The sequence below is a fragment of the Cajanus cajan genome, chromosome 11, assembly GCF_000230855.2.
Source record: "Cajanus cajan strain Asha chromosome 11, NIPB_CcT2T_4, whole genome shotgun sequence".
NCBI lineage: Eukaryota > Viridiplantae > Streptophyta > Magnoliopsida > Fabales > Fabaceae > Cajanus > Cajanus cajan.
In genome coordinates this window covers 30,945,076-31,219,765 of record NC_138527.1, presented here as the reverse complement: position 1 = coordinate 31,219,765, position 274,690 = coordinate 30,945,076, and the positions used below count along the sequence as shown (strand labels likewise).

Genomic DNA, 274,690 nt, shown 5'->3' with positions numbered 1-274,690 from the left:
CAATCTCCCTTCAGAGTCGGCCAATAATAGCCAGCTCGCAAGACTTTGGCCGCTAAGGTTCGCCCCCCCGAGTGAGAGCCACAAATACCTTCGTGGATTTCCCGCATCACGTTGTCGGCTTACAGGTCATCACTGCATTTAAGCAGCGAGGTGGAGAATCCTCGCTTGTAGAGCTCATCGGCTACCATGGAGTACCGAGTCGCTTGCGTTTGTATTTTCTTGGCTTCCATCGGGTTGGCCGGCAGTTCGCCGTTAATTATATAGTTCCGAATGGGGGTGATCCATGAGGGTGCTTCATTTATTGCCATGCATTCGGCAATTACACTTGGGGAGGGAATCTCAAGATGAATGGTGGTCCGTAATTGCCCTGGCTTTCGGATGCTGGCAAGAATGACCCCTGCCCCACTACCTTGGGCATTAGAGGACCCATCAACATGCATGGTCCACGGCTCATCTTCAAAACGTCCTGGAGGAGTGAGCTCGTTGACAAAGTCAACCAAGTGTTGGACTTGATGGGGCCTCTCGGCTCGAAAGACACGTAGAACTCTAAGAGCTCGACCGACCACGCCATCATCTGGCCGGCAATCTCTGGTTTCCGGAGGACTTTTGCAATCGGGCAATTAGTTCGGACGACTACCTTGTGACTTTGGAAATACTGCCTGAGTCGGCGGGTAGTGTAGATGAGCCCTAAGGCTACTTTTTTTAACAACTGGTAGCGTCGTTCGGCATCTTGTAACGTTCGGCTGATGAAATATACAGGTTGTTGTTCGTCTCGGTTCTCTTGTATCAGGACGACACTTATTGAATTGCTCGAGACGGCCAAATAAACGATCATGTCGAGGTTGTCAAGTGGTTTGGAAAGTATCGGGGGTGTGCTAAGATGCTCCTTGAACTGTCAGAATGATTCTTCACACTCCTGGGTCCATCTGAACCGCTCTGTCTTCTTGAGTAAAAGCAGGATAGGTTGGGCTATCTCGGCCAAGCGAGGGAGGAACCGGGAGAGCGAGGTGAGCTAGCCTGCTAAGTTTTGAACTTCTTTCAAAGTGCCCGGGCTTCTCATATCCAAGATGGCTTGGCATTTGTGGGGGTTTGCCTCAATGCCCCGATTGGACAACATAAATCCCAAAAATTTACCGCCCGAGACCCCAAACACACATTTCTCGGGGTTGAGCCTCATTTGGTGTTGCCAAAGGGCTTGGAACACCTCGGCCAAGTCACGTACGTGTGTGGACACGTCACTTGACTTTACTACCATATCATCGACATATACTTCCATGCTTCGGCCAATTTGGTCATTGAAGATTTTATTCATCAAACGCTAATAAGTGGCTCCAGCGTTCTTCAACCCGAACGGCATCACCCGGTAGCAATAGTTGGCCGTTTCGGTAATGAATGTCGTCTTCTCTTCGTCTTGAGGGTGCATACGAATCTGGTTGTACCTAGAGTATGCATCAAGGAAAGACAAGAATTTGTGGCCGGACGCCCCATCAACAAGTCGGTCAATATTCGGCAATGGGTAAGCATCTTTCGGGCAGACTTTGTTCAGACTTGTGTAATCGGTACACATACGCCATTTCCCATTCGGCTTCTTGACCATGACGACGTTGGCCAGCCATGTTGTATAGTGGACCTCTTGGATGAACCGAACATCTAATAACTTGCGCACTTCAGTTTCAATTGCTGCTTTCCTCTCTTCCCCGGCCTTCCAGCATCGTTGTGCGATCGGCTTTGCCTCTTTACTGATTGACAGCTTGTGACAAAGGAAATTTGGATCGATGCCAGGCATGTCGGAGGGGTGCCATGCAAACAAGTCTTTGTTGTCAAGAACTACTTGTCCGATAGCTGACCTTTCTTGTTCAGAGAGGACAGTCCCTAGGTAAGTAAGCTGGGAGTCTGAGACTCCGACTTGGAGAGGCTGCTTGTCTTCGATGGGTTTGACTCTCTCGTCCTGATCAATCCGGGGGTCAAGGTCTATGGCCGATTGCTGTGACACCAAATGGATGCGTCTCGGCTCCTCGGGGATTTCTCTGTTCATTTTCGGTAACCGCAAGCTAGCGAAGTAGCACTCGCGTGCAGTTTTCTGATCGGCATGGATAGTGATCACTCGTCCCGTCTCGGACGGGAACTTCATGGCTAGATGAGGGGTGGATACGATTGCCCCGAGCCGATTCAAGGACGGTCGGCCGAGCAGAATGTTGTAAGATGTGTTGGCGTGAACTACCACATACTTATCCGAAACGTCTCGGTATTCTGCCCCTTCAAACCCAAATCGGGTCGACAGCTTGATGTATCCTTTTGTCTTGACCCGCTCGCCCGAGAACCCAACCAAAGGTTCATCATAAGGAACTAGTTCAGATTCCGGTATGCCCAACTGCTTGAACGTGTTCCAATAAAGGATGTCGGCTGAACTCCCCTGGTCAACCAAAGTCTTTCGCACAATACAGTTGTGAATCTCAACGCTAATTACCATCAGATCGTCTTGGTCCGGGTCGATACCTTTGAAGTCCGCCTTGAATGGTGAACTGGGAGGCTAACGTGTTGAACGAATCGATCGAGTTAGTAGGAAGTCAAGTAAACCAGTTCAACGCACGTCATTTCAATGACGTTGGGAAGATTCGGCAAAGTGCCGCATCGTCCGTGGTGCTCAAAGTGACTTGGGTTAGGAACACGTCTACGTGCTCATCCGGATCAGTCGTCCCATCGTACTTGTTTAATGGCAGGGACTTCCAATGGTCAAGAAGTGAGGACTGCATGATGTTTGGGGCAAACGGGTGTTGGTGAGCGCCAGCCGGGACGGTATGACCGAGTCGGCCATGTACCTGCACCGAAGCGTGATTGCCTGTGGCCGCGGCAGAAGTGTGGGGGATAGAGGTGTGATGGCCGAGTGAGTGAAACGACCCCTGAGTGTGGGTCGTCTCCGAGGGTTTCCACGTGGGATCTTTGCAGCGCGGCCATCTCGCGAGCATCTTTCTCCCGCTGCTGCTTCATGGCGGCCATTTCTTCTCTCATCTGACGGACCATCTCAGTTAGGTTCGTCTCGTCGACCGTCTCAGCATTGTCTGCCCCAGACTGGTGTTCATCTTCGGACTGGTGGTCTTCCACGTTAGTTCTCCTTGTCTTTGCCATGATTCTCTTCAACGTAGTGCTTAGTCTGCCTTTGAAAAGCTATCGATTCGGCCCCACGGTGGGTGCCAAAATGTACCTGTCTGAGGGCACACTCGTAATCTTCTAGGAGGTGAAGGGCCAAACGGGGGCTTCAGGTGGATTCTTCGGAGGGGGGAGGTACCTGCAAAAGGCACTCCGACGCTCAAGTAGGACAAGCACGATTTTCTAGGGTAATAAAATGAATAGTGACATACCTCGATATAAGTGACCTACTTATACTACCTCTAATGGGCCTTGTCAGTAGTGGGCCTCTTCTGAAGCTTACCAAATTAGGTAATATGACGCTAATCAGCTGATTATGTCTTAATCATGCGTTTGTCCTTGTTAACCGTGATCAATACTGTAATCCTTGTTTTATCCCTCGGCTCATTGCCGAGCCAATAGGTAAAGGCTTGGGATGCTGGACGTCTTCGGCCGTTGGCCGGGCCGACAGGTATTTGTTCGATTATCCTACTCGGTCGGCGCTTGGCCGAGCCGATACATAGCATATGGAGACGCATCATGGTGCTATTCTTATCGGTCTTCAGCCAGGCCAAGATTGCTAGCAAACTCTTCTCGGCTTTCGGCTGTATGCCGAGCCGATGTTAACGTCGAGGTTTGTGTGGGCATGGTTGTTTTCAGTCCGTGTGAGTGTCTGACGGAACGGCACGTGTTGGTCCACGTGACCGATAGGATCTCTCTGGTACATAAACTAAGTGAGAAGTAAGAGTATTATTAGCAAAAAATAATAATAATGTTACATCGAGCTTGAAAAAGACATATAAATAGGAATAGAAATTTTCCATAAAATTGACTATTATAAAAGAACAAGAAGAGGGAGTATATTAATTTTATCTATCGTAACAGTTTAATGATAAATATAAAATATAAATTTGGTGCAAAATATTTCAAAAAATTAATTAAAATAATTATTTATATTAATTTGTGTAATTCTATTATAAGTGTCTTATAATAAAAATTATATATTTATAATTTTTTATGTATAAAAGTGATCGCAAAGTGTGAAGTTAAAATGTTTGTTTAATAATAACGAGGGAATTCCTTAAAAAAAATTATGGAATATTTACCCTTTTAACTCTCATGAAATTAAAAAAAAATGATATATCTATATATTAGTTTAATCTATATATGAATTCAATATTATGTACTAATAATAAAAAAATATATATTTTACATGATCAACTATTTGTATGATTTTTAAGTATTTTTTAAATCAATAAATTTGTTACCCATTAATTTCTAACTAGAGGAAGTTAAAAAAATATTTAGAATGGCAGTAGATATTCTCTCGTATAAAATTTATTAATACAATTATTATCTATACTATTAATATAATCAATAGTGCTCACAAATTTTAGATTATTTTGTTTTCATATCTACAAGTTAACTACGTTTTCTTTTCTATTTTTTTAATTTAATTTTCTTTCTTTTCCGTTGTAACTAAATATCTCATTTGGTGGCAACTACTCTACCTATCAACAATAATAAAACATCAATTTTAACTTAATAATGTTGTATTTTGCACCCTCAAAAATAATTTGATAAAAATTTGTATAAAACTACATTATCGAGAAATTATATTTTCTAAAAATATTTTTTTTATATGATAAACTAAATGTGAAAAAATAATATTTTCAAATTCAAATTTTTAAGAAGGCAAAATAATTTTTGGTACTGAATATTAATGTTTTTAAAATTGGATCGATAATTAAATCTTAAATATTAATTTAAAGTTCAATGATTTAATTATGGTAGAATTATGATTAAATTAATATTAATAAAATAATAATAATTATTATTATTATTATAAAAATAATATTAAATAAATATAATTTTATAACACTAAATAAAAAAAATTATTAATATATTCTTAACATTTAATATACACGTGAAATTTTAAATTATATATAATATAATATTCAAATTTTAATTTTAATAAAATATAATAATATTCACGAATAACAAATTTACATTTAGAATAAGAAGTATCAAATTAATATAATATAAACTATAAAAATAAAGATATTAAAATTTAAAAATTAACATAAATTATTAAATTATATTTATGAGAGAAGTATTAAAATATTTTATTATGATTTATAATGTTTTATTAAATAATATTTTTTAAATTATTCTAAATCAAAATTAAAAAAAAAATTAAAAATTGTACCATTTCAAATTAGGTTGACTTTTTTTTGTCGATTCATTATAGAACGATTTCTTGGACAAATCAAATCAATTCTGGACCGATTCTCGGTCTAATCGATCAATTCGATCCAATTTTCACAATTATGCCAAATGCCCTCTTAAAGCAACCAACCACAATATTATCTCTCCTTATTTTTATTTATTTTCATTTAAATACATAATGGCATAAAAATGTCTTTTTATGACGATCCTCATTTGCAACAACATACACAAGAACATAACCAAAGAATAAGAAAGTGAAAAATATCTCATTCTAATTCATGGCGTAAGACATAACCGAATAGTCAAACACACAATAAGATATAACAATTCAAATATAACATAATATATTCAATCACGAAGTCACAATATAGTTCAACACACATTTACACATTAACACACATAATATAATGGACACGAACTTCATTATGTGTATGCATATGGTGTCAATAAAAACACATTACTCTACGTTGTCCTAAGGCACACAAATAGTAGTTTGGAGAACATGTTTAGTCAAACCATAACAACATTCTACATTAGGAGAAAATACATCACGCATTGGGACAATGGTGTTGCACAAGTTTCACTCCATGCACACAAATGGGTGAATTGGGGCTCTCAAACCCAGTTGTTCCCAAAGTCAAGAATCCTCAAACTTTTACACAATGGGACCTTCCTTAACCGTGTATTCTACATCATACTCATCAAACACTTATGCATATGGTGCATGTCACACAAGACTCAACCAATATCAAGTTATCACAAATACAGATTTAACATTGTACATTTATTCATACCATACCATTTACTCACATCGTTGTTAAGCTTCAATTTTGATTTCTTATTACATGATCTTTATAGGATCTATGCGCATCGATATACCATGTACCAATATTAGCTCAACATCATTTGACTCACATAAAACTCACAATTACATAAACAACACACTCAACATATGATATTCCTTTATTAACAACAACTAATACATTAATTAAATATCATCCACGGTTGTTTTATATGAAAATGAATAAGCAATGGATGTAAGGTGGTGATTGATGTCGAGTACCCTACACCCAATGGGATTCACAAAGGACACATGTTACTCTCTAGATAAATCATGTTTGGTGTGATTAAGCTCATGCCTAACAAGATTACAAAAAAGAGTCTCATAGAGCTCTCACGTCTGGCGTAAACCATCCCATGCTTGGAGTAAGTGACATGGAGAGCAACCTATGTTATCTATCACTCTCACACCTGATGACCCATCATGGCGCATGGTGTCCCACCATAAATGCACAAACTACACAAAAACAAAATTGCACAAAGCATGTATACAACCCTATTCACAAATTTCATTTGGTAAAAATGTTTCACAAGCTAAAATCACATCTATAATCCAACAATTGCGTACTCACACATACTCTTCATAATTATCTCTTGTTAAATTAGTTTATTCTATCCATAGGGTCCCCATGGACACTCATAGATCCACAAGACTCAAGTAATTGCATGCAATGAAATATAACTACAAATCAATTATATCAATCAAAATACCAAAGAATCACATAGAGCACAAAAATACAAGTCATGATCAGAAATTGGGATTGCTCCGTCGTGCAACATACACATAGAAAAGGATGTTAGGGATCAATCTCACTATCCAACATATATCTCACACCTAGGATAAAACTACTCACTCGCCTCTTATCTCGATAATCGCTATATGCAAGACACAAATCTTTGGTTTGATTCTCGACAATCTTTGATTTTCCCAATTTTTCAGAGCGTAGAAACATATGAAGGAAAAAATGAAAAGTGTAAAGCATAAAACTAACACGACCCCTAAAAAATTCCTATCATTTGTTTAACCCATTAATTAGTCAAATAAATCATGATTACACTTCCTTTCTCTTAAAAATGTTTAAGTATAACATATAATTAATTTAAAACCATATTTTTTATTTAATGAAAGTGCTCCTAATTAAAATAACCCAATTAATCATTTAAAATTATTATTAATTATTTAAAAAAATCTGAAATATTACAAGTTAAGTGACTATCTTAAGTGTTATTTATAACAATTAATGATATCATATCAATGTTTGATTGCATATAATTTTTTTATATAAATTCTTAAAATAAATATTATATATTTATCTTAAAATTATAGGTAGGACTTAAAATAATGATTTTAAATTTAAATATATATATATATATATATATATATATATATATTATAGCAATTAAAACCAAAATTTCTTATTTCACAATGACGAAAACAATGCTTATAAGTTTTAGAAAAATAAAAAAGTTTTAAAAAAATTATGGCGACCAAAATCAATATTTCCTTATTTTATAAAAATTTAAAATATATTTAAATATATATTTTTTAATCCTAATATATAATTTGTAAATGCCCCTCTTAGTCAACTCGAGTTACGCATAGAGAAGTATTTGGAGTTCTAAGAGTTGATTAAAGAAGGTAGCAGATGGAGAGTGGAGCGAGCTGAGGAGATCTCAAGGTAATGGTTGCATTGCTACAAATGTGACTTATGGGCTCCAGGAATTAAAATAAATATAACAAATTCTCTAAAACACGTTCTTCTACATCATTCCAAACAAGATAAGCCACGTGTGTCAAAACCAAGTATGAACGACCTATTGGTTATTTTAAAATGTTCATGACTATTGTGTTGTCAAATACATAACTCTCTAAACCTTATAAATAATTTTATCTTTTAATTTTAAATACATGGTCAGTAGTTAGATTTATGAATCTGTGCATATAAAATGAATATTTATTAAAAACATTTTAGTATATCAAATGATTAGTGATTCATTTCTCTCTCTCTCTCTCTTGATATATCTTGATTTAAAAAAACTAAAATATGGGTCAAATATAATGAGACGCATACGTGTGAATCTATCAAACTTATATTTTGAGGTTTTGTGCTATGAAAGAAATTGGTGAGGATTTTGGTTAGGCCGGTGAGTCCACCACTTTATATGAGACAAGGCAGTGATATTATTGTTATTCATGAAGTGATTAGTAGTCAATATCATCGTCATTATCATTCTCACTACGCAATCCTTCACTAGAATATTCTTATTATTTATTATTCTTATTGTTAATTATTCAAAGGATGGGCAAGTCCCCAGAACATTCTTAATCCAAGGATGAGATTGTGAATCTAAAATGTCAAAACATTTTTTTTGTTAACAAAAATGTCATTTAAGTTGAAATAATACTATAAAGGCTCAAATTCAAGGAAGATTCAAATTGTGATATAATACTGTAACTCATATTCAAGATAGTGTTAGACAATGATTATATTTTTTGTTGAGTCAGTTCTGTAAAGTAAAAAAAAAAACTAAAATATAACTGCAAAGCGTCAAGATAGTGTTAGACAATGATTATATTTTTTGTTTCTCTAAATTTTCCAAATTCGATTTTAATCTCTTTTTTTTGTCTTAATTTATTTTTTATAATTTTTTAAATATATATATATCTTTAAAATGATTTAAATAACATTTTCATAAATAGTACAGAATATTTTCAGAAGTCTAAAACTACTAAAACTGAATTCTAAAAAAATCTAGAGAAATTAAAAACATATTTTCCTCGTGAAAAAAACATACATCTCACTTGAACTCAAAGTCCACGAACTCGTTTTCGGATTTTCCCACACTTTTGGGCATGTCCACACATATGATAGAAGAATTTTCGACTAGTTAATCGTGTCTCTAATCTAATAAGGTGTATACAAATGTTTTTAAAAATTTGTGAAATTTACGTTTAAAATTATTTTTGCACATTGAAAAAACACTTTATTTTCCTTAAAATCAATTATATCCACCAAAAATTTAATTTTGAAAATAAAAAATAATAAAACGTGTGTTTGTTATTGTTCAACTCCTAAAAATGTACATGTAATAAACACACAAGTATTGTCATTGTTGGGCTCAATCTTTGTTAGGCTTGGGCTCACCGGTCTCCCTTGCCTGCATTAATATTTAGGTTGATGATATATACACCTCCTTTCTTCTATTAGTACACCTCCTTTTAAAAAAATAATTAAAATTTTAAAAAAAAATTTAATTTTTTTTTATTTTATACCTACAACATTTTATTTAGTACCTTTTTCACATATTTTCCTTTTTCTTTTTTTTTAATTTTTACATGTACTCTCTTACTTTTCTTTCACCCCACCTATTTTGTTAATATGTGAAAATTGAAAGAGAATAAAAAGTGTATGAAAAAAAGAAAGTAACAAATTAAAAGTTGAAGATATAAAATTAGAAAAATTAAAAAAAAAATTACAATATTTTATAATTTTAAAAAAAAATAAAGGAAGTGTACTTGTAAAAAAATGGAGGTGTATATATCATGAGCCTAATATTTAATAATCATATAATCATTGTCAGTTAGTCTCACCCAGTTAACAATAATAAATTTTACCAAACTATGATATTAATTATACAAAGTGAATTAAAAAAGGTAAATTATCAAATGTAAAAGAACTACGAGGAATAAAAGATCTGATCACGTATATTATGAAAATTTAAAAAAAAAAAATAGTTAGCTTAGCTGATTCTCATTTAATTAAAGATGATTTTTATTTTGAACTTATTTTTACGGATTGATAAGAAGGTATTATGTCTCCTTATTATAGATGGCAAAGTAGGCTATGATTTGCATGCCAACAACTAAAAATTGGCTTGCCAGGTTTTCGCCTAACCAGCTAGTTTACCTTAATTTTATTTAGTATTTTAAATGTTTAGTTTAATTAAGTTACATTAAATTAAATTTATTATATGTATAATATGTGATTTATTATGTAACATATTTTTGTGAATTTGATTTATTTTATTATATATAATTTAAGATTTGTGAAAGAATTATTAATGTTAACTCTTACATATTAAATACAAATATTTATCTTACGTGAAAATTTTTTTAAATATTTTTTTAAAAAGTAAATTTTTATGATTTTTTTTAACCTTCTAACTAATAGGTGTTTATTCATCATAACTATTTATAAATTAAATTTTAACATTTAAAAAATTTACTATTAATAAAAAATATTGTGTTACAATATAAATTATTTATCACAAGTTTGAAATAATATATATATATATATTTTTTTTTAAAAGTATATATTTATACAAATTTTAAATATGATTTATATATCAAACATAATATTTATTTTCAAAGATAATTTATTATAAATTTAATTACGTATAATAAATATTTAATTTTTGTATTGCATAAATTACAATACTAATTATAATTATATAATACAAGAAATTCAAGGTTTACTGTGTAGTAAATCAAACAAAATTTATATTAATTTGATATTTATTTTAATATTTAGATATATTAACTTATGTGAATCTTTTAGTTATTAAGAAAAAATATGTTAAAATAAGTAACCCAAACAAATATGTAAATCTTTATTTATTTATTTTGGTGACTGGCTCATTCACTCACTTTTAGACAAAGTAAATCAAAATGTTCAACTCATTTTTTAATTGATAATCAACTAAATTCAACCAAAATTATTTTTAAATAGACCGACTCATTTTATCATCTCATACTTATTTATAAAATATATAATAATTCATGACATCATAAATCAACATTAGACATTCCCTCGTAAATAGATGTCTATATATAATAAAAATTGTTTAAAAACATTTAATTAAAATATATTTTTTAAAAGATTATTTTTTGTTTTGTCACGGAACATTAAATTTGTTTGGATTTAATTTTTGACACAGTTGTGATTTTTCCAATAAACGAGTTTTTTTTATAAAAAAAAAAGAAAAGAAACTCCTTAACGAGACTATTCAAAAGAAGAATTCAAAGACCGCTTACAATTCAACACACTTTTTGCCTGTAGAAATATAAATCAAGATTTATATTTAAATAACGCCAATTTTTTAACGAACAGAATTTTTTTTATAGAAAATTACAAAATGATTAAGCTTAAAAATAATTAAGTTTGTGAATTATTTTTAAGTTCTCATATTTAATTTAAACAAAATAAAAATTAATTTTTTTGTTGTATAAAAATTTAGATTAAAATAAAAAACTCCAGACAAAACACATATTAAATATTTATCATATATAACCAAAATTTATAATAAACTATATTTTAGAATGATTGAATATTTTAAAATATTATTTGTTTAACAAGTGGAATACGAAATCTGGGCCGGATCCAGTAAAAAATGGGCTTGAAAACCCTAGCCCAATCCCCGGAGGAAGAGAAGTATATAAAGAATGGTAATGTGCATGAGTACGCTGTACGCAGCAGAAGCGAAACCCTAGGCCGTGACGATGCAGATCTTCGTGAAAACCCTAACGGGTAAAACGATAACCTTGGAGGTGGAGTCTTCGGACACCATCGACAACGTCAAGGCCAAGATCCAGGACAAGGAGGGCATTCCGCCGGACCAGCAGCGCCTCATCTTCGCCGGAAAGCAGCTCGAGGACGGCCGCACCCTCGCCGACTACAACATCCAGAAGGAGTCCACTCTCCACCTCGTCCTCCGCCTCCGCGGCGGCGCCAAGAAGCGCAAGAAGAAGACCTACACCAAGCCCAAGAAGATCAAGCACAAGCATAAGAAGGTTAAGCTCGCTATTCTTCAGTTCTACAAGGTCGACGACTCTGGCAAGGTCCAGAGGCTCAGGAAGGAGTGCCCCAATGCCGAGTGCGGCGCCGGGACTTTCATGGCCAACCACTTCGACCGCCACTACTGCGGCAAGTGCGGTTTGACCTATGTCTACCAGAAGGCTGGTGCTTAATTTATGCCTTTTCATTTATTAGTATTTAAAGTTTTGGTTTATGTTTTGCTCGTACTTTAGTATTTCACTGTTTTGGTTTTAATTAAACCCGCATGAATACTGTTTTTGTGTTGGATTATTTTTTATTCGGTTTAATATATTGTTAGTTCGGTTTAAATTGAATTGTCTCTGGCTTCGCTTCGATTTGCTTTGTGTTTTTGGTGTTATGCTGTGGTGTGTTTGGTCGTTATATGGAGCGATTAAATTTGGATATTATCGAATTCGTTTTAGGGTTTCGGAAGCTGTGGGTTTTCGGATGTTGAAATGAAATGTGATCTAAAGATGGTCGATGGTGTGAGGTATTGTTGATTTTGGGAGTGTCGTGGTGGGTGATTTGATTGCTGTTTTCAGATCTTCACGAATGCGATGGTTAGATGAACTGTTGTGTCTGCTTGTTTGTGATGGTTGTTTTATTGATGATTTTGTGGTGGATTGTAGAGTACTTGTTTTGGAATAAACTAATTAGTGGATCATGATATGGGCTTTGGTGATTTGTTTGTTCTCTGAAATGAAAATTGTCACGAGTCTAAGTTGTGTTTTTTGGTTAACGGATTGCGTAACTATCTGTGATCACCCTAAAGTTGTTTAATGAATCGAGGTTTGGTGAATTTGGTGTTATGTTTTTGTCCATGGCTGGGCTTCGATTGTTGATATATTCTGATATTCATGATGTTGGTGTATGAATGTCTTGTGTCCTGAAGTTTGAGATAATTGATAATGTTGGTAGTTTATTGGTGAAAATCGAAATTAAGAATAACCGTTTTTTCTATCAGGCGAGTTTATTGAATATATGAGATGTGTTTGCCAAACATGTATGCTTTTCATTTTCCACACTTGTTTTTTCAATTCTGTACATGTAAAAAAAGCACTTGTTTATTATGCTAGTAGTTTACGAAGCAATCTTGCTTTGCTCTGTAAATGGTTGGTAATGACTTACTTGGCTTTAGTTAATTGGATTAGTTTTTGTGAATTATAATGTTGTTGCTCATGGTTGTTTATTGTTGCTTGTGTTTGACTGCTTCTTGTGACAGTATGACAGAGTTTAACTTGTTTTCGACAAGTTCTGTTTTTCTTTGTTTTATCTGTTGGATTCGCTAAGAGACGCCTCCTATTTATCTAACATGTTTAAGAAATCAACTCTTATAAAAAGCTACTACTTTATTATTCAACTATCTTATTTTTTAAAATTGTTTTTTTTTACTTTTTACACTTGCTCTTATTGCCGTAAATTGGGGCAATCGCTTTGTTTAAACAATATAAAACGTGGTTTTACTTGTTTAAATTTTAAAGTTTTGGTCATGATTTGAAACGATTTCACAAGCCAGACTGGTTGTTTCGCATATATTATCTATTTGATGCATGAAACAAGATGAAGCGAAATTTTAACTTACTGATATGTTTTAAAAGCTTTTTTATATTCTATGCCCAAGATAAAATATATTTATGATTCATAAATAATTTTAATGAAAAATCGCTTAATCTAAATCATTTTCATTTGAACGCATGTTTTAAAATGTTTATCAAATAGGCCTATTATTTGAATACGAATTTTGATTTCTTGAAAATATTGAAGTTTTTATTCGTGTACCAATGTTGGAATGAAGACATAATAGTGAGATGTCATTTAACTGGTTGCCAATGGTTATGGTTTATTGCAAAACTGCTCATTAACTTTTGTTTTACTTATTGCTCCGCTAATTAATTTGTTTTATCTAATCTTAGAAAAGTAATTTGGAAGGTGATAGTTTATCTCGAGAACGACCCGGTGATACTCAAATGAGCTCAAGTTAGAAAAATATTTATAGAACTAAATCCATTACATATTTGTTTGCAATCTCTGGGATTTGGTGATAAAATACCAGCAGCTCGTTACGTATGTTCCTCATTAAAATTACGAGCCCTCCCCCTTATTTAAACTCTTGAAGGTAAAATTATAAACATCATTATAAAATCGTCGATACTATTTATCAAGAAAGTGTACATATTCTCTCTATACGGAGGCAGAAAGATAATTGTACACACTGGTGGAGTCTTGTTTTTATATTTGACTTAAAAGTTAAAAAAAAAAATTGAGAGTATTAAATAATAAAAATGATAGAATGGGTAGTTATTAAAAGAGAATTGTAATTGTTAAAAAATATTATTGATTTTTTATTTTATTTAATAATAAATGAGTATGATGGTCTACAAATGTAATTACCAAAAGGGGTATCTTTTATAAATTAGTATAAATTACATTTTCTTGGGTTTTAATTTGATAAATCATTCTCAAAATATTGATTTTGGTTTTTTGTTTGTTTGAAGTACTACCTGTTATTAACAAGCACAATATGCGTTTCAAAATTTGCTTCCGCTTTATTTAGGCTGGACGTGTTATTTTTTTTCATCTAGGACTCGACGTGTTTGTTTAGTTCTACGGATACAGACCTGGTTCCAAAAATAACTGCACAATAAATTGTAAATCCAAAAATAAGTTTTTTTTTTATCTCTTTTTAATTTCAGGTTTTATAATATTTTTTGTTAAATTATATAATTTTGACTCATCAAATCTTTTTAACCCATGAGTCTAATTTTGAAATTAAACAAATTTAATTTTTTTTTATTTTTTATTGCGATCATCTTTGTAATCTTTTTTATCTTTAAAAAAAAAAATTATCATTTTTTTTTCTCAATGTCTTCATGATTTGAGTCAATGAAGTTCTCTTGAACCTCTAGATATAAACTCATTGATCAAAATATTAAATTTGCTCAAATTAAAAATTCAAGATTCTCTACTTTCTAAATTTATTATATTATAATAATTTTTTTATTAATTGATAATTTATTTTAAAATATTAATATTTAATTTATAAATAATTATAATAAATAAAACATAATTACATAATAAGTTTAAAAATTCTTATAAATCTTCTCACTGAAAGAAAAAACTTTAAAAATATTATTTTACAAGATAATATTTCATGTTTAATATATTGATTTCTCACTTACTTTAAATTTTTTAAAAATGTTTTCGTATCCCAAATTATCATAAAATCTCAAATAACAGAAACCGTAAGTGAATGGTATTAGATCAAAGAAAATAGACGGAGGAGCCACATTTATTTGATTTTAAAAGTTGAGAGACTTAATTAACCCAAAAATAAAATTAGATAATTAAAATTGTATATAGTCCAAATTAAAGAGATTAAAAGTGTTTTTAAACTCTAAAAAAAATATCATGTCCTGTGTCATTTATGCAATATATAAAAGAAATAGGTTAAAATAGTATTTTAGTCCTTTATAATAATTGTTTGTTTCAATTTAGTCCTACTTTTATTTTTGGTCTCAATTTGATCCCTAATAAATTAATTGGTTGCAATGTCAGACTTCTGTCCAAATTATTTAAACGGAGTTAACTGTTGGCCACGTGGATGCGTAGATGCATAGGTGGATGCCACGTGGAGGTCAAATTTTTTGAAAATACTTGGAACCAGAACGGCCCGTTCTGAAATCAGAATGAGCCGTTCTGGGTGCACTCTTGGTGTGTTAATTTTGCATCCGAAACGGCCCGTTCTAGGTGCAAAATTAACATACTAAGAGTGCAACTAGAACGGGCCGTTCTGGTTTCAAAACGGGCCGTTCTGGTTCCAGACTACTAAACACAAACGGTCAATGATTATAGTTCATGGTTGTGAATCGTGGAAGGAAAAAGACCCAAGGTACAAAACATTTGAAACACTGAATTTGGTAATATTGTTAATGGAAATTGATAACTTCAATTGCTAAACAGTTGGGTTATACAGTGTATCATTAAGGACAATGCAGTGTATCACTAAAGACAATGATAACATATTTTATTTCATTGTTAGTCAAACTGGAGTGAACCACTTACTACCAAATTGACACTATACAGTAAAGAATGTAATGACATGATATTTTTCCTTGAAGTCATTAACGATGTATCCCAACAACAACCTGTTCTCGTAGAGGTAGAACCTGAAGTAAAGAAAGAGGATACACAGGACTAACATTTCACCACACAACCACATGCAGGGACAGATCTAAGTTAATCATAGTGGGGGCACTTGCTCCCACTAAAAACTTTTTCATTATTTTTTTTTATATAAGATATTAATAATTTTATAAAATATATATTATTAATTATATTTTAATTATGTTGTTATATCTAATATAATAAATATATTAATATTTTTTTATATTTTATTTTATTGTTTAATTGTTTTTTATTTTGTGGTAAAATTATCTTCATTTTTAATGAAGAAAAAATTTACTTCAAGAGTATGTCTTGATAGATTTATTCTACTTAATAATTAATGTTCTATATCAAATTTTTAAAAATTTAATTGTTAAATTAAAAAGCTTTTTATGTATAGATCAAATTTATAAAAATTTTAAAAAAATTAAAAATCATATGATACTTCGTTAAATTAATTCAAATTAACATATAAAATATTTTTGTTTTAAATGAGTGTAAAAATTTAGAGGACACTAAAAGAAAACAAATTAATAATTTTATTATGTTTATCCTATTAATTTTTATCATTTAATTCCTCTAATTTTAAATAAGTTGCAAAAAATTATAAAGTGACACTTAAATATTTCTTCAGACAAAAAGAGAAAAAGGAAAAGTTATTACTCTATTTATAAGACAATTGTATTTTATAAAAATAAGTAATTTTAAAATTTTTACTATAAAAAATATTTTTTAAAATTATTATATTTTTTTAATAAAATTAATATAGAATATTTTATTGACCTCACTTTGGCGTTCTGGAACGGGCCGTTCTGAATCCAGAACGACCTATTCTGAATCCAGAACGACCTATTTTGAATCCAGAACGGCCCGTTCTGGTTTCAGAACGGACTGTTCTGGTTCCAGGTGTTTTAAGGAATTTGGCATATACGTGGCATCCACCTATGCATCTACTTGACATCCACGTAGTTAATTTCGTTTAAATAATTTGGACGGAAGTCCGACATTAAAACTAATTAATTTATTAAGAACCAAATTGTGATAAAAAATAAAAACAAGACTAAATTGAAACAAACAATTATTATAAGGGACCAAAATAAGTTTTTAGCCAAAGAAAGATGTGATGATTTTAGTATATAAATTCTTTTATCCTATTTTTTTGTAACTACTTCTATCAACTTACATTCTCCAATTAATATCTATTATTTTTATTTTCAAACAAAAATACATAAAGACAATACTGTCTCTTTTCCACTAATGACAATGCAACATCAAAATTCAAAAACCAGTCACTGCCTATATCCTCACAACCAATGACAGAATGCCAGCACAGTAACAGTCTACGTATTGAAATGAAAACTCTCAATAGTTGGAATTACAACTAACTCCAAAGGTTTTTATTTTACGCATGTACTTATTTTTTCATCACAATTTCAATCACTGGTCAATTTCAGTCACTAGTTTTGTAATCAGTATTGTAAGTGCAGTTTATCATTCAAAATATACCTCTCATACCTCTCACTTTATAGGACAAATCCAAATTTCAAAAGAGGAAATTGAAAATCTTTCTAATGATCTTTTAAAAATTCAACAAGTATATTCAATAAGTAATTTCAAATCATTTATATTTTATTTAACAAACTTATAAGCTTGTTCAACAAAATATTTAGTAAACAAATTTATCTCATTAAAAACGTTTTTTTTAATGCTACTTGAAGTAACTTGTGTTTATAGTTTATAACTTATTAATTTTGTTTACTCAACACTTTCATAAAATTCTTCATTTATTATCTCATTTAATATTATGCTTGTTCAGAAGAATTTTCTACGTCCAAACATAGGAGATTACTTCATGCGATGAAGAAGATTTCATTCAGCCAAAATGTCATTTGACCAAAATGAATTCTGACGAGAAGTGAAACTTGCAAATACACAAACTCTGGTGTCTAACTCACTAAGTGTAGAAAATGTATAAAAATAAAAATATTATTTTTTATTATTTAAAAATTTAAAAATAAATAATAAAAAATTATATATATGAAAACAGAAAATCACACACATATATATATATACACTATTATTTTAAGGGTTAAAAGTGATTTTAATATGATTTTTAAAATAATTTTCGTAAAAATCAACAAACTTATTATAAATAACGATTTGTGATTAGATAACTAAAAAAACTATTTTACACTTTCGGTGTATAGTTTTTTTTTCTTCTCTATTTCAATTTTTTTATAAAGAATATTATATCTTTAAACAAAAATTAAGTTTTATAATAAAATAAGTTATAAACATTAAAATTAGTTAAAATAAACTAAAAATATGTTTACCCTAAAGTATATATGTGGTTGCGTATTAAGTTTCTACCTTTGTCTTGTTCCTCTCTCTCTTTAGAGTAAGTGCTTGGCATATTTGTTTTGTCGTCCGTGGAACAAACTAGTTCAAGGTGAATGACTGTATCCTAATTTTGTGGGGAAAGGAATTGTGAGAATCTTTTGCCATTAATAGGTTGGTATTAATTTACAGCATTTCCTATGTAGTATAATCTAACCCCTCTAAAGCACACCCAAATTTTAGAGCAAGGTAAACATAACACAGACAAATAAATAAAGAGTTAATCACTTATACACTAGTATCAAAAAAAATTTACACTGGCAATCAATTATATCTTTTAATTATGTCATGTCATTGTAAACACATTTACTTTTAACATTGTCATGGCACAATTAAAAGATATAATTAGTTGCCACTGTAAAAAAACTTTACACTGACAGTGTATAAGTGATTAACTCATAAATAAATAAATAAATAAATAAAGAAACATTAATTCTATTCGTATAAATAAATTTCTATGTGAATCAAAGTAAGGAGTAGGTGGAAACTTTTGATCCGACTTCAATTGACAACAGTGACACCTCAGTGTATCACAAGAAGGCTTAATGATCTGATATTTGACTCACCCGTTTTAGTTCAAATTTCAAGATTTGAAATACTTTAGTCCCTTTCTTGATGTTGAACTACTACATCCCACAATTATGAGATACCCTTTTTGGCTTCTGATCATATGTGTGCTAAAAAGCCTCAATTTACGCTCTTGCTTTATACTAATTTATTCCATGAAAATGGTGCATGGCTTTACGCTTAAATAGTCTTCTCAGGTTCATTTAGAAACCAAAAGTTTCTGTGTGTCAAGGGCACAAATGCAATGACAGCTTTAAGTGAACTTTGTTTATTTGGCAATCACTTTCTTATGCTATTTGCTTTTACTAGTGAAATGAACTACAAATACACAAGGGAAACTTTTCATGATATGTATAATTAAATCATTTTATTCTGTGGGTTCTTTCCATTCCCATGAAAAAAGTTTGCCAAATTCACTCTGATGAGTTAGAATTTACAAATGAACTATAAAGTAGGAGTGAGTGCATGTAATGAATGAACATGGAACAAACCGTTCAGGGTTGAGACAAAATCTTCAAAGCAGAGAAGGCCAAAACTATAGAGGGGGCTTAGAAAAATGTGACTATAATTGCAAGGAGACGAAAACATCTTCACAGGTTATAAAAATGACTTAAAAATAATGCAGATATAAGAGAAGTATATCTTCATTCTTCGGTACTTGATTCCCACCTACCATACAGCTTCCGTTCATTTTGTTTGTAGAACATGGCTATTGATCACAACATGTAAAAGATTTTCAAAAAGTTGGTTGTTTGTGGAAAGAAGTTGTCCTTGTCGCTCCACATGTAAGACTAGGCCTATAGGAACAGGATTACCAAAGTTAGTTGTCTGCAATAACGTTGTAAGGGCTGTTTTCATATTAAAACAAACACCCCCTTGCTAATAATGCATTGACGTTCATGAAACAAAATCTAATCCACTTTGAGATATGTTGAACCAATTCTTTTTCAATCTCCTATTCACAAAAAAAAATCTTTGTCAATATCCTGATAACTAGTTTTCCATTTTGCAGTTCCAAAGGGCTTTGATATTTTTAGGACCGAAGTATATTTGTAAAGGTTTTACAAAAATAGTCCGTTACCGTAACTTCAGCTGTAACATCAACGTTTTTAATGTGTCTATGGTTGCAACGCAATCACAATTATAGCTGCATCAGCTATCAGCAATTTTTCTTAATATTAACGACGCGATGAAATTGCGACCATAATTTAAAACCATATTTATAGTAATGTTTCAATTTGTTGAATGAGTATTAGTATTGACCCTTGATTATGGGAAACACTAATTCCAACTCATGTGCAATCACATGGAAGGGATTTAAAGACACAGCAGGAAAAGTTTGAATGAAATGAATACGTGGTTAATAGAGAATCTTAGCTCAAAGTGAAACAAAAATAGATGGGAAGTGACACATGCCAAGAGAGCACAGAAAGAGGGGAGGATCCATTTTCATTGGTCAATTTGTTTTACTGTCATTGAGGAAAGACAAATCCTAAGATGCCTCATTACCTTCTCTATGTGCCTTTGTGGAAACTTCCTCTCCCTTCTACAAGGGAAATTTTTTCTGCACTTTCATTTTCATCTAGGACAGAGAGAGGGCTTGGAGAAGCAGGAGTGTCAATAAAAGAGAAAACAACACATGAAACAAACAAGTATTTTAGTCATTCTGCAAAGTGCCATAGAACTTTGGGCCACTGCAACCCTATGGAGAAGTTTGCCAGTGATAAATAATGTTCATGCAAATAGGTAAAATTATCATAAACCCTCTTCTGAAGGGTGTTGCTGTAATTTGACACCCTACACAAGGCTTGAAAATATTAAACTCTCCCCATCCTTAACGTCAATGTTGGAGTGCTTTCCGGCAATGAAAACCACCTTAAGTACCCCATTCCACAAATCATTAAAGTAAGATGATGATTGATTAACAGTGTCCATCTTCAACTATAAATGCTTCCTTGTGTCAAAAGAGCCACACCTTCATCTCTCTATCTTTTCTTTCGCTTCCTCCATCACACACACACTCACTCACAAATTCAGACACTAATGTCAACATTGAACCATCTTTTTGATCTTCCTGAACAGATATGCTACGTACAATGTGGATTTTGCACAACCATTTTAATGGTAATGAACTCTTTGGTCGCTTAATTTTCACTTCTAGAGCTCATGTGGACATGTGGTTATGCTTTCTAACTTCACCTGTTGAGTTCATGTTTTTTTAATGCCACTTTCTGTATTTCACTTCTTTTGTTTCCAATTCAATTTTTGATGCAGGTGAGTGTCCCATGCAGCAGTTTGTCAATGGTGGTGACAGTAAGATGCGGGCACTGCACAAGCCTCCTTTCTGTTAATATGATGAAAGCTTCTTTTGTCCCTTTCCACCTTTTAGCATCTCTTAGTCATCTTGAGGTGATAGGTTACCTTTCCAATTCTAAGTTTGTTTCCTTTATGTTGTCGTTCTAGTGAGTCCAATGACCCACATAATTATCTTTTAGGGTAGCTAGGTGTTTGTATCATTTATTGTATTCTTAACTTAAGATGACTTTGTGACTATCTCCACTCCCCAGCCAAAAGAAAGTAGTCAAGAAGAAGATGCTAACAAGACTTTGAACAGCCATAGTGCATCCCTGATGACATATTCTGATTGTGAGGAAGAGGATGTAATTCCAATTAGTAATGTTGTGAATAAACGTAAGGCAATAGTTACTTTAATAATGATATGTTATTGAGTTTGAATCAAGTTTTGTGCTAAAAACTTTCTCATAAATTGGTCTTTTTGATGCATGGATTGTATGCAGCCCCAGAGAAGAGACAGCGAACACCATCAGCTTATAACTGCTTTATCAAGTAATGATTCAATAAACAAAGTTGCATAGAACTAAACTTCAAACTTTGGATTCTAATGTGAGTATTAGTTTCATGCAGAGAAGAGATTAAGAGGCTAAAGGCTGAAAACCCTGACATGGCCCACAAGGAAGCTTTTAGTACAGCTGCAAAAAATGTAAGGTCTAATTTTTTAAGATGCTTATTAATTCAACTCATTTGCATCGCAAACTAGGTATTCTTAGGTTTTCTTTGAATAAATTTCTCTATAACCACTTTTAGCAGAAAAAAATAGGAAGGAAAAATAAGATATGCTTCATCATAATTCCATATAATTTTTTTAAAAAAAATAAAAATAAGTTTATACATATAAGTTAATTTTAACTTAAAAAAAAATTATTTCATTTTTATTTCATATTTTTTTTCCTTTGAAAAATGTTTCTTTGATAAACCATGGATATTATGTAAAGAAGGAAACTTAAGCTTTATCTTGAAAATATTTTTCATTTTCAGTGGGCCAATTTCCCCCCAACTCAGTACAAAGGAGATGAAGAGAGCTCTAGCCAGACAGATCAACTTGTGGATCTTGACTCCCAAGTGGACCCTCCTGATGTTGGGGTAAAAGCATAATCATTTGAAAAACTTAGCAGTTTCTTCATTCAAGACACGGTTCTCTCAACTGAAACAAATTACTTTAGCTGATTAAAACTAGTTATTAGTAGGATCTTCTTTGGTTTGGCAATTGGCACTTTATGCATCTATCTATAGTGTTGCTTGTCCCTTTCTTTATATCACATGAATAATACAAGTAGGCTCCATTCATTCAATAGCAAAGACTTTTTCTCATGGTGATTGTCAATCAATGTGACATTGATACATTGAACTATTTATTAGAAATTACTGTAGATTCTCAATAAATTATAATGAGCATATGATGTTTATTAACATGGTGTTCTCAAAAGATGTAGAATGCCATTAAGAGTTAACTACGTGCTAGAAGCTATACAAACCAAGAATAAATTTGACAAAGAGAACCAAAAGTAGAAAATACCAATGACACTAAAAGTAAATAAGACATGGCAATATAGTGGCTAACACAAAATTGCAATCTTGTTATTCATGTAATGTCTGTAGCTAGTCACTGCCCTTCATATATATGTGCCAACTTTTTCTAATGTAGCACTTCACCATTGTAATAAGTGAAACTTTCAGGTCAATGAAGATGAAGGTCAAGGTTTCCGTGGAATAAAGGTTCCAAGGAACTCCATCTTGGAAAGGACACCGTTTGAGTGAAGAAAGTTCGGCTTATGTGACATAACAAGAAAGCTATTTTCTGTCTTAACATTAAGATTGCTTCTAAATCGTTTTCCTCATGAAGAATAGATGTTCTTGGTAATGAAAATTATTAAGTAGGGTTGAGAGCTGACAAGTTGAGACTTTAGGAAGTGCTTATATGGATAGTTTCATCTGACACCTTTCTGTTCCACCATACCTGTTCCATTAATTAGTCTTCTTGACCACAAATGTTTTTTTTTTTTTTTTAAATTTTTGGGATCATGTTAATGTTTATTTGTTAGTGTTCTTTGATATTAATTATCAGATTCTGCATGTTATTAATTAAGGGCTCTAACAGATAATGGCAACAGATTTTCGTGATAGATAGGTAAATATGCATCACATTCACTGGTACGGGAATTCAACATAACAAAATTATGTTAGCCACATAACTGAGTCATAAAGGCCTTAAAGACTGTTATTTATTTACCATTAGAAATTTGCAGATTTTGTCATATTATCGTAGAATCCATATAAATTAGGGTATTTTGATGATACAATCAATTTTTTAAATTAATAAAAATAAAGTAATGTGTGAATTTTTTTCTTTTAATCTTTATTTTTTTTCTCTTTCCTAAATAATGCGTTCCTGATAAATAGGTAATCTAAGTCAACTTATTTTTTTCTCACAAAATATTAGTCCAAATGCACAAAATCTTTTTGTAAAATTAAAATAACAGTAAAAAACACACAAAAGTAAAGAGATATTTTGTGAATTTTCTATTCAACTTACTCATAAAATCTCTTGGATTCAATATGAAAATTTTAAATACAAATAACCTTTCCAAAACATTGATAAGTTATATATAAGTGTGACAAATCTTAATTTATCATGATTTATTGAATTATAAAAAATTATTTTTGTCGAACCAAAAATTTCACGCATATATATATATTAAGAATTTAAAAAAATATATAATCAGATGAAAAAGATAAAAATTTTAAAAATCAAACATTAACGTTTTATATATAAAATAAAATAAAAATCAGCCAGTCCAAAATCCTTTAAAATTACAGGTGCGTTAGAATTTATCATTTATTTACCATTAGAAATTTGCAGTGTGTTAATTTTGTCATATTACTACAGAATCCGATTATCTTATTTTAAGTTTTCTTGAAATTTAGTTCGATTTAAGATTTCTTTTCTATATATATCTGTGACCAATAGTCACGTCACAAAGGCGCAGCAACATCCTTAATTAGTGCTAAAAAGAATAACAAGTTAATCCTTAAAACAATAATCATTCTGGTTAGGAATTAATGCTTAACCTAACAATAATCCCTGATCTATCTTTAACTAAAGGTGATAAACACACCCTGTCACAAGTTTCTAATTTAATTATTACTAAAATATCAATTATAGCACAAAAATGATAAGAATGATTAATAAACTTGCAAAATAGAAAAATATAACTTAAAGAAAATTTCTCGAGAGGGAGAGATGTAAGGAGCCAAAAAGAGATAGTATCATAACTATAGTTTTTAAGCGATTTTTTTTTTGGGATATACACACAAAATTGAAAAATCTTATTATATATTTCTTAATTAGAAAGACGAGTTTGTATATTAGAATTTAGAACAAACATGGCAAGAAATTATAACGTTCACGGATTAAAATGCTCATCTTCCTTTCTTTAGAAATTATAACGTTGCTTACTTCAATCAATGATGTTAATGATGCAATATGAAAAGTGGAGAATAAGCTTGAAGTGTTGATGTGCCAATTAAGTATAGTACAAAATGTGACTTATTTTCATCACATTTTACGCTTTAGAAATTATATATGGTGATTGTGCTCCTGCTGCTAAAGCCAATTGATACTGTATTAACATTTGGGGTGAATTTTAAGGTTTCACTTTTTATATAAACTCATCTCCAAACAACGAAGGGGTATGATCAGTGACCATGCACACTTCTTTTCTTTACCATATTTATAAACCTTTTCAACATGTAATAAAGCTCAAACTCTACGAATGAAACTAGCAAGGTAAGATGCATCAACACATTTATAACTAGAGTTTATGACCAGTCATGTTCACATTTTTAAATAGTGATTAACTCTTATAACTAAGGTGGGTCACGTGTGAATTTTATATATACTCCAAAATAGCTGAATTATAGTTAAAAATATAATAACATTTATTCGTATCTCCTTATCATCCCTAATCTAGAGTATAATTCAAATTTGAAATTGTCCTTAAAATAATTTAGAGATTTAATTTTAAGATTTGAATCAATCTAAATAAAAAAGAACAAATTGAATATGAAAGTTAACTATTGGATATTAGTTTAAAATCACGTTTAATAAATAAATAAATAAATAAATAAAAGTCTACGAATGTAACTTCTTTTCAATCTTAGTTGAGTTAAACTCAGCTGATTTTCAAACACACTCTCAATCTTTTTCATAAATTGCATTTTGGAAGAAAAAAAAATTGCTCTAGTATTAATAAAAGAAAATAAAGGAGGTATATTATGAACAAGAAACAGAACCGTAAACAGCAACAGCTTTCAATTTTTATTTTTGAGCCCAACTGAAACTGAAAGTTATCCACTAAAAAACAGTTTCTGAGGCCCAAGTCCAACTATTTTATCAAATATACGATGAATTTAATTTTTTTAATAGCCGCTAGTTTTATCAATAAATAACTTTTATTGAAAATCTAATTGATAAAGACTCGAATTTGAATACTTGGTTAAGGAATGGGAACCCAATTTGACTAGACCAACAACCCAATACATGAGAATTACAATAGTTATTTTGTAGAATAATGCTATTTAAATAAGATAAAATAAATATTATTATTTAATAATATTATTGAAATGGATTTATTTCCTAACAAGTCATTAGTTTAAGTAGTACTAACTCAATTTCTTTAAGTAAGATATTAGATTCAAGTTTTATATATATAAAAAAAAAATATGATTGGAAGGGGAGATTTCATTGAAAATGGTCAATTAAATTTTTTGACAAAAATTAGTTATTGATAAAATTGATGGACACTATGTATTAATAACATGGTAAAAAAATTGACTCATTTAATAATATTATTAAAATTTATTTATTAGTGACAAAAATGAATTTATATTATAATGTTTTAAAAATAAATAATGCTATTGAAATTATTTTATTTAATAATTTCATTAAATAAATTTATTTAATTAAAATAATTTTATCTATTAATTTATTCAATTAAAAAACTAATTTAAATTAATTATTATTTTTCATGTTACCAGTTATTATCTAAACTTAATCATTAACGTATAAATTTAATGGTCAACGAATATCAAATAAATGATAAGATCATAATTATATATTTTTGAAATTAAAATAATAAATATTTTTATTTAAAAATAAGAGGGCCAAAATTTTGGATTGAAAAAAATAGAAAATCAAAACTATAATTTAGCTTATTACTTTTCATAAATGTTTTACATTGTTATATAATTGAAAATTATTTAATTTCATAATATTTACTTAAAAAATCATATATAAGATGATTTTATTAGGTTAATATTATATTAAAATTAAACTCATGTAATAGAAATTGAAAATAAAAACTATAATTGTGTTAAAAATACTGAAATGACTCCATGTGGATTTTAAAAAATCAATTTAAAATACTTAATATAGTATATTTAAAGTTTTCATACATAGACACATGATAAATAATTCATTGAAAAAATTTTAGAAGCATGTACTCTTTAATTGGAATCATAACATTAAACATGTATGGTTTTTTTTTTCTGATTAAAATATTTTCAAGAGAAAATTGCAAAACAAAATTACTGAAATTCTACCCTATTTGTTACTACATCACACAAGAAGTCAATTGTTAGTGGCACAACAACCACTTCCTTTGAAAAAGCTTTTGCTACCTCTAAGAATAAGGTCAAGAAAGGTGTAACAGCCCAAAATTGTTGGGCCAGAGGCCCAATTGATTGCCCAGAACGGACCGTTTTAAAAGTAAAACGGGCCGTTCCAGAATAAGAAAAATGTCCAAAATTGGATAAGTAGAACGGTCCGTTCTGGTTTGGAGAACGGGCCGTTCTGGTGGGAGAACGGGCCGTTCTACTGGGATTGAGAACGAATCGTTCTGGTTTTGGAACGGGCTGTTCCAGTTGAGAATTTTGTGTAGTTTCGAAGGGTCCAGAACGGCCGTTCCACTTTTGGAACAGGTCGTTCCAGTACGTGAGCCTGAAATCCTATAAATAGCGCCCCTCACCTCTCATTTTCTCACATTTCTCATTCTCTCTTCCTATTCTCTTCTGTTCTCTTTTCTTTCCCTCTTTTTCTCTCTGAAGATCAAGGGGCATTTAGAGGAGGAGACCAAGAGATTCCTGTTTTAGTTCAACTGCTGTCTATCCAGGTACGAGGGAAAAGGGGATTATTTGTATGCAAAGTTACATGAAGGAATTGGATAGAAGAGGAAGCCCGTAAGATTATGAGTAATTTTATAATTACTTCTGTTTGGAGAATTATTGGTCTTATGTGATTCTGTATATATTTAGGATTATGAATATATATTTAGTTTGTAAGAATGATGATTTAGGAGAAAGAACGAAATTGTAAAAAAGTGCATGTGAGTTGGGTTTTTGAATAATTTGGGGTTTTACCATTTATGTTAAGATTATATTAATTGGTAATTTCATTGATTATTATATTAATTTATGAATGTTATTGTTATATTACTTGATAAGAATTGATGATCTAGGTGTGAATTGCTTGAGGGGTGTGTAAACTCTTATTTTGTTGGACTTATCTATTGTGTATATGGAATTGTGTATGTGATATGAAATTGAGCTATGAGATGAGATGTTGTATGGATGTGATTATGATTGTGATTGTGGTTTCTCACATCAATGACTAGGGATGGCACGACCCCTGGGTAAGTGATGCTATAGGGAGGGCGTGACCCTGACATGATGTGAGATGAGTGAGACAATTAACAGTATCACTTATGTCAGTTGTGGCGTGGCCTTGACATAATGTTAATTGTAAGAATTGTGTGGATTGTGATGTGATTGTGGTTCTTCACACCTATGACCAGGGGTGAGCACGGCCCGAGATTGTTACATGGGTATCGTGACCTTGGTTAACATGTTGGGGGTGAGCACGGCCCCGGGTTAGGGGTAACGTGACCTTGGCACAGTGTTATATCAGGGATGAGCACGACCCGGGATTGTTACATGGGTATCGTGACCTTGGTTAACATGTCAGGGGTGAGCACGGCCCTGGGTTGGGGGTAACGTGACCTTGGCACAGTGTTATATCAGGGGTGAGCACGACCTTGGATTGTTATGTGGGTATCGTGACCTTGAATAACATGTTGGGGGTGAGCACGACCCTGAGCTAGATATGCTACAGGGGAATCGTGACCTTGGCACAGTGTTATATCAGGGGTGAGCACGGCCTGGAATTGTTAAATGGGTAACGTGACCTTGGCATAGTGTGAAGTGCAAGATTTGTGATGATTGGTGTGATTGCGAATTATGACGTGACGATGATGTATGAATGATCGAGTTATGATATGTTGAAATGTTTATGAATATTTTATTAAGTACAGAGTCATAATGAGACGATATGTTGCATTTTCCTTATGTTCTTTATATATAGATGTTTTCTTTTCTCACCGTACAATTTGTGGATGTTTTAGGTGAGGAAGATCCGGCTATGAGTGACATCTAGAATGTCAACAGTTGATTTATGGGTATGCTCTGATATTGTGACATCGGGGCAGAGAATTTCTAGGACATGAATTGTATTTGTATACGGAGTTGAACCTATTATTTTGAAAACATTTTGTAATTTCTTATGTTTTATTTTCCAAGTTTCATTTCACAATATTTTGGATATTGAAGAATGTTTCTAAAGGTTTTATGTGAACCCTTTTACCTATTTTGAAAATTTGATTTCCTTAGTTTATCTATATTATTACAATATATGTGTTGGGATAGTAAGGGTGTCACAAAAGACATTTTCACGACCTTAAGAAGTAAATCATCTTTGAGAAAAATGTTCGATAACTAATTGCTACATCTTAATAGTATGTTTAGTTACAAACATAAAAAAAAAAAAAAAAAAAAAAAAAAAACTTAAGAGTTCTTTTTTAGTCAATAAAAAAATAAATCGGTAAAAAAAAATCTCATAAGTTTTTTTTGTTTTTTTTTAAGTTTATCTAAACATTCTATCACTTTCATTTTAGGTTGTCATCATCAACTTCATTAAATTATATTTACTACATATAGTATACAATGTATTAATTTGTCTTGTAACTTTATTATAAGTCGTTAAAAAAATTAAACATTTTTTTATATAAAAATAAACTCATATCATTTCATTAATAAGAAAAGATTCAACACATGTAAGAATCAAATGAAGAACATAATAATTATCAAATAATCTATATGTCCTTGCAAGATTATGAGTAATAATTAATTTGTCTCCTAATAAAATTAACTACATGATTTCGTAAATGACTTCAGTTTTTCTCACATCAATTAAGTATGAATCCAAATTTAATGATGAAAATTAGTTCATTGATCTTTAACAATATATAAATGGATGTTTTGAATTTAAACGGATGAAGTTCGTTTAACCTTATTTCTAAATGTCGATTTTGATTACATATGAGATTCTATCTTAGGTGTTATATAATCTATTATGTAACTTTATCTATTAATTGACTGTAATTCTTGAACCAAAAGTTGTGTGATATAGCTTGTCCGTTTTTTTTATTTTTATAATTAGTAAGAAAAAAATTGTTAAGTCAAACCAAACTTTTCTCTTTTTTTCATTATATTTTAATAAATTAATTATATGTTACAAAAAAGAAATTATCATGCAAGTAAATGTCACATAGTTAAAATATTGATCATGTTGACTCACAAATCAAATTTATAGGTTAAAGATAAATTTGTATCTTATTTAGAATTCTTATATTGCAAAATATGTTTTTAAACTAGTATTTGTAGTTTAATATATATGATAAATATTTATTTTATATATATATATATATATTTTTATAATAAATAAATAACTTTAAATATATATATATATATATATTATAATTAAGATTTATAATGAATAAATATCTTTAAACATATAAATTATATTTTATGTTTATAATAAACAATCTATATTGTAATGTAAGGTTACATTTAATTATTAAAAATTTTAAAATATTGAAATTTTATTTAAAACTAAACATAAAAAAGTTAAATTAAAAGTGAGGTCGAGAAAAAATCCTTAAAATATTATCTTTGAAAAAATCACTTAAAATTAAAAAAATAGTTTCTAAAAACACATTAACTCATTTCTTAAGTATTTGATAAAATTTCATGATATTTTTCTTTTATGAAAATATTAAAATTATTTATTTGTCTTCTATGAAGAAAATATTTGGACCTATCTCTTATTACAAATTATTTATATTATAATAATATTAAAATTTATATGTAGTTTAATTTTATATAATCAATCCTAAGTTAATCCACTATCAATAATGTTGATAAGGGCAATAAAGTGGGTTAATGAACCTAAAATGAAATGTGACAAGTTGATCCATTAAAGAAAATGAGTTAGAAAAATATATAACTCATCTCACTTAATATAGGGCTTATGAATTGATGTCCACTTTAGTGAATTAGTAGATTAAAAATAATGAGTTAGCAAGTTGATCTACCTTAAATCCACATTTTTTTTTATAAAAAAAATATTGAAATATATCGATATATATTTTTTACTTCAACCTATAATTTTATTGTTACTTGCAAATTTGATTAGAGATGTTATATTTTTTATGCAAAGGATCAAAGTAATATAATTTCTATTAAAGAAACTCTATATGAAAATGTATTAGTAAAATAATATAATTTAAACAATATACTCCTATTTTATATAAAATAAGAATAATTACCTAAAAAAAGTTAAGCTATAAAAAAACATTGATCTTTCATAACTCCACTACAAACATATAAGAGCATAAAAAAGTAGGTTGGTGAATTGACTTATCGAGTTGGTGATTGAACCCCACTCTTTTGATGAGTTGATAGGTTTATTTATCCAATCCAACTCGTAAAAAATAAACGGATTAGCGGATTGACCCATTAAGTTTGACCCACATTGTCATTCTTAAATATTAAGATAAAGAGGTTTGACCAACACTTTCTTTTTTAATTGGTATGAAGTATCCACTACTAAAGTAGTGGCTAAAGATTAGTCACTACCTTTAGTGATAAGTATTTCATATCAATATTACAGTTCCCAAAAATGTATTTTAGCCATTGTATATCACATGTGAAATATTTATTATATATAGCTAAATTTTATAATAAATTATATATTTAATATATTGTTTAAATATATAAGTTATATTTAAGATTTGTATAAATAATTTTGTTTTAAAATATAAATTATATTTTCAATTTAAGATAAATAATTTATATTGATGTATAAGGTTATTTTTAATTAATGATAATTTATCTTTAAAATATTAAATTTTGATTTTTAAACAAATATTGTAAATAAAAAGATTCTTAAAAATACTTTTATCAATAAATAATCTTTAAAAGTGTTTTAACATAACATAATTGTTCGCGTTTAATGTATAAAGATTGAAGGATTGATTTTCTTTTTATTTGCTCATAATGTTTTTTTATCTTAATCATCATAATGTTTTTTTAAATAAAATAAATTATTTTATTTTATCTTCTTGAATCATGATAAATTGATAATCATAAAGCAAGTTCCGATCATAAAATACAGTAAATGTGAATATAATATATTACTATTATATAAACTAGTTACTTTACACGTGCAATACACGTTATATTTAATAAATATTTATAAATTTAAAATAAAAAAAAATAGATTGTCTCCTACTTCTATTTTAGATTCATACAATTTTTTTTCATTATTGATTTTAAATATTAAAGTCAGATAGTGAAATTAAAATAATATCAACTTAAATAATAATCTATTTTTGTAATTAAAAGTTTAAATTAGGACAAAATACGATCTCATATAAAGTCAAAGTTAATCATTAACCTCTTTAAATATTTTGTGCATGATTATGGATAGCCTATTCCATTTCTAGCATAAATATGCATTAAATGATATAAGATATGAGACAAGTTGAATTTGATCTCAAATCCTAGCTAATAGGAGTAAAGAGACTTAGTTAGTTTTGTTATCCTTATGTGACAAATAATTAAAATTAAAATTTAGTTTAAGAAATAATATTTTATTTTATTTTTTAATTGACTTAATTAAAAATATTGGAAAATCGATATTAAATTAATTGAAGTTAAAATTATTTATAAATTTAATTTAATATAATAATGATGGATCTTAAAATATACGATGTGAAATAGTGAAAGTTATATCAATCGCATTTAAAGGAATTTACTTAGGAGGAATCTATAAGATAAATATAGATTCCCAGATAAAAATAAATCATATAATTCGGGATGTATAAAAATAAATTACTTAAGTATAAAATTGGCAATATCTAAAAACAGAAAAGTGCTCATTTTCTTATCCAAAATGAAACTAAATACCAATTCAATAAAATTATTCATCCAATAGAGTTTAAAGGGGGTGTTTTGAAACTTATTATAACATCCTCCATGTCTCATGCATAATAATATAATTTTTAAAAAGAAATACTTCATTAAATAACTCAAAACTAAAACAAAAGGTACCATATTCTATATTCAAGATTCAAAAGGCTAAATCAAACTATTACGATAATTTGTGGAAATGCTTTAAAAGGAAATAAACTAGAATTCCTACTATGAAAGAACAAAAAATAATCTTATATAAATTTCGATGTCATGTGTAATTAGAGCATTTTCATCCACCACCTAAACTCCTCTGAAGTGGAAATCACCTACATGTACATCACAAAACAAAACACAAGGAGCAAGGAAAGTAAAAAATATATCTCACTTTGACTGCTGATGCAAGAGAAAGGCCGAGTAGTCACATACAAACAATACAAATATGTGGAATATACATAAGTTCATCAATAATTAATTTATACATGACCTTATAACAATTAAAATAATAGCAATTCATACTTCATCACATCACCACATAAATCAAATTTATAATTCAAATGCAAAAAATATGTCATGTTCATGCAATGACAAAACTCTCACATCTATATATTCATGTGACATTAGTAAAACACGTTATCACTATTTGAAGGCTTAATAATCTAAGAGTACATGTCAGATCAAGCTATCACAACAATCTACACTAAGAAAATATCCTATTAGAATCTAATCAAAATAATAGAGTCACCCAATATTCGCCCTTTGCACACAATAGATGAAATTAAAACTTTCCAAACCAAATTATCTTTGAAGACTAATCTCCAAGCTTTTAAATAAGGGATCTTCCTTAGTGGTGTATTTTGCATCGTATCCACACAAAACACTTATGTAAATGATGAATGTGTAACGAGCATAAGGCTAAGGAGGGGAACCATCCCTCAAAAGCCGGCCCAAGAGGTTGGAGAACCTCCCGCCTTATAAGGACTCCTTGGTGAGGAGACCTCCCCGATGTGGGACTTGTTACATTACCACCCCCTTCGAAAGCCAGCGTCCTCGATGGCTGCACTCCACGGTACTTCACTCACCGGCACTTCACTCGGCCTTCTTGCTGGTCAGAACCCTCCGATGGTCAGAACCCTCCGTGGGTAGCCCTTCTCGATTTGGCTGGCTCTCAATGAAAGCACCATTGTAACGAGCATAAGGCTAAGGAGGGGAACCATCCCTCAAAAGCCGGCCCAAGAGGTTGGAGAACCTCCCGCCTTATAAGGACTCCTTGGTGAGGAGACCTCCCCGATGTGGGACTTGTTACATTAACACCCCCTTCGAAAGCCAACGTCCTCGATGGCTGCACTCCACGGTACTTCACTCACCAGCACTTCACTCGGCCTTCTTGCCGGTCAGAACCCTCCGATGGTCAGAACCCTCCGTGGGTAGCCCTTCTCGATTTGGCTGGCTCTCAATGAAAGCACCATTGTAACGAGCATAAGGCTAAGGAGGGGAACCATCCCTCAAAAGCCGGCCCAAGAGGTTGGAGAACCTCCCGCCTTATAAGGACTCCTTGGTGAGGAGACCTCCCCGATGTGGGACTTGTTACATTAACACCCCCTTCGAAAGCCAACGTCCTCGATGGCTGCACTCCACGGTACTTCATTCACCGGCACTTCACTCGGCCTTCTTGCCGGTCAGAACCCTCCGATGGTCAGAACCCTCCGTGGGTAGCCCTTCTTGATTTGGCTGGCTCTCAATGAAAGCACCATTGTAACGAGCATAAGGCTAAGGAGGGGAACCATCCCTCAAAAGCCGGCCCAAGAGGTTGGAGAACCTCCCGCCTTATAAGGCCTCCCTGGTAAGGAGACCTCCCCGATGTGGGACTTGTTACATTAACACCCCCTTCGAAAGCTAGCGTCCTCGATGGCTGCACTCCACGGTACTTCACTCACCGGCACTTCACTCGGCCCTTGCCGGTCAGAACCCTCCAGTGGTCAGAACCCTCCGTGGGTAGCCCTTCTCGATTTGGCTAGCTCTCAATGAAAGCACCATTGTAACGAGCATAAGGCTAAGGAGGGGAACCATCCCTCAAAAGCCGGCCCAAGAGGTTGGAGAACCTCCCGCCTTATAAGGCCTCCCTGGTAAGGAGACCTCCCCGATGTGGGATGTAATATCTCAAATTTTATTAAATAAAACAGGTTATTTTGATTTTAAATATTTATTGAGATTATTAGAAAGTTTATCATATTTTTATATACGTATTTTACTATTTATATATACGTATTTTACTATTCACATATACGTATTTACGTATTTATGAATAGTAAATATATTATTATTTTAATAAATAGTGATTTCCAAAAACAAGAACGTAAGCACTTACGTTTGTTTCAAATTATTATATTATTTTTTAATGAATAGTAATTTATAATATTATAATAATGAATAGTGCATAGTAACTTATAATATTATTTTAATGAATAGTGCATAGTGCATAGTAACTTCAAAATTTCTATAAATAGGAGCCTAAGGTTTTGAAAATTCAGAATTCTAGAGAGAAGGAAATTCTGGAGAAATAGAGAGAGAAAGTAAGAGAGAGAGAAGGAGAAAGAAAAGGAGGTTCTGCTCTAGTGCCTTGTTTAAGGAGAAAGAGGAAGAGATTCTGCCCAAGTTTTTAGAGAGATATTGCACTAGTTTCAACTCCTACTTATCTAGGTAAGGGGGAGGAGAACCTTATCTTTTTAAAATTTTATATACTATTATGTATATTTATTTATGTCATTTACTTGATTATATTTATTTAGTGGGGTATCTCTAACCTCATCTATTTGCTTATATTTATTTAGTGGGGTGCCCCTAACCTCATTATTGTTATATTTATTCAGTGAGGTGTTACTAACTTCATCTAACTCCTTAACTTTTAATTACCCTGTTTATTTATTTATGTTATTTCTATTATTTAGTGGGGTGACCCTAACCTCACTATATTTATATATTTATTCAGTGAGGTGTTCCTAACCTCATCTAACTACTTAACTTTTAATTACTATGTTATTGTTATAATTATTCAGTGAGGTGTTCTTAACCTCATTTAACTACTTAACTTTTAATTACAATGTTTATTTATGTTATTATTATATTTATTCAGTGAGGTGTTCCTAACCTCATCTAACTACTTAACTTTTAATTACTATGTTATTGTTATAATTATTCAGTGAGGTGTTCTTAACCTCATTTAACTACTTAACTTTTAATTACAATGTTTATTTATGTTATTATTATATTTATTCAGTGAGGTGTTCCTAACCTCATCTAACTACTTAACTTTTAATTACTATGTTATTGTTATAATTATTCAGTGAGGTGTTCTTAACCTCATTTAACTACTTAACTTTTAATTACAATGTTTATTTATGTTATTATTATATTTATTCAGTGAGGTGTTCCTAACCTCATCTAACTACTTAACTTTTAATTACTATGTTATTGTTATAATTATTCAGTGAGGTGTTCTTAACCTCATTTAACTACTTAATTTTTAATTACAATGTTTATTTATGTTATTATTATATTTATTCAGTGAGGTGTTCCTAACCTCATCTAACTACTTAACTTTTAATTATTATGTTTATTTATTTACGTTATTATTTAGTGGGGTGTTTCTAACCTCATATATTTGTTTAACCTTTAATTACTATTACTTATTCTATGATTATTCTTATCTATAATAATTATTAATATATTCACATTTTATATTGTTTAATTATTTTATAATAATTGTCATTGTCATTTAATTAATTAGTGCTCTTAATATATTTTATTTAAATTGTGTTATTTAATTAAAGCTTAAATAATGATAAATTCTTAAATCTATTTTGAGTAATTTTTTTATGATTAATATAATTTGTTAAAATGTCTTTTACTCATTTTAAAGATAATTAATACTCTATGGCCATAGATGATAAAGTTTGAATTATTTGTAGCTGGAGGTTTAACCTTGGGGATTTAAATGAGTAAGAAATGGAGGTGGAATATCTTTTGGTTGGTGTTATAATGATGCTCATTTATCCTGACTAGTCACTACAAGTATAATTCAAATTTTATTGTATCAAGAAAATCTAATATTTAATCTGTATAAATATATATTTATATATATATATATATATATATATATATGTTAAAATTTTATTTATAAATAATTATGTTTATTCGTTCGAATTATTGTATTTATTGGATATTGTTCTTACTCCTTTCTTTTCTTTGTTTTTTTTAATTAAATATATTATAAATAGATGGATCAACTTGAGATTCCAGATCATTTTGCTGTTATTATTACTGCTGTCCTACGTGGAAGGAAATTGGAATACGGAGGCTATTTGATGGATCTGTTATAACTTTACTTGTCAATCATATTATTTTAATTGTAATTTTCTTTCCGTTATGAATATATATATTGTATTAAAAGAGTAAGGAAAAGGAATAATGTGTAAAATAATACGTTATTCTAAATATTTTAGAACGATATGTTATGTATTAAATTCACAAGATATTCTTTTCTTTACTTTTATTTTTATTAAATAAATATATAAATATTGTTAATGATATAATTGCGAAAATATTATAAAATTGTATAATTTGGGTATTAGAATTAGGCGTTACATTAAATGGTATCAGAGCAACGTTCCATGTGTAACTTGGGGAAATGTGCTAACCATGTTTCTATTATAAACTGATCTATAAAATTACAGATGGCAGGAAGAAGGAATACTGAACTAACAGAGGCTGTACAAGCTATTAGGGACATGGCTGCCGCCTTGTTAAGGAATCAACCACCAGGAAGAACAGGAGAGTCACAAGGACTTGTAGAATTCAGAAGCAATAACCCTTCCCAATTTGATGGAGGATACAATCCTGAAAAAGCTGAATTATGGATTAAAGAAATAGAAAAAATATTTCGAGCTATGAACTGTCCTGACAACCAAAAAGTAAATTATGCAGTATTTATGTTAGTAGGAGAAGCAGAATATTGGTGGGATAGTACCAGGAGATTATTAGAAGGAGGGGGAATAATCATTACATGGGAAGTATTTAGAACCAAATTTTTTGAAAAATATTTTCCTAATGATGTTAGGAGGGCTAAAGAAATAGAATTTATGCAGTTAAAACAAGGGAATATGACAGTGGGAGAATACGCTTCTAAGTTTGAGGAATTGGGAAAATACTCTACTTTCTTTTATCACCCTGATGAGAGGATGAAGTGTATTAAATTCGAGGATGGACTTAGATCAGAATTAAGAAAGGCAGTAGGGATATTGGAAATCTCTGATTTTCCCACATTAATACACAAGTGTCGATTTTTGGAAGGTTTTGATCATAATAAGGATAATAGACCAAAATCTTTTGGCCCTCAATTTAGTAAGAAAAGGGATAATGAAAGAAAACCTTATGTTCGACCACAATGGAAACCCCAATCTTCTCAATTTGCAGGAAATTCCAGTAGGTCCATTAATAATCAAGCCAAGTGTTTTAAGTGTGGACAGGGTCATTATACTAAAGATTGTCATCTCAAAGGACCTGTTTGTTTCAAGTGTGGAAAGCCTGGTCATGTATTTTCTGAGTGTGGACAACCAAAGACGCACGTGAATACTTCCGGATCCAAACCAAGACCTTCTACAACTGGAAGAGTTTACACCATGACCGGAACTGAAGCTGCTCAAAACAATGATCTAATACAAGGTAAATGTTTCATTAAAGGCAAAACTTTAAATGTACTGTATGATTCAGGCGCAACTCATTCTTTTATCTCCAATAATTGTGTTCAATACCTCCAATTACCAATTTCTTCTTTAGAGAATAATTTGATTGTTTCAACCCCTACAAACAAATCTGTAATTGCCAATAAGGTTTGTTCAAACTGTCCTATTTTTATTGGCGATAAAAAATTTCTTGTAAATTTGATCTGCTTACCTTTATCACAATTAGATGTGATTTTAGGTATGAACTGGTTATCTTCCAACCACGTTCTTCTTAATTGTGCAGAAAAGTCTATAATATTTTCTGATCCTAAGGACCTATCGATTTCATTATCTAAACCAATAAACAAGTTTCCTTGGGGTAAAGTTCAAGGATATTTAATATTATCCTCTATGGAAGCTAAAGAGGAAGTCAACTTGAAAGATATAGCTGTCGTTCAAAATTTTCCTGAAGTCTTTCCTAATGATATTCCTGGTTTGCCACCTGACAGAGAGATTGAATTTTCGATTGATTTAATACCTGGAACTGGACCAATTTCAATGGCACCCTATAGGATGTCACCTTCTGAATTAGCTGAGTTGAAGAAACAATTAGAGGAGTTACTTGAAAAACAATTCATACGCCCTAGTGTATCACCTTGGGGGGCTCCTGTTTTGTTAGTCAAAAAGAAAGATGGAAGCTTTAGACTGTGTGTGGACTATCGGCAATTAAATAAGTTTACCATAAAGAATAAATACCCTCTTCCTAGGATAGATGATTTGATGGATCAATTAAGAGGAGCCACTGTATTTTCTAAGATAGATCTAAGATCAGGATACCATCAAATCAAAGTGAAAGCAGAAGACATACAGAAAACTGCATTTAGAACAAGGTATGGTCATTATGAATATCAAGTAATGCCTTTTGGAGTAACCAATGCACCTGCAGTGTTCATGGAATATATGAATAGGAGTTTTCGTCCGTATTTAGACCATTTTGTGGTGGTCTTTATAGATGATATCCTCATATATTCTCGAACTCATGAAGAGCATGAAGAACACCTTCAAACTGTTCTCCAAATCCTGAAAGACAAACAACTGTATGCCAAACTTTCTAAGTGTGAATTTTGGTTAGAGGAGGTTAAGTTTTTAGGACATGTGATTTCCAAAGATGGAGTGTCTGTGGATCCATCTAAGGTAGAAGCAGTTCTACTATGGGAACCTCCAAAGACGGTAACAGAAATCCGTAGTTTTTTGGGTTTGGCAGGATATTACAGAAGATTCATTGAAGGATTTTCTAAAATAGCTATGCCTTTAACTCAACTCACCAAGAAAGGACAACCCTTTGAGTGGACAGAAAAATGTGAGAATAGTTTTCAGGAGCTTAAGAAAAGATTAACTACTGCACCAGTCTTAGCCTTACCCAATCCTAATGGACAATTTGTCGTATTTTGTGATGCCTCAAAAATGGGATTAGGGTGTGTTCTTATGCAAGATAGAAGGGTAGTAGCATATGCTTCTAGACAGTTGAGAGCTCATGAAAGGAATTACCCAACCCATGATCTAGAACTAGCTGCCATTGTTTTTGCACTCAAAATATGGAGACATTATGTGTATGGTGGTAAGTTTGATGTTTTTAGTGATCATAAAAGTTTAAAATATTTGTTTGATCAAAAGGAACTGAATATGAGACAAAGAAGGTGGATGGAATTTTTGAAAGATTATGATTTTGAATTACATTACCATCCAGGGAAAGCCAATGTTGTGGCTGATGCACTGAGTAGAAAATCCTTACATGTCTCCTCATTAATGATTCAAGAGATGAATTTGATAGAAAAATTTAGAGACATGAGTTTATCAACTACGGTAAGTCAAGATAAAATACAATTGCATGCGGTTCAAATTACTAGTGACTTACATGTACAAATTGGTGAGGCTCAGGTAGTTGATAAATTCATTCAGAAGAAAAAGAGGTTGATAGGTCAAAAGGATGGTGAAAAGTTCGATTTAGATCAAAGAGGAGTTTTGAGATTTAATAATAGGATATGTGTACCAAATGATTCAGAAATTAAGAAAATAATTTTAGGTGAGGCACATAAGAGCAAGCTGAGCATACACCCTGGGGCAACAAAGATGTATCAAGATCTCAAAAGAATGTTTTGGTGGCCCAAAATGAAAAAGGAAATAGCACAATATGTGGCTACATGTTTGATTTGTCAAAAAGCTAAGATAGAACACCAAAAGCCAGCAGGAATGTTACAACCCTTAGATATACCTGAATGGAAATGGGACAGTATAGCAATGGATTTTGTAGTTGGTTTACCACGAACAATTCATAAGTTTGATTCCATATGGGTTATTGTGGATAGACTAACAAAATCTGCTCATTTCTTACCCATCAACATTAGGTATTCTCTAGAAAAATTGACTGAACTGTATATAAGAGAGATTGTAAGGTTGCATGGGGTACCATCTAGCATAATATCTGATAGGGATCCTAGATTCACTTCTAGATTTTGGGGAAGTTTACATCAAGCATTAGGAACTAAGCTTCGTCTTAGCTCTGCATATCATCCTCAAACAGATGGACAATCAGAAAGAACCATACAATCCCTAGAAGATTTATTGAGAGCTTGTGTGCTAGAGAATTCTGGTAGTTGGGACAAATACTTGCCTCTGATTGAATTCACTTATAACAACAGTTTCCATTCTAGCATAGGTATGGCACCCTATGAAGCTTTATATGGAAGAAGGTGTAGAACTCCTTTGTGTTGGTTTGAGACAGGAGAGAATTTAATCTTGGGTCCTGAATTGGTGCAACAAACCACGGAAAAGATCAAAATGATTCAAGAAAAATTGAGAATGACTCAAAGCAGACAAAAAAGTTATGCTGATAAAAGAAGACGACCTCTTGAATTCCAGGAAGGTGATCATGTATTTTTGAAAGTTACACCAACAGCTGGTATTGGTAGGGTAATGAAATCAAAGAAACTCACTCCTCGATTTATTGGTCCTTATCAAATCCTTAGAAAAATAGGTCCTGTTGCTTACCAAATTTCTCTACCACCTTTTCTTTCTAATCTCCATAATGTTTTCCATGTGTCTCAGTTAAGAAAATATATTTCTGACCCTTCTCATATAATAATGCCTGATACAGTACAATTAAAGGATAACCTTACATTTGAAACAATGCCTGTACAGATCGTAGACAGGAGGATCAAGCAGTTGAGAGGCAAACAGATTGCATTGGTAAAAGTCATTTGGAATAAAGACACTGGAGATGCTACTTGGGAACTCGAAGAAGAAGTTAGAAAAAATTATCCTTATCTATTTTAAGCAATAAAAATTTCGAGGACGAAATTTCTGTAAGTAGGGGAGAATTGTAATATCTCAAATTTTATTAAATAAAACAGGTTATTTTGATTTTAAATATTTATTGAGATTATTAGAAAGTTTATCATATTTTTATATACGTATTTTACTATTTATATATACGTATTTTACTATTCACATATACGTATTTACGTATTTATGAATAGTAAATATATTATTATTTTAATAAATAGTGATTTCCAAAAACAAGAACGTAAGCACTTACGTTTGTTTCAAATTATTATATTATTTTTTAATGAATAGTAATTTATAATATTATAATAATGAATAGTGCATAGTAACTTATAATATTATTTTAATGAATAGTGCATAGTGCATAGTAACTTCAAAATTTCTATAAATAGGAGCCTAAGGTTTTGAAAATTCAGAATTCTAGAGAGAAGGAAATTCTGGAGAAATAGAGAGAGAAAGTAAGAGAGAGAGAAGGAGAAAGAAAAGGAGGTTCTGCTCTAGTGCCTTGTTTAAGGAGAAAGAGGAAGAGATTCTGCCCAAGTTTTTAGAGAGATATTGCACTAGTTTCAACTCCTACTTATCTAGGTAAGGGGGAGGAGAACCTTATCTTTTTAAAATTTTATATACTATTATGTATATTTATTTATGTCATTTACTTGATTATATTTATTTAGTGGGGTATCTCTAACCTCATCTATTTGCTTATATTTATTTAGTGGGGTGCCCCTAACCTCATTATTGTTATATTTATTCAGTGAGGTGTTACTAACTTCATCTAACTCCTTAACTTTTAATTACCCTGTTTATTTATTTATGTTATTTCTATTATTTAGTGGGGTGACCCTAACCTCACTATATTTATATATTTATTCAGTGAGGTGTTCCTAACCTCATCTAACTACTTAACTTTTAATTACTATGTTATTGTTATAATTATTCAGTGAGGTGTTCTTAACCTCATTTAACTACTTAACTTTTAATTACAATGTTTATTTATGTTATTATTATATTTATTCAGTGAGGTGTTCCTAACCTCATCTAACTACTTAACTTTTAATTACTATGTTATTGTTATAATTATTCAGTGAGGTGTTCTTAACCTCATTTAACTACTTAACTTTTAATTACAATGTTTATTTATGTTATTATTATATTTATTCAGTGAGGTGTTCCTAACCTCATCTAACTACTTAACTTTTAATTACTATGTTATTGTTATAATTATTCAGTGAGGTGTTCTTAACCTCATTTAACTACTTAACTTTTAATTACAATGTTTATTTATGTTATTATTATATTTATTCAGTGAGGTGTTCCTAACCTCATCTAACTACTTAACTTTTAATTACTATGTTATTGTTATAATTATTCAGTGAGGTGTTCTTAACCTCATTTAACTACTTAATTTTTAATTACAATGTTTATTTATGTTATTATTATATTTATTCAGTGAGGTGTTCCTAACCTCATCTAACTACTTAACTTTTAATTATTATGTTTATTTATTTACGTTATTATTTAGTGGGGTGTTTCTAACCTCATATATTTGTTTAACCTTTAATTACTATTACTTATTCTATGATTATTCTTATCTATAATAATTATTAATATATTCACATTTTATATTGTTTAATTATTTTATAATAATTGTCATTGTCATTTAATTAATTAGTGCTCTTAATATATTTTATTTAAATTGTGTTATTTAATTAAAGCTTAAATAATGATAAATTCTTAAATCTATTTTGAGTAATTTTTTTATGATTAATATAATTTGTTAAAATGTCTTTTACTCATTTTAAAGATAATTAATACTCTATGGCCATAGATGATAAAGTTTGAATTATTTGTAGCTGGAGGTTTAACCTTGGGGATTTAAATGAGTAAGAAATGGAGGTGGAATATCTTTTGGTTGGTGTTATAATGATGCTCATTTATCCTGACTAGTCACTACAAGTATAATTCAAATTTTATTGTATCAAGAAAATCTAATATTTAATCTGTATAAATATATATTTATATATATATATATATATATATGTTAAAATTTTATTTATAAATAATTATGTTTATTCGTTCGAATTATTGTATTTATTGGATATTGTTCTTACTCCTTTCTTTTCTTTGTTTTTTTTAATTAAATATATTATAAATAGATGGATCAACTTGAGATTCCAGATCATTTTGCTGTTATTATTACTGCTGTCCTACGTGGAAGGAAATTGGAATACGGAGGCTATTTGATGGATCTGTTATAACTTTACTTGTCAATCATATTATTTTAATTGTAATTTTCTTTCCGTTATGAATATATATATTGTATTAAAAGAGTAAGGAAAAGGAATAATGTGTAAAATAATACGTTATTCTAAATATTTTAGAACGATATGTTATGTATTAAATTCACAAGATATTCTTTTCTTTACTTTTATTTTTATTAAATAAATATATAAATATTGTTAATGATATAATTGCGAAAATATTATAAAATTGTATAATTTGGGTATTAGAATTAGGCGTTACATGGGACTTGTTACATTAGTAACGAGCATAAGGCTAAGGAGGGGAACCATCCCTCAAAAGCCGGCCCCAGAATTAGTTTGAAAGACTCGTTTAAGCTGTTGGGCTGAAATATCACTAGGCCCAGAAGGAGAGTTGGCTTTGAGTTCGATCATTTGTCCATCCCTAACAAACCGCATGGACATTTTGGAGTAATCAGTGACAACTGCGCCCAAAGGTTTAAGCCACTGAATGCCTAGAACCACATCAGCACCACTTATGGGTAGCACGTGTAAGTCAACAGCAAAAATATGACCCTGGATGCTAAGCTGGACAGCTGGACAAATATTGGTGCACTCAATAACACTGCCATTTCCAACCATTACCTTGAGAGTGGCTGTGGGCTGCATAGGTAAGTTGAGGAATTTGGCAATACGGGTCTGAATAAAGTTGTGAGTGCTTCCCCCATCTACTAAAATAGAAACGTGTTGTTTTGCAATAAGGCCCGGTAACCGAAGTGCTTCAGGGGCAGGAAGGCCCGAAAGAGCATTGAAACTTATTTGGGCTGAAGAGAGCTCTGGAGGTGCATTATCTAATAAAAGTGGATCCGGGTCTGGGTCAAGTGGGGATGGTTCAGGTGTGGTAGAATCATCATCTTCCTCTACAACCAAAAGAAAGAAACGTGCCTTACATTTGTGACCGGGGTGGAATTTCTCGTCACAATTGTAACAGAGGCCACGCTCGCGACGGGACAGCATCTCTTCATGGGTGAGCTTTTTGTAGTTAGTTTTAGGTAGTGTTGGGAGGAGGGGAGGAAGAGGACGTGGTGGTGGGGTGGTAGATTGAGATGGGGAAGGAGAGAAAGGACGAGATCTGAAGAGGCGTTTCTGATCCAGGAACTTATCTTCCTGTAGTTTGGCCAAGGCAGCAGCTTGGTTGAAAGTGAGAGGTTGTAAGGCGAGGACCTCTCTTTTAATGTCAGGAGAGATACCTGAAACAAAACAACTCAAGAGGAATGAAGGAGGAAGACCCACGATACGGTTAGCAAGCCGCTCGAACTCGGTGAGGTACTCATTGACCGACCCTCGTTGAGTGAGCTTAAAGAGTAAGCCGCGAGGATCTTCGTAGTAAGAAGGGGCAAAACGGGTTTCAAGGGCCTCAATGAAACCGTTCCATGACTTGATCATGCCGTTTTTGTGCATCCATTGATACCAGCTCAAGGCAGCGCCGTCCATGTAGAAGGAGGCCACTTTGAGGCGGTCGTCATCAGGTGTGGAGTGGTACTCAAAAAATTGGGTGATTTTGAAAATCCACCCGGTTGCATCATGGCCATCAAAACGGGGAACATCGAGTTTCATATGGGGTTTGAAGAAGGTAGAGGAGGGTGGATCTGATGGCGGTGAGGAGGGTGTGGCGGTGAAGGCGGTGTTGGCTAGTTGTGTGAGGAGGGAATCAAGCTTGGTGTTGAGGTCTGTTTGGGAGGCAGTGAGAATGGACTGGTTTTGGGTAAGCTTGAGGAGGGCATCATCAATGGTTTTGGAACGTGTGTTGTGGTCACCCATGGAAAAGGAAAGTGCAATGAAAGCACCAAATTGATAGTATATGAGTACTTGCCTTGATTTCGAGGATCAAGGACCTCCTAGAAAAGTAAAAGAGAGAAAATAGATAATACTTTTTCTGCCTTTTTCATTCATACTGTGCTGAATATAAAGTTCTCATGACACCACATGATTGGTTGTACATGATTTGGTAATAATAGAAAAATATTCCATACTAGGAAATATCTAGAAAGTACACCTCAGCAAATAAGAACTAAATAACAAACCCTATTTGGTGACAAAGTCACTGAGATAGCTCGGTTTCTTGTACTCCCTCTTGGGCCTGGTACTAATGGATCCAGCCTCATCTATACTAGAGCTTGAGTCAATGGGCTTGCTGCTATCAATACCCACTGCTGCGGAAAGCACCTTGTCCTCAAGGTGATAATCAGAGAGGAGTGTATCACAGTGTTCCCAAGAAGTATCCTCTGGAGACAATCCAGCCCACTGAACCAAAACAAGCCTGGTAGGGGGATCAGTAAAGGCATCCATTTTGGTGTCAAGGATTGCCAATGGCTCAATGATAGGCATGTGATCTTGAGCAAGAGGAGGGAGCGGGTCAGGGGTCGAAGGCAAGGGTCCCTTGTGAAGTTTCAGCAGCGAGCAATGAAAAACGGGGTGTATCTTTGAGTCTGGGGGAAGAGACAAACGATACGCCACTGGTCCAATGCGAGCCTCAACCTAAAATGGCCCATAGTATCGCTTGGAAAGCTTGGGGCTAGTAGCAGCAGAAAGTGATCGCTGCCGATAGGGTCGTAAGCGGAGATAAACCCAATCACCAACCTGAAATTCAAGGTCACGACGCTTACGATCAGCAATGGTTTTCATATTCTGTTGTGCCTTCTCAAGTTTCTTGCGCAGCATAGAGATGAGATCCTGTCGTGCAGTGAGGAGAGAATCAACAGCCTCAATTGCAGAAGAACCTGTCAAGTAAAAAGGAATGGAGGGTGGAGGCTTGCCAAAAGTAACGTGAAAAGGGGACATTCCAGTTGCAGAGTGAGTGGAGGTATTATACGACCATTCAGCCAGTGAAATAAACCTGCCCCATTGAGAAGGTTGAGCATGGACAAACAAACGCAGGTACTGCTCCAGCGTACGATTCAGAACTTCAGTTTGCCCGTCGGTTTCTGGATGATAAGAAGTGCTCATGCGCAGCTTCGTACCGCTCAAACGAAACAATTCACGCCAGAATTTACTAATGAAAATCGGGTCCCTATCTGAGACGATGCTGCGAGGCATGCCATGGTGTTTACAAACCATATCAAGGAACAATTGGGCCACTTTGTAAGCAGTGAAGTGGGTTGGTAGCGTTCCGAAATGAGCCCCCTTTGAAAAGCGATCAACCACAACTAGAATAACCGTCTGCCCCGAAGACGGAGGAAGCCCTATGATGAAGTCAAGTGAAAGGTCCTCCCAAGTGTCATTAGGAAGTGGAAGTGGCTGCAGCAAGCCAGCCGGTTTCAGAGTCTCATATTTAGTTTGTTGGCAAGTACCACACTGAGAGACATATTTGTGAACTGATGCACGCATATTTGTGACCGGCTTTTGAGGGATTGTAACGAGCATAAGGCTAAGGAGGGGAACCATCCCTCAAAAGCCGGCCCAAGAGGTTGGAGAACCTCCCGCCTTATAAGGACTCCTTGGTGAGGAGACCTCCCCGATGTGGGACTTGTTACATTATCACCCCCTTTGAAAGCCAGCGTCCTCGATGGCTGCACTCCACGGTACTTCACTCACCGGCACTTCACTCGGCCTTCTTGCCGGTCAGAACCCTCCGATGGTCAGAACCCTCCGTGGGTAGCCCTTCTCGATTTGGCTGGCTCTCAACGAAAGCACCATTGTAACGAGCATAAGGCTAAGGAGGGGAACCATCCCTCAAAAACCGGCCCAAGAGGTTGGAGAACCTCCCGCCTTATAAGGACTCCTTGGTGAGGAGACCTCCCCGATGTGGGACTTGTTACAGAATGTCATACAAACTTTATGCATGGTCACATAATTATCATTCACATTTATACATTTCAAAAGTCACATCCCTACTAAGTTATACTTAGACTTATTTACATAATCACTTCCACATATCACATTGATTCACATTTCATAATTTCCATCATATTTAAGTTTCACTTAGACTTTTCAATTACTTATCACAATTCACATATTCTCCAATATCATAAGTGCACAACAATATCATATATTTTTCTAAAACTCCAATTTGATTAACAATAAATCAAGTTTCAATCTCGTGAATTAAATGAAATTAAATCAGGAGAATTGAATAATTCATAACAATATCCATAAATCTCCCCTTTAGGTATAATAAATCAATTGTGTTGCAAATAATTAAATAATGAACCAAAAATAATTAATCCAATCAAATTTCATAATTTTACATATATCAAATTACATGTATAAAATTATTAAACATACTAAATCAACTTTAAAACACATAAAACTTTTTAAAGATACTTCAAACAACGCATATTGCATCATATAAATTTAGATACTCAAAATTCTACTCTTAAATATTATTATTATTTTTTCTTTCTATTAAATATCCCTGTTGAGCGTTGAACTATGGGTTGATATTTTTTTTTAAAAATAGTAAACCTTTTTTAAATTTTAGATATTTCATAGAGGACATACCTAATAATTTCGTTACTTAACAATTAACCCACAGGCCACATCCCAAATCAATATTTTCACTCTCTCTTTACCTTAACAGACACTAAAATCTTAAATCGAATTCACCAAATTCTCTTTCAACCATCTCTGATTTTTTTTTTTCATATCACAAGCTATATGATTAAATTTTGAATTGACACAAACTTAATTACCAACATATTTAAATAAAAATCCTAATCTTCATCTATCCGCATAACTCGTCAACAAAAATTCAATTTAATTATCTTTATTTTTAAAAGATAATAACTCAACTATGAAAAATAAAATATTTTTTTTATAAAAGCTCTCATTTTTTAAAATTATTCTTGATTAATTAATTCAAAATCTTCTATTAAATTATTATGAAAAGTAGTGTTATATACTAACGTAAACTAACGTAACTATAAATAAAATATTATCGTATAATAAATATAATATATTCATTGTTGTTTTCTCTTATCAATATATTTATTAACAATTTAATTTCAAGTTACACTTGTTAATGAATTTTTTTTAAAATTACTGATAACGACATTAAATATGTTTTTACAAGAGTAATGACATTAAATATAACTGTGATTCAAACTATTTAATTTTACACGTAAATGTGAAATAAATTTAAATTTATAAAATTATTAATTAAAATTAACAAAATATACTTTATTAAAATACTAAATTAAACATATTATAAAAGATAAAAGACCAGAAAGAATACATCATAAAATATTAAATATAAATATTTTGAATTATCTTAAAATATCATCAGTAAATGCTTTAATAAAAAAAAAAAAAATTTATATTGTCACCACACCATAGAAATTCCCACAAATTAATAATAATTGTCTCTCCATTTCTTATGCAACACCCACTCCTTCTTCCTATATTCTATTCATAACTCATCATTCATTCATTCATTCATCCTTCATCTTCCATCCATCCATCCATCCTCAATCTTCCATTCCAGATCTCTCACCTTCTTTTTCCTCCTCTTTGCATCCCTTTTGTTCCATGCTTATCCTTTTGAGGGTATCAACTTGATCTTCTTTTTTTTTTTTTTTTCCCTTGTAAAGCATTTCAATCTCAAGGTATGCACTGCCCTCTTGTTTCAATTCTTCTTCCATCTTCTCACGTCTCAAAGTTTTTGACTTTTTAGATTCCTGTCTCCGATTTGCTTTGTTCATGGTCGATTGCGTTGCAGTTTTCCATTTCCTCCTCTTGTGGACATCAAGATAACTTTTTGTTGTCATGTTCTGTTCTGTATCCCATCTTTTAATTAGTTTTTTCATTAAAGATTTATTATTATTATTATTATTAATCTGAGTGAAATGTTTGAGTGCTTTTGCATTTATAAATCACTAAAGAGTTAAAATCTCCATCTTTGTTTTTTCATTCTTGTTGACTGAATATTCAGTTTTGATTACTCATCTTGTCTCGGTAATTCATCACATGTGATCAAATTTTAATGAGAATTCATCTTGCGTGTTGAAACGAAAGGAGATAGAAAATGAGGAAAAAAAATATTTTACACTTGCATTACTGCTTGCAGGAAGAAAAAAAGAAGATAAAATATGGGGAGAAGAGCATATAGTACCCATATATGTAGGTGATATGTGTTTTCTTTGCTACATTTCAAATTATTCAAGGCAAAAATAAATATATATTTTTTTCTAGGGAACTCATTATACCATTGTATTACTTCTATCCTCTTTTTTTGTTTACTAAAATTGGTTATATACATAGTTCTGCACATTTATATCAGAAGACCTGCACAAATATGGTTCTGCATAAGCATGAATTCCCTAGATACTTTATGTTATTGTTTAAGTGAATATTAGGCCATAGTTCGGATATGTTGTTGGTGGTGCTCAGGCACCTACTGCTGAACTGCTTTTATTTATAACTGATACTCAATATATCAGCCATAAGTGATCCACGTTTGGGGGTTCGACAAATTTTGCTTTGCTATTGAGGGCTTAACATAATGGTTCTCCTTTATTTGGGCTTGGGACCAGCTATGAGATCATAGGTGGACAAGATATAGAATGATTGTATATGAGGAGATATTGAAATGAGAATTATTGAGGAAAAGAAGATAGAAGATTAAGGTGATTCGGTCACCTGCAAAGAATTCCACTGGAGGCATAGGTGAGGAGAGTTGATTGCATGGTTTTTAGCCCTACAAGAAGGGGTAAAGAGAGATCAAAAAGGACATTGGACAAAATTATTAAAAACGATTTCATGGTGAATAACATACTTGATAATTTGGTTTTCAGCTAAATCCAGTGACATTGTGTGATCCATGTAGCTGGTCTCACCTAGTGGGATAACGCAATTGCTGTTAATAACCAATATATCATTTTGTTTAACTGCAATTTATGAATTGTTTTGAAAAAGTCAGCACATACCACTTTCAAATCCAGCTTATAAGTCTATTTCAGAAGGCCATCAACTCCCCTACCCTTACAAGCTGAATAGTTCAAAGTATTGTGCTGATGTGACTTTTGGTCCTGTAATATTTGATGTTAGCGCTTCATTATTCAACGTGATGCTGAGTTTTTCCTTTTCCCCTTCGTTCCTGTAGATAATTATTGGTGGCTTCAATAATATTCTTTTAAGGCTACATACTTGAGCAAGGTAATCACATTTCTTGGAACAATGTTGGGAGGCAACAATGGAAATCGTGCACTTCCTGTTTTCTTGGATGATACTCAATTTCGGCATCAAACAAATGTGTCAAATCAATTGCAGTTGTTTGGAAATTGTGAGTTTTCTCCTTCCTTTTCCCAAGTAACAATAATATTTTTCAGTGAATCATTTGAATGTGGTTGTTAAACAGGGTATCTCTGTTTTGTAGCTTATGCTTTTCACTTATGTATATTTTTCTTGTTTTTAAGATTTTTACTTGAGTGCTATTTTCCATCTTGTACTTTCTCTAATTCTATCCTCTAGTCCCTCTTGCTATAGGCATCATTATGGCATCTCCTTTCCCTTTTTGAATAGGGTTGGTAATGGATTATGAGCTTGTCTTGGTTATTGCCTGCATGCATGTTATGTTTATGTGCATGGCTGTATGTGACAATAATTTTGCTGGAGGTAATCAATGCTGACATGTGTACCTACTCATCCTGCATTCTTTCTCTTATGTTTTGATTTTGAAACACAGGAATGCTAATGGTCCTTGACATGGCATTTGTATTGCTTGTAACTAGGGGTGCTTTCCTTCTATCTTTTACAGTGTACAAACTACTGATTGTGTATATTTGTTGTTGCTAGTGCTGATATTCTTATTTTCTTTTGTAAATTTAGAAATTGTTACTTATTTGTTCATATTATCATTTTATGCTGTTCCTTTAATAATCACTTAAATTAATTTGGATTTTCTTTTAGTGTTCAAGTATTTTATCCATAGTTTTAACTTATCACTGAATGATAAACATGAAATATCTCTTGCAGTACAAGCTGGATGTAATGTTGACCCAGTTAATAACTTTGGAAATGAGCACATCAACTCCATGGTTCAGCCTAATAAACGAAGCAGGGAAGTGGAAGATATATCAAAACAGAGGCTTCAGATTTCCTTAAATTACAATTTCCTTCAAGATGATGCTGATCGATTAGCAAGTATTCCAAATCCTAACCCTGTATCAACTGGATTGAGACTTTCATACGAAGATGATGAGCATAACTCATCTGTTACTTCTGCAAGTGGCAGCATGACTGCCACACCATCTATCGTATTGTCTCTTGGTGACAACATCAGAACTGAGCTTGATAGGCAGCAAGAGGAGTTGGACCAGTATATGAAACTTCAGGTAATATATGAAGATAGCTGTTTTTTTTTTTTTTTTTCCCTTTTTGTGGTGATGTTTGTGGGAGGTCTTCTACGTACACAAATGATTTATGTTCAAAATATTTCTGTTTGTTGGAAAGGTAAAAAGGACTGTCCCATGGCTTAATCCAATGGGAAAAGGGGGGAAATACTAGCATTATTTCCTTTTATTATATAGTAGGATGTTTTTTAGGTTTTCCTTTATCAATTTGCTGCTAGTATCTTGCTTTTTCAAATGCATATTACAGTCTTTTTGGGTAGAATTTTCTGGTTTTGTATGTCCAGTCACTGCTTAATTCATTAAGAGTTTCTCTTTTGAAGAATTATTGCCTTTTGATAGCAGTTCATCTGAAATGTTTAAATCTTTGTGAGTGAGGATGATGGTGTTTTTATGGAAAAATATTTTAAATGATTTTTTTTCTTGTATGAAACATGGGTACTCCTCAAGTCATGTCATACACATACCAAGTATGTAGCCATACATGATAAATGTTGGGTACTCATGAGTGAGTATTGAGCATGTACCAAAAACATTTTGAAAAATAAGAGGGTACTTAACTGGGTAGTCATGAGTACTATTTGGGTACATATCAAGCCCGAACTCCAAATGTGATAATTAAAACATTATCCTTTAGTAAAAACAAAATAAGAAGGTTTTTTCTTTGATCCTACTTGCTGTCATTCGCAGTTGTGTCCTTGTTTGTATATGTTGAAGATGAGTGACTAATGGCATACTAGATTCTCTACTCTTGATCTCCTAAATGTATCACCATGAGTATTGAGTGTAACTCGTTCCAAATCAGTCATTTTGAATCATTTGAAGATGAATGAAATTCACTATAAGCGACTGACTTCCATGGAAGTTGCTACACATTCTATTGTTGAACTAAATTTAGATGCAATTCTTTTCACTGCTGATGGACATAAAGACGATATTGATATGGTGAAAGTGTGATATCATCAGTCATACATAGGTGATATAATATTGACTTGTGAATATTTACATGTTATAGTTTTTCATTATGATTCTTTTTGTTATTTTGAATAATTTAATCTTCTTTTATGTTATAAATTATGCTTGTTTGTGTTTTTTTTAAATCATTTTTACAATTTAGTCATGCTTAGACATAATTCTATTTTTTTTATATGTATATTTTTTAAAAATTTACATTATCATACCTGTATCCTAGATTTTGAAGAACTCGAATCCCATACCTATACTATGTACCATTCCCGTATCAACGTATTGTTGGTTTTTTCTATTGCACCGATATAGGAACTAGAAGTTATGCTTTAAATTATGGAACTGTCAATTAATTCTTGGTTCACACTCTTCTGAAATGTTATCCCAACTACTTTTCACACAGAAGGAACAATTGTCAAAGGGAGTGAGAGACATGAAGCAAAAGCACATGGCTGCTCTGCTTACCTCCATTGAGAAAGGTATTAGCGCCAAACTAAAGGAAAAAGAAGTGGAGATAGAAAACATGAATCGAAAAAACAGGGAGCTGGCAGAAAGAATAAAGCAGGTGGCTATTGAAGCACAAAGCTGGCATTACAGAGCAAAGTACAATGAGTCAGTTGTGAATGTATTAAGGAACAACCTACAGCAGGCAATTTCACAAGGAGCTGAACAAGGGAAGGAAGGGTTTGGAGATAGTGAAGTTGATGATGATGCCTCATATATAGATCCTAATAACTTCCTGAACATTCCAGGTGCCCCTATAAACCCTACATACAAGAGCCACCAAGATATGGAAAATCTGACTTGCAGAGCATGCAAGACAAAGGAGGTTTCCATTTTGTTGATACCTTGTAGGCACCTGTGCCTGTGTAAGGATTGTGAGGGATTTATCCGTGTTTGTCCTGTGTGCCAATCGATAAAAACTGCAGGTGTCGAGGTGTATCTGTCTTAACTTTTTGCAAGTATTTAAAACAAGAACGGGATATAAGTCTCTGTTTTCTTTGTGTTTTTATCTGCCTAAGTTCTTAATGTTCAACTCAGTAATTTGTTACTATAATAAAAAGCGACTACTTTCAAGCATATTCAATCCAAATTTCACATGTTATCTATCAGTATTCTTACTATCTAAGAATATTTGTTCTCTTTATCAATGAGCTTTACCTGATTATTGAAGACATGCTTATATTAGTTTGATAAAATAGGATACGCTTTGTTTCTAAATTTTTGGACGAATTCTCTCCAACCTAATTGTCTGACGATTGACGGAATTATCCACTAGAATTGCCCTCCCTTACTGTCAATATGAAATTTGTGCTTCAGATACAAATTACATTTCATAATGTCAAGGCATTATTATATTACCTAATTTCTCTGTTCATAATCATAGGTCATCATTGCTTTCTTGCGACTGAAACAATAGGAACATAATCCATGGGCACCAACTATACTTTTGAAATCGAATAAAATGCTTTAAAAGGATATTAGGAATATTTAGATGATTAAGGAGACTAATCACAGAATTATGACAAGGTTGCTTCTATGCTGTATCATTTATTTGTAAGCATATTTTCCATTGAATTTCATTAGCATCAGTTATTAACTACCAGCCTGTGTGCACATCGGTTAGCATAGAAGAACATTTACATTTTCTTCTTCCCTTTGAACTAAGAAAACAAAACTCGCTTTCGCATGGATGTAAGCAAAACCAGGCGATACCAAATGAACATAAAAAAGAATTACCAAAACATCAAAATTAGAACAAAATTGTGTATCTATTGGATTCTCTTCCTATTGTTCCTACTTAATTTTCAGTTGTGCCTTGAATTTGGTTACGTACAAAAGTGAGAATTAACAAAATCCACTTTTGTATTTCTTGTCTCACTGAAGCTCATTTCTCTGTATATCCATTACTGCATCAACAATCCTAAAATAGTCGTAAAAAAGTGAGGATTGCTCTCCCTCTAGCCCATGTCTACTAACTCTGTTGCTGCCAGAAAAGTTGTTGCAGGGGCTGCCACCAATGATGAGGTCAAATCCACCAAATTTGGTCATCCACTGCCTCAGCTGATTTGAAGAGACTTTCTGAACATCATCAATCTCAATTAGATTTCCCCTTTGGTCAGTTTGCTCCCACCAACTGCGAATGATGTTTCTGTTCACCTCGGCTTTTTCCACAGACACCACATTTTTAAGCATTATTCCAAGTCGATCAAGAGCAACCTCGGCACCTCCAATGCCAGAAAAGAGAGACAGGACATTGATGCCGTTTGGAAAATGACCCTTCAACACTGAAAGATGGTAGGCCACGGTATCAACCTGAAATTAATTCCATTTAGTTGCAGTCAAATAAGTTCTTAAGTTGATCACCTAAATACATCCTTAGCGTTAAAATATAAAAAGCAGCTTAATTTTTACTAGAACTTCTTTAAAATTTATCATTTAACTATGAGTTGTCCTATAATGGAAAGAAGTTTGATTTTTTTTAGTGATCATATATGGTCACTGTAGAACTCTTCTAATGATGCCATAAACTCTTGAAGAACACAAGTAAAACCGAATAGCATAACAACCTGAAATGCATTGCCAAGTGCCCTGAATCTCTCTGTCCGGGTGACTCCACCACCTCTGGTGTGATCCCTTGGGAATCCTAGTAACTTCTCATATTCATCAGGTTCAAGAGGAGCCAATTTTTTTTTCCCAACCCACATCAAGTTCCACTTTCTACACTCTTGAAGTACATTATCTTGTACATTTGGAGGAGGTTCAGCATCAAAATTTTCAAGGATTTTCCTTATTCTATCTGTAACTGTGCCAGGAGCCACGCAAGTCAGAAGGCAATTGAGCTTTGTTCTTTTGTCCCATGAGGGCCACCACTTTTTAGTTGCTGGAAAAGCCTCTTGAATAGTAAGTGGTGGGATAGGAAGCAGGGGGGAGCGGTTGTGGATGGGAAGATTATGGATATACCCTCTTTTCCTCGTTGCAGCACAAAAGTATTTGGAATCAACAAATTCTGGCTCAATCTCATATAGGAAACGTGACATATTATTCCAAACTCCTTTTGGAGCAATAGCCACGTTTTCAAAATAGAAATATGGTTTATCTGCTACTTCTCTTGAAAGCTTTCTTGAAATCAGTGAACTGGCTTCATTGGGTATACCAAATCCTGTCATTGGATGGGAATGATGCATCATCCCCATATCAATTGCTGATGTCATCTTCTCACTCGGCCTGCAGATTCTGTCTTTCCGGTTGTTATTGTGTAATTTTACTCTCTTACTTGTATGAAGATCCGATTCATCACTTGGCTGCCAGAGCAGGAGATATAACATAATTTGAGGAAACTACTTTCTTTACTGACATTTTAATTAGAAGCCTTAAAACTACTTTGATAGGACTGTAAGCCAAACCTTTTTATTCATACAAATAGATGCATCATGCCTATTGTTAGTTGGATCTTGAAGGGAGACAGTTTTCTTTTCTAACTGAGAAGCACAAATGAAATCCGCCAGGTCACATATTTGGGCTTTAGGACCTACCAAATGTTATAAAGATAAACCAAGATATTAAAGAACCATCACTAGACAAATTTCTACATGCTGCATGGAAAATAAAACTCCAGTATCCTTGCATTCCATGTTAGTCAAACTTATTTGGTTTCACGACTATCAATTTCTGTTGTATTCAAAACAAAGGGAAACCCACAAATGTTGTGAAGACTAGTAGTACGATGTTCATAACTGAAACTAACCGCAAGCTACATGCTCCCACAAAACAAAAAGTTTTGTTAGCACGATGATTTTGAAACAAAAAGTTTGTTAGCTCATTTTTCAGGATTTAATTAACCATCTGAGATCATTTAATGCTGCTGATAGTGGGAAACCGAAAGAAGAAGAATAACAAACTTGATAAGTGTTAACAACATATAAAAGAGTAACAATTATTCGGTAAACGCACCACATTTGTCTATAGCTGTCAACGCCTCATCTATGGAGTATCCCATATTCATGAGTATGGACAGTGTTTCATCATTCTCCAATGAAAAGGGCTTTTGCTGCATAATAAAAGAATCCAGTTAAAAGGAAACTATGTACACAATGCCAGCAAAAGGATTCAAGACCTTCATATGAACTCTGTCTGAAAAGAACATCACTTTCTAGTCTCTACTCGTGTGGCTATTTGTTAAAGAACATGCTATAATAACTGCCCCATATATACCTAATCGATCACGATCCACTAACTGCAAACTTTTGTACTTTCACAATATAGATATATGTTACCCATTAACTAAAAATTAATTTAATATCCTTGTAACAGAGAACCTTTATCTTCTTGCAAAAGTGGTAAGCTGGTATCTTGTGACATGGTTGGTCCCACTAAAGTTTTTAATTCCTTTTTACTTTGCTGAGATTTGCATCTCAAAAGGGTTTATTTCAAATCTGGTTGTATTTTCTTATTATTGCTATTTCAAGTTCAAATCAAGTAACAGTGAATTCATTAAGCTCGACACACAGAATAATCCTTAACTAAATAATTCCTAGAATTCAGATAACCAATAGGAGTATCATCACATCTCATACTGATCTACTTCAATAGAATCAACAAATATAATCAGTGGCGGATCTTCATAGGGACAGGGGGAGCCACGGCTCCCCCAAACTTTTCTAAATTTCTTTTATATATATATATATATATATATATATATATATATTAATATTATATTTATATATTATTATATCATTAATTATAATAAAACTAAAAAAATTAAGTTAAAAAAAGAGAAATTCTATTATTTTTTTAACTAATAAAAAAATTAATTTATAATTTTATATATATATGAAAATAATCTGGCACTCCTAAAATTTTTTTTCAAGTTCCGCCACTGAATATAATGCACTGAATCCAGGAAGTGAAAAACTATTTACTTTAAAAAATTAAAATAATTAAAAACCCACTGGTTGAGTGAAAGAGTTAAAAGTATTGAACTACTCACTGTGGTAAGATTTAACAGAGTTTCCATAATGTCTTCCTCATTCCCATCTCCTACCATGGACAAAATAAAGTCTCACCATTCAAGACCAAACTAATAGTTATTGAATATATTAAACGAGAAAAACTACCATTTTCATCAATTGCTTTGATCACTGTCTCTTTGGAAAATCCCATTCCCACAAATAGGTGAATCTGCTTGGAATATTTAGCACCTGAGCAACTTGCACTACTCTCCTAAACAGAACACAAAGTAACTCGACATTATAAAAGGAACACAAAAATCAAACTTTCCTAACACAGAAAACTATGCAATTTCTGTTATTTGATCGAAGAGAAAATAGAAATAAAAATCAGAGAAAAGTTTGTTTCTAAAAAAATCAAATTTTTCCTTCTATTTTTATATTTAACATACATTTAAAAAAAATATATATATCTCCTCATTTTCTTGTTGTCCATGAATCATTTTTGCAAACAAAGGGTTAGTAACACGAGGGACAAGAGGGATACAAAAGACCTTTGGTTCTTCCATATAAGTATAATTTTAGAACTTCAGAGTGATAAAACCCTGAAACCTAGAAAAATCATTGAGCAAAAAACTGGATGCAGCACTTACCACCACACTTTGTTCAAAGCTCTCTTGACTAGAATCGGTTGTTGGATCCGAATAAGCCAAGCCAAACACCTCAAGCTCGTCATCAGTGTTCCAATCACAGCCATTCGAAAAGTTAGCACCTTCTGAACCCTACACAATTTTCCAACCAAAAAATCTCAATGAAAGTGACAAACTTTCAGAAATTAATTAACATCCTAATTACCAAACTTGTAAGTAATAAATCTAATAAGCGAGTGTTCAAAAATTCAATTTTAATGACAGAGAAACAAATTAATCATCGGAAGCTTTAAGCTAAAATAATGTCGGCATATGGGTATGATATAGAATGAGTAATGGTAAACATCGACACATGAACATACCATGACTTGGAAGCCAAGTAACTATGAAGCAAGAACTCTCGACACAACCAAACCAGATTCCTAAGCTGGTAACACTATCACTGCATCATAGAGAGAATCAATAAATAAATAAAGGAATTAATTAAAGAATGAAAATGCTGAAGTATAATTAAGAAACTTCATTCTGGTGCTTCCTCACCATTAACCATTTGTAGTAAAAGTGTGAAACTTTGATGCAGACAAAACTTCACTGTTCCATTGATATTAATATTAACAAACCCAAGAAAAAGAACAACGAACAAAAGGTACCGCAAAGCCTAACTACACTATTCCGTTGGTATTAAAACTAACCACCCCAAGAAAAAGAAAGAAAGAAGAAGGAAAAAAAAAAAGGTTTTTAACAATGCGAAAATGACAACAACATCAAAGGAGAAACATGTTTTGGATTTGTTGCTTGAAAGTTGAATCAGAAGCAGTGTAGTGCATGTTTTAAGGAACAGAGATGAAGAATGAAGCGTCACTCCCCAAATAAAAAAATAAAATAAAAATAGAAGTAATGTTAAGTAGTTGTTGCTTTTCGGAACTGTGTCAAGACGGTCTCTTGAATATTCTTTCTGAGTCTCTGTAACACCTTTCACGCTTATTAATATTATTTTTACAAGTATAATTAAAATCTAGGAGTGTTAGACTACTATCAACACACCCTCAATCACATAAACATTCACATTACTTATAATTTATTGAAACTATAAAATCAAAGTATTCTTTATTATTAATTAAAATTATAAAATCAACCCTTATATGTAAAATACGAATGTCTATTTTATGTGATAGTATTTTTAAAAATTTTACTTTAATGATAGAGTTTTTATAAATTTTTTTAACTTCATATCTAATTCGATTTTTATTTATCATAATTATTTATAAATCAAATTTTAATATTATTAAAATAAATTATCAATAAATAAAATAATTTTGTGCTACAATACAAATTGTTTATCATAAATTTAAAATATAATCTATATATTTAAAAACATCAATTTATTCAAATTTTAGATATAATTTAAGTTTAAGCATGTTTTAAGTCTCTAAAAATTAGAATAAATGTGTTTTAGTCTCAAATTTAAAATTATTATTTTTAGTCTCTATTATTTAAAAAAAATCTTTATTTTAATATTTCAGGTTACCAATAATATATGTGAAAGTAGGAGCGTAAGCGAATACGTGTAACTCATAAATTTAAATAGACTCAAGTTAGTTTGGATCAGATTCGACCAAATTCATTCAAAATCTGACATTATATGGGTCGAATAATAAATTTTGTGATTATTGACTCGTGATCCAACTCGACCCAATCATACAATAATAATAATAACAATAATAATAATAATAATAATAATAATAAGTTGGTGTTTGGATGATGACTTGTTCAAAATAGTATTCTTTGCCACTCTTGGTTAGTAACACATTTTGTATCTTAGGGTTAATAGCATTATAACAATACAACATATTTATTTTTAAAATTATTTTCTATTAATATTAGTTGTTTGAGTCGTTAACAATGTAGCAATTAACAAACTTATTTTTGGAATTTAACCAACATTGTATTTGCAACAAGATATGGAATGATTTACATTTATTAAGAAATATTTAAAATTTTATAATAAGTAAATAAATTTAACTATATTTGACTCGATTAATCCAACTTAATCTAATTTGTTTGTGATCGGATTGGATTTCAAAATCTTGTTCAAATCCAAACTAATGTAATTTGTTGAATTTTGATCGAGTCGATTAATAGATTTATCAAAACTTGATTCAACCTTACTCACTTATACTCCTATCTGAAAGTGTTAAATTGAGACATTAGTTACATTTAATGTGATGTTTTCATAAACAGAAACTTGAGTGACTTTTTTTTTTTATAAAGAGAAACTTGAGTGACTATATTTTATGTAACAGTATTTAATAGATTATTTAACAAAATTTGAGTATAAGAACTAAAATATTTTTCTTTAAATTATGAAGACTAAAAATAAATTTATTTTAATTTTGAAGAAAAAATATTTAAATTTATAATTTATATATTCAACCATAATATTTATTTATATACATAATTTATTTTAAATTTTAGTTATATGTAATAAAAATTTAAACTAAAATATTAATTATTTTTGTGAGTTTCAATAAAAGTTAATAATAATAAATAGTTTATTAAAGAATAATATTTTCTTTATTTAAAAAAAATATTAAAAATTATAAAACTCTGAAGGATATTCATTGAATGAGTGTGGTTTTATAATTTTTTTAACAAACTTTGACTAATAGCCAAAAGTACAATACAAATATATTGTTAGCACTTTTTTAATATTTATTTAATAATAACTAGTATTTTTGTGAGACTCCATTTCCGTTTTTTTTTCTTTCCCAACTCTCTTCCCACTCACTCAAACTCTCTTCTTCCCTCTCAAATCTTCATTTGACTGATCATTCTCTCTTTGCTTGGATTCAAGGTGCTGATGCTTAGTGTTGGGTTTAGCTGAGCCGTGCGGAGTTCTCCTCAAGCTCATTCTTCTTCTTCTTCTTCTTTGTCTTCTTCGTCCCGGAGCTCGGAATTCTTGTACCGAGGTAGGGAAGCTAGGTTTTCGCTGTTTTTGGCTGTAAATGAGTCTAGAAACTCATTTGTTGTTTGATGATTGATGGTTTTTGGTTGAGATTGCTGAAAATGGAGTTTTGAGGTTTTGGGGTTTTTGAGAAAAATTTTGGGAATCTCATTGTTTGTGATTGCATGTGTAAAAAGATGGTGTTTTTGAGCTGTTGGTTGAAAATGTGGTACTTTGAATGGATTGCATGTGCTGAAAGAGTAGATTTTTGCAGGTTTTGGGCAAATTTTCGAACTTGGTGGGTTGTTGCTGAGCTTCGCGTTGAGCGCCGTTCTTCGCGTTGAGCGCCGTTCTTCGCGCCGGGCGCGAGACCACCTGGAGGCTCCTTTTAGGCAAGCCTGCCGGGCACAAAGATGTGTGCGCCGGGCGAGTTTGAGAAGGTGAGCCTCTGGATAGCCCACGCCGGGCGTGACTTGGACGGCGCCGAGCGCGCCATCAGTATGTGACATGTTTTGGGGTTCTGGTTTCGCGTTGGGCGTGGGGACTCCTTGGGAGTCTCTGCCATGGGGGCGCTGGGCGCAATTTGAATTGCGCTGGGTGCGAGACCTAGGGGAGGTCTCTGCCTTCCCCGTGTCGGGCGCGGGTCTGGGCACGCCGGGCGCGTGGGACTCCTTGGAGTCTCTGCCTGGGCAGGCGCTGGGCGCAATCTGAATTGTGCCAGACGCGTGAGAGCCTTGGGCTCTCTGATTGGGTCACGCCGGGCGCGAGCACTCTTGCGCCGGGCGCGAGCACTCTTGCGCCGGGCGCGCTGGCCCCTGGTGCTCTCTGGTTGTGTCACGCCGGGCGCGACCATGAGTGTGTCGGGCGCGTATGAGGATGTGGAAGTATACGCTGATAGTTGTTGAATTATGCTGAAATTGTTGATAGATGTTGTTTTATGCCGAACTAAGCTATAATTGATGAATATGATGTGCTGACTAGATGATAATGTTGAATAATGATGTTAAGTTGTAATAGATGTATATTGCCGTGCTGAGCTGGACTGTTATTGATGATTTTAATGCTGAATTATAATATGGTTGTACTATAGAATGTTGAGCGGAGTTGTGAGTAGTAAGCTGTGTTGAATACTACTTAGCTGTGCTGTATGCTGATTTGTTGTGCTGTGTTGTGAGCTATGTTAGCTGGGTTGTGAGTTGTTTGGCTGTGCTGTATATTACTGAGCTGTATGTTGGTTATAACCACTATTGTGGTGCTGTTATAGCCGCTAAGCCGGTGTTGTTATTGCCGCTATGCGGTGCTGTTATAGCCACTAGAGTGGTGCTGTTATTGCTGCTATGCAGTGCTGATATTGCTGCTTTGCGGTGTTGATATTTGATGAATGTTGTGATGTAGTATAAGCTGGTTGATGTGCTGATAGCTATAGCTGTTTACCATTCATATTGTTACATATGTATGTTGATTTATTTTCACTAGCTTACCCTTTGTTATTTTCATTGTGTTTGGACTGCGATGATCATATTGTTATATGGGAGCAGAGCAGGAATAGGTTGGTGGCTGGTGGTAAGTCTGCAGCTGGCAGATAGAGTTTATCCTTTCTGTTGTTTTGTTGTTTTAGCTACTTGGTGTAGTAACGATTGGTGTATTTTGTACACTTTAACTCTAGCTAAACTTGGATCTTATATATATATATATATATATATATATATATATATATATATATATATATATATATATATATATATATATATATATTCTAGACACTATATGTATACACTTGTTCCTTTCTGTTTGGTGTTTCTAGTGTGCTGTGCTGTGTGTAGTGACCAGTCGGCTCGTTACAATTTTAGTGTACAATATATATATTATATGTAAATAAATATTATTTTTAATATATAAATTATATTTTAAATTTATATAAATAAAATTTTTTAAATATATAAATTATATTTTAAATTTATAATAAATTATATATAAATAATTTATATTATAGTACAAAAATATTTTTATTTATCAATAAATTATTTAAAATATTAATAGTTAACTTATAAATAGTTATGATAAATAGAAATTGAATTAAATAAAAAATTAAAAGATTTTTTTCAAAATTTGTTATCAAAGAAAAAAATTTTAAAAACATTTTCACATAGATAATGATTTCTATTTAATATATAGAGTTTGATTTAACAAATACTAAATTCCTTTTGGAAGCAATTTTCTTTTCTAATAAAGCTGATATACAACATTTAGGATATAAGAACTCATACATATTATTTGTGAAGTTGACTCTAATGGAGTTTATTAACTATGTTATTTAGGTATAAAATACAAATGTGTTTGCTGTTTTTTTTTTTTTTTTTTTTACAAGTATACAATTTTGATGTTATTTAGGCATTGAATACGAATGTTCTGGCTGTCTTTTTCTCACATGTATATATTTTTAATTAGTACTTGTAAAATATATACAAGGGATAGTCTAATTGTTATACAGACAAATCAGAGTTGGATTGAATCGATTGATACACCAATTTGAAGACATAACTTGATCCCATATTTTGTTTAAAACCAAAACAAAGAGCAAATGTAATGAGATTTAAAATTGGAACCAGATCAATTCTGACATTGCCAACAAAAATTAACATTCTTAACTCTTAACAATTCACAGTATTGAATTTAATGCTCAATTCTATCATGAGATGGAATATCAGAAAAACCAACCTAAACATAAAAAGATGACCAAACCTTGTTAAGACAACGAACAAGAGAAGTAAAGACAGATTTGGCTTTGGTGCTGACTTTTGCACTGATTCTTGCAGGGTGTGTTAACAAAAATGATCTGGACACACAGTGCTTATATACATTTAGAGAAGAAAAAAGAAAGTGGTTAGAAAAAATAATATGATGTGATAAGAAGAGACGAAGAAAAAATGAAAAGTATCAATTAAGTGTTTATATACTTGCAAAGTGTTTATGTATGATTATTGAAAATTATCAGCTTTGATTAAACATTTTTTTTATTTAATGAGATGATTTTTTTCTTTAAAAATAATGAAACAATTTGTAATTTTCAATAAATTTTAATTAATACTAACGGGTATAAAGAGATTCTTCAACTACTTTATAATTATTGCATTCTTTGTTGTTGAGGAATGCACTTCGAGCAGATAAATGTGGATTTTTTTTTTTAATTTAATTAAGTTGTATTTTAGCATATGATCTTTATTTTTTTTGCTTTCTGACTTTTTTTTTCTTGTAACAAAAAAAAAATAGTATGAGAGAAAACATTAAAAAAATGTTAACATTTCTCATAATTACTCATATAATAAATGCATACCATTATTATTTAAGTAAGAAATAATATGTAGAAATTGTTTCCACTTTGAATGGGTTTGCTTATAAAATTACATATATATAATAATAATAAAATAAAATATTGTTTGAGATGTGACCTGTTTGAATAATTTCAAATGAACTTTATAACTTTTTTATATATATTTTTCACACTATAGCTTATTAATTTTTATATATAATTTTTATTACGATTACATGTGTAGCATAAGGGACTGTACAATGTCTAAATTCACGTTAAAAAGTTTGTGTAAATACTTGTATTTGTTAACAAGTGAAAACTAAACAAGATATCATACATATGTTCATTTGATTCATATGAAAATTTCACATGATTTTACGTACATTTATATAATTATTAACTGGTAAAAATAAATATATAAAAATAAGTTGAAATTTATGACTCAATCCGACTCATTCACTAAACGAATTGAAAAAATAATATTTTTTAATTTATAAAAATTATACAATAATAACAATCAAATTTAAACTTAAAATCTTATATATATATATATATATATATATATATATATATATATATTATCCAACTTTAATTATTAAACTGATCATAATAATTCTAAAAAAATAATAATTTTTATTTTACTTGAATTGTTTAATTTTACAAACTTAATCTCCGAACTAAATCAATCGATTTAATTGAATAAAAAATTAATGTTTTAAATTACTAAAAAAGAAATAAGTCAAGTTGACCCATTTTTATTAAAAATTTACATATATACGAGCATATGTAATAATGTATTATTCAAAATTATTAATATAATATTTATATAAAATAATTTTTATATAATATTAATGATTGTATTTATCAAATATAATATATAATTAATATAATAATATTAATAAATATTATATTTATTAAATTTGACAAAATTATATATACTTTTTTAGATGCTTGACTTCTCATATATATATATATATATATATATATATATATATATATTAAGTTTTTAGAATTATGTATGATATACAGGATTTATGATTCGTAAGAATGAAAAAATTTGTATTATATAAAATGCTTCAAAATAATCCTTTCAATAAAATATATTAAAGATAAATTTTAGAAGAGATAAAATTTTGAATATAATTTTTTGCTTAATTATATTTTTGCACGAATGTAAATCAAATTACAAGTATTAATAATTAAATTAAAATAATATATTACCATATCATTTTTGTAATATAGTAATATGAAAAAGTAATTAATTACAAAATTGCCACATATTTTAGATAGCAACCATTACTGTTTTTATTTTATTTTATTTAACTTTGATTATTTTTTTTTGTAGAAAAAGCAATTATTACATTTTTTTATATAGATTTTATCAATTAATTTTAGATGAATATGAAACAAAATTAAAAAACATAAAACGAAAATTTACTCGTGTAACTTAAATCTAAAATATTAGTATCTATATAACTAAAAAAGTATTTACACTATATCGACATTATCTTAAAATATTTAATTTTAAATTTAAATATGTTTTTGTCATTGTATAATGAATGAGTTTTAATTTTGGTGTAATTTTTTTTTCATTCTTTTAAAATTTATAAACATTATTTTTGACTCTTATAAAATATTTTTGATTTTTCTTTCATCTTTATTTTTCTAAAATTCAAAATCATAATTTTTGATTTTAATAAAGATTTTAAGATAATTGAATATTGTTTATTTTAAGAACCTTAAAAAAAATAGAGGTGATTCACACTAACATGACATAATAGTTATCAATAACAATTATAAGTAATACTTAAGATAATCATTTTGGATCTTTTAATAAATAAATATATAACTAAAAATAACTACTATATAATAACAATTCTAAATTTTAAAGAGATAAAAAAATAATTTTTTTAATAAAAACTAAGTAATGACTTAAAAAATTTACTTTAAAATTTAATTTGATATTATATCATGTTAGCTTTATCTACATTTTAAAAATTGCTTTTATTACAATATTGTTTGTCATGTTTTTTTTTTTGAAACGAGATAAAAGAATTCCTAAGCATTGAACAATAATGTAAAAAAGAAAACATTATTGAACAAAATATGCGTATAATTAACTAATATTACATTATTATACTTTTGAAAACTTAATAATTAGTAACTTAATACATTTCTTTCTTATTAAGTAAATATAATATTAAAGAGATATAACAACTCATCTTAAAAAATCTTAATAAATTACAAATTATCTATTAAAAAGTAAAACAATAACTTATTTTATATAATTTTCATTTTAATAATTTCCATCTAATTTAATTCTTTTTTACTTTAAATATTCAAAATATTATGGCTAAAACACTAATTTGGTCCCTTATATTAATTGTTTGTTTCAATTTAGTCCTATTTTAATTTTTGGTTTCAATTTGGTCCCAAACTAATTAATTGGTTTCAATTTAGTCCCGAATTAATTAATTGGTTTCAATGTGGGACTTCTGTCTAAATTATTTAAACGGAGTTAACTTTTAGCCACGTGGATGCCACGTAGATGCATACGTGGATGCCACATGGATGCCAATTTTTTTTAAAACACTTGGACCCAGAACGGCCCGTTCTGAAACCGGAACGGACCGTTCTGGTTGCACTTTTGGAGTTTTAGTTTTGCATCCGGAACGGCCCGTTCCAGGTGCAAAATTAACTCACCAAAAGTGCATCAGAACGGGCCGTTCTGAAACTGAGAATAGTGCCTTCGTTGTATTTTTTATAATTATGCAATTTAGATCCCTAAGGTTTTAATTGAGTAATTTCAGTCTTTAAAAGATTATAGTTGTGTAATTTTAGTCTCACCATTTTTAATTGAATAATTTTAATCTCTCAAATATCATGATTGTGTAATTTTAGTCTTTCCTATTAAAAATATAATAATTTTAAAATTTTAATATATATATATATATAATGTTTTAAAACTATATAATTGTTTGCTTATTTAAATTAACATATATTATAATTTTTTGTAATGTATCAAATGATATATATTTATTATTACTAAATAAATAAAATTTATATATTATTAATATTTTAATATTATTAATAAATTAATATCAATAATATTTTTCCTAATTTATAAATAAATTAATAATTTGATAAATATATATTAATATATATTAATATATTTTTACAAAAATATAAATATATAAGATCAGATATATATTTCTAATTAATATACTTATATTTTTGTAAAAGTATATTAGTTTATCTATAAATATATTAATAATATTATTGATATAATATCAAAAATTATAACATATGTTAATTTGAATAGATAAATAATTGTTTAATTTTAAAACATTATATATATATATGTTGGATATCAGCACATATCAATCAGAATCTGTTGGAAATCAGCATATATCAATCAGAATATTCAATTCTGATTTGTAAAGATTTAATATTGATAAGATCAATTTTATTTCCCCTCCTTTAATTATTTAGATACAGCATTTATAGGGAGAATTATTTCCCAAATTTTTAGGGATAGATTAGTGTGCAGATTTATTCCCTTGTATTCTATTTATACCACTTTTGTATTTTTCCCAAATCAGAGAAATATACATTATATTTTTCTGCAATATATATATATATATATTAAAATTATTAATTTTTAATGGGAGAAACTAAAATCGTATTGTTATGATATTCTTTATTAATTTTATTAAAAAAATAATAATTTTGAAAAATATTTTTTTATAGTAAAAATTTTAAAATTACTTATTTTTATTAAAATACTTATTTTATTAGGTATAACAACATAATTAAAATATAATTAATAATATATATTTTGTAAAATTATTAATATTTTATATTTAAAAAAAAAGTTAAAACCGGAACGGCCCGTTCTGATACCGGAACGGGCAGTTCTGGTTTCACTTTTTGTGTGTTAATTTTGCATTTGGAACGGGTCGTTCTGAATGCAAAATTAATACACCAAAAATGAAAGCAGAACGGCCCGTTCCGGTTTCAGAACGGGCCGTTATGGGTCCAGGTATTTTAAAAGAAATTGTCGTGACATCACATGGTATTCATCTACGTGGCATCCACGTGAGCAAAAGTTAATTCCGTTTAAATAATTTAGATGGAAGTCCCACATTGAAACTAATTAATTAATTCGGGACTAAATTGAAACCAATTAATTAGTTTAGGACCAAATTGAAACCAAAAATAAAAGTGGGACTAAATTGAAACAAACAATTATTATAAGGGACCAAATTAGTGTTTTAGCCAAATATTATTTATAAAATATAAATAAATATTATAAAATTAATAAATCATCTGTAAAAACAAGAATAATCTCTGTAAATGTGCTAGTTAAAATAATAAAAATAAAAGAAAATCATACATCACATAACAGTTGCACACTACACTAGTTTCGCAAACCCTAACTCACCCACCCAAACGCCGATACACGCACCGTGCGTTCGTGAGAGTGAGTCACTCGTTTTCTCATTTGCGTTGTCGCTTCTCAAATCTCAACAAAAAATTTTCGTGTATCCGTTTTCTCCAATCTCGATTTTCTGAATTTCTTTCAGGTTTCGCGTTCCAGAGGCTGCACCATCTACCTCAGCTCCCAAATTCGCACCGCCGCAGAACCCTAACTAAGCATGAGGCCGATTTTGATGAAAGGCCACGAGAGGCCACTCACTTTCCTCAAATACAACAGGGACGGTGATCTACTATTCTCCTGCGCCAAGGACCACAACCCTACCGTGTGGTTCGCCGACAACGGCGAACGCTTGGGCACTTACCGAGGCCACAACGGCGCCGTTTGGTGCTGCGACGTCTCAAGTAAGTTCCTCATTGATTTCAATTTCGATTTCGAGTTTTCACTTTGATGTTGATTCTGAACTTTTTTGTTTGCGCAGAGGATTCGAGTAGACTTATAACGGGGAGTGCGGATCAGACCGCCAAGCTGTGGAACGTGCAAACTGGTCAGCAGTTGTTTACCTTCAATTTTGATTCTCCGGCGAGGTCGGTGGATTTCGCCGTCGGCGATAAGCTCGCCGTTATGACCACTGATCCGTTTATGGAATTGCCCTCTGCAATACATGTCAAACGCATTGCCAGAGATCCCGCTGATCGTAATGTTTTTCTCCTTATTCATTTAGGTTTTGTTTGGGTAAATTTCTCATTTAGAGTGTATAGGTGGAGACAATTAGAATGATGCTTGTTGGCTTATGCTCAAGTTAAAATCAGTTTTTTTTTTTTCTTTTTTTCTTTTTGGGGAGAAGTTTGGGGAGAGAGCTTCTTATGGATCAGCTAATTTTAAATTTCGAGAAACATGCTTTGTTTTATTCTCGTGGGAGTTCTTATTGAGAAGTTTATTCAAATAGACATTAGTTTCTTTGGTCACAGCCGCTAGCTATTGCTATTGCTGATGTTAATGCTGATGGTTTGGTTTCTCAGAGACTGGGGAATCTGTGCTTCTCATTAAGGGTCCTCAGGGGAGAATTAATAGAGCTATTTGGGGACCCCTGAACAGAACCATTATCAGTGCTGGAGAAGATGCTGTTATCCGGGTTTGGGATTCTGAGGTGACTTCACGTCTATTTTACCTGACCCTCTTCTTTCGTTTACAATATGATAACACTGTTAATTTTCTCTCGTTTGATTGCAGACAGGGAAACTGCTTAAAGAGTCAGACAAGGAATCTGGCCATAAAAAGACTGTAACATCACTTGCAAAGTCTGCGGATGGTTCCCATTTCCTAACTGGCTCCCTTGATAAGTCTGCTAGGGTATCAACTTTTTATTTCTCTTTTTTTTTTTGGTGTTTATTCTCATGTTTTTGTTTTCACCTAACCATTTTTTTTCTCTCTCTTTCCATTGAAATTATTTAACTAGCTTTGGGATACTAGAACATTGACTCTGATCAAGACGTATGTCACAGAACGCCCAGTCAATGCAGTTGCAATGTCACCTCTTCTTGATCATGTATGTATTTGTTAACCCTGTGTATTGCTATTTGTATCCATGCAAATGATTTTGCTTCTGCTTTATTTGATTGATGTCTTTATCCTGGAAATTGGTGTCTTATAATTTAAGGAATCTGGCCAATTATATTTGCAACACCTCTCTTTCTTGGTAGAAATTTGTTCCCCATAAACCAAAGGCATGATTCTTGCACGTTGCCATTGCTCTCTAATTTATAAAATAAATGCACTTCCAAAATATTTCATCATTGCAAGCACCCTATGAACATCTTGTATCTGCTTTAGTTTCCTTCTATTTTTTTATATGGGTCATATGGACCTTGTATGATTTTCTAAATTCCATGGCCTGTGTGCAGGTGGTACTTGGAGGTGGTCAGGATGCATCAGCTGTTACAACTACTGACCATCGTGCTGGCAAATTTGAAGCCAAATTTTATGATAAGGTTAGTTTTTTCCCCCCTTTCCTATACAAGGTTTTGTTCTAATGATATTGAATGTCTACTAATTTTTCTTTTTTATTACATGTTTGTTATTTTCATATGATTAGATTCTTCAAGAAGAAATTGGGGGTGTAAAAGGACATTTTGGACCAATTAATGCATTGGCTTTTAACCCTGATGGGAAGAGGTATATTCTGTGTTCTTCAACTCCTTTTTGTGTTGTATCATGACATACTTTTATTATTTGAAACCTTCCGTTCATTGATTTATTGGAGAAATTAACAACCATGATTTTGTTAAACCTTTGACTTTGTATAATGAAATGCACCATTTCTTTCACATAACTGTTTAACACGTCAACATCTGGTACTGGTGTTTACTATGCATTACTGTCCCATAGGTATGGTATGAATATGAATATAAATATCTCTCTATTCTACTAGGTGGAATCCACTTCATTGATTAATCAAAACCCAGGTTTTATATACACTTGTCTGTTGCTTAATAATATCTTCATTTGCCCTTCAAATTAGAAGGGACTTTTGTATTTTTGCTACACAATATACTTGTTATATTTATTATATAACTGTAATTGCCATAGAATGAGGTTGAAGAGAACTGCCGTCATATCCCAACATTAGCTTTCTAGAGGTCAATCAGTGCAGTAAATTGACACATTTATTGTGACTGTGTTGTAATTTTAAATCATATGTTGCCAATGTAGCTCTCCATTTGATTTGTGTGACATTTGGTTGGTATATTTTTTTCTCCAAGCATGTTTCAAAATATTCAATAGTTTTGACTCAACACTGCACTTTAGTGATGCAGGTTCCTAAATAACTGTAAGGCTGTTTCTTTTACTTCTCTCATCTTTTATATTCCTTTTTTTTTTGTAGCTTTTCAAGCGGAGGCGAAGATGGTTATGTACGGTTGCACCACTTCGACCCAGATTATTTCAACATTAAAATATAGTGCTGGATGGTTTGTGGTTAACATTAGGCGTGGTTCCAGAAGTTAGCTTTTTAATTTATTTCAACTAGATTTTTGTAATGCCAATGTGATTACAAACGATCTTATATATCGGTAATATGGATGAATTGAAGAATGAAATTATGCATTTTTTGTTTATGTATTAACACTATCAATTTTGGTTGGAGTGGAACTCATAATTGAGGAGTTTTTCTTCGCAAGTCCATATTTTTGATAAAACTAGAAGTTTGGCATCTATTTGGAGTATACAGCATATCACCTTTTTGTCAGGGTTTCACTGACATGTGAAATTTTGCAGCTTAATTTTTATTAGATATGTTTTTATTAACTTATAATTATGACTTGGCCTATAATAGAAAGAAGTTTGATTTTGTTTTCATTTATTTATTGTATCGTCACTGTAAAACTTTTAATGATACCACTCTTAAAAGTACATATGTAAAATTCAGTAGCATAACAACCTGAAATTCATTTCAAAGTGCCCTATATCTCTCTGTCCGGGTGACTCCACCACCCCCACTGGTGTGATCTCTTCGGAATCCCAGTAACTTCTGCCATTCATCTTCATGAGGTGCCAATTTGTCATTCCCAACCCACATAATGTTCCACTTTCTACACTCTTGAAGTGTATTTTCTTGGGCATTTAGAAGGTTTTTTGCATCAATCTGACCAACAGATAATTACAATTTCAGAACCATTTCTGAGAAAAAAAACCCTTTGGATAGTGTGTTCTTAGGTCTAGCAAATGGAGGTTTTGTTGGGTTGTTGAAGGCGGGTTTGGGTTGTTGAAGGCGGGTTTGGGTTGTTTAGGATGCCGACGATGTTGAAGTGAACTGTGAACTATAACTTCTGCCATTTGGGTCAAGTTGTTAGTTTTCGACAATGGTTTTGCCTTGAGATCGACCATGGAATAGTCGAAAATATTGTTGTTCCTGACAGTAGTAGGGAAGGTGGAGTGGTCACACTGGATGTTGAAAATCATTACTGACTGCGTTGCTCATTATCGCGGTGGAATCCGGCGTAGACTTTGCATAACTCCTTTGCCAAGGTCGATGTACAACATTGTTAACTTACTAACTGGTATACAGTCAAAAATGCTTTTATATTCACATAACCATATAGAATATTTATAGTCTTGGTCGACCTTGGATATGTGCAAACAAAGGATGGTGGCAAACTCCATTTTTAAGTTGCGCCATATTTTGTTGTTTGTAAAGAAATTGCAAGGTAACGTGTTTGGTGAATGAAGTTAATTATTTTGAAAGGGCTACTTCAAAGGCGTTTATAATCTCAATGGGAAGAAGATTGAAAGAAGCCTAAAAGGGTAAATTAGAAAATGAAGGATCAAAAGTTTTGGGTGACGGAGAGGAAAAAGTAGTTGGACTTATTTAATTATTATTTTTATTTTATAAGAAAGTATAATTCTTTTATACTAAGTTGACTCTTATAAAAGTAAACTAGTACTTTCGGGTGTGACTCGATGCTTAAGACAAAAATTGAATTTAATTAATTGAATTTTGATCATTAATTAAAGAACATAAGTGTCAAATTACTTGAAATAACAATTTTCGATTAGTCTTAGTTTGCAATATATTATCGAGTTTTGTGCATTATATTATATAGATTTGTAAGAGTTGAGATATTGAAATATTGAGTTTATTTTTCTTTGTCTTTATTTTCTCTTGGTAGTTATATTTGTATGCACTTATGACAGTTGTTAATAATGAGTTTATTTGGATAAATTTTCCTATAAATACTTATAGGAGAGAAAAACTATAAGGAAAATGATAAGCTAAAATTAACTTTTGTATAAGTTATTAGGCTAATTTGAAGAAATTTTCTTTTATTAGTCTCTCTAAATCTTATTTTTAACTTATGCATAAGTTAGTTTTAATATATAGAGAAGCTTATTTAAAATTTTATTTGTATATTTATCTCCTAAAAATGCTTTTAGAGAGATTTATCCAAATATCGTGGATGACCACTTAATCAATAAAAAAATAGTTAAAAATAATTACATAATAATGATAAAAAAATAGTTAAAAACGATTACATAATAATGATAAAAAATAATAACTTCAAATTTTAGAGAAATGAAAATAATAAAAAAAAAAAGAAAAAATCAAAATTTATTATTTTTTAAAATAAAATTATTTAAACCATTATATTTTATGAGATGATTTTCATCATTCATTATAATTTTAGGAACTAAATAGTTGGGTAATTCAATTTGACTAAATATTATAATTTTAGGGATTGAATTTTTTATTCACTCAATAATAATGGTATTTTTTTATAATGTTAGTTTAAATATAAAATAATAGAAAAATTGAAAGAAAAAAAAGAGTATTGTCATTATAATAAATAGAAAAAAATACTGAGATCCTTTATTTTAAAAATAAATAAATAATGAAGTGGATGGTGATTGATTAGATTATATAAAAGGTTTGGAAAATAAATTTATGGAGAGGTAAGAAAAAAAATTATGGGGTACAAAAATAATAAAAGTTATAATGATAGAATGTTCTAAAAATAGGAAAAATATTCAATGACTTTGGTCTTGTTTGTATATTCATCGATGTGCATTTCATAGTACCAAAACAGAGAAACATGTGTCTTGATGGATTGAAATGAATCCACATTTTCTAACTACAAAAGAAAAAATAAACACATAATTTGATATGTCAAAGTCATCATATTTTTTGTGCATTTTAAATCATCAGACAAATTTAATGATCTAGATTTTGTCATGTGTCACAATTTTTTTTAATTTTTTAATTTTTTATAGTTTAATAATAAAACACTTGATTTTCTCTTTTATATATAGAGACTCTTTTAACCACTTTATATAAATTAAAATAGTAGTTAATTTAATTAATATTATATAAATTTTTTTTGAACAGCGGTATTATATTGTTAATATTATATAAAGTTAATTGTAAAAAAATTTGTCTAATTGTTTTAGAATTACTCTTAAAACTAGTTATTATAAAATATTTTGAATTCTTAATTTCTTTTTACTCAATTAATTAATGTTTCATTAATTACAAATATTATTATAAAAATTAAATAATATAATATCCAACCTGAAGAGAATTTTATGAAAAAGATAAAAAAAATTATTTTTTCAAATTTTTCACAAAAGAGCTTTTTTTAAATTGTTGTAAGAAAAACAACCATTTTTTAATTATTGTCATTTTTACAAATTTGATCGATGAATTCACCTTTTTCCTTATTTAATAATTATTAAAATAACAATATATTACAAAGAATGAAATATTAAAAAAAATGAAATACATAAACAATTAAGATTTTTTTTTTAATGACAAGTAACGAAATCAGAAACATTACATTTATCTAATGGATTAAAATAAAGTACAGTGAGTCACAAAAAGAATGTATAAGGAAAAAATATCATCTTTATTGATAAATGTATATTATTACATTATAGATACAGATTATAATAATACACAAGTAAAATATTGTATTTTAAATTTAAAATAAATAATTTAATATTTTTACAAAATTATTAAAATTTAATTTACAAGAAAAATAAAATTTGATTAAAATAAAAAAATTTAGGCTAAAAACCTATTCTAGTCCCTTACAATAATTGTTTGTTTCAATTTAGTCCTACTTTTATTTTTTGTCTCAATTTGGTCCTTAATAAATTAAGTGGTTGCAATGTCAGACTTCTGTCCAAATTATTTAAACGGAGTTAACTATTGGTCACGTGAATGCCACGTAGATGCATAGGTGGATGTCACGTGGATGCCAAATTTGTTGAATATACTTGGAACCAGAACAGCTCGTTCTGAAACCATAGCGGGCCGTTCTAAGTGCACTCTTGGTGTGTTAAATTTTCATTTGAAACGGGTTATTCTAGATGCAAAATTAACACACCACGAGTACATCAGAACGGTCCGTTCTGAAACCAGAACGGCCTGTTCCAGAACGCCAACTTGTTAAGTGGAGCAAATAGAATATTCTATATTATTTTTATTAAAAAATATAATAATTTTGAAAAATATTTTTTTACGGTAAAAATTTTAAAATTACTTATTTTTATAAAATACAATTGTCTTATAAATAGAGTGATAATTTTTCCTTTTTCTCTTTCTGCCTGAAGAAATATTTAAGTGTCACTTTATAATTTTTTGCAACTTATTTAAAATTAGAGGAATAAAATGATAAAAATTAATAGGATAAACATAATAAAATTATTAATTTGATTTCTTTTAGTGTCCTCCAAATTTTTACACTCATTTAAAACAAAAATATTTTATATGTTATTTTGAATTATTTTAACGAAGTATCATACGATTTTTAATTTTTTAAATTTTTTTATAAATTTGATCTATACATGAAAAGCTTTTTTAATTTAACAATTAAATTTTTAAAAATTTGATATAAAACATTAATTATTAAGTAGAATAAATCTATCAAGACTTTCTCTTAAAGTAAGTAAATTTTTTCTTCATTAACAATGAAGATAATTTTACCACAAAATAAAAAATAATCAAACAATAAAATAAAATATAAAAAAATATTAATGTATTTATTATATTAGATATAACAAGATAATTAAAATATAATTAATAATATATATTTTATAAAATTATTAATATTTTATATATAAAAAAAAGAATGAAAAAAATTTTAATTGCCCCCACTATGATTAACTTAGATCCGTCCCTGCATGTGGTTGTGTGATGAAATGTTAGTCCTGTGTATCATTTTCCTTTACTTCAGGTTGTACCTCCTTGCGAACAAGTTGTTATTGTTAAGGTACATCGTTAATGACTTCAAGAAAAAATATCATGTTATTTCATCCTTTACTGTATAGTGTCAATTTGGTAGTAAGTGGTTCACTCCAGTTTGACTAACAATGAAATAAATTCTGCTACCATTGTCTTTAGTGATACACTGCATTGTCCTTAATGATACACTGTATAGGCTAACTGTTTAGCAATTGAAGTTATCAATTTCCATTAACAATATTACCAAATCTAGTGTTTGAAATGCTTTGTACCTTAGGTCTTTTTCCTTCCACGATTCACAACCATGAACTATAATCATTGACCGTTTGTGTTTGGTATTCTGGAACCAGAACAACCCGTTCTGATTGCACTCTTAGTGTGTTAATTTTATACCTGGAACGGGCCGTTCTGGATGCAAAATTAACACACCAAGAGTGCACCCAGAACGGCTCGTTCTGGTTTCAGAACAGGCCGTTCTGGTTCTAGGTGTTTTCAAGAAAATTGGCATTCACGTGGCATCCACCTATGCATCTACGTGACATCTACGTGGCCAACAGTTAACTTCGTTTAAAAAATTTGGACGGAAATCCGACATTACAACTAATTAATTTATCAGGGACCAAATTAAGACCAAAAATAAAAGTGGGACTAAATTGAAACAAATAATTATTATAAGGGACTAAAATAGGTTTTTAGTCAAATAAAAATTTAAGAAAAATCTTTTAAAAATATGTTTTTAAAAATGTTTTGGGTTTGGAAGGTTCCAAAGAATTAAGAACAAGAATCCATAGAATAGAATAGCGGTGCTTTTGGGTTGGGTATTTTATTTAATTTTAGTAAAAATAAAAAAAATGAAAAAATAATAGTGGTACCTTTTTTGCTCTTATAAAGTCTATTCTGGTTGACGCTTCTCACTCCCATCTCGCGTTGCTGCAAAGCGATACCATCTTTCGTTCATCTCTCTCTCCAAAGGTAATCGCTAATCACAATCCTCAGATTTTCACTTCGCACTTTCATTTCCGTTACGCTTTCACCACTCTTCCGGATCAATCACTCCAGATCCTTCTTATTACTATTATTCGGTTCGATCCGTTTCCAATTTCGATTTGCATGTTTGTTTTTTTTCTCTCTATTAGTTTGAGATCTGACTGAATCCGGTGACGTTGACGTGGCTGTGTTTTGGTTATTGTGTTTTGCGATTTGTTGTTTCGTTAATTGAAATTTTTGTTTGAACGATGGAATTAGGGATCCGCAGGCTGAAGGAGAAATGGGGCTGACGTTCACGAAGCTTTTCAGTCGGCTTTTCGCGAAGAAGGAAATGCGAATTCTGATGGTTGGTCTTGATGCTGCTGGTAAGACCACTATCCTCTACAAGCTCAAGCTTGGAGAGATCGTTACCACAATTCCTACCATTGGTGAGTTTCTAAGACTATGCTTTTCCTTTTTCCTAGCTTCATAGATTTATCATGTATTGCAATTTTTCTTTACCTGTTGGAATATAACTTGGTTGGTTAGATCCTTTTATATATATTTATATAGGATGTAGAATTATATTAATTGATGTCTTAATTATCTAGGACTACGTTAAGTCGTTGACTCATGTCATGGTGAGGTATGTCGATGATGTTTTAACATGGAGTGTGATCATTATATTTCTGAATATGGGAAGAAGCCTTCAAAATTGAATACTGAGATCCCTGATTATGTTGGTTATTATGATTTATGTGATGCTTGATGTGAGATCCGGGATTTAAGTTGTTGTATGTTCTAAAAGCTGTGAAAAATATCTTTTAATGACTATAGTATTACTTTTTTTTTTTTTTTTTTTTTGTGACGGGGTTGTCGTTTTTACTGTTTGGTGTCAGACTGCTGAAATATTGAGATTGTGTTATATGTATGCATTGATTTATCTATTTATTTATTTTGTTTAAGGGTTCAATGTTGAGACTGTGGAGTACAAGAACATTAGCTTCACTGTTTGGGATGTCGGTGGCCAGGACAAGGTGATGATTTTGATTCTTATGCATCACTTAAAATACATGTATTCAGTGCATATGTCATTTAACTTTCACTTCTGAACAACCAAACATTACCTGACAAAGTTTGTTTGCAGTCTGGCTGAATACTTAATGTTTTCTTTTGCAGATTCGTCCTTTGTGGAGGCACTACTTCCAGAACACTCAGGGTCTTATTTTTGTTGTAGATAGCAATGATAGGGACAGAGTTGTTGAGGCCAGAGATGAGTTACATAGGATGTTGAATGAGGTACTTTAGTTAATTTAGTTTAGCCTTGCATACCATATTGTCAGATTCATTTTTGTTCATGTTAGATGCTAACCTGACGATAAGAGGGAATTCATTCTTAGAGATAAGGTTGAGGATCACATAGGGTCCAAAAGAAACGACCTGTAAGTTAGTTGAGATAGAAAATTCCAAGAGTCGGATTGACCTATAAAGAAGATTCCTTAATGTAGTCTGAAAATATTCAAAGACTTCGGAAGGAGGGAATTGAAAGTTTGTTTTAAGCAGAAAATGTAATTATTTTGCTGTATCTACAATGGCTCTTGCACTTCTGGCTATACATTAGTCTAGTCCAGCACATGATGTTCTTATACTCAATGGTTGTCTTTATAGATGACGAGAGAAAAATCGTATTGAACTCATGACTGAAAGCATACTTCACTGCTGTTAATTGATCTGTTTTTTGTTGGGTCATAATTTCTGATAACTGTTGAATATTGACGTCAGTATATCATATCTTTTGGAAATCAAATGACCAGTCCTTACTTGGTCAATCTCCTGGGGAATTTAGTGCTTCTAATTGATGGCTTCTGTGTCAAGTTCATTGTTTACAAGGATCATGACCTATTACCAAAATCACTAGTCTCCTTGTTCTTTTGCTATCTGTTTTATGTATTGTTGTGATGAAATGACAAGGTTTAAAATGTTTTTGAATTTGTCTTTTCAGGATGAACTGAGAGATGCAGTATTGCTTGTGTTTGCCAATAAGCAAGATCTTCCTAATGCAATGAATGCGGCTGAGATTACTGATAAGTTGGGTCTCCACTCTCTCAGACAGCGCCACTGGTAATTTTTTTATTATTAACAAAGCCCTTTTTGGCCAGTATTGATAAGCTCTCCTGTTGTGATCTAACACACTTCTGGTTTTTCCAGGTACATTCAGAGCACCTGTGCAACCTCCGGAGAAGGCCTTTATGAAGGTTTGGACTGGCTTTCCAACAACATTGCCAATAAGGTAGCTATTGGTTTCTCTCCTTTTTATTGTAAAAGAATCGATTTGAAAAAATACATGGTAAATGAAAACAATTGTATATGTTCATTTCATTAGAAATGGTAGCAAAAGTGTGCAATGGAATGTGCCTCTATGGGGTTTACACTATATTTTCCTTTTATAATAATTTTTTTATCGTAAGTACTTGTTTGTTGCACTTCCTAGTTCCCAGGTCATTAAAAAAAATGAAAAATGTACCCGTTCTTGAATTACTGAGGTGATTTTTTTTTCCCTTTACAGGCTTAAAGCCTTTGGGAGTCTTGCGGATTGGTAATTCTGGATGCAGGGGTGAACATTATCTAGCTTTTATTTCTTGGTCCTCTTCCGAGACGACTCAAATTTGTGTTCGTGTAATGTGGTTTAGGACATCTTGGTGGCTAAAATTGTAGTAGGACTTTGTTTCTTGGGGTGTGTAATACTGAGCTTCCTATTGGGTTTATGGATGCAATGTCCATAACTGTAATGGAGATACTAATTCAATGTGCCACCAGGTTCTGATTTATAGTTTTATTTTGGTCATGTATCTTTCATATATTGAGTATTGAATGGGGATTTTGTTTATTGTTTTGTAAGATACCCGTAAAAAAAAACTATATTCACTTTCATACTTCTAAAGATGCGCATGTTTTACTTGTGTTCATTCAAGTTCCTGTTGGGGTTTAGGTACACGGTTGATTCGTGGGTAACATAGGCTTAGGACTTATTATAATGGTATATTTTTTTTTGGTGAGTTGGAAAGATGCCTGTAGTTTTCCTTGTACTATTTTCAACGTTGTAATGAAGGTGAACATGCGAAACATTTATTCTGTGGGACAGGCTAAAACAGACAGGAGTGCTTTTTATGCCACGAATTTTCAGATTCATTTTGGTTGCGAAAAATTAGATAATTGACAAAGTCTCCCACGTCAGGGTTTTAACAATCAACAAGGGTACCATAATTTAACTGAGCTTGTTCAAGTTTATCAGATTTGCTTTGGTGCAGGGATATTTATGCCACGATTTTTCAGACACATTCTCGAGATTCCTCCCCCAACTTAAAAATTATTAGTGGATCTTGGTGTGTTCATGTTTAGATCAGTGCATTATCCAATCAGTCGGGTGGTCAGTGAATATTTTGATTTCTGATTATTCATTCAATTGATCAAAAGGAAAGCTTTGAAGGTCAAGCTCTCTATAAAGCTGATGATCAACTCTTTAGGGGTAAACATTGTCAGTACCCTCTGAGGCGTGCCGGCGAAAGCATGGCTTTTATTTTTCAACTATCAAGTGGGGTGAGTTGTTCTTGTTGGCGTCGGGTGCCTGCACCGTTCCCAAGGATGACGTTGGAATCAAGTGTAGTTGTTTTTTGATGGGCTTTCCTTCGATTTTTTAAGTAACTGACCCATGCATCTTTCAATACAGGTAAATGACCCTCCCTTAAAATTACTGTTTAAGGTTTAGGGTTTAATTTTCATGTTCATATGTTATATACTATTTAGAATTATTTTTTAAAATCTTAATTTTTAGTTATATTGCAATTTTTAAAATTTAAAATAAAAATATATTTTAATAATTTTATTGTATTTTAATGATAAAATTTAAAATAAATTATATTATCTTCTTATGGAAAAATAAGGGTATTACACTCTTACATTAAAATATATATTTTATTTATTTAACATAATATTATTAATATAAATTACACTATTTATTTGCATAAGCACATGATTTCTAAACAGATTTGATAGAAATCAGAGAATTATTATAGACATGAAGGTGTGACTTGGAGTTGGAAAAACCAAATTCACACCATAAACAATATTTTGTGTTTTTTGGTACATAAATTATAAAATTGTGTAGTCAGGTAAATTTAGTTTGTTTTTGTGTATTTGAGTTAAAAAAATTCGCAAATCATCATATGAAGAGATGATAGTATAATATTTGCATCTCTTTTAAAAAAGAGTATAATTTATATTAACGACTTCAAGTTAAATAAGAAAAATTGTGTAAAGTAAATTATGTTAACACTTTTGAAGTTTTGTGAAATTGCATAAATATTTCTTACTTTTTTCTATCCTTATAATAATTCTTTTTTATTGTTTGAAAAATACTACACTAACACCCTTTATATATTACTTTAACCTTCCTTAATTATTTGAAAACTATTACATTGTGACTCCCTATAATGGAGATAGGGAGTTGATGTAAGCCTTTAAAAAATAGTGTTAGTACGATTTTGTAAATCTTTAATGTCAATGTAATTAACTTAATTGTATATTTTATTATATAAGTATAATACTTGTATCTCTTATGAAAGAATAATATAATTTGCTTTAAATTTTATCATTAAAATATTAAAATAAATATTTAAGGATTAAAATAAATTTTTATTTAGTTTAAAAATTACAATATAATTAAAATTTAAAGTTATAAACATATCAGTTTAGAATTTGATTTTAGAGAACTCAAATTCTATACGGTATACATACACAATAAAATTCAAGTGTGAATTCGGATTTCTCAATCCCAAATTCACACTGAATAAAGGCTAATCTGGTATATAATTTTGGATGAGGGTTACTTACGTGTATTAAAAGATGCATAGGGTCAATCTGGTAAAAAAAAAGTGGCTTCCTTCACTGGCTCCACTACTCTGCTTCTCTGCCATGCTGTCCACGCCAACACAACGACCATTGCTCCCTGGACCTCATAATTTGGCCCATGCATCCACTTCTTTTTTTAAAATAATCAAACTACTACCCTTAAATGACTTTTCCGGAATATCTATTTTGACGCAATATATATTGCATCCGAAACACATAATTTTGATGCAATATATTACATATACATTTGGAATACCCAATCAGAAATATGCAAAATGGTTGTTTCAAACACCCGGGTAGATTGGATATTTCTTTAAAAGTAATATCTACCTTAATTTATAATTAATAATATAAAAATGTTTATATTGTCTATACAAAGAAATTAAATTCCTGTAAAAACAAACATAGAAATTAAACTTTTTAGTCAGAAAAAAAAAAGAAATTAAACTTTTTTCTTTTCATTTATACACATTTTAGCAATATTCTCCAAAACAATTTTCTGTCATTGATACTGTACACAGAATATTTTCGCCCGACAAACAATGAGAAAAGAAAAGAATGGACCAGAACCACAGGTATTAGCATCTAAACAGTCGTAAAAGGACCATAAATTGACTAGGGAAGCATGGAAACCTTATAGCAGTTAAAAGTCCAAGGGGCTGAAATCGTTTTCTTGATATTCTAATTCTTGGACAGGATCTTTTTCGAAAAGGAAAGGCGCGGCCTCTTGAGAATTGTGGGGCTTCTGGTCGTTCATCTCTATAACTGAAACAATCCTTTCCTCAATACAGTTTTCCACAATTCCAGTTCCAACTTCTTGGGACTGTAATCCAAGAAGAGAAAAGCATTCTCCCTGGAAATCCAAGTCACTGGAAGACAAGATCAGCCCAGCAATTGTTTTTGCCAGATCAGGGGCATAACTGCAAATCTGAAAGGGAGAGAACCATTTATTCAAATTTCATGCCGCAAAGTTGCCCAATAAATTAAATATAAGCCCAGAAATATAATTTGGAAATTTACAATAAACTCAGCTTATTGGATGGGAAATCAAGGTGTTCCATTGAGAATTAAGATATTTATGCAAAATCTCAGTTTGAGGAATAAATTTCAACAGCAAAAATACCGAGGGTCCACATAGATAACAAGTGTCTTTATGTGAGTGTTATAGAGAGAGAATTATAGAGATGAATTTACCTGAAGGGCACGTGAACTTAAAAAAGCCTGGGAATGATTCGCCTTCAAGTCATCTAGTGAAAGTTTAACTGCTCTCTTAACAAGGTTTCTGTCAAGTGGAGATTTTTTCCTTGGAGCTGATGGTATAATGGTCTAACCAATTTGTCAAGGAAGAATAAATTACATACAAGTTAAGAAAATTTAGAAGATATACATTACTATACATATGCAATGCAAATGTTCATACATATATAGGGAAATATATATGCCCTAGAAGAACGTCAAATGTAATTTTAACAGTGAAATGTAGAGTTGTACAATGGTTGTATGAAGTTGCCTATCTGTAATAGAAAAGGAAAACTGCTAATGAAACACCAGATCCAGCAAAATTTCTCAGTAAGAACTGGTGGATCGTCACTTATTCAACGAATAAATATAATGGATTTTTTTTATAAAAAAAAAAGTCTTACAGCAAAGCATAAAAAAATTGTCTCGGAAAATGTGTTTCACACTTCTAAGTTTTAACTATCTTTGAAAAAGATAAAAAGGATCTGACCTGTGCTGGATATTGTTTATGATAAGAGTGGAGCACAATATCAATGTGAGTATCTATAGGCAAGTTTTCCCATTCTAGTAATGTAATGCCATCTTGCTCTACCATGCCCCCTATATTCAAACCATATGTTTTCCAGTCAATGCTTCGTAATGCCTTCATAAATGATTTGGAGATTGTACAATGTGAAAAGTCCTTGAAATACAAAACCTGATATTAAACCTTGTTATCATCCAAATTAATCTAAAATATAACAAAACAGCTAAAGTATAAAATTCAATTCAAGGGAAATGTTGACGGACCTCTGTTTTATTACCATGTTCCCTGAAGCATGCAGTGTTCTGCATTGATATATTACTTATTACTATGACTGCCTCCATCACCAGTTCAGTGTGTAGACGATTTTCAGTGCAGCAAGCTACCCCACTCCCAACTTTGAGCTGTTCCCTAACAAAGTTTAAGTAGATAATAATTTCAAATCTATAAGTGATATGATTTAAAAATCTAGAGGCCCTTATTATTAAGGATGTCATCCACCAACAAAGTAAATATTTCGAGCAGGCATAAACCAAGTTCTCTTTCATTTAATTCTAGATATATTTTCTCTCCAAATTAGTATAAAATGTTGTACAGAGATCAACATTTTAAATGGATCCAATTAATAATAACCTGTTACAGTTCACACGCAAAATAGGTTGAGCAACATCAATGTTAGACACAAAAATTTGTTTGGATTGTATCATACAATTAGGGTTCTGCTTGGAATCTGACTATAATAAGGTATAAGAAACTGAAAACTATTATGCACTTCATTGTCTAAATACAAAGAGTTGTAAGTGGGAAATCTTAATGTACAAGTGATAATCAACATATCTCCTGAACTTTAGGATCATAACTATATATAATCAAAGCAAAACAATGTAGAAAAGATTTCTTCCTGAGACTGAGAGGCTTAACCAGACGAAAGTAATCAATCTACTAATTATAGAACCCAATAGATTATGATTTTAAATGATAAATGGGGGGCTGAGTTGAGATTATGAATGTACCCAGTTGTAAAACAAGAGATACACTTGTTACTTAAATTATTTCCATGCTTAAGCACATAGTCTTCCATGCCTGACTTAAGAAGATCAAGATTTGAAGCTGAGATTGGTAACTGCTTGCACTCATTTGCAAGAAAAACCTTTTCATATCGTGATTCTGGCACATCACTATCTTCTGCTACTAATTGAACTGCAACATTCTGGAGTCAAAAATAAAAGTGAATCGCTAAAACTGTGTCAAAGTCTCGATCAAGGGTTGCATTAAATTTGTAAGGCTGCTTCGTATAAATATCAATGATATGGAATTGCAATATTCTGGAGACAAAAATAAAAGTGAGCCACTAAAACTGTGTCAAAGCCTCAACCAAGGGTTGCATTAAATTTGTAAGGCTGTTTCGTACAATATCAATGATATAGAAGTGCGATTTGGCAATCTGATTTGATGGAATTATTAAGCGTCGATAGCATATGAGGTAGAAAATGCTCTCCCGCAACAGCATCGACACAAGTTATAGTTGTTTGAAAGAATGTGAAAGCATTTGAGAATTCTTAAGTTATGCCAGTTTAACTTACAGGAATCTTTAAAATGAGCATCTGCAAAATCAACAAACAAATAATAAATAAATAAATAGAATATGAAATTTTGTTCATGAATATAAACAGAAGAATGGTTTGAAGAGAAACAGAATGATATTAAAACTTCAGCAAATCATTTTATAGCCTCAACTAAAACAAAATGATATTTCTGCTTGCTATTGTTTTCTCTTTTTTGCTACTTTCTTATACGCCAGTAGAAGATTTTTCCTGTTTTTGGTGTGTGGTTATAGAAAATAGAAGCACTCACTCTTTTGATTTCTCAATATAGCAAATTTCGATAAACCAAATTGCTTTGACACCACCGAGAAGTGCAAAATGACACATGCTGTGTAACTGTCTAGATCTTTCGGTGCTTTCTAATAATTGAAACATTTGTTATACTGCAGACCCATATTAGTTTGAAGCAGTAAATTTAAATCACTTCCTTCAGTAGCATTTAACTTGGTGTGCTTCCAACTTTAAGTGCCAACCAAAAAAACATGGGCCAAGAGTTTCAATCTTGGTTTGTGCTTAAAATTTTAGATAAAATGTTTTTAGTACTCTAAAATTTTTTAAATTTAATTTTAGTTTTTTAAGTGCTATTTAAACTACTTTGAGGATTAAAAGTAATATATTTTTAAACTAAAGACTAATATACTATCTCTGATCCTAATTATAAGTAATAAATTAATTTTTTCTTTAGTCCTAATTATAAATAACAATCATTAATTTTTAAAGTTATTTAAGGTTAATTTTTTTTATATCTTTCCTTTATTGTTTTCTCTATTTCATATGTATTCACTTATAACTAACTTTAAATATAACAATTAATTAAAATAAATAGTATATTTAAAATAGAACTTGAATTTATGATATAATTAATTAAAAGTAATCATATTAATTACTTTTCTTAGGTTCAATGATTTGTCCTATATTATTTATAATTAAGATCAAAGGTATTAATACAAAAAAAAATTGAAAGATTGAAATCGAATGAAAATTTTTATACGTACAATAAACATATTTTATCCTAAGTTCTATTATAAGGATAAATCATAAATCTAGCCATTACTCTAGGACTGTCACTTGACTGCGGTGCAGTTATAATTAAGCTATTTGAACAAACACATTTAGAATGAAAATATCAGCTTGCTATAAGTTTCGTGCATCCCAAGTAAATTACTTTTTGCAAACAAAAAAATAAAAAAGATTTGATGAAGTAGCACTAAATCTTCAACATACCTTCTGCAAAAAGGTATGAACATCAGCTAGTACGAGATCAGGGCTAACGAAAGAAAATAGACAAATTTCACTGCCACTGCAAAATAATACAATCACACAATTATTAAAAAGAAATTTAACCAGCAAAATAGTTTCAATTTAATGTAGTTCAAATAACCCGCATGCCTGAATATTGCCCCATTTTTTGTGTTTGAAGGTAGTCTAGTTATTCTAGAGGAACCACTTTCTTTCAGGTTTATCTGATAATTATGTATCTCGGTATCCCTGATGCCTACAATTTCCATAGACAGCAATAAGATCAAGAAAACTAAACTAAACATGGTAATATATTAAATAGTTGAAAATCCACTTCACTCTTGAACAGTGGCGTAGTATAATTACACAGGCATCATGAAACATTTGACAAATTTCCACATGGCTGACAAAAAATGACTTCATATCAAAAGTACCTATACCTATAAAAATAACATAAAGAGAGAGTTTAAAACCATTTTCCTTAGACAAAATGTCTGGCCTGGCATAATACCTCCACCCACATCAATGCAAGATGTGTTGGGATTATTTTATGGTATTTGTGTGAGGGGATATTTTACTTTTAATCATTACTTAAAAGGCTTCTCTATCATTAGAGTATGAGTGTATTTTATAATTTATTATTTTTCTCTTATTTTATCGATGTGAAACTTATTTATATCCCAACAAGATCAATGGAGTTGGCGCAGAAAAAAAAAATTGCTATCTCTTTTCTACTTTGTGCACGTGGGATGTTTGTGTGTTCAACGAGATCAAATAAACTAACATGAGAACATTACACTTACTGGTGGTTTTGAGAAAAAGCATTCCATCTGTTATACAAGGAGCAAAAACAAATAAATAACAAACTCAAAAAAAAATAAAAATTGAAACAAACAATCATAAAGCAATTACAAAAGACTCAGATGATAAGGGAAAAATTAATCATAAATTGTTTAGTTACCCCAATTCTCAGCAACATCCATCGAAGGAAACCTCAAGTCCTGAAATTCCTCTAAGCAGCTCCCAATGCCGGTATCAGAGACTGCTTGCAAGAAATTCAAATATTATTACAAAGGAAAAGATCGTCACTCTTTAACAGAACAGGATTGATTAATTTTTAGAATCACTCTTCTCATTACACTAATCCCCGGAGGGAGTACGCGGCATCGTTTTGATTCATCATTTTATATTAATTTAATAATGCCTTAAAATTGAATCAATTGTTCCGATTTTTTTTAATAATAAAATGCGCAACAGAGCGAGCTAGTCGAAATGCTTGGAAACATTTTCTTACTTGAAATTCGAAGAGAATGATGCGAAGATGAAGAGCGAGTAAGAATAACTGCGAGTCTGCAAATCTGCTCCGACAATCGGCATCTCTGATACGCTGAAGATATTAACTGTAATCGCAAATTCACGTCGCATACATAACCGAACCAATCACGAAACTCGCATGCAAGGTGAGCACAAATTTACATAAACCAAAGAAAGAGAAAATCATAGGAAAAATATTCGCTGTAAAAGAAGAAGAAGAAGCTCACATGTAAGCACAGTTTCTGAGCCGAAGAAAACTCCATTCAGACAAAAAAAAAATCTGAAATTCGCGCGCAGAACTGAGCAACGGTTTCGAAAATCAAAATTTAATTATCATACTGAACGCGGTGGGCCCATTCAGCGACTCAGTCGTTAGGCCCATTAAATTGTGGATGGGCCTCACTGATCCATAACCATGTCTGGCCCATACTGGAAATTTTCTTTTCATAAAAAAGAGAAGGATGATAGATTATTTTTTACTTTTTTGAAATTAAAATTAAAAAAGTGTGCATCACGAATTCTATTATTGCAGAAGAGAGAAGAAGCATTGGGGTCCCAAAAAAAAAAGTGTTTTACACTCTCGGACCTTACACTGAAATTTCTGACTTCTTGCACTCTCAAAGACAAGCAAGTATGAAATCCTTTTGCTGACAAATGCTGTTGATGACGATGCTGCTTGTTTTGACTGAATCTCTGCCATATAATTTTATCAATTGTCTAAGTTAGGAAAATGAACACACTATAAATCGTCTAATTTTGTCACATTCTTTTACTTTTCATGTAATTAAGAGGTATAATTTCCTTACATTAGTTTAGTCAACTTATGATAAAATAAAGTGATATTTTTAATTATAACTTTATGTTTAAAATGTAAATCCACCTTCAATCTTTAATTAAGAAATACAAATGTGCAACGGCAATTGTTACCAACTTTTATAATATTAGCCTACTTTACTACTTGCATGTTATAAAAATAAAATAAAATTGAAAGGATAAATTGTAATGAAAGTTTTAATGGCACCACTTCCTGAAGTTTTCACAAAAAGGGCTTTCTTCACGCAGACCTGTTAAAGTTCTAGTAGCACTCTCCTTGTACGAAATCACATCACATGATGCCAGCCAGGGGCATCGCTGGAAGAAAGAGAACCGAAACTTTGCACGGGCAATTATATTCTCATTCATGCTAGCTAGAGTGGAAGTGGAATTATTCTCCTTTTTTTTTCACTACCTTGCTTAATGCATTTATCTAACCATTTTTCAAAGTTCTTGCTTCATATATACCGTTTTCCCTTTTCTGAAGTGAATGGTGACTTTCTCCATTGAAAAGATGTCAGGGTTTCATGACCCTTTCATCCATTAGTGGTTCACATTGATCTCCTATGTGCTATGGCTAAGTAAAGAATGACATTCCAATTCAATTTAATAAAAAGAAAAACTTGCTCCCTATGTGCAATACATATAATATAACGTAATTTTAGTTCTTGTTTAGAACTAAAAAGTAAAAACACATGATTTATATTTACAAAAAGAATATAGTTTCCGTTTTTTTTTTTTAAATTTTTAAATACTAAACAAATAACCCCTATTTCTTTTATCTGAAACTTGTAATGCCTGAAAATCTTTTTTAACTTTATTTATAACACTCAAGTAAAAAATTTGACTTAAGAAAAGAATCATGAGGACAATGATTTAACTAACTGAAGTGTATGATAACAAAGTTAACGTATCTGATTGAGATTAATATCTCTACTACCTACTCAACACTCACAAGCAGATTCCCACTTTGAAAAGGAATAAAGGGAGGGCTACCCCATTAAGCTAATTATAAGATTGATATTGGAATTGTTAGTGCTAGATACTTTTGCACAGATCCCTATATTAATAAAACAAGGCTGGTCTCTCTCTCTATGTGTTCCCCCTTTCACAAATTTCGGAGAAATCCTTGACTAGATGTTCCTTTATGCGTCATATTTGGAACATCATCCAGCTCCTAAAGACAATTACTTTGTTTAGACCCTAGGTATGTATTTTGTACGAAAGACTGACCCATGCAATGCATAGTAGGTTCTTAACAACTTGAGCATGATTAAAAAAAAAAAAAAAAAGTTTAAGCCTTACAAAACTCCCCATCCCCATATAATTTGACGTAGTTTTTTACATTCACAATGTGTTTTAGGATTATTTGACATGCCAATTAAACTCTAATTTGTTTTAAGAAAAGTAACACGCACTTGTCAACAAAACATGATGACAATTTGGCATGTATCGACTACATAGAGGCATAGACTATCTCATTCTAATGATTATGAGTGGGAACACCCCAGTAAACAAAAGCTGCTCATTCATGGGGCCTTGAGAGTGTAATGTGTCCTTATGCTGCAAGATCTTGCTTTCTCTCCTTACAAAGCAATCATAGGAGCCAATAAGTTTAAAGAACACAAAGAATATCTTTAGTAGCCTTCTTTATTAAAGAAAGTTCCCCTCTCACCTTTTTTTCTAAATTCAAAAATTCCTACTTATTTACACAAGCTCTTCTCACACCACCACCTTATCTGCTTGCTTGAGGAGTTAACCCAAATCTACCTTGGTCTGCACTCAAAGAACAAGAGCTGCAGCTTTAATATCAAATCCACCTATTCCCCCACAACTCTCACACCCCTCAACACAACTATTGATCTCTCTTCTCCAATTCAACATGTCTTTACAAGTTCAACCGCTTGCACAGCCACAGCCACTGCAGCAGCAACAGCAACCTGTTCAGGTCTACCCCACCAGTGTCACATACCAGTCACCACCTCACCATTCAAATGGGTCTTTTGGGTCAGTTTTTGTTGTCTTGGCTATAATAGTAGTCATTTCTGCAGTTGCATGCTGTCTTGGAAGGCTTTGCAACCGACGCAGCCACAGCCACAGCTACAGTCACAGCCAGAAAAATGTTAAGCCACACAAGCAGCAACAGCAGCAGCAGAAGAACCACAATTTTCGTCCAAAAGAAGTGGACATTGAATTCGGGTTTGACAAGAGAATCGCTGCTTCCAAGCCTAATGGACATGGAGCAGGCAGAGGAATGAAGCCAATTCCTCATCATGGTGACATGAAAACTTTTGAAATGAAGCTTGGCCACCAAGGAAAACCAAGACCAGGTCCATGAAGGGAATTATAAGGGAACACTATAATTATGTAGACATATATGTCCATCTTCTTGTTGGCAACTGTTCCACCACTATACCATTGTGTTTTTATTTATCTTCTCTGTTTTTCAGTCTCTTAGATTTGCAACTGCAAGATGAAATGTATAATTATCTTCTCTACTTTTTTGTGCCCTTGTTTTGATATTAGAAAACAAAACATGTGTTCTTTCTGCATTATGGATTTGTAAAATTAAAGAGAGTGTAAGCATAGAAATAACTCAATTTAAACTTGATGGATTGGTTGGATAAAAAAAATGATGGTTTTTAATTATTTTATGTAATTAAATTTATTTATATGTTTTTTAAGGAACTCAAATCGAACTGGACTTGGATTATAATAAAGCAAAAGAAATAATTACTTAGAGAGCCAAAAATTACAGCAGACGCAAACAGAAGTTGTGCTGCAAACGAATAAAGATTAAGTTAATGAAACTAATCCATCTTGGAGTTAATACTAATCCATATGAATTTATAACCTTTCTTTCTGCATTAAAGAAACTAAGGTCTTCGAGTGCGCTTAATGAGAAAGTGTAACATTTATCATACCTACCATGATTTTCAAAAAAAAAGTTGTTTATTTATTAACTTTCCCTTATAATAATGATAACGAGGTCTTTCTGATTACCAATTATACAAACTTCTCACCCATTAGCTTAATTCTAATAACAAATAAGGTTTGTATAGAAAGTAAGACAATTGATTTTACTTAATCAAAAATGATTTTTGTGAATACTATATATCTAACATAAATCATTTTCCTACCGATTACAAACATTTCTCAGCAAAACCATTACAGACAAAATTCATTTACTTCTTTATTTAGCTTGGTATCTAATTCCCTGAATTCTGGCACATGATGGATAGAGCTTCAATTCTTGCAGAAGCAAATGACTATATAAAGGAAGTTCAAGTAGAAGAACAGGAAGAAGAGGTCACAATCAAAGTTCTTTCTGGACTGAAATATAGACGCAGATGGAGGTACAAAGACTTGGCATAACCTCTATATTACTTTTTTTTTGTCCTAGCTTTGTATGAAACTGAATTTCTGTAATCCTGTTTTAATATATTCCTCAATACAAATTGTTTCAATATGTTCCCAGGTGCAAGCAGAAATGAAGCAGATTGGCAGGATGAATTCTTGGTTATGCGCTAAAGAAGAAGCAAGACCAACACGTTAATAACAAGAAAAGTAGCTTTAACCAAAGAGACCAAAAAAAGGGTATTTGATGAGCAAACAGGTCCATGATAGAAGAAAAAATCCGCAACGAGTTTAGGAATTCTAGTTACAAGTGAGAATTAAAGGACTTGGGATACAAATAAAGTTTCATACAATTGTGGAATACAAATAAGGTCTCATACAATTGATAAAATATAAAAAAGAAATCCCATATTGTTAAAATAAGAAGAGAAAGAAGAGTTTATAAAACACATATATACTTCAATAGTTAAAAAACTCTTTTGAGTGATAATCAAGATATAAACTCAATGCAGATAATATCTCACTGTTGTGAAGTTATGTGTGAAATAAACCAATAAAAATAACAAGAAGTGAGGATTGTTGAGATACAAACAAAGTCTCATAACTGATGGGATACAAAAAATGTTCAGAGGTCCTTTAAGTGATAATTACAAGCAAAGTCTTTTAAGTGATAATCAAAAACAAAATCCTAAGGATGTAAACCCAAAATAACAATATCTCACAATTATGGAGTTACGTGTGAAATAAACCAATAAAAATAATATGATATAATCTCTTCTTATTATCTAAAAATGGCACATGCGTACCACAACTTAGAGAGAAAAAAAATTGGACTATAAACGTAGATAGTTCACTTTGAGTAGAGCTATGCCTCATAAATGATCCAAATTTGCAATTCACAAGTACTCTCGGTCTTAAAACATAAATTCAAAATTGAAAATATAAGATTTCATATCATTTATATAAACTCAATGTATCATTGCAAAAATGCAGTAAGAAATTAAATCTTCCTAGTCCTGTATATACATATCACAATTCTTATTAAGAAGTAAACTCAACAAATTTATACTTTACAACCTATCAATGTCCCCGCTATAAACAAAAAAAGACGGGGGAAAGAAAACTGAACAAAAATTGAAGACATAGAAACAAAATAATGTTTTTGATTGACATAAGTCAAACAAAGACAATCTCTACATATTTCAATTTTCATGGTGGTAAGGATTGGCAAGTTTGGACTTTGGAAGGTCATAGTTCCAATCTCTAAACCAAAAAATTTCAGGGTGCTTTGTAAGATGATGCAACGTCATGAAGAGGGGTTTGGTGAAATTAGTTTTGGTTTCAGGAATAAGTGTCTGGCAGAATTAGTTTCATTAAAACCAGAAGCCTTAAACTCCAATATGCCTATGCTCACTACAGCGCTAGTATGTGTGTTCCCTCAAGACATGTTCTAGGTATTGCTACTTTGGCCTTGGAAAACTCTAACTTATGTATCACTATCTGCACCCTATGGCATCCTTGCATGTCTGGGCCCAGACATTTCTCTTGAAACAGTTGATCGGTAATCTGTACTGTACGTATCAAACTCAGAATCACCAAAACTGCCATTAGCCATCCTTCTGAATCTCATAATGTCTTCATTATACTGGCCAGAATCATAAATAGTACTCTGACCATATTTCACCCCATTAGATAGATCATATAGTTTATCACCATTGTCTAAGGCTCTTGACACCTGATAATAACCAAGGGAGACATTAGCAAATGATTTGGACGAGTTAAGATAGAAATGTTACAATTGCAGATAATTATGTCAAGATTAATAAGAGAGAAAAAAAGAAGCACAAGCTTATTATCACCTGAACCATACGAGGTCGCTTCGGAGCAGAATGGCGAACACATGCTGCAGATGCCTCAATCATTCTGAACATTTCACTGTCAATGTATTGATTTTCAAGCCTAGGGTCTACTAGTGCAGCAAAGTCACCTGTCTCAACTGCACGAAGGAGAAGTGGACGAGCCTGTGGAAAGAGGAAAACATCATTCAAAGTGCACATTTGCAAGCCAATTCGCAAGAAAAAAAGACAACATTAGCAGTTGAACATGATTGACTTAATGAAGATTGTTGAAATATGAAATTTTAATATCTTTTTGTTAATGATACTATTGTCCCCAGTTATAGGTACCTAGGAGAAATAAGGGAAAGAGAGGGAAGGGAATTGAAAATTGAAATTTTCACTTAAAAAACCTAAGAAAAAGGTTCAAACGTACCCATTCAACCAAACTCTCCTCTCCTATGGGCTGCGTTGTATCAACGGGTTTCCTCCCTGTTATAAGCTCAAGGAGGACAACTCCGAAAGAGAAAACATCCGATCTATCAGTTAATTTTCCACTTGTTGCATACTCTGGAGCCATGTACCTGCAAATTGGAGTTACAACGAGTTAGACATGTTGATAGTTTAGCATTTGGCATTGCTGAAGGTTTTTCCTGATAAGGCTTCCATTATAAGCTCAAACCTTAAAAGGTGGCTTCAAAACCTAAAAAAACCGGTTCACCCCATTAAAGAGTAAGTCTACTTGTCCTCCAAAATAACGGTGATGAAAAATAATTGAACAAAGCAATATTTCAATTTTCAATTGAGAATAAATGTCTCCCGTATTTTCAGAATACTATATTCTAATAACCACCATTTTTATACCATATCATCACACAAACTTTTATTTTCCTTTCTTTTTTTACAACCAAAGAGTTGTTTGTTTCACATTGATAGCAAGTGACAACCTTCATGAAAGTTCTTATACATTAGAATGCTGTAAACTTGATTCATGATTTAGACAGGAAACACACCCGAAGGTCCCCATCACCCTAGTAGATACATGGGTATTAGCATCGTCCGTTAGCCTGGCAAGTCCAAAGTCTGCAACCTGTGTTAAAACAAGGCTAAATTGAGATCCAGGACTTCAAATTCAAATCAGGAAACAGAACACATATAAAAAAATATCCATACCTGTGCCTCATAAGCATCATCCAAAAGTATGTTTGGCGATTTAATATCTCTGTGAATAATCTTCGGGTTGCCTAGAAACATATTAAATGTTTTAGCTTATCTAAATTATATAAAATTACTATTGAGATAATAATCATTCCCCTATCAACTGTTCCGGTGAAATGGCACCATATTCTCAAAATAAAATTGTGCTTTATTGCATTATATGTAAGAAGAGATAATCCCATGGCACAAATGCAAGAGATACTTACAGCCTTCGTGGAGATATGCCAGTCCCCTGGCAGCGCCAATTGCTATCTTCATCCTCTTGGGCCAATCCAAAACAGGCAATTCATTTCCTGTGAGCAGGGCACATACAAACAATAAACACATGAGAATGACTTCAAGTGTATAGAAAACAAAAACTCATTTCTTTAAAAAAGAAAGAGAGAAAGAAAGAAACTCACGTTACCATGCAAGTGCTGACTGAGATTCCCATTAGGAACGAACTCATATATAAGCACTCTTTGCTGTTCAGCTAAGCAAAAACCAATTAGTGAGACCAAATGCCGATGATGGATACGGCTGATAATATCCACCTCAGCCCTGAACTCCCTTTCTCCCTGCCCACTACCAGCCTTCAACATCTTAACCGCCCCCACTTTACCATCAGGCATGGAAGCCTTGTAAACATATCCAAATCCCCCTTCCCCTATTATGTTCTCTCTGGAAAACCCGTTAGTGATCTCCGCAATCTTCTCATAGGTGAAAACCATCTGACCAGGGTTCATGTGCTGGCCCTGACCGTTATCAGAAGGAGTTCTTAGATGCATGGCACCTTGAAGATTCCCAAAACCAGGATCCTCTACGTAGTAATGCACATCATCACCTGATGAAATCAAACACCATGCACAAAGGTATAAAAAACTAAGAAATAAATGAAACACCTTGCTTGTAAGTTGTAACATTGAAGATGAGCATAGAAAACATAGAGTATACCTCCTTCGATATGAGGTTTCCCATGGGGTGGCTGAGCATAGATATTCTCTCGCTTTTTCTTCCTCCATATTATAAAGTAAATAACTAGAGCAAGAAACGCGAGGATGAAAAGCCCGGCGAGAGTAACACCAACAAGTTCGCCTGCGCTATTGATGGAGCTAGATGACGTGGACGGATGCTTGCTCTGAGAGGGAGCAACGCCTGATTTTGGTGGGGAAACCGGCAGTGATCGCGGCGGTGTAGGGCGTCTTGGCCCACCGGTCGCCTGCGCCGGTGGAGTGACAGGGGAAGCCGGTGAAGGTCGAGTTGAGGCGGGAATTGGAGGCGAAAGTGGAAGCGGAGGAGGGGCACCGGGTTGTGCTGGAGGCGAGTTTTGAGGTGGTGGCGGTGAAGGCAGCGGCGGCGCCGGCGGTGGAACCGACGGGGAGGGTGGAGGAGTTGAACCTTTTACCGGCGGGGGAGTTGACGGAGGCGGCGAAGATTTAGACGGAGGCGGTGCGGATTGTTTCGGTAGTGGACTCTGCGGAGGAGGGGAAGGTGGTGGGGAACGCGGCGGAGTCGGCGGCGGAGACCGTGGAGGAGTTGGCGGCGGAGAATGAGACGGAGCCGGTGGCGGAGTTTCAGAAGGAGCTGGTGGCGGAGATTGAGACGGAGCTGGGGGCGGAGTTTTCGCCGGCGGTGGCGGAGATTTTGTCGGCGGCGGCGGAGACCGTGTCGGCGGCGGAGAAGATTTTTCCGGCGGTGGCGCAGGCGGAGATTTTGCTGGCGGCGGAGAGTTCGACGGAGTAGCTTTCGGAGACTCTGCGTCAGCCGGCGGCGATGACGAAGATAACGGCGACGGAGCCTGGTTGGAACCCGAAGAAGATGACTTATTCAACGACTTTTCTTCAGCCATTTCTGATTTAAAAGGTGAACTCGATTCTCAGAAATGGCAACAAAATTGAAAAAAAAACGAAACGCCAAAACAAACACGCGCGGGATTAGAATTTGAAACAGTTCGTCAAAGCCGAGGTTGCATTTCGAGGAGCAAAGCAGAAACAACAACGGGAGGTTCTTGTTGTTCAGGAATTGAATTGCGGCAATGAAGTAAGCAGAGAATGGTTGAAATTTTGAAACGGAATTGACTGCACGTGGCCACGACGCATTGAGAGAGAGCGGTGTGTCGTGTGTCTGCGAAATGGATGAGGAAAGAGATAATAATAATAATAATTTTGAAAATTGGTGGCCATTTGGAAGTGGCATAGGATCATAAGCCCTGAACATTCATTCTTCGATTGCATTATTTTAGGTAGTTTGTTTCATGTTTGTAAAGATTCATGTTCGTTCCGGTTTTGGTTTGTTAAGGAACCAAACCGAGGGTTTTTTTGTCTTCTCCTTGAATTTCGGATTACCGCGCAACATAGAACCTGTTGGGGCTTCATGGTGAGTTGATTAGCAAACGACATCTGTGGGTTCCTACTTCCTGCCATCTGAATTCTGAACTGAGCTCAGCCTATTGTTGATTTTACTTATCATTCTAACATGGGCTCCTTCTATAGGATTGGACTTTAAGCTAAGGCCAGTTGGGCCTTTCGCCCCTCTGTAGCCAAAAAATAGAGTTAGGGGCACCTGTGTCACAAAATTTTTTAGTTTTTAGTTTTTTTTTTTTATAATTTGATTTTGACATGTGCAATGCAAGCTAAAAATATAATGTGAGAATTTTTTTTATTTTGATTACTAAAATTTATTATTGGTTTAGGAAGTTTTGAAATTTATTAATGAATTAAGAAACTCTGATAATTAATATATAGGAAAAAAAATGAAAAGAATATTAGATAAATTATTTTATTTTAAATATTTAAAAATAATTATAAGATGAATATGAAAGGTTTAATATATTAATTATAAGTTGTGTTTTATTTGTTAAATGTTATATATGTGGTAATTAATGTGCATAATTTTGTGAAAAAAAACTATAAATTTATAAAATATATAATTTGCATGTGATATATTTTTTATTTTAAATATTTGTTTGATTTGGCTATATCTACATATTTTATTTAATTAATGTAATGAAAATTCACTTTAATCATTTGACACAATTTTTTTTAAGTCTTTAAGAATATTCTTCATTATTATCCCCTCCCACACTCACACATTATATATATATATATATATATATATATATATATATATATATATATATATATATATATATATATATATATATATATATAGCATTAGTAGAATCCAGACATTTTATATTTTTATATTTATTTAATAAATATATTTAAAAATTATTAAATTTTTTAAATTAATTAATTTTGTATTTGGTCATTAAATCTTAAGATATTAAGTTTAAGTCCTATTTTTATAATAGTAGTTATTTTTAAATATTATTTCTTATTATTTAAACATTTAAAAATAAATTTTAAAAAAAAAATATGTTTATCAAATTTGATTATTGCCTTTAAATATATTATATTATATACATCAAGGATATAAATATTGATAATAAAAAATATTAAGATACAAACCTTATAGAAAATGTTATTATGTCATGAACAGGTGATTATATGTTTTCATTTTAGATTCAAATCAATCTATTTATATGTATAGACAACATTTAATTTTTTTATTATATCGTGTCTATTTTATTTTTATTGGTTATTAATGTCTATATGTAAATGTTGCTATTTGATAAGCTAAATAGCCACCAATTGAAGAGTCAATAAAACCTATTAAATTAATTATAAACATAATTAATTATTTATTTAAAATAGCTTTTTTATTGTAGAATTTATCACTCACATTTTCCCCAGAATTAATGCAGAACTTTAAAAAATAATCTAAATAGCCAACAATTGAAAAGTTAATAATTTATAAATCTAATAAATCAATTATAAGAATAATAATTAATTTCTTTAAAATTGGTTTTCTTATTACAAAATTTATTACATACATTCATTTTGCATATTTAATGTAGAACTTTGTAATTTATAAAAAAAAATTACAAAGTAATTTATAAATCTTATAAATCAATTATAAGAATGATAGTTAGTTTATTTAAAAATTAGCTTTCTTTTTGCAGAATCTATTACATACAATTTTTTTTTTTTTTGCAAAATTAATATAGAACTTTAAAATGTAATTTTTTTATTGTAGAATTAATGCATAATTATACAACACTACAACTTTTATATCGATAAAGATACAAAAATAAAGATTATAAAATTAACATAATTTTTATTTTAGTTTTGGTGGGTAGCCATAGCCAAAGTCAAAGTAAATGTTTGTTTCACTACAAAAATGTTGTAATTTAGAGTCGGTTAAAAGTTGACTCTAAATCATAAAAACTAACATAATATTATTGATTATTCGTCGATTTTTGACTAATGTTAACTAAGCCGACACAATTTTTTTTGTGTCGGCTAAGCCGTTAATAACAAATTTATTTATTTTAATTTTTTATTGTTAGTTAAGCCGACATTACATCAACACAAAATTTATTTTATTTTTTTCTTCATCTTCTTTTTTAGCTTATCATTTATTCGTTCGTATTTTTAACATTCGTTCGTAATTTTAACATTCTCAATACTCGATCCGTGAACCTTGAGATCTTAAGTGAACTTGATAAACAAGTGCACCACAACACATTTGCGTATATAACATTGAAAAAATTATCTTTATCTCTTTCAAAGCACGTATACTGTCAAAAAAGCTGACGCTATTTTAAGATGTAGCGTTGACTTTTTCGACACTAAATTTAAATTAAGTTTAGCGTCAGCTTTTTCGACACTAATTTAATTTAAATTTAGCGTCAGCTTTTTCGACACTAATTTAATTTAAATTTAAATTAAATTAGTGTCAGAAAAGCCGACACTATATATAAACGCTAAATTTAAAATATTTATTTTAAGTTTAGTATCGAAAAAGTCGACCCTATATATATTTTAAATTTAGCGTTTATGTATAGTGTCGGCTTTTCCGACACTAATTTAATTTAAATTAAAATTAAATTAGTGTCAGAAAAGTCGATGTTATTCTTAAAGAATAATGTTGGCTTTTTCGACAGTATTTGCGTCAGCTATTAACCAATGCTTATTTTTCGCAGCTATTTCAATGTTTTCTTGTAGTGTTTTATGTTCTCCTTTCAAAACATCAACCGTTTTTAAGATATAATTTTCAACTATATTTTAATCTTTTACAACTTTTTATAATTATTTTTATCTCATTAAATTTATTTACATAAAAAATATATATAAATTATTTGCCTAACATTTGAATAAAAAGGACAAAAACATGATAAAAAAAATGTAAAATAAGACCAGATAATGACTAGAAAACTGAAAATATAAGGTTCTTTTGTTTAGCTTTTTTTATTATGTTTATGTATATTTTTGGGTTAAAATATTAATTAATTGCATTACCTAATTTTCATTTAAATGAATATAATGGAATAAGTTTCGTGGATTGTCATTCGTTAGTTATTAGGGACATCTAGAAAACTTTCAAATTGAAATATGACTTTTAAATTAAGTTCCAAACTAGTGGATGCTGCTAAAAGGAATGATGATGTTATATGTAAAAAGGAAGAGACTCATAGAATGACAGAAACAAATAAAGTTTTTGCGCATTTTCGTTAATCCATGAACACAATCTATATAGACACATATTTCATTTGTATTTGGTAGTTTGACCGTGGAATTTATTTGTTTCTGTATTTTCGAAATATGAGTGTGTGACTTGTTTTAATTGATCTTTTTAAGTTAAAAAACGATCTTGGATCTTTCAAGTTTTAATGATAACAAACAAAATATTTTTTTAAGCAAAGCCAAATATCTACAAAGATATACTATATAAGACAAAATGTGAAAAATATATATCATCTGAAAGATGAAGAAAATCAGACAGAACATATAGTCTATCTCATTGTATTAAACGCATACTTCAAAATGAGACTAACATTAAATTTCATTAAAGATGTTATTTATTAACAGATCAAATAAGAGAGATGTCTCAAAACTATCAAAAGTTGTTAAGGAAGAAAAAGATAAAATATATGTGAGAAGTAAAAGGCAAAATCCCATATATAATGAAAAAGGCTCTACAAAAGACTATTATACGTTGACTTCAACTACTCTGTGCTAACATTATTTATGTCATACTCAATTTAGAAGAAAATGATGATAAGTAGCTTGCTAGATCAGATAAAAGATACATGCTTTACTGAAAGGTATTTAATGCTAACATTAAATGCATCAATGATAATCTCTAAGATCAGCAAAGAAGACAAACGAAGCAACTCATGAAGTAAATTGAAAGTTCAACTCAAAGTTGTTGTAACGGTCATCTTTTCTGAAGCTACTATAAAAGGATCAAGCTTTCAAACAACAAAAGAGAATAAAAGAGAAGCTCAAACACATACAAAGACATAAAGAAGTAATACTCATCAAGAAATTTGTAGAGTAACATACAAAAATATACAAAGATGAAAAACAACAAAGAAACATTCTTATTATAAATCTTCTACATATTTCTTTGTAGATTACTTGTACTTTCATTGTTGATTACATCACATCTAAAAGAGATAAAATTTAATTATGTAATCATTCACTACCTTTGTTGTAAGGGTTGAGTTTGGAGAGACTTGGTTGAAAGAATACTTGATACTAACATTAAATGCATCAACGGTAATCTCTAAGATTAGTAAAGAAGACAAACGAAGCAACTCATGAAGTAAATTGAAAGTTCAATTTAAAGTTGTTGTAACAGTCATATTCTCTGAAGCTACTATAAAAGGATCAAGCTTTCAAACAACAAAAGAGAATAAAAGAGAAGCACGAACACATACAAAGACAAAGAGAATCAATACACATCAAGAAATTTGTAGAGTAGCATACAAAAATATACAAAGTTGAAAAACAACAAAGAAACATTCTTATTGTAAATCTTGTACATATTTCTTTGTAGATTATTTGTGCTTGCGTTGTTGATTAAATCATGTCTATAAGAGATGAAACAATTTTGTAATCATTCACTACCTTGTTGTAAGGGTTGAGCCTAGAGAGGCTTGTGTAAAAGAATATTTAATGTTGAGCCTAGAGAGGCTTGGTTGAAAGAATACTTGGTGTGGAGCTTGAAGAGGCTTGTTTGAAAGTATACTTAGTGTTTGATCCTAGAGAGGCTTGGTCGAAAGAATACTTATTGTTAAGCTTGGGGAGACTTGTTCAAAAAATATTAAAGAGGCAAGTCAAATACTACTTAGGATTGAATCAAAAGTAATTTGGTAAAAAAAATACTTATAACTATGTGAAAGTTAGTAAAACTCAATTTGGTTGGATTGAAAACTGGACATAGTTTAGGTTGTTGAGACAAATCAGTATAAAAAATCTCTAATACTTCATTTGAGTCTACTCTAGTGCTTCATCTAATAAGTTATTTTCTTTTCACTGCACAAACATGTAAGTTTTTTATACACATTATTCAATCCACATTCTAGCGTGTGTCTTTCCCCCCACAGATCCTATTGATAGTACAAAACATAAAAAGGATCTGTCATCTTGATAGGAATAGTTTAATCCCGTTAAATATTTATTATAGTATCTGGAACATAGTACATAGAAAATAGATTTTAAAAATATTAGAATTATGATTCATACTAAATATTTAGACCTCGCAATTAGACTTAAAGAATTAATAAAAAAGAAGTTCAAAATTTTGCTCCAATATTAAAAGCAATCACTGGTTTAAATGCACAACTCAAATTTAAAAATTGATAGGATTAAAATGAATTTTTAAAAATTAAAAGATCAAAATATTCTTCATAATAAGACAAAAATATATTTTAGTCTTAATTTTATGTCATGTGCGAGGTCTAAAGCTAGTTAGTCAATAATCTTGTATTAAATAGTTCTATTAATTGTTTTTCATTGGTTGTGCAATAATCTTTTAGGTAGTTCTCTATTGACAATTTTAGTATGTCATTGGCACTATATCCGTTAGTATTAAGAGTGTATTTTCATTCTATCAATTCTTCTTTTTTTTTTTTTAAAAAAAAAAAAGCATAAGTAAGTATTTGGGAAGAGAGTCTTGATCTGAATCTGTATCCTCATCGATGCCTAATACCTCGGATAAAGGAGCAACATATGAGTCAAAGCATGAAAAAATGAAGTTGGTAACAAAACCAGTCAAAGTATAAAGAAAAGAAATTGGTAAGATATGAGTCAAAGCATAAAAAGAAGAAACTGAAATACCAATGTTGTTTGCTTCGTTGTCTCAGTGGCTGAACTGAAGCTGAAGTGCAAATGAGAGACATTGGCAGGGGGTTTGACATCGACATAATTCCTTGTTGCAACAGTCCCAAACCATGCCTCTAAATTATATTAGGTTACGGAGACCCAGAAGTCAAAGACCAGAGAAAGAAAAAAATATGAGAAAAAAAGAAAAAACTTTTAAATTAAGAATTTAGAGCCAAATCAAATAAGGGAAATCATGGATATACTAGGCGAAGTCCAAGACAAAGATACTACAAGAACTTTTTCTCTCAAGAAAAATGTTGGGTCATGAGTTGGAATTTGTTGAAATTTTTTTAAAACTAAGGTTAAAAGTTTAACGTTAGAAAGAAATAATTATAATTTCTTTTTACCAAAATTAAAAAAAATAAGATCAGATAAAATAACATATCAAGAGAGTTTAACTCAATTAGTTAAACAGTGTGCATGAATTATTATAACTCTTTGAAATATTTAATAATAAAAATGTAGCCATATATTTCATTAATCGCTATAAGCTATTTGGATTATTGTATTATATTAAAATTCAATTCAAGCAAAATTATTTAATTAATGTCATGTTTGAATGAATCGTGAGTTAATTTTCTCCATTTACAATAAATATTATATACAATAATATATAAAAGTGTCATTATAGATATAATATATATAAGTATATATTTATTTGACATATAATTATACATAATTTTAATGTTAATTTTAAATAAAATTTAAAATATATTTTTTGTGTCATATTAGTTTGTATTTATATATTTTTTAATCATGTATCAACATATATTATATTTATTGTAAAAGTAATAATTTTTTAATAATAATTTTTTTGTATTATTATAAGATAAGGGCCGTTATATGATAATTTAATTTAATTTATTTATTTCTTTCTACCCTCCTAGAGTTACTTTCAAACTATACCATCCATCCACAGCAACAATAATAAATTCCAACAACTTTTGATGAGCATATTGGTACTAAATATTTTGTACTACAAATAGCAATATTATAATAATATCTATTCTTTGGGTCAATTTCTTGTTCACGGTCGATTCTAGAAGCAAAGCTTATCCACATCTTATAAATTTGAAAGTCAATGAAGCACAAGGATGCTAAATATGGAAACGTAATACTCCAGTCAAACATTTGTTACGTTGGGACCATTAAGACTTTAAATTAGGTTTAATAGGTCAGAGTAGTGCTTCGTTGACAAGTAATGGGAATCAACATATATTACTGATCAAAATACCACATGCACAAGCAAAGCTTATTTATTTGTTTATTTTCTGTACATCACTTCACTATTTGTGAAATTAATAAATAAAAATGAGTAATAATACTCTTTTAACACACTTATATTAAGTCTTATTAACACACTATTTTATTAGTTAAAACTTGTCCAAAATTATAAAATCACACAAGATGTTTATTAAATATGATATACGACTCACAAAATTTTATAATTTTCAATAAATTTTAATTAATAGTATTTGACAAAAATATGTTATAAAATGTATTACTAACATTTTTCTTATAAATAATATTAAGCATTAGTAGAATTTTTTAATGCAGCCATTTTTATTATTATTTGAAATTTAAACAAGTCTCGGTGAATAAATAAAAATTTATTAGAAAATGACATTCACATTATTTAACGAAATTGATTTACATAAACTTTGCTCATTATTGTTTATGAATAATCTTTGCTAGATAACTTAATTTGGTCACATTTTTTTTTCTTTTATCTATATGAACTGAACCTAATATCAAGATATTTACAACAATTCACACATAATACTTCACTGAGTTATATAGTCCATGATGGTAATATTCACCTTTAAAAACATTGTTTTTATATATTATATATTCACAGACACAATATATATGTACGTGAGAGCGAGAAATTTTGAAAACAATTATCATTCATATGATTACATAAGACACATATACATAAATGGTTAAAAATTAATTTAAATATAATCAATCTAATTATTTGTGTATAATTATGTACTTGAAATTAATTTTATACTTTTATTAAATACATATTTTATTTAAATATATGAGTTTGTCTTTTTGTTACAAGCATATTTAGGATTTTTGGCTTGTTAATGAGATTTTGAGTTATTCCCAGAAGCCTTGGTCCTTTGGGACAAATATGGAACTAATCCTTAGTCTAGAGTTTAGTTACTGTTAAATTTCTTTGCTCTTTTTAAAAGATGAAACTCAAGTTCTCCTTCACAAGCTTAGTATGTATTATCAATTCAGCCACACTCGTTGAGTCATTTAACTATATGAGTGTAACTTTAATATATTATTATTAACATGATTTTTTTTTAATGTTACTATATATAAAAAATAAATAACAGTTTTTTTATTCTAATTATAAAAAAAATATAGATATACTTTTAAATATTTTAATTGATTTTTTTATCCTTAATTTTTTATGAGCCTAATAATGAATCATCTATTCATTTGTCATGAAAGTGAAGGCATTTATTGAACAACTAATACTATACATTAAAAAAATTTATTCTTTGACTTTTAAGTAATATCATTAAATATAACTATCACTCACAATTTAATTCTATAAATATTTTTAAATTAAAATTTTCAATTATGGCATTATTAATTATAACTAATTAATTTAAATATTTTCATTGATATTGATGAATTAAGTATTTATTTCTTAATTATAATTATAGAGACCGTCTTACTTAAAAATATTAGCATTCCTCAAAAAATTTATGAATTGTGTGTGGGCGCGTCCACTTGCATGTGTGTGATTATTTAGTTTGCATAAGAATGAGATTAGACGAAATCCAATCCAAATGCTTTGATTATTAAATTTTCTTAGCTCTTAGTTTTATTAGTAGCATTAATATGTATATATTTTTTTAGTTTCATCTCAATGAGATTACAAAATCATCAAATGAAAAATTTGTTATTAGATCAAAAAATGATCTTGAGTTTCGCATAACATTAGTTTTAATGATAACAAACTTAGATGATTTTGTAACAAAAATGATTCTCAAATCACATAATAAGACAAATTCAAATAGACAATTGTTTTGATGATGTGTAGTCTCTCAGATGAATCACTTCATTTGTGTGAGAGGAATGCATTTAATTTATCATTTATGATATATGATAACCAAAATATCCTTATCCATATTAATCTTTAACAAATCAAATGAATAAAAGTTTTTTTGATACTCGTATTTCAAAAAGGAACGGAGACATATTTTTTGTTAGAGAAAGGACAAACAAATCTCTCAAAATGTATGAAGTATAAAGTCATTTCTAACTTACACATGCAACAATTTCTTCCGTTTATACCTTAAATGTGATAAGTAACCTCATTCATCAAATAAGAAACGAAATGCATTTAATACTTCTAATTAATGCATCAATTGACACTTCTTTTTATAGGGAAGAAATATAAAGATAGAAGAAGTAATCTTCTTAAAAAAAAAATTCAAAGATTTGCAATGGTCATCTTCATAACACTTATAAAAAGAAGTTTGAAGATTCAAAAAGAAAGAAAGAACAACATACAGTTTAAAAAGAATCTATTCATTCTTTATGTAAAAACTTTGTACTTAATTTTGTTGTATCACATCTTAAAAGTAAGATAAAACAACAAGTGATTTTTTAACTTTGATTTTGTGTTATTACTCGAAGCTTGAAGAGACTTTAATGTAAATAATACTTGGTTGTAGAAACTTGAAGAGACTGATTGTTTAAAAAATACTTGGATAGTTATTTAAGGAGGCAAGTAAAAAAATATTAAGTTAAATCAAAAGTAACCCATGAAAGAATATTTGTATCTTTGTAAAAGATAATGAAACGAGATCAGATTGATCGAGAATTATACGTAGTTTTATTGATTGAGATGAATAGATATAAATTAAAACACTTTGTGTTCTTTGTTCTTTTTTCATCGTCTACACTCTTACAGTTACATTACTACTTCTCTATTTCAAAAAGTGTAGAATATTTTTATTAACTTTATTCAACTCTCTCTTTCTAATATCTTTATTTTTTCTACATTTTGTGCATATCATTATATATAGTGAATTAATTGACTTAATTAATATAATTACGGATCAACCAAATAACATTTACACGTCTTATAAAAGACCAACATTATTATAAAAGTTGATAATGGTCAATTATATGGTAATCTATAATTAGATAAATGTGAGTATATTTTAATTAAATTTTAATTATATAGAAAGATAAATGAGGAGTCGAAGGGATTTTTCCTTTATAAAGGTGGATCGATTATAAGTTTTACCTCAACATCTTTTTATTCACAAATAATTTTTTTTAACTCCTTTTATGATATAAGTATTATTTTTTATTAGTGGGATCAAAACACTTTATGCCTCTATACTTTATTCAATAAAATTATTTAAAAATTACTAATGTTTGATAGATTCATTGATATTGCATTTGATTTTTGAACTTAAAGGTCATGAGTTTGAATCTTATTTATGGAAGAATGATTAAATTTTAATATTATTTAAAAATTTAAGAATAAAATTATCTAAAAAATATGTATATCAAAATGGGACAATTCCTTTTATTATATGTGTATAAATCAAAATATGATTGTTGCACCCCACCAACACATCCATACTTATATAAGTAACCAATGCTTATGTGTCCAATTATTGTAATTAGAGATGGATAAAATGAAGTGAACTTAAAAGTAGTTCATGTGAACATGTGAATTGAACCGAACTGCATATTAGTTAAGGCAAACTACTGTACTGGACAAAAAAATTTTTATTTCATTGAATTGAATTGAATTGCATTATAAAAATTTGAACTAAACTGTAATTCAAACTATACTAAAGTATTACAATACTTTAAGTTAAATAATTTTGACTCATTGATCCATCGAGATAGAACACATTTACAAAATTTATTTATTTTTATTTTATTTAAATTTTACATAATAAAAAATATTTAAAAAAATTGAATCAAACAAACTCAATGGATTTTAAGACTAAAAATTAGTCAACCAACATAGCTTGATTGACCGATCGAGTATGACAAAATTGATACATTTTTTTTCAGATTTTTTTTTTGAAGTCTAGATTGTTGATGTATCAAGCTAATCTATTAAGAAAGAACAAGTTAAACACTTTTTATTTTTACACTTTTATAAAATAGTTCAATTTTTTATAGTTTAGTTCAATTTAATTTTCAAATAATTCAATTCTGTTCAAATTTTTTTTAATATAGTTTAATTCAGTTTACCACTAGTTTAGTTTTTTTTTTCACTCCTAATTATAACCAATTTGGAGTCGATCTTGTCAAGATTTTTTTGTTTTAATATTTACTTTTAATCGCATATATATCTCAACATGTGTTATAACACGCGTAACTACGTACCATTTTCCTTTTGCTTCCACCCCAAGAACTCGATTAATCAACGCGTCACCTTGTGATTGACTTCCAAAAACTCATATGAAGAATTGACCGAGTCTATTCATAATTTCATATTATATTTTCTTCAACTCAAGACAAAAACCTTGATATATCCTCCAACGTACGTAATCTTTGTAAGTGCACAGTCCTCACATAGTTGTAGATATTTTTTTAATTAACACGCATAGTAAATCTTTGGACGATGTTTCAGATTATACCATAATCCAAGTGTCATATTCTTCTATATCTTCTATATGATACAAATAAAATAATATTTCTCCATCCTGCACTTTCCTTAGCTATTTCCCTCTCATGAATCCAACTCGAACGTGTTCTCATTAAACAAAGCAGTTCACAACCTTCACCACCAAGAAAACCAACAAAGCAATTACGCAACAACACCTAGTGAACTAAGTCACCACTGAGATCAGCCACCGGCAGTTTCATTTATTATTTATTACATAACCCGTGACATCTGCACCATGAATAATTGAATAGTCATGCACATACAAATTTGAATTTAAATATTAATTCAATCTACAGCATTCGAAGAAGCCTATATTTTAAACGAAGCTTTCAAATTTAGACTTCAACGCTATACGTGTACTATGTGCATACTCATTTTGAACGAACCAACAAACACGTGCAACGTGTGAAAGCGCTTAATTAAAAAAACAAAAAAACAGAAAAAGGCAAATAGTGAAATTACTAGAAATTCAAAGGATCAAATAAAAAATTAAAAATAAAAGATAACGCGAAAAGCCTCCTCGGCTCACATGTATATATATATAAATGTCGAGCCATTTATATCACTACCTTCAACATTTGCATTTCTAACTACTTTCTTAATAACCGTCGTTTTAACTTCGTCACCGCCAAAAAACCCTCAAAACGCAAGCTCGCTAAAATGCAAGCCGTTTCGGTTTTACCTTTGTCGTCTAACTTTAGGGATTCTTCCGACGAGTTCGCTGAGTCTTCTGGAAAGTTCGAACACGATTTCATGGCCAAGCTCAAAATCGAAGAACGCGAAAACAAAGAGAAGCGTAACGAAGATGATGTAGAAGCGGAAGAGAATGAAGAAGAGGAATCGGAAGAAGAAGAAGAGTTTAGCTTCGTGCTCGCGAATCCCGACGGCTCGCTGATCTCCGCCGACGACGCCTTCGACAACGGCCAGATTCGTCCGATTTTTCCGATTTTCAACCAGGATCTTCTGTTCTCCGACGAGTACGACGGCGGCGCGCCGATCCAGGTCTTCGTCGAGCATCAGGACGATGCTCCGTCGCCGTCGGCGACGGAGCCAGCGGCGGAGGGACCGTACTGCGAGTGGACTCCGAAATCGGCGGTGAAGAGCAACTCCACGGGATTCTCGAAGCTGTGGAGGTTCCGTGACGTGAAGCTGCGGAGCAGCAGCGACGGAAAGGACGCGTTCGTTTTCCTGAGCAACGCGCCGGGGGCGAAGGCGGAGAAGGCGCGAAACGTGGTGGTGAAGAAGGTTGAGATGCGGAAGGGGAAAACGGCGTTGTCGTCGGCGCACGAGAAGCATTACGTTATGAACAGAGCGAGGAAAGAGAGCGATAAACGCAAGTCGTATTTGCCGTATCGGCAAGATCTGTTCGGATTCTTCGCCAACTCCAACGGATTGAGCAGGAACGTTCATCCTTATTGAGACCTTTTTTGTTCATCAAATTCGATTTGATTCAAAAAAATTATTTATTCGTATGTAAATAAATAAACGTTTGTAATTCACCGACTTAATTAGAGAATTAATTATCACTTGCTTTCGTATAATTTTTGTACATGGAGATAATTAGGCAGAGAAGAATGTTGTATAAAAATATTTGAATGTTTTGATGGTAATTAATTGTTTAAATTTGTGGAGCCACGCACATTTATTTGAGAATTTTTGGTCAAAAACGTCGGTGGATCCGGCTTCTGCATGCGGCATAAATGCAGACAAAAGCTGCAATGAAAGTTGGGCCGGGAAGCATTAGATCTTAACAATGTTTTCTGTGGTTGAGACTTCCTGTATGTTTGTTTTACCTTTCCAAATTTACGTTATTTAAATCAATCCATCCGCAATCCAAAATTCCTCCATGATGAAAGTGCTACTCAGCTGGTGGTGACTTCAGCTTCAGTAATGCAATTTTGGCTTAAAAACTTATTTTGGTCCTTTATAATAATTATTTATTTTAATTTAATTTTATTTTTATTTTTGGTTTTAATTTGGTTCCAAATAAATTAATTGGTTTCAATTTGGTTTCTAATAAATTAATTAGTTTCAATTTGGGACTTTCGTCCAAATTATTTAAACGGAGTTAACTGTTGACCACGTGGATGCCACGTAGATGCATAGGTAGATGCCACGTGGATGCCAATTTTTTTGAAAATACCTGGAACCAGAACGGGCCATTCTGGATGCACTCTTGGTATTTTGCATCTGAAATGAGCCGTTCTAACTACAAAATTAACACATCAAGAGTACAGCAGAACAGTCCATTCTAAAACCAGAACGACTCGTTCTAATTTCAGAACGGACCGTTCTGGATTCAGAACGGCCCGTTCCAAAACTGAGAATAGAATATTTTTTATTAATTTTATAAAAAAATATAATAATTTTGAAAAATATTTTTTTATGGTACAAATTTTTAAATTACTTATTTTTATAAAATACAATTGTCTTATAAATAGAGTAATAACTTTTTTTTCTCTTTCTGTCTGAAAAAATATTTAAGTGTCATTTTATAATTTTTTGTAACTTATTTAAAATTAGAGGAATAAAATGATAAAAATTAATAGGATAAACATAATAAAATTATTAATTTATTTTCTTTTAGTGTCCTCTAAATTTTTACATTCATTTAAAACAAAAATATTTTATGTTAATTTGAATTAATTTAACGAAGTATCATATGATTTATAATTTTTTAAAATTTTTTATAAATTTGATCTATACATGAAATTTTTTTTAATTTAACAATTAAATTCTTAAAAATTTGATACAGAACATTAATTATTAAATAGAATAAATCTATCAAAACTTACTCTTGAAGTAAGTAAATTTTTCTTCATTAAAAATGAAGATAATTTTACCACAAAATAAAAAATAATTAAACAATAAAATAAAATATAAAAAAATATTAATATATTTATTATATTAGATATAACAACATAATTAAAATATAATTAATAATATATATTTTATAAAATTATTAATATTTTATATATATAAAAAAGAATGAAAAAAATTTTAGTGGGGGCAAGTGCCCCCACTATGATTAACTTATATTTGTCCCTGCATATGGTTGTGTGGTGAAATGTTAGTCCTGTGTATTCTCTTCCTTTACTTCAGGTTCTATCTCTTCAAGAACAGGTTGTTGTTGTTGAGGAACATCGTTAATGACTTCAAGGAAAAATACCATGTCATTTCATCCTTTACTGTATAGTGTCAATTTGGTAGTAAGTGGTTCACTCCAGTTTGAAATGAAATAAAATCTGCTACCATTGTCTTTAGTGATACATTGCATTGTCCTTAATAATACACTGTATAGCCTAACTGTTTAGCAATTGAAGTTATCAATTTCCATTGATAATATTACCAAATTCAGTGTTTGAAATGCTTTGTACCTTGGGTCTTTTTCCTTTCATGATTCACAACCGTAAACTATAATCATTGATCGTTTATGTTTAGCAATCTGGAACCAGAATGGGCCAGTTTTGAAACCAGAACGGGCCGTTCTGGTTACACTTTTAGTGTGTTAATTTTGCACTTGGAACGGGCCGTTCCGGATGCAAAAATTAACACACTAAAAGTGCAACCAGAACGGCTCGTTCTGATTTCAGAACGGGCCGTTCTAGTTCCAGGTATTTTCAAAAAAATTGGCATCCACATGACATCTACCTATGCATCTATGTGGTATCCACGTGGCCAGCAGTTAACTCCGTTTAAATAATTTGGACGGAAGTCCCAAATTGAAACCAATTAATTTATTAGAGACCAAATTGAAACCAATTAATTTATTTGGGACCAAATTGAAACAAAAAATAAAAGTGGGACTAAATTGAAATAAACAATTATTATAAGGGACCAAAATAGATTTTTAGCCTAGAATTTAACTTTGTTAGAAAATTAGCACAAGCATTACTCTCTCTATTACCTTGTTTTTGGTAGAGGAAAAAAATAAAAAAAAAATAGAAAAAAAAAGTGAAGAGAAACAAGTAAGAAATAGAATATAAATTTGGTCGTTTGATTGAAGAAAAATATGTGAAAAATAAGAAGGTAAGACCTTTCACTTTTTCATTTCTCTTCACTCTATTTCTTCTCTACCAAACAACTTCACTTATTTATACTATAATAATACATGACTTACTCACAAGTTCCTTGATAAAGAAATACTTCACGAATATAAAATTATTGATATTTTTTTTCCAACTTAATAATTTTTATAAATTTTAAATTTCATTATTTTTTCACGTATACTCATTACTTCATATCTTATTTCACAACTCTTCTTATAATATGTATATTTCATAAAATATTTTAAATTAAATGTAAATAATTTATAAATAGTACTTTATTCCATTTTTTCAATTATATTTTAATTTAATAACATTTTCCTCCATGAACAATTTATTTATTTTTTCAAAATAAAATAATAAAATTGAGATAATAAAATATTAAATTTATATTTATTAAATATTTTTAATTAATGTATATTCACATTAAAAGGCTAAATATTTAGGATGAAAGAAGTACCATAAAAATTATAATGAGAATAATAAAGCTAAACGATTATTACATATTACATCCCCTGGTACTTGCGTAACATTCTATTTTATGTTGGTATACCAATTTAAAGGTTTTTAAGTTAGCAATAATTAAAGTTCACATCATAATAATTATGTTTAGATTTATAATATTAAGTTCATACTACTGTATAAACATTAGTCTATCATAACTTACTATTTACATTAACTAAATATATTAAAATAAACACACAAAAATGTAATAAAATAACCCCGCCTATAATATTTTACCGAAAATGTCTAGACAATAATATGCGATAACTTTTAAGAAAAGAAAAGAATTAAAATTAATCATATCAGTACTTCTTTAATTTATTTTTACCCGTCTACTTAAAAAAGCAATACATAAATTAAGAAATATAATTAATGTTATTATTTATAATAAAAATTATTTAGAATTTCTTAAAATGACCTCTACTATTATTTTCTCTCATTTATTATCACAAATATGTAAAATATTTAATAATTAAAAAATAATATATAATTAAAATGATAAATAATATTATGACGGTTAATAAATAAACATATATGCTTTTTCACAAGTGCAGAGGATATAGTAAACAAAGAAAATAATTGTTTTTGCAATAAAAAAAAAATGATGATAAATAATTTAGGGCCGTGGAAGTTGCAAGAAGAGCAGTGAAATGCAATACGCGTATGTGACATCACATCATCATTGATTCTTATTATGCCTTCCCTCCTTCATGTGCTTTTTTTTTTCTTTTTTTTCTTTTTGGTGAAAATATTCATATGCTTCTTTCTGAAGCAATCAATGAGAAATAATATAACATGTTATTTAGCATTTATTTACGTCCAAAGTTTGTACATGGGACCCTTCCCAAAACCACCCAATTATGTCCACAAACCATCACTTGTTAACGCGTCACAGATTATTTGATCCCTTTTCAGTTCATACTCTTAGAGGATCTATAATGTTCTCAATTTAAGAAACTCATTTTTGGTATTTACCATCGTATAAGCTGATTAACACATTCGGTGATATTTTCGATTGATATTGAAATATGTAGTAGTAAAGTTAGAGGAAGAAAATATTCTGACACGATGGAGCACTCTAGCAAAAAAATTTCTAGGGAGGCAATTCATCAAATGCACCCAATTACAATAATTTTCAAGTGCATGTGTACCGTTATTGATGATATTATGATGAATGATCAACCTAAAAACTGGTTTTCGCCATAACAAGTGACCTTAAGCAGAGAGAAACTTTATCGCCTTATCTTTTCATTTGTGTTGAAACTTTTTGAGGACTTACAGAAGAACAAATCAACTAACAAGTTGCATGGAATTAAAGCTGCACGTGGAGTCTCTCATTTATTGTTTTTCAGATTATAGTAGCCTTTTTTTTTGGGGGGGGGCGGAGGGGGAGTAACCTTGGAGGAAGCAAAATTTATTATGGGAATTGAGAACAATAAATATGTAAACAGAGAAATGCTTCAAAATATGATCCAACAATGAAGAGAGTCAAGGCTTTCGATGTCCATTACCAGTATCTTGACTTACTAAGCTTTGTTTGGATCCTGATGCATATACCATCATTTTTGTTTTCACTATAAGGTGTCATTTTTCTTGTAATAAACTATTCCTTATTTTGCTATCTTGCCCCTAATTTTTATATAAGCTAGTTTTTTTTAGCCACCCCCACATATCCATGCTACATAGGTTGTAGCTTATATCAATTTGAAAATGAGTGGAAAAATTGCTATGTTTAGATATCTAATCGTAAGGAAAATAAAAAACATTATGACATGAAACAACATAAGGGTTTGTTTAGACAAATTTTTTCATATATAAAAAAAAAAAAGGAAAAAATGAAATAAATTTTTCTGAGTTAAAATTCAATGATGCAGTTAGTTTATTCGTCCAAAAGGGAAAAGTACTAAACCTACCTTATTACATTAAACCAAACATTACAACTGTTGCATATCAGCATTTTTCTTTCAGGTGTATGACTAGGACATGCCTTTTGTAATTATACTTGTATCTGTCATATGATACAGTGTACTGTGATGTCATCAAAGTCATTTTTACCGTAAATCAAAGATTTCAAACCTTAGATTGGAGTTTTTGTACACATTGGAGCAGTGCTCATACACAGGGTTGCCACTGTCTGGTTCTTTGTGTGGATGAAATCCTGTCTCCTGACAATTTTTCAGAATATCCATTCCTTCAGGGTCAGTTAGGCGAAATAGTCCACAGCTCCTGGACATATCACTAAATTTGAGTTCCCAGATACCTTTTTATCAGCACATGTTAGAAGAATTCTCAACACAGACACTACTCACACCCCATATATTCTTTACATTCCTAATAGCAACTAGTGATTTTTTAGCATTTGTGGACTGCAACTCTTTTGTTATTGTTATTCTAGAGAAGCTAGTACAAGTACTTTAGCAATTAGCATTATAGATCTACAGTAGGTTTATAGTACAAATCTGATTCAGAGGAACATATAAGCTGGTTTTGTTCAAAATATATTGCATTCAGTTAGCCCCTTCGTTATCTCAAATATGAAATTTGGATATAATTATAAGTTTAAGGAATTACTTATAAAAAAAGAAAAGGAACAAAAAAAGAAGACAAAAATGTCAAGTAGAACAGAGTAGATATCCAAATTTTACGTGAAAGGCAACAATTAACATGTTAGCGCAAAGATAAGTACAAGAATTGATGAGAATTCGTCGATGAAATAGAACAAGAGAGTAGGTAGACCTTAAGGTATCCTTCGGTGCCAAAACAATGGCAAATGCCTCGGGAATCATCATCTGATAAAATAACACCAAACTGTGAGTCCAATTTTATAAGTTGAATATAACTATCACCTGCAATCCATTTGAATTTATTTTCAACTTTAACAGAAAGAATTAAATATGCATATAATACCATATACAGTGGTCTACTTAATTTCTTATCCCTAACCACAATAGTCCTAATCACTGGTTGCCACCAAATTCGTAAAGGTTGTGCCACAAAATTATTTTATAAATTCTCTTAGATGATATATACCAATCAATGAAACCATGGTGCAAATGAAAATTTTGATGAAATTCATCCGCTAAAATGTCATTCGACATGTATACTTAAAGGAGATAATACTTTAAATGCCAACACAAGTTGACAATAGTTGAAGAGTTGAATAGAGAAATGCCATTACAAGAAAAATGTGTAATAACAAAAATACTTGGATCAATCACCTGGTAGGAATATTGAGTGTGCAGATCCACCGATGACATGAAACAACTTTGAGACGGATGTGTCTGAAAATGTGAAGGGGAGAAGGGTTAGAGAAGTCAAACCAGGAGGATATTGTCTTCTGCAACGATTTATGATTTGAAAATAATTTGGGCTCTAGTGATATCTAAGTTAATGTTGGGATACAAACAAGTCCTACATCGATAAAATAAGAGAAGAAATAATAATTTATAAAGTACACACATATTCTAATGATTGAAAGATTTTTTGGGTGATGACTAAAAACAAAACTGTGAGAACTTAGATCCAAAGCAGATAATATCTCATCATTATAAAATTGTTTATGAAATAACCCTTATAAAATATCTCCTTAGATAAATATCATAATCTAGTGAGGTATATTTTTGGGTTTCATCCCCAATCTGATAATGTTTTCAGCCCAACCATTGCTATGTTAGGTTTGTTTGGATTGATACCAACCATGTCATATTTGATTTATAAAGTTCCGTGAACCCAACCCAACCAGCTAACCCCCCTACAGGCCCTACTTTTAATTACCATTGCAAAGGAGTTAGGAAGACATACATGGATCCATCCCACAGGATAAAGGGATCTTTCATTTAGAATTTTGAATACTTCCTCCTCATTTGTAGCTTGACACTGATTCAGTGCAGCAAGTTAGCAACAATTATTAATAAATCATGGCCTCTTGAAAATATGCACTAAAATATTGTAAAACCATAGGTTAGAAGAATGTAAGACTACAATCCGGATACTAACAGAATTGGAAGCTGATTCCTGCTTTGGTATGATTAAAGTAGTCATATAGAGGGTTCCCTTCTCCTGGATAATTGAAGGATGTAATCATATATCAGTTTCAAATTTGATAATGCATTAGATCAAATCTGGCTCTTCATTTTCTTTTTATTTTCCATAAAACACCGCCTAGGCAAATTTGACAAGACAGCTAAAGGTAGTAAGTTACAATTTTATAGTGATTCTTACAAGATAAGCACCAAGTATACCACAAGTTTCCAGATCCTTTTCTGTATTTTCTTTAGCAAGATCAAGAAAGTCTTCCATTAACCGCATTGACTGTAAAACATGAAATGAGTATTTATTAAACTTAAATAATCTGCAATAGTCATGGGCTCTACGATGTTAATCATATAAAAGAAGAGTCCAGCCGTGCCACAAATTTGAAAATAGACAATTTTGATGTTCAGTGTAAGGTTCAGACATGCAGTAGTGATTCTTACAATATGAACATCCCTTATGGTCTTAGACGAAGTTGACTCATTATCTGACTGCGAGGATCCGTCGCCTGAATTAAAAGCTGTAATATGAGAACTTTGTGAATCTTGAGGCGCTGTCTCCACAAAACACAAGGCAGGGGAAGGCCAGGACTGAGTTACTTTGTGAAGTAACAAGTATCTGTTGTCTGTGGTAACAGCTGGTTTACAAACCAGTGAGCAACAACTAGTACTCAAATTTCCCAATTGGAATGATGAAATCCCAGATGGGTCCAAATCATTGATTCTCAAGCTGCATCCCATTTGTACAGAACAAATTAATATTATATTCTAATAACGCCTACAATCTGTGCACACTGCAGGAAATTCTAGGAAACTTGGAAAAATCATTCCTCCTTGACCCCCAAAAAGATTAAGAAATAGATGTTGAATAATATATTTATACCTCTGAAAACTGCTTTCTGCTGTATCACAGTTTCTAACCTGCCATAGAAACTACTATAAATGATAAAAACCCCCAAAGGTGTTTTAAAAAGAAAAAGGGGGTGGGGGATATGATGTGAAGTTTTACCTTCTCATTACTTACATCCTGTTCTTCATTAGAACGTTTGTACATCTGAGAGATCAATAGGTTAACAATCAATTGAATACCTTCTCAATTTTCAAATAGACAAAAAACCTAAAAAATAGACAATCATGAACTAATGATACTTTATATTTTAATCAATCGCATGTACTTTTACAGATAATCCTCCTTTCTGAGCCCAAGGGTAATAATCCCTCTATGAGCAGCGGAATTCAAACCTACAGAAGGCACCTATGGGATCCAAATTAAAACCACCCTTTAACAAATAAAATACACTCATGCAGCACAATTAGAAAGAGTAATTGGGAAATTTCAAGTATAAATGAATTCTGGAAACCCTCTATCTGCAAAATCATTCAGTTTGCCAATCACTCACTTGGTAAAGATGATCACTATCCATATTTTCTTCCATACAGATATTTCCTCTTTCTTATTTTAGCTAAAAAGTAAAAACTCAGTTTGTTAAGGAAAAGGCTAAAAGCTTTCTGGTACTCTATTGATGAAACTAAGGAAAAGGATCGATATTGATTACCTTACCTTGATTCAGTGAAGTTTCTCTTTTATCAACTGAGATGAATGATTCAGTTACTGAGATACATGTGCACCTTTGAGAAAATCTGTCACTGAATCAACCAAAAAGAAGATTAATTAACCTCTGTCCTTCCTAGACAAGGCAAATATATATATATATTATAAAGTTCAGCTACAATTTTCAGAAGGCCGTACATAATCTCAATCCTGAAAATTGTACTGTTCTATAAAAAAATATAACTAAATAAATCTAAACTGTTGATTAGAAAACTGTGTACCGAAGTCGTTAGTTTCTTCCTTAACGAAGGATTAAGGATTAGATGTGTACCACTTTATTTCTAATTAGTCCAACCAAATAAAAAGAGTTATACCTACAGGTTTAAAGAAGAAGAAAAAACCGTTGATGCATATAGTTACATTTCAACAATATCTGTCACGTGGAAGTTGGAACTCCAACATGGAACTTAATATGTTTAATATTTTTTTATGAGTTAGAATTACAAAATACAAGCAAGAAACAAAAATGTTAGCTCAGATAAACGGTGATTCCAATGCTCGAAAGAAATATCATGACTAATACCATATATTACAAGTTAATTGGCACATGGATTAGCTTTACAAGGTGTGTGTTGCAAGGTTATGCTCCAAGGTAATTGCATCAATTTCCTAATTATAAGGACCAAAAGAAAGTAAGGATGAAAGTGATCCGTACTATTAAGAACTAACTCAAAGATCATGGTAGAATTCATATCACACAAAATAACTTGATAACATTTTTTTCAAGCTTTGTCAAAAGCATGAAAGAAAGCAAGCAATTCAACGTTGATACTAGATGAATTTCCACATGAGTTAGAGAAACCAATAATCCAGTTCCTCATATGGTTCCAAAACAAACTTCCAAAATCCGCTCTTCCTGAATTACCAAATGAGCTATCATCAATTTTGATTTTGATTGCAAGAGATGTAGGTGCTTCCCATTTGACTTGACAACTTTGTTGTTGACAACCTTTATGGTAAAACACTTTCTTGATATCCACCAAAAGAGTTTGGATTTGACTAACAATCGCCAAATGTCCCAAGATTGATCTCAAAATATAGATGTATTCCTAACTTTTCACAAGATCCAAATGGTTGTTGCAAAAAGAATAACATTTGGTTCTTTGAGATTGTTGACCAGTCAATCATAAACATTTTTTTGTATAAAGCTCTAAATGTTTGTCCTACTTCAAGTGTTGCCAAACACAAATTGAATAAGCACAGTCACGAAGAAGATGACAAATAGTCTTCTGTTCACCTCTACACCTATTACAAAAAAAAAATCAGTAGACACTTCTTTTTAGGGAGTGGGATGAGCTGGAAAAAAAACTAGCGATGTTTCTTTTTTCTCTTATCGTGCTAATTAGGAAGGAGAAAGTGTTGGAATGAATGACCAATGTAAGATACTTTTCAATTTAAGCAGCTCTTTAGGGGATTTCTAATTAAGCAAAGGTATATTGGTGCTTAATTTAGTGAGCCTCAAGTTGTCCCTTATTGTCATCTTCACCCACCTCCCTTCACTATGTTTGAGGTTTTTTCTTTTTGTGCTTCAAGGTTTCTTACCTCTTCATCAACGTCATGTCCATTGTCGAATCTTGTAGATTCCACCACTCAAACCACCCACAAACTCAAATCCTCCATCTTGTTTCTTTGAATTTTTGTCTACATTCACCATTATGAAACAGTAACTTTTGAAAGTAAAAAATGTGCGAGTAAATGTCATAATTGTTGAAGAAGATAATAAACTAAGCAATTTGTGTGCAAATTCTAATTATTATGAATCAATAAACACAAATATCTTCAAATGGTTTTGTTAATCTACAAGTATGAATGAGAATCTCTTATGGGATAGAGTTGGCCATGCTAAATCATATAAGAGTAAGAAAAACTTATAAATTTAGTATCTCAAGATTTTAAGTTAAGATATGGTGTTGAATTCATTTGTAGAATTTGCTAATGACTCATTAATACAAATATTTTCAATGTTTAACCTCCTCATATTCTCAATAATTGGTATCAAAGTCAATTATTTGACTTGGTGATTAATTCAAACAAGTAATAAGTTAATGAAATTAGCGTTAAATTCATGTACGAAAATCTCTTGTCTTAAAATTAATTTTAACAATGTGAAAGTCAAACAATCTATTACTTTTATTTGAGTTAATGATAATAAAAATATATAGAAACATCATGACAATGACTAAAAGTGACAAGTTAGGAATCATTTAGGAATTCAAATTCAAATTATACAAAAGTTTAAAGTTAGATGGGTGATTTTGTACATAACATCGACTTATAAGCTAACACAATTAGCATCAATCACAAACCAATGTAAATTTTGTTAGCCTCAAAATCATCATTAATTTTGTCAATTTAGTATCTATGGTGTGATTTTTATAATGTAGTGTCGCTAATATTTTGTTTTTGTCAATGTTTTAATGTAGCGTCTAACCTTTTAACATCATGCTACTTAATGTTAAAAAAAAATTGAACACAGACACTTAGGGTGTGTTTGGTTTGACATATGGTCAACTAAACATACGTATAATTGAATGCCGTATCTGAGTTCAATCTCATTTAATCATTTTGGCTAAACTCAGGTTGCTTCCAAAGCAACACTCCTCACGCTTTTCTGTTCAACGTAAAGAACCAAAGATAATAAATTAATTTATTCTCCTTTCATGGTTTTCTTCTATATTAGTGCTTTATTTTTATTTTTTAAATTATCTTGTACTTTTTTTTTGGAATATATGTTAATTATTGTATTTGTCCTTTATATATTATATATTATTTTATTCAGTCTTTTATTTATGTACATTTGATTTTTTAATAATAAAAAATTATTAAAAATAAGCTTGACTGATAATATTAATATTAAAATATAAAATAATAACAATAATAATATTATCTGGTGTAAAAAAAACATTAATACTATTATCAATTCAAATATACCTAAAATATAATAAAAATAAACAAAATTTATATTATATCATTAAATTCCTACCCATTTTAGTAATTACACATTTGAAAGTATTTTTAATTACTATCATATAGGTTTCTATTTTAATAAAGGTATTTTTAAGTAGGTTGATCTAACATAATATGAGGCTTAAAACAAATTTTAAAGTAAAATTTTCTTAAAATTAATAATGATAAATCTGTTTCTTTAAACCTTTTTCCTCTGAAAGTGCTTCTTCTTAATAAAATAAACATTTTTTATGTGTTTGTCTAAACTTATTTTAAAAAAAAAAACAAATTTATGCTTTTTTCAAGAACTAGCTCCTATTTGTTTCTTAAAGAATTATTTAAAAAAAAATATTTATTTAGAAATACTTATTTTATGTTTAAACAAATAGATTTAATATCTTTTGATAAAAAATAAAAATATATAGATCTTGAAAAAATAATTATATTTATATACTTTTTAGAATTAAACTTTTGAAAGTGAATTCTTAAAAATATATAAAAAAAAGTTACTTTTAAGTTATGAAACCTTAAAAAATTATATAAATATTAATATAAAATATATTTTTTTATTCAGACTTAAAACAGAAATTTTGTTAAGTTTGTTTTTAGATCGATCCTACTTTTAAGATAAAAATATCCAAATATGAATCAATTTAAATTAAAATTTTTAAATAAACTTAAATTTAAAAAATTAAATTCAACTCATTTAACTTTATAACTATAATTGAAACACAATTTTTAACTTCAAACTTTGTAATGTCAAAAGTTTAACTAGCACAAAGCCAATGCTAAAATCAATTTAGCATTTGTTCTCGTTTTGTAACATTGGCTTAATGTAAAATTTTACATTGAATATTGTTATTCCATAAAACACGAAGAAAAAAAATTGACTATAGATAGAAATATAGAATCATCAAGATGACGTGGTATACGATGAATTTTTAATATACAAAACAAAGAAAATAAAATTTTGGCTTAAATCACATTCATTCTATAACTATTAAGATTAGTTTAGTGGTTAGTATAATGATTAGGTAGGATGTGATTGAAATAGTTAAAAATATAGAAACTTAAGTTCAATCCTTATTATTATCATCTTTGTAATATTTTTTATTTTTATAAAAAAAAAAAAAATCACATCCATTCTTCCATAAAGTAAAATAAAAATTACTTGAAAAAGCATACAAACAAACACCATCCATTCAAATACATTACATGACAAATTGACAACGGCGTCCAATCACATTCACAAAATATTCTTTTTCGAAGAAAGCATTTTATGCAACATTGATAGGATAGTTTTACATTCACCTCATTTTGTGGCTTGTACGACGTTATTCACTCAAATTGGGTCTGTGAATTGAGATAAGGAAGTAGTGTTCATTACAACCCCAAAGCTAACATTAACTTACCTTTCGCTTTCTTTATCCTTTTTGTCCATGCTTAACTTCAAACTCATTTTCCTTCTCTTTCTCCTCTCTTTTCGGGTCGCCATAGCCATTTGAACTTCAACATGCATCCCCACTTGTTGCTCCAATGCAACATAAACACATAACTCTAACACTTTACCATTCTTGCTCTCATTTTCTTCCCTAACAATTTCACTACCCTAGTCAAACTAACTACCCTTTTGGTTCTCTCTTTAATTTCCTACCTCATTTCCAATTAATTTGTCAAAATCTGCATAACCTGAAGGTTAGAACTTAGAACTTTCCCAATTATGTGGTTTAATATATAGTATCTTAGCTTTGGAATCGCCTTCAACGCTTCCATTTTCCAACAATGTATTTTCATCATGTCACGTAATTAACTATTAGAATTTTACTGCTTTTGGCACCCATAAGAAATAATTATTCCTATGTGGGTGATTATAATAGCAATTTGGCTAGTTATCGGAGTAATTAATTGAGATGATTGAATTGTGTGTGCGTGGCAGGGGAAGAACAAAGAGTCATGGCTGGAGCATTAAAAAAGTGCATGATGCTGTGCTGCACGAGCAAGATTGTCTCGGTACGTTATTTGTTTATCAAATCATAATTCAATTTTCAACTCTAGTACTATATCTTGCAATAGAAACAGCACGTGGAAGTGGGAAGAGATTCTTTTGTTTTTCAGTGATGATTAAATAAACATTGTCTACATTTCTTTTCCATTTCAATTTAATTAAAAGGATAACGAAAAAACAAGTATACAGTTGGAGTGAGGTTAAAGTGTAAGCTCATTTAGAGGGTAAACTTGTGATAATAAATTATTTAGATTGCTACAATTAATTTTAATTCAGTTTTGCCTTTTAAAAAGAATAAAAATATGATACCTGTGATTAGTGTTGTTGCTTCCATCACCAATATTATTATCCCTCCTACCACTATTGTTTTTAGAGGCGAAAAAAAAAAGGGTCATTTTGATTCATTTTCACTCACCAAAAACAAGTCTGAATTGGCTGACCTGCTCAATTAAAACAAATTGAAAATTTTGACTTGCCATGTTTAGAGGTGGGTTGGAAGATTTAATAGACCTAAAGTTTAAACTTTGTAAATTTTTCTGTGTCGTCTCTAAAAGTAAATATTTTTTAGAAAGAAAATTAATTGAATATATATCACAGATAAATATATTTATTTAATTATTCTTTTTGAAATCATGAATTATTTAATTGAAAATAATAGATAAAAATTAATAAATGTCGATATCTTTTATATCAATTGATGCCTTTTATGTATCCGTATTGAAACTTTTAAATTAGTACCTCTTTACAAAAAGAGTTATAACCAATCAGCATTTCTATAACTTATTTTATAACAAAAAAAGTGGTTGAGTAACTTATATATTACGTAACTGTCTTATATATTAATATGTTAATTAATATATGACGAAAATACTTATTTTCATAATCACTTTTTGTTTTTATAATTTTTTAGATCATTACACCTTTATTTATTAAAAGAAATAGAAAATTAATTTTTTAAAATAATCTTCATCAATCACTAACTAAAAACCTAGAGGAAATATGAATACACCTCAGAACCTACTTCAAGAGACACACCTACTCAAGAAGCTGTTTTTCAATAGGGATCTTCAGTTTTCCAAAATAATTTTCTTTTCTCAAATCCTAAGTTAGCCAAGATGTGTTAATGTCATACCACATTTTTATCATCTACACCTCACCATACATCTATATACATCACATCCGATCAACGTATATATAGATAACAACATCATACATATATATAAAATACATGTGTTCATCATCATCCAACACCATACAAACATCTACATATGTCATATCCAATCAACGTACATAGAACTACAATCTTCATACTTCATACAACATGCAATAAAAATCATACATCTACTATTGTTTACCAAATTCACACATCATACAACATATATCAATATACAACTTATCAAAATTAATTATCATACAATAACAACTTTCACATAAAATATCACATAGAGAGTTATACTACTTGTATCAAACTCATCCTTATCTCATATGAAAGATAAAAAGATTATTTCCAACTCTTATGAAGACCTCAAGTTCTAATTTCACCATCTATTATACTAAAAATTATATAAATCGCAACATTTTTTTTACTAATATTGACAGTTTGACCTTCGCTCACTAAAAAGGTCATTTAGACCTCCTTTTTTTTAAATGATTTTGAAGTTATTGGAAAGTTAACATCTAGGGCTACAATTTTTATGAACACAACAAAGTTAATTTGATAGGCACTAATCTTCTCAATCCTTTCAAAACCACTAAGTGGATTCCTCTAAAAAACATCGGTGATTCTCATCTTCAATTTCACTCAATTATTTCAAAATCCCTCAGTGTTTCCTTCCAAAGACACCTTTAATTCTCATATTCAATTATGCTCAACCATTTCATGATAGAGACCATCTCTGTTTTTCATAATTTTAGGATTTTCAAACCTCTCTATTTCATCTCAAGTTTCTTATACAAGCTCCAAACTCAAATCTAAACCATAAAAACTCATCTAAACAATAAGAATATGTTAATTCCAACAACAAAATAATTCATAACAAGAATTTGGGTATATAATCAAGACTTTTCCCCAAAAACTCCAAATACCTCAAAAATCTCCAAGAAACTAAGAACACCAAGTCTCTCCTTGCAAACCAAATTGACATTCAAACAATTATGCATCAAATGAGCATTCATACTACACATGCAACATGAAAATTCACAAATCATTCACCAAGATCAAGTCCTAATAACTCCCCTTACCTATTGATGATTCGAGAAAAAAAAAGAAGAAGCAGATAACAAGCTCTATATCGCTTTAACTTAGGGACTCTTGGTTCCGGGAGTTCGAATTAACCCACACCAACTAAGTTGGACCAGCTACAAGAAGTGAGGAAGAAAGGGTTTGAGTAAAGAAAATGAAGGAAGATTCTAGAGAAACTCTCTTATCTTTCTCCAAAGATTTATGAAAATAAAGTTGTGAGTCTCTTTCAAGAAAACACATATAAACCATTTCTAAAGCTAAGCCAACTTAATTAACAACAACCTTCTCCTAAACCACATCACTTAAAACAAACACATTAAATATGAGTGTTACAAAATTAATTAAAATAATTTGTTAATACATTTTTTATTCAACATCAGATTGTTTTTAGAATGAAATTGAATTTCGATTTCTTAAACATATATAATCTCAAGTTCAAGTTTTATAAATAAATAATAATAATTAAAAAAACATTTCACTAAAAAGATCGACTATATTTATTAACAGAGAATCTTTATTAACCAAGTGGGTGAATAATTCATACAATAATATTGTTTAAAAATGCAACTTTTATTCTATACTCTGGTGAACATAAAAGGAAAAAGAAAGTAACGGGGCAGAGAGAAACTAAAAAATGATAATGAGAAAAGGATACCCATGCAATTTTAAGTCTCTACGTATATGCCAAAAAAAAACAGTCGGGTAGGAGAGCTGGCTTTTTCTAACTTTCCTCTTATGCCATTTTTGGACCACTTTCAATGGAGTCAGCATAGCCACTCTATCTTTATGTCAACGTGAGAAATTAAAGTGAAAAAAAAAAAAAAAAAACAGAGAAATGGTCTTTTTATACTAAAGTAAAAACTAAAGAAAGTAACCTTATCAGGCCTTAGCCTTTATTATTCTATTTATTTAATCTATCATTTTTATTTTTTAAATTAAATTTTAATATTTCAAAATATCAATAATTAAAAATAATTGTACGTCACGTTATAAATTATCTTTTTAAAAATTTGAACTATAATTTAAATGATTAATAATATTTATTTATTTGGTAAAAAATATTTATTTATTAAATTCTTTAATTATAATACATTTATATATTCAAAAATATTTATTTATTAAAAAACTTAATCATATAAAATATTAATTTGTCTTGTATATTACACAAACTAAAATATTAGTTAATATTATATTATAAATCTCAAATTCTTTATATAAAAAAAACAGTTATTTATTTAAGAAAATCTCATTTTATTTTTTACCAAATTAGTAAAAAAGAACTTCACATTTTCCCTTTTCTTCCTCCATTTTTTATTACTTTATTTTCATACATATTTTTTTATCTTTCAATTTCTTTTTCAAATCAAATAAAATGTTTATCATAACTTGATAAGTTGTTTTAACATTTATATTTCATAATTAAGGATTCATCCGAATACTCTCTTAGACGTAGACATATAGTCACAATTGAAAGTAGTTCTAAAATGGGTAATTAAGATTTTACACTAGGTAAAAAAAAAATAAAAAAATAAAATTATTTTTGTGTTGTTGGCAATTAATTAGACCCGTGTTGAGTGGCGAACCAAACGTGAGTCCTAACTCCTAATTCCCCTCTTGCTTATAAGCTCAACAGTGATAGCATATCATATCACAAAACACAAACACAAACACAAACACAAACACTTCCTTATCTTCCTCCAAATCTCAGCAGTACCATCCGCACGGAAAGCACAAAAGGTACATACGCATTTCATGTCTTCCTTTCTTCGATCGTCCACGAGATTCAGATCACGAAATCTACAATTCACGTCTAACTCATTAATTAATTATTAATTAATCTCATTATTTGTGTCATGATCAATCCTTGACCAGTTAATAGTTATTGGATTATTAATCGATTACGATTTCCGATATATTGTGCGGAAGAAATCGGTTCATGCGTTGTTTTGATGTTAATTTGTATATAACTGAAGCAATCGATTAATCCGTTACTCTTTTTCTTTTTTTGTGTTCATCGGAACCAAAACAGAAGGAAGAGATGGCAGGAGAATCGTACGAGGAAGCCATAGCAAGTCTGAGCAAGCTTCTCAGGTAATTAAAAAAAAACATTAAAAGTGTCCTTTTCTGGCATTTCGCTCAGTTTCGTATTTCCTATGATAAATTCACGACCACGTAGATAGAGCGTTTCAGGAGGAGGTAGGTGTGGTGTGGTTTGATCCTTCGTTCTTCTCGTGTGGGGCCCACGCCACCTCGTACGCGTGTCGTTTCGGTTTCTGTGCGATGTAATGTAACGGTTTCCGTTATTTTTTTTTGGGTAGTGAGAAAGCTGACCTCGGTGGCGTCGCCGCCGCGAAGATCAAGGAGCTGACGGCGGAGCTTGATGCCGCCAGTTCGAAGCCGGTTAACCCGGAGGAGAGGATCAAAACCGGGTTCATCCACTTCAAGACTGAGAAATTTGAGTACGTCATTCATTTGTCATATACCGATAGAATTAAGAACCTTCTCAATTGGAATTTGCTGATTTATGAACAGTTTATTCTCAGTACACCGACCAAAATTAATCATAATCTTACTCTCATAATAATAAATATCTTAATATAACAAAGAAGAAAAGACAGACTAGTAGATTTATATAATCTTTCAATTATCATATATGAGTTTGTCAATTTTTATGATGAGTAACTAAAAAGTTATATTAATGTTAATTTTTTAATTAATTAAATTCATAACAATTTATAATAATAATAATTGGATAATGGTATAAGCGAATTGGATTTTTGTCCTCTAAACTTGAGACGAATAAAATAAGATAAATCTTGCAAGAAATTTAATTGTTAATATTTCAATATATTCATATTTTATATTTTATTTCAAACATACGTTTATTATTGTAAATCTTTTAATATCAAGCTTGATTTCAATGGATAAAAAGAAATATTTTGTTATATATGCATATATACATGATATATCGATTATTACAGTAGTTTTTTAAATTAATAATTGCAATTACTTACTTTCATTTGTTCTTTAAAATGAGAAACAATTAAATCCAAAATATTAATGCATTTTTAATTGTCAGTATATTCTAATTAAATTTTATTATTAACGTATTATTAAATAAAAATCTCAAAGTATCTTATAAAATATTTTTAAAATTTTAAATAAAAATAATGGGAAGAAATAAATAAAGAATTAAAATAATAAATAGTTTTCTTATAATATTAATAGCTAATATATATTTTTAATTTTTTATTAATACAAGACATATTAATTTAAGAGTTAATCACCTATACATTGTCAGTGTAAAGTTGTTTTACACTGGCACCCAATTATATATTTTAATAGTGTCACATCAATTACTTATTTAATAAAATAAAAATAAAATAAAATCATTTAAAAGATATGATTAGTTATTGGTATAAAAAAACTTTACGCTCAGTGAATGGGTGATTCACTCTTAATTTAAACGCTACTATTTTTTTTTCTCCTTTTCCGTCACATAACCTCGAAATAAAATGGAAAGCGGGATAGACAGTGGCACTTTATGTTTACAATATTAAGTGGCAACGTAAGCAGATGTTTCATCAACGATCAACCACAGATAAATGGAAACCATGAGATGGCCAATGTCAAAAGATGTTTTGTTTTTGGTGCAAAAAGGGCACTTTATTTTTGGTATCGAGTTTGATCCTTCTTTGTCTTAGCGAAAATTAAGGCCAGCTGGTTTTCAATGATGCATATTCTAGTTTTACTTTTGAATCTAACTCGAAATTACTGTTTCACTGAGATTGGTTGGATGCTTAATTTGTATTCTTTTCAGGAAAAATCCTGATCTATATGGCGAACTTGCCAAAGGCCAGAGCCCAAAGGTCAGCCATGTTATTTCCATTTCTTAATCCCTAATTGCTCTGAGTTTGAGCACCTGCACCTTTTGGGAACATTAACTATGGTGAAATCGAACTTGGTTTCAACTATAACAAGATCAAAACAGACAAATAAAATTAAATTTGAAATGGACACTTAATAAATGGAATCATCTTTTTTCCTACTTTTGTACCACATAAGCATGTATTAACAATTATAAGTCAACTATGTATATCTACTGGTTATACACGGCATATATAAAATTGGTCCTAACTTCAATATCCATTTAGGACTTTTGATTCATTACAATTTTATATTATTTGAATCTTTAAGCATTGACCTTAATGTTTTTCATTAAATTATAAAGTCAAATTTATCTTAATAAATTTGAAAAAATGTGACGAAATTTTCTTTAACACTTTTTTTCTTATTGATGCTCTCTCTAACATTAGTTGAACTTTGGTGAGTTTTATCACAAAATTTATAATTTTTAATAAATTTTAATTAAAAAGATAATATCAAAGAGAAAGTGGTTAACATTCTTTATAAATTTATGTTGCCACTGATCAATCATATAGCATTCTTATGGCACACATGCAGTTTATGGTATTTGCATGCTCAGACTCGAGAGTTTGCCCATCCCATGTTCTGGATTTCCAACCGGGTGAAGCCTTCATGGTCCGAAACATCGCCAACATGGTTCCACCATATGAAAAGGTTTAATTCTGTTCCCACAATGTTGGACTATGTAGCACAATTAAACGTGGGAATTGAAAATACAAGATATTGTATATCATAAACATAACCTGTCAAATTGGTCGTCCAAACTTATCTTCAATAACATTCAAGGACTAATTTAAAGAATTTATTCTTGAAATTAATACAAAAGTTTGACCTGCTTTGTGTTATTGTAGACGAAGTATTCAGGAACAGGGGCAGCCATTGAATATGCAGTGTTGCATTTAAAGGTGATTGTTTCTCATGCTGTGTTCCTCTCTTTTCTTTATGACATAATTATCTTATAGTGCTCTAATAATAATGGTGGGTCATGTGGAAAAGGAAGAAAGTTTGGTGTGGTAGGCTATTTGTTATGTTGCATCATTGTTTGTTGGGATCCACACGCATCTCAAGTTGCATATGTTCTATTTCATCAAAACAATAGTATTAAATTATGAAAATAGTCCTTGAAGACCTTAATAGTGTGTTTGGATGAGAAATTTTACAAATTCAAGAAATTTTAAATTCTTGGTATTTGAATTACTTTGATTTCAATTTCTATCATTCTTAAAATATTTTGTTTGGATGAGTCAATTTAAATTTTTTAAATTTTAAATTGTTAGGTTGAATATGATAATTTTATTCTATCATAGTAAAATTGATTTTAAAAATATATTTATATGTTGAGATTTTTAAATTAAATTCTATAAAAATAAATATTAATCCATTTTTAAATATTTAATAATTTTAAAAATTAATATTAGATAATGTTTAACAATTTTAAAAATATTTTTGAATATCCAAAATAATTAAAAGAATGAAAAAATAAGATAAAATATATAACTGAAATAAGAAAAACAAATATGAGGAATTTCAAATTCTCCAATTTTTGGGAAAATTTGAAATTCTACTATTTTAAAGAATTTCACAAATGCTTGAATTTCAAATTCTTTGTAAATTCCTCGTCCAAACAAAGAATTTCACTTCAAGGAATTTGAAATTCTTCAAATAAATGAATTACTCTATATAAATTCCTCATCCAAACACACCATAAGGAATCTTTGAATTGGTCCACATATTGCTAAGCAAAGAATGATCAAACATTCAGATATATATTGAAATAGTGGTAGTCAAATTCATAAATCATAACCCAACATCTAGTCCCCTATCCACCTCACCTTCCCACTATGATTTATTAGGAATATAATTATGTACTCACTCGTTTATGTATCCTACATTCTTGGTAGATAAATATTGGTACGAAAGAAAAGTTTTATTTACATATAAATATTGAATTCATTGCATGTTTCGCCAATATTCAACACTTACTTTGTTTTATAATTTTTTTTTTGGTGTTTAATGAATATAAAATGTTGTGTAAGGGTATATAAAATTATTTGAATTAGAGTAAGAATAAAAAATAAATGAATATAAATATTTTTTGTTTCATGTTTTTTATAAGCATTTTCTGCTAGAGCAATTGTGGGACACGTGAAATTTCTACATTTCAACTGTTCTTATAGAAGAAAAGAAAGTTAGTGTGTTTGGTACATCAACTAAAATTTGCTAAAATGTTTTTTTATTGAAAAAATAAGTTCTTCATACATTTGAAAATTTGAAGTTTGTTTTACAAAAATATTTTTTCCTTAAAAAAAAGTTATCTCCAAAATTTTCAACATCTTTTTTCCTTTTCAACTTCATACATACCTTTTACATACTTACTATGTAATAACTATTTTTTTAGTTATATTCAGAAAAGATAATAAATATCTTAAAATTTCGTTTAAGCAAATTTATTCAAATAAAACTAATTTGGATTATAATTGATTATCATGAATTGTACATATAATCAATCATTAAAATAATGTAATTTTTGCATCTTTACATGCATGCTCTGAATATGAATGCTAGCATCTCATTTAAAATTGACCTATTTTAGTTTGTGGCTTGATGAATATGGAACACATGTAGTGTGGTGGCCCATGTGGTGTTAGCATATATAGATGAACGGAAACGTCTTTCTCTAAACCGGAATAGTTTTCTTTTTCTTTTTCTTTGGAGATTATAATGGGAATTATAACATAAATTGCAGGTGGAGAATATTGTAGTCATTGGCCACAGTTGCTGTGGAGGTATAAAGGGACTCATGTCTATCCCAGATGATGGGACAACTGCAAGGCAAGTCTTATACGTTGCTATTCCTTTAGAATACATACAGCATTTTTAATGGAACACTTTAATTCATGGTTTTTCTCTCACTTTTAAGAAGAAGAAAAATAAACACATCACCTATCATCCTAATTATAAGAAATATCATTAATTTGCAAAGTTACTATACTTAAATATTTTTTATACCTTTCATTTATGGTGTTTGGTAGATAGGAAAATAATAGGTGAGAAATAAAGAGGAGAGAAATAGAAAAGAAAGAAATAGGTGAGTGAAAATAGATAAGAAATAAAGTGTAAATTTGATTGTATGGTTGACGAGAAATAGGTAAATAATATTATGAATGTTTAGTAAGATAAAAAAAATGAGAAATAAAATAGACTTAAATATATTTTTAATCTCTCAAATTTATGATATATTTATTTTTAATTCCTCAAATTTAAAACTATGTTTTTAGTTTTATAATTTTTAAATATCTTATTTTAGTCCCTCAATCCACCAATAATATATTTGAAAGTGACAATTTGAGACAATGATATGAATTTAATATAATTTTTCACTAATAAGGATAATAATAAGTAGATTTTCTGTGATAATATTTTTTATAACAAAATTTGAATATAAAAACTAAAATAAGGTTTTTTGAAATTATAAGAATTAAAAAGACTAATTATAAATTTGAAGGACTAAAAATAAATTTACCTTAAACTTAAAGGACTAAAAATATATTTAAGATAAATATATATATATATATATATATATATATATATATAAAGCGAATAGAGAAATAAAAAAATAAATAATAGGGTAAAAAAATATTTTAAATTAATTTTTTATTAATTAATTCTTATTTTAATCATTTAAATAAAAAATTACATAACTAAAAAATAATATTTTAAATAAAATAATTAATTAATTAAAAATAAGTAAATAATTTTAAAGTAATTTTTTTAGATTAAAAATTAATTAAAATAACCAATTTAATAAAGTTAATAAAATAAACATTTAAAATAAATAAATAAAATTCTAAACTCTCATTTGAGTAAACAAAAATTTATTCGAGTGAAAGTTTACTTTTTCTAAAGAAACCGTATTCGAATAAAGAACATTTATTCGATTAAATAACCTTTTTACGTTTTCTTTTGAAAACATAATTGAATAAAATATTTATTTATTTGATTCATTAAATTTTTAATTGAGTATTAGTAACATGTTATTCGAATATGAGTTATAGTTTATTCAAATATCAATAAAATTTAAACGTATTATTTGAATGTGGAAAATATTTATTTGAATAAGATATTTTAAGTGTGTACTATTCCTTTTAGGCATATTTGTGAAGAAATAAAAAGATGTGAAATTCACCTTTTTTATTTCTTTGCTAATAAATTTCGTTTGCATCAAACAACTTTTAATTTTTATTTCTCATCAATTTCTCACCTCTTTATGTCATTTTTCTCTCTCGATGTTTTAATATTCTAAACGAAGTGTTATTGTTGTCATTATTTTATATATATTCACATTATAACTAACCTTAAATATAATAATTACTTAAAATAAAAAGTATATTTAGAAAAAAATTTAAATTTTTGATAAAATTTACTAAAAGTAATTATATTAATTATTTTCTTTAATTTTAATAAATTTTTTTATATTACTTATAATTAGCATCGGAGTTAATAATTTATGACATAGTTGATTATGCTATTTAAAGACTTAAAATGTGTTTGGGTATATGATTTAAAGTAGATTAGAAGAGAAGAGGGATGATTGATAGAGAATTGAAAAAAGTTAAATTATTTAAGGAGAATGATTTGTGAGAATTTGAGAATAAATAGAAATAAGTTCCATGGAGGAAAAAAAAATGCTTTAAAAAGAGAGAATTTACTAAGAATTTGAAAAAAAGATAAAATTTTATACATTACTTTTTTTTCTCATTCTACTAAATAATAATTAGATATAATAAAAATATAATTTCAAATTACTAATTTCTCTCTATTTCTTATCTAAATCTACTATTTTGAACCTCTATAAATTTCATTCTATTTCTTATCAAATACTCTTATCTATTTACTCTTATTTCCTTTAATTTCTCTCCCTCTCCCAAACAAAGCATTGAAAAAAAACTGACCATAATCCAGTATATGCTGTCATGGAACATCTCATTTAATTGCACTTCGTAAGTCTTCACTTTTTTTTTTTTTTTTTTTTTTTAACTCTTACGTCCTCTAAATGCAATAGAAGAGATTTGGGTGAGAGGAGCGAAAAAGAATTAGTATAGTTGCGCTTCTATTTTAAATTATGTAAATATCTTAAGAATAATTAATAAACGTATTTATAATAACTACTTTAAAAAAAATTTACTATGTACTTTGGTGTATTTTTAAAAAAATAAAAGTGAACGGTTAATAATAATTTTTTTATTAAATATAATTTATAATGATAATTTTTTGAAAAAATGTAGAAAGAGAAAAATAGTTTGAGAGGTGATTATCGTATAATCACCTCTCTTACTATTTAAAATTTTACTTATTTTCTACTCTCTTTTTCTTTTTATTGAATTCACATTTTTCTTTTGAAAATCTTTTATCTTTCAAATAAATCATTAGTAGTTAGTAGATGCCAGTACAAATCCAGAAAATCCACCTTTTAGAAATGTTGCTTTGGGCATATACCAAGAACGAATTATATAGCCTTTTTGTCCACCATATTAATATAGTGAAAGATTTATTATTTTACTGCTCCCTTGCCTTTCCATGTCAAATCACAATGTACCATTCATGGCTAAGGAGAAGAAGATTATTATACGAATCATTCCCTTTTTCAATAATTTTTAAGTACGACTTGTCTCTAACTAGTCATTGGATACGAGATTCCCCTGACGAATATGTTATACTACTATTACACAGTGATTTTCATGAATTTAACTGTTCTTGGTACTTAGCCATGGTGACAAGAGAAAAGTAACGAGCATAATCATTTATTACACAGTGAATTCATAGAGCAATGGGTCCAAATATGTACCCCAGCAAAGTCCAAGGTTAAAGCAGAAACAGGTGACTTAAGTTTCACAGAGCAGTGTACTAACTGTGAGAAGGTATCATATATATTTTTGTGCTACATTTTACAAATTGTAATACCCTTTAGTTGTAATTAAGATTTTGGTTCCTTACTCAAATGCAGGAAGCTGTGAATGTATCACTTGGAAACCTATTAACATATCCATTTGTTAGAGAGGGGGTTGTGAAGAAAACTCTCGCTCTCAAAGGAGCACATTACGATTTCGTTAAAGGCACTTTTGAGCTGTGGGATTTGAACTTCAAGCTTTTCCCCACTTTATCCGTTTAAGATATCTCCGCCACCATCGTACATGATGTACACTTTGAATTTCAATATTTTTACGGCATTGGATAGTATAATTATCTTTGTTTCATGCTTTATTTAAAAAGGATCGTGGACACCACACCACATTTTAAATAAACATGGATAGAACAATAGTTTTACATTTTGTTACTCAGAATTATGGGACTACTTTTTGTCTATGGTACAAATTACACAAAAGACTGACATATTCCTCTTGTCTATACTTTTAAGAGTACCATTCTCATTTCTTTATGTATACTGTGATTTTATTTATATCAATGAATTGATGCTCACAACTTAGCTTAGTTATGCCTTCCTATTTTTATTTTCTGTTCTGAACTTGACTGCCAATTCATTTTAGAAGATAAAACAAATAGTATCAAAGTATTAATATAAAATTAAATTACATGTATAATAAATTATGAATGTACATTAAAATATTATCGGTTAATTTTTTATTATTAATTATTAATGTTTACTATTTTATTTTATTTTATTTACATTAAAAAGTCAATTTCATTATTTATTTATTATGCCGTGAATGAGGGAGTCCGAAGTTAATGGAGGACAATTGAAAAAAACATATTGAGGTGATTTGAGGCAATACGAAAAGTCCTTTGTGCCTGTGGTGGCTCACTTTCGCATACAGAAAAGGTAAAAGTAACATTGGACATTCATTGACTAAACCTACGTTCACGTTTGATGCAATGCAACTACGAAAGTCCATTCTTCATTCAAACCAGAATATAACCATTATATGCTAGTTAGTAGTTATTATTTTTTATCAACTGAACCCTGCGAATTTCAAATGAAATTGTAAAATCAAGTCTTTGAGCATGATAACCCGTTTCAAAATGGCAACGTAGGAATATTGAAGCCGATCTCAATTGTAACAAAGAAATAAACACATCAATTAAACGGTACCCATAGTGAACTATTTGAGTATTACTAGATGTCTAATACTTGTTCACATGTGCACCAGATGATGCAAGATATTCTAAAATTACCTTATACAAACTTTATTTATTTCTAGAAGTTACATTTAAAAAAAAATGTAATTTTAATCTTTTATTACTAAACTAAAAACAGATTTTTAAAGACTGAAAATGAAATATAATTTTACAACCAAAATTCGGTACTTTCACATGAGAGCATATTCAAGCCTAAACATAGTAACTAAGATTCTTCGTTATTATGAACTATTTCCTTACCATTTGCAACAGCAGTTTAAAATTTTCTGAGTTAATTGATGTTGAAATCAATCTAGGTTTTGATTTTCACACATATCTTCCGTGACATACTTCTTAGCACAAGGATTGAGAGGCAAGCAGGACGTAGATCGCGATAAAGATTCAGACTAAACAAGTGATTTCATCCAATTCAAATATAAACACTCACCTGCCATATATAATATTCTGATGCACATAATCCGAAGTATTGATAGATAGCATAACAAAAAGCGTGATCTGGAAGCCAATATCCATTTTCTTCTTGCACTTACAGCCACCATCTATTCAGTGGTTGAAGCTGCAAGATCCAGAGTCTATTGCAACTGTAAGAACTAAGAAGAACCTGTTGGTACCATTGGCTTCTCAAATCTCTATTCCTAAACTAAGGTGACCTGTGATGAGCATGATGAGATGTCCAATAAGCAAAAATAAAGGTAGATTTCTTTGCTGAATTTGCTTTTATTCTCATTAGAAATTCCAGGATGTCCCAATAAGTCATTCCACAACAACATTCACGAGTTCGTACTCAATGAGAGACAAGTTATTATCTTCCTTCACATTGAAACTAGCAGGTTCTGTCACTTCCACACGGCCCCACTTGTCCACAGCAAGCCTCATTGATCCTTTGAACATGTCAATTTTGGCATTACGCAGGATCACAGTAGCACCCTCTTTCATCAAATCCACTGAACACAAGAAAAATTGGAACCACATAAAAGTGTTCAAAATATATCAGTGCTTTCAGCAATACCTCGTAACATAAGATGCTGTGCCAGGCAAAGTAACAAAACTCATTCACGGGCAACATGACACAACGATGACATAAAACATCTCATCATAAGCAAACCAACATTTTAAATCATATTTGAAGTATTTGTTCACATACAATTTAATTTTAAAATTCTGCACAAAAAATATTTTCAAAATTGTTCAACAAATTCAAACATGGAATTTCATTTAAACTTTTATGTTGAATAACACTTGCTAAGTACTAGACTTGAAACCCGTGTTCTTTTTATCACAATATTACAAAAAAAATATTATACATTTTCTATTATCTACATACTATTTTATATTTCAAAAATTGTGTATAATTTTTTCCATTATAATTATATTTTATTTATATGATAATATTGATAATCTATAGTATATATAAACAATTTATTTTTATGCTAATATTTACATCAATTCAGCCAAAAAGACAGCAATATGTCACCCAAGTACATAAAGTAGCAGCCTGATCTATAGTTAGTTGGATTCAACAAACTAAAGACTGGTTTATTCACACAAAGTAGCAGCAAACATCCTCTTGATCAACATTCTAGATTATTTGGCATGAGGAATATTAACTATTACAAAGGACATTTTATGATATTCATCTTATTTATAATTACAATACCTAATTGCTTACCAATTCTCCATATACAAATAATAGGATAAAAAAATCGAGACTCTTAACTGAACCGAAAACATCAATCATAGAAGGCCCTGAATCACCTAGATTAAATTAATGAACTGATGTGATGTGATTCTCACACTTGAATCACAAGATTTAGACTGTTCCGAATTTGAATTTTTCTTTGGGTGTTTTCCATTGTGTTGCAGCAGCCCTGAATCATACACACAAACTAAACAGGAAAATGCGTAGTTTTACCAGAATTTTGCACTTCTTTGATCAAAACCCGTGTACGTTACATAGAGATCTTTTAAAGTTATCAAATGCTTCCAGACAGGAACTTTAAGCATTTTTAATCCGGTGACCACAAACTGGTTCAGATATGATAAACACAAATAGGAAAAGACATTACCGACTTTATTTTCTATAGAAACTTGACAAAAAAAGTTTATACAGTTCATGACATTAGTGCTAGAAAATGCTAATGGACACATTAATTAGGATCTGTTAGGACAGAAAACCAGAAAAATACAACATCAATTGCACACGTTCACCTCATATAAGATAAGTTATTTTGATCATTTAGTGATAAAACCAACTATGAAGCTATGATTAATGTAAAACTTCATATAGTAATAACGGTATCAATGATTGATAGCACATTAATGTTGTATTTAGGTTAAAGTTATTTCTGCAAGCATTTTCATTAATTGAATAGGCATGTAATTTTATAGTATTTGAAAAAAAAAAATTACCAATGTTCAACACAATTCATCATGGAAAGTAGTTATGGTTCACAACATTTACCCCAAACAGTAATTACAGATGTCCATGAAAAAGATGAAATTGGCAAAATAAAACACTTGATGCAGTACCATGGACAGAAGAAAGACCAGAAGTAACAGGCGTCAGAACAGAAACAACAGATACCCAGTCCCCACAGAATGGACAGAACACTTGACACATGACATGTGAATACTCCATGCAAAATAACCAAAGAACGCCCCTTCCCCCAGCCAAAGAAAAGACAACCAACAAAAATTTAACAAATAACAAAATGATGACAATAACAATACCATAATACAGTAAGGAAAACTTGTATAAGGGCAGGTTTGCAAAATCAATAACATACATACCTTGATCATTTCTGGCAGTGAATATGATCATTCCAGTCTCATCACCAACCAAACATTCAGCAATTCGCATTTGGCGAGATTGAGGACCATCGGGACGACCCTTCTGCATCACCATCTTAGCATTGACCACCTTCACAGTTAAAGTGTGTCCACTGGTTCCCGGGCGAAGCTGATCAACCTTGGTGAACACTGGCTTCCTCAATCCTGGTTTTGAATCTGCCATTTTTCAAATCCTACAAAATCCACAAGAATTTCCACTGAGAAAACATAAAAATTGCACCAGTGCACACTATGCCTATCTTGTAAGATCTCAATATGTATCTCAAAATCAAATGTTTTCACTGTTTCCTTGTACAAAGATTTTGAATATGAAATGCTAGCTTGTTCATCTTTTTCAGACAAAGGAAAAACCTAATTAGATAATGTGAACTAAAATAGAAGTAAGCAAAAATTCAGCAGAGCCTGTAATCAACCAAACCCCAGCTTAAAGGGATAACAAAGTTTTGAACTTTTCCATATCCCAAGGTCAAATAGTGATAACAATGTCTTGTTAGTTACAAATTACAAGGATAAACAATAAGATCCAAACTCATACCAATTTCCCAATTCCATCAAACATACTGAAGAGAATTCAAAAAAAAAAAAAAAAAAAACCTACAAAAAATAAAGAAACTCAAAAGTAAAAAAAATGAACTTTATTCACATGAAAAAGCCGATACGAATATGGAATTAAAAAAAAAAAAAACACCTTGAAAAAAGGGTGGAAGAGAATAGAGAGAAAAGCGAAAAGGAGATTGGAATGCGACCTGGAAATTGGTTTGAGGAAGAAAGGGATCCGAAATTGAAAGTGAAATTGAGACAGAAGCAGGTCGGATTTTAATCACTACTGTTCACGGGTTTTAGTCTCGATTCAACGCCTTGTGGACAATAAATAAATTATAGTTTTATTTTTAATATTTATTTGTGAAAAATGAGTTAAGAAAAAAAAATTAATTAAAAATAGCTGATCAGATTTTAGGTGAATTTTTTTTTAATAAAATTAACTCTTATATATTAAATATGAATTTTTATTTTTCATAAAAATATTTTTTTAAAAATTAATAAAAGAGTTTATAATTTTTTTAACTTTTATTTAATTTATTTTTTATTTATTATAATTATTTATTAATTGAATATTAATATTTTTAAATAAATTATCAATAAAAAATATTTTTTTTATTATAATATAAATTATTTATCATAAATTTAAAATTATTTATATATTTAAAAATATTTATATATATTACTTTTAAATATAATTTATATATTAAAATATAATATATATATATATATATATATATGATTTTTATAAAGTTTAATTATATATAATGAACATATTTGCATATCAAATACTAGTTTATTTATATAAATAAATATAGACCAGTTCTTGTAAAATGATAGCATAAATATAATATATTTTTAATTCTTATAAAATTAATAAATTTTGATTTAATCTTTCTAATTTTTAAATATTTTTTAAATTAAAATTATTATTTTTAGTTTTTAATTTTTATGTGATGTTTTTTAAGGTTAAAAGGTTAAGTGATTATGTGAGTTGTTACCGATAAGAAAATATTTTATAAGAATTAAAATTAAAATTTATTTATTTCATAAATAAACAAAAATAATAAATATAAATTTTAGAGAGATGAAAATGAAAGAAATTTTTTATACATACAAAGATCAAAATTCACTTATTTTATAGAACTAAAATTATATCTAATAATATATTTTACAAAATATACATTTGATATTAAAAAATACTATTTTTAATACTATTTAAAAAAATCTTATAACAACAAACTTATTATTTCAAGAAAAAATATATTAAACAATACAAAGTATTACATGTTGAATAAAGAGTGAAGGAAGGTAGATTTTTACAAACTCTAACTAAGTTATGAATTATTGATTATTTATTTGTTGTCCCTTAACAATAATCAAATTGACAATGTGACAATAGTCTAAGGAATCTCTTGCAATAAGATATAATAATCTTATATTCTAAGAGATTTGGGAAGGGTTTGTGAATCTTATACTCATTCAACGTTGCTTGCAATCAAGTTTGAAGAAAATAGATGAAAGAAAATTGATGAATATTCTTCCCTAATGATCCAATTAATGACAGGGAGGAAACCAATAACTTTACCTCTGCATACACTAGACAAACATGTTTTGTGGTACATTACTTTCACAAGCTGCCTACTTGCATTTCTCAAGCATATACTGACACTAAAGTTGTTTTGGATAGAGAAGAAGACAACTTCAATATTGCATAAGACACCAATGGGAGGAAGGGACTATTTTGTTAGGATCATCACTTGGGAGAAGGGTACAATCACATTTCTACTAGCAAAACTTTTATGGCTAAAGAATTAATATGAAACAAAACTGTGTGTTATTCATGTTGATAAAAATGATTATGTCTATCATATTCTACTTAAAGATCCAGAACTAATTTTATTCAAAACTAATTTTGTAACAGATATTCTAAATATTTACAAAAAATATTGCAAGAGTTAAACATATTTTTTTTAATTACATGAAGATATGATTGAGATACATATAATGTGTTGCTAAGATATAACCGTCAATTATCCCTATAGTGACATTTTAGGGTTTATGAATCTTCTGCTTGCAATTAAGTTTGAAGAAAAAATGGATATTCTCCTCTAATGATCCAATTAATGGCAATAAGGAATCATTAGGTTCACTTTTGTATACATTAGACAAGTATGTTTTGCGATCCACCAAAGTTTTCATAAACTGACCACTAACATCTCTCAAGCACGTGTCAACATCAAAGTTGTTTTGGTTATAGAAGGAGATAATATCAATATTACACTTTAATACCAATTGAAGTAGGGGAATCATTTTGTTTGGATCTGTCACTTGAGAAAAAAGTACACTCATATTTTTGTTTAGTTTTCTCTCATTCCAGCAAAATTTCAATGATTTCTTAAGTAATGCGAGTGGAACTAAGAAGTATATTTTCAAATGGTTATTTTAATTGATTATCTTTTTAAATTTATTATTATTTACATTTTTATTTGTAAATTAAAATTTAATACTTTCAAAAGAAATTATACATAGTATTTTAGAAATCATTTGTCAGTATATTCTACTACTTTTCTTCAACTTTAAATTTTTAAAATATTTTTATTTATATCATTTTATCTTCAATAATATATTTTTCACATACATTTATGTGCACACATGTACATATTATTTTTAAATTAAATTTAATGTTATTTTAAAATAAACATTAACAATAACCTTCTCCATATAATTTGAGTATTTATCGTGTGGGTAATTTTAAACATTTTTTAATTGTTCGTCTATTTTTTTTTTTAATTTTTAAGTCTTATGTTAAATTTTATTTTTTAAAAATATTAAAAATTTTAAATAATCTTGCATTGCAATTTTTATTATAAATCTAAAATATAATTATATATTTAAAAAATTTATTTATTATAATGTTATCATTTTGTTGAAACTAATATTATCAAAGTTAATGAAATTAAAAAAAAATTGAACATTTCTTAAAAATTAGATAATAAAATTGAACATTTTAAAAATAGTAAAATTAAATTGAATTATAATTAATAAAATAATATTAAATATGTGTCTTACTTATTTTTAATTATTTATATAAATTAAAACAATAAATAAAAATGATTTTTATTTAAATTATAATTTTTAATTGATTTTAGATTGGTTGGTAAACTTTTACATATTATAATGAGTCATTTTTTTAAGTCAAGGGAATAACTTTTATAGTTTTAGATTAAATTAATTGAATTGGATGGTTCATGAATATTTATTTTTGGTATATTACAAAATAACAACAAAAGAAAGACAAAGCTACTCAAAAAATATATATCTAATTCTACTATACTAAAGAGTAAAATTTGGAGATTATTCCAAATCAGTTCACCAGTAGTATTTACAACTTCTCACCCAACTAGACTATGAGTTACATTATTGATTTTCTTAAGAACTACATCAAGAGTAACAAGATTATGTTAGCAAAATTATGAAAAATAATAAATTGAGCATTTTAAAATTAAAAAATTCACAAAATAAAATAATTAGAGAAATTTTTATTTAATTTAATCTGTATTTTTAAAATATTTAATTTAATTTTACTAAGATATTTCAACTTAATTATCTAATTTTAAAAGAATTATTTTTTCTCTCTATTCTTTTTTTCATAAATACTGTTTGTATTAATTTAGACAAAAGACAGTATTAAATATTTTTAAAAAATTAAAAGATAAAATTAAATATTTTAAAATAATAAAGCTAAAAATAAAAGAAAGAAAAAAAAATATAATTTAGGGGATTAGATAATACAGAAAGCCCTGAACATAATTGATAAATGATAAAATGATAAACTTGAGTTTCTGTCTTTAAAGGTTAAAACCCCATCTCCACTTAGCCTCTCACTTTCACTTTCACTTTCAGTTTCGGATCTCTCTTCACTCGCACCAATTCCCAGGTTGCATTCCAATCTCCTTCTTCCTTTCGCTTCTCTATGTATTTTCGTCTCTCTTTCGCCTCTATTTTATTGTAAAAAAACTTCACCTTTCACTTTTAGGTTTCTCATTTTTTTTTTGTTCTTCTATGATTATCATTTTTTTAAAAAAATTATTCTGTATGTTTGGTGGAATTGGAAAATTGGTATGAGTTTGGATCTTGTGCTTTATCCTTGTTATTAACAGAATATTGTTATTATTGTTATTATTATTATTATTATTATTATCATCATCTATATTTGACCTTAGGGTATTGAGAATTTAAAAACTTTATTGTTTCTTTTAGCAGGGGTTAGGTTGGTAACAGACACCGCGGTGTTGATTGAGTTAGCTTGCTTGTATTTTAGTTCACATTGGCTGAGCTAGGTTTTTCTCTTGTCTGAAAATTTTGGATTAAAAAGTTGAACAAGTTTGCATTTCATTATTCAAAACCTGTGTACTAGGAAATCGTTCATCGTTCCTTTGATTTTGACCTATAAATAGATCTTACAAGATAGGCATAGTGTGCACTGCTGCAGTTTTTATGTTGTCTTAATAGATGTTCTTGTGGTTTTTTGTAGGATCTGAAACATGGCTGATTCAAAACCAGGATTGAGGAAGCCGGTGTTCACCAAGGTTGATCAGCTTCGCCCAGGGACCAGTGGGCACACTTTAACTGTGAAGGTGGTCAATGCTAAGATGGTGATGCAGAAAGGACGACCCGATGGTCCTCAATCCCGCCAAATGCGAATTGCTGAATGTTTGGTTGGTGATGAGACTGGAATGGTCATATTCACTGCCAGAAATGATCAAGGTATATATATGTTATTGCTTTTTCACAGAGCTGCCCTTATACAAGTTTTCCTCACTGCATTATGATATTGTTATTTGTTACATTTTTGTTGGATTATTCTTTTCTTTGACTGGGGGAAGGGGTGTTCTTTAGTTATTATTTTGCTTGCAGTATTCACACGTCGTTTGTCAGTGTGTTCTGTTTGTTTGTCCATTTTCTGTGCATCTGTTATTTCTGTTCTGAAGTCTGCTAATTCTAGCCTTTGTTTTGTTGACGGTTATGCATCAAGTGCTTTATTCAATGTCATTGGCATCTTTAATTACTGTTTGGGTTACGTGTCTATATTTGAAGGAGAATTGTGTCGAACATTATTGTCATATATGGCCTTCAATTTGCTATGACTCATTAAAGCCCTTGTTACTATTGGACGTTTTCTGTAAATCATAAGTACAGTTATTTTTGTCACTAAAGGTTCTAAATAACTATCCAAACTATCTATGTAATTGGAAATGAACCTGGGCTATTAGTGTTGTATTTTTATAGTTTTTTAACCGAAAAGATTGTAACTGACATGGTTATTAAACTTGCAAGCCAACTCCTGAAAATGTATGAGTTTACACGTCTACATCCATGAAACTATTTAATTTGCTTGCAAACACTTTTTTGATTAAGCTTGGATAAACTTAAGCAAATGAGTCTCTTGCAGACTTGCGTGATATTGCAAGTTCAATGTTGAGTCGGTGAGTTTAGATGGGCATGAAATTAGTTGTGTAGGGTGTTGTGTTTCGCTCGACCAGACCATCATTTTCCCTCAACCAGACAAGAAATGGTTACATCAAAGATCTGTAGTTTCCCCACGTCACTCTGCATTCTGTTTTTCCTCCTTTTCCCTCTTCTTCTGATCTTTATTTATTGATTTTTTTTTGTTTATCTTTATTATTGTAGTTTGCTATTTTGCTTTATAATGGCATTGAAATGTTGAATTACTATGTTACACACACACACTCACACACACACACACATATATATATATGGGAGAGATTAAATTATACTGGTATAACTTTTACCAACTATTGCACTATTCAAATGTTTTGTCAAAATTCATCGTTTGATCGAAAGTTTTTTTCACCTTAGATCATATATACAAAATTTTATATTAATTCAAAATTATTTATACCACATTTATATAGATCAAAATCATTGTGATATGTACTTTTCAAAATATACTAAAATATTATCACTTGATTTCCTTCTTTTTCTTGTTCAATATTAACAAAATTTGACATACACATTCAATTAATATAAAGTTGTAATTCAATAGCTAGATCGATTAAATTCTTCTTTAATAAAAGTTTATTAATGGTATAATAATTGGTAAAAAGTTACACCGGTTTAATTTGATTCCTCCCCATATATATAAGTTAACTCTGAAGTTTGACAACCTTGTTAATTGATGTGTCCATTTGCATTTCCTAACACTGATGTCATCAACTTTTTGTATCAAGTTTTTATGGAAACTAAAGAAGAAAGAAGGAAATATCTTTTCATATTTGTGTTTAGCATATCTGAACCACTCTGGTCATCTGACTAAAATGCTTGATAGTTGCTATTTGGCAGCATTTGGTAACCTTAACAGTTCTCTACATGCTGTACATGGTACACATATAGGTTCTAAAGAAAAAAGGTGTTTCTTTTTTTGGCAAACTACACATTTCCCATTTGGGTTGTGCATATAGATAAATTTAAGACACAGTTATGGGGAAAATGCAATTTCTAAGTAGTCTAAATCTTGTGATGTGCCTATTAGGAAAATTCGAGGCTGTATTTTTTTATCCTAGTATTTGTATATGGAAAATTGATATTCAATTAGGTTTTGTAATTAAAAATAACATGAATATCATGAAAAGTCTGTTGTTTGATTGTTATCATTCCTTATGCCAAATAACCTAAAATGTCCATTAAGAGGACATTAGCGTGACTGCTACTTTGTGCGAGTAAACCAGTTGTACAGTTACTTAAATCCAACTAAATTTGCAGTTTTTGATAATTTTCAAATGCTAGCTTTGGGTTAATGTCCCTCAATTCTGGTCCATATGATTGCAGTCTTCCCTTCTCATTTGCTATCATAAAATAAAAGTTTTGTAATATGTACCCTACATTGATGGTGATATGTGATTCAACCAAAAAGATCAGAGAAATGATAGAAATTTTGTGCCTTTTCTCAATACCTGACCTGTTGTTAGCCCATCTAATTTTAAGTTGTATCTTTGTTTCTGTATTGTTTTTTCTTCTTGAACTCAGAAGAGGTTTGAGACTTTACACAATGTAATTCAGGTGCTTTCCTAATTTTGCCTGTGTCATTTTTTTAGTAAAGTACTTTTCAACATATAGAAAAGACCATGAGTAGCTTTGCGTTTTTTCCTGAATTAGTCTGCTTTATACAAATTTATTGGTTCAAATAAAATATGTACTGGCTTCATTTGCAATTTTTTCTTTTTGTTAAACAGTGGTTGCAAGAATTTGTAAAGTGTTCAGCATAGTTACTAAAACTCAATTGGACTGTCCAGTTCAATTGGGAACTAGTTAGGTCAGTAATCCAAATAAAATAAAAAAATTGGCACAGCAAAAAACTAGTTAAATGTGGCCAAAACTTGGTAACAACAGCAGCAAAAAATCTGTGAACTTTTTTTTCTTTCTTTCAAATATTTGTTTATTTATTTTTATTTTTTTAGGGTGGTTTTTACTTTAATTATTTATAAAAAAAAACTACAACCTTTTTGTTGTTTAAGTTTTCTTTTCTATTTTTTAGTTTTAAAATAAACTCACTTTGAAAATTTCTTATTCTATAAAAATTAGTTTAAAGGTGCATTTGAGTGGTGGTGACAATGCTGGTAGTAGCAGTGTCAGTGGTGGTGACAGTGGCAACATTGATAAAAGTACTGATGTTGATGGTAGCGGTGAAAGTATCAATGCTGATGGTAGTGGTGATGTGACATTGTTGGTAATGATGTTGGCAGCGACTACAATGATGGAAACGGTGCTATTAGTGGTGGCGGTGGTGGTGACGTTGTCAGTGGTGGTGGTAGTGGTGACCATGTTGATGGTGGTTGTGGTGTCAATGGTGGTGCTTGTGTTAATGGTAATAGTGGTGGCGGTGGTGCCAATGGTGGTGGTGGTGGTTATTTGATGTTAGTGGTGGTGGCAGGATGGATCATTGTCTAATATAGTGAAAGTTTGTTTTTAAAATCTAATAACTAAATTTGCAATTCCTTTTTTCTTAGGGTTTAACTAATTTTTTTTTTAATCATGTATTACACAACTTGATCCTTCTATTCTAATTTAAAATTTTACCTATTTTAAATTCATATTTATCTTTTGCTTGATAAATCAAAATACATTTTATCATCATCATCTGTTCGTTCTCAGTTTAACCACATTCATTTCTTCTGCTGATCACCAGCCAATGCAGTTTTCAAAACCTTGGTTTAGTTTTGTTGGGTTTCATAATTTACAAGGTTTTTGAACTCGTTTTGGTTTTGAAGAAGTGGTACTTTTGTTAATTATTTAAGTTATTGCCTCTCCTTATCACTTCTTTGGGCTCTGGGAACATGCTTTCTATTTTCAACCATGTTATTCTTGTGTTTTATGCTTCACTATATGATTTCAATTGAAGAGAAGAACCTAGATTGTAAAACAATCGTGGATTAATATTGATTAGAATAATTTCTATCTTAATTATTTTGGGCATTCTAAACCATGAGATAATGTTTTTTTTTTTTTTTTTGTTGATCTGGATGATTATGGGAAATGAAATTTTATCATTGTTTATATCTCAATTATAATGGGAATTGTCAAGCTTTATAGTTTACTGCATCTATGTGGAATCGGTGGGGAAATAATTTATAATCAATTCTTTATGTGCTTGGTTGACATGTGAATATTGTTTTGTCTGACTTGAAGTAAGCGTTGGTATTACTCTATTACCAGTCTAAATGTCCAATCATATGTGGATACTAATGGTCTAGGTTGTACCACTACTAAGAGCTGCTTGTTGGGTTGAATCAGACTTACAGTCTGGGACAACGTGAGTGTGTCAGTTTCTATTAACTTTCTATATCTCCTTTTAGATGTACCTAGGCTCTGAATAATTACAGTCTGGGACAACGTGAGCGCGTCAGTTTCTATTAACTTTCTATATCTCCTTTTAGATGTACCTAGTAACAAAAATGGAATTTTTTCCTAAAATAATTATTTTTTTAAAATTTTTTACCAAAAAAGCATCTATACTAATTTATTTACCCAAATAGAATCTTTTACTGTTCACGTTCAGAATTCGGTTCCCGGGGAACCGAATTCTGAGCTATTAAATTTTTTATTTATTTTTATTTTTGCGTTTTTGGACCTGAGAATGGTGTAAAACTGGAACCGGAACGGCCCGTTCTGAATGGAGAACGGGCCGTTCTCCTTGCAGAACGGGCCTTTCTGCAAGGAGAACGCTCGTTTTGCAAGGAGAACGGCCCGTTCTCCATTCAGAACGGGTCGTTCCGGATGCAAAAATACACACATGACGAATGCATCAAAACGGGCCGTTCTGCTTGGGCGTTCCAGTTTCAAAAATAACAGATTATTCGTGCAAGCAGAACGGCCCGTTCTGCTTGGAGAACGGGCCGTTCCGGTTGCAATATTTACCCACAACCCGAATTACAAACAGAAAAGAAAAAAAGAATTTAAACACTTCTCAGAATTTGGTTCCCCGGGAACCGAATTCTGAGCTAAAAATAAATAAATTTGAAGTTCAGAATTCGGTTCCCCGAGAACCGAATTCTGAAACATGAACAGTAAAAGGTTCTATTTGGGTAAATAAAGTTGTACAGATGCTTTTTTGGTAAATTTTTTTAAAAAAATATTATTTTAGTAAAAAATTCACAAAAATGGGTTCAAGAGTTCTTTTTCTGGTTTGGGGGATGGGGTGGAGAGAGAGAAGGAAGAAAATTAGTAAAGAAGGAGCCCTCTTCTGTGCAGTGAAGCAACAGATGCAAGATTACCTTGATTATCCGCATTGATGTTTGAAAACACCTTAATCCCCTATGCCTGAGGCCTGAGAAGTGTAGGAAAAAAAAAAGAGAAACTGTTTACAGATGTGAAGTTTAGAAAGAGTAGCAAGCATGAAGTGGAAGTTTATACTTAAATTTGGCAAATAATAGGAAAAAGTAATTCCCAATTTCCGTTTAGGAAAAAAAATTGCTCAACCTTGGAAACAGTCTAACCAAACAAGTGGTTTTGAATGCTAAAAGAGAGATTAGTGGATTATTCATTGATAGGAACTTTTTCTTTTTTAACACAAAAACAATGGAGACTAGCTCCTTAAAAGAACAGAAAAAAGCTTAAAATAAAAGATAGATCTAGAGTTCTGTAGATGCACAGAACTCTGGCTGAAACACATTCCCTTTCCCACCCAATTCATGCCTACCCTGCTGTCTCCTTTCTCCTTTTAATTATCCTCTAGCAGAATTCACATGATCACCACTCCTTCTTGCCTCGTGGAAATTCTGTTATTTCCATTGCTACTATTCCCTTTAGCTACCTTACAGTCCATGTCCTTCACTTCTACATTCCTATTCAATCACTTGTTATGGTTATATTTCTCCCGCAAAATCTTAGATTATAATTCACTAATTCTCCCTTGATATTAATAGTAGTGTACTAGTAGTGTACATGTGTCAAAGTTTAAACGAAGTTCCATGTAGTTGTAGAACACTTTTGAAAATATTTTTATGCATAATTTTCAAATTAAATTGCATGTGAAAAAATATTTCAAATGTTGATTTGCGAATGATGAGATGTTCATGACATCATTGTGTCATGCTGCCCGTGAATGAGTTGAGTTTTGTTATTTTGCCTCGCACGGTGTCTTATGTTCAGCAGTATTGCTGAAAACACTGATATTTATTTGGATGTTGAACATATTTCTGTGGTTCCAAATTTTCTTGTGTTCAGTGGATTTGATGAAAGAGGGTGCTACTGTGATCCTGCGTAATGCCAAAATTGACATGTTCAAAGGATCAATGAGGCTTGCTGTGGACAAGTGGGGCCGTGTGGAAGTGACAGAACCTGCTAGTTTCACTGTGAAGGAAGATAATAACTTGTCTCTCATCGAGTACGAACTCGTGAATGTTGTTGTGGAATGACTTATTGGGACATCCTGGAATTTCTAATGAGAGAATAAAAACAAATCCAGCAAAGAAATCTACCGTTTTTTTTTGTCTGAGACATCTCATCATGCTCATTACAGTTCACCTTAGTTTAGGAATAGAGATTTGAGAAGCCAGTAGTACCAACAGTTCTTACTGTTGCAACACACTCGTTAGATCTTGTAGCTTCAACCACTGAACACATGGTGGTGGCTGTAAGTGCAAGAAGAAAATGGGAATTGGCTTCCAGATCATGCTTTTTTTTATGCTATCTATTGACATTTTAGATTATGTGTATCTTCATCTACCATGGATTATATGTATCAGAATATTATATATGGCAGGTGGGTGTTTATATTTGATATAATCGTTTGTTTGATCTCAATCTTTATAATGATCTACTACCTGCTAGCTTCTCAATCTATGTGCTATGTAAGCAGTATATCTCGGAAGATACTTGTGGAAACTCAAACCCTATATTGATTGTAACTTCAATTCATTTTGTAAATTCTTAACTGCTTGTGCAAAATGGAAGGAAAAATCATTCACAATAAAGGAATATCTTAGTTTTAATTTTTTACTCTTAAAATATGTTTACTTTTAGTCCTTATAATTTAAAAAAAATTGTTTACTATTAATCTAGCGATATAAGAAATGCACGTTATTTTTTTTCTATCCCGGATATTCTAAGGAAATTTTTTTTCTTATTTTCTTCCAAAAGAACATAAAGCGAAGTATAACCAAACATCACTTGGTAAGGTTCTAATGGTAGCCCAATTGTACCGTTTACATGTTATAATTGAAATCGAAACTATTATTCGTTCTTTGCCTTTTGACAGTTTGAAAATGATCAAAGATTTGTTGTTACAATTTCATTTGAAATTCGCATGGTTGTTGCCAATGAGAATCCAAAGCATGAGTTGATACTTGATAGAAACTTACTATCATGTAATGATTATATCAAGAATGTAGAGTATGCGGTAGTCTGTTGGGGCTGTCCTCAACATATAATTCATCCAAGTCATGAAATATTCTTCAATACGTTGACATTAACAACGTGAGGCAACACAAAAAACTTGTCTTTGGGCTTATGGTCTAAGCAAGCCATGCCCTACTCCAAGCGAACCATGTCTTAGGTAAACAAGTAATCAATTGCAAATGCAACAACAGCCATACGAGTTACTCTCAGTCTCAAAGTTTTAAGTATGAGTTTGAATCATTGCACCCCCTACCTTGAAAAAAAAAAACTTAAGTACAATTCTTTAGACGTGTTCATCAATCAGAATTAAAATTTTACTTCAATAATATGTATTTGCATTTAATGTTGATCTCATTAATATACATTTAAGTTTGTTCTTGACATAAAACTTCAATTTTGACAGTACCAACCACATAAAGATCATACTTATGTTTTGTAATAATAAAAAAAAATGGAAACATTCAAAAGAAACTAGATTTTTATACATGGTTTTCCATCCTTCACCGATTTTGCTTCAAAATTCCCCTGCATTTCCGCTCCCTAGTATGCCACTGAACAGGTTCAAGCATAATTTATAAGTACTTGCCTGAACAATTGTTTAGAAAATTAACACCAAATCAGTCTTGGCAGTGAAGAAGAATAAAAAACACACACATATATAGTGTGTGATAAACTTAATATTTAATTAAAGGTGGGTCTCGAGGATAGAGTATTAGGTTCCTAGTACACACGTTTGAGGACAAAAACAAAAACTAAATGATGGTTTATCCATCCATTCATTCATCTTCATGTACCATACATACCTACCTACTACCAGTTAGTGGCTTAGTTGTACACAAGAAAGGATCAAAAACAAGTGGGCATGCTACAATAATAGGTCCTACTCATATATACCACCATCTTTGTCTTTGTATCAAGCTCCATACGTTATCACACCCTTTTAACAAGTGAAAGGACCACTCACTCACATGGCTACCACAGAGGATATATAATATAATGAAAGAGTTGACGAAGAAGAGGAATGGATCGAAACAAAAGGAGAAAGAATGGTTTCATAGGCTACAAAATGTGACGAACGATCAACGTCATGATAGTTATATATGAAATTGGAGATGTTGGTGAAAAAGTTGGAAGGTGGCACCTCATAACTACCACCTTATAATATATAGTTTGTATGGTTGATTTGGGACAAATGAATACAGACAATAGGATGAGATAAATCAAATAGGCCTAACTATATATGTGCTCTAGATCGTTTAGGGTTGGAGGCAAAGCTCAGTTAGAGTTCATAACTGACGAAAAAGCTTTACCAAATGTGGCAATGCATTTAAGGCTTTCTAACAAATGTGAAATCTTTGACTTTTATGATTGGCTTAATTATATGTGATTACTTTTAATTATTAATTACTACTAAAGGTCTGGTTTGCTTCTGCTAGTATATGTATGTATTAATTTAAATGTTATAGTACCATTTTTTTTAATGATACAGCATTTACGATGGTAATTGTTAAAAGGGTCCCCTCGAATGTATATTAGTTTCAGGTTAAGTATTTTTTAGTTTTTATTTTTAAAATTTTCACTTTTTTAACCAGTTCTAAATTCTTTTCCCTTATTAATATGTTTACTCCCTGTTATTAAGCATTGTCTTTAAGTGATGACATGACAACTATATTAGTAGATATGTCATTGGGCAAGTTATCAACTATTTTGACGTAATAGTTATTTATATATTTTTTTCTAAGTTATGTTTGAAAGTCTAAATTTTTTATGAAATTTACTTTTAGTCTCTAGACAACTTTCTTGATCTTATTATAAAATTAACTTTTAATTTGTTAATAATTTCTTAATTAATCACAATTCTTCAATTATTATTTGTCATTATGTTGGTCAACTAAATCTTTCTACAATTATCATCAATAATCAATAATGTGACAACTAAATGACTTACCATGTGGTAGAATTGTGAAAGTAGGCCAACCAAGTCTATTCAAAGTGACACGTCATAAATCGACAAAAAAAAGTTAGTCATCCTAACTTGACTCATTTTATTAGTGAACAATAAAATAGTCAATTTGCCTCAATTCCCTATAAGTTAGTAGGTTAAATGAATTGACTCTCTTATAATAAAATAAATAAACTATTTTTATTTTTTTTCATGAAAAAATATTATAACAGTTAAATATTTATATATACATATTTAATTCGTGTATGAGCCTTTGAGGCTCTTGGAGTTGTAATAAGTAAAATAACAACTCTTAATACAAAAAGTGATATAAACTAACTCCAATTTAATGCTTCGAGTTTTGATTATGGATTTAATGATTTGTGATTTTACTAGTCTTTGTTAATTTTACTTAATATGAGTTGCTGATTTTGTTTGGAAGATTAAAAGTGAATTTCATTGAAAGATGATAGATTATGATTGATTTAAATATTGATGAGAAATTAAAAGTAAATTTAAAAAAAAAAAAGAGAATAAAAAATTATAATTTACAAAACAATATTACACATAATTATCACATCAAATTAGTTAATAATGTGATAATTGGCATAGTTAATTACTAACATAATTATTATGTCATCGCTTCATATTAGAATTTAACAATAAAGACCAAAATCATCGATAGAGAAAAAATTTAAGATCAAAATCAGTCAAAATGTTAATTAGAGACTAAAAGTAAAATTTAAAAAAAATAATGCCTAAAAACTTACTCTCTTTATTCTTAATATATGAAATAAAATAATATTTTTTAATAATAAATAAATTTTAACTATTTTTTCTTTATTTAACGATATTCTTCATATAATATCTCTTATTTAAGATATGACATTTCAGTTGTATTATTTTTTATATTTATAATAAGAACGATTTAGTAAGAATATTATGAAATCAATAAAATTAAATGTAAATAATTAATTTTTTAATTTGTATAAAATTATTATTTTTCTTATAATAAAGAAAAGATGGAGTATTAATATTAACCAAAAATTTACATGAAAAATCTATGTATACCGATAAAACCATATTACCCCTGATTTCTTAAAAATTATGGAATGCATAGTTGTTTTTCCTCTTAAGATTGCGTAAAATCACTACTGTGCCTACCCTACAACTAACATCAAAAGTAGATATTGACGTAAGCACTTGTGTCATTAATGCCTCCATTTGTTGAAGAAGAAAAAAACCAAATATAATTTTGAAGTAAGGTTCTTTTTTATCCTTTAAATTTAAAACCACTTTTTCTAATGGGAAAACAAATGTTGTAATCTTTCAATATCACTTGCAGTATGATTGAGAATAATAAAATAAGTTAATTGTGTGAACTCTAAACCCTAAACTTTTAATATAATATTTTTACTAATAAAGATATTACTTGGTAAGTTTTTATGACAAATTTATTAGTAGATAAATCTTGTCTTAGAAACTTATAATAATGTTTGAATAGAAATACTGAAATACTTTTTTATAATTATATCAACTAATAATATTAATTTTAAATTTAAAAAATCAAAGTTAAATTTACATCATAAATTTAAAAGATCAAAAGAACAAGAAACAAGAAAAATATAAAAGACAAGAAGATCATTAGAATTAATCTAATAGTTAGAAGAAGGAGTTCCATCCGTTGCATTTTTATAATTTTTTATAGATAAAAAAAAATACAAAAGACATGAGGGTAGGCACGTGATAATGAATTCATGCACTAGGATTTAATTTCACAACGGACAATGTAAGTGTTGCAAATGGATGTGACAATGGCTAATTCAATTGTTAGAGATTCAGTGTGTGTTTGGTTTGAATTTATAAACGTAAGTTTACATTCTTTTTCTACGTCCATATATGTATTTACAGAAAAGTTGAAATTTTTTCCTTCTAATCAAACGTGATTTTTCACGTTCAAACGCCAACTCAAACACGCTATCACGCTATCAGCCAATAATGGCCTTCAGTTTTGGATTGGTATGAAATGAAATCAGGGTTTTGACTCTCGTTCATGGTAGTCGTTGTACTGCAAAACAAGTAACTGTAACGTTTTCAAAGACCAAAATAAAATTTAATCAAAAAAAAAAAACCAAAAAAAAATTTATTTATTTTTCATAGTCTTAAAATTATAAGAATAAAACAAAAGTATATTGTTAAACTAAAAATTCTCAACACTTGTTCGGAATAGTACTAATAGGTAATAGGTTCATATTTGGTTGACGTTGAATACACAGTAAAAGCCAGCAATACATGTTTGGTTTTAATTGGTTCATCAAAACTCGTGAAAACTATACTGTAGCTCGTAACAAAGCTAGTACTTTTGTTCCGAATAAGGGAAAGATGATGGACGAAATTTTTTATTTTATGAAAATCAGCAAGAGCACAACTAAGCAGAATGAATAATTATGATTTTAATTGTACATTTTTCTAGGGTATTATTACACGTGTAGTTCTATTAAATTTGAACAACCTAACCAAGCTATCTACAAGCACATGCAATTAATATATAACTATTATTTTAAAAATAATTTGTCATTAAAAAAATAATTTGTCAATTGTTGACAATAATAATAATAATAATAATAACACTTTATTAAGAGTTATTATTTGCAAATGGCAAACAGGTTTGGAGGAATTCAAACCGCGATCCAAACACTTGTTACATTGGCTGGTTTAACTAAACTCGTATCATAGCTTATAAACTTAAAATAAATAAATATGAATACGATGGAATCTTTACTAAATTTCTCGTAATACAACCAATCCGTTCCTTTTCTTAAAATAATCAATTAATTTCTGTAATCTCTCAAATCCTTGATTCATCACTCACAACTAACAAGTAATGGAGCTTTATTGTCGAATTCATACATAGATTAGCTGGAACCTTTATGTTCTTTGTTTATACCGAAGACACCCTTTCCTGAATAATTGACTTATACACCATATTTTGTGAATCTCATGACATTAATTGTAATTGTACAACTTTCTCACTCTTTCCATTATAACTAAAGTGAGATGTGATCCTTAGTAAAAGATTAGTGCAAAGCATATACACCTAACCTGCATCTTCGTTTTAATAATATGTAGTACTAAAGAAATCAAACCGAAAACCTTTTGTGGTCCATATCTATCAAATACCATGTGCAATTGCGGCTTCAATTCAAAGCTTATCTTGTGGCAAAACAAGTGAAAAACTTGGTACTTCAGATACCATGTAGTACAGGACATTGAGTTTTGCTTCATAGGGAAGTTTGATTTGATATCTTACTAACTCTTTGAAGGGTTCCCCTCATAGATCAGCTTGCAGAAAATTCAATGTTCCTCCATATCATCATGCTTTAGTTTCCCTTGATCAGGAAATTTTATTATTTTTCAATTTCCTCTCAAATAACTTGATCTTTAATGGAATCCAACGGTGTCGGGCCATCTATGTAGTGCGTGTTTGGTTTCCATTTTGTAAAACAATTTTTTCTTCTCTCTCCATGTCCAACAATGATTTTTATGTAAAAACTATTATTTGTTACTTCCAATTAAACGTGAAAAATCACGTTTCGACTCCAATGCAAACACGCACGTAGTCGACTTGACTTACTAGAATAATACGACTTCACTTACTAGAATAATACTTTTACTATTGTTGTTTTGATGTTTTCTCTCTCCACTTATGCATACATGATACATGCATGTAAAAAGGATCTTACCAGTGTGATAAAACGCAAGGTGAAGGACTTTGAAAATGAAAACAGAAGTGAAGCATGGAGCACATGATATTTTTTTAATCAAATTAAACAATTTTCAATCCATTGGCAAAAGATGACCCAACTTGATATCCTGCATAATAACATTGTTTTAGACATAAAATAAAGTTATATCATACACAAATTGACTTTGAAATTCATAACTAATGAGTGAAATGATTTATTCATAAGGCAATTGATTGGATTTCCAAAATATCTGATGAAATGTAGAGACATAGATGTTGCTTCACTCTAGTACTAGTATTTGGAACATTTCTTGCTTTACTACTAAACATGTGGAATGTTGACTTCTTCATTTAATTTTCTTGTTAAAAGTTCAACTTAAAATAATAAAGAGTATGACACTTACTCTGTTGATGACATTGCTAAGAGGTAAACTGGCAATCACTCTCTCTAAAAAAGATAATAGGAGTGAGATACTCTGCAACAGAATAAAAGAATATTATCGGGAAGATACAGTTCTTAGAGTTACAGAATCTTATTCTTTACTCATGCTATAAAAAATTTGAAGATAGAAACTAATGGTTTGTCTTTTAACCAAAAAAATAGAGCATGCATGTGGCGTCACATGAGCTCAAGAAGTTAATATGAAGAGCCACATGGAGAATTCTCCTCATTGAGACATTGAAACAACAGGTCAGGCCTATTCAGAAATTTTGCTTAGTGTTCCTTTCTGGAAGCTTGAATTGAACATCATCATTACTTCTTCCCACGCAACAAGCAAAAGTTCTACTAATAATTTTAGACATTCATTACTTAATAAATAAAGGGTGGCCAATCAATTATCTTTGACTGGTGGATTAGGATAACTCTGCTAGCAAAATTATTTTCTATTTCACTATGTAATCCATCATAGCAATTAGCACGTGGGTTAGGTCTTAGTGTTACTAATCCAGTGGGGTCTCTGAAATCAAATAAGTGGCTTCCTTTTGCACAAGTAACAGTTTCTGGGGTATTTGCTAATAGCTAGTATGTAACTTGTTGAACTTAAGAACATGCAGTTTTTAACTAAACTTGTGACATGTTAGAGATATAATCATACCAGTTGCAGCTACTGTTATGTTTTGCTCTCATGATTAATTTGCAGGCACGCTATGTGGTCCAATGCTAAATGGGACAAGCCTCCAGCTACATCTAATATTTATTTTTTTGATGGGAATGCCTCCAAAGGACCTAAATAATGCACAAAGTGATGGCAAGATAAAATCAGATTCTCTTTAGATAGATAGGGGTTTTCCATTTACTAAATTGGAGCATGGAGAGAGAGAGAAAGAGAGAGAGAGAGAGATCATGAAGAGTAAGAGCATTAGAGCATGCAGGATAATCAAGTTAGGCATGTGTGTAGGATATTGAGAAATAAATGCTCAAAAACTCTTCTTTTGCTTTAATAATGAAATGAACATAGCCCATCTGAATGGTTGGAAAACACCAAGATAATGGAAAACGTGGGAATCAGTAACAAAGAATTGCAGACACTAGCCAGAGACAATTTAAAGTTTTGTGCTTGAGAATTATCCTTTTGTTTGAAGGAACACATTGGTGTCAACGGCTTGTATTATTATGTCTCACATTACGTACATAAAAACTCCTATTCCATATAAAGGGTATTTGACAATACATTGAGAAATATTTTGAGGAAGAGGGATACACTGATCTAAGTACAGCAACTTAATCTATTTCTTTTTGTTTGAAAAGTACCTCGGTGCTAATATAGTATTATTTTCTGAATATAATATGCTCAAGAAAATACTATTAGCTGATTAAAGAAGGTGGAAAATGGCAACAAGGAGAAGAATAGAAGATATAAGATGAGGAGGTAGAGCATCTTTCTGAGGCCAACTGATGCAATACAATAGTACAAGAAATCATAAACTCAAGGATAGCTCAAGGATAGTTACATCCAGAGATGCATTTGTAGCTATTCAAAAGTGACCACAATTATGATGTATCCACACCTACTCATAATTAATGAGGTTCCTTTGTACCATATCAAGGTAAAATCACAATTCCCAACATATAAAACATAAATGAGGTGGGGAGGTACCAGTACCATGCATAAGGCCTTGTAGATTTTAAATTTGGCCAAGAGTAAAACTTAATTCAATTTGTTAGGTGCTTTCAATGTTGTTCTCTGATTAAAATTTTTTTTACTCAAGTGATATACGTTGATCTTTAATTAAATCTTTATTATACACATTATTGGAGAATAACATTAAAAACATGGTGTCATTAAAATCTTAAGTATAATTATATGTAATCAAAATATGAAAGAGAAAACTTACCTCTTTGTAAACATGAATTTGGCCTTACAACAAGTTGTAGACTTCACTATACAATTAGTGGTTAACAAAGAACTGCGCACTTACATGATGATAATTGAGAAATTTACTATTATTAACTAAATTAACAAACTTTTTTAAAGAGTGTAATTAAGTTAAAAAGAGTCTTTTATATAAAGACTGAGATAGTAGTAGCGTATCAGTATTCCTCATTCAATTATAAATTAACAAGTGGAAGATTAAGATCCTTGACTTGTGAGGTGACATAATTCGTCTACTCAGAATTCAAAGAGAGTCCTGCTTTTGGATGCGTTACACTAATGATGAAAACTTTGTCAAAGACTGAAAAATTAAAGTTCTAAGTCTGCCTTGCATATAAATAAGTATAATAAAATAGATTAAAGTTTAGCTGACAAAGTTCTCAAAATAAATATTAAAAAAGGGTGAAATTTCTATGAAAAGAAGAGATATGCTCCTGATTTCATTTTCTTTGTAAACAAACACATTAAAGGTCACCCATCATCTATAACCCTTCTGCTATTACAGTTGCAGAAAAAGAATGGGACAGAACTAAAGACTGAATAATAATGTTCTGCTATTAAAGCTAAAGCAGAGGCATCAAAGATAGAAAGGGAAAGCACAAATTTTGTAAACGAACATTTATCACAAATAAGCATAGAGAACTTATTCATATCCTTTCCCTTCTGTTGTCTAAGGGTTTTGTTCTTTACTTACATATGATTCTGCCAATCAATTGAAGCGATTAATTGAACCCAACTAACAATTTCAAAATCTGACCTAACCAAATTTCTGTGAATTAAGTAAAAAGGTTTTACTAAAAATCACAGTAAAAATATATTAAGTTTAGTTTGAATAAATATCTATAGAAGAATAAATAAATAAATTATGAAAGTAAAATGAAAGAGACTTTTTTAATAAAATTAACTTTTTTTCTTTTTTTCTTCGTAATATTGGTACGAAGTATTTACGGATCAAAAACAATAATTAATTTTTGTTAGAAATCATGAGCGCATAAAATGAGTATTTTTCTATTAAAATAATAGATGTTTTAGTTAAAAAACAGAAAGATACAAGTTATTATCACTTATGTTAATAATAAAATATAAAGTTGGTAAATAAAAAAATTAAAAATCTATAATTAGGTTTTAATTTGTGAGAAAAATTTGACACATTTTACATTTATAATTTGTATTATATTGTAAGGGGACGGAGTGGAAGATGATCAATTGTTTCCATACATAACATTGATTTTCTTTTTGAGTTATAAAATTTATACATACTATCAAAACAATATTTCATAACTCATTAAAGGAATATTTGAATTTATGTATGAAATTTACATTCCGACAAAAATCACATTAATAGAAAAGTTACTTTTTTATTGTTTGGGTTGATGGTAAAGAGAGAGTAACGATCCACCTTCTGAATTTAGCTCCAAACACACTAAGTAATACTCCCTCCATTTTTTTTTCATAGTCGTTTTTTCAGAATTTGTTATTTTTTTTTCATTGTCATATTACTAAAATCAATGAGTTATTAATTTTTTTCTTCTATTTTTATCCTTAATAATTAATACATGTTTCTTGAACAATGTGTGTATTTATTTTTAATGTCTACCTAATTTTTCTTTAACTACTCACATAAAGTTAATGTGCATTTATAAGAGCAATATATTCTCAACAAAATACTATAAAAAACAAAAAAAGGGACAACTATTTAATGGAGTAGTTCAACAGTCTAAAACATGCAAAAAAAATAGAGGGTAAAATAGGAAAGTAAGTAATAAATATTTTTGAAAACTAAAATATCAATGATTTCCTTAAGTCCCGTGCAAAACCTTAAACGACTATGAAAAAAAACAGAGAAAGTAATGTTTAAAAATCATTATTCATTATTTTACTACTCAAGCTTGACTAAAACCAAACTCAATAGGAGCCAATGTTTCCAAAAATATAGTCCCCGATCAACAGCAATTTTTTTTTCCTTGATTAAATAAGTAGCCGGGGGAAGAATTTACTCATGCAGAAACAATGCAAGTGAATTTCTCACTCTCATGCAAAATCCGTGTGCTATCAAATTGGTAAAAAAAACTTCAAACTTTGACACACGTTTAACTGTTGTAATAAAGAAGTGTACGTTTTATTGAGCATTTGAATTTGCAGGATAGGTTAAGAGAAGAAGGTAAGAAGAACATTTGGCATAATACGCCCAAGTTGTGCACAAATTTTAAAGATGCTAATGTTGTGGTGTCTCATTTCTGAAATCATGAAATTTGATTGTGTCATTTTCCCCTCATTCTTTTCCTTTCTGTTTTCCACATATTGACACATGAAATGAAATGGCATTTTGTTAGTATTGACTCTATATGTTTTAATTGGGTCCATCATCACATGTGTCCTAAATACCGCGTACTTATATATCGAACAAAGTTTTTACAATGATCATCTTTCCTTTTTGTGCCATCTGCCCCTTTGTCGTTCCACATGTCTGTGTGTTCCATTATTTTTCACCTGCTATTCACAGATTCTCAACAATCTCACTGTGGCTACGTAATTCTTCTTTCTTATTATATTTGATCAACTCTTAATGTATGCCCTGTATTTATTGTTTAAGATATTCAAAATCGATTATTCAATTCCGTTTTGTTTCAGTTTTATAAATAAAGATATATAGAATGATTACACAGGAAGATTATCGATGAACCTGATGTTGATTATGTCTATTTCTTTCTTTGTCATTTAGTTACACACCTACGTGGGGTTTTATCCGTATAAATTATAAAAGTTTTCACAGTTTTCTACTTTAAAGGTGTGTCATAATCAACACTTCTTATCACAAATAGTAATGATACATGTCTTTAGTGTTAATTTTGGATATAAAATATATTGTGTTAGGAAGAAAATATTTATCTTATATTTTAAATAGAAATTAGTCACTATTTTCTAATAAATATATTTTATAATCAATATTATGATTGAAAAAATGTGTCACATAAAAAAATATACTAGTAACAAGGATCATCAAATTTACATTTTTTTTACAATAAAACTATCTTGAAAAATTATATAATCATGAGAAATAGAAACAGATGAAAGAAAATATGAGATAAAATAAGTAAATTAATAAAAATAGATCAAAAAAAGTTATATATATATATATATAGGATTGGGTAAGATTGTTAGAGGTTGTAAGTTATTTTCTTATTGTCTCAATTGTATATACACACAAAATATTAAAAAAAAATTAAATTTTGCTTTTAGTTAACAAAGACAAACAAAGCTAAACTCAAGTAAAAGCTATGCCCATACAGGCCATGTCATCATCCAAGAGTAGAAAAGGCATGGGGAAGAAAAAAATGTTAGGAGTTTGATTGATTTGAATTTTGTATTTTTATTTTATAAATAATAAAGATATTAACATGTTTCTATTTTTAAATATTTGTACATTAAGTATAGATAATCAAAAACATATTTATATGAATTAGATACAATTTTTAAAATAAAATAATGTATTTTAGTGTGTATATTGCACATGATAAATATTTATTTGATATAATTAAAATTTATAATAAATAAATATTTTTATATTTGAATTATATTATAATTAAATCAATTATAAACAAAAGTATTTGAATTCATAAATTATATTTTAGATTTGTAATGAAAATTTTAAATTATATATAAATATTTTTAATTATCGATAATTTTTTAAAACACTAAAATTTAATTTAATATAAAGATGAAAGATGGTAGATTTTAATAATATGAACTTTATATACTAAGTCAAACAAGAAGTTCATCATAGTATTTAAGCCATGAAACTCTACCATCTAATATAAACACGTAAATTACTTTTAATTAAAAACATCTAACAAAACAAAAAAAAAAGAGTGTATGTTTAAGTTGAAGGGTAAAACAAATCCAAAATTGTAAATAAATAATCAAAGTTATATTAGTATTATATAATAAAAAAATACATTTTAGATCAATTTTTTTTTGGCTTAAACATGTCTCTTACTGAATTAATATTTGCATGAGTATTAAAATACGATGGAAGAGAGAACAAGTTAGCAAAAGTCACTTATACTATTGTGTTTCTCATCTTTTCCTAAACCTCCACCAATTGCAACTACTGTTGTTCCTTCAACTACCCACTTCTTGATGTACCACACTTTTATTTTTTACATTTTCTTTTGGTCCCACTTACCGCAATATTATGTAAATTGGATATTCAAAAATATAATTTTTTTATTTTAGTCTATTTATTAGTTCTTCATTATTTTTTTAACAAATCATACTGACTAGGTATAATATGTGAATAATGATGCAACAATATGTAATCAGACAGTATATTAACGTGATTTAATTACATTCTTGGTCTCTTTCACATACAATTGTGGGAAATACTCAAAAGTACAATTTAACTGACGTTAAAATATGTGACAAGTGGTAGGTTATTCTCGCATTATTGGCAAGTGTCATGTTAGCAAAATTTATTAAATTAAATACTAGTATTTAACAAAGGAGAAGAATCAAAATGACATGATTGTGAAACTTAGGGTATTCAATTTCGTTATTGACCAAAATTACACTGTTGTGATATTTGAGGACTACAAAATACAAATGTAACCAAGTGTACTTTTGCATGGAAATGTTGACAAAGAAAAACATAAAATTTAGATAGGTGTAAGTACAAGAACTATAAATGAAAAACCATTGCTAACTGATTTAGAAAATATAATATATTTTATATATTACAAAAATAGACAATTCAAAGAAAAAGCATATCTCCAAGTAATTGACCAAACACGTCCTTAACCACAAATGCTAACAAGTAAATTCCATAAACTAACCTTTTCCCGTTCCATCAATTGCAAAGTGTGCCATTTTCACGAGCCTTTGTCACTTTCCTTCACCAGTACATGCAAACACCAAAGATGGATCACGAAAAGCTTGGAATTACAAAACAAAATCATTAGCGGCTAAACGCGTTAAATTTTATAATAAACATGACGTGTCACCAATGGTTGACTGCCACGTGTTACCAACCCCTCCTTCACCTCCATCACTTGTGATTCTCTCTGTCTTATTCTCCCAACCTCATTTCACATAATGGGTCCTCAGAATTCAGAAACGTGTTGTTTTAGATTTCCCATTTTCTTCAATTTTATTTTTTAAATCAATTTTTTCGATGTTGCATGCTTCTGTTACCAAACCATTCTCTTTATTAATTATTTTCCCATTTTTGGCTAAGGCATTCTCATTATGCTGTAGATTGTGATAATTTTAAAGAAATTAATGTCACCTCGCCACCGAATAATTAAAATTTTAAATGCAAGCTTGAAACCTTAGTCTTCACTATATTTAATATTGAAGATGTTATTTAAGGGGGGAAATACATTTTTATAAAGTACATTAATTCATGTCACGAGTATTTGATAAGTTATGACTCCAAGAAGTAAGAAAAGTTGCTACTAGTCATTGCTTTCAGGTAGGTTGTATGTTCTAAGCCTTCATTTATTATGACTTTCTCTTTTAAACAAATTAATTAGTCCTTCATATTTTCTGAAAATAGAGCTCAAAAAATTGATCTTTAATTCACTTTAAGCCAACAAAGTCCAACACTGATTCACTGTGATGTGACTGCAGTATGAGGTGGAGTGACAAACTTTGAACCTTCTAGTTAAACCTATATGGCCTCCATTATTGAGATGACTCGTTTGTGTGCATTTGTATTATATGATATAAAAAAAATTCAAGAGAAATGAATGATCATTTTTATAATAGTGAATTTAAATCTAACTAAACCTTATAAAATAAGTTTGTAAGGTGAGGGTTATTTTTTACTTATATACTATTTAATTGCTTAATTTTTAGTTAATGTGAGACTTGAGTTTTTCTTAGTACACCCAGTATTATTGGGCTTGGTACGTGAATAAATGATAAGTAGTCATTTTTTTAATGATGTAGACTTGGCGGAACTTGAATTTTTCTCAATACACCCCCTCATGACCATGACACATGTATCAATTGTGGGTGATCCATTTAAAGTGGATCTAAATGGCTCTGATACCATCTTAAAATAGTAGATTAAGCCAAACTCCACCCTACAAAACTGGCTTGTAAGGTGATTGTTACTTTCTACTTATATAATATTCAATTGCTTAATCTTTAGTCGATGTGAGACTTAGAATTTTCTCAATACACCCCCTCATGCCCATGAGGCATATATCAATAATATACCCCCTCATGCCCATGAGGCATGTATCAATGTTGGGTGGCCCATTTTTAAGAATCTAGATGACTTTGATGTCATCTTAGAATAGTGGATTTGAGTCTAACTCAACACTACAAAACTAACTTGTAAGGTGAAAATTGTTTTCCACTTATATACTATTTAATTGTCTAATCTCTAGTTGATGTGAGACTCGAGTTTTTCTCAATAATGATAAATGTTCAATAATTCATATAAATTTTTATATAATATTTTTTATGTGGATATAATTGATAAATGTAATAAATGATATCATATAAGAGTCAAAATTAAATAAAAACAATATTAGAAAAATTAATTTGTTTTAAAAAATCATTTTTCAAAAATTAATGCTAGTTTAGATTGAACTCTTGAAGGCAAGCCACGCAGGTAATGCATGTTAAGTTAGATTTGATATAGATTCAACCAAAAATTCTGTGGCTAAAACAAGTGTTACTTCGGTGTAATTTTTCATATTACACAAGTAAGTTGGTGTGTTTGGAGTGAAAAACGAGACAAACTCCTATCCTTATGTTTTGTTTGAAAGACAGAGGAATTAGAGGAAACATATGATAATTAGTTTGATAGAAAATAAATACAAAATATAGTAAAATTTATAGTTATTTAGTAGAGTTAAATTAGGTGAGAAATAATGTGAATTTGATATTTAAAAATTATGTTTTATATAATTGAATTTCTATATAAAATAAATAATATTTATAATTATTATTTTCTTCTCTTTTTACAATGTAGTTTAAATTATTAATGTTATTATTATAAACATAAATATATATATATATATATATATAATTTTATAAATAATTTAATTCAAAAGGAATAAATAAAAATTATTTTTGTTATGATTATTATATTTATTTATTACTATTATTGGGGTTTATTTTTTATATATAAATAATTTTATCTAAAAATAATAAATAAAAATTATTATTATTATTGTATTTGTTCATAATTATTAAGAGTTTAGACCACTAAGATTAGCCTAGTGGTTGGGTGGGGAGTGATTGGGGTAGTTAGAAGCATGAAGGCCTAGATTCAATCCTCATTGCAACCATCTTTGTAATCTTTCCTATATTAAAAAAAATCATTAAGAGTTTAATTATTTATAAATTTATTTAAAAATACATAATTGCTTTTATATATATATTACAACCCCTCCCCATTTTTATTTTTATAAAAAGTAAGTTTTTCCACAATTTCCCTCAACTTAGAAGGGATGTTTCTTTTGGGTTCCACCTCATTTTCTTCGCAATTCCTCTTTAACAAATAACACCAAGTTTGGAATTGATTTTTAGAAAAATTAATTGTTCAAGTTTCACTCATATATTTAATTGAGCTTGATTGAAAGTTTGAATTTGACTTATTAAAATTAAACTTGAGTATAACTTGTTTATCTCATTTTTATCTTCATTATAGTTTTTTATTAAATTTTTCTTAAATTACTATTTAAGTTTATCATTATAATATTTAATAATTATCTTAATACTAAATAATTATCAACTGATAAAATAAAAAAAAAGTGTACTTAACATGTAAGGTGAAATCAAATTGTTTTATATTACATTTTTCATAATTTAATGAATAAAAATTACAATATTAATTATTCTAAGAAAAAATTTCAAAATTAATTTGAAATTACTTTTTTGAAGACGCAACAACATTATTTTTATGTTAAAAAAATTAAATTTATTAAAATATCAAACTTGACACTAAATGTATAAAGTTTAGTGCAAACAATACTCGAGAGATCAATATAATTAAGTATACAGGTAAATTATCCATAACATTAAAAATAAATAAATGTTTTCATAAAAATATCACATATACTAAACCCAACAGCCTTAAGCGAATAATTAAGGAATCAAACTCGAATATTTGATATAACTTGGTTCATTTACACTTCTAGTCCATAGGTGCATCTTTTGGCTCGAATTCTTTCACATAATTTAAAATTTGTAAAATTTGAGAAACATGAAATAAGTGTTTGATTATATAATATGAATTGATATTTAAAAAATAAAAATAGAACATATTAAATTTGTATAAATTATTAAAAGAAAATTAAGCCAATATTGTCCAATTAATCCATGCACCGAGGTCTGGTATGCTTAAGATAAAGGATTTTGTTATTCTAAAATATGTCAGAGGATAAAGTATAATATTAATAATTAATTAAAAAATTAATATTAATTTTGTTATATATCTTTTATTTTTGTATACAAATTAGAGTATTTAGTTTAAATAAGAGTGTTTTTAAATATTATTTTTCAATCGAAATTTTCAGAATTTTTTCTCCCACCGAAAAGTTTTGGAGAATATTTTTAACATCTTAGTATATCTTTTAATCTATCATTTTTCTCAATGTTTTCTTCTCCTGTTAATTAAATCCATTAAATTTTATTAATTATATTTCAATAAAATATATTTTAGCAAGATGTTATATGGCGTGTGATTTTTTTTTTCTTCCAATTTGGTTCCGGTGTTGCTGACGTGTCAACCTACCTAGTATGTAGATGTGGTCTTTTAGAAGCTAATTCAACACTAATGGAAGCAAATTAAACTAACATGAACGCTAAATAAAAAAAAAATCATATAGAAAGGTCTATTATATATATATATATATATATATATATATATATATATAATAAAAATGTATATTATAGTAATTGACAAAAAAAATTATTTTAACCAAATCTCGAATTTGAATTTTTATATTAAATTGTATCCGATTAAAATAATGTTTTGTAAAAGATACACGTAACTTGAAAAAAAAACTTGATTAAGCTGGTTTAATTAATATTTTTTAATATATTTTTGTTGTATTTATTTACTTTTATGCTTTGCATTTTTATCCTCTTTCTTTTCTTAAAAATTTCTTTTTTAATTGAATTAAAGTATATAAAAATCAAACTAAAGTTAAATTAAGCTATAGAAATGACGGATTCAAAAACTTATCAAAGGAAAGCCTACTTTTTCTTTTTAAATTATTTAAAAACTTAAAATAATACAGTACATTAATTAAAGTGTATAGATAATTAAAAATATATTAAAACTTCATAATATAATTCACAATATTTTTACTAAAAATAAAAAATATATATTTATTTTTTAAAATAATCTTACACTAAAATATATTATATATTTATTAACAAATATATGGAAGGGCTCACTCTAAACTAATAATATATAAATAATTTCTTAAATATATTTTTTAATTATAATATTAATATAAAGTATTTGTTGTTAAAAATAATCGCTAATCTCTATTTAGATAACCTCCAAATAAATAAACTTAATAAAACTTTAACAAATTTTATTTAACTTAATAAAACTTAAAATCTAAATCCAATGTAATATGTATTTTGACATATGACTAGTGATCAAGACCAAAGTCAAAAATTTTAAAACTATAAAAATAAAATAAAATAAAAACCAAGGTTTGTTTGGATTGAGTATTAATTTTGTTTTAAAAATTTAAAAATTATAGTACTTTTTTAGCTTTAATTTTTTTTTTAATTTTTAGTTTATCTTTATTTATTTATTTACTTATTTTGAATCTTATCCTGTTAAAATTTATTTAAGAGTATGTTTTTGAGATAATAATGGTGGTGACAATTCTAGTTATGACCGTGTTAACGATAGTGGTGCTAGTGTTGGTTGTGAGTAAAGGTGTTAAAAATGGATTGACTTGATAAGCTACAAAAAAAAAGATGTTTAAAAAAGAATTAGATCAATTATCTCACATTTGATGGACTAATTAGGCCTAAAGTTTTCAAAGCATAAATTTATTGATTCTATTTAACTAAGTATTTTTTTATTTTTCCTTTATAAAAATAAAATTAACAGATTTAGTTTGATCCTACAAGCCAACAAATCATGTTGAACAATAAATTAAGTGAATTTTCATAAATTCATGCTAGACCAACCCATTTTCAATCATTGATTTGTCCTTACACACTTGATAACTCTAATTATAGTAGGAAAGGTCATGACAACCGTAGTAAATTTATGTTTTTTCAAAACTAAAAAATAAGGATTGTTTAGGAGTAATTGGTAGTTTTTGATTTACAAATGCAATTTTTTACAAAAAAATTTTGCACAAAAATGTAGTTGAAATGATTTTTAATTCGATTTCAAAATATTCCTTTTCAAAACCAAGAAAAATGATTTGTAAATTTAGTTTTCAAATTTTTAAAATAAAACTTTTACTATACTTGACAATGATCTTTCCTATTGCTACCATTGTTGTAATACCTCTTAAATTTAACATTTCAATGACTACACTTTATGACACTACTTATAGTAACTCTTCAATTAACTCCTCATTGGTAAAACTCTTCATTGACCAGAATCATCTGCATATAACATTTTTTTAGATGTTTCTTTGCCTTTTAGGGTTAATTGTCCTCACAAACTAACATAAGATTTTTCAACGTCTTTTGTCCTCACTCACACTCTTTAGAAAACTTTTTAGAAAGTTACTCATCCCTAAATTCCTCTAAATCAAACACATTTAACTATGGAGTTTGTAAGTGATAAGATACTAATAATCAGATGCATCTTGTTAATATAGTCACTAATTAATTCATTTAAAATCATCCTAACAATTGTGTGGCTTACTTAATGTCAAGTGTGTAAATTGCAACAATTGTTTTCCTATTTCTTTATTTTTAGTGTTGTCAACCTCTTTTTGGTATAAATTTATTAAGTTTACAATTTATTGTAACTTTTAAGGATTTTGGCTTAAATCTCACAAAGGGAAACCTTTTTGTAAAGATCTTGGAGATGAAGAAAGTTACAAGCCCAACATGCAAGAACCAACCAAGAAAGTGGGAGTTGAAATCGAGCTCTAGCTCAGTGAACCAACTTGATTGTTGAGCTAGAGTTGCAAACTAGGAGAGTCACAAAGGATTCTGCTCGCTTAACGAGTCAATAAGGTCGTTGAGCGAGAATTTGATAGTCTGTATATATCAAAAGGCTCACTCAACAAGCCTTCTTTAGACAAGTAAGACAACTCTAGAGCAACAGAGACATTTGCTAACTCAACGAGCTAACATAGTGGCTAAGCAAAAATTAGTAAACATTTATATCAGGACAATAAAGAAAATGTCCTTAATAGGATTGACCTAGAGATTTGCAAACACTATTGACAAGACTCTTGGAGGCTGGGAACACTTGAGAGAGCTACATTTCCTCATTATATTCATTTGTGTTCTTATTCTTTTCTTAATGCTCTCTTGATTTATTATATCTTGAGTGATTTATGACTTTAATTGTTATTGAAAAATGTTTCTTCAGATATGTAAAAGTTGAAACACACATTGAGAGTCATGTTTAGGGATGAATATGAAGCTCAATGGACATTTGTGAACAACTCAATTTTAATGCTTGTATTTCAGTCAAGTTGGCCAAGAGATTGGAGATTTAAGATTTCAAGCTCCTAAGGAATTAAGCTTTGGAGATTTTATGTGGTTTTGTTGATGTTAAGATGAAGCATAGAGGAAAATCTCCTTTAAACTAGTACATGATGGTGATTTAGTGAAATTCAATCCCAATGGATCTCTTTATTTGATTTTACTTAAGTATTGTCTCACGTGTTTGATAAAAATCCCAAAGAAAAGTCATTTTTATTATTTACATTGTTACCTTAGAGTCCATTCATTCAACAATCCAACTTCAAACAAATCATTATTTCATTCTTTTGAGTTATAGTATATGTACTAAGTTACATTTGCCATATATTGCATAAGTTCTCTTGGGGTACAATTTTATTTTGAAAATACTACACACGATTTGGTACACTTGCCAAATGTTTAACACATCCTTAATTGTATAATGTTACAGACTCTAAATCTTTTTCATTCTGGTGTATCTAGGATGTTTCAAACCCATCAACTTTTTTTTGGTTCATTCTTGAATCATATTGTATTGAGAGAGAGAGAACTTACTCTCGTAACACTTCACTTAACTCCTTATTGGTAAAAATCTTTCACCAGTTAAAACCTTCCGCAAATAACACTTTTGAGATGTTTGTCCTCTTTTCAGGATTAATGATTATTTTCACAAACCAATACAAGACTTTTCAATGTGCTTTGTCCCCACTCTCATTTTATAGTCTCACACTTGTATAACCTCTGATTTCCTCTCATTTTGGTGTGTTTGACTGCATCCACTACCACCACCACTACTAGCATTAACATTATGACCACACTTACATTACCACTACTAACATTACAAGCAACGTTGACATTGTCTCCACCATTGATATTGTCACTATCATCATTTACATCAAAACCACCATTGGTAGCACCATTGTCATTATTATTGTCGTTGTTAACATTATCATTGGTAATGTAAATACCACCACTTTGCACTAATATCATTGTGACACCCTCTATCATGCATGTCATGTCACATATTATAATATAAAACTAAATTATATCGTATAAATAAAAGAACTTAAATCCTATAAAAGTAGCAAGAATCACATTTTAACATAAACTAAACTCAGTGAAAATAACAATTACAATGGAAATTTTAAAAAATAATCTACTTAAAGTAAATAGAAAGAATCAAGTCCTAACTAATTTCCCAATGTCACGTGTTCTATTAGGGCAAAACCCAATGTTGAGGATTAAGCCTTATCACTAACACCCTTAACACCATGTTGAGGATTACCTGCAAAAACCACAAGAAGATAACACAAAAGAAAAAGGGGTAAGAAACATTTCACTTTGGCTCACGATACAGAAATGAAAATCGGCTTGCTAAACACAAATAACACATACAACATGATATAGCATACATAGTTACACATCATCATCATACTTAGCTCATCCATAACAAATATAATTATAATGTGTATGTAATGGACACAGACTACATGTTGTTATTCATGTGAGACTAGTAAAAACATCAAACTTGTGTAATGTCGCTAGCAATACACTAGAGTAGTCTAGGAGTACATGTTGGGTCACACCCTCTGTGCACTCTCACTAGAAGGACTTATTACTAGGATCTGATTAAGATATCTAAGTTGCGCAAGATACATCCCATGCTCACGAGAGTAGGATTGAGACTTTTAAATTGAGTTATCCCCAAGGTTGATTCTCAAGCTTTTACATAAAGGACCTTTCCTGACAGTGTATTTCATATCGTACCCTTTAAAAAATAATCCTTATATAGATAGCCGATTCCATAACTTCGTAGCTCATACATTCCTCATACCATATTACTCATCATTCATATTCAGGTACTCATATATATATAAATAAATATATATATATATATATATATATATATATATATATATATATATATATCATTCCATATTCACATTAACATCACAATATAGTAACTATAATAAGGAATTTAACAAAAAAACAACAAAAGATCTACATGTAGGACAACACCTAGTGGCGCACGCATCACACCTAGCGTAGGTCCTCTAAAGAACCACGTTGTGATGGAGACCTCCCTTCCATGGTTGATAATGATGTGATGAAGAGAGTCACCTTGCCCATGATCTAGGTTCACCAAAGGGAAAAGATTGAGGGTGTTTAAGGTGGGGTAGTTTTGGATGTGAAAATAGAGGTGAGATGGTGAGGGTTGGCGGAAGTGTATGGTGCTCAAAGGTTGGCTCACTCCAAGTGAAGGTGGAGGCCACTCTAGGGTTTCACTCTCCAAGGGAGGAGAATGAAGGTGGTTAGCCGAAGTTAACCTAGGGACTAAGGATAGGATTTGAGGCAAGGAAATGCTCTCTCAAATTCATATAATCCAAAGTATTTACAAGGTGTGGTGCATTGGGTATTTATAGGAGGGGAGGCATCTAGGGTTGCATTTGGAGTATGCATGACTGAAATTCACAAGGCAAATGCACTCTAAATGAAATGCAAATTAACCCTAGATGCAACTTGGTGGCCAAAGATAGAATCTTTGGGTTTAGATTGGCTATATCTAGGTGCATGACAAGACCATGCAACCTTTGCCCTCCACTTGGGTCTAAGTCTTTCTAACACCAAAAATAGGTCCAAGAGCACCAAAAATTACGTCACCTCCTAATTTAAAACCCTAGCCCAAAATTAAAACCCTAATCATCTAGAGCACCCCATAATACAAGGGTAAAACGAGAAATACAAAAGAAAATAAATCCTATGATTAAGATATCCCAAAATACAAGGGTAAAATTGGAATAAAGCAATAAAATTCTATACTACTCAAATTGGGCCTAGGAGACGGATCCATACATGGTATCTCTCCATTCTCCTAGCCATGAACCATGTGATGGGTCTCACATGAAGTACCAAGGATGGTCCTCTATCACGTTGGTCTCTGTCTAAATCGCGTTTGATATGATCGAGTCCACATCCGATGAGAACACCATCGAAAGCTCTCTGAAGTGTCCACACTTGATGAGAGTTAGCTCACGCCGAGCAAAAGTGTCACAAGGAACCTCATGGAGCTTTCGCGCCTAGTGAGGGTCATCCCATGCTTGATGTGAGATAACTCGAGAGCAAACTTTGCTCTCTGCCTCAACAACACCTGATGCGCCCCAAGTGGCACCCGACGAAAAATTCAAACCATATAATAAACTATCAATTCACCAAAAATACACAATTCAATTAATCGAAGCTATCCAAACCATATAATAAACATTCTAAACAACATAATTTATGCGTACAATTACATACTCAGACAATCTCTTCATACAATCCCTTCATGAACATCAAAACATACAATTTACAAACCAATTTAAAAAATTATTAACACATACGTATATACAACTTAAATCAATTAAAACATACAAGGAGAACAAAAAGTGAAATAGATACAATTGGAGAAAACGCTTCAATACATAAACATGCAACAAACATAGGATTGTGGCCCCACTAGCCAACATCAAACCTACACTCAGAGCAAAATTTCTCTCTCCCTTTTACCTAGACAAGTTCTACATGACAAGTGTATGGTTATGGAGTGATTTCCTTCTTGATTCTATTCTTAAAGCTTTGAAGCGTGTACGTGAAAATAGAGACGTAAAAAAGATTTGATAAAAAAAATCCTCATTTTTTTATTAAAAAAACTAATTTCTCTTTAACCCTCTAGTTAGAACATATTAACCACGCTTATCCTGAAGATCCCTTCCCTTTTTAATAATATATCATATTATTCTTTAATAAAATACCATATAATATATTCTAAAATATATTACATAATTAAAACAAATATTTAACAGTTCCTATTAATAAAATAAAATATCTAAATTATTTATAAAATACTTATATTATATTTTATGAAAAATAGGGTGTTATAAACACTATCACCGGTACTGATATCATCATGATCATTGTCATTGTCACCATCATGGACACTGCTATCACTAGCATCGTCATTGTCACATGAACACCCCCTTAAAATAATTTAACATGATTAAAAAATTTCAATTTGAGTTTACTTTTAAAACTAAAAAATACAAAGAAAGCTAAACTAATTTTTTTATTGTGATTTTTAAGAAATTTTAAACTTAAAAAAATAAATCACTTCAAATGGGTTCTAAATTAATACACCTTTTTTTAAGAATAAATATAAGTGTTTTAGAATTGAGTTAAAAATTATTTCAACTTCAATTTAATTAAATATGTTTTATTTTAAAACTTGCATTTAAAAACTACAAACAAATTGCTTGTTCAAGTTATATTGGATTCTTTATGTAAAATCTTGAGTTCGAATTTTATGTAGAGAAAAAATATGGTTGAGGGTAAAATTTATTAAAAGTAACTAATCAGTCAAATTTTTTCCTGTAACGATTATTCATTGACAGGTTTAATAGGTACTTTGTAAAAAAAAAAAAAAAAAACACTTAAAAAAAAAAGCTACAAAAACCACACGACCACAGTAAACGCGCCTAAACTTTTGACATATAGATATCAAATTTATAGTTAAAGTGAATTATTGGAACAAATATGTGGCAAGTCTTTCCATAATTAGATAAATTTAATAAAATAACTTATTTCCTTTAAAAAAAGACTTTTAAGTGTACTTTTATAATTAATAAAAAAAATCATCTACTAGAAGTTAATCAAAACTGAGTCTAGATCGATCGATATTTTAGTAGTGTACACTTTCGCATTAAGAAAATCTGAAAAATGATACTTTTTCAGTTTTTTTATATATTTATTTTTCAACAAGAGGATATATTCCATTTTTATTCATTGCCATACTCATTATGAGTGTTTATGAACGGCAATCTTACCATTAGGAGTGCAATATAGCTTAATTTGGGTGGGTGTAAGTATACTTATATTACACTGTCCAAGTGGAAATTGCTTCTCAATTAAGAGTTTATTATACTACTTTCATTTGCATCACAGGCCATGGAGCTTTCTGTTGGCGGCTCAAAGTTGACAATCTACGTATGTGGTGATGTGTCAACACCATCCACCTTTATTTCTAATACTGTAATATCTTTTCTCAAAGGTGGGAAAATATTCAGTGATGGCTAAAAAAAGATGGTGCAGTCACATTCCTAATATCTTTACCGCGTTCACAGCATTAGTTATAACAAGAATGCGCGTTATTTGGGTTTTCCAAGGGCTATAAATACGCTCCTATCCCTATGTGTAAAGTTCATGCATACAAACTCTCCACCAGATCAAGGTGCATCCAATCCAACATTCTCCATACTCAAAAATTCAATGCCCACTCAATTTATTTTTTTCACCATCTCACTCTATTGACTTATTGCACTTGTTTCTGTTACTTTGCAGCATCCACATTACACTCTGACTAGTTAGTTCACTTAATTTTGTTTTACACCATTTGTATCCGTTCCCAGTTCATGCATTGTAGGCACATTAATTAATCATTAATTTAATGTTAACAGCGAATTAATAGTATTATATGTAGTAATTTTCTGTCAATGTGCAATGCAGGAAGCTCTCACTCAGCATTCACACACAGGAGGATGGAACATTGAAGGCCCAATCTGAAGTCACATTCTTACACTCACACACACACACTTCTCTCCCTCCACAGGATATAAATTTCTGCTTACAACTCAACTAGTCCACAAACATTTTCAAAGCTCTTACACCTTCTCAGATTTCTCACTCTCCCAACATAAAGAAAAAAAAAGAAAAAGGAAAAAAGTGTAAGAAAAGGAGTGAGAATAACATGACCGAACAACTCACGCTCCTCTGTCTCTTTATCCTCTTCTCCTCATCTCTCAGTGTAAGCACAGCTTTTCCTCACTGTCACTGTTGCAAGTCTCGATTTTTCCAATTGTTTTATTCCTCCCATTGCCGCCTCTGAAAAGGGTGTTCGTTCAATGCAGGTGGGGCACGCCGGCGCCGGCGCGGCGGAGAAAAACCCGTTCACCCCCAAAGCCTTCGCGATTCGGTATTGGGACAAAGAGATCCGCAGCGGGCTCCCCAAGCCCACGTTCCTCGTGTCCAAGGCGTCGCCGCTCAGCGCGGCGGACGCCGCGGCGTTCGTCAAACTCGCCGCCGGCAACGCGCTGTCGACCAAGCTCCCGGAATTCTGCGCCGCCGCGAAGCTCCTCTGCTTCCCGGAGGTGGGGTCCAGCCTCGAGAAGCACGATAAAGACGCGAACTTTGCCGTCTACAGAGACAAGAACTTCACGAACTACGGAACGGGTCGACCCGGTGGGGTCGACTCGTTCAAAAACTACTCCGAGGGAGAGAATATTCCGGTGAACGATTTCCGGCGCTACAGCCGGAACTCCGCGGGGCATAAAGACAATTTCCTCAGCTACGGCTCCAACGGGAACGTGGTGGAGCAGAGCTTCCACACTTACGCCACCGGAGCCACCGGCGGCGGCGGCGAGTTCAAGAAGTACACCGACGACACCAACGTCCCGGACCTCCGGTTCACCTCCTACTCCGACGCCGCCAACGGGAGAACCCAGTCCTTCTCCTCGTACTCCGAAAACGGCAATGGCGGCGACCAGTCCTTCACCTCGTACGGCAAAAACGGCAACGGCCCCAAAAACCTGTTCTCCTCGTACGGGACAGAGTCCAACGTTGTCGGGTCCGGATTCTCCAACTACGCCGAAACCTCGAACGCCGCCAACGACACTTTCAAAAACTACGGCGTGGACATGAACAACCCCACCAACACATTCTCCAACTACGCCGGCGGCGGAAACGGCGCCGCGGAGAGATTCTCGAACTACCGCGACAAGGCCAACGTGGGCGCCGACTCCTTCTCCTCGTACGCGAAGTCCTCCAACGCCGCCGACGTGGGTTTCTCAAACTACGGGAAGTCCTTCAACGAGGGGACGGACACGTTCTCCTCGTACGCGAAGTCCTCGAACGGCGAGACGAAGGTGGGTTTCTCCTCGTACGGCGTGAACAACACGTTCAAGGAATATTCTAAAGAAGGCGCAGCCATCTCCTTCGCCAAGTACACCAATGTGAGCTCGAGCCTCTCGGTTTCAGCGGTGAGTGGCAGTTTCGTGAATAAGTGGGTGGAGCCGGGGAAGTTCTTCCGCCAGAAGATGATGAAGGAAGGGACGGTGATGCCCATGCCCGACATAAGAGATAAAATGCCCGAAAGGTCCTTTTTGCCCCGGACCATTTTGTCCAAATTACCCTTTTCCGTTTCCAAAATCGACGAGCTCAAACGGGTTTTCCGGGCCTCGGATAACGGGTCCATGGAGCGGCTCATGCGTGAGTCGCTGGAGGAGTGCGAGCGGGCCCCCAGTCGCGGCGAGACCAAGCGGTGCGTGGGCTCGCTCGAGGACATGATCGATTTCGCCACCTCCGTTTTGGGCCGCAACGTCGCCGTTCGGAGTACCCAAAACGTTAACGGGTCCAAGAAAAATGTGATGGTGGGCCACGTTAGTTCAATCAACGGTGGTAGAGTCACCCAATCCGTGTCTTGCCACCAGAGCCTCTTTCCTTACCTGTTATATTACTGCCACGCGGTTCCTAAGGTTCGGGTCTACCAAGCGGATCTTCTTGACCCGAAAACCAAGGCCCATATCAACCACGGTGTCGCCATTTGTCATTTGGACACCTCGGATTGGAGCCCCACCCACGGAGCCTTTCTCTCACTCGGGTCGGGTCCGGGTAGGATCGAGGTTTGCCATTGGATCTTCCAGAACGACATGGTGTGGACCATTGCCGATTGAGAAATCAGAATTTCTGAATAAGAAGAGAAGAAGAGCTCTATAGGAAATTAAAGTTAAATTAGAAACCCTGTTGTTCTGCTAAGAAACCTTAGCAGCCTCGAGAATGATTTGTTTTTAATTTCAAAATTAAGTACTGTAATTTTTTCTTTTTTGAGATAGAAAAGTTTAAGTTATGGCTTTACTTTACTACATTTGGAAGAAGGTATATCTTATATAAATATGAATATGAATATGATGAATATTATTTCCTCGAATGATCGATCAATATGATTGTTGCAAGTGTTAATGGGCGATGGGTTAATTTCCTAATAATGATTGGGGCAATGAATGAAGCTTTTGAATTTGATGGTGTTATGTTTTTTAGGATAGTTGATGCTAGTGTTAGTTGTGATTATTGAAAGGGGGGCATTGATTAGAAGACAGTGGAAGAGTGGATGAGGAGACAAAAAGAGACATGATCCAGATTGTGCATGTTGATAAATTTAGAGGGGGTGAAGAATTAGAGGGACGCGCTATTGGATTTTCCACATATATACAAAGCCATGTGAACTAAAGGATGAGGTGGTCCTTAAACCACCCAAAACATGCTCTTGTATTGGTCTGAGGGAGTTCACGGGACACCTATTGTTGGCCAATGTCCAAATGAGAGGTAAAAGAAAAGTATAATAATAATGAGAATATGTCCATGTACCTTGCCTTCACTTCTAAGCTCAACTCAAAAATAGAGGAGAAATTCCTCATTTTCTTGTCTTTCAGCTAAATGTCTAATCACCCTCTTTGTTTTTCTTTTTGCCACCTTTAAAAATAGACCATTCTTCATTAAATTGCTTTTATTAGTTCATAGGAGGAACAGAATCTCACCACGTGGCTTTTGCACTCAGGACCATGTTTTTACAGTTTTATCAACTCAAGTTTTTAGACAAATTAGTTTTAGCAACATGTACTAAATTCTTTACAAACATAATCCTTTTTTAGTGCATTTAGAATATTTTATAATTGTAAAAAAAAACAGTATTCTTTAATCCAAAGTTAAAAACACTAATTGTTCAAAATACTAAAATTTGTTGAAAATGACATTTCTTGATATATGTTTTATATATACATGAATATGAGAATCAAACTCTAATTATATATTTAAATAACATAACTATTCATCAATTTTATCTTATCATATTACTTATTTACAAATAGAATATAGTAAATATATAAATAAATTATACTAACCCTTTATGAGATTTCATGAAATTGCACTTGACACCCCTACTTTTTTAATGTTTACAATCTTCTTTAACAGGATCATAGAGTAATATTTTTTTAAAATAATTAAAACGGTATATTTAATGTTTAAAACTATTAGTACGTATAATATTTTCAAACAATTAAGAGAATTATTATAAAAGTAAAAAAAATAAGAGATATTTATTTAGTCTCACGAAATGTCAAAAGGAGTGTGACTATAATTTATTCTTTTTGAGCTGAGAGTGTAATTTAAACTAATTATATTTACTTGATACCGCACAATGTAAATTTTAGTAACAAGTTCAAAATGTTTATTAGACAAACATGCTGTAATATTGTGAAGAATACAGTGATAGGTCCCGGAACATGCCATGCATAACCGATTTGGAAAGTGTTTGGTAAATTATTCTTTACGATATTAGAAAGGAAACTTGAAAGCAAGATCCAATATGCACACATAACGTAATGTCGATGATGCTAGAAATGATGCTAAAACATAGCACTTGATTATCTCCCTCCTACATCATTACACACTGCACCTCACCAATGGAACCTACCTCTGGCTTCGGTTGCAATGGAGCTTCAAACATTTCAAACCATGCCTTAACGTACACACGCACTACATCACTAGTTAAGATACTATTTTCCATCGTTTTAATGATTGATAATACAATGTGGCTTACCGAAAATTGTGGAATTATTGAACTCCTAGCATTGCATGAGTTGGTAAGACACTATTTTCTCTTATTATGATTAAAAGAATTCACAATATAGTGGTACTACATGTCATACCGAAAATTGTGGAATAATTGAATTCCTTGCTTGCATTGGCATGTGTTTGGTGTACTTCATCAAACGTCAACATCTGATCTGTATCATCATGGTATCTTGTAACGATACAAGTATTCAACTACATGTACACGAAATGTCCACTAAAATTAAGGGCCAGGACCCCTATGTCCCCAGAAAAGACCCAATGTGAAAAATGAACTTCAAGTGAAAGCAAACTGCGGCTATAATAATTTCATAGCTCCCAAAGGTGGAAGCCTTTTATTTTTTGTTTTGAGACATACATAAACTTATAGCAAAGGTAGCAACCTTTTCATTAATTTTTTAAATTTTGTGGGGCCTGCCTAACTTTGTTTTGGCATTTGACTGAACTTCTTATATGCTAATTATTGCAATAAATGTGGCCTTTGTTTATCTCTAGTTGCATATACTTTCTAAATATCCAAGGAATCTTTATCGATGCTGGTAGCAGGTCTTCTCATAATTTGGTTTCATTTGTGGCTTATTGTTTCTCCGATAATGTACTATACTAACATTTTTAAAAGAACCATTAGCATATTTTCTCTATCCATCTATCTACGTATATGTATATTAAGAAAAGCAAAATGTGATATGATCATTCTAAACAAACGTAAGCTTTTCCTTGCAATCAGTGTATATAATTAAATTAAGCTTATGTTTTGAGCGTGACACTCCAATTAATATTTTGACTAGCTGTGTGGTAGTTTGAACTTTGAGCTGTGGTCACTAATTCAATGCAATGTGTGCATGGACAACGATGAAAGCGAAAGCACAACGGTACCATGATTAAAAATTTTACTTCACAAAGTGGATAATCGGTGCATGACAGAAAGTCACTCGGGTGTTTGATTAAAGGGAAGAAGAATACGATGCTGAATTAGTGCCAATTTGAAACCAATAATAATCTGAACTTTTACTTTCAAATCGACCGTTAATACTTACTACACCAAGCAAATTCCAATGCACTTTAATAAAGAAATCAAGCCCATCAAATAATGGACTAATGCTAATGGAAGCTCTTTTTCACTTTAACTAAAGAGGTTCTAATTCCACACGATAAAGGATATAATTCCTTCAGAATAAAGAAGCTTAATCTTGTTTTGAATCAGCACATTTCAGTAAATAGTTACCAAAGACAGATTTGCATCAGTTATATATATCACGAAGTTGTTGTGGAGGAGGGGTTTTAATTCTTATTATATGCACCTTTTTTTTTATTAAAAAAAGTATTGTATTGCGGATTAGGTGCACTAGAGACAAAATCATGAAATATGTACCTTTTGGTATTATACTCTTCTAATTTTAGTAAAAGTAAAAAAAAATGTACGTCCTTTATTTTTCATTTTATTTAAATGTAATGTATCGCTTTAAAAAAAAAAAAAAAAAAAACATCAGCTCAATGTTTTAATTTACTTCTGTCCTTATGCATTGTTTAGTTAAGAAGAAACAAGTAAGAAATAAGATGGAAATAAGATGAAGAAAATAAAAGAATAAAAATAAGTAAAATTGTTTTGGTGAACAGAAATAAGATGAAAAATTAAAAGGTGATAAACTTTATTTTCTTATTTATTTACTTTTCTTTTCTTTTTTTATATATATTTTATTTCTCATATAATTTTCTGTAATCAAATAATTAAATTTTTATTTTATTTATTATTTATTTTTATTTACTTTTAATTTTCCTTTATTTTATTTTTCATATATTTCTTTCCTCCTACTACACACTTAATTAAGGGATATTAATGTTGAACTGTTGAGTTATCTATGTAATTCAAAAATAGGATGTACTGGGTTGGATATAATTTAAAAATAATATTAATAGGCTTTGATGCTGAAATTGAACAAGCTAGGTAGGATTGGTAGAGAATCTAGTAATGCTTCAACTACCCCAGGTACAAATTTATACTACGCATTAATGAAGCTGCCTGAGGATTACATACTTCATTAAAACTTAGTGCAAACCCCAAGGAATAAATTAAATACACTAACCTAACTTTGTCATTCATAATCAATGAGTGGTACTGGTACGTGGATCAGGTATGATTTGCCTATTCTGGAAGATTGGAACACCTACAACTACAATACATTTATTTATTTCTTTGGATTTATCGAAAATCACATTAAAATTATATGCTTTAAAAATTACTATAATAAGTATATTATTAATATTTGTCCTTTTTCCCCCGAAAAGAGTTGGGTCCAATAACAAAAAAAAAACTCTCTTATCAATGTTATCATGGATAATCATGGTTTGAATTGTTGTTAAATGGGGTTTTCAGATCAATGAGTACTCGCGTTTAGTGTCAAATTAGTTTCAAACAAAATTGTTTTCAAAATGGATATATGTGGAAAACACTGCCTTCAATTTTAACTATTTAAAAAAAATTAAGACAATATCAATTACTATTTTTCAATTATGACTTTAACTTTATCTAATTCTTAAATATTTTACATCATTATTATAATTGATGTATCAATTATATTAGAGGTTAATTTTTAATATAAATACAAATATTAATTACATTTCTTAATTTTTTAAAATTTTTCAAACTGGAGATATAAGAAAAGGTGTTCATCAATAGCTAGTTTGGGTTGATAGGAAGGCAGTAATGATATTTCACAAAGTCAAACAGTGCCGTGCTGCAAAGGCTACATTTATATGGGGACGAAATTATGGAGAACTGTAGCTTTTTAGAGTAACTCCGATGGGTGTTGTTTGTCTCATGAAGCAATTCAAGTCCCGGTTTTTTATTATTGGAGGACTCTGACGTGGCAACATGAGTTGCTTGAAGAAGAGAGAGAGTTGCTTTCTCAAGCAACCGTTCCTTACCAGATTTCAAACAAATCTTATTGAACATATTTGGGAACGTTTCAAAGATAATAATGATGAAAATTAATTTTGTATAATGTCTATATATTTATTATTATTTTATTTTATTTTTAATATCTACTTATTATATATTTTTTTTCGTAATTTATTTTCTTTCATTGTAGTGCAATTATCCTTTTTAATAAAAATTTAAAATTAGTTCATAAATGATTAGAAAAAAAATTTTAAAAGTTAAAATTCTTAAAGTTTCTTACTATTAGAGTAAATTTGTGTTTGAGTTGCTTAATACTGACATGGCACACTCGGGACCACTTTTTTCATTTTTCAATACATGAAACAACTCAAATGAGTTACTTCTATTAGAGATGCCCTTAGGTCCTGCATAAATTTTTTCGTGATATTTATAAAACAAAATAAGAAAAATAAATAACTTTTATAAATTAAAATTACTTTATATATAATTTAATTTATAAAAATTATTTTATTTAACTTTTTCAAAAGTTAATTTTTACTTATACATAAATCAATTTAATATATATATATATAAAAAAATCTTTTTTCTTGTAAGTACTTAAAAAAAATTTATCCAGATATATGGTTTCACAGTTCACACCTTAGATTCTTGGTTTTCAGGATTAAGAGCTTGTTGGACAGAGCAATTTTGAAATATACAGTACTACTGATCTTGTTGGGTACCTGACTTCTGTTGTCAACTTCACCTCATTCCTTAATTAATCTGTCTGCCATATATAGTTTGATTTTTCAAAGCTACCTTGTGTTACTCATCTACCTTGACCTATCATGATGTGCATTGGACCACAGAAAAAAAAACAGGAAGGGAGAAACCCAAATCATAAATTTGGTAGATAGGAATTAGAAGCAATAGGTGAGGGCAATTGACTGGAAAATCACATGCCATGGAGAATTTGAAGTTATAAGCCAGCTAACCACATTTTTTTACTCATCAACATCTCAATAAGAACGATTGGATCCTTTCAAGAGCAGATTTTTTCTGTTTTGGATTCCTTGATCTGAAAAACCCCATTTAAATTTTGTATTACAAGTTGATTTGAGGCCGAACTATTTAATCAAAAAAACCAAGGAAGAAAAAAGTACTTAAAACTATCTCTACACTAATATTGAAGACTTCTCTTTCTCCTTTTTTCTGTATGTGCATATGATATCTATTATAAGTAAAAATAATTGATTTTATATATATTTAAAAGTTAGTTATTTGTATTAATTAAATTTTATTATTTTATAAGATTTTTTTCCTAAATTATTCTTATTATAAATGTAAAAAAAATAATACAATTGAAAGATCATACATTAAAGAATAAATATTTTTAAAAAAGTATTATTAAATAATATAAAAGTAGTTAAATTTATTTATATATTAAAAATATTTTTTTTTCTTATAATAGTAAATAAAAAACAGTTGTATTTGGGAACCATAGATGCAACAAGCACAGTAATAAAAGTGAATTTATTGAGAGAAATATGTGACGCGCAAATTTATTATGGTCTCAAAAGTTGGCTCACTTCCGCAGAGAATTAATGTCGAAGTTATTGCACTCTCTCATAACATTTTTGTTGACGACAATGAATTACGCTATGGCTTTATCTGCATATAATTACGAGTACACATAAGTTATCGATTTTTAATGATATGATCATTAATGACAGTGACAATATAAATAATACTTATTTACATTGTCAATGTGGTAATTAAATTCATAAACTAATGGCAATAAGTGTAAATAAGAATGGCAACAAGGGTGAACAAGAATGTATCATGACAACTTTTACATCCTAGAAAATATAATTCTTATCAAAATTTGTAAGTATTTTAGTGTCACAAACGACATTCTAATTGCTCCGATATATGTGATAAGGAGGAATGCTTAAAAAGTTACTTTAAAATTCAAGTTAGAAAAAAGTTTAGGTTAAGAATAATATTATGGTAAAATGATACTTGCTGTCCTTTATATAAGTGATTGATTTTATTTTTAAATTTTGAGATAATATTGTATAATATTTTAAGAATATATTCTAGTGATTGAGTGAGAATACATTATTAAATAACAAAAATATTATTCTTGATAAGAGAAGAGATCTTGTTATAATGTGTTTGATTATGATATTTTAGAAGATATTCATGCCAAAATATTTTACTAGTTGTTATGAGTTAATTGCCTAGAGTTTCACCTCATGATGATAGATTGGAGGCTTAGTGTGGGCGAGTAGGAGCAAGCCAACTTGGCCTGATCGAGTTGAACGATATATAAGCTCCCGAACTCCAAGCTCTTTAGAGTGAAGGAATTATGAGTGAAGTCACCCTTCTACACTAGAGATGTTGAGTTTTGCTGACACGGGCGAGGTGCAAAGATTAATCATATTTTGACTAGCTCTATGGTGGATTCATTGTAAAGGAGCACAAGAATTCGTTTGTTCAGAAATTGCGTACACATGAGAGTTCATTTGCTCAAAAATGTTGTTTGTGTAAGGAACATAATAGCTTGTTTGCTCAAAAATGGCATGCATGTGAAAGCTTGTTCGCTCAAAAATCGTGCAAGAATGTTGTAAAGGAACGTGAGAGCATGATTGCTTAAAAATCGCATGCACGCAAGAACTCATTTGCTCGAGAACTGCACAAGAATGTTGTAGAGAGACAAGTGAGCTTGTTTGCTCAAAAATTGCGTGAGCACAAGAGCTTGTTCGCTCAAAAATTGTGTAGAAACATTATAAAGTAACACGAGAGCTTGTTCGCTCGAGAATCGAGCAGGAACATTATAGAGGAACACGAGAGCTCGTTTGCTCAAAAATTACGTGTTCACGAGAGCTCGTTCAGTTGAAACTTGCGCACAAATTCAAAGGCTTGTGGTCTTTAAGACGCAAGTGGTCTAAAGCTTGGCCTTGTTTTATGTAGGCATCAATGATTTTGTTTTCTGTAATTTTCTGTGCAAACACAAGAACAATGCTATTTTTATAAATGAATTAGAAAATGACTTTTGCATAACAATTTAAAGAAGAAAAAAAAAAGCAAAAAGTTAAATAATGGCCTCATGTTCCTCCATCTAGATGAAGCTAGCGGCACAAGTTCTCAACTCATTCATGTAGGCGAGCTTCTCCCGATATATGTCATTGGAGAATGACCCCCTTTTAGTGTATTTAGCATGAAAGTTAGGGTGATTTAGGGATGATGGTTCCTTATTTTGTTAGCCAGAGATGAGAATCTCTCCATGAAAACTTAGACTGATTCGTCATCATATTACCTCATGTTAAGCAACACCAAAGTCAAGGTCTCATGAGACCAACTAGTTGCGAAGCGTTCTCTGAATTGTTGCATCAAAACAATGTAGCTAAGTATGCTCAACATGGCTAGGTGAGTATACCATAGTAGTGTAAGGCCTTCAAGCGTTGTTGGGAAGATCTTGCATATGACTGCCCAGTTTTGGGTGTACACATGTATTTTGGTTTCACAAGCGACGAGGTACTCATTTAAGCATGTCAACCCATCATATGCCTTCATAGCGATATGTTTCCATCCTTGGGGAAACGATACGTTGATTATGTGGTCAATAAAGGGGTGACCATGACATTCATCGACAAATTTCCCTAGTGTGATCCAAGGATAAGGTTAGCCTTCCTGGTGAAACTGAGAGCCATGTACAGTAGGGGTGTCTGTGGTGGGGCGAGAGGTTGTGTATTCCTCAATTGTTGAGATGCTTGTACCTGTGCGAATATTGATGTTCTTTAGTCGTAGAGCTTTGAGTTCTCGCTCATATCGCACATGATCAATCTCGTGCTATTGATAGAGTGTCATCACTACAAGAAAAATCAGGATTATCTACAGAAGAAATCCGTAGATAAGCATGAAAATCCGTAGATAAGTCTTAATTATCTACGGATTATCTACGACCAAAAATCCATAGGCAATAAGGTCGTAGATAACGTTACTTACGGAAAATTTTTCGTAGATAACGTTACCCACAGAAAATTTTCTGTAAATAACCCACAAAAGTTGTTATCTACGGATTTTTTCCGTAGATAACGTTATCTACGGAAAGTTTTCTATAGATAACCCACGAAAATTGTTATCTATGGATTTTATCCGTAGATAACCTTCGAAAAAAATTTGTTTAATTTTAATAAATTTATTAATGTAACAACCTTCATATTTGACCTCTCAAGAATGTTATTTCATGACACTTCACTTTTCAACGTGTTTTGTCCTTATTGCACATTTTCTGGGAAACTTCCCAGAAGGTCACTCATTCCTATATTACTCCAAGTCAAGCATGCTTAACTGTGAAGTTTTGATGAGATAAGCTACCAAAAAGCATATGTGTATTGTCAATATAAATAGTACAAATTAATTCATTTAAGTCATCCTCAACTATACAATCTCATATTTATACTATTTTTGAATCCCTCTCATTTTGGTGTGTCCAGACCGCTATAAAAATATAAAAATATATATAATAATTATATTACCAATAATAATTATTATATTATATTTAATTAATCTTTATTTATATATACTTACTTGTATAATTAACAATCTAATTATTTTTATTTAAAATTAATATTATGATACAATTTAAATTATTTATTATAAATTTAAAAGTTTAAATAATAATTTATATATTTTAAAACCAGATATTAGTATGTTATTTTTTAACATCATTAATTTATAAAAAAAAATTAAATGACAATTTTTAATAATATTTATTTTTACCAAATATTCTTTACATCACTTAGAGCATAAATTTTTTTGTCCTGCATCCCGCCAAGGTTATCTACGAAAAATCTGTAGATAATGTTATCTACGAAAAGTTTATCCGTAGATAACGTTATCTACGGATAGTTTTCCGTAGATAACCCATAAAAGTTGTTATCTACGAAAAGTTTTCCGTAGATAACTCACGAACGTTGTTATCTACGGATTTTATCCTTAGATAATTAAACATTATCTACAGAAAAAATTCCGTAGGTAATATTTCGTAAATAACTAAAAATTATCTATAGAAAAAATTTCGTAGGTAATATTCTGTAGATAACTAAATATTATTTACGGAAAAAATTTCGTAGGTAATATTCTGTAGATAATAACAATTTTTCTTATAGTGTATCAAGACTTCCTCATTACACTTCTTCATGATCTTCATGTGTTGTAAGAGTTCAAGGGTGGATTGTGCAACATATGACATAGTGGTAGTGGTGAATAGTGTCATAAGCACAAGTGACATGTGAACATTAGGACTAGTCCAAGGTGGCCAATAGTTGTACAGGTTGTTGCTCATTATTTGATTTCGGGCGAAAATCATGTGTGATCAAAAGATAGTTTTACTTCGTCCCCATGGTTGATGTCAAATGTTTTTACCAAAATTTGCACATGCTCCAACAACAGGGACATCGTCCTAATTGTTCTAATATTTGCGACAGAGAGGAACACCTAAAAAACATTCTATCACAAAAGTTAGAAGGAAGTTTAGGTTAAGAATGAGATAATAATAAAATGATACCTAATGCCACATATATATAAGTGATTGATATTTTTTCTATGTTTTGAAATAATGTTGTATAATATTTGAAAATATATTTCAATGATTATATGAAAACATTATTATTATTAATAGAAATATTATTTTTAATAAGTAAAAATATTCTGTTATAATATAAGAAAATATTTATATCAAGATATTTCTGTAATGAATCAGAGACCGAATATAAATTAGCAGGAGAAGGTGGACATAAGTTGGGCAGTACAAGTGCAATGACAAATAATGTTTAGTATATTTTTAACTTTAAGCATTCTTCTTAGCAATAGATCTGATTCAAATTCCAAATTGGCAATTGACATACTGCTGTGTGCAACGACTGCCAGTGATTTAGAAAGGACGCACGATCTCGCATCCTAATCCCATACAAGATATTCATATGTTGAACCATGATATTATTAATTATTTGGAAGTATGAATGTTCTGTGCTTTCTTTAAAAAATATATATATATTGGTGTCTTATTTAGTAAGATGGTCATCCAAAAGTGTCTGAAACACCAGCGCATCATTATGTTTTGAGAGAGTGAAGTACAATTGAGAAAAGTATAACGGAAAATAAATTCTTTTTAGTTGTTTGGAAGTGGAGTGAATGGGGAGAAGAGAGAAAATGATAGACAGACTTCTAATAATAAAAAAAGTTAAATTATCTTTTTTATTTTTTTTATTATCTATTTTTAAGATTTAATTTGATTTTTCTATTTTTTTAAAAATTATTTAATTGAATTATCTAATTTTTAAAAATATTTAATATTATTATTTTATATAAATTGATATTAACAATATTAATGAAATAAACAAAATGACAATATAAAACTTTTTTTAGAAATTAGAAAATCAAATTGAATATTTTTAAAATAAGGTGATCAAATTGGATAATAATTAATCAAATAGTTAAAATATAATACTAGATAGGTAAAAGAAAATTAAGTTTATCTGGACAAAAAAAATTTGATAAACATTATTCAATTTGGTTTTTTTTAATATTTAATTTAGTTTCATTATTTTTTAAATAATTTAATTTAATTATTTAATTTTTTTAAAAAGTAATATTATTTTTTTGTCTAATTTTATTAACGTTGTTAATATCAATTTAGATAGATAGTCAATATTAAATATTTTCTAAAAGTTAAAAAAACTAAATTAAATGATTTAAAAGTTATGTGATCAAATTAAATCCTAAAAATAAAAGTAGAGACTATGAATATAATTTAACCTTAAAAAAATCACTTTATGATTGGAAAGCTTTTGTTAAAAAAAACTTAGAAAAATATTGAGGGCCACTAAAATATATATTTTTCAACTACTTTCTTTTTTTTTTCTTTTTTTTTTTCAATTTAAACACCTCAAAAATCAACTCATTTTCTAAAAAATAAGCTTTAATTAGATACATCTTTAGTTGGTTTAATTATATTTTTTATTGACTACTTTACATATTAATTAATTCTAATATCTTAAATGCTCTTAATCTAATTTTAAGTTTACTTAATAAATTTTTTAATATTTACTAATTTGTTATTAAAGAGTTGATTCTCATCATTTCCTTTCCATTGACCTTTGACTTTTATAAGTCTAAAATAAACTCTTGATTAGATAACCAAAATAACTATGATTAGAAATGATTAATTATATAAGCTATTTTACATGAGACATAAGTTAAGTCTTACTTATACAAACTATTGTTATTTGACTATCTCAACTTTTGTTATTATTCACAACAAATAAACGACAGTTTTATTTTATTTTTATTAATAAAAAGTATATCTATTTTTAAATGTATTAATTTATAATATTTTTTTATATTTTTAATTTATTATGAGTCTTTAAATAAATTGTCTACTAATTTTTTTATGAGTGAATGTATCTATTAGACAATTAACACTATAACTCATAATCATTAATTAATTTTTGACTCTTAACTAACATCATTGAATTTAACTAATATTTATACTATTTAATTTTATAGGTATTTTTAAAATAAAATTTTAAATTATGATATTATTAATTACAACAAATAAAGTTAACAATTTTTATATATTGATCTTAATAAATTAGATATTTATTTCTCATATATAAAAACGGAAGTAGTGTTTAATTATTTTTTAATTAATATAATTCAAATAATTCACTTTCTAGCCATTATTCAAAAAATCACTAAAGTTGACTTAGTAATAAATGTACATAATCTTAAGTTTAAACTATACTATTATCTTTATAATTCTGATAAATAAAAAAATAATTCAATTTTTAGAATGTTACAATAATTATCATCACTAGATTTTATCACAATTACATTCATCAATTATATAATAAAGTAATTTCACACTAACTTAAAATTCTAATAATCATTATATTATTTATATATCTCATCTTTCTTAGATACACTTCATGCGTTCAGGTGTGAAGGAGATGTACTTATCAACAATAGACCAACAAAAATAAGAATATCGGAATTACTACTTTAAACAGTTGAGATTATTTTTTTAAAACTTTTCTGTGCAAATTAATTATAATTTTTTTCAAATAAGTGTTTTATACTAAATATATATATATATTTTTTTTCTTCTTTCTAATAAATACAAAGTAATATAGAGCATTACATTTTTCACATCTTTTATTTCTTTATTAGTTAATTTTCAAAGACAGAATTGTTAATCTTATGCTCCTCTTTTAATAATTTTATAAAGTAAATAAATGTACTCGTATGTTTTTTTTATATAATAATTTCACTCTTTATATTTATTATAAACAATTAAATCAAAAAAATATAAATATAGTTAGTATTTAAAAGCACGGTTTTTTTATATCATATTAACTTTTTTAAGATTATATTTTGCGTCAAATTTTCACATACAAAACTAGCTTTTAATTAAATACAACTATATGAGTCCTATTAAAAAAAAATAATTCATTATTATTATTATTATTATTATTACTTGACAGTAAAAATTTTTAAAAATTAACTTTTCTGCAGTTTTATTATTATAATTTAAATTTTAAATTTGTATTATTTAACTCTAAACAAATTCATAAACACAACACATTAATTATCTACATATAAACATTTTATTAATTATTCCTCTCTCCTCCTAAAATCATACTTGAAATCATAATCAAATTTTACTATATAAATCCTTTTAAAATTCTTTTTATTCATTATGCAAATATAAATATAAATAATATTTGTAATAATGAAGATCTATGTTTAATCCTCATTGCGACCATCTTTGTAATCTTTCTTATCTTTATAAAAAAAAAAATCAACTCAACTTTTATAAATATATTTTTTCTTTTTATATTCATTTAAATTTTAGAAATATATTTTCTCATTTTATATTCATTTAATTTGTCATCTACACTCCAATAATTCTATTTTAGATGTGTAGTCAATCAACTCAACTTCCAATTAATAGAACGATTTATATCAACTTAGACAAGCTTAAATTTGTAAATTTCAAAATAGGATAAAACCAGTTTTATTATACTACTTTAATTCATATTTTAAAATACATTTTTTATTCAGTAAAAAATACATTTTTTATACTTTAGCCGGTGTATCATCCACAATATCTTAACTGTCTTTATTTTCTAAATTTTATCAAATATATACGTTCTCAACTAGGGATGGCAAAAATACCCGCACCCGCGGCTATATGTGGATAAAACCCGTTACGGATAATAAATGGATAGGTTAATTGGGTACCCGCAGATAATGGAGACGGATAAATTTTTACCCGTTTATGAATGGGGCGGGGGCGGGGGCGGGTATGATGATATCCATACCCGCGGGTATCCGTTTAATATTATTTCTTAAATATCCTAATTATCCTTGTACCACATAACCCTAAAACTACACTCTCTCATCTTATTTTCTTACAAAAGTGAGGTTGATGAAGTTATCGACATGTATTAAACATGTTATAGAATTATGTTGGATGTAATTTGATTAATTTTCTAGCTTTGATTTGACCAATAAGATTTATGTATTTTAAGTTATTTACTTTCATTTGGAATTATGAGATTAAATTATTGTAGTTTTGTTATGAGACTTTAACTTACTTGTGAGATTGATGTATTTTAAGTTATTGATTATCTTGAATTTTTATTATTATTTCAACAAAATTAACGTTAAATAAAAGTTCAAAATTAACATTGAATTTTTATTTTTAATATTTCAATGACATTAACATATAAACTTAAAATTATTTGTAATATAATTTTTTTAATTTCTTAAAAATTTTATAAATATCCATGGATATCTGTGGGTATTCAAGAAATTCATGGATACCCGCTTAATGAATACCCGCGCGGATATGGGGTGGGTATGAGACTAATTTTCATTCAGCGGGGCGGGAGCGAGTTTACTATTACCCGCCCTCATGGGCCCCATTGTCATCCCTATTTCTCAACATACACACCTTATATTTTTCCTTTTCAACACATAAATTTATAATGAGTTAATCATCTATACACTATTAGTGTAAAGTTTTTTTACACTGACAACCAATCATATATTTTAATAATGTCGTGTCAGTTGTTTATTTAATGAAATAAAAATGAAATAAAATAATTTAAAAAATATGATTGGTTGTCATTGTAAAAAACTTTACACTGACAGTGTATGGATGATTAACTCATTTATAATTATTTAATTTTATAATATTTATTTTAAAATATTTTTAATATTTTTAAATTATATTATATTTATTTTCAAAGATTGAACTAGTACTTCTAAGATCAATTATAGTAACAAAATACTTGACACCGTAGATGATTTTTTTTATTTTTTATTTACAAATCTTCGAGTGAATATCTAGTTAAACATTAAATTGACGACAACATATACTGCATTTGATTCTAGCAAAAGTTTTGGCTGCAGTTCTTCTATACGAGCAATGTGGGACTTGGACACGAGGAGCTTTATGCGTTTTTCATAAAGTTAAGGCGCTAGTTCACGTGAAACTTCGTTGGAATCTCTGAAAATCTTGACACAAAGGAGCAATGGTTCGTAGTTTGGGTAAAAAACTGTACATGTCACATGTTTCAATTACTAGTAACTACACTACATCCATAAGTTTCATGTGAACTACAGCACAAGCTCTCTTTCTGTTTTTGGTACGCATAACACAATTTTGATATTGGAATTCGAATATTTCATAAAACAACAGTTTAACTCAGGAGCAGAGTTGTTTCTATGTGCAGTAAGAATGCTAACGGTAGTGCTGAGTGAGCATAAATATTCTCATAAAAGCCTGACAATTTTGTAGCATCTTTTAATTTGGATTGCTTTGTGAATTTCTTGATATTTAATTTGCTTCGGCTGTTATGCCTTTATACTGCAATTTCAAGCACTAGTATAAGTGTGATAGTGTCCTTCTAACTAGAAGTTACACAAAATAAAAGAAGGGTTTATAACTCTAATAGAGGTCCTCAAGAACCAATTATTAGCATGAGAACATGGTTTATCCATCAGTGACCCTGCATGGTGAAGCACAGAGAGAATTGACTAAGGTCAATATTTTTGTGGCTTACATGATGTTGAATTGTCAACACAAATGTGGGATTGGCTGGTGTGATTTTATTCCTTTTTCTTATATCACTACAAAACCTTCCCTTGATTGAGTTACACCAGTACTAGACTGAACTCAATTGACAATTCGATAGTGGCATCACAGAAAAGCACATGGATCAAAGTTGAAAAACTCTTTTTGCATATTTATATAAACACAAAATAAGTGAGAGTTGCATTATTCAATTCTGCACCCTTCTTGCATTTAACTACTCTAAAGTGAGGAATCTCAATTATAAATGTTAAGAAAAGAAGAAGATAGATTTTAACAAATTCATGACTTGCTGTGAGTATGCATGTGTTTATTAAATTATCAATGGTTCATATCTCTAATTTTCCTTCTAAAGTGAACTACTTTCATTTAGAATAGCCAAATTTAGTACACTTCCACACCACTTCTGAAGTTAAGGATGTAGTATACCACTTCCCCTCCCCAAAATTGAGTCATTAAATCTACATCACTTAATTACAAAATTGCAGAAAATACACCATTGACAAACATAAAACCAGATAGCAATCATGAAACTTAACAAACAAAAAATCTAAAAAAATTCAGGGATTATTAAGCATGTAAATAGCAGTTAGTCATAAGGTAAGCAACACAGTTTCTGTAACTTGCTAGTTGCCATAATGGCATCTGATTATAAAGGAATGATTTAACACTAAAGCGGCCACCAAATGACAAAAACTTATCACATGCTACAACTACCCATCTCCTAAATCTAACACAGCTGCAAAATGCCACATGGCAATATACAAGGCTAGTATACTCTTTGCAATTAAGTTGGAACTTTATCTATTTTTTAAGGGTAAGTTGGAACTTGGAAATGCTATATTCCTGTGAGATATCTGTTCACCATTGATCTATAACGGTGTTACTTTTACATTGAATAGCAAGGTCAATTTCCTTCACGAGTTTGAAATTCTTATTCCCATTTTGTTTTAGTGGACTCTTATGTATATATGTATGATTGGTGTAGAAGTGAAATAATTTTGCAAGTAGTTTGCTAGTAAAAAAAATTATATAAAAAAAAAAGTTAAAACTTTTTTCTCTTGTTTAGTTATATATAAGTAAAAGTATATAAACAATATATTCATTGCTTTTAGATAATAAAAATACGAAATTATCTTTAGTTTAGCATATTTGTTTTTTTATTAAAAATATTTATATTATATAAAAATAAAAGGTATGAAACATTGTCATCTTCCTTTGTTTTGGGCCTGTGATTCCTTACATAGCCTTTTGGGCTGTGTAGAGAGAGGCCCACTGCCCATAAGGCTTCCCCTTCTGCAAAGTGTTTAGTGTTGTGTTTGTTGCAGAGCTCAAGAGATGGCGGTGGCGGCCAATTCTGCAAGAAAAACCCTCCAAATCGCTTCATCTTCCACCAGAACCCTCTTATCTCGTAGATCTTCGCCTCCCTCCGTTTCCTCTTCATACGCCACTAAGCTCAATGGATTCGCCTCTTCTTCTTCTTCTTCTCAGAAACGCGCCCTCTCGTTTTCCCGGTAAATTTCATTTCGATTTCCCCCTTTTGTTTCACTCTACTCTGAGATGTTGAAATGGATGAATATTTGTGTGCATTTGAAGCGAATACTTGTTGTGGTTGCTGTTTAGGTTTCCTGTGCAGTTGGCCGGTGCACACGTGTCGTTGACGCCGTTGCATAGTGTTACTGCCTCTGCCTTGTTCACTTCTCTCCTCTCTCTGCACAACGCTAACTGGGGTTGTCTTTCCGAAGGTATCCTTCTTCCATTTTTCTTAACATTTCAATTGTCAATACCATGCATTTAATCTTAATGTAATAAAGAATAGGCATGATGGTACATTGCAATTTTGTTTGCTTTGGCATTTCAGATATAAGATAGTATACTGTATTCATCATCCAAGCATAACTATATTGGCCCATTTTGTATGAAATAAATTTCTTTCCTGAGCTAAAATTAACTTATGCATAACTTAATTTGTGGAAGTTATCGCATGCTAGCTTCTTCCATTAACTTGTGTGTAAAATGTTTTTGCTTATGGAACAAACTTATTTTATTTTTTATTCTTACTTTTTTCTCCTGTAAGTATTAACAGAGCCTAATTTTTCTTTTTTAAAATAGTGTGTTTTGTCCATTTCATAGTTTAGCACTAGACTAGCTGTTTCTTGTGGCTGGGAGCAGTGAAGTGGTAATGGTCTTTGACATGATACTTGCATTTATTTTCTGTTTAGTTAGTTGTAATCGGTTTACAACAACTAATCCCAATTCCATTTCCAACTGCGGTTCACGAAATAGTTCCTAACTAATAATTTAGAAGAGTTTAAATCTCAGATTGATTCGATTAGAGCATGTGTGACTTCAATACAATGTTTTAAATACTTAGGTGGGAATGTTTCGACTTTCAACTTCTACTTCCTTAATAAGTATAAGTTTGTAAATACTTACACTTATTAATACTTGTTAATTTTGATTAATTAAGTAATTAGGTCTTATATATAGGAAAGGAGGGAGTAATAGTTTATGTTAATTTAACTAAATTAAGACTTCGTGTTAGAACTTAGAAGAGCTTGTATATTTTGTAGCTCCCCTAATAGAGTTAGAATAGCTTACATATTGTGTTATGAAAAATGTTTGGCAATAGTACTGCAGGATGCACCTAACTCTATTTTTATTTTCTGAGACAAGTGCCTAAGACTAACAACCTTAAGGACATGGTTTCACTAGAATATTTGCTTATGCTACATTCTAACTGTGTTGGCCCAATATGGTATAGAGTTTAACCAGATGAGGATAGGGTTTATGGATAAATAACATTGAGGCTAATATTTGGTCTACTTGTTTCTGTTTGAAAGAAGTGTACTTCTTTCCTTTTGCTCAACAGTTCTTGTTGTCTTGTATCGGTTTCTAATTTCATTCTAAAGATACCAGTAAAAGTTGTTGCTTTGTAATTTTTTTTTTCTGTGTAGCCTATCATAATACTTTTATAGCTTACATGATCAATATAGAATTGATTGGATTACCTTTTGAAGTCTTCCACTGTAATTTTCTAATAAATTAGAAAGAAAATGTCATTTTGTTCATGTTTATTGTCGTGTTTCTCTATTCATTGGTATATAGATTGCTTTGTCATGTTTGTATTGGGTGTATTAATTCTCTCTTGCCGGAGGTTGATATTCATACCCTGTAAGCAGTATTAATGACCACTTGATGGCTGCTTCATGAATTTGATCGTTGAATATAGTCATAAAAATTTAAAGTTACCATAATATTTGGGATACCTTAGAAACCTCCTTTTTACAAGAGAACCCTGACATTTACTTTATATTGTAACAGGTTTTGCAACACCTCTATAACATGCAAACGAAACTTTGCTTTTTGATCCAGATACCATATCATTAGGTGCAGGTTTTGTTTCAATACTTGTTTCTAATAGATTCGGCTATTAATAATGTAACTTGATTAATTTTTCTCTATCTATTGTGAGACTGTCAGAAATGCGTAGTTGTCCTGTTGACATTTACAAGTTGTATTTACATTCGAGCTTTCGGAAAGATCGGTCTATTGCCGATTGATAACCCTTCAATTTGGGGAAATTTTCCATGTAAAATGTACGCTATTTTTTGAAGTGATTTTATTTTGCGCGAACCTTTAATTGAAATTTTTATTATGTCATATGATCTGCTGCATTTGTCATTCTGTGACAATCATGAATTTCTTTTGGTCCATATCTATATACATCTCATATATAGCAACTCCCTGCTACATCCTAGACTCCATGATCACCATTGTTTTGATTCCACCAGCCAGGTGAACATATGATTCATGGAATCATGTGGCTTTAATTAAGCCTTTACCATCTTAAAAACATTCATGATGCAAATCAGAATACAGAGATGTATCTATCTATACGTAGAGTACAGAAAGTTGGACGGACTTGCATAAAGTGATAGGATGTTTAATAATTGTTTTATCGTTTGGGTTGAAGTCTTGTTGATAAATTGTTTTGGCTTATTTAACCTCTGCGTATTTCCGTGATATTGGGTTGTCTACCTGAAATTTAAGCTTCAATTAATTTGTTGAAGTGATGGTTGACATCAAGTAGACAAATAATTAAAATCATCAGATTCAAATTAGAAGATAAATTGCATGTTTTCCATTTTTAAGATGATTTTTGTATTTATTTTAAATTAGATGTGTCTAAATGTCAAGTGATGGGTTTTTGTCTATAAAGTGTTCTCTTATATTGGAAGTTTGGAAGTATATGGATTAATCCCATTTTTCTCTAGGCTTAAAAAATAAAAATAAAAAACAAACTGTTTTTTCTACCATACAAGGATGGCCCAGTAATAGTATTCCAACATTAGGCTCCTTGTTACTGTCAGACTATAAGGAACAAGCCCCGTAATATATTCCAAAGTCCGCGTTTTACTTTTGGGTTAAAACTATGGTGCAGTTGCAACTATTATTTAGGACATGACCCCACCTCCAATCAATAATATATTTTACATTAACGGATAGAATATTAGTAACAAATAATACTTGAAGGTTAGGATTACCCTTTGGTGAAACCTTGGGGAAGAACATGATTGAAAATGGCAATTGTTGCATATTTAGTTCCGTTAAAATGAGTTAAGATGTGTTAATCTTTATTCTCATCACTTGAAATTTTGATTATTCATTTGAATTTGACCTTATCAAGATCTAAAATATGTCCATCTTAACACTTTCAAAATCATGTCGTAAGACATAACAAACAAAACAAAAACGTTCACACTTGGCCTTTGTTTGTTTCCTAATCTTGAAAATATTTTTATTTTTTTAGTTTTTACAAATATTTCTGTAGTTTTATTAAAAAAAAATTAAAAGTATCAACCATAAAAATAAATGTATACGTATACTCAAAATTTTAGTAATAGACAATAAATATATACACACAAAAAAAAAAGATAGAGAATATTCAAATTCTTGTATAGGTCGGCTTGTTTAAAGCTTAAAAAATATTCTAAAACAAGGGAAACAATTTTAAGAAATTCTTATATTAACATAAACTGATTTGCGTTTGGTTAGAATTATAAAAGAAAAAATTAAAAAAATTGTATCTCTCTCACAGTTGCTTCTAAAAAAATAATTATATATTTTTTGTCTTTGATTATTAAGGAAAAGTTTACTCAAATATTTTTAAATTTTAAATAAGTGCTTTTTATTAAAAAAAATAAAATACTTTCTTTTAGAGGAAAAAAGTTAAACAAGCGGGCTTTATATTTCTTGATCATAAAAAAATAAAATCAAATAGCTCTAATTTTTTTTTTCTAACTTCATTTTTTTATTGAACATTACAATTTAGGCTTGATTATCTTCTTATCCTTTATCTTAATTTTTAGATTCATTTTGCTTATTTAATTTTTAAAATATTTATTTTAATCTTTTGATAATTTTTATATTCAGATTAATTTGATCATTTTAAAATAGTGACTATTTTTAATTTTAAGACACGATTTTGAATCAATTTTCTATTATTTAGTACATAACATGAAATTTATCTATAGAAAAATTATGCAATTTAATACATTTAAATTTAAAAGAATTATAAATATATTGAAAATTGTATGAAAAATAAACTTTATGAATAACTAGTAAATAATATGAAATTGATTTTTTTGAATTTTACCATTATTTGTTTGACTTGTTTTTATACGATTTTTATCATAATTATAACACTTTATTTTGAACTTCGGTTATGATTAATAATTTTTATATAATTAAATCTAATATGACAAGTTTCAATTTTTGAATTAGTAAAAAATAATTCAATATTATGTTTTAAAATCGAAATTATTCATTATTTCAAAAGGATAAAACTATAAAAATTTAAGAAATAAATAATTAAAATAAACATTTTAAAAAAGAGATTAAAATAAATGAAAAAAAATTAAATAAATAACTAAAAATATAATTTAACTTATCATTTCTCAAGTGTATCTTTAAATCATTGAAGAAGAATAGAGTGTATTTTGTTAGATATTTATCAGCAAATATATATATATATATAAAGTATGTTATTTATTGAATTATACGAAAACATTTACGTAAAACTAACATTCCTTTTGATCTCGTGTTTCATTAATATCAATTTCAAGCAATTAAAACTAAAAGAGAAACAAATGTATGAACATACATTCCATTTTGATTAATTAAGCCCATTATTCTTATTTGGCTATCTTAGTTTCGTAGGCATGAAATTGGACCGTTAGTCCCAACGTTCCGAAAAGTTACGAATTTCGAAAAGCATTGTCCCTACCCCCTACCCTCCTTACTTACTTACCGTTTCCAACGGCCACTTGTTTGGCTCACTCAGTGACTCACTCATTAGTCCAAGAACACACTCCAATCCCTTTCTCTTTTCTTGATCCCTAAACTAAGATATGGCAGCACTCGCTCCGGGAATCCTTATGAAGCTCCTCAACGCTCTCAACACCGGCGTCAAGCCCACCAGCGAGCACCGCAGCTCCCTCCTCCAGGTCACCGACATCGTCCCCGCCGACCTCGACGAGAAGAATTTGATCCCCAAGCAAGGCTTCTTCATCAAGGTCTCCGATTCCTCCCACTCCATCTACGCCTCTCTCCCCTCCGACCAAGACGACGTCGTTCTCAGCAACAAGATGCAGCTCGGCCAGTTCATCTACGTCGACCGCCTCGACCCCGGCTCTCCGCTCCCCGTCCTCCGCGGCGCCAAGCCCCTCCCCGGGAGGCACCCCCTCGTCGGCACGCCCGAGCCCTTAATGGGCCTCAGGCCCAATTCCGCTCCCCGCAGAGGCTCTTGGGGCACCAATGATGGCCTTTCGTCTCCCATGGTTTTCAAGCCGCTTAATTTGGACTTTGACCAGTGTACCCCTGTGAAAGCGAAGAACGGAGGGTTTCAATCGCCGTTGCTCCGAGGGAAGGTTGTTGGGACTCCGTTTTCTGGTGTCAGGTGTTCTGTTGGTGGTGCCAGAATGACTGATGCTAAAGGAGAGAGCCCTGCGTTGCTTCGGAAAAGCTGTGTGGTGACCAATAGTTCTAATGGCAAGTTTTCTCGGAGCAGGAGTGTTTCTGAACGGGAACATAGAGTCCCTTCTACTCCCTTCAAGTCAGCTGTAGGTACATTTTTCTCTTCCTCTTTTAATGTTTCAAAGGGTTACATGAATTTCTTGTAGTAGAAGAAATTCAATTAAGATGGTCAATTTTGTAACTTAAAATCCTGCACTTAACTTCTATTAATACACATGTAGGTGTTTTGTATTTAGTGTGTAATAAATATATGTCCAAAGAGGTGTCTACATTGAGTGTGTTTGGAATCAAATAAAAACATGGATCAACTCTCTCTCTCTCCGTATCTACAGAAGCAACAACCAAAGATGGAGCCATGGAGGCACTTGTCTAGCTTTATAGAGTAGTTTATGCTAAATTAGAAGGTGAATTGAATGGAACTCCTTTGTTACTTAAAATCAATTTATGTACTTGACTTTTATGAAAGTACTTAATTAGGAAAGGTGTTCGGAGTTAATGTAAGCTCAAACAGGGTTATTTTCTGTAAGAATGATAACCGTGTGAAACCAAAAAAATAGAGGCACTCACGTGTAACTTTTTCAAAAGGCAAAAAAGTATATTTTAGGTTATGAGAAAGGGCAGTTCAGCATCTTATTTTCCTATCATAGAGTAGTTTATGCAAAAATGCAGTATTTGTTAGTCGTAGACCTTTTTTTGTGTGTGAATGTGGTGAGTTTCACGTGCAGGAAAAGAAGAATGTCACTCCACCACCGCGGTTGAGAAATGCAAGAGTGGTAGCCTCTTCTGGGGATGCAAATGGTCACAATCAAAACATGGACATGAATGCCACTTCTCAACCTCAATCTCAGTCTACTAATAATTCAGCTTTTGATAATTGCAACAATCTTAGCCTCCCCGTGAATTTACCAGGAAAGCTGAGCTCGCTGGGGAAGGTAAAATCTTAAAATTTATTACTATTTTTTTGTTCTTCAATGATTGAACAGGAGTATACTTGTTGTTTTGCTTGACAGGAAGCCGTGCAGCAAAGAGAAGTGGCTCAGAAAATTGCCCTTCAAGCTTTAAGAGATGCTTCAGCTACTGAGACAGTCGTTCGGTCCCTCAAGTATTATTCTTTCCAATTCCATTCTGTTTTAATTGAGCTTCTCAAATATTTCTCCTAGAATTTTTCTACTAGCAACTGATATAGAATTTTTTTTTTTTTTTTTTTTTTATTGTGCTTGTTTTCATTCAGGATGTTCTCAAATTTATGCAAGTCAGCTCGACCTGATGCTCCTGCGACTTGTTTTGAACGGTTTTTGGAATTCCATAACGACATTGTGCAAGCAGTTAATGAAATGGTGTCCATTCAAGGTGCTACTTCAGCTTCAGAATTGGCTCAGAAATCAGATAAACAAGAACCACAGGTTTTGCATGAGGCTATGGACAATTGCATGGACCAATCTGGGAACACTGAATCAAACTTGTCCAAAAGAAGGGGTGCTTTATACAAGTCAATGGCTTCCATTCCTGAAAAGCATGAACACAAAGCAAACATGGGGAGGCTGCTAAGATCCAGTGCAAACCAAAAGGAGATTTTTGAGAAGAAAGGTTCTACCCCGCTTACAAAAATGCCTCTAGAACCTATTGTTGAAAATGATGAGAATAAGAAACCAGGAGGATCGTGCAGCTTAAGCAATACAATCAAACTGGGAAGGCAGGTTGAAACAGAAGCTGGGAATTGGTTTATGGAATTCATTGAGAAGGCCTTGGAAACTGGTTTGAAGAAAACAAAGGATGCATCAGATGGGGATGTGAGGAAAGTTCCTCAGTCTCTCTTACTGAAAGTTATGAATTGGGTGGAGGTAGAACAGTGCCGTAGTAACAAACGGCCTAGTCATCCTAAAGCAGCACAAATTGCTCGAAAGTTGAGAATAAAGGTGAAAAATCCTTGATAATTTGTTCAAATGGTGAAAAATAAATGGTTCAAGAATCGAGATGCGTGCACTGTGTTTGGAATAGCCGTTGTCAGAAATCAATTATATTGTTACTGGCCCACTTAATTCGATGATTGTTTGTAATATTCTTTATTATTTTTATTATTATATACATATATAGATATTGCTTGGTTAGATGTGTGTTGGAAAATATAATTCCAAGTTGTAGTAGACTCAAGTCTAACTAAAAGTATTTTGGAAGTAACTTTTGTATCACCCTTAATTTGAGTCATATTATTTGTTTCAAGAAGAAAATACGTATGCAGATGTGAGGAATTTGATAATTTTATTGTCAATTCTACAAACATTGGTTAGAACCTCGAGTCACAATTATCAACTTATAGGTACATAGTAATTTCTGAAATAAATCGATTCTGCAAAAACAAGTGACTTTCAAAAAGCTTAGCTTTAAAAGAAAGTTGACTACTTTTTTATATTTTGTGATGGAAAATGGTAGATGTCCTTTTTCTCAACATGTAAATGTTGTTGAGTTGTCAAATAATAAATTGAAGGGTATAAAGGAAAGAAGAAGAAAAAAACATGTTGAGAAACAAATTGTGAAGAAAAATCGCAAAGGAGGAAGATTAAACTTGTTCTTGAAATTATACCAAATGAAATTTTTATTCAGAAGTAAATTAAACAAATGAGAGATGCAAATGGTGAAGGTACAATCCTAAAAACTCGACAACATTATTAAAGTTACAATGGTGTAATGACGAAACGTAAGATTATGAAGGGAGAAGAAGGTATTACCTTCCCTATAAATGAGACAAAGTAACATTTCACTCTTTGTTGATTAAGTAACGAATGTGTTTAATAATTACAACAATTAAGTGAAAATCAATCTAACCTTTCAAGACAAGCTGAAGAGCCATTAAAGATTCTGACTCACAATTTCAAGCAAGTTGCAAACCATTATATACTGCATGTTATTTAGCAATAAGATTAGTGATAAGTGCTATGATTTCATTAAGTTTATGGCCTAGTTTGAAGCACTTATATCAATGAAAGTATGAGTATCGTCTCCCAAGGGACTTGCACAACACTTTACAATTTCACTTGTTATACTAACTAAGCTACCGAAAAGCAATAAGAGTTTGATTTGTTGCAGTAAATAATGTAAACAAGCAATAACAATTCTTTTTGGAATTTTGGTAAACACTTAGAGTGCAAAACTTGATTCTAATGCAATATTAATAAGTTGTTGGGGTTTGACTTCACTAAACCTTCCTCTCATGCTTATCACTAAGTTCACAATAGTTATTATTCAAAATTTATCAATCACTCTCAAAAGTAACCAACCCTAATCTCTTACAAGTTGGCATCTAAGTTACTAGCTTAAACTATCAATCTCTTGCATAGTTTAACCAAGAAATCAGCTTTAAAAACAAGAGCTTAAGAAAGACCAATGGCATTTACTCTATCTCTAGCAATAAGCATCATTAGCTGCTCTATTTCAAGTCAAAGGTTTAAAATCATTTCTCAATCTCTTAAAAACCTTAAGTTCAAGTTAAGGGTGATCAAGCCATAACAAGCATTATGCACAGAAAAAGAGCAATAAAACCGAATAACAACTTAGATTGATAGCTTAGAGTTTACACATGAGAATGGGTTTAGTTACATCAAACCCCAACAAGGATGAGTTTAGCTACACATAGACATGTAGAACTCTACAAATGATGAAGAAAGGAAGAAGCTTGATCTTGAAGGTTCCAGAGCTCTCCAGCCGCCACACAAAGTCCAAGAATGATCCTCCTTACTTCTCTCCTCGAAAATCCCACTTTTAGGTCATAAAAGCTTTTGTCTTATGTGAATAATGACATGTCAGCACAATCCACGCTAAGCCTCAGTTCCATGCTCAGCGTGGGAATCAAAATTCTGTTCCAGGGATTCTCTGCCATGCTGAGGCTAAGCGTGGATCTGGGGCTTAGCCTGGGAACTTAACCAAAAATTCCTTCAACTTCAAATTCACCACTTTGTGCTTGACTTCCTTCCTTCTTTCCTAGCTTTCTCCTAAACTACAAAACAACAACCAAATACTTGTAAGATACCTAAAAACATGATTCAAAAACAAAATGTGACTACCTAACAATTTAGATATGTTTTGAGTTAAAAACAAAGTCTAAAGCAAGGAAAATTGATATAAGTGCTTCAAACTAGGCCATAAACTTAATGAAATCATAGCACTTATCAATTAGTATTTTCACACGAATTCAAAAAGCCCGCCATCCATTGGTCTAAGGAGTTATGCAGTTCACCAAACACAGATGATCCTAGGTTTCCTAGGGAACTTCCATCCACATTGATCTTAACAAACTCATCAAATGGAGCAGTCCATTTGACATGCATAGGTTGTTTAGCTTGGGTAACTTAACTAGTAGCAGACACAAAATCAATACATGTAAATCATGTGATTGATTAACAATAAGTCAAGTTGGGTAATTTTTATCTTGGATTGTTGTTATATTCTATGTGTCATAAATATAATCTCTTTTACCTTTTGTCATTCTAAATTTTGTACTAATTCAAATAGGTTGATCTAATCTAAGGAATATAAAAATCATTTTCTTATAAATCATTATTTCAATTGTTAACTTGTCTTAACAAAGATTTTTTTTTAATTGATAAGAACCTCAAAAATTTTCAAACCTTAATCAATACAAATAACTTTTCTATATGAGTAACTAGACCTAAATGTAATTGTCAAGTTGGTTGGCGTAAATGGTTAGAAATCGGGTTCGAGTTCGCATCTCTCATGATATGGGTTCACTCGAAACCATTAAAATTTTACTTGGTGAACATAACTCTTAGTGCTAGAGGTAGAAACTGAGTTTTCTAGTGGATCTCTATTGTCTATTAGTTTGACAAGTAAATTCTTCAATTAAACTGGACACTTATTATGGTTTTTGCTATCCATAAAAAGTGAACAATAGTACTTAATTTGAGAATCCTTAACATGTCATTAATTTCTTGTCTATTAGTCATGAGCATGTCATCCTATCTGTATCATTTTGATGATAAAAAGAATCTAAAAGTAATTATTTGTCTATTTTATACCTATTATAGTCAAGTAAATAATTATAGGCGTAAAAATAATTTTATCTCAACGTTATCTTTTGAAATTATGGGAAATTTTTTTTAAAAGTATTGTATGGTTGCAATAGATTGCTATAAGATTTCTAAGTCAAAATAATTTTATTTGATTTTATTTTGTGTTTTTAAAAGTTTAATGCAGTTTGTGAAAATTAAGGATATTTTAGTAATTCTCTATTTTTATATAATTTAAATTTTATATTTTTAGAGGTGTTATAAATAAATTTACATATATAAAAAACAAATAAGATCAAATGTGTAACATTAATAGCTTTCGTAAAACTTAAATGACTCATGTTATCCACAAATGTGGAAAACAATGAATACTAAGAACTTGTTGATAAAAAATTTTAAGAAATTTTTTAAGTATTGAATCTTAATTGTAAGTTATTGAATAGTGCTTAACATCATGTGGAAGGATATGGTGTGATGGTGAGCACAATATTGTTGTGCCTATAAAAGAAATTGATGCGAACATGATAAGGTTAAAGTTTTGATGTTGAATATTTGATATAATGATAGTCATGCATTCATGCACATATTGTTTCGAACTATCCTTAAGTCTTAAGTGTCTTAATACATTAAGGTGGTCTTCTAGATATGGCTAACATTTGATTATGCAGAGGGACTGTCATTTCAAATATTGTGGTGAGTCACTATCCATGTATGTTTATCCTACAATATTACTAGTCTACACCACATAATTAGTTGTTGGTGCAACTTAAATGACACACATATACGTTAGTTACCTTATTCCCATCCTTATATTTGCCTACTAATATATAGGTGTTTTGTCATGCCTATCTTTTCGTCTCTTATTTCTAATAACTCAGATCTACCATTATTTTTTGGTGTATCGCATATTTTATAGAATTGACATATCAGTGTAATGTCTTTAACATATGGTTGTTATCATTATAAACACTTTTTTCTTTATGAATTATCTTTATCTATTGGACATACTTTATTATATTTTAGCCTCGGTGGATAGTTGTATATCACAAAATAGTCTGTCAATAATAGTTATTGAGGATACCAATCAATCAAACACCTACCTATGTAAATTGACCAATCGACCCTAATCCTAAGAGGGCACACAACCCTTCAGTCTCAAGTCTTTAGATAAAATTTATAATTAAAAAAAACTATAAAATAAAGAGGTTAGTTGGTCCTTAACATAGGAGGATACACAACCCCTTTGTCTCACGTCTTTAAATAAAAATAAAGAGATTATTAAGTAGACAATTTGATCAATCCTCGACCTAAGGGAGTACATAAGGTCCAAATTTTTAGGAGTGAATAGATTGTTCATTTGATAACCAATGTTGATTCACTCATAAGTCGCTTACAATGTTAAAATGAAATTGTAGATAAAAAGTTTAATACAATTGGTTGAAGAATGATGATGATAATATTGTCTGAAGTCTAATGTCAAAATTAAATATATAGTATTACATTATTATGTAAAATTGATTAATTTATTCGTTTATGGATCAATTTTTTTATTTGGTATTTGATAACCAAGTCATTTGTAAATTGGTCTCCATATTTCATATTTCAAAACATTAAGCGTATAAAATGGATTCCTAAATCGTTTGTTCGTCAAACTACTAAGGCTATGTCTAAGAAATTGTTTGCATTGATGTAAATAGAAGTTCATTCTTTCCAATATACCAAACTAAGATGTAACTTTTGTATCTTTTCCATTGTACGTGAATTTGTAACTTTTCAACCATAACCAAGCACACTAATTTGTTTAATGGTTGATATGGGAATTAAGTAATGCAAAATTCGCAATATAAAAATATATAACATGATCGGTTGAAAGCTAATGTAGACTAATAATTCGTATGCAAATCTCAATACTAAGTGATGCAAAATTTTATGTGTGGATATAGTATACTCATAAATAAATAAAAGAGTGACAAAGCGAGTTGAACTTGGTGGGTCAACCTATCAACCTGTCTTTTTTTGGTGAGTTGGGTTTGAGAAATGAGCCCACCAATCCATCCAACCCTTCTCACTCAACCCACCAACCGATTAGGTCCAACTTGCTAGCTTGGCTTGTCTACCCATAGGTTACAACAACTTATTTTTTTCACACATAACATGTTTATCCTAAATGTAAAACTAATATTAGAAATTGGGATATCTTAATCTTTCGGTTTCAAGTTTCTGTTCACTTTTCCTTTGAGACAAAAAGTTACTCACCACAAGTTCACAACTTGTTTCCATTCTATTGTGCCTTCTCTTTGTTCTACCTTTGGGGAACCTTAATTAGCACTACACAACACCGCAATGACACACAAAATTATGGTTAGGACAAGGTGAGTACCTAACTTCTACTTGTTTATTGCATTGTTTGTGTGAGGGGCATATATGCTTTGGGCTGCTTGCGAATGAAGGCTTTAGGGCATATACTACACAACATCGAATGACTTGATTTTGTCTTCAAAAATGAATTTGATTAAATGTTGTAGCATATGAATAATTTGATTAATTTGTCTCTTAAAATGACTTTATTTTGTGGACTTGGTTGTCTAATTTTTTTAATATTTATATATTAATGCTCTCAATCTCTCACTTTGTTGATCATTTGTTATTTGTGGACTTGGCCGAAATTTGGCTTGTTGTCACTAGCTTACATGCATATTATGTATAGGTGCTTTTTAATAGACTTGTAAGAACATAGCTAGTGTATATTTATTTATTAGGTTGTGTGCAATAGTCCCTAAATGATAATAGAAATTAATGCTACCATGATCAGGTGTTGTATGTTCCTAGCAAGAAATTCAACGAAGCAAAAATTATTTTTCTTTGAATCCTAGCATTAATCCAATAGACATTACTTACTTATTTATGACTATTTTTTTGGCATTATTTAAGTTGTGTTGCAGTAAGTAGTAACTAAGTAATGCATGTACTATTCAATTAGTAAACCAATTTTTGAATGATGAAATTGAGGATATTGAAGAAGAATCTCAATCTCTTGAACTTAGTAAGAAAAAGTCTAAGTGTACAACATCTGATTATTGGAAGGTTTTTACTAAGATAGGTGTGCGTGATGATGGAAATGAGCGAGCAAATTGTAATGCTTGTAAAAAAGATTATGTAGTTGGTGGTAAAAAAAATTGGGACATCATCCTTTAAATTGTCCTCTTGAAAAGTGTAAGGAAACCAAATTCGAAGATATTGGTCAAATGATGATAGACAATCAAGAAAAATTGAAGTCTAAAAAGATTAATCAAATGGTATCACATGAATTGTGTATATCTTTAATCATTAAACATGCTTTACCCTTCAAACTTGTTGAGAATAAGAAGCTTTGGACTTGGATACATTATTTTGAATTCTAATGCAATTTTTTTTTCTTTCTAGAAATACTACCAAGGTCAAGCTCTTTAAAAAAATATATGAAAGAGAAGGCAAAGATGAAAGAAAAAATGACTTCTATTTATAGTATAATACCTTTAACTTCTTATTTGTGAACATCTTGTAATATTAAGGGTTATATAAGTTTGGTTGTTCATTTTGTTGACTCAAATTGGAAAATAAATAGAAAAATTATTAACTTTTGTCATATGTCTCCCCCCTCCCCCCACATTTGTTTTGAGTTGTCTAAGAAAGTTAAGGAATTTTTTCATAATTGGGGAATATAAAAAGAAGTTTTTTTTTTGTATCAATTTGGATAATTTTTCTGCTAATAATGTTATGTAGAAAACTTTAAAAAGTCAACTTGCATTACAAAAAAATTGTTGTTATTTGATGGTGAATTCTTTCATGTACATTGTTCTACATACGTTCTAAATTTGATTGTTCAAGAAGGATTAAAGATAGTCACCCATGTTTTGCATAAAATTAAGGAGTAAAATGATGAAATTCAAGCAATGCATTGAAAATACTGGTGACATTAATGCATTAAGTGGCTTATGTCTAAATGTTCCTACAAGATGGAATTCAACTAATTTGATACTTCAAAATACTCTTAAATATCGATGTGTATTCCCCTCAAAGAAAATATCGATGTGTATTTGAAAGCCTACATTTAGTTGGTGAAAATCACACATATTCTCCTTCGGTGGAAGAGTTGTAATGAGAGAGAAAAATATGTAAAATATTGTTACCTTTTTATATATTATTACCTTGATTTTTGGCACAAGATATCCGACTTCCAACTTGTATTTTTTACAAGTTTGAAAATTCCAATATTTTTTTAATGGAAAATGTAAGAGATGAGGATGAGATTATAAAGAATATGATTGAAATGAGGCTTTTTTTTTTTTTTTTTATTTATCATAATGGTGTAATTTCATTTCAAAATTTTCGTAACGGGTAATTTTTTTTAAAAAAAATTGGGAATAGATAAATTATCTTCATTATATATGAAATTTAATGTAAAAATTATGTTTGAAAGCATGACTTCTTTATTTCTAATTTTAAGATATTTTTTAAAATTAAAAAAAATCATGTTTAATAATACGACTTTTGTAAATAGTCGTCTTCTTAAGACATGACTTTGCTTATTTTTTATTTATTTAATTAATTTTTTTAATGAAAAAGTAAAGTAATATTTAATAATTTTAATTTAAAAAAAAATGGAAATCGAGATTGAAAACACGACTTCATTTCCCCATTTATAAAATCATGATTTAAAAGACAACTATTTATAAAATAGTGAAGTCTTAGTTTATTTTAATTTATTTAATTTTAACCTTTTTTACAACTCGCCCCTCAAATCTTACGTGGAGCGAAGCAAGGGAGGGTGTGTTGTGCATTGCATCATATATCTAGGCTAGGGCAACGCACTCACACTCACACATCAATTTTTCACTGTCTCAGACACAAAACACAAATTCCCAAACCCCTTCTTCAATGGCGGATTCCGCCTCTTCTCCCGCAACCCAACCACCCTCCGAATCCGCACCTCCCAACCAACCCGATCCACTTCCCCAATCCACACCGCCACCATCCGCCGCAAACCCTAATTCCAACCCTACCTTGCTCCCTCCGCCGCCCACGCTTCTCTTCCCGGCGGGAACCCCGCCGCAGCTCCCCGGCGTCCTCCCTCCCTCATTCCGCCCCCTCGCTCCGCAATTCTCCCCCGTCGCCGCGCCCAACCCGCCCTACCAAAACCCCGCCGTTCCACCGCCCGGCGTGGCCGGCGCCGCCGCGCCGGTGCCGCAGATGCAGCCGATGATGCCGTACCAGGTCCAGCCTGGAAACCTGCGGCCCTTCGCTCCGATCCCGAACGGTTACGCCGCAGCTCCGCAAGGGACCGTGCTTCCCGCGGGTGGGTTTTTGAACCATTCGTTATTTTGATTGTTTGTGTTTATGTGCATTGAATTTAGTTTTACGCTTTCGTTGTTGGTTGCTTCAATGTTTTATGACTTCGGAGTTATAGTTATGACTTATCAGTGTGTTTCTTTACTATTGCGCGATGGTTAGATGTGAAATGTGGTGGCACTAAAGAAGACAATTATAGAGTTGATTGTTATTAAGGGGGAGAGTGTTTGTTTAGGAAGAGTGGGTTGTTGGGAGAGGTTTAGAGAGTTCTTAATGGTTAGATAAGGGGTATCGATGACGGGGTGTTTTCTCCTACTACAGTGTCTTGATTGAATTCATTGAGAAAGGTTGGAGGGCTTCTTCCTATTGCTTAAAGACACCTCTCTACAACTCATTTTTTGGTATGCACATATTTGCCTGGTTTCTAGCTTGTCTTGTCTTTTACTGGAATTCGAAATGTCGCTCATGTGGAGCGATGCTGAAATGAAAGAGTGATTGTTCTTTTGTCGATCTAAATAATGCATGGTTGTGTCGTGCTCATTTTAGTAGGCCACTTTCTGCTAGTTATAAGAGTACTTTCCCTTCCATGGCTTTATGAATTCCAGAAGCCGACAATGTTTGCAACTGAATGCACGTTGGCCTTGTGTCGTGAGGTATTGCAATCTTTTCTCTCTATCACAGTTTCATTTAATTTTTTATGCTGCACCGTATGCTGTTGTATAAACAAAGAACTTATATAATTCAACTAGAATTACTTCTTATTAAACCATACATACCTAAGATTACACAAGTTACTATTTGCAATTGGTGGATGGGATAGTTTGAGAAGCCTGCTATGTTGCAAGTGGTCAGACAAAGGTAAGCACTTTTAACACATCCGTGAATTTCAAACTGGATAGCATTTGTTATTGTTTTCTTCAGGTTCTCATTTCAGCTGGTGATTGTTGGCTGTGCTGCCATCTCTGTTATGCTTTTGATGTGTGGTAACAGCATTCCATTGTTCTTGTCACATTTTTTTCTGACATATCTATAGTGTTGTATTGATTTGTTTATGGTGCTTACATATTCAATTGTGATCTGCTCTAATATATTGGCATAGATGTTTTTCTACTCTGTACAGGAATTCCCCGTTATCCCCCTCCTTATGGAACTATGGTTCGTCCTGTATTTCCTCCACGTCCTCCTGGAGTAGTTAACATACCTCCAGTATCACGCCCACCTGTTGCAGGGATCCCTGCAGTTCGCCCGATTATTCCTCCTGTTGTCAGACCTATGGTAACCCCTAGTGTTACTCAAGCCGAGAAGTCTCAGAACACAGTTTACATTGGCAAGATTGCACCAACTGTGGAAAATGAGTTCATGCTGTCTCTCCTTCAAGTAAATTTTTGAATTTGTTCTTTCCTCTTGTGGTTGGAGCATGGTTTAGTTATTTAGGGCTAGTGATTCCATGATGCAACATTTTTTTAGAGCTTTCTCAGAAGCTACTATCGGCTTTGGGAAAATCATTAAGCCACTAAGACCTGTTTGGAACCTGGTATTAAACTTAAGATGAACACTTTTAGGAGAAGAAAGGCCTTTAGTTTCTCCAACAAGCTTATTTTCTTCTCTTGTATGTGCTAATGGAGAAGATTATCCAAATAGGGCCAAAATAAGAGGTAAAAAAATATGCTTCTCCCATAAGTTAAAATTAGCTTATGCATGAATTAATTTAAAGAAACTCTAATTTAGCTTCTCCAAAAGCTGATCTTAGTTTATGCATATGTTAATTTTTAACTTATGGGAGAAACTTATTTCATTTTACCTTATTTTCTTCTCTTATAAGTGCTTATTAATAAGTATATCCAATAGAGCCTAATCAACTTTTTTTTTTTTTTTTTGTGGTTTTTGCGTTTTATTTTTCAAAGAAACTTTTAGAAGGACATTTTCTCCAGTAATCTCTTTCCAGCCTTTTTAGGTACTAGACAATGAGTGTCTTAGAATCTTTGGGTATAATTATAAATATACTGATTTTATTATTATTTTTAAAGTTATGTGGAACTATCAAGACCTGGAAACGTCCTCAGGATTTATCAACTGGGACTCCTACAAGTTTTGGGTTTTATGAATTTGAGTCTGCTGAAGCGGTTCTCCGTGCCTTGCGTCTTCTTAATAAATTGAATATCGATGGGCAAGAACTAAAGGTATGTCCTCATCTTTGATTGCTTTTTCTTTGTACTTTATGTAATGTTGCATTTATGTCTTTTCCTTTTCTATATTACTATGAGATTGAAGGTATCAACATTATATTTCACTTTAATGTTTACGGGGATCTTAAACAGTTGGATAAATCTAATACTATAAAATATTTACTTTCTCCCAAATGTTTGGGATCTAGCTTAGAGTGAGGAAGGAAAGGTTTCTTAGCCATAATTATTAATTGGAGTTTTCAAAAATAATTTGGTTGCATTAAGTTAATTTTTAAAGCTCACACTTTTCTCCTTTAATTCTATGTGGAGTTAGTATATTGGTTATGTCGATGTAACTGTTTGGTTCATGCCATGAATGTTGAACTCTATAATTGAATGTACTAATGCATTTGCATTTTTCTAGTAAGAAGTTTATAAAAATTCTTTGAACAAGACACATAATTGTTATACTAAAACTCATGATGACATGATACATTTTTTCACTTGTTGTATATCTAAGGATCATAGCCATTTATACTACATATTTTTTAACAGGTCAATGTCAATCAAGCTTTGAAAGAACATCTGGAGCGGTATGTTGTTCAGAAGAAAACTGAGAACTTGAAGAACAAAGAAACTCAGGCAGAAGTAGTTGGAAAAGATGATGAAGGTGCACAACCTTCTAATGCGAATGAGGATGCAAAGGCTGACACAGAACCCTCAAATAAAGCTGATGAATCAACAAACAAGGAATCCCGTGATGTGGCAAACTTTGGGATTGTCACTGATGAAGATAGAGAAGCTGATCGTGAGGCTTTAGAAAAGATCACAAAGATGATAGAGGAAAGGGTGAAGACAAGACCTTTGCCACCACCACCACCTGCACAACCAACTGGTGATGGTTCTGTGAATTTAACTTCAGAACAACCTGTTAAAACAAGAGATGGAGACTCTGTTATGGATACAGAGAAGAATGGTAAGGGAAAAAGACACATCAATTGCTGTATCTATTCTCTGTTGAGTGACTCACAACAGAGCTATATTTTATCATCAGGATACCTTTATCTCTTTTATTTCTAAATTTATTATTCAGAAACTTTTCTTTTCAAATTGTGTAGAATCAGCTGAAAATAAAAATGATAAAGAGACAAACAATGATAACAAACCAACCAGTGAACACAATAGGCCTGAAAGCCCTGATAGGAGGCATGATAGGAAAAGCAGAGAGAGGGACCGAGATAGGGAACATAAACGAGAAAAGGAAAGGGAACTTGAAAGATATGAAAGAGAAGCAGAGCGGGAACGCATTCGGAAAGAGAGGGAACAAAGACGAAGGATTGAGGAGGCTGAGCGTCAGTATGAAGCATATTTGAAGGATTGGGAGTATAGAGAAAGAGAGAAAGAGAAAGAACGCCTGTATGAAAAAGAGAAGGAGAAGGAAAGGGAGCGTAAAAGGAGAAAGGAAATACTTTATGATGAAGAGGATGAGGATGAGGATTCTAGGAAGAGGTGGCGCAGAAGTGTGCTAGAGGATAAGAGAAAGAAGAGGCTGCGTGAGAAGGAAGATGACCTAGCTGACAGACAAAAAGAAGAGGAAGAAATTGCTGAAGCCAAGAAAAAGGCTGAGGAGGAACAGAAGCAGCAAAGAGATGCATTAAAGCTATTAGCTGAGCATGTTGTAAATGGTGTTAATGAAAATATGGCTACTGAAAAGATTACTGATGAGGTCAGAAGCATTGTTGCTGAACAAGATACTATGGCTGATTATAATAGTCGTGAAGATCATATTGGTAAATTTTATATTTTATAATTATTCATAATTTGTGCTTTTCTCTCTCTCCATATTATTAAAGTTAGTAATACTTTACAATGACAGGTGATGGTCATTCACTAAATGTCATCAATGATGACTCAACCATAGCATCTGTTGCTCCAACTGATACACAGTCAATTGGGAATGCTCCTACAAAGAAATTGGGGTTTGGTCTAGTTGGTTCAGGAAAAAGAACAACTGTTCCTTCTGTTTTCCATGAAGAGGAGGATGATGAAGCACACAAGGACAAAAAAATGAGGCCATTGGTTCCAATTGATTACTCAACTGAAGAATTGCAGGCTGTTCAACCTACAGTTTCTGGTCCAACACCACCAAATTTGGTTGCAGCTGCAGAATTTGCAAAGCGCATATCCAGTACAAATTTCAAGGAAGAGAAGGTAGATGGAGAACGGGATAGAAGTAGGCGTTCAAATGAAAAGTCTAACCACCGGGACAGGGACAGGAGTGATGAAGATAGTACTCACAACAGAGATGAAAACAAGGAGAGAATTCCTGATCGTGACAGGGATCGAGATCATGGATCGGAGAAACTTAAGACTTCGGATAACAAGAGGCTTTTGGATGCAAAACAATTGATCGATATGATACCAAAGACCAAGGAGGAGTTGTTCTCATATGAGATAGACTGGGCAGTTTATGACAAGGTATATGATCCTAATCTGCAGATTTTAATTTTATTATTTGACTGACTAATCAAAAAAGAGTAGGCTAATCTATATTTCATTTAGCTTGAGCCAGAATGGTATACCTTAATCACTTTTTTGGGGTCATTAATGTAATTTTGTAAGGTTGTTGATATAAATGTTGAAGCATTTCGAGTAGCTTGTGGTGGGAACTGTCCTAGGAGCCTAGAAAACAATGGAAATTTGAGGAGTCTAGAGATATTTATGAATGAACTTCCCGCAAATGGTCGGAAAGGGAAAACACTTTTAGTTTGTTTTATATATTTTGGTATTTTAGAAACTTAAAAATAATGAAAATGAATGGATACCAGATAGGAACCTTCTCCTATTTAACTATATTTTGAAATTTTATTCATCAAGAACAGCGTTGTTTTTTTGAAGATGATTGCATCTCTCATGCCCAGTTGAGTGGAACAGCTCTTGCACATTAAATTTTTATGTTTAAAATGATTTTGTTTGTACATGTTTTTGATCATTTGAGTTTGTGTGAAAAGTTTAAAGTGTTGTTTATGTTGTATATATTTGGTTTTATATTTTGTTCTTTTTCAGCATCAATTACATGAAAGAATGAGACCGTGGATTTCAAAGAAAATCAAAGAGTTTTTGGGAGAAGAAGAAAGCACATTGATAGACTATATTGTTTCCAGTACACAAGAACATGTGAAAGCATCTCAAATGCTTGAGCGTCTTCAGATCATTTTGGATGAAGAGGCTGAAATGTTCGTTCTGAAAATGTGGAGGATGCTTATCTTTGAAATAAAGAAGGTAGAGACAGGGCTAGCTTTGAGGTCAAAATCATGAATTTTTTAATTGTATGTTCTTCTTTCTCTTTGCTGCTGTATTGAATTTTAACATGACCGTGGACATGTCTTTACCCAAAATTGTAAAATGGCTGCATAATCATAAACGGTTGAATGTAATTTTTCAGTCTGTATTGCTTTTACATTCAAGTAGTTATCCTGATATCCCCGTTTTCTTATCCATGAGAATTCGGTGGCAGTTTTTGTCATGTGAATAATTTAGAACTTGAGTTTTTTTAATGACTATACAGGACTCCAGTTTCTTTAATTTCTTTGGAAACAAGAAATATATTTGCCAATAAAAACAACCTTTTAATTGTTATTCTTGTCTTGTGATTAATTGGGTCGGTTCATTCGGAATATTTGGGCTGGTTTTGCATATAATTCTCATACATTAATTCTTGGAAAGGTCTAAAGGATTACAGTAAAATATGAAATTTAATGAGCTTATATATGTAAATTTTTTTTCAAAAAGTTCTAAAGGATTACAGTGAAATATGAAATTTATGATCTTAAATATTTAAATTCCTTTTCGAAAGGTCCTAGTTGGAATTACTATCGATAAAAGAGTGTTTTTCCTTTTATTAACAAACTATATTGACAAGTTCACACTAAAATTTTACTTATTTCTTATTGTTCTTCGGATTTTCGAACAAAACTTTGCTAAAGATTTGTATATTACAGCCCAGTGTTCCTCCCCCCTAAAGTTTAGAACAATGTTGTTAAAAATTTGATACATAATTAAACTTGTCTAGATAAGATTCAATCATGATTAAATCAGTATAAATATAATAATAATAATTAATATTATCAATACAAAGTTAATATTAAATAAATATAATATTATTTTTAAACTAATATAAAATATTATTTATAAATTCCTATATGTAAAATTTTAAGCTATATAATATAATATAATACAATATTTAAATTTTAATTTTAATAAAAATTAATATCTATTAATAATAATAAGTTTATATATAGAATACAAAATATCAAATTAATATAATATAAACTATAAAAATAACGATATTAAAAATTTTAAATTAACATAAATAATTAAATTATATTTATGAAACAAGTATTAAAAATAAGTTATTCTAACTTATAGTTTTTATTAAATATTATTTTATTTAAAATGTTTTAATTAACTTTCAAAAATTAAAAAAAAAAATGATTAACTAGACTAGTTCAAACTAGTTTGATCAACTTTTTTTTTTACTAATTTAACTGTTTTTGAATGGTACTGAACCAATTTTACCAATTTTTTTTAATCAATTTAATTACTGTTCTTTGGGTCAATTTAATTAATTTAAGATTGATTTTCAGATGAACTGGTCTAACTAACCAATTCGGTCCAATTTTTAAAATTATGATTTAAATTTTTATAAAGTTGTACACAACTTTAATTTAGTTAGAAATTATTAATATATTATTAATAACATAATTTTAAAACTTGGATTGGTAATTGATTTGACAGGAATATTAGATTAGTAGGTCACATATTAAACTGATTAATCATTAATTGAATTGAATGAATAAGTATAAATAAATATAGTTAAATATAATTTAATTAAATTATATATATATATATATATTATGTTTATGAGACATGTACAATAATTAAATCATTTAAATGATTTAGTGGTAAAGTAAATTTACCATGACTTGATTACAATTTTAATATTATATTTTACTAAAAATTTAACTCAACCACCGGTAAAGAGAGTGAAAATTATTTAAGTCAGATGAATATCAATTTAAAAAGGTAGTTACATAGTAAAAATTGTTACTTCGAATGCTTCAACACTTATTGATATTTGTGTTTCTTAATTAACACCTGAATCTAATTTTGTCATCTGACTTTAAAACATATGAAGGTACACGGCATCGAATATCTTAGATCTTTCTTATTATATGGTTTATGGTAGACAAGTGAAATGATTATTGGATTTGTTAATAAAATATCGAAAGGTGTGGAAGAGACACGAGAGCAAGAAGAGAAGGGGAAGGAGGAGGTGGTCGCAGGTGGAAGAAGAACCAAGACACATGCTTATTGTTAATGATTTGTAGGAGATGCACACCAAGTACAATATGAAGTTTAAACCCTAATCTTAATATTCACAAAATGTATGTGTACATTAATTGAACCTAATCTTACAATTTTAATATTCACTAATAACCATTTAGTGAACTTAATTCCTAATGTTAAATATCAAGTTAATTGGTACACAGTGAAATCAAAGACTAAAATAAATACTTGTAATTTTCTATATTAGTGACTATTTATATATATATATATATAATACTTAAGGGAGAAATTTGTGGTTGAACATGATATATGTATTCTGTAAAAAGAAGAAATCAAATTACTTGGTATAGTTTGACAAAGGAAGGAATACAAGTTTGAAAATGGATCCCACATGCGTTTTCTATTCCATCTAACATTGGACGGGAAGATAAGGAAAGTGTAACTTTTTATACTAAGATTTTAAATGCTCCAATTGTACTAGTTTTAATACCGTGCAATGCACAGTACAATTTCTAAATCATAATTTAATTATTAATTATTAAATTTTAAAAGAATTTGCAAATAACTTATTCTTTTGTAAACATCCTATAGTTGTGTATCTAACTTTAATTTGATTTCTTTATATGACTTACGAAGTCACGAAATTTTGTTTGAGTAATTAAGACAGATGAATGAATCATAAAATTAATATAATTGATAATTTTTTCTCACATTTTAGTTCATAACATTTTTTTTTAATTGATGATTTTCAACAATATATCAATCGAGAAATTTTTAGTGCCACTTAAAATCTTTATTTGTTTACAAAGTCATAAATTATTACAGATTTTTTTTATTTTATATATGTACAGTGGCATTATTAACTATTGTCTTGTTTTCGTATTCTTTTTCTATTTTTTGATTTAAAAAGATAGATATTAAAAAGAAAATTTTAAAACATGGGTAAAGAAACATTGATGCCTTTTATTTTATCAATTAAAAAGAAAAATTATACTGAATGAACTTTGTACAATTAAAAGAGGTATTATTCTTCTAAATTATTATTGTTGTCATAAGTTAGTCCAATTAATCTGCAAATCCATATTCACATATTCAATCCATTTTATTCTTTTATGTTTTTTTTTTAAATTTTTTTATCATTTTATATTTATTTCTTCTTTTTATTTTCTACACTACCAAACAACAGAAAAGAAAAGAATTCTATTTTCTTTCACTTTTCCTTTTACCAAAAACAGTAAAAAAAAAATCATTTCATTTTTCACACTTTTTTCCTAAACCAAATGTATCGCAAAACCAGCTTTGTCTGAATCAGTCCATGCAAGTGAAAGGCATCTATACAACAAGTTACATGGCCCAGGCATAGAAAGAGGTGAGCTTAAAATTTTAGTCTTGGAGACAATAAAAGAGGAGGCAAATCTGAATATTATTCCTGATTAATTGACATGATACAATCTTATTCAATTAATACAAAGAAATGAATTACAATAATTTGTACAAGCTTCATTAAAAACAGAAGCTGATAAACTCATTAGCTCTTTAAAACGTGAGCTAATAGCATGAGTACAAAAAACAAAGCACATTTATACAACAATATCTACAAATTAAAGAATACCCAGGTTAACAAAAAATACTGGGTGAGTTACCAAACATGAATGAACTGTTCTTGTGGAATAACTGAAGCCTTGAATCCAGAGGACCTCCTTTCATAAAAATCATGGAGGACCCTTATGAGAGCACTTGCTTTCTTGCTTGCTCGAGATGTTCCTTCACTGAGTTGAGAATACAATGATCCCATAAGAGAAGCGTTTTTCACTAAACAAGCAACAACATCTTCTCCACCATTTATTGCCAAAGAAAGCAACAATGCCACACAGTGCTCCTTCCCCAACCTTGAAGTGGAACAACTCAAAATCTCAACACCTACATGCATAGCCCCACAATGAAGGATTGTTGATACACCCTCACTGCTTTTCTCTGCCAGAGTTGCTAGAATGGCCAATGAGTCAGTGATTATGTCTTCCTTTTCACACTCTTTTAGGATCTCAACTAGCAAAGGAACTACACCACTTTGAAGCACCCTTGTGTGGTTCTTAGGGTGCTTAAGGAGGCCGAAAATTGCAACCAGACCGTTTTTCTTGCTTCGGTCAGAGCCACCTTTGACTAGCCTTATCAATGATGGAATTGCTTCTGGCTCCAACCCTATCAAGTTCCCATATTCGGCACTTGAAGCAAGGTAAAACAACACAGCAGCAGCATGTTGGCGGGCTTCAATCTTCACACCATCTTTTAACACACCAACAATCAATTCCAAACCCCATTTCTCAACCATCATGCTCCTACTCTTTGCACATTTTGAGAGGTTTAGAAGTGCTGCAGCAGCATTCTCTTGAGTCAAAGAATCCTTTAATGACAACAACTTCAACAAAAGAGGAACCAAACCTGCTTCCACCAAACAAGACCTACTAAAAATGCTTGCCTTGGAAAGAAGCCTTATCTCAAATGCACTTCTGTTCTTCTCTTCCCCACTTCCATTCTCAATTCTTTCTTTCAGAAAACTAGCCAACATTCTCATTGCTCCTTCTGCTGCCACACTCCCAGGCTCCATTGTCCTAGTGATATCACGATTCCTAACAATGGGAATGCTTGTGTCTATGCCATTCGCATAGCAATATTGCTGAATCAACCTTCGAAGCACCAAGTTAGGAACCAACTCAGTGCTATTAAGCCTTCTACCCGTCTTTGGACACGTGGCATTTCCACTTCTAAACCACTTCAGAATCGATGAACGATCATAACTATGACCTGTCTCTATTGTCACAGGATCACTCATCAACTCCAAAGAGATTGGACATCGAAAATCATCCGAGTTAACAAAACAAAAACTCGGACTTTTCTCACTTGCATCATTTTTTCTCTTACTTTCTTCACAATCAACAACCTCCATCACCACACATCTACAATAACTCATGAACCCCATCAAACTACTTAAAAACCCCACTTTTCTCTTCTCCTCGTTCAAGCTCTCAAACCCAATCTCACCCTCCAAAAACTTCACCTCTTTGTTACACTCACTCCACCCTCTAACCCCAATATACTCAAGAACCCACTTCAACTCACCCTCATCCGGGGCAACCCGGTTCTCAAACCGGGTCAAACCCGACACCACACTCATCACAACCCGTTTATCTTCTTCCTCAAATTCAAACCTTGCCCTCCTTGCTTGTTCATTCAGCAGCAAAACATGCTCTTTAGTTTCATCAGAGATATCCACAGACCCGAAAGGGAACACGTCCAAAGAAGTGGCCACGGATCTGGATATGACCCGAAACTGAGAAGCGACCCGATCCGATTCCATCAAGAGATAAAGCTTGGCCCCTTCGCGGGCGAGGTCTTCCAGGAGGAAGAGAAGCTTCTGGAAGGTGAAATGGAGCTCCGACAAGCTGAGGGTAGCCGGGTCGGATAGACCCGAATTGTTGTCTCGGATCTCATGTAGAAAAGGTTGGAGAAGGAGAGTCAAACGAATCGCGTTTCTCGCGTTCCGGTTGTTGCAAGGGAAGGACTTGCGTTGGAAAGTGGAAACGGCGTCGGAGAGAGCGATGAGTGAAGAGAGAAGAGTAGAGAGAGCGATGTTTTCGCATGGAAGAATCGCCGGGGAGGTTAGTATCCGGCGACCCGACCCGTTTGTGTTTCGGATCATGGAAAGGTTTGTGTTGGAGTTTTGTGTTTGGATGATTATTGTTTTTGTTTGGGTTAACGGGACGTGGGGTTGAGGTATTTATAGGGAGTGGAGGGAGGGGACACGCGTCAAGAGGTGATTCGGCCTTGGGGAGACACGTGGATCCGTGAAAGGGAGGGTTCGGAGAGAGTGACGCGTGGCGCGAGAGAATGGAAAGGGAACGTGATTTTGAAGGTGCTTGGAGAGAGGGAGCCGACACATGCTTAGGTTTACAGCGTGGAATTGTGGGACTGAGTTTCAGCGTCAACGTTGGACTGTGCTTTTTTTAATTTAAATTAATTTAATTGCGGCTTTGGTTGTTTTTTTATTTTTGGTCTTCACCAATAGGCCCTATTCCCTTGGTTGGGCCATTGGCCCATGTATAACCAAGGATCAAAAAGTGGATGTTTGATTTGTTCTATTTGTTTCTTTAATGAATTGGGTTTGAATTTTACTTGCATTTTTATTTTTGTTAATTGATTAGTAGATTGGTCATTTTATTTGTCTTGACTAATTCATGACTTGATAATCTTGTTCTGGTTGACTTAATTGTTTGATTACATAATTTTCCTAATCATCTTTTCGTCGCCTACCCAATTCAAAACTTGACAATCTTTGTTCCTTTTTTTGTTGTTGTCTTTTTTATAACTAAAAAATAAGTTTTCAAGAAAATAAACACAAAAGACAGAGGAAGAGAAGGTTGCGCACACGCAATGAGATTTAAGACATCCTAGTTGCGTTCAACAATGTAGTAAATGTGATCGTTAGTAAGAATTCCAACCTTATATTCACATGGTATCATTAAAGTCTTTCGGTAATCCGCCAACTCTATTGGACTTGTTAATAACAAAGAGAGTTGGAACAGAAAAAATTACAACTCCCCTATTGAAATTGTCATCCAATTGGTACCTCCACAAAAAAATCTTGCTAAAGAATAGAAAAAATTACAACTCCCCTATTGAAATTGTCTTACAATTGGGTACCTCCACAAAAAAAATCTTGCTAAAGAATGAGCATGAAAAAGAATAGAAGACACTCGGATCAAATTGAGGTTATTTGTAAAGCAGGAATAAGACAACAATAATGATCTTTGAGGTTATTTGCACCATAAATCGAATTACATTTATTCTTTTCATTATCAAAATATATGAATTTGTTTTAATATGTAACCTAAGGCAATCTAATATCCGGAGCATAAAATGAGATTATGTGTAAAAATCTGATTATTCTTATCTACTTTCATCCTTATATAGTACTTTCATATTATCTTTTATTTCTATTAATCTAAATCAGTTTTTATTGTTTATCTTCATGTGAATAATCATTACTTATATCTTAATGTATATGGTTGAATTACCGAACTCGAATTATGGTTTGGTTATAAGTGAATCAGTTCTAGGTGATTGACGTTCTACAGATCAACTCAATTATGATTAATTTTAAACTTATGAAAGTCCATAGTCATTTAGTCTCTAGCATCTAGATGCATAGAAGTTAGGAGTTAATAAGTCATAGATAAAATTCAAAGGGTTCAAAATTAAAAATAACATTGCTATTTGCATATATATATATATATATATATATATATATATATATATATCAACTTGGTATACCATCATATAATTTTATAACCAATGTGGAAAATCATCATGGATATATGGTTTCATTCAGTTCATATTTTTATTATCAGCATATCTACAGACGTTCAAAACTCACAACTTCAATAATTATATTAAATCATTTTATATATATAGTTATATTAAGCTATGTTTTTTTTTAATTATCATTTACAAGTTATTATTATGTCGGTTTGTAGGCTAACAAATTTTGAAAAATTGTTGGCAACAACTTTAACTTCTGGTTCCTAGCAACCATGTTTATGATTCATATACTTTTACAAATTTAAGGTTCTAATGTTTTTAATAACAATATTACAACTATTCTCCTTGGGTCTCATGGAGAGAATATGCACTACATTGCAATATTGGGATCAAAGACAAGAGCTTATGAGTTTTTTTTTTCTCCCAATTTATCCTCTATATATTAAATCGTTATTAGCTGAATCACACAGGTAGTACGTGCTTTACATCCATCATTATGCAAATTTGATTCTAATCGCAGCCAGAAATCCACCTCTAAGTTGAACTTTGCACCATAGCATAGAATATTATGAATGGAATAAATCCAATTTAATTATTGGATCCTATTTATTAATCTTCTCATCAAATTAAGGTAATGATGTTCAAAGCCAAGCTGGGTTGTTCAAGGATGTAACAACAGCCTTCACTTGCAAGTAGTTTTTGAGACTGTATTCTCCTTTCTCTCTTCCGTGGCCACTCATCTTGTACCCTCCAAAGGGAATTGCTGCATCAAATGTATCAAAGGAGTTCACCCACACTGTTCCAACTCTCAATGCTCGTGTCAAAGTGTTAGCTGTGTTAATGTTTTTTGTGAACACCCCTGCTGCAAGCCCATATTTTGTGTTATTTGCTCTTTGAATCACCTCACCAAGGTCCCTATGATAAAAAAATAAAAACAAATTAGTGCATGGAGCAATAACACAAAGATATTGACATCATTTGAAATTAAGAATCACTTTTCTCACTTGAATGTTAATATGGATTGCACTGGGCCAAAGATCTCTTCCTTTGCAATCAGCATGTCATCCTGGTTGTTTTTACAATTAGTAAAACAAGAACTCACATTTTAAGCATCTTTGATACAATTAAAAGATATTATTAGTACTATACCTTGACATTTGAGAATACAGTAGGTTGAATATAGAAGCCAGATTTGCCAAATCTATCTCCTCCAGCTTCAAGTGTAGCTCCACTTTCAATACCAGATCTAATATACTTCAGTATTTTCTCAAATTGTTCTGAATCAATCTGATTTTTGGGGTATACACAAAATCATCAATAGAGCTATACATTTTAAAAGATGTAAGGAAATGTCAAATTAGTGTAATTCTTTCTATGTATTTTTTTTAATTCATTGAAATTGAACTTAGTTACAAGAGATTTATGACACCTGCGCACCCTACTCAACCAATTGAGGTACATTCCGATGGTTTTTTCTATGCAATTTGATACTAAACATTATGGATGAGGGTGTTACCTGAGGACCTTGCTCTATTCCCCCTTTGAATGGATCACCAACTACACGCTTCAAAGCACGTGCCTTCGCTTTCTCAATAAATTCATCGTACACACGTTCGTGTACAAATGTTCTAGACCCAGCACAGCAGCATTGCCCCTGAATGTCACAAAAAGAATCTACTAATTTGTTTCTGAACTCTGAAAAACAGTTGTTTACAAGACAAACTTTATATTTGGATATACCTGATTAAAGAATAATGCAAAGTGTGCTAGCTCAACAGCCTCATCTACATCAGCATCTTCACACACAATAAAAGGGGATTTCCCACCAAGCTCCAAAGTTACAGGCTTAAGATTACTTCTAGCTGCCAGTTCAAGGACAACTTTTCCAGTTTTGGTTGAACCAGTGAAAGCAAGCTGCGACAAAATGCAACATCACAACAACTTTAGAGTTAAGACTATGCACATACTTTTCTAGGCTTGACTACAAGCACTTTATTTGGCACAAGAAACTAATTCCTTCAACCACGAAAAGGAATTTATTTGTCAATGTTGAGAAAACAAGTTAATAGCTGAGGGTCAAAGGGATGAGGAGGTGAAAATGAATACTAATGAAAAGTTAATTATATTAATACCTTATCTATGTCCATGTGACTAGCAATAGCAGCACCAGCAGTTGGACCAAAGCCAGATATGACATTCAGAACACCAGGAGGAAGTCCAGCCTGCCAGACATGATAAATTTGGCATGAACATTCAACATATTCTTCAAACAAAATAACTAAAATCAATCTTGTTTTAAATAAGCATGAATTGTGAGTTGTGACCAACCTCATGAAGCAACTTAGATGCATACAAAGCAGATAACGGAGTCTGCTCAGCTGTTTTGAGAACAATGGTATTACCACAGGCCAATGCTGGCCCAACCTTCCAGGCAAACATCAGTAGAGGGAAGTTCCATGGGATGATCTGACCAGCAACACCAATAGGTTCATGCAATGTCTGCACATGATATGGCCCATCAGCTGGAACTGTGAGACCATGAATCTTATCTGCCCAACCTGAGCGATTTGGAAGTAAAAAATGTTAGTACTAAGTACTAGTTACATAGAAGAGTAAACATCCCATGAATTTGGAAGCCACTATTATATTAGTATATGAAATTGAGAAATTGTAAAATTAGTCCTTGAAAGTGCAAATGGACAATTATATCAGTCCAATACTCAAAAAAATGTGACTAATTATATTCAAGTACTAAAAAGATAGTAAGTAATTAAATTTAAGAACTTATTTGACATTCTAGAGATTAATTTTATAATTTCTTAATTTCAAGAATTAATATGACAATGGCTTCCAAATTTAGTGACTAAAATGGACGTTTACTAAAAATAAGGGGACAATCAGACAGCTTATTTATTTTCACAAATGACATATGTACCAGCATAGTATCTAAACAGGCGAACCAGCATTGGAATTTCAATTTTAGCAGATTGTTCATATGGCTTCCCATTATCCCAAGTCTCAAGTGCAGCAAGCTCATCGTTGTGCTTTTCAAACAGATCAGCAGCACGCAGCAATATCCTTTGTCTTTCCTACATGTTACACAACAAGCAAACAAAACATGGATTAAGTTGAGTAATCACGGGAACAAAGATCATGGACTTTGTACATTGTTAAGGAACAACTAGAAAGGTGAAAATACATAGGCTGTCATCTTAGGCCAAGGTCCATGGTCAAAGGCTTTGCGCGCAGCTGCGACTGCGCGATCAACATCTTCATGATCACCCTCAGAAACATGAGAAATCAAATCTCCTGTCCTTGGATCGATCGTTGGAAAAGTTTTGCCTGATGTCAGGGGAATCACAACATAAGTTATAATCACCTTGAAATCCTACTTCTTGTCCAAATAGTCTAGTGTGTTTGGATTCACATTAGATAAATCAAAATTTTGTTCACAATGTTTGGTTTCATATTGAGAATCAATTCTGATCTCAGTTGACACAACTTTAGTAAATTTTGTATTTGATAAAATTTTTTAGCGTTTTCTTCTTCACTTGAATTTAGAATAAAAATATTCAATATATATCAGGTCACTTCAAACATTAATTTTAACTTGTTTGGATACAAGGACCTCTTCTAGAATAACCTAGCAGCAGTGTAGGTCAAAGAGTTTACACTCTTTGAATGCAACTGTCACCAGGTTATTCTACAGGAAGTCCATCCAGAACACAACTAAATTTAATTTCATTAAAAAATAAGTATACAAACATTAACTCAAACTGACACAATGAAAATGGGGATAACACTAGGGAGGGTGGAAAAAAAGGACTAACCAGAAGCAGCATCAACGAATTTTCCGTCGATTAGGAGCTGGTTGTGTTCTACTTTAACTGTTGGTTTAATTGGTTCTTCAATGGCAGCAGCAGTGCTGTACTTATTGAGCCGGGTGCCAAGGGCACCACTCCCTCCTGAATATCATAAAAAGGGTCAATAGCCTTAACTAAAAAGTCTTACTAAAAGAAATAACCCATTAATGAAAACCCCAAATCAAAGCCAAGGCCAAAGTACACCAATTAAAAGGCATAATTAGGTTTATCATGGCATGTAACATAAATTGATATGGTCCCAGGAAGGAAGTGGCTTCCAATTTGCTACACCTATACCCTGAAAGTAACAACATGTACTTGATGTAGCAGTTAATCTGCGAAAGAAACAGGTGGTAGCTGAAAACAAAAAAATAGGGCCACCCAATAAATGACAATTCAGAATGGATCATACACCTTCCTTGGCCTCATCACAAATAGCACTTTCAGTTACGGATCCTTTTTAAGTTCCAAACTTTTTATCTCCCTCACTCGGTCAATCATAAATGGTCATAATTTTGTTTCTATAAAAAATTCTAAGAAACCAAAAGTACAAAAGTTAAAAAATACAAAAGTTCACTAATGTAGTTTTCAATAGAAATTTTTCACATATTAATTCTGTAACCCCATTTCACCACCAATTTAGAAGTGACTGGTTAGCAAGACTCAATTTTTTAAAGTATTTAATTTTCTCTTTTTCCAAGAAAAATAACACTTGATCAATCCAACCATCTCCAATCCCCCAAAGAAATTGGAAACTACAGTAAGGATCAAAGAATGATCCAAATCCCCCAGAAACCAATCATAAGTCAAACAAAAAAGTTACAAAATTGGAGATCATTCATTTTCATTTTCAACATGTTCTCAGTAACCTATAACAAAAGTAATCAGATCACCCCAGGATCTTGGAAGTGACAAACAAGAAGTACCTCTAGAAAACAAAGTAGTGGAAGCAGGAAGAATAGAACGAGAGAGTAGCCTTGAGATCCTCATTGAAGAAGCCATGATCAATCTTCTTTTGTATCCCTTTCCACTACTGTTTTTAGTCCAATTGATAAGTTTGTGAGTTTATATAGTTGCGAAGTTAGCAGGTCCAATAGAACATCAAGCCCCTATCCCATTGAGAACGTAACTCATGTTGTAATAATGAGGCCAGAAATAATGAGATATAAACGCATAAGCAACCAAATCTGTTGACATCTCAGCACATCTTCCATAATGGCTGTGGCTATCCAATTCCAGCGTTGAATAAAATATATGGAAAACTATTGTGGCGGCAATCTCACCCTCTCCTTATGGTGAACTGTTCACACCTTTTATTCTAATCTAGTTAGTACTTATCCTGCCACTCATTTTTATTCCTCAAAAGTTGGTAACCTTTTTATCCATTACATGTTTAATAGTTACCTACTCTTATAAAAAATAATTATACTATTAATTAATTATAAATTACGCTTAAATGTATTTATTATAGTTGAAGTAAAGCTATTTTATTTGAGCGATTTTAGTTATTAACTTTTGTAGTTGTATAATTTTGACTCTCAATTTTAAAATTGAATAATTATAGTTCTTTTAAGAATGTAGTTTTAATTTTTTTAAATATCATAATATACAAGTTTTTACTTATCATTTAATACATGAGTACAGATTATAATATATATAACTTAAATAAATAAATAAAATATATAATTATGATATTTAAGAAATTAAAATTATATAATTATTATAATTGAAAAAATACAAATTTGAATTAAAATTTGAAAATTAAAAGTATACAATTACTGAGAAACTAAATAAATCATATAATTATAATATTAAAGAGATTAAAAAAGCAGAATTAGGCCTGTAAATAATTAGCAATATATTATATTTGTTCTATTATAAAAAAATAATTTTACACAAATTAATAAAATTGATTCTCTATATTAAATTATATTTAAAAATTATTATTTAAATTAAATCATATTTAATTTAACTATGATTGACGATGATTCAAATTGCGCCGTAAAAGGATTGTTGTGATTGGCCGGCATGTGTAGACCGATTTGGCATACATGTTATGTTAAGATGACTATTCCAATTTTGCCTTTCTTTTCTTTCTTCATTTTGGTGCTTATATTTCATTGTCTCATTCGGTTTCCATTTAGCAACAGGCTAACTGATAGTTTGAAAAAAGCGAAGAAATTGGAGAAAGGAAGAAAAAAAATGCATTTGATATAAAGGCTGTATTTGTTTGAAGTCAACTTACAATATTTTCGAGAATATAAAGATTTATGTATTTTTTTAGAATTATTACAAGATTACAAAATTTATTTTTAAAACAATTTTGGAAAAAAATAACATTCATATACTTGTTGGATAAGGTACCCACTCTCTTTCAAAAAAATTTCATGCTTCGATTCTTAATTTTTGGATTAGTAGTTGTGTCTATAAAAGAAATTATGATGTTTAAGTTAATCGGTGTTTAGAATATATATGTGTAATTTTAATAATGAGTGTACCTTTTGAAGGTGAAATACAAGTGTATGTATAGGGAAAAAATGTTATCATTAGTCGATACGGTATTTAAGTGTTCTCAAAATTTTTTATTATCGTAATCTTTTATACTTGAATTTTTATTTTACTTGGCTAAGAGTTTTTGTTCAACCAAGGTCTTTGTAGCAATACCTATTAAACATGTAGAAGAAATAAATACTTTATCAATGATATTAGTATGTCTCGTTAAAACCTCCCCAACCAAAAACCCTTTCTTTTATGGGAAAAAAGACCGATGATAAGAAAGAGTACAACTCCTCGTTATAAAATCAAACACATTAATTGTAATAAAATTTTAAATGAGGTGCATTTCGAGTCCTCGAAATTTCTTGTTTAGAAAGATATTCGAGTTTGTTTGCCCCATTATCTAAGCTTCAAGTAACTCTAAAGGATTCATCCCAATTGGTCGAGAACTTTTCTTTTGTCGTGTCTTTTCGAGCTTTTGCCTTGTACTTTCCATACCAAGTCTCATTCTCGAAACTCTTTTTTGACTAAATGAGAAATGTCTTTGGCTTTCACTTTTATAACTCACTTCTTGTTATGTTTGTGCTCGTTCTTGAATAATGCTTATTAATTCAAGTTCAATTTTGAAGGAATATTCGTTATCATTATTTTGCCAAATTGTTCTAGGAGAAGCTTCCCCTATCTCTACTATTAGCATTGCATTAACACCATAAGTTAGTCAAAAAAAAGTTTCTCTAGTGGTGGAGTGTGGGTTGCACCTATAAACCCATAATATGCTCATTTGCCTTTTGCTCTCCTAATTTTTTTAGTTCACCTAGTATGACCTTATTAACAGCCTCAACTTGACCATTTGTTTTGGGGTGCTCGACAGACGAGAATCAATGTTGTATGTGAAGTCCTTTAAATAATTCATTAAGCTTTATGTTCGTGAATTGCCTACCATTCTCAATTATAATGGTCTTTTAAATTCCAGAACTTTGACAAACAATGCTCTTCCAGTTGAAGTTTTGCATATTTTTTTATCATGATTTGGGCAAGTGGTTCTGCTTCAATCTATTTAATAATCTATCACCACCAATAAAAATTTGCATAAGGCCTTAGCAGGAGGAAAAAGATCCAAGATGTTTATACCCCACATGGCAAACAATAATAGGGATACTATGTTGTATAGGGACTCGAGAGTAGTGTGTATGAGATAACCATGTTGTTGGTAAGGAATACACCTTTTGACATACTCAATTGAGTCTTGTTGAATGGTTGAAGAAGTGTCATCTCCTCATTAGGTTGCTTTTGTTGTCTTTCACTTTGTTTATGCCATTGTTGTAGCTTTCTTTGCAAATTTGCCAACATGCGAGTGTTGTCCAACATTTCATGATTCCTACTTTTTGATCCACTTATTCTTGCCATTTGTTTGTCAATAGAAACCATAGGAATAATTTTCTATGACCTCACAATGTGCACCAAATGTACTTGTTGGAAAATGTACTCGTTCTCTTCCAAAAATCTTTGGTCTTTGGTCCTTGAATTGGTGGTTGCACCTACAAAAAGGACTTTGATGCTTAAGTTAACAAGTGTTTGGAGTGTATAAGTGTAATCTCAAGAATGAGTGTACCTTTTGAAAGTGAAATGCATGTGTATATATAGGCAATCAAATGTTATCAATAGTCAATAAGGCATTCAAGTGTATTAAAGATATTTTATTGTCATGTAATGATCGAACGTTACTATTTGCTACACTCACCCATAGAAGAAAGTGTTCGACACGCTGAGGACTACTCAATTTAAGAAATGTTACTTTCTTGACCTGACGATTAGTGCTCACACTTACTACGCAGGTAAGGGAACACTCTTATGAAATATGAGTGAGAGTCGACAAGTCCTCGATATGAGAGTTCAAGACCTATCCGATACACTTCCTAATTTCATGCTTTTACACTCTATTCTTATTATAATTAATATGTATATTTTTATTCATTCTATTTTCTCACACCCTATTATTTTCATTATTATATTCATTGAAAAGTTATTCTTAGAAATAAAAATGGATAACTTGAATTAAACACTTCAAGATAAAGATATCAAATAAATCTCACAACTCAAAACACATAATTCGACCCTATCACTTGGACTTATTGAAATAGTTTAAGGCTCACTAACTTTTGCCAGCCTATTTTGTTGGCCCAACTGTGGACAAGTTGGGCAAGATTAGCCCATTGTATCTTTTTTTTTCATTTAGCTTCAAAAACAAATATGGGTGAAATATGTTGAATAAGTTTGTAAGTTTTAACATAAAATAAAAGAAATAGCATACAAAATAAGATTGAAGGAGAAGAAATAGATAAGAAATAAAATTAGAAGATCATTTAGTATTATAAAAGACTTGTGTCATATGAAAATTGAAACTATGTGGATTTTAGATTTTTTTATTTTCACACTAATATGTAGAAATAGTAAGAAAGAACTATTATTATTACATTTATTGGCGATCTTTTACTAACAATTTTAGAATTGTCAGAAAATAGACATTAATTCAGTTTTTTTTTTATACTTCTCACCATTAGAGACTACCATAATTTTTTTTTAAAATTTTTTACATATATTAACGGTTTATAAATTGCACAAAAAAAAATACTGGTTGATTAAATGAAAGATGGATTACAATTTTTTTTATTCAATTACAAAACTTTTTACTTGATTACCAAACTTACAAAAATGTTTATATACTTTAAATTTATTTAATTAATTTCAATTTCTTATTTTTATTAATTTTTAATCTAAAATACCACTTTATAATTATTTGCTTACTTTTACTTAATTATTTATTTATTTTATTTCAAAATGTTATTTATTTAGTTATATAATTTTTATTTAATTGATTAAAATCTTTTATTACTATTTGTAAATTTCCTTTGTTTAAACTAAACAAAACTTTTATACTCCATTCTCATATTCAACACTTGTCTGTAAATAACTCATCTAGTTATGATCTTTCAGAGCATTCGTCTAACATAAAACGTGATATAAAAAAGATAATTATTTCGCATTGATCTCTAAGTCTACAAAATAAAAGTAGTGATATCAAATTCATCATAATCAAGTACGCGCTCAAAGAATAACAAAAAAAATACATTCCATCGAAATCTTATCAAAATTAAAATGAGATTTAACACACACAGGCACACACTCGCATGCACACACACACATGCGCATGCGCGTCCACACACACGTATGTGCATGCGTGTCTACACACACGTAGGCACACATACAAGTATATTAATTAACTATAAAAATGTATATTTTTTTAAACTGTCTAAACAAATAATTCAAGATTTAATACAATGATTATACATTATTTGTGTAGCCATTGTATTCAATCTCAAATAAAAAATTAAGGTTCACAATATTTCTAACAACTATAATAGAACACTTTGAGATAACTAAGCATATAACTATGCTCAGTTAAAACCCACATATAAAGTTAACAATATAATATAAACATGTAATGCACCATATCAACACAATAAAAATTATACTAGTAATAATTAAAGTATTTATTTAATTATTACTAACTTAAAGTGTAATAAAAATATATTTTAATTAAAATTTTAAATTTTTAATCTATATCTTCTAAATTAACTAATATCAGAAAACTAATATATTTTTAATTTAAATTCTTATTGTCTAGCATTGTGTAACTAACAATTTGTATTTGATTATACTAACGTAAATTTACTGATTATCTAAAGGTATAAAATTATGGGTACCTAAAAGATATTTAAATTAATGTCTAATATTATATATATATATGTACCTAACATTTTTTTTAATTATTTTTTAATGTATATCTCAGTTAATTTAAAAGTATATTATATAAATGGTATAATTTAATACTTTCTAAATTTTTACATTTTATCTAACTTAAGAATGTCTATAATTTTACCAACTATCTAAATTGACTAATAATATTGTCATATGATTATACATGTCTTGAGGGAATCACACACACCTAATATTTAACTAATGTTCAAATTAGTTCTTTATGTGCATACAAAACTCATACATAAATTTCATCAAAACATATAATGAACAAACCTTAAATGTGCAAACAGGTAATTAATGAATAAAGCCGAAATGAGTAAACAGGTAATCAATGAACAAATCTAAAATGAGCAAAGTCACACTCAGAATAACACGCATATTATTCACCACAAACCCTAAAAACCATCGAATAAGGAGAAGTGAAGCTTCAAACTTGAGAGCGTGGAAGGGATAACTAAAGAAGAAGCTTGTCAAACTAAGGGGGAATTGATCGCCATAACATTTTCGTCACAATGGTCACTAGAATGAGTACATGGTGTGCATGGAGGAGTCATCGAAAATCGCTTCTAACATCACATGTGGAAAAGAAGATGAAACATTGGAACATAAACTTTGCGCTCTTATCATGAGTAATAACAAAACATTCTATGGCAGGTTATAATTTATCTATCATAATGTTTCTTTTTATGAAAGATAAGTTAATATTGTCATAAAAAGATTGGAAGGCTACCTAACATATTTTATGACGGGTGTTGACTTACCCATCTTAAAAAAAAAAAAAAAGATTCCATGATGAGAAAGTTAACATTCATCATACAATGTTTTGACATAATTACAAGCATGTCATCACTCATCACAACAATTTTTATGTTGTGTCATGTATGGATAACATCTAATATAGAAAGTGTATAAAAAAAACCTTATTTTAACACTAGTACCAATTAAAAAAACACTATTATTAAACATAACCTTAAAAAATGAACTTGCAACATTAAAAATAATAAAACATAATAAAATAAATAAGGAAAAAGTGTGCGACAATTAAACTATAATAAAATGAAAGCCAAAAAAAAAAAAGAGAAAACATTATAACGCTCTAAATCTAAAATGTAAAAAAGAAAATAAAAGTTATAAAAGAGAAGAAAAAACGCACTTACACACCCACATTCACATTACAACTTTATTAAACAAAACAAATGATATAATGAAGAAAAAGGCTACGCGATTCTAAAAGTTATATTTATATTGAATTATAAACAATGAATCAAGTACATTGAAAGGAACTCATTTCATATAACAATTATAGTCATCTATGAATTAAATAAGAAAACAGTTATAACGAAATACTTGGGAATGAATTTGTAGGTAAGAACTATATTTGACTTTTCAGGCTCTTACTTGAAGAGGTGATAGATACATGAAGAGACGTGCGTGGCCCAAAAGCTCTTGCACTCCTTAACTTACTGTGTTTGGGCTTTGCATTAAAGACCCAATGAAATTCATCATCTTTTGTGTCTTCACATTTATAGTCCTAGACGTTTAGTAGAAGAGGAATTTTTTAATGAAGGTGAGAAAGAAAATACTCCTTAGTGCACTAGTTAAAAAATTAAAAGTAAAATATCTTTATTGAAAAATATATTTTTATACTATTCAATATGACTCTATTTTAATTTTTAAGGAAAACTTTTTACATATTAATTTCTTAATCAATGTTCACCTTAAATGAGTTTTTTCTTTGATGAATTGTTAAATAAGTTAATAAAAATAAAAGTTTTTTTCCTAAGTAGTTTATACAAAACATAGGTATTTGGTGTTCTGACCTTATGTCTATTAACATTGCCAATATTATCATAATTTTATCTTAAATAAGCACTTTAATGAGTTAAATTATTTGAGTAAAAAAATGTTTATACACCATTATTGGTCTCGACTTTTACATTTTTTGACATATCAAAATATTAGATAATTTTTTTAAAAAAATATAATATTATTCTTAAATAATAAATAAAAAAACTAATATTCTCACCTTGAAGTTCTTGAATAACTAAAAACAAATCCATATCTAAACCATTATAAGATCAGTGACTAGTGCATCATTACTCCTATAGTTTCCACTTCCTCTTTTATGAAATTCATCGTTTATCATATGAATTATACATTTATTATTTTAATTCAAAAATTATTTTATACTTATATAATCAAATTCAGCCTAGTATATACTTAATATATATATATAATAGTAATTTCAAATTTTCTTATATTCTATTCAGCGATTATATAAAATAATTGGCACGAATTAAATTATAAGGATATATAATCCTACACTTTGATAAATAAAAATTCTCCATAAATTTACTGGATAGTATAAAAATACCACGTATATAAAACTTACAACAATATAAACACATACTTACAAGTAAGAAACCTCTATAACATTAGTACTTTAAAATGAAGACTAATTTATAATTTAAAAAAGCAACGATCATTATGGTAGACAAGTTTATTATATTGTTCATTGGTGGATAAATAAACAATAATTATTTTTGTTTTAAATTTGATTTAAATTATTTAAAATTATTATAAAAAATCCTTTTTTTTAGAAGCTACTTAGACCTAATTCTAGAGGCTACCACTTTGTAACGAGCATAAGGCTAAGGAGGGGAACTATCCCTCAAAAGCCGGCCCAAGAGGTTGGAGAACCTCCCGCCTTATAAGGCCTTTTTGGTAAGGAGGCCTCCCCGATGTGGGACTTGTTACATTACCACTCCCTTCGAAAGCCAGCGTCCTCGATGGCTGCACTCCACGGTACTTCACTCACCGGCACTTCACTCATCGGCACTTCACTCATCGATGTGGGACTTGTTACACACTTGTTCTTCACACTAATGGCAACATACTCACCATAGCGTCACAAATGACAAGGTGGTGGTGGTGGCTGCCTACAACAATTGACTTGGCACAGGTGACATAGGGAGTCGAGGTTGTAGGGGAAGGCAACGAGCCCTCCCAACAATAGTGCAAGGTTCTCATTATAGACATGAATGATTTTGACAACAGATTCTGATAAGGCTTCAACGAAGAAAGAGGAAGATGAAGGGATATTGTTTATGCAACTTCCTTGTTGGAGTTATGGTCCGCTGTTGTCACTAGAATCAATGCTCACTTCGAAGAAGTGTTAAGGGTTTGGGGTTTGCGCTTTCTTCCTAGTACTTGTGCTTTCTTCCTCTTTGTCATGCACCTTCTCCTTCTTCGTCCCAGACCCGAACCTATCTCCTTCACATTGCCATCCATCATGAAGACATTGCTATTGAGGGCAAAGATGTCACTGGAGTCATAGAACTCCTCGTAGGCGACGATGATCTCATGGTCGATCTCGAGGAATTCGTTGTGAAGGAGAGAGAGTGATGGAACTCTCAAAAATTAAAGGCGATGTCATTGTTAAGATTGATGGTGTTATCAAAGAATGACACTATAGTTGATAAAGTTGAAGAAGGAGGTTGAAGTTGACGAAAATGATAATAAAGTATTCAAAAAGGAAGTTGGAATTGATAATAAGATTGATGAGTTTTTTTTTTTTTTTTAACAAAATGATAATTTATCATAAAAAAACATAATTAATATATTATTAAATTTTTCATTATCAAATAAATCTTAGTTGTTTAATTTAATTATTCATAAATTTAACATTATTTTTTACTTCTTTACTAATAAACTACATTAAAAAAAATAATTGAAGTATAACAGATTTCAATAAGAATAGGATTATAAAAATGGTCTTTCACATACCAAAAGTCTGACATAAAAAAGAGACCAACCTAAATATGATTATAATTGTAATGCATTGAATGATGACCCAAATCTTGAGATAGACAATTGAGTAATTTATCATTTTCAAATTTGTCTCCACTCCAGCTTTGATCAAGGATTTGTCAGCCTCTTTCCAAACAATATTTTGATTTATTATGAGATTCTTCATTCTAGGGCCAAACATGCACATATTTTAAAATCCATATTGGACCGACTTTCAGATATTTCATTTTGTTTAATTAAGTATGGGCTGTAAGAATGATTTCAAACTTATTATATATTCTCTCTTTAGAGTCACGTGTAAGAAAGAAACAATTGTTTCTACTTTTGTAATTGCTTCTTAAAGTTATTTTTCTCTTATCATGTCATTTAAAAAAGTGAAATAAGCAACTGTTAAGCAATTTCTACTAAAAGCAATTTTAGCACTTTAACTTCATTATACACTCTTATTCTTTAAAAGTACAAAGCACACCAGATTTCCATGCTTTTGCGGAATTCATCTGACTATCATTAACATTTACATTTTATAATAAATATGAAAGATTGAAAAAAAATAAGTTTGTTGTTCGTTAAATTTAAGTGGTAAACTTAATAGCTTAAACTCGATAATATATATATATATATATATATATATATATATATATATATATATATATATAAAGGTACTTAGTACTTAGAAATTAGGTCTTTATTTTATATGTTTTATACTTCTCAATATTACTAAAACAGTATTTGAGGAAAGTATAAGATTGTGATTGTTAAATTTAGATGACTATTAACAATACACTTTTTTTTTATAAAAGAGAATGGTCAGCAATAATTAATTTTCACAAAGACAGACAATTTATAATGATCAATTGACCATCCTAAACATTTGTTATTCTTAAGTTTTTTATTGTTAACACTCTTCAAAAGTAAAAGCAATGTGGTGTGAAAGTGACAACATCATAACAAAGGAAAGAGGCATATAGTAATAACATTAACCAACCCGTATGAACTTACTTTTAAGTCAATAATAAAGATAAATTTTGATGACTAAGTAAGTTAATAACGATTGAAATATGAAAAATTTGCTTAATTGTTGGCTGATTTAGCAACCCAATTACAAATGTGAATGACTTGAATGATTAGTATGAAATGATATCCAAGTTGCATTATTATAAGTGTATATAAAAAGTTAAAAGAAGGGCGTGACTTTTGATACCTCTCCGACATAGAAGTTGTGTGGAAATCTACCTCTCCATTATGTAAGTGACGATAGCAAAACAAAAAGCAGAAACCCTAATTGAAAGCCCTATCATTCTTATTTGTACTTTTGAAATTAGGATGTAACATGTGGGGATCGTGGCAGTTTGAGTAGGCATATACTGCAGCCGAAAGCACATTTTTAAAATGAGAACACTGAACACACACCCCAAAACCATATTCCTTTTTGCTTTCTATTCGACCCCATTCGACTATCTTTCTCTGTCAAATGCACTGCTCATTACATATTTCCAAAATTTAAGATTATATTTAATTAATATGATTCATGTAATATTTTTTATAAGTATTTAAATAAAATAATATTTTTTATTACGTAATATTAATTTTATATTAAATCAAAGTAATATATAAACTTTAAAATATTATTTAATTGATGGTATTAAAAAAATATTTTAACAAATATCTAAATAAATCGGTATTTTCTGATAAAATATTATTTACATTTTAATAAATATGATGTTAAAATATGCAGGTTAAACATACAATTTTTATGAATATATCTATGATACAAATTTATTATTAAATAAAATATAATTTTTTTAAAATTTAATACTTATATATATAAATATAAATTGACGTGTGTACAGTATAGTTTTTACTTTGTAAATTTTATTTTATTTTTTATTTTAATAAATTACCTTAAATTTAATTATATTTATAATTTTTTATCCAGTGATTAAATGATAGTGAACTAAAAATATTTTAAACATATGTTTTAATAAAATGTTTATTTTAAAATTTTATGATGAATGCTTTTTAGGATATTAAGTTAAAAATGCTCTACATTATATATTTTAAATTTTTAATATAATAAGAGAGTGATAGTATAATACTCATATATCTAAGAAATAAAAGTGTAATTTATTTTATTTTATCATATGAAGAGAGAATAATGAAATGTTATTTCTCTTTGGGGAATATATTAATTTAGTCAAATCTTAGGGGGATGTATTGGATTAGGATTTTAAAAGATTTTTTTAGTTAAATTTTTTTTTGTGGATTTTAAAAGACTTTGCAGAATTTTCATGACTTTTAAGACTTTGAAGGATTTTGCAAGACTTTAAATCAGGATTTTAATGGATTCTGCAAGACTTTTAAATCAGAATTTTACGGGACTTTGTGGATTTTGTAGAATTTTCGTGGATTTTTGACATATGATAAAATTTCAAAAAAATTCATAAATTCAAATTTAAAGAGTCAAAGACAAATAAAAAAAAACAACAATATCTAAATAATAATAATAATTATTATTATTATTATTCTCTATAATATCATATCCTCTAAAATAACATTCATCCACATATTCATAGCTATACTAGTCTTCCAAACATTAGCGTTTTCTCGCTCTTACTCATGAATTTGAATAATAAGTTCAAAAATATGATCTTCATTAACATGTAATGTTGAAGATGAATGATCAAATACCTTGGCCATTATAAAAAAATATGTAAAAATAGAAATATAGAAACATAAGATAATTTTTTATATAAAAGATTAGTATATTCGATACTGAGAAAATATTTAGATATATAAATTTTTTAATATAAACAGAAGTATTTAGATACAGAGAATATATATATAATTATTTTAGTTATATATTATATGATAACTTTTGAACAATATTTATAAATATAAATTATTCTAACAAATATTTTAACAATATTTCCTTTTTTTTTTAAATAATTTAAGCGAGACATAAACCTTAAATCCTAAAAAAATTAGATACTGCAATGTCTTATATTAATTTATTTTTTTAAAATATAAAAAAAAATCCTAATTTCACAATATAAAAATTAAAAAAGTTAATAGTAAAAAAAATAAAATAATTGTTAAGTCATAAAAGAAGGAGGGATAAGAGTAACAAAGTTAAGGAAATTAGAGAGATCGCAGTTTTTATACTGAGAGGGTTTTTCCCCAATTAAGATCCATTTTTATCTCATTCTACTCACAAAAACCTTAACTCAAATTCATCTTTATATATATATATATATATATATATATATATATATATATATATGGGGAATGCTAATGTACTCCCACCTATTTTTTAGTGGGAGTATGTTAGCAACCTACACCAATTTTTTAGGACAAAAAAACCACTCATTTATTTTGATTTGGTTAATTCGTACAAAGGATATTATAGTAATTTAATTTAATTTTAAATAAAAATAAAAATATTTTCTCTCTCTTATTAATTTCATTCTCCAATTCATTTATTTTTTCTATTAATAATTTTTTATTTGTTCAGAGAGAGAGGAGGGAGACATCATGAGAGATGGAAGAGAAATGAGTTAAAGAAAGAATTTAATAGGAGAGAGATAAATAAGTTAGAGAAATAATTTAATAAGAAAGAGAAATGAGTTGGAGAAGAAATTTAATAAGAGAGAGAAATGATTTAGAGAATGAAATTAATAAGAGAGAGGAAATATTTTGTTTTCATTTAAAATTAAATTAAATTACTATAATATCATTTGTACGAATTAACCAAATCAAAATAAATGAGTGGTTTTTTTGTCCTAAAAAATTGGTGTAGGTTGCTAACATACTCCCACTAAAAAATAGGTGGGAGTACATTAGCATTCCCCTATATATATATATTGTAGAGATTATGATATCAATTTCATCTTTTACCTTTTCTTTTTCTTGATGTGTGTTATAAAATAGAGCAGATCAATTAAAGAGAACGAAGAAAAAAATAGAGCAAGTTAATGACATTATCATTTACATATAAGAGCTTCACAAAATAGGAGAATAGAATGGGAACAATACTACAGTATTATATATAAGCAATGAACAGTAGTGCAGTATTATTAGCAAAGAAAAAATGAAGAAGACAAAAGCATAGAAAAAAAAAGATGAAAAATTCACTTGAAAATTCTTGAAGCACTTGAAAAGTCACTTCAAAAAATCCTTCAAAATCTTATGGGTTTGGATGAGATTGTTTTATGAATTTGGTATTTATAGATAACACTAAAAAGTCTAAAATCCCTCTAATATAACAATCCTTTAAAATCCTTATATTTTTTCATATCAATGGATTTTTTTTAAGTTGTAAAAAATCTCAAATAAATACCAATAGATTTTAATGAACTCTTTAAAAAATCTTGAAAATTCATATTGAATACCACTAGATTATTTTTAAGTGACATAAAATTCTGATTGAATACCAACAGACTTTTTTACTCAAAAAAAGTCTTTTAAAATCTTATGAAATCCTAAACCAATACAGCCCTGTAAATTTACTTTAATAATGTAAGTTAAATGAATCAACGTTTCAACTCTTATGTATTAAACATTAACATTTATCTTGAATTAGAATACTGAGTTTTTGTTTAATGAGAAGATTTTTAATTTTTAATTTTTTTTATTTAATTTAATTTTTATTTACTATATTGTACAATAAAACTTTTAGGAGCTTTTAGTCAACGAGATTATTTTTAGATTTTTTTTAACTCTTATCTAATTTAATTTTTATTTATCATAATTATCAACCCTTATATATTAAATATTGTTGGATTGAGCGCTTACCACTAGGCCAAAAGTTATAGTGGATATAGTCAGGGCGCAACTCTTTCTACTTAAGAAGTAGGAGCCCAAGCGCTATGATTCGACAGTGACTTGGCCCACCTAGCCTCCGTCACGGGACAATTGATGCAACCCGCAACAATCTCCCCCTCAGTAATTGCCCCGCTGGGTATCGAACTCATGACCTTGGCTCTGATACCAATTGTTGGATCGAGCGCTTACCACTAGGCCAAAAGCTATAGCTGATAGTCAGGGCGCAACTCTTTCTACTTAAGAGCGTAGCAGCCCAAGCGCCATGATTTGACAGTGACTTGGCCCACCTAACCTCCGTCACGGGACAATTGATGCAACCCGCAACAAATATGAATATCTATGTCATGGGAGAGTGTTTTTAGAAATTTTCATTAATGAGAGAGATCTTTTTTAACAATTCCTATATGTTAAACACAAATATTTATCTTGTATAAGAACATTTTTAAAGATTTATCTTTGACAATAATTTTTAGAGATTTTTTATTTTTTTTTATCTATTTTTATTTATTTATCATAATTATCAACTCCTTAATATTAAATAGAAACTTACAAAAAGTGTTTTTGGATATTTTTCTTTGATGATAAGATTTTTAAGATTTTTTTTAACTCCTTATCTAATTCATTTTTTATTTATTATAATTATTTATGAATTAAAATTTAATATTTTTAATAAATTATCAATAAATAAAAATAATATCATGTTACAATATAATTATTTTTCATAAATCTAAAATATAATTTATATGTTATTGTTAAAAAATATATTTTATATGTTTAAAAACATCTATTCATACAAATTTTAAACATGATTCATATATTTAAATATAATATTTATTTATATTATATTTTATTATGAATTTTAGTTATATATAATAAATATTAATGCACATATTAAAATACTCGTTAAATTATATATTTTAACATGCAATTAAAAATCATTTTATAAATTTACTGGATTTTATTCTTCTAAAACGAAGGAATTAAATTTAGAGGGTATAATGATAATTATTTATTAAAAATAAATAATTAATATTATAATTAATTTTAAATTTTATTTTATAAAAGTTTAATTTTATCATAAATTTTAATAATTAATTTTATAATCAATAATTTTGAGAATAATTTATCATATAAAATACATTCTCTCACTTTGTCCATTTCTTATATCCCATTTCTTATATAAAGTGATATAGAGCATTGTTATAGTGTTCGAAACAGAAGCTAAAATTTCGTTCGAATAATTATAAAATTATTATTTTAAAAAATTTTATTATAAAACAATTATTTTATAATAAATTTTTAAAAAATAATAATTTTTAATTATTCGAACGAAATTTCATCTTCTCTTTTTGGATGATACAACATTTTCCAAGTATATATTAAAACTATTGAACGTAAAAGGTAAAACTGTCATAATTGATAACGAATCTATTTGATTCATCTTTTAAATTATGCGTAAATTCATTTTAAACCCAATTCGATAAATTAGCAAGTTAGTTATATCATATGGTGGCCGACCCGGCCGAACCCCCTAGTACTCGACGCGACCGACCCGATCGACCTAGCCGAGACCGCCGACCACCCTTTACTTGATCTTAACACGTCGGCAGGCTCGGCCAAGTCACGGATTCATGCAAGGATAATTACGGAGAGGTTAATTTACGTAATGCACCGGATTTGCCCCCTAATTTCCCGGGGATCAGTCCCTAATTGCGGCCCAATAAGAATCACTATAAATAGGACCCCTGCGAAGTACGTAACTAACTTTCAATTACCGTATTTATTACGTCGAGTACTTACTTGAGCGTTAGAGTGTCTTTGCAGGCACCCTCTCCCTCACTTCGGACTACTCGGAGAAGGACGAGAAGACCTAGACTCAAGACCAAACCCACTACAACAAGAATAATTGAAGTGTGTATCATAACACAGAAACATTAGTGAAACAATGTAAAAACATGACCAATGTAAAATTAAGGAAGAGTTAAAGTTGGTCATTTCTCACATTTAATATGGTAAGTTAGATTAAAGATATGTTTGTTTCAATTTAAGAAGAAGTATTTTCAAATAAACGTTTTAAAAAATATTTTTTTAAAAAATAAATAAGAATTGCATCTTAACGAAAGAAAAAAAATTGCTTATTTTTTAAAAAAATTAAATTTAAACAAATACATTTTTTTGGGTAGATAATTTAAACAAATACGGAAAAAATAAAAAGAAAAAGTGTTTTTTTCATTTGAAAAAACACTTTTTTAGAAAACAAATTTAAACCAACAACATATCCTAAATGAGATTATTCACTCCTTTGATAACTCTAATTTAACGAAATGTGTTTCAATGTAATTAATAATCTTAAATTTCAGTCACACATATCCAATTGTGTTAGATAATTATAAAATATATTTCTACAACGAATAGTTATTATTAAAATAATAAGAATAAAAAGATAAGCAAGAGATTTATTAAAAAAGAAAAAAGAAAAAAAAAAGAAGTGAGAGAAAGGCAAAGCAAAGAGCGTGTCGGTTTAGTATTAGGTTTTTCACCTAATGCGACAGTAACATAAATTTAAAAAATATTATTTTTTTTGTATATATAAATAAGTTGTAACACCTATATAAGGAGCAGAAGAGAGGGTGGGTTTGGTTCGCTACGGAGGAGTTGAGAGATGGCTGCGGAGAACGTAGTTGAGAGCAGAGACTTACCCACAAAGAGGCAAAGGGAAGAAGAAGAACAAAATGGGGTCTCCGATCACCCTGGCATATCCGCCGTCATCCCCGGTTGGTTCTCCGAAATCAGCCCAATGTGGCCTGGTTAGTCTCTTCTATTTTCACTACGCTATCTTATCAAATCTCTCTCCTTTATTACATTTTGGACTTATTTTACCCCTTATTATTGCCGGTTAACTTGCCCTTTCTTATGTTTTTTTTTTTTTTTTTTTTTCAAAACAATGATAAGTGCATATATTTTTGTGTAGATGGTATTGGTTAAAAGATGCATCTTTTGTTGTTAGCAGTAAAAGAAGTGCATCTTCTAGCTTTTGTTGTTGTATACTTCTAGCATGGAATGTTTGTGCTTGTTATCTGTGATAATGAGGCGCGTGTATTGGAATCTGATTGTGATTTGCAGGGGAGGCGCACTCCTTGAAGGTGGAAAAGATTCTGTTTCAAGGGAAGTCTGAGTATCAGAATGTCATGGTTTTTCAGGTATGGGTACCTAAAGTTTGAATTTTTGATGTGTTTTTGCCCTTTTGGTGGTATTCGTTTGTCTTGGTATTTGTAGCTTAAGTGTGAAATTTTGATAGGTTTTTGCCCTCTTGGTGGTATTGGTTTTAACTACGGTGTATTCTGTGATTTATTTTTGCAGTCGTCAACATATGGCAAGGTTCTTGTTCTGGATGGGGTTATTCAGCTCACTGAAAGGGACGAGTGTGCCTACCAAGAGATGATCACTCATCTTCCTCTCTGCTCGATTCCAAACCCCAAAAAGGTATTTTGATAGAGTCCCTCTACTAGCCTCTGGAATTTATTAATTACATGTCTAGTTTGCTCATTTTTGTCGCCAAATTTTGTGTGGTTTGATAAAATCTGTTTGTTTGAACCTTTCCTTTCCTTAAAAAAGGACTTTATGAAATTTTAGAGATGTTTGGGACTTTGGGTAAACTTATTCTAATAATCAGAAGCAGAAAAAAAAAAAAAAAAAGCAGCTGCAGTAGTAGTAGAGAGAGAATAAGTTTTAAAAATGTGTTTTCTATCATCTTTCCCAGATACAAATCAGCTTCTACTTATATAAAAACCTCTGGAAAATTTAAAGCCTAAATAAACGGACCCAATATTTTGAGTATGATTGTAAGGCAGTGTATAGTTTTTAGTCATTGTATGTAGAGATTTTGGGGAGTGTTAGAAGAATTTGTGAAAAGATGTCTATATTGATTTGTTTACTCAGATCCATGTGTCCATCACCGTGCTGACTTGAGCTACACTGCTGGTTTATATTCAGCATACCAACATTAGTTTGTCTGCAGTCTATTGATGTATTAGGTTGCTTTTACCTTTAGAAGAGTGCAGAATGACAGTGTTGATGAGAGTAGGAAGGATCACACTCATGCAGTAAGGCATCTGGGATATGAATTGAACCACACTCGAGAATGAAATGTTGGATAATTATAAGCAAGAATTTTTTTAGGAATATTATCCTGTTTTCCCTGCGTGACATTCTATGTGTATGGAATTAATCGTTCTTTTCCTCGCTGCTTTTTTCTGTTAGGTTTTGGTTATTGGTGGAGGAGATGGTGGAGTCCTGCGGGAAGTATCACGACATTCCTCAGTAGAGAAGATAGACATTTGCGAAATAGACAAGATGGTTGTTGATGTGAGTAATGGCACTCTGACTATTCCTTCCTATCTCTAATCAAAGCTAAATAGAGCATATAATTCTTTACAGATAGACTACCACACAGCGTATAATTTGTTTCTCACTCTTTTCATGTTTTACCCAAGTTGATGGGATTTCTCTACTTAATGATATTTGTTATTGCCATAATGCCATGCTGTTTTTTCTTTCTCTTTTTTTCAATTGGCCAGAAAAAATCAACCTTTTTATGCTCAATGAATAATGACTTCTTGTATAGCAGTATTTTCCCATTGCCCACTATCATAATTGAAATCCTCACTCTTTGCAGGTCTCCAAACAATTTTTCCCCGATATAGCAGTAGGTTTTGACGACCCACGTGTGACACTTCATATTGGTGATGGTATGATCAGCGACCCTCCATATTTTATGTCCCTTAACTACTTCACTGTTTAGGAGATAACGTTTCTAATGATATCTTGTCTCTCAATGATCTAGGAGTTGCATTTTTGAAGGCTGTTCCAGAAGGAACTTATGATGCAGTTATAGTGGATTCATCTGACCCTATTGGTAGCGTATATCTGTAACGCCTTTCAATTTTTTCTGGCCTTTTACTGTTAATATAACAAGCTTTTTTATTGAGGTTATATTTGTGATCATTAAGGTCCTGCTCAAGAGCTGTTTGAAAAGCCTTTTTTCGAGTCTGTTGCAAGGGCTCTTCGTCCAGGAGGAGTTGTGTGTACTCAAGCAGAAAGTATATGGCTTCACATGCACATCATTGAGGACATTGTGGCTAATTGTCGCCAGATATTCAAAGGTTCTGTCAACTATGCATGGACCACGGTTCCTACATACCCAAGGTATGTTCTTTCAAAATTTATACTCCATTTTCCCATTTGCAGTCTTCATAACATACCCCATTGATTATATGACCATATCCATACTTATGTTACTTTGATTATTTTCATTTCAGTGGTATGATTGGTTTTATGCTTTGCTCAACTGAGGGGCCTTCTGTTGATTTCAAGCATCCAGTGAATCCTATAGATGAGAATGATAGTCAGCAGTCAACAAGACCATTGAAATTTTACAACTCTGAGGTTTGCTGCTCCAACCATGTTCATTTTTTGCTGCTCCCAACTGATTATTCTCTCTCTCCTTTTCTCACTGGACTGTTATATTTTTGTCTATGCTTTTTATTTCAGATTCATACAGCGGCTTTCTGTTTGCCGTCTTTTGCTAAGAGGGCGATTGGTTCTAAAGCAAATTGAGAATATTTAGCATGGGAATGAAGAAGCAAGTGTGGCTGTAGGCATTCATCCTTTTACTGGATTGGTCCATCCTTCAATGAACCGTGAAATAAGTTAAGAGCTTCAAGATGACACTGAAGAGCAACTTTTATTTCATGAAATGAGTTGTAGATGATGGATTCTGTTACTAGTAATTTTTATTATTGGCTATAGAACCTCGGTTAGCAGTTGAGATAACATTTTGTTTAATGCATATGCTATTGCTCTTTTTTATATCTTTGAAATTTGTTCTTTTAAGTTTTAGCTTGTTTAATTGCAAAACACATTATTCCTATATAATTAAAATTCACGATTAATAATTTTTTAATGTATAAATTTTACATGTATGAATCATATTTTAGATTTATAATGAATATTGAGTTTGAGATACAATAGACTTATTTTTTTTTAAAATTATGATTGAAATTAAATTTAGAGAGGTAAACGGACATTGAAAGATATATACGGTTAAAAAGATGTAAAGAGAAAAAATGAAAAGGACAACGAGTTTTATTCTAATTTATAATATAAGATTTAATTATACTAGCGTTAGGTATAAATAGACTTGTAAGCTACTAGACTAACGATTCACTCACAAATTTATCTATTTAAATTAATTTAATTATATTTTTACATGTTAAGTTGAATAATTTTTATGTTATCTGATTATAAATGAGATGAATATTATGTCAAGAAATTTGTTACTCGATAAATTTGAATTAGTTTTATCTATAAGAAATTATTAAATTAAATTAAAAATACTACACATAATATAATGTATAATATATTATTATATATATATATATATATATATATAATTTTATTTATTTTTTTAAAATATTGTAGTAATGAGTTTATTGATTAAATTAGAGGAGGTATAGATTAAACAGTAATAATAATTTAATCCTAGTTGTTATGTAATTCAAAATTTATTAGTGAAATAATACTTTCTTGTTTGAAATATTTGTAATTTTTCATGTATAATTGTTGTATGTTGTTTGTATAATAAATTATGTATTCAAATTTGAATTAAGAATCTTTTTTTTTTTTTTTTTTATAATTTGTTTCAATTTTCTTAAAAAAAATTAATTGTTCAATTCAATGACCATACTTTTTCAATCTGATTGCAATTGGATTGAGTTATAACTTGACTCATCTCATCTCCATTAAGTTTAATTGAGTTAGGTAATAAAATAATCTAAATCTGATCCGACCCGTTTACATCACTAAGTACGAGAAATTTATGTGATTTGATTAACATATATGCACGTGTCTATATATATATATTAAAAAAATATTTTAAAAGGCTATAGTTCCACATGGTGCCTACATGAAAATTGTTAAGACTTACAACAATAATGACAACAGTGGTGTCACTCCAAGCTATAATAATTTTCACATTGGCATCATGTGACACATTGCAACAAGATTTTTGATTAAAAAATTAAAAAAATAATCATGTGACAAAATTGTCTTTGAGTTAACTGATGACTCTCTATTAGTTATTCTAAAGTGAAAATTTGTTTAAAATAATATCATTTTTATAATGTATTTCAAAAATTACTCCATATTAATCAAATAACCCTTAACTAATGACACTTTATTGACCACTTTAAAGTAAAATTTTGTTTAAAATAACCTCACTTTTATAATTACTTTCAAAAACTATTCTACATCAATCAAATAACCCTTCTTAACACACACACACACAAAATTACTCCACATCAATCAAATAATCCCTTTTAACACACGCGCACATACAAATACAAAATTACTCCATATTAATCAAATAACTTCTCTTAATACATATAAACATGCACACACAAAACTACTGTACATAGATCAAATCTTAACATACACACTTTGCTCTACATAGATCAAATCTTAACATACACACTTTCTAATATAAATATTCATTTATTTAATTTAACTATCAAAATACTTGCATACAAAAATTTAATTCAATCATATTTAATTACACTTTTCCCTATAATTTAAATATTTACCCAAATGATATAAATATTCACCCATTTAATTGAGATATTGCTATAATTTCATGTAGAATAATTTATACTATCTTTAAATACAATCTAAAAGATATATAATATATAAGTATAATAAAATGTGTATATAAAAAATAGAAGTTTGTATACTATGTTAAATAAATATTTCTCTCAATTTTTAACCCCGTTCTAGTTATGAAAAATTAGCTTACTAAGCACATTTGACATAATTAAAACTAAATGAAATATGTTGATTTAGTTCTTCTGTCTTTTCTCTTATTTTGTTTTAGAAAGGTGTGTCAATTTGTTGCTGCCCTGTTAGTCTGACACTCAAATTTGAGCTTAGGTTTTCTCAAGAATGTAGGCTTTCACTTATCTTATGGAAACGAACAAACTAAAATTTTGCACAACACAGCGTAATTCCCTTTCATCTCTTCATGTTTATTGTCAATGTAGTGGTTACTGTTTATACTCTAGTCCTTGTGGCTTTGTTCAACATACATCAGTTTCATGTTTTCTTACTTGCTTTGCATCTTCATTCATGATTAGTCTATTTGCAATATTGTACTCGTGAAGTTAAGTATGGTAAATTTATAATTGTAAGGCAGGAAGATCACTGTGCATTTGAGCAACTTGTTAGTGAAAGTTTAGCCTTTGATTGCTTCAGTGAAAAGGGAGAGGAGGGAATGGAAGAAGTCAGAAGTATATGTTTGTATAATTGTTGAACTGAATCTATCAATATATTTGATTCTACATTTAAAATGAAAACATGTAAGTGTAAGACTACATTTGAAGGGTTTCAATCGAGTAAGCAAATACACAAGTAATATGTTTAGTGTAACAAATTTGAGTAGAAACATATGTAAAATAAAGTGAACTCTACACCACATAACTTTTCATCTACTGCTACAATTCATTTTTTATGTGAAAAGTTTCCTTGTTTAAAATCGATTTTTAGATATATTATTTAAAAAATATATAAAAATATTAAAAATAATTATTGTTTTCATAAAATAAAAAATATTTTAAATTTATTGATTTACTTTTTTTATTATTAATTTAATATAAATTAATTAAAAAATTATTTTTTCTATACTCTTTTATCAAACAAATTCAACTTTCACTCTATTTTTTTTTATCTATTCATTTTCTTTTTCTTCTTTTCATTTTATTTATTTATTTATTTTCTAGCAAACAATGTTACATAAATTCTTAAGCATGGATAAGAATCTACCTTCAAAGCATTAACTTAAAGAAAAATGATAGATCGTTCGAAATAACATCTCGAAAATCATTCTCAATCATTAAAACATTAATTTAAATTGTAAAATATTAAATTAAATAATTATTTTATAATAAATTTATTAAAAATATTAATATTTTAATATCTCGGAACTCGTTTCGAAGGATATGAAAAGTATTATTGTGAGAATCCAAAATGACCTCTTTATGTTTTTTTTCCTGTTCTGACACAGGAGTGCTTCTAAAGAAGAAACTGATTTATTTTCATTATTGTTGCAATCATTAGCTTTCATTATGCTGATTAGAGTAGTAGCTAAAGAAGCTAATAATTACGATAAATCATGAAAACAAATCAATTGTTCTCGTCAATCTCACACCAATATCATTTCAAGTGGGAATCATATATCTGACATGACTATACTACGTAATCATAATTCTCAAACTGAAACAACAATATAAGCTTTTTTTTTTAATAAATATTATTATTATATTTATTTTATTTTTAATTTTTATTATTTAAATATATTTTTTCTATATTAATTTTTTTAATCTCTATAATTTAAGATATATATTTTTAGTTCTTATACTTGTTATTTTATAATTTTTTTTAACTTTTATAAATTTTAATAAAATAAATTTAATATTAAATATAAATTAATATCTTTATCATGTTAATATAAAAAAAACAATGTTACAAAAAAATAACAACAATGACTAAAAATATTAAAGAAATTTCAGTTATAAAGACTAAAATTTTTTATCTTATATTATTGTAATATTATGTTAGGAGTTTGTTTTTTTTTTTAGTTGGGTGAGGTGAATGTGTTTTAGATTGAATTGGATAAAAACTTGTTTTTCTTCTCTTAGTTCTAGTATTGCCTTGGTCTTGGGTGCCGAAAAGTAGAGCTGTCAAAATAGGCTTAGCCCGATGAGTCAACCCGGCTCATCACGGGTTCGAGCCAGGTTGGGTTGAAATAAATTTAAAAATTTCAATATGGGTCAAATTTGAACCCGGCTCACTAACAACTCGGTTCACCCGGGTTGAACCCGTGATGAGCCAGGCTGGCCCACCAACCCGTGATTAATTTTTTTTTTAAAAAAATATAATAATTATTGGGTCATGGTGCAGTCCAACATGAGACAATAATGATTTAATGTCGGATTGTGATTTGTAATTTTTATGATTTTGGATTGTATTTGAAGTTTAAGATGATTTTGGATTATATTTGAAGTTTAAGATGATTTTAGATTATATTTATCTATTTGAGATTATTTAGATTTGATTTGATTATATTTAAAATTATCATTTAATGTTTGGGATGAATGATTCATTTATGGATGTCTTAATTAAGAATCTCAGATTTTTAAAATAAGTTTAAATTTTTGGGCTTTAGTTGTATATTAAGAAAAAAAATGAAAAAAAATATTTTTTTTAAAGGTGAGCCAACCTGTTTAACCCACCAACCCGTGGTGGGCCGGGCCGGGTTCGATTTTTTTTAGCTCACTGATAAATGAGCCGGGTTGGGCTGGCTTACCAAATGGCCAACTCGTGGTGGGCCGGGCCGGGTAGCCCGTTTTGACAACTCTACTAAAAAGGGTTGATCCTTCTTTTTCTATCTGGAGTTCAAAATTCATGGGTTGTTGCAGAGCTTTCGTTGTTTATAGCACAACGTCGTTTTCGTCCTTCTCCTTTTCGATTTATCTCAAAATCGGGGTAAGGGAAACTAAAAGTCTAATTGTTATTACATTTTGAGTTACATGTGATTATTGGATCATCATAAAAAAATATGATTGTGTGACTGAGTTCTAAATTTACATAAATTCTATGTTGTGAAATTGGAGTTTCTGAGGTATGTGAACCTAAAACCCAATGTCATTGATCTCTCATTTTTAAGGGCATGCATGTTGCATTTGAACTAGTTTTCATGATGTATATGTTGTTATAGAATCATTTTGATGGGATGATTGTGAGTTTGAAAATTTTGATTTGATTTTGGGGCTTATAGATGAGTTTGGGGTGGTTTAGAACTCATTGGAGAAGATGTTGAGCGATTCATGTTCGTAATTCCATGCTTGGGGATTGTCATGGGCGTGACTCGGTGGTCACAACTATGATTGGCATGGTTTGAGATTGAAAAATGTTGTAATGCGAGAACAGAGTTGGTCAAGAGTGTGACTCAATGTTCATGGTCGTGATCCTTGCAACCTGAAGTCGAAAAACATGAGTAGTAACAAAATAGAGCCTCTCACGGGTGTGATTGCCTCGAGAGTTCCTATATGAATCAAACTAGTTGTTGAGGTCTTCATTAAAGTTGTATCCTCGGATGTTTCCAAATGACTTTAGAATCACCAAAAAAAGGATGTCTAAAATTCAAGTTTTGATATTTAGTGAGTAAAGGTCAAGTTGTCACCATTAGTCCAAAAATTTTGCGATTTTTATAATTTTCAGTATAGTAGGTGATGGAATTAGAGCTTGAAGTTTTCATAAGAGTTGTAGATAATCTTCTTATGATGGAGAAGGAAGGAGGAGTGATTGGAGTTCTTCTCCTTAGCTTCTCCTATGCTCGGATCCTCTTCAAGGAGACTTGAACCAAAGGTAAGAACACTTGATTGGAGGAAGATTTTCGGATCTAAGGTTTCCTAGGCTATGGATGGAAGCATCCAAGCTTAAGGAACAAAGGAAAACTCACTTCAAAGAGGAGGAAAACCTAGCTAGGGTTCCTAGAAAGTGAGGTTTCTCTCTTGGTGACTCTTGAACGAAATTTGGCAGAAAATGCTCTCAAATTTCATATATCTCAAAAGTGAATACGAAGAGTAGAAGAAACACTTAAGTAGCATCCGGTTTTGCACACATTTGGGTGCCTAAGTCAAAGCTTACATGTGGCGCCCAAAATTTGAATTCAAATTTGAAATTTGAATTCAAATTTTGGCTCCCATGTGTTTGGCCGAAACTTTAGGTACCTAATGTGTATCTAGGTTTGATTTGAGAGTCATTTAGGGTTAATTTGAGTGTCATATGTTCAGCCACCAATTGGTGCAAAACATGTGACTCAAATGTAACTTAAATATCTTCCAAATTAAACCTAATATAACCTAGTTAGCCTACTTTAGTATTTCTTGTATTTTCCTAATCTAATGACCTAAATACATTGGTCCAACAAATACAATGGAAAGGAAAAATTACAAGAATGAAAATGAGCCCAATATTGGGTACCAAAAGCCCAAAGGCCCATGAAGCCCAAAACTAGGCCCAACAAGCCTAAAACCTAAAATGCTACTCTATGTGGTCCAAAAATACAAGACCAAAATATATTCAAGCTATACTAACAAAATATAATAAGAATGTTCAAATCAAGATAGGCCCATATTGAAACTTGGTTTGGGCCTTCCAAGCCCATAGGGCCCATTGGGCCTTGACTGACCCAATCTTCCATGTCTAGCCCACTCCTCTTGGATCTTTGAGTATGTCACTTCTTACATTCCCAAGTATGATTCCATCATCCCCTCCCTCTTGAAAAGGATTTGTCCTCAAATCACGAGGATCCATAGGAGAAAAATCATCACCTACATGCACAACAAACCATGTATAAGAGGTGACATGTTCATGAAAAGAAAATGGAATGTGGATCCTAAGAGAAGTCCATCTATCTAGCCTAAGAAAGAAAAATAAACTATCAAAATTAGACTCCCTAAAAGTAAAAATAGGATTCTCTTCTAAATATAATCTAGAATGAAATCCTAAAAATGTAATGACACTATGGTTAAGACAATGAAAAGAGTGATTCTTAAAAACTACAACATCTTGCCTAAAGTACCCTAAATGGTAACCTAGGCTTTTCCTAAAATATAAAGAAACAAATACTAGAAAACGTCCTAAACAATTTTGAATCATATTGTTTGGTAGATAAAATGTCTTGGAAAATCGTGAAAACTCATATAAACTATTTTTGTCTTGTAGGGAAGGGTGCAAATTAAGTTTAAATAAAGATAAACTTCCCATAAGATCAAAAATAGAATATGAAATATGACAAGATGTATCTATCAAACAATATTTTCCAAAATTTGGGTGCATTATTAGAATAACTAAGGTAGAAGGAGTCCTAAAGAGAGGAAGGTTATCTTCCTTGAGCACCTCCAAGGAAGTAGCACAAGAAGTAGATCTAAGTGTAGTCCACTCCTTCTTCACTACATCTTGAAGTTGAGATTCATTTTTCTTTAAAATATTTTGTTTTAGAATCTCCACTTCATGACTAGTGGTAGCATAAGGGTAAGAGTTAAGGTCTTGATGTATGAAGAGAGTATTTTGCAAATGGTTTATAGAACAACTCTCTTCACTCACAAGTCCTTTAGAGGAGATATTTTCCTCCTTACTCTTCCCTAAGAGAAATGTCTTTTTTCTTTCTTTTGCTCTTGTTTTTCTCAATTTTTCTTTTGCTAAAAGTTTTTCTTGCTTTTGTTTAAGAATTTGAATTTCTTCCTCTAAAATTGCAAGTCGTGCTTTTCTTTCAAGTTTTTCTTTTTCTCTTGTTAACACTTCTTGCTTTGTCCAAAGTGTTAGTGATTTAAGCTCTTGAGTAGGATGTGAAAAACTTTTTGTGGAGCTTAAGTCCCTACCACTTGAGGAATGTTTTCTCATAATTAAACAAAAAGAGTTTTCCAAAATAAGTTTTCAAAAATTCCTAAAGAAAAGTTGGCTAAAGATTACTAGCTAAACGTGGTTCTAAACAACACTAAGCCTTTGAAACTTAGAGATTGTTTCCCTTAAACGTCCACAAGCAAGCATATAGCAAACTTGACAATTAAACACATTGAATTTAAAAGTTTAAAAACAAGAGAAAATGTTAAGCAAACTAGTTAAGTTTCAAGAATTTTTAAAATGCAATGCAAAAAGAAAATATTTTTGGTCTTTTCTAGGAACAAAAATAACACTTGGAAGTCTAAGTGTACAAATTGCATTATCAAGGGAGGTGAGCTACTAAGAGCCACTTAATAACCAAGCCTTTTCAAGTGGAAATCACTAAACTCCTTTGTGGTATTTTCACTTCCACAAAAATTTTCACAAAGATTTTTATGTAGTATGCTTTTCACAATTGTTTTTAAGCTATCTAAACGTGAACAAGTAATTCTACACAAGGCTAGTCGAATCAAGGCAGCAAAATAGACAAAATTAAAGATCAAACACTTAAAGGAAGCAAGATTAAGCAACTAGTCGTTTTGCCCTAAGTGGAAGCTTGAAACATATGAAATTTCCAAGCTACTTCCACTAGTACTACGCGTGAGTGAGCTACCAAGGGATTAGATATACCTGACCAGCTTCTTAATACTCCCTCCAAGCTTTACAAATTGATTAAAAATACAAGAGAAATTGCAAAAAATTAAACTACACTAGGAAACAATTTGTGGCGGCTTTAGTGACCAATTAGTGACGGATTTGTTGTCCAAATTTTCCAACACTTGTTTAAGTGTTCCAATCTGCCACTAATCTTTGTTTTTGCTTGCTCCTGGACCTTGCACAAATAACACAACAATGTGATTAATGTAGGCTGCTCACAAGGTTAAGGGAATGATCACTCTTATGAAGGTAGTTTAGGAAAGTTTTGGTCACTAAATTAGGTCAAATTTCAAAGTCTTTTGTAACCAATTCTTTCCTACTTTTTGTTGAGTCAATGTTTGATCCTTAAGCAAGGATTTGAGGCCACTTCCAGCACAGAATTTTGAATCAAAGAAAACAAGACAAGCAACAAAAGCACAATTTAAGAAGCTTATACCAAAATTGAAGAGTAATATGTATATGACAAGACTCAAGGAGGTTCAATTAAATAAAACTGAAAAATAAGACTCCAAAGAAGGCTAGCACTCAGTTAGGAAGGTTCGTAGATAGGTACTAGAGTAGATTAACAACACAAAAAAAATTTGAAAGCAATTGGATAAGAACAAACCAAATAGTAGTCCAAACAAGGTTAAGGAATCAAGTGAAATTTCTAGTTTGCACACTTCTCGGCTTTTTCCTTTTAAATTGCTTTATATATATATTTTGTATTCTTTCTTTTTCTGAATTCAAGTTAAGATTCCATAAAAGGTATTTGCCTTTTGTTTTCAAATTTTTCAAGATTCCATGCTATAGAAACCGAGACTACAAGTTAGTCAAAATTCAAGTGAAAAATGACGAAACTAGTGCACTAGTTTTTAGGTTTTAGTAATGGATTCTTTGTTCACTTTTCTCTTTTTATTTTTTTTTAACTATTTGAAAAAATAGGCTCTGTATTTTCCTCTGTTTTTCAGCCTCTATGCTTTTAAAATTTGAATCCAAAAGATAGTGCACTAGAAGTAGGATTAAGCACTTGAAAATTTAAGCAACACAATTTTTTTAAGAATTTTCAATAGAAGGTGAATTGAAAACTTAAGTACACAATGAAAACCTAACTCTAAAGAAATTTGCTAGAACTAATAGCAAATTATGAACTCAATAAGGCAAAATAAAAAACACATATAGGTAGGCAAAAGAGTAGTCAAACCGAGACCAAACAATATAGACAATGCACTCAAAGAAAATTAGGTTAACATGCTATTCAAGGAATTTTGTAACATATAATGACTAAACACAAACTCTAAGACAAAACAAGGATTAAAAACCAAAATCTAATGCAAATGCATGAGGTCCAATCACGGACACATACAAGAATGGAAAGACTCAAATAAAATCAAAATAAGCACAAGCAAATAAGTCCTAAAACATGTTGATTGTGGAAGAAAATCAAAACAATCAAGCAATGGATCTATGGAACAAAAATTGATTCAAAGCAAATAGATCCGAAAAGAGACTCGAGCAAGACAATTAGAACAAATAGAACACAAGACACACGGACACGCAAAAAGATGAAGACACTTATCTCCTTGAAGACCTTGATCTTGATACCAAAAATGATGGAGAAGGAAGGAGGAGTGATTGGAGTTCTTCTCCTTAGCTTCTCCTATGCTCGGATCCTCTTCAAGGAGACTTGAACCAAAGGTAAGAACACTTGATTGGAGGAAGATTTTCGGATCTAAGTTTTCCTAGGCTATGGATGGAAGCATCCAAGCTTAAGGAACAAAGGAAAACTCACTTCAAAGAGGGGGAAAACCTAGCTAGGGTTCCTAGAAAGTGAGGTTTCTCTCTTGGTGACTCTTGAACGAAATTTGGCAGAAAATGCTCTCAAATTTCATATATCTCAAAAGTGAATACAAAGAGTAGAAGAAACACTTAAGTAGCATCCGGTTTTGCACACATTTGGGCGCCTAAGTCAAAGCTTACATGTGGCGCCCAAAATTTGAATTCAAATTTGAAATTTGAATTCAAATTTTGGCTCCCATGTGTTTGGCCAAAACTTTAGGTACCTAATGTGTATCTAGGTTTGATTTGAGAGTCATTTAGGGTTAATTTGAGTGTCACATGTTCAGCCACCAATTGGTGGAAAACATGTGACTCAAATGTAACTTAAATGTCTTCCAAATTAAACCTAATTTAACCTAGTTAGCCTACTTTAGTATTTATTGTATTTTCCTAATCTAATGACCTAAATACATTGGTCCAACAAATACAATGGAAAGGGAAAATTACAAGAATGAAAATGAGTCCAATATTGGGCACCAAAAGCCCAAAGGCCCATGAAGCCCAAAACTAGGCCCAACAAGCCTAAAACCTAAAATGCTACTCTATGTGGTCCAAAAATACAAGACCAAAATATATTCAAGCTATACTAACAAAATATAATAAGAGTGTTCAAATCAAGATAGGCCCATATTGAAACTTGGTTTGGGCCTTCCAAGCCCATAGGGCCTATTGGGCCTTGACTGGCCCAATCTTCCATGTCTAGCCCACTCCTCTTGGATCTTTGAGTGTGTCTCCTCTTGCATTCCCAAGTATGATTCCATCATCTTATCTTTCACATGAGATAAGGATGAACTTGATAGGAGTAATATAGCTTTCTATGTTGTATTTTATGTGAAAGTTGTCATTGTACAATATTTGATTTTGATAAGTTGTATGTTGATACATGTTGTATGATGGGTGAATTTGGTTAACATGAATGAATACTTGTGTCTATTTCATGTTATATGATGTAGGATGATGATAATAAATATTGGTATGTTATATTTTTGTAGTTGAAATGGTGATGAACATTGTGCTATGTATGATTGATGTGCTAGAAATTACATGGTTAGAGTGTTGAATAAGCATTGATATGTTATTGTTGAATGAATTGTTGAGCATTGATATGTTATACTTGAATGAATTGTTAAGCATTGGTATGTTATTCTTGGTTGTGGTGTTAAACATTGGTATGCTATACATGATTGGTGTGATTTGATCTTTATATGCATTAATCTGGGATAATGTATATAGAAGATGTATGTTGAGGTGTTGATGCTAAAAATGCTAGGGGCATTAAAATATGTTGATTGACTTAGAACTAGAAGAGAGGATGTGGTTTAGAAAGTTGAGGATCCCTTATAAGGAATCTTGTTTTGGTGCTATGGGAGACTAATTGTTAAAAATCTCCTTGAGCAGGTGTGAAACTCTCGTAGTGGATTTTGTTGAGTCTCCTCTAGGTCCTTAGTCAAAGTAGAGTAAAGTATGAAGTCGAGGGTCACAACTCTTAACTGATTACTAGAAGGGATGCATGGTTAATTACAAATAGTCAGTGGGCTAACTTCACACGTGACTTGAAAATGAATGTCAAGGTCATCATGATACACCTATATCCAATTACATTATTCTTGATGATAGAACCAAACTTTTTTAGTGTAAGTGGTGATACCTAAGAAATCAATAGTTAGGAATTGATATCTCATTTTAGCTATGATTAAGTGAGTGTAGACCCCTAAAATTTTCCGGGTCGGAAATAAGACTCGAAGACTCTCGAAGACCGAAGGAAAGTCAGCCGAAAGGACTCCTGGAAGACCCTGGAAGACCCTAGGATGATTCTTCATAGGTTTAGAAGTCTTAGAGTAGCTTAAAATAAGGATGTGGGAGGATTGGAGCTCAATACGGCCTCCTAGAAGTTCAGTACGGCCGTACTGAACAATTTGAACTACAATACGGCCGTACTGAAACCAATACGGCCGTACTGAAGTTCAAAAACTTCAGTACGGCCGTACTGAATTCAATACGGCCGTACTGTAGTTCAAAACTTCAGTACGGGCCGTATTGATGTCAGAGGCCGTACTGCGCCTCACTCCTATATATAGGACGTCATTTGGACGTCATTCCACACATTTGGACACTTTTTCCATACTTTTGGACCCTCTTGCTGAGTATTCTGGGGTTTTTGAGCAGTGTTCTGCCCTAGAAGTCTCTCCGAGAGCCGATCCGACAAAGTTCTTGAGTTCTGAGCATTTAGCTTGAGGATTCGAACTAGTCGAAGGGAAATCTTTTTGATTTCCATAGTAAAAATTAATCTTTAGGGAAGGAACGAGCGAGCGTGTAGTGGGAAGGAGCGCCAAAAAGCCTCCTAACGTCTGTTTAAATATATAAAAGCACGCTTCAAAGGTTTCTTTTCCAAATCCCTTCTTTTACCGCTTTCTGATTGTTGCATTGCATATTTAGAATTTTCATCATGTAAATATTCCGCTTATAATCGTTTCTAATAAATAGGGGTAATTTAGTAATTTTACACTGTTATTTATGAAATAATCCGTCATAGGGAACCCGAAAGGGGCGTTGTGGGGTGCTAACACCTTCCCCGCACGTAACCGACTCCCTTACCCAACTCTGGTTGTAATGGCCAAGGTTGATTTGCGAAAATCAATTGCCTTATCCCTTTTTCCAATGTTTTGAGTAAAACATTGGTGGCGACTCCAAGAACCCTTCTTTTTGCGAAAACCACTAATCCATGGAGGGTCCCGCTTGGGATTAACATGGATTGGTGAATCATTTAATAAAATTGTTAGTTCGATGAGGTCTCAGTTTGAGAATAAGTCGTTCTAACAATCCACCATTTTTCAAACTTAAAAAGAGTCCCAACCATCGTCGCGAATGCCAAGGTCCGTTTCGGCGGGTGGCGACAGTGAGCACATTTTGATGTGAAAATGATTAAGTTGGTTTAAAAGGGTCAAATCACTTGACTGTTCAGATGTATTAGAAGATTTTTATAGGCGAATGCATAACGATGCATTAATTGTGATATTTGCATATGATGTGGTGTGAATTAATTATGTTCATATGCATGTCGTGAATACCTTGTTGTATGGTATGATTATGGTGATTGTTTGATTATTGTGGTGTCTTAGCTTTCAAACATGATGATTATTGTATGTTGTAAACCATGTGACATGTTTTTTGTTGATTTACAAGCTGGAGAATAGTATAGATGTTCTTTCCTATACTAGTATATTTTTGAAATTCTACCATTATATGTTTCCTATGTGGTATGGACTATGATGATTATGATTATTATAGAAGCATGGCAGGGTTAGCTAGAGAGAGCTAGCGGAGCTATTGTTGGGACATGTTTTGATTAGCGATGAAGTCGATGAGTACTTTTGTAGTTGTATAATTGTGCTTAACTGGTGCATAGGGTTATACTGTTTTATACAAGATGACTATATACATTTGTATATATGTTTTTAGTTGTTTGTGTTTATATGCATGTTATAGTGTGCATATCCAATTATTTCGAGTGTAAACCCTTTACTATAAGATGATTTTGTTGTTAGTAGTTATGATTTGTAAATGTGATGATCATGACAGCTTGTTACAATTATTAGATTAAATATGATTAAAAAATAAATATAAAAACTAAAAATATGTATTTTAAATTATATAAATTAAAAGATAAAATAAGTGAAATTATAATAATTAAAAAAGTATTTTAACCTTTTTGTTTTGTTACCTTGTATGGTAAAACCTTATAAATCATATTCTTTCCTTGATATATATATATTTTCTTAAAATTTTTACATTTTAAATAAGAACTGTTGAATATGTTTGGCGGTTCATATTCTCTCTCTCTTCCTTATTAGGTCCATTGTCCATATTCTTTCGTGATAGGCTTTTTGGGGTCCACATGATGGATTTCCATGAGATTGCAACTATATGAATATTCGTGTCCATGGGCCAACTAGGCAAAAAATCAAATAAGATGATGGGCTCAAATATACGTTGGTTCCCTCCTTGTCTCATTTAATCAATTTATACTATAGGCCCTCACAGTTCAAGAGATTTCTATTTAATTTTATAACAGTTTAACGAGTATGCATCTATCTATATAAAATATTTCACCTTATTAATTAATTAAAAATAAATAAATATAATTTTAAAATAATTATTGCCAAATTCAACAAATTTATTAAGGACACGTTTTGGTAAGATTCTCTATAAACACTTTTAGAAAGAAAAAAAATCAGATATATATAATTGAAATAAACTTCTTCAGAAACTAATTAACTTATATATAATTTAAAAATACCATTTTGAAGAAATTAATAATTTTTCTCAATATGTCTTAAATATAATAGTTTGTAATTGAATGTTGCCATATATGAGTACATATACATTTTTCTCATTATAACAAAAGAGATGGAAAAGATTTGTAAATTTCTGAGAATTAGGTCCTTAAATGTGAGCATGAAGAAATGGCATTACAGCTGGAACTTATTCAAATCGTATTATTTGCTATTTGGTATGCAATGCATACTTTCCAATACAGAAATGCGTAGGTTGCTTTCTCAATGTAAGACGTCAAGTCTATTTAAAGGATACACTCTATGATTTCGTCCTATATTTTAAAATATCACTTAGTTCAATCTTCTGAAAAATTAAATTATGAATTACAAAGAAAAAACAAAAGTATTAATTGTTTGGTTAGGTGTATCCGACCATTTTTGGTTCTTTAGCATATTTATATATTAATGGAATGAGATAGAATAAACAATGAAGTGGTGTAGGATACATTTTCTAGTTATTTTATTGTGTAAATTATTTAAATTTCAATGGAATGCAATAAAATATGTGATAAAATAGATTCCATCCAGAACTCTTATTCTCAATTTGACGGATATCCAACTGAATCATATATAATATATTATGTTTATTTTTATTTTATCCCTTTTATTTTTTTTATATTTTTTTTTTTGTTACATTTATCCCTTTTGATTTAAAAACACACACGTCGTTTCTACATTGTATCTTTTTCAAGGCATTAATTTAACAACTTGCATTTGCATTTTTCCTGTTACTCGTAAGGAAACTAATTTCTCACAAATTAAATTACTAGTTGAATTTCTTTTTATCTAAGTATTTCATCATGTATACCATTTTTTCCGAGTTTCAAATATCATTCATTTTTTTTTCTTCCATATATAACACTATCCCATTAATGTTAATCGTAACAATTCGCCGTTTCATTATTCAACTGCTAATAATAGAAATATAAATATAACTAATATATATACACAATATTTACATATATATGTCACTATATATATATATATATATAAAAGTTTAACAATAATTAAAATAATATAATTATAAAATTTAGTTTATTTACAAATTGAATTGTTTTAATGGTATTTTTTAAATGTGTACGAGCAGTGGCGAATCTATACTATATTAAGAATAGACAAATGTTTTATGTCATTTTAATTAAATTATTAATTAGTATATAAATAAAAATAATTTATTTTGCTCTTCCTAATTTTATATATTAAATCTATTGGAGACTTTATGTTAACATTTATGGTTTGCTCTTTATATATATGATTATTATTATTATTAATTTTATAATTAAAAAAAAAAAAACTATCTCTATTGAACCAAGATCTTGGATTTGTCATTATATGAGAATGATATAGAAATAATAAAATTATAATTAACCTTTTCCAGTCTATTCATATACCAAACAATGAAATAATATTTTTTTATATTAATTTCATAATAAAGCATTCAAATATGATAATAATATTTTATTTCATTTCATATTAATACTACGCTCATCATTTTTTTTCATAAAGTATAAGTATTTTTTTTTATGAAATGCAATCTTATTTTAGTGAGATAAAATTACTATCGGTGACAAATTCATTTCTATATATATATATATAATTTAAACCTCAAACCACTTGATAAGTTACGACAATTCACAAATCAATTATTTCACATCCTCGGTGGTATCGATATAAGATATATGAACGAAGGCTTGATTTCTTTTTTCTTTGCTTGACTTGAGCAAGTCAAGCTTAATATTCTTTCAAGTGGCACCTCAAAATTTTTTTTTTATCTTTTATTTTCTTTTGTTAGAAGAAAAAATTCATGTTTATCCTAAATTGATAAAAATGATCATTTATCATTTATTTATGTATAAAATTCAATAGTGTTAGATGCATGTGAGGGGTATATTGAAAAAAAGTTCAAGTTCTATATTGACTAAAGATAAAATTAAAAAGTATATAAATAAAAAATAATTCTTATTTTATAATTTAATTTTATAGGATTAAACTATATTTAAATTCATTTTAAAAATGAAATCAGCATTATTTAAATCCACTTTAAAAGCGCAACTATTTGTTGTATACTTATTTTCTTTCCCTCGAAATGTATTTTTTGTTGACACCTAGTGATTCTCATTTCTCATGACGAGCAGCAACAAATATACGCAAAAGTATCATAATTTGAGATGCATGAATCAGTTCAAAGTTCGTACAGGGAGCATGTGAAACCGGACTTCAACACCTTAATGGATTATTTCTTGGAAAACCATTTTTTAACATCCTATAAGATTTATGATTAAACAATTATTTTTAAATAAATTTAACTAAACAAGCATTAATTACCCTTACAATGATGGTTGCTTCATTATCAGATATACGCCCTAGATACTCCTCACTCAACAAAATAATTTAAATACAAAAAAGATCAATTCCTGGAACATGAGATTAGATTTTTGATGATTATCAAATCATCACAATTGATTTGGTTTTGTGAGCAGCATTACTCACTTCAAATCTCAACGAATATCTAGCAATTCAAATGAGTGTACGTAGACGACTAAAAACATTAAATTAATTATATAAATAAGTAGGGTCATTTCAAATATAGGGTTGGTTGGACATTTGTCTAGAATGATCATGCCCTTTAATGTATTCAACATCAAACTACTATGCACTCTTATTGTGTTGAATGGAGAAAACGAAAGCTTCCAATTTAGGTTAATGATTGTGTTATGATGCATGGCATGATAATATGAAAAGTATGCTGGCTTGTTTGGGATATTTATTTATTTTCCACATATACATATTGGATTATGCAGCAAGTACTACCAAGTTTGCATATTGGCATGTGTTGAGGTACAGCTTGTGAAAAAGACATGATAACAATGTCTATCCATATTAGGGCTGCCCTCAAAATTGGGTGAAACTTGAATCCAAATCTTAATAAAACCCAACACTAGACATAAATAGGAACAAGATAGACTCTGAGCATTTGGTCCCTCGGTTTAGAGTGCATGATGAAACGTGTATATTTTCCCTTTAAAATTGGGTTTGATGTCCTATTCAATAATAGGTTTTTGAAAAGAATAAAGAATAATGAATGAAGTCTAGATAATGTTAGCTCAAGGCTGTCGACATATTAATTAATTTTATAAATATAAATACATTTTAGTTAATTATATCTTATTTAATAATATAATTTTTAAAATATCTCATTTAATTAATACTTTTTCCAATGACAATCTTTTGTTTTTGGCAATAAATTCTAAAAAAATAGAAAAAAAAACTATTTTTAAATAAAATTATATTAAAAATTTGTATAAATAGACGTTTTCAAACTTATATATTATAGTTTAGATTTGTGATAAATAATTTATTAAGATACAAGATTATTTTTAATCATTGATAACTTTTTTAAAATATTAAAATTAAATTTATAAATAAATATGTTAAATAAAATTAAATTAGATAAAAATGTATAAAAATTCTTATATATCCTCCCCTCAAAGAAAATTATCTAAAAACAATTTTGTATGAGATAACAAACCGTATTTAATATATAAGAGTGAAGTATAAATACTAATTAAGTTAAAAGAATATTATATTGACTAACCTACTAACCTTGACATTATTATTTATTAGTATTAAATAAAATAATATTGTACCCCATAGGCGTATATAAGATGATTTCTCTTGTATTTAGTCACTCCTAAGCAGGGACGGAGCCAGGATTTCAATACTGGGGGGCCGAGAATAAATAATATATAATTTATAATAAATGAAAATTAAAGTCCAAAAGTGATACCACATAGCAGGCCGTACCAGAAGTCCAAAAGTTGAATAAAAAAATAAATTTGAGTTATTCATTTAATTATACATATGAGTTTATATTAAAAATAGGGGGTGCCATATAGTAATATATATGTATATAAAAAAAAATTAAAATTGTTGGGGGGGCCGTGGCACCCGTAGGTCCCCCCTTTGCTCCGTCCTTGCTCCTAAGCAGTGATTTGAAACCCAGACCGAACCGGTCGGTCGGATCGGTTGGACCGGGAACCGGTGGTCCAGCCGGTCCGAATCTTAAGTTGGACCGGTTATGCAGTCGACCCGTTTTAAACCGAATTGAATCGATCAATTTTCCGGTTCAACCGGTGAACCAGTAGGTCAAACCGGTTCAACCACTTTTTTTTTTATAAATTTTTTTAAGGGATCCTAAACCACAAAAATAATAATAATAATTGAATCTCTTAATAAAAAGCAAAGAGTCTTATTAAATATAACAATGACTACTTGTTCTAATATATTTGTTTACAATATATACAACTTAAATAACTTTTATAGTATATTATTAATTTTAAATTATATTTAATAATATAATATTTATGTAAATATTACATATATTATTTTGTGATATTAATTGCAAGCATATTATATATGTACATATTATTTATATTTTTAATTTGTATTAATATACCGTTTAACATGTATTTTTTTTATGTATTTTTTTACAAAATAAAAATAAAAATAATTTTAAATAAGATAGAAAAATTGAAATTTAAAATAAGATATGAATTTATTAAAATTTATAAGTATTAAATATATTTAATATAAATTTTTTTTAATAAAAATAAATAAAAATTGAGTCATGCGGTTCAACTAGTGATCCACTAGTTCAACCTTTGACCCATTGACTCAATACCTTAACCGATTCGATGACCGGTCCAATTTTTAAAACTATGTTCCTAAGTCTTCTTAATAAATAGTTGGCTACTTAAGTATTGCAGTTCCTTTTGTAGCGTTGTTGAACTCTTTGAAGAGTGTAATACTTGCACAAAAAAAAGGTGTAATACTCATGTAAGGATTCAACACAGAGTAATATATATTAATAGTAAATGAGTAAACATTATTATGTCTTTGAACTTGTCATTTATCAACTAGGTATGTGATCCGACCTTAATACTGATTTGATGTGCTGATTGATGGTCTTAGAATGTGTTTGTATAATTAGCAGCGGGCATTCCAAAATAATAAAACGGAAAAATATGAGTTTTAATGGATTAAAATAAACGTATGTATGAAACGGGAAAATAATCACACTCTTAGTAATCTTCACTACTTTCATTTTTACCTTTTCAATTCGGTGCAATTAAAGGGGTCTTCAATTACCTAAATGTTTGAGCTTTATCCTTAAATATTATGCTACCTTAGTGTGGTATTGATGATTAAAATTAATATATATATATATATATATATATATATATTATGTATTAATTTGAATATATATATGACAAAATATTATTTAATTTAAAATTTTATAAAATAATTATTTATTAAAAAAATTTAATTTAATAATTTAATTATTGTAATCCAATATAAATCGTGACTTATTTAATAAGATAATTCTACCAAAAGTTATCATGTGAATAAATGGATCCCTTTCTATTATTATAAATTGTATTATATATTTAATAATTATAATTTAATATTTATTATTGAAAAAATAATTCACCCCCTTTTATAGACTTTTGGATCTGTCCTGATTTTAGTTGATTGAATAATTTTACATTAGTATGTAAAACCCTTAATATATGATATAATAAATCAAATGAATAAATTTTAAAAAGTTACTTTTAATTCTTCTATAATCTCCTATATGCAATTTTGGTTCCCTTATATTCTTTGAAAGCCTAACCCAATTTAATAAAAATTTGAATATGAATAAAGCAATGTGTATCACACAGATGTATATTGATCTCAATTAATTACCAAAAACAAATTATTGATCCCAAGTTAATTATTTTTTGATACATAATAAATAATTGTAAATCGAAAATAAGAAGGAAAAAAAAAAGATTAAGGCTTTGATATCGCGATAAAAGTTTCCGTTGAATATCATAGCTGTTGTTGTAGCTATTATGTACCAAAATCGTTTTCTTCCTATGTAAAAATGTCGTATTATCAAACATTTTCTTCTAAAAGTTGCACATTTTTTAGTCAAAGAAGGCACCTGTTAAAAACAATTCATTATGTTATATATACGTCGGTTGATATGTAGCTTCACAACGAAACAATGAAAACTCCAAAATCCTCTTCATCTTTTCTTTGTCCAACATGATTTTTTATTTATTTATAATTCAGATATCCTTAATGTAACTAGATATTAATTTAGAGTTACTGAGACTTATTTAAAAATTGAATTTTTTGTATAATATATATATATATATATATATATATATATATATATATAAGGTTTAAAGTACATTAATTTAATTTTTATTAATTATTATAATGTTCAATAATTTTCAATTAAATGTAAATTTTTTAAAATTTATCGTATTGAAAATTCTTATTTATGAATTATATATACAAAATTTAATATTAATTCAAAATGATTTAATACTTCATTTTTATAAAATAAAATGATGTAATATATACATTCAAAATATACTAAAATATAAGTACTTTAATTACCTCCAAATTAGTATTCTATTTTAACAAAATTTGATATAAACATACAAGGTAATATGAAATTATAATTCAACAGTTGAAATTAAATTCGCATTTAATATAAAGTTATTAAGTGGTGTAATAGTCAATAAAATTTATAATAATTTTTTTTAACCCTTCCTTATATATGACCTTGTATAATATATCAAAATTTTTTAAAATTGAACAATAATTTGAAAGTATTCAAATTATTCATATTTTAATATATTTTAAAATGTATATATTATATTTATTTTATTTTATAAGAATGAAGTATCAAATGATCTTAAATTGATATAAAATTTTATGTATTTAGGGATAAAAAACTTTAAATTTAATTATAAATTTTGAAAAAATTACATTTAATATAAAATTATTGAATGATATAATAATTGATAAAAATTATATTAATATAATTTGAATTCTACTTTTATATATATATATATATATATATATATATATATATATATATATATATATCAATAAATTCCTAATCACGTACTTAAAATCATCATTATATGAATCATTATCCTCTATTATAATGAACTCCGACCAATCAACAAGATACTGCTAAAGATAAATCATGTATGTGGTCAATATTTTTTGTCGACCCCGTGCTTTGAGACATGAGAATATAAAGAGACAGCATCATTTTCACACAACTGTTTATATTAGTAGTATTAGTATACACCTTTAGAAAATTCAACTAATAATGTTACTTAATACGACAAACTTCTTACCCCTTTTGTTTTCCTAAATTATTATTTCTGGATTGATTATCGAGAAAACAATCTCGGTTGGCAAAGGCTAGCTAAACCTAATTAGTTTAATATTAATGCACCCAATTGGAAGCCCTACAATGTTCATATATTATGGTGTTAAGCTCCAAAGAAATTGTAGCTGGCTTGTAATTAGTTATTAAGCATAATTAAATCATTGAACCAAGCTAAATCTGATTCTGGTACGAGATACTTATGCTTATGTATAGCTCCATGCGTCTTGACCTAACAATTGATAGGTATACGCATTACACGCTGACAACTAAGTTGTTTAATTGAATATTTATTATTTATAGTCTTTCCCCCCGCAAGGTGTTTACCTAATTAAGCACCCAATGAAGCATATGGTTTAATTAATTTCATATAATGGTGGGTCTTTGTGTAAGGTTTTATATTAATTATGAATG

General features: G+C 30.4%; 22 protein-coding genes across 65 annotated transcripts; 14 read left to right on the top strand and 8 right to left on the bottom strand.

The window, feature by feature from the left end:
* Nucleotides 1-11,648: 11,648 nt before the first annotated feature.
* On the top strand, nt 11,649-12,320 carry LOC109800824 (ubiquitin-ribosomal protein eS31 fusion protein). The gene has a single exon (XM_020361716.3). The coding sequence runs from the start codon at nt 11,696-11,698 to the stop codon at nt 12,161-12,163; it is 468 nt and encodes a 155-aa protein (XP_020217305.1). The 5' UTR covers nt 11,649-11,695; the 3' UTR covers nt 12,164-12,320.
* Nucleotides 12,321-20,899: 8,579 nt separating this feature from the next.
* LOC109799930 (axial regulator YABBY 4) lies at nt 20,900-23,620 on the top strand. Its single transcript, XM_020360588.3, has 7 exons — nt 20,900-21,263; nt 21,414-21,548; nt 21,707-21,830; nt 21,938-21,986; nt 22,065-22,140; nt 22,476-22,580; nt 23,175-23,620. The coding sequence occupies exons 1-7, from the start codon at nt 21,087-21,089 to the stop codon at nt 23,253-23,255; spliced, it is 747 nt and encodes a 248-aa protein (XP_020216177.2). The 5' UTR covers nt 20,900-21,086; the 3' UTR covers nt 23,256-23,620.
* Nucleotides 23,621-44,499: 20,879 nt separating this feature from the next.
* LOC145953505 (uncharacterized) lies at nt 44,500-45,984 on the bottom strand. The gene has a single exon (XM_083067474.1). It carries the CDS (start codon nt 45,982-45,984, stop codon nt 44,500-44,502), a length of 1,485 nt encoding a protein of 494 aa, XP_082923600.1.
* A 3,591-nt stretch (nt 45,985-49,575) lies between these two features.
* Nucleotides 49,576-54,554, top strand: LOC109801003 (E3 ubiquitin-protein ligase BOI). 8 transcript variants are annotated; one of them, XM_020361964.3, is made up of 5 exons: nt 49,590-49,766; nt 50,228-50,280; nt 51,263-51,442; nt 52,135-52,493; nt 53,878-54,554. In XM_020361964.3, the coding sequence occupies exons 3-5, from the start codon at nt 51,337-51,339 to the stop codon at nt 54,424-54,426; spliced, it is 1,014 nt and encodes a 337-aa protein (XP_020217553.1). In that variant the 5' UTR covers nt 49,590-49,766; nt 50,228-50,280; nt 51,263-51,336; the 3' UTR covers nt 54,427-54,554. The 8 variants fall into 8 exon arrangements, with proteins under 8 accessions (XP_082922993.1, XP_020217553.1, XP_020217549.1 ...); XM_083066867.1 differs by lacking the exon at nt 50,228-50,280 and having other exon boundaries at nt 49,576-49,707; XM_020361960.3 differs by lacking the exon at nt 50,228-50,280 and having other exon boundaries at nt 49,591-49,766.
* Nucleotides 54,555-55,029: 475 nt separating this feature from the next.
* Nucleotides 55,030-60,130, bottom strand: LOC109800390 (DNA (cytosine-5)-methyltransferase DRM2). Of its 2 annotated transcripts, XM_083066865.1 has the most exons (9): nt 59,614-60,130; nt 59,436-59,515; nt 59,077-59,205; nt 58,592-58,697; nt 58,465-58,514; nt 57,429-57,525; nt 56,882-57,006; nt 56,045-56,779; nt 55,030-55,790 (listed from the first exon to the last, which is right to left on the bottom strand). In XM_083066865.1, exons 2-9 carry the CDS (start codon nt 59,436-59,438, stop codon nt 55,353-55,355), a joined length of 1,683 nt encoding a protein of 560 aa, XP_082922991.1. In that variant the 5' UTR covers nt 59,439-59,515; nt 59,614-60,130; the 3' UTR covers nt 55,030-55,352. The 2 variants fall into 2 exon arrangements, with proteins under 2 accessions (XP_082922991.1, XP_082922992.1); XM_083066866.1 differs by lacking the exon at nt 59,614-60,130 and having other exon boundaries at nt 59,436-59,562.
* Nucleotides 60,131-69,673: 9,543 nt separating this feature from the next.
* On the top strand, nt 69,674-72,943 carry LOC109800635 (eukaryotic translation initiation factor 3 subunit I). Its single transcript, XM_020361430.3, has 9 exons — nt 69,674-69,810; nt 69,914-70,169; nt 70,247-70,462; nt 70,788-70,915; nt 70,999-71,118; nt 71,225-71,314; nt 71,670-71,756; nt 71,861-71,940; nt 72,650-72,943. The coding sequence occupies exons 2-9, from the start codon at nt 69,986-69,988 to the stop codon at nt 72,723-72,725; spliced, it is 981 nt and encodes a 326-aa protein (XP_020217019.1). The 5' UTR covers nt 69,674-69,810; nt 69,914-69,985; the 3' UTR covers nt 72,726-72,943.
* A 5,374-nt stretch (nt 72,944-78,317) lies between these two features.
* LOC109800642 (ADP-ribosylation factor 2) lies at nt 78,318-81,435 on the top strand. 3 transcript variants are annotated; one of them, XM_020361441.3, is made up of 7 exons: nt 78,318-78,475; nt 78,749-78,918; nt 79,436-79,506; nt 79,649-79,768; nt 80,472-80,590; nt 80,678-80,759; nt 81,036-81,435. In XM_020361441.3, the coding sequence occupies exons 2-7, from the start codon at nt 78,771-78,773 to the stop codon at nt 81,039-81,041; spliced, it is 546 nt and encodes a 181-aa protein (XP_020217030.1). In that variant the 5' UTR covers nt 78,318-78,475; nt 78,749-78,770; the 3' UTR covers nt 81,042-81,435. The 3 variants fall into 3 exon arrangements, with proteins under 3 accessions (XP_020217030.1, XP_082923030.1, XP_082923029.1); XM_083066904.1 differs by having other exon boundaries at nt 78,393-78,475; nt 78,759-78,918; XM_083066903.1 differs by lacking the exon at nt 78,318-78,475 and adding an exon at nt 78,566-78,585.
* Nucleotides 81,436-83,678: 2,243 nt separating this feature from the next.
* Nucleotides 83,679-90,654, bottom strand: LOC109801361 (type 2 DNA topoisomerase 6 subunit B-like). Of its 3 annotated transcripts, none has more exons than XM_083066901.1 (12): nt 89,524-90,654; nt 89,277-89,382; nt 88,944-89,024; nt 88,786-88,812; nt 88,133-88,238; nt 87,968-88,043; nt 86,723-86,743; nt 86,153-86,349; nt 85,406-85,550; nt 85,107-85,298; nt 84,572-84,703; nt 83,679-84,305 (listed from the first exon to the last, which is right to left on the bottom strand). In XM_083066901.1, exons 1-12 carry the CDS (start codon nt 89,557-89,559, stop codon nt 84,021-84,023), a joined length of 1,404 nt encoding a protein of 467 aa, XP_082923027.1. In that variant the 5' UTR covers nt 89,560-90,654; the 3' UTR covers nt 83,679-84,020. The 3 variants fall into 3 exon arrangements, with proteins under 3 accessions (XP_082923027.1, XP_082923026.1, XP_082923028.1); XM_083066900.1 differs by having other exon boundaries at nt 83,681-84,305; nt 85,107-85,313; nt 89,524-90,648; XM_083066902.1 differs by lacking the exon at nt 86,723-86,743 and having other exon boundaries at nt 83,681-84,305; nt 85,107-85,313; nt 89,524-90,649.
* Nucleotides 90,655-91,784: 1,130 nt separating this feature from the next.
* LOC109801399 (uncharacterized) lies at nt 91,785-92,661 on the top strand. The gene has a single exon (XM_020362455.3). It carries the CDS (start codon nt 91,992-91,994, stop codon nt 92,445-92,447), a length of 456 nt encoding a protein of 151 aa, XP_020218044.1. The 5' UTR covers nt 91,785-91,991; the 3' UTR covers nt 92,448-92,661.
* A 1,731-nt stretch (nt 92,662-94,392) lies between these two features.
* Nucleotides 94,393-98,947, bottom strand: LOC109801242 (proline-rich receptor-like protein kinase PERK12). The gene is made up of 8 exons (XM_083066899.1): nt 97,453-98,947; nt 96,926-97,342; nt 96,726-96,812; nt 96,475-96,545; nt 96,315-96,391; nt 95,738-95,885; nt 95,326-95,487; nt 94,393-95,201 (listed from the first exon to the last, which is right to left on the bottom strand). The coding sequence occupies exons 1-8, from the start codon at nt 98,345-98,347 to the stop codon at nt 94,974-94,976; spliced, it is 2,085 nt and encodes a 694-aa protein (XP_082923025.1). The 5' UTR covers nt 98,348-98,947; the 3' UTR covers nt 94,393-94,973.
* Nucleotides 98,948-111,063: 12,116 nt separating this feature from the next.
* Nucleotides 111,064-111,822, top strand: LOC109801205 (DNA ligase-like protein, putative (DUF1645)). The gene has a single exon (XM_020362219.3). The coding sequence runs from the start codon at nt 111,064-111,066 to the stop codon at nt 111,820-111,822; it is 759 nt and encodes a 252-aa protein (XP_020217808.1).
* A 4,967-nt stretch (nt 111,823-116,789) lies between these two features.
* On the bottom strand, nt 116,790-121,269 carry AMSH2 (associated molecule with the SH3 domain of STAM 2). Of its 26 annotated transcripts, none has more exons than XM_020362786.3 (12): nt 120,818-120,836; nt 120,546-120,631; nt 120,385-120,447; nt 119,994-120,038; nt 119,868-119,917; nt 119,429-119,714; nt 119,175-119,264; nt 118,950-119,012; nt 118,728-118,829; nt 118,172-118,234; nt 117,690-117,742; nt 116,790-117,191 (listed from the first exon to the last, which is right to left on the bottom strand). In XM_020362786.3, exons 3-12 carry the CDS (start codon nt 120,418-120,420, stop codon nt 117,005-117,007), a joined length of 975 nt encoding a protein of 324 aa, XP_020218375.1. In that variant the 5' UTR covers nt 120,421-120,447; nt 120,546-120,631; nt 120,818-120,836; the 3' UTR covers nt 116,790-117,004. The 26 variants fall into 26 exon arrangements, with proteins under 26 accessions (XP_020218375.1, XP_082922732.1, XP_082922733.1 ...); XM_083066606.1 differs by lacking the exon at nt 120,385-120,447 and adding an exon at nt 120,160-120,239 and having other exon boundaries at nt 120,818-120,833; XM_083066607.1 differs by lacking the exon at nt 120,385-120,447 and adding an exon at nt 120,160-120,226 and having other exon boundaries at nt 120,818-120,832.
* Nucleotides 121,270-124,957: 3,688 nt separating this feature from the next.
* On the top strand, nt 124,958-138,205 carry LOC109801660 (carbonic anhydrase 2). Of its 2 annotated transcripts, XM_029271660.2 has the most exons (10): nt 124,961-125,237; nt 125,479-125,552; nt 129,819-129,880; nt 130,108-130,248; nt 131,610-131,658; nt 132,254-132,370; nt 132,568-132,621; nt 134,463-134,548; nt 137,529-137,634; nt 137,721-138,205. In XM_029271660.2, the coding sequence occupies exons 2-10, from the start codon at nt 125,496-125,498 to the stop codon at nt 137,883-137,885; spliced, it is 837 nt and encodes a 278-aa protein (XP_029127493.2). In that variant the 5' UTR covers nt 124,961-125,237; nt 125,479-125,495; the 3' UTR covers nt 137,886-138,205. The 2 variants fall into 2 exon arrangements, with proteins under 2 accessions (XP_082923227.1, XP_029127493.2); XM_083067101.1 differs by lacking the exon at nt 130,108-130,248 and having other exon boundaries at nt 124,958-125,237.
* A 1,046-nt stretch (nt 138,206-139,251) lies between these two features.
* LOC109799886 (uncharacterized protein At4g28440) lies at nt 139,252-142,601 on the bottom strand. 2 transcript variants are annotated; one of them, XM_020360533.3, is made up of 3 exons: nt 142,468-142,601; nt 141,662-141,894; nt 139,252-139,815 (listed from the first exon to the last, which is right to left on the bottom strand). In XM_020360533.3, the coding sequence occupies exons 2-3, from the start codon at nt 141,882-141,884 to the stop codon at nt 139,625-139,627; spliced, it is 414 nt and encodes a 137-aa protein (XP_020216122.2). In that variant the 5' UTR covers nt 141,885-141,894; nt 142,468-142,601; the 3' UTR covers nt 139,252-139,624. The 2 variants fall into 2 exon arrangements, with proteins under 2 accessions (XP_020216122.2, XP_020216123.2); XM_020360534.3 differs by having other exon boundaries at nt 142,410-142,548.
* A 3,460-nt stretch (nt 142,602-146,061) lies between these two features.
* Nucleotides 146,062-153,568, top strand: LOC109800591 (uncharacterized protein At4g28440). Of its 2 annotated transcripts, none has more exons than XM_020361371.2 (3): nt 146,062-146,201; nt 146,799-147,031; nt 153,008-153,568. In XM_020361371.2, the coding sequence occupies exons 2-3, from the start codon at nt 146,809-146,811 to the stop codon at nt 153,196-153,198; spliced, it is 414 nt and encodes a 137-aa protein (XP_020216960.1). In that variant the 5' UTR covers nt 146,062-146,201; nt 146,799-146,808; the 3' UTR covers nt 153,199-153,568. The 2 variants fall into 2 exon arrangements, with proteins under 2 accessions (XP_020216960.1, XP_029127494.1); XM_029271661.2 differs by lacking the exon at nt 146,062-146,201 and adding an exon at nt 146,522-146,604.
* A 25,429-nt stretch (nt 153,569-178,997) lies between these two features.
* LOC109800832 (polygalacturonase 1 beta-like protein 2) lies at nt 178,998-181,899 on the top strand. Of its 4 annotated transcripts, none has more exons than XM_020361732.3 (3): nt 178,998-179,148; nt 179,424-179,721; nt 179,825-181,899. In XM_020361732.3, exons 2-3 carry the CDS (start codon nt 179,665-179,667, stop codon nt 181,643-181,645), a joined length of 1,878 nt encoding a protein of 625 aa, XP_020217321.1. In that variant the 5' UTR covers nt 178,998-179,148; nt 179,424-179,664; the 3' UTR covers nt 181,646-181,899. The 4 variants fall into 4 exon arrangements, with proteins under 4 accessions (XP_020217321.1, XP_020217319.1, XP_020217317.1 ...); XM_020361730.3 differs by having other exon boundaries at nt 179,114-179,336; XM_020361731.3 differs by having other exon boundaries at nt 179,118-179,280.
* Nucleotides 181,900-198,939: 17,040 nt separating this feature from the next.
* LOC109801200 (uncharacterized) lies at nt 198,940-201,310 on the top strand. Its single transcript, XM_020362213.3, has 3 exons — nt 198,940-199,161; nt 199,271-199,392; nt 200,972-201,310. Exons 1-3 carry the CDS (start codon nt 198,986-198,988, stop codon nt 200,989-200,991), a joined length of 318 nt encoding a protein of 105 aa, XP_020217802.1. The 5' UTR covers nt 198,940-198,985; the 3' UTR covers nt 200,992-201,310.
* A 2,599-nt stretch (nt 201,311-203,909) lies between these two features.
* Nucleotides 203,910-206,913, top strand: LOC109800878 (protein CORTICAL MICROTUBULE DISORDERING 4). The gene is made up of 4 exons (XM_020361791.3): nt 203,910-204,771; nt 205,411-205,617; nt 205,696-205,787; nt 205,917-206,913. The coding sequence occupies exons 1-4, from the start codon at nt 204,061-204,063 to the stop codon at nt 206,614-206,616; spliced, it is 1,710 nt and encodes a 569-aa protein (XP_020217380.1). The 5' UTR covers nt 203,910-204,060; the 3' UTR covers nt 206,617-206,913.
* Nucleotides 206,914-214,560: 7,647 nt separating this feature from the next.
* On the top strand, nt 214,561-220,659 carry LOC109801568 (splicing factor PWI domain-containing protein / RNA recognition motif (RRM)-containing protein). The gene is made up of 7 exons (XM_020362676.3): nt 214,561-215,041; nt 216,155-216,411; nt 217,062-217,214; nt 217,755-218,175; nt 218,318-218,989; nt 219,076-219,677; nt 220,266-220,659. The coding sequence occupies exons 1-7, from the start codon at nt 214,624-214,626 to the stop codon at nt 220,515-220,517; spliced, it is 2,775 nt and encodes a 924-aa protein (XP_020218265.1). The 5' UTR covers nt 214,561-214,623; the 3' UTR covers nt 220,518-220,659.
* Nucleotides 220,660-223,981: 3,322 nt separating this feature from the next.
* LOC109801282 (U-box domain-containing protein 19) lies at nt 223,982-226,292 on the bottom strand. The gene has a single exon (XM_020362315.3). The coding sequence runs from the start codon at nt 226,243-226,245 to the stop codon at nt 224,188-224,190; it is 2,058 nt and encodes a 685-aa protein (XP_020217904.1). The 5' UTR covers nt 226,246-226,292; the 3' UTR covers nt 223,982-224,187.
* Nucleotides 226,293-228,098: 1,806 nt separating this feature from the next.
* On the bottom strand, nt 228,099-232,959 carry LOC109801228 (benzaldehyde dehydrogenase, mitochondrial). The gene is made up of 11 exons (XM_020362248.3): nt 232,654-232,959; nt 231,695-231,829; nt 231,064-231,206; nt 230,800-230,953; nt 230,193-230,422; nt 229,997-230,086; nt 229,605-229,778; nt 229,381-229,518; nt 229,014-229,151; nt 228,869-228,930; nt 228,099-228,779 (listed from the first exon to the last, which is right to left on the bottom strand). The coding sequence occupies exons 1-11, from the start codon at nt 232,727-232,729 to the stop codon at nt 228,506-228,508; spliced, it is 1,614 nt and encodes a 537-aa protein (XP_020217837.1). The 5' UTR covers nt 232,730-232,959; the 3' UTR covers nt 228,099-228,505.
* A 16,335-nt stretch (nt 232,960-249,294) lies between these two features.
* Nucleotides 249,295-252,543, top strand: LOC109800281 (spermidine synthase 1). Its single transcript, XM_020361063.3, has 9 exons — nt 249,295-249,480; nt 249,797-249,873; nt 250,034-250,156; nt 250,934-251,038; nt 251,349-251,421; nt 251,517-251,588; nt 251,683-251,878; nt 251,992-252,118; nt 252,224-252,543. The coding sequence occupies exons 1-9, from the start codon at nt 249,336-249,338 to the stop codon at nt 252,287-252,289; spliced, it is 984 nt and encodes a 327-aa protein (XP_020216652.1). The 5' UTR covers nt 249,295-249,335; the 3' UTR covers nt 252,290-252,543.
* Nucleotides 252,544-274,690: the final 22,147 nt, after the last annotated feature.

Coding starts and splice junctions, on each gene's coding strand:
- LOC109799930 (XM_020360588.3), top strand. CDS start 21,087: ATGCTTCCTTGTGTCAAAAGAGCCACACCTTCATCTCTCTATCTTTTC. Junction 21,831..21,937: donor TAGTAATGTTGTGAATAAAC/GTAAGGCAATAG, acceptor GATTGTATGCAG/CCCCAGAGAAGAGACAGCGA. Junction 22,581..23,174: donor TGGACCCTCCTGATGTTGGG/GTAAAAGCATAA, acceptor TGAAACTTTCAG/GTCAATGAAGATGAAGGTCA.
- AMSH2 (XM_083066598.1), bottom strand. CDS start 121,145: ATGTGCCAATTAACTTGTAATATATG. Junction 120,039..120,540: donor CTTCACTGAATCAAGGTAAG/GTAATCAATATC, acceptor TTGATCTCTCAG/ATGTACAAACGTTCTAATGA. Junction 119,013..119,174: donor GTATACTTGGTGCTTATCTT/GTAAGAATCACT, acceptor TCAATTATCCAG/GAGAAGGGAACCCTCTATAT.
- LOC109801205 (XM_020362219.3), top strand. CDS start 111,064: ATGCAAGCCGTTTCGGTTTTACCTTTGTCGTCTAACTTTAGGGATTCT.
- LOC109800878 (XM_020361791.3), top strand. CDS start 204,061: ATGGCAGCACTCGCTCCGGGAATCCTTATGAAGCTCCTCAACGCTCTC. Junction 204,772..205,410: donor CTACTCCCTTCAAGTCAGCT/GTAGGTACATTT, acceptor TTTCACGTGCAG/GAAAAGAAGAATGTCACTCC. Junction 205,618..205,695: donor AGCTGAGCTCGCTGGGGAAG/GTAAAATCTTAA, acceptor TTTGCTTGACAG/GAAGCCGTGCAGCAAAGAGA.
- LOC145953505 (XM_083067474.1), bottom strand. CDS start 45,984: ATGGGTGACCACAACACACGTTCCAAAACCATTGATGATGCCCTCCTC.
- LOC109800824 (XM_020361716.3), top strand. CDS start 11,696: ATGCAGATCTTCGTGAAAACCCTAACGGGTAAAACGATAACCTTGGAG.
- LOC109801003 (XM_083066867.1), top strand. CDS start 51,337: ATGTTGGGAGGCAACAATGGAAATCGTGCACTTCCTGTTTTCTTGGAT. Junction 51,443..52,134: donor ATTGCAGTTGTTTGGAAATT/GTGAGTTTTCTC, acceptor TATCTCTTGCAG/TACAAGCTGGATGTAATGTT. Junction 52,494..53,877: donor ACCAGTATATGAAACTTCAG/GTAATATATGAA, acceptor CTTTTCACACAG/AAGGAACAATTGTCAAAGGG.
- LOC109800832 (XM_020361732.3), top strand. CDS start 179,665: ATGACCGAACAACTCACGCTCCTCTGTCTCTTTATCCTCTTCTCCTCA. Junction 179,722..179,824: donor TCTTCTCCTCATCTCTCAGT/GTAAGCACAGCT, acceptor CGTTCAATGCAG/GTGGGGCACGCCGGCGCCGG.
- LOC109801568 (XM_020362676.3), top strand. CDS start 214,624: ATGGCGGATTCCGCCTCTTCTCCCGCAACCCAACCACCCTCCGAATCC. Junction 216,412..217,061: donor TCATGCTGTCTCTCCTTCAA/GTAAATTTTTGA, acceptor TTATTTTTAAAG/TTATGTGGAACTATCAAGAC. Junction 219,678..220,265: donor ACTGGGCAGTTTATGACAAG/GTATATGATCCT, acceptor GTTCTTTTTCAG/CATCAATTACATGAAAGAAT.
- LOC109801200 (XM_020362213.3), top strand. CDS start 198,986: ATGGCGGTGGCGGCCAATTCTGCAAGAAAAACCCTCCAAATCGCTTCA. Junction 199,162..199,270: donor CGCGCCCTCTCGTTTTCCCG/GTAAATTTCATT, acceptor GTTGCTGTTTAG/GTTTCCTGTGCAGTTGGCCG. Junction 199,393..200,971: donor CTGGGGTTGTCTTTCCGAAG/GTATCCTTCTTC, acceptor ATATTGTAACAG/GTTTTGCAACACCTCTATAA.
- LOC109801282 (XM_020362315.3), bottom strand. CDS start 226,245: ATGATCCGAAACACAAACGGGTCGGGTCGCCGGATACTAACCTCCCCG.
- LOC109801242 (XM_083066899.1), bottom strand. CDS start 98,347: ATGGCTGAAGAAAAGTCGTTGAATAAGTCATCTTCTTCGGGTTCCAAC. Junction 96,392..96,474: donor ATGATGCTTATGAGGCACAG/GTATGGATATTT, acceptor GTTTTAACACAG/GTTGCAGACTTTGGACTTGC. Junction 95,886..96,314: donor AGGGTGATGGGGACCTTCGG/GTGTGTTTCCTG, acceptor TCCAATTTGCAG/GTACATGGCTCCAGAGTATG.
- LOC109799886 (XM_020360533.3), bottom strand. CDS start 141,884: ATGGCAGATTCAAAACCAGGATTGAGGAAGCCAGTGTTCACCAAGGTT. Junction 139,816..141,661: donor CACTGCCAGAAATGATCAAG/GTATGTATGTTA, acceptor TCTTGTGTTCAG/TGGATTTGATGAAAGAGGGT.
- LOC109801361 (XM_083066900.1), bottom strand. CDS start 89,559: ATGGAGTTTTCTTCGGCTCAGAAACTGTGCTTACAT. Junction 85,551..86,152: donor ATCTCTTGTTTTACAACTGG/GTACATTCATAA, acceptor AAACTTTGTTAG/GGAACAGCTCAAAGTTGGGA. Junction 84,306..84,571: donor TAAGTTCACGTGCCCTTCAG/GTAAATTCATCT, acceptor TCTCCCTTTCAG/ATTTGCAGTTATGCCCCTGA.
- LOC109800390 (XM_083066865.1), bottom strand. Junction 57,007..57,428: donor GACAGCTATAGACAAATGTG/GTGCGTTTACCG, acceptor AACATTTGGTAG/GTCCTAAAGCCCAAATATGT. Junction 56,780..56,881: donor CTATTTGTATGAATAAAAAG/GTTTGGCTTACA, acceptor CTGCTCTGGCAG/CCAAGTGATGAATCGGATCT.
- LOC109800642 (XM_020361441.3), top strand. CDS start 78,771: ATGGGGCTGACGTTCACGAAGCTTTTCAGTCGGCTTTTCGCGAAGAAG. Junction 78,919..79,435: donor TACCACAATTCCTACCATTG/GTGAGTTTCTAA, acceptor ATTTTGTTTAAG/GGTTCAATGTTGAGACTGTG. Junction 80,591..80,677: donor TCTCTCAGACAGCGCCACTG/GTAATTTTTTTA, acceptor TGGTTTTTCCAG/GTACATTCAGAGCACCTGTG.
- LOC109801660 (XM_029271660.2), top strand. CDS start 125,496: ATGGCTGGAGCATTAAAAAAGTGCATGATGCTGTGCTGCACGAGCAAG. Junction 129,881..130,107: donor AGTCTGAGCAAGCTTCTCAG/GTAATTAAAAAA, acceptor TTTTTTGGGTAG/TGAGAAAGCTGACCTCGGTG. Junction 131,659..132,253: donor CCAAAGGCCAGAGCCCAAAG/GTCAGCCATGTT, acceptor GCACACATGCAG/TTTATGGTATTTGCATGCTC.
- LOC109800281 (XM_020361063.3), top strand. CDS start 249,336: ATGGCTGCGGAGAACGTAGTTGAGAGCAGAGACTTACCCACAAAGAGG. Junction 251,039..251,348: donor TAGACAAGATGGTTGTTGAT/GTGAGTAATGGC, acceptor CACTCTTTGCAG/GTCTCCAAACAATTTTTCCC. Junction 252,119..252,223: donor TGAAATTTTACAACTCTGAG/GTTTGCTGCTCC, acceptor TTTTTATTTCAG/ATTCATACAGCGGCTTTCTG.
- LOC109800591 (XM_020361371.2), top strand. CDS start 146,809: ATGGCTGATTCAAAACCAGGATTGAGGAAGCCGGTGTTCACCAAGGTT. Junction 147,032..153,007: donor CACTGCCAGAAATGATCAAG/GTATATATATGT, acceptor TCTTGTGTTCAG/TGGATTTGATGAAAGAGGGT.
- LOC109801228 (XM_020362248.3), bottom strand. CDS start 232,729: ATGGCTTCTTCAATGAGGATCTCAAGGCTACTCTCTCGTTCTATTCTT. Junction 230,423..230,799: donor CCTGTTTAGATACTATGCTG/GTACATATGTCA, acceptor CAAATCGCTCAG/GTTGGGCAGATAAGATTCAT. Junction 229,779..229,996: donor GTCACATGGACATAGATAAG/GTATTAATATAA, acceptor ATTTTGTCGCAG/CTTGCTTTCACTGGTTCAAC.
- LOC109801399 (XM_020362455.3), top strand. CDS start 91,992: ATGTCTTTACAAGTTCAACCGCTTGCACAGCCACAGCCACTGCAGCAG.
- LOC109800635 (XM_020361430.3), top strand. CDS start 69,986: ATGAGGCCGATTTTGATGAAAGGCCACGAGAGGCCACTCACTTTCCTC. Junction 70,170..70,246: donor TTGGTGCTGCGACGTCTCAA/GTAAGTTCCTCA, acceptor TTGTTTGCGCAG/AGGATTCGAGTAGACTTATA. Junction 71,315..71,669: donor TGTCACCTCTTCTTGATCAT/GTATGTATTTGT, acceptor GCCTGTGTGCAG/GTGGTACTTGGAGGTGGTCA.